Source organism: Eretmochelys imbricata, chromosome 1, assembly GCF_965152235.1.
Source record: "Eretmochelys imbricata isolate rEreImb1 chromosome 1, rEreImb1.hap1, whole genome shotgun sequence".
NCBI classification, from domain to species: Eukaryota; Metazoa; Chordata; order Testudines; family Cheloniidae; genus Eretmochelys; species Eretmochelys imbricata.
The window spans coordinates 140,341,584-140,627,268 of record NC_135572.1 but is presented as its reverse complement, the minus strand read 5'-3'; the positions used below and the strand labels follow the sequence as shown (position 1 = coordinate 140,627,268).

Below are 285,685 nucleotides of genomic sequence, written 5' to 3'. Positions count from 1 at the left end.
CTGCATTCCAAGGGTTCAGTACATTCACTCACTGAGAAGTACTGGACACCCTAAAGAGTCTTGACCCAAGACCTGTGAATCCAACTTATGCCCTTTCTGACTGGTGTAAGATAGGCATGAGTAACTGGTGCCATTCCTGACTGAAATAGCCAATGCCATCTTCAGGAAAAGAACTGTCTCTTCCTCCTTCAAACATGCAAAAATCTGAATGATCCTGAACTAACCCACTCTGGATACTCCAGTTCTTACTAATTATCACCAGTGTCAAACCTTCTGTTCCTGAGCAAGCTCAGAGAAACTAGTCAAAGGCCAACTGCAAGCTTATCTAATTGAGTCTAATATTCTAGACCCAGCAGAATCTGGACTCAGGCCAGGGCATGGAAGGGAAAACTTTTAGATGATCATTTGCTGCCAGTGGGTGGTGACATCCATTCTCATCCTCCTGGATGTCTCTGCAACATTCAAATCTTTCAACCATTAGATATTCCTGCCTCAGCTGAGAGGGAAATACTGGTTTGAGTATACTAAAATGGTTTGAGTTCTCTTTGTAGGGATGCACCCAAAGAATAGCAATGGAAGACTGCACCTGAATCCCTAGGCTACTCACCTGTGGAGTTCCACAAAGATCATTTCTCTTTCTCTAGTCCTACTCAATGTTTACATGAAGCTGCTAGGTGAAATAGAAAGACCACTTGGACTCAAATGCCACCAATATGCAGATCATCACAGCTCTACTTATTCTTCACCACCACCACCAAGCTGGCTTAGTGCTTTGATATCAGCTCATGGATGAAGAACAGCTGATGAAAGCTGAACCCAAGCAAGACATGGGTGGGCAGAGGAAAGCATTTTGAAGAATTTGCCACTAGACTAGATTGTAGTCTCCATTGTTTGAAGGTACACACCCACAATCAGTGAATTCAGTCTGTAGTTTAGGAGTGGGGAAGTGGGATACTGGGAGGAAGCACGAGCAGGAGCGCGTGAGAGGGGAGGGCTCCTGCCTCATACTGAGAAAGAGGGGCGATCAGCGGGTTCTCAAGTGCCTATACACAAATGCACGAAGCCTGGGAAACAAGCAGGGAGAACTGGAAGTCCTGGCAAAGTCAAGGAATTATGATGTGATTGGAATAACAGAGACTTGGTGGGATAACTCACATGACTGGAGTACTGTCATGGATGGATATAAGCTGTTCAGGAAGGACAGGCAGGGCAGAAAAGGTGGGGGAGTTGCACTGTATGTAAGAGAGCAGTATGACTGCTCAGAGCTCAAGTATGAAACTGCAGAAAAACCTGAGTGTCTCTGGATTAAGTTTAGAAGTGTGAGCAACAAGGGTGATGTCGTGGTGGGAGTCTACTATAGACCACCGGACCTTCTTCTGGCAACTTGCAGAAGTTACTAGATTGCAGGCCCTGGTTCTCATGGGAGACTTCAATCACCCTGATATCTGCTGGGAGAGCAATACAGCGGTGCACAGACAATCCAGGAAGTTTTTGGAAAATGTAGGGGACAATTCCTGGTGCAAGTGCTGGAGGAATCAACTAGGGGCAGAGCTCTTCTTGACCTGCTGCTCACATACCGGGGAAGAACTAGTAGGGGAAGCAAAAGTGGATGTGAACCTGGGAGGCAGTGACCATGAGATGGTCGAGTTCAGGATCCTGACACAAGGAAGAAAGGAAAGCAGCAGAATACGGACCCTGGACTTCAGAAAAGCAGACTTTGACTCCCTCGGGGAACTGATGGGTAAGATCCCCTGGGAGAATAACATGAGGGGGAAAGGAGTCCAGGAGAGTTGGCTGTAATTTAAAGAATCCTTATTGAGGTTACAGGGACAAACCATCCCAATGTGTAGAAAGAATAGTAAATATGGCAGGCGACCAGCTTGGCTTAACAGTGAAATCCTTGCTGATCTTAAATACAAAAAAGAAGCTTACAAGAAGTGGAAGATTGGACAAATGACCAGGGATGAGTATAAAAATATTGCTCGGGCATGCAGGAGTGAAATCAGGAAGGCCAAATCACACCTGGAGTTGCAGCTAGCAAGAGATGTTAAGAGTAACAAGAAGGGTTTCTTCAGATATGTTAGCAACAAGAAGAAAGTCAAGGAAAGTGTGGGCCCCTTACTGAAGGAGGGAGGCAACCTAGTGACAGAGGATGTGGAAAAAGCTTATGTACTCAATGCTTTTTTTGCCTCTGTCTTCACGAACAAGGTCAGCTCCCAGACTACTGCACTGGGCAGCACAGCATGGGGAGGAGGAGACCAGTCCTCTGTGGAGAAAGAAGTGGTTCGGGACTATTTAGAAAAGCTGTACGAGCACAAGTCCATGTGGCTGGATGGTGATGATTCTATGATTCTATGAGTGCTTCTGGATTCCTTGCTGATGCTAAGCTCTCACATAGCAACATCCCCGAGTAATGCTTCTCATCATCTCTTGTTGGTTAGGAGACTCCATCCCATCTTGGTGAAGGATGATCTGGCCTAGGGTTATTCACACCTTTGTCTCCTCTTGACTGGACTACAACAGTGCAATATTCCAGGTAATGAATCCTTCATCACTTACAAAACCCCAGCTGATACAGAACACTGCAGCACTTCTCTGCAACAAAGGCTACTGTGAGCACATCTAATCTGTGTTCCACTCTCTAATGTGGATTCCCATAGAATATCAAGTCAAGTTCAAGGTTTCGATCCTTATTTTCAAGGTGCTCAATGGCCTGGGCCCAGGGTATCTAAAAGATTGCCTAATGTTCCAAAATGAAGATTGGTCAACAACTCCACTCCTCTGGCACAATAGAACACTCTACAATAAGGGTAAAGTTTGTTTGTGCAGGAGACAACTTTCCCTGAGACCGGTCTGAAACTCCCCCGTGAGCGAGCTCCCCTAGGAACTAAGGATTATCACAAACCTCACCACCTTCCACTCCGAAGAAGTGCACCTGGCACTTGATCTGCCTTTAAAGCAGTGAGTACATTAAAAAAAAATCCCCACAACACAAAATCTTACCAACTCTGTACATATAGCTATTCCACCAGGGGGGAAAATGAGAGAGAACAAGCCACATACGACACTTTAGTCACAACACTTAACAGGCCGCTGGAAGGTGCTCAGATACCATGGTGATGAAGTAGCAACCTATTTAGAACAGAGTTCCACTGGACTATTTACTCCTGATAAATACTGAGCAAATATTACCCAGTGTAGCAATGTGTCTTAAACAAACAAACAAAAACAAAAAAATAATAAAACCTTAACAATTTTACTGACGAAATGAAAAACTAGGGCTTTCCTGTTTCAAAAGGAGTTTCTAGGATACCAGTAAATCATATGAAAAAGCAGGACATAGGGTAGTTAGCATTCTAGCTGCTGTTTTTAAAGAAAACATGCTTCCATAAGGCAGACAATAGAACAACTTTTGGGTCAATGAGGGTAAGCAGGTTTCCTGGGGAATCTCTGGGGAGGGGTTAATGCAAAGTGCACAACCCCAGTTATGCAAAACCCCAGACTTTTGAAGCTATGTCCTGAGGAAAGGGCCACTGACTAGGTGATTATCTGTTCCCAGAGCCTGGAGATACACTCTAGGCCTGAGCTCTATAAAGAAACAGCTGAACTGTCCAATCAGGATGTGGAAAGACTGACACCTACCAAAGTCCTATATTGGAGTTGGTGTGGCCTCTGGTAAGCATCTAACATGCAAGTAGGTTCTTTTATTGATTTTTTATGTTGTCTCTGTAATGGTTTTACCCTAAGAATAAATGCAGTTTTCTTTGTGAAGGCTGGCTGGTAACTGGTATACACTGTTGAAGTGTATACACCAAAACTAAAGCACCCAAACTAGTGGGCACATTTGAAAACTCATGTTTGACTTTTAATGAAATTAGATGGCAAGGCTTTTAGGGCAGGGAGTGCACCTGTTTTATAAAAAACAGCATATATTCGCAGCACTATATTAGTTATGATATAAGCTGATGAGCCCACGGGCTGCCAGATATAAGACAGAGCAGGCCTGAGGATCCAAAAGCCATACAAATGAAAGCCACTAGCCTCTTACCTCTCACTCTTCCCCTGTCGCCAGGGCTTAATTTTTGCCAGGGCTTAGCCCTGGCATCTCTAGGCTTGGCAGTTCATAGCCCCAGCACCTCTGGGCTTGATGTGTCAGTTATGAAAATAAAAAAAAAATTGCTTGAGCCCCAGCACCTCTTTCATTACAAATTAAGCACTGCCTATCACTGTTGCCCTGCGTGTTCCTTCTGTTTCTTCCTCACTTTCATAAATGAAGATTGAAGAGTTGTATTGGTTTTTATCAGGACAGGATCCCTGCTGGGATGCAGCTTAATTTATGCTACATTGTACTTCCCCTGCAGGTTGTTTCAGTGGGCATTCCCATTGTGCAAGTCCTCTCCTTTCTCTCTCCCATTCCTATCTGTATTTCTATTACAGGGTATTTATGACGTCCTTCAATAACATTTGTTAGAAAAACATTTGTGGTTTGATGAATTATGAGAGGGAGACGGATTTTCTAGGAGCATCTGAGGGTGTACATTTCTCATTAGAGGTCTGGCTTTGGCACTGCTTATATTTTGATTCATTAAACATTCCACCAGTGCTTGTGGAAGACTACTTCAGTTAGAGTTTTTTCCATGGAATTGAGGACTAGTGTACACATAAATGATAGGCTTGATCTTGATAGGATAAAATTTATAACATCTGGAAACCTTTCCTGAAATCTGTTCTGAGAGAGGCTAAATAAGACACTGGAGATTCAGGATATTATCTGTCTAGGTACTTACAGTATATGGCCCTCATCACTGTTGTACCTTAACCCCTGAAAAATACCTGTTTATCAAGGAAATTATACCACGTCCAACACTGTGACATTTCAGCACTTCTGTGAGTATAGCACCTCTTGTTGAGACCCTTGTAGATGATATTGTTTATTGACATATTGTTTATTATCAAACCATACTACTAAGTGATATTTACTGGAGCCTGGTGGGATAGACATGGTGAAATTAGGAGTAATTTTATTTTATTTTTCTTAGGGGTTGGAATAAAATGAAATCCTAGTGGTTCACTGAAAGAAAATCATCACTATAATCCTTTGTGTTGCACAGTGTTAATTTACTCAAATTTTTCTATGTAACTATGATTAAGCCTTCTGGCTCTGTAACATTACCTCTTTTTATTGTTTTGTATAGTATTTGCATCCACTATACTAGTCAGTGGCTATTTCATCTAGTGGTATGCGGTGCTAAAACCTGGGATTAGACCAACCATGAACTTCAGGAGGATCTGGATCCAAACGTCAGGCACCAGGACCCATCTCTTGCACATCTTATGCATGAAAACCAATTGTTATGAATAAGTAATTTTAAAAAGCATTTAACATTTTTTAAACAGAACATTTAAAAATAGTTAAGAAAATGCATTGGGTGATGGGATATTCATAAGAGAAACCTCTCACGTGTCCACTATAGATGCTATTGCCCTTGGAGAAACCTACACATATTGCCATAGTTTAAGAGAAGAATACTATTATTACCTGATTCATGGTCCATTTTGATCAATTTCACAGTCATGGGATTTAAAAAATTGTAAATTTCATGATTTCAGCTATTTAAATCTGAAATTTCATGGTGTTGTAACTGTAGGGGTCCTGACCCAAAAAGGATTGGGGGGGGGTTTGCAAGGTTATTGTAGGGGGGTTTGCAGTACTGCTACTCTTACTTCTGTGTTGCTGCTGGAGGCAGCGCTGCCTGCAGAGCTGGGCCCTCAGTCAGCCACCCCCACTCTTTTGATGCCCAGCTCTGAAGGCAGCAGCGCAGAAGGATGGCATGGTATGGTATGGCATTGCCACCCTTACCTGTGCGCCGCTGTTGGCGGAGTGCTGCCTTCAGAGCTGGGTGCCCAGCCAGCAGCTGCCGTGCTCTGACTGCCCAGCTCTGAAGGCAGCGCAGAAGTAAGGGTGGCAACACTGTGACCTCCCTAAAAACCCTTGCAACCCTCCTGAAACTCCCTTTTGGGTCAGAGCACCCAATTTGAGAAATACTGCTTTCCCACTAGACCAGATTTCACAGGGGGAGACCAGATTTCCTGGTCCATGACACGTTTTTCATGGTCTTGAATTTGGTAGAGCCCTATCTATAATCAAGATTGAAGAAAACCTGCAATAAGTCATTTATGGCTTGATTCTGCATATTGTTAAACACACTCAAATTCCCTTTGATTTAATGGAAGTTGAAGGTGCTCAGAACTTCAGAAGACTACATCCTTAAAATCAACAGTGATGTACCTGAGAACGATAACTTTTAAGCTAAGAAGAAGAGGATGTAAACAATAGCTTATGAAGAGAAATAAATATTTTATCTACTGATTCTTTATCTGACAAGATCTACTATACAAGACATGATTAGCATCTCTATTTAAGTGATTTGCAGTGACTATATACGTGAATGGAAGAAATCAAATACCGGTACTTTCTGTTCAATATATTGTAAATAAAAATAAATATTTCATGTAACAGCCAGTTAATTTCTTGAGCCTGTTTAGGGATAGGAAGCTAGGGTCAATATTGAATTGACTGAACTATTTCTGTGCATTGCTATGGGTGATGCATCTCAAAGACCAGGCCAGGAACCAATCAAGAACAAATGTAGTAAGCTATCTGAAAGCCAATAAAGTCAACTCCAAATTCCTATGGATTGTGGAAAGTATAGTATTTTTGCTAACAAAAAACTAAGTGTAATATGTTCCAAAACTTCAGATCACAAAGCACTCTGTTCTCATCTACTCAGAACTTCTGGATAGCTGGTCCAATCAATTTTAAACTTTTTAAGATGAACCATTCTGATTTTTATCACAGCAGTAAGCAAAATAATCTATATTACCATACACATCCTGTCATTCACTGCACAAAGCTGTGATACAGTTAATTTGCTTTTTTTAAAAGTGAATTAAAAGTGATCTTAACCCCTTCCCCTCAAAGAAATTACCTGTTTTCTTCTGCTGCAGCAATGCAGAGGGCTTCCACAAAAGTGTCTTCAGGAGAATAAAAAAGCAGTCTCTTTTTGGAACCAGACAACATGACAGGGGTGCAGATCTGAAGGAGAATAGGTACTCTGGTTCCCTTTAGGGCTCTGAGGCTCACAGACTGCAATACCGGTGCCCTCCTTGCACTTACACAGCTTCCTGTGAGGAAATCTTTTAAGCACCGCTGAAAAAATGAATACAATAACACAAAGAGCTGCTTTCCATCTTCCAGCTTATTATGGGACCACAGGGCTGCAGACACAGAGCTAAACTGTACGGATGCTGTTGTTGGAGCTGTGTTGTCACTATGCTCCCTGAATCTCAAATGGAGAAAGGATGTGCTGAAGTTATCTGCTTCAAATCTGAAGTCACATGATCACTTTCCAGAACAGCCATTGCACAGTGACTATGAAACAACAATTTGCATCTGAGCAGCACTAGTACACAAAATATAACAGGGCGCTTAGGTCCTCCTGTGCCGTGAGCACCAATGTAAGGTCCCAGCTAGAGACACAGACTGCTGACTGCATTTAGCAGTATAGCATTGTGTCTACCAGTTAGTGCTGGAATATTTTAGAAAACAATTATACTTTGTTATTGTGAGGCACTCAACAACTACGTTGAGGAACTTCATAGAAATCCCTATAAACTAAATACATTCAGTAAGCTAAATACATGCACTGTTTAGAGTGGACCAGTGCATTGTTTCCCCAACCCAGGCAGAGTGGGGAAATCAGATAGGGTCAGAGATGCACATGTGGGGCAAGTGGGGGCATGGTAGGACACATCATCCCCAATTCTACATGAACTTGCTACAAGCTGAGGCTTTATTAACAGCCTCAGGTTTATTAACTCCTGAGCTGAGCAAATCTCGGCTTCAAAATCCACCTTTAAAGAGTGTGGGAAGGTGAGCTGGGGGGCATTCCAGAAGCAGCCGTACCAAAAGAAGCCCTTTCAGCCTAGAGAATTGTAGGAGGCTAGGAGGGAGCACACTGCATTTGGTAGATCCTCAAGGTCTGCTAGGTTTCAGAGTAACAGCTGTGTTAGTCTGTATTCGCAAAAAGAAAAGGAGTACTTGTGGCACCTTAGAGACTAAGTGAGCTGTAGCTCACGAAAGCTTATGCTCAAATAAATTGGTTAGTTTCTAAGGTGCCATTAGGTCTGCTAGGATCTCAGGAGGCCAAATCCCCTGCTGCTTCCAGAGAAGGGTGTCAAACCCTCCTCCCTGCTCTGAATAAGGAATTCAGAGGAAACTCTGCAGGTTTCTTGGCCCCTACATATGTTTTCCTGTGTAAGCCATAATCTGCCTTACATGTACACTGGTGTAAATCCAGACTGACTTCAGTGAAGTTACACTGGTATAAATTTGGAGTAAATGAAGACTGAATTAGGCTCAATGATCTATATTCTGCTCTCCCGTGTGGTTACACACGATTTGCAACATGCTCTAGAAATGCTTCTTCTGTGGGAGCTAATTCAGATCCTAAGCACAATGCAGTGTGCATGCCATGATTCTTTATGAATTAAAAATTATTCTGCTTTTGTTTAACCATAGCATGGTGTCATGGCTTGAGGACATCAGAGCTTTACATGCTGCTAAAAGCAAGGAGTGACTATTACTCAGCAACCTGGTTCTAGTATATCACATCTCTGATACTGGAGTGTCCTAGTGCAATTTAATACAGGCTTTGGACTAATGAGCCTAATCCACACATGCCCAGACCTATTAACAAACTTCATACATCTAGGGCAGGGGTGGGCAAACTACAGCCTGGGGGTCGCATCCGGCCCTCCAGATATTTTAATCTGGCTCTCGAGCTCCTGCCAGGGAGCGGGGTCCAGGGCTTGCCCCGCTCCACGTAGCTCCCAGAGGCAGCAGCATGTCCCTGCTCCTGCTCCTACACATAGGGGCAGCCAGGAGGCTCTGCATGCTGCCCCCCTCCTCATACACCACCTCCGCAGCCCCAATTGGCTGGGAACCATGGCCAATGGGAGCTGCAGGGGTGGCACCTGTGGACGGGCAGCGCGCCGAGCCACCTGGCTGTGCCTCCACATAGGAGTTGGAGGGGGAACATGCCACTGCTTCGGGGAGCTGCTTGAGGTAAGAACCCCCCAAAGCCTTCACCCATGACCCCTTCCTGTTCCCCAAGCCCCTGCACCACCCCAATCCCCCTCCCACCCCCCAAACCCCTCGGTCCCATCCCAGAACAACCCCCTGCACCCCAGCCCCTCATCCTCAGCCCCACCCCAGAGCCAGCACCCCCAGCCAGAGCCCTCACACCCACCCCACATCGCAACTCCCAATTTGGTGAGTTTTCATGGCCCGCCATACAATTTCCATACCCAATGTGGCCCTTGGGCCAAAAAGTTTGCCCACCCCTGATGCAGGGCTTCTCAAAGCTCTCGACTAGTCCCCCAGGGTAAAGCAAGATATGTATAGTACTTCCTCACTCTCCTGGGTAAGAAAAGTGATCATCAACAGCACCTTTCCCAATACCTAAAATTTGGTCATGCCACTGCTCAGGAATCTAAACTCTTTATTTATTTATTTTAAAAGGGAACCAAATGGTAGTAAGAACTTCTAAAGATTTTACACAAAACACTATTAAAATCTTTTCAGATGAGTTGTGAAACTAAGGTCCTGGCCACTTGTGGTCATTAAAGACCTAAATGACTCTTTTTCTAAGAGCAGCAGTGTTCAAACATAAGGTCCTAAACAAATTCCAATTTGGATAGCAATATTCTGCCTCCTTAAAATTTCTCTCAGAGCTGTTTTCCCCCCAAGTCTAAAAATATAAAATAAAATCTGTCTGTCTTTCTTAAAGGCATGGCTTTACTGAGTTCAATCTTGATCTCCTTCCTGTCTCTCAAAACTCCCTTTGATTTCAGTAAGAATTTTGTGTGAAAAAGGAATTCACGATGAGGCCCCAAAAACTCTAAATTAAACTTGGTTTATAAATCAAAATGTGCCTACGGTTTCATCATCTGATTTTGTTTTGTAGTCAATCTGTAGATTCACAGAGTTTAAGGCCAGAAGGGACCATTAGATCATCTAGTCTGACCTCCTGTATGATATAAACCATAGTATTTCATCCAGTTATCCCTGTATTGAGCCCAGTAATTTGTGTTTGGCTAAAGCATATCTTCCAGAAAGGCAAACAGTCTTGATCTGAGAATGGAGAATCCACCGCTTCCCTTGGTATTTTCTCCCCAGGAAGTTTCTTGTACACTGTAACAAGTCACCTCTTGAGAACTATGTATAAGACCCTACAATGTAAAGTGAAATCCTAGTGGTAGAATGGATATATTTTTAAAGTATATTTAAGTAAAATTATTTTGTGGCAGAACACTGAAGCAAATTATATTGTAAATGTATTAGTTTACATCTTAATTTATTGGGCTGACTTCTTGTGGCTTTTCTCATGTCCTATGCACACACTTCTATTTTCTAAATCTGCTTTATGTTACTGTCCCTGTCATAATAAAGGTTGGGTAATAAACACACACACACACACACACACCCCTGAGATGATGATTTTATGTCAACCTAAAGAGTTTTAATTTTTTTTGACAGTATACACTTTCCCTCAGAATTACAGTATCTAATCGTTTATGTATGATCATTCTGTTCCAAAATACATGCAAGTAAAAATACATTACACAACCTTTTTTCACTACACTCTGGTGGTATGTGTTATTTATCAAATATTTACTCTATGTGATATATTCATGCATGTGAGCAATTTCTAATATTTCAAAATAAGAAGATATGGGGCTTAGCTCAACTTTCACTGAAGTCTTTAGACAGGATTCCTTTGATTTCAGTGGGAGTTGGATCAAATCCTTAATTGTTAGCTTCCATAGGATATAAACATCCATTGTCTGTCCGCTTTCTATTCTAGTCCTGAGGGAATTCTGTGCCAAAAAATTAAAATTTCTGTGCTAAAACGTTAAAAATTATGCACATATTTTAAAATTCTGCAAAATTTGTCAATAAGTAAAATTTATTTGGCTCCAGCATTGTGGTGGGGAGCACAGGCCACTGGCAGCACTGAGGTGGGAGATCACCCTGAAGCCTCCACCTCTGCAGATACAGGGACATGGGAGTGAGGCTGTACCTGACTCTGACATAGTGCAAGGGCTGGGCCTGCCCCAGAAACACCCCGGGCCCTGCCCCTCTGCAGGTGTGGGTGGGCAGGCTCAGGCCAGCAGGATCCAAGTGTGGAAGAGTTTAGTGTGGGGGGATCCAGGTGTGGGGTGAGAGGTTTGTGTGTGGGGCAATCTGGATGTGGGCAGCTCAGTGGGAGATCTGGATGCACAAGGGCTCATTGTGGGGTTCTAGTGCAGGGGCAATGGGACCTGCAGGGATCCAGGTGAAGGTGGTTGGGACTCAGCAGGGGGGCTATGGGTATGGGAATCCCCCCAGAAGTACAATTCATAAAAGTCGCTTGTTCTCTGTCTTAGTGGTCTGGTGTGACTAGCCTTAGTGGGAACTTGATAAAGGGAATGGTCTGCGCCACCTCTCCAATTACCAAATGGGATCATGATACCATCCAAATTGAGGAAACAGAAGTGAATGCAGTTTCCAGGTTAACCCCCCTCTATGTTCCAGTACCCAGACATAGGTTCCAACCTAACAAAGTGGCTCCCCCTTTTAAGCATGGCAGGCAGAACATACAACTTCCATAAGCAGGGCCAGGCATATGCCCTTTTGCTGAACATAACGTATACCATGCACCTTTCAGTGCCTTAATGGAGTTATACTGAGAGCGGATTCTTGAAACAGCTGGTAGGCAACAACCTATATCTGAAATGAGAGAGTCAGTGTAACATGAACAACTATCAATAAATGCTGCTTGTGCAAAGACTAGGTAATCTTACAATTGCATCCACCTGAAATGTGACATACATGTTGTCATCATGAATGTACATATTTTGTTCCACACAGTGTTCCAAAACTAAGTTCTTAAACAGATTATCATGCATGCATGTCACCAACATAAGTCAAATTTAGTTACAGGCTTATCTCTGAGAGGCTCCAGTGACAAAGTGATTTAACTGATATTTTTCAGGGATGGACTATGACCACAAGTCAGAGAGAGCGTGCTCCTTCAGAGCTCTGACCAAGTTCTTCCTCTTCTTATTCCATTTTGTCACAAAACTCAGAAAATAATTATTTTAACAGCATCCCAAAGCACATGAGGTGCTTTCCAGTACACACTTGGAGGCCTTACCATCCAATCACACAATAAAAGGGAAAAAAACAAGAAGGGAAGAGTGGACTGGCATGTTGTTTGACTGTTTGTGAGGGGCCCAGGTTGGGAGCTACAGCAGCAAAGTATTGTGAGGCACCCCAACTTGCAGGGCAGGTGGTGACAACCCCTCACTGGTCCTGATTACACCCAGAATGTCATAACCCCTGAGTGTCTGTGTATAGCTGCAGCCTGCCAGCACACTCCAACCACACTCCAGCTTCCACCCACCTTGGTTACCACTTGCAGGGTAACCCCAAAGCACTCCCAGTCCCAGATTTTCCCTCAAAATATGTGTTCTGCACTGTCCAGCCCTTTCCCGGACAGTTCAAATATTTTAGGTCCGTTGCCCCTGTAAGGGGTCAATGTCCAACAGTTTGCTACTTTAAATGGAGTTACCACACAGACAAGTTTAACCACAACACCAGATTCGTTTTGATTAAAGAATAAAAAAAAGTTTATTTAACTACAGAGAGAGATTTTATAAGTGAGTACAAGTACAAGGCATTAAAGTCAGAAATGGTTACAAAAGAAATAAAGATAAAATGATTTCTAGTGCTAAAGCTTAACTAACTAGACTTGGTTCAAGATAAAATTCTTACCTCATGCCCCCAGCAACAGGGCTGACCAAATTTCAGGTCAAGATCTCTACCAGAGTCAAATGGCTGCTTCCTTTGTTATCTTAGGTGAAAAAGAAAAGAGAGATACATAGGAAGAGATACCTAGCGTTACTTTTGCTTCTGCTGTTATAGTCCAGTCCTCCCTTGAAATGCATTTTCCTGAGGATTATCCCTAGACAAAGTTCATTTCTGCTGTGAGGATGTAGACAAGGAGGCTGGAGGTGAAAGAAGTTCCATGCTGTTGTTTGCTAAAATGCAGATCAGTTTGTCCCTGCTCCTCTTACTTCCCAAAGAATGGTCATTTGACAGGTGACTGCCATCAGATTTTATGACACCTCCCTAGAGGCATCAGCTTGTCTCTGAGAAACAGGTTTACTCAGACATGTCTGGTAAAACACATTTCAGACCTAATTTCAGCTTATGTTTATAACTTTACCTATAATGGTGCTACACACGTTTCATCACAATGTTATTGACCAGTGAGTTGTTAGTTTTCAGATGATACCTCAAAAGGCATATTTTGTACAAAGATTCTTACAATGGTATGTAGGGTGTAGTGGTTAGCCTATCTGCTTTACATGTAGAAAACCCTGGGTTCAAGCCCCAGTAAAACCAAAACCTCTGACTTTATTTTTAATAGGCAGCAGGTTTAAAGCAAAGAAATGGAAGTATTTCTTCACACAGTCAACTTGGGAAACTCTTTGCCAGACATATAACAGGGTTTTGAAAAAAACAAACCCCTAGATAATTTCATGGAACATAGGTCCATCAATAGCTATTAGCCGGGCTGGGCAGGGATGGTGTCCCTAGCCTCTGTTTGCCAGAAGCTGGGAATGGGTGACAGGGGATGGATCACTTGATGATTACCTGTTCTGTTTTTTCCCTTTAAAGCACCTGGCATTGGCCACTGTTGGAAGACAGGATACTGGGCTAGATGGACCTTTGATCTGACCCAGTATGGCTGTTCTTAAGTTCTTATGGATGTGAATACAGGGGTGCATTCAGTCACAAAGGTGTGAGGCTTTGAAATTGAAAAGAAGAAACTGGGCCAAAACATGTAAGCCATCAGAATGCCAAAAAGCAAAACATTATCTCCAAACTACAGACAGAGACCCAAAGGTACAATTTTGTACCCTTAAACCGCCAATTTACTTTTAATCTCCCATAACAGGTTTCTTATGTACTTGGTGCTTTTTGTATCTTGAAAAGATGTAGCTTTTATTTAGATTAAGAGATCGAACAATGATTTTACACAATAATTCACTTTCAAAAACAGCTACTGAGGGAGAGCATAGACATGCATTCATATCTCTAATGCAAACTCCCTCTTCACTTGAAAGGTACATACTATTGTCACAATAATCGAAAGAAAAATTCAAAGCATTCCTCTGACTTTTCAGTAGGAAACTACACTAGAAAGATGAAATCCATCAAAGTCTGAAGATCACGTGACATTGCCAAGATAATACCAAACATCTGCATTCAAGTTTTTAAAAATGGAAACTAAAAAACAGACAAATTAAACTAATGTTGAGGTTCAGACACCCACACACAGACATTTTGAGTACATGCCTCCCTGAGTACATTAAACTCAGATTTCCTTTGCCTTAAATCACACCACATATGGTACAAAAAAAAGGTGAGGGGATATTTTCAAAGGGTATCATGTTAAAAGACTCTGGGAAAATATTTATTCCAGTACTTTGATGTTTCCCCTCATAAAATACTATTGAATCTAACTAAGTCTAATCCTATTTTAGTACTCTTTTCTTGAATGTAGGACAAGGTAGTGTGGTGCATTAGACAGTACACTGGACTGGGAGTCAGAGATGTGGATTCTGGTCCCACCTCACCCATTCATCTCCCCTGTGACCAAAGGCAAGTCACTTCAACTGTCTTTGTGCCTGAGTCTCCCCTCCCAACTTTTGTCTGTCTTGTCTATTTAGACTGTAAACTGTTCAGGGCGGGGCCTTGGGGGGGGTGTGTGTGGTGTGCCTGGCAAACAATCCTTCATCTCTCCTGGGGCCTCCAGGAACCACTGAAATTTAAAAAAAAAAAAAAAAAAAAAAAAAATTGTTTTTAAGGTACTGAAGGTACTTTTCATGAGAGTTAATCACTAAAGCAGCGGTTCTCAAACTGTGGGTTGGGACCCCAAAGTGGGTCACAACGCTGTTTTAACGGGGTTGCCAGGGATGGCTTAGACTTGCTGGGGTTTGGGGCCAAGGCCTGAGCCCCACCACATGGGGCCGAAGCCCAAGCTCGAGGGCTTCAGCCCTGGGTGGTGGGGCTCACATTACAGGCCCCCTGCCTCAGGCTGAAACCCTTGGGCTTCAGCTTTGAGCCCCCCACCCAGGGCGGCGGGACTTGGGTGGGCTCAGGCTTCAGTCCCCCGTCCTGGGGTCGTGTAGTAATTTTTGTTGTCAGAAGGGGGTCGCGGCGCAGTGAAGTTTGAGAACCCCTGCACTAAAGGATAGCTGGTAGTCAACACATTTTAGAGAGAGATGAAGACGGACACAGCGGCACAGGAACTGGCAGTACCAGAGAAGGACAGCCTAGTGGAGAGGGCACTGGACTCGGATGCCTGAAACCTGGGTTTTAATTCACAGACTCAAGTCACAGCCTTCCTGCATGAAGAGCCACTACAGCCCAGACCCACGAAGGTGTTGCAGGAGGAGGGATTTGAACCGGGGCTCCCCCCTCTCAGATGACTGCAGTGGGCTATGGCACATTCTGAGGTGGTTCCCTCTCCATCTCTCCCTCTGAAGCCATTCTGCTTTCTATTAAACACTTAAATATGCAGCGAGCCAGAAAGAGCATGAGAAGGACTCCATGCTTCAGGCACTCCCCTGGGAAGTGGGGAACTCCTGTTCAAATCCTCATTCCTCATCAGGAAAAGGGGGAATTTGAATCAGGCTCTCCCCCATCTTGGGTGACATTCTTTAACCAGGTCTCAGAGTAGCAGCCGTGTTCGTCTGTATTCGCAAAAAGAACAGGAGTCCTTGTGGCACCTTAGAGACTAACCCATTTATTTGAGCATGAGCTTTCGTGAGCTACAGCTCACTGGGCTAAAGATTATAAGGGAGGCTGCTGCTGCCCATTTTGTGTGGAGTTACGTCTGCTCTGAGCACATCTATCGCATCAGGCCCTGCAGGTGATACAGGCACTCCTCTGCTCATCTTCCCCTGTTTTGAGGGTCCCTCTAGGGCTTAGGTGTGAGATATGCGTTAGGATGCAGAAACTTAGCTGCCTCGGTGAACTTTGCAGCAAAAATGTAGGCACTGAGTGAGTTTAGGTGCCTCCAGAGTTAGAGTTTGTGGCTCACAGTGGCATATAAATCTGACATTTAGGCATCAAAGACTGTTTGTATAGCTGGGCCTTCCCACCCCGTGCCTCAGTTTCCACATGTGTAAAATGGGGATAACGATACTTACCTCCTGTGCGAGCTAAAGTATAATTATTAATAGGCTCTTCAAACGATTAATACTAAAAGTAACTGATTAGCCGGTCCCTAAAAGTGTGTTTTTGGTTTGTTTTCTAAAACTGGATCTGCCAGCTAGTACTTGCAGCCATTGGACATGTGGCAAGAGAAGCATGAAGTTGTTTGCTCCCCGTCCTTTCCCCTTATTATTGTGAAATTACACCTAATGAAAAATGAACTTCTAACACTTTTCTTCCTAGTCACAATCAATTATCGTACATCGTAAGTTACTTAAAGAAAACATTAGTAACAAAAAAAATGAAGACATACATGCCTAACTACAAATGTAAACAAACTTAAATTTTAGAGTTTTCTGCCCCTTGTGCTAATGAAGAATAACATGTTGTTGACCTTCTTAACCCTGAGTCATGGAATTTCTGATTACATTTTTAGGTGCCAATCCTGTAATTACATCCTGAACTTTACTACTGTGATATGGACTTTGACTGGACTACTCATGGTAGAAAAGCAAAGCACAAATACAGGTGTTTACAGGATCATGTTTTTACTGAGGTGTGTTAGCTAGCACTAAAAAAATGTTACAAAGGTGCAGTGTTGCAAAGGGGTATTTCAGAATACCTACAGACTGTGCTTCACTGTACCTACACAAACTTGTGTTATACCATAAAGATTTGGAACAGTTAGTTGGGTAAGGAGAGCATCAGGAACTACAGGGAATGAGCAACTCATCGAAGTGAGCACTGAGAGCCCTCTACTGACAGAAGACATATCCTCAAAGCTACATTGTAAGAAAATGGCACCTCCAAAGCTCTTGTCTGTCCTTCAACTTATTGTTTGTGTTCACTGAAAACACACCCGTATCAAACTAAAAGTAACGATCTAGTTAAAAAACAGATGCCTCACAGTTAAGGTGATAATTTATCCTTTAGGTACCCTAGCACGCAGCGTCCTGGGTACAGCAGATCTTATGTATTAGAACAAGAGGCAAAATGGGATGGGTCAAAGAACACAGTTTTAGGCTTCTCTTTTACCTTTTTTGACTTCTGTCATTTAAAGGAAAATGCTTAATATTTTTATGCAGATTTTAGAAAGCAAATATATCTGGTTTGTTTTCTTAATGATCGCAAACAAATTCAATCACTAATATGTACTACATAATTATTGTTAGGATAAATCATAATAACCACTACTTTGGATCCATTCTGGACTATCTCACAACTTCTTAAAGGGACGCTATACAAGACTGACAAATTCTACCCATTTCCTTATTACCCTTTTTTAAAAAAGACCTATCCTCTACGCCAAAGAAAATATATCACCGCTGTTTTCCTCCCAATGAAAAAGTGATTTTAAAAAGCCGCAATATATCTGTGGTTCCCAAACTTGTTCCGCCGCTTGTGCAGGGAAAGCCCCTGGCATGCCGGGCTGTTTTGTTTACCTGCCGCATCCACAGGTTCGGCCGATCATGGCTTCCACTGGCCGCGGTTCGCTGCTCCAGGCCAATGGGGGCTGCGGGAAGCAGCGGCCAGTACGTCCCTCGGCCCGCACCGCTTCCAGCAGCTCACTACGCTCATCCTGCCCCTTAACCATTCTGTCAGCGTGCTGGGTATTGAAATGAAATACATCAATTTAAGAATCTGTTCTCTTCTTGTTCTCAAGAATAGAGCAAATAAGCAAAGCAGGGGACTGGCAGGATGTATACAACTAAGGTTGCAAATAAAAACAAAGTTGTCAGTCCTGACAGTGTCATTTTTAAACAATTAAACAAAGCTTGATTCCCCCCACACTTCTACTTACTGTTACTGCCCCTTCAAAGCATTTATAGTCCAGGGCTGAAGAATTTATTAAAACATTAAAATGTGTTAATTAAAAATGTTAAATACTTCTTAACTGCTCCTTCAGACATGTCATGAAAATCTGCATTGAGGCACAAACAACATAGGCCCTCAATGCTACAAATAGTCATACACATGCTGAACTGCTATGCAGGTGAGCAATCTTGTTGACTTCCATTACAATTAACGTCACATGTAACTAACTCCTTGCAGGACCCTCAGCACTCATGCACAGTACTGTGGCTTTGTTCACGCTAGAGAACTGAGCGAAATTATTACTGTGTTTAAACACAATAGTGCTACAACCCAGGTCAACCACCATCTCCTTGGTTAGTGTGGATAGGGAAGTTTCACCCTCCTACTCATGCTGTCCCAGTCGTGTAGGTAATTATACTATAGTTTTATAAAATGAGTGTAGGATCCAGTGCTCCCCACATCCCCCAGAAGTGTGTTCAAGAAAAGTATTTCATTGCCTCTGAAAAAATACGGCTCAAAGGGTGCTACCACTTTCCCTGATCGGCACGGATGAAAGGGATTTTGGTCTTTGAACCACATTACAAAACAGCGCTAAATGTATTAAGTGCTTTGGGGATCGACTACAGCATGATTCTCAGAAAGTAACAGCTGTCCTGCCGTGCAGATTCCTGACCAGAACCATGCTGAGAAATGGCTATAGCTAGAACGGCCAGCACAGTCCCCAGTGTGGACATGACCCCTTTGGTTGCTAGAAATGCCATTTGAATTGCAAACGTTCTGAAGACAAAGTAGAAATTCATTTTTGTTCAACCACTGGCTTGAGGCAGCCATGAAACCTCTGTGAGCCTCGGTTTCCCTCATGTATAAACGCAGCGGTAGCCGCGTCCATCGCGCTAAATGCCTCTGCGGAGACCCTGGGGGCACTGGCATGTCAGACTGTACGCTCCTCGGGGCGGGACGAGCCAGGCGCTGCACCCGGAGCACGCTGCGGGTACTGAATGCTCACGGCTTGCCGGATACCTTCCTCCTTCCTCGAACCTTCCAACAGGCCAGGCGCAATCGGTTCACCCCCTGGGCCAGTCACCTGCGAAACTCAAATCGGACACACCCGCCTTTCAGGCGCTGCAGGGGCGAAGCCAGTAGAAACCGGCGTCTATTTCGGCCGCGCGCCGCCCCGGCCGAAGGGAAGCTCCGGGCACGGCAGGGTTGGCGGCTGAAGGCAGGTGGCTCCTTCCCACCACCCCGCCCGCTGCCACTCGGCTCGCGTCTGGCCGCTGCCTTCTCTGGGACGCGGCGCGGGCCGGCCCGGAGCAAGCCGCGCGCTCCCAGGGCTGCGGGGGAAGGGGGCGCCACGCGCTGGGCACAGGGGCGGCTCCTGCTTCGGCTCCCGGGAGGCGCCGCGCGCCGGGGCCAGCAGCCGCTCGTTCTCGCGGCGTGGGCGGGGAGCCGGAGGCTTGCGGTGTCTTGCTGCACAAAGGCGGCGGCGGCGGACTGCAGCCGTGTGGCGGTTCCATAGTGTAGTGGTTATCACGTCTGCTTTACACGCAGAAGGTCCTGGGTTCGAGCCCCAGTGGAACCAAAAGCCTGTGGCTTTGTTTTGGTTTTGGTTTCTTTCTGGGGAAGGGGGAAGTTAGACTCTTCCCGTTTTTCCAGGCTGGGGATTTAATTAATGAGAGAATTTATAGTAACATTTCTAAATAAATAAACCAGATTGAGGTCTGGGACCTGTGACGCTGCAGCAGGCGTGCACTCAAAGGGGGCAGCGTCTGCGGCTTGCAGCCAGCGCCGTGCAAGCCAAGCTCCTGTTCCTGCCTTGGGAAGGCAACGAAGGTGTCTCGCAGACTTCCCCATAGTGCAGCGGGTCTCTAGCTGTGGCACTGCGCCGTGCAGAGGGGGCTTGCCAAAAAGTGAACATGAGGGCCGGGGTCTGGGCTGGATGGCCTCTCCAGGTCCCGTCCAGTTTCGTGATTCTCTGAACACACTTTGTATTCGGGTCTTGTTGCAAAGGGTTTGAAATTGACTCATTTTTCCTTTAAAACAATCTTTGCAAAACGTTTGTCATCAAAATTTGAAACCGGATTGTTTAGTTGATCAAACACAGGGTTTCCGGGAAAGGAAATAGCTTGACAACATTTTCAAGAATGTTTTAGATAAAAAGAAAAACGATTAAAAAGTCTCTTTTTCAAAAGGCAAATGTCTAATAATGAAAAAAAGAATTACTGCAATGTCTGTTACTTTTCAGAAAAAAATGGGTTTTTAAAAAAAGATAATTTTCAGTAAACAGTGGTTCAAAATTTTTTGGCCAGCTCTAATAGTGACTCACCTCTCCTCCTATTTGACTTCCTTTTGTAAATTCCCAGGGATACCTACAGCAAGAGTTTATATGTCAAAGAATTATTAGGAAAGCATTTAATGCATTTCATTTTCTGTTAGTGTACTTTTGCAGCTGGTAATAAGGAGGAGAGCCATCATCATATGACCAACTAGCCATCTGTGGCATAAGTGCTTTGTAGACAACTGCTGATCCATAGACCACAGATTATGTTCTGTGTCATAAGGAGCAATCCTAGCACTGGAAAATATACCAGTGAACCATTCTTCCCTGGAGAATATACCAGAGGGAATTATCTATGGGAATATCTATGGGAAGAAGCCTAGCATGAGAGGAAGGGTGATCTTGGGCCTGATTCTCCTCTGTCTTGCACCTGTGTGTCATTTACACCTATGCCAAGTGTGTATCAGACACAACCATTCTGATTTGGTAGCACTTTAAACCTTCTTTGCACGGGTATAAATATCTATACAAAGGCTAAAGCAGGGGCATGGGAGTCAGGCGGTCTGGGTTCTACTCCCAGCTTTTCTACAGACATTCACTGAGTATTACTTCAGGTAAGTTTGTAAGGCCAAAAGGGCTTACGGATTCTGGGTGGCCAGCTGAGGCTTTGCTTTTTAATAGTGCTTAGCACCGATAGCCTCCATGTAGGGCCAGATTCTGATAATATCAGTCACATTGAGTAACACCTCATTTCTTGAGTGATCCCCAATGAGGTCAACAGGAATATTTGTGGATTCAAGTGCTACTCAACGTGAATAAAGTAGGCAGAGTCAAGCAAAATAAACAGAAGTTACAAGTGGTCAGCACCTTTGAAAAATCAGTTCCAAAGCAATTCAAATTGGGTACCCAAAGTCAGCGCCAGCTGATAAATATTTGGGCTTTAGTCTCTGTGCACTTTAGTTTCCCCATCTGTAAACTGGGGTAATAATACTTTCAGTAGTGTAGTCAAGGGTAAACTCAGATAAACTGAGGTTACCCACTTCTCAGTTGGGGACTGTGGAATTTATCTTCTCATTTGGGGAATATGAAGTTGAGTTTAGGTTAGTTTACCCAATTTTTTTTTTAACCACCACTGAATAGTTCCCTCAATGGGGTGTCGTGAAGCTAAATCCATTTACATTTGTAAGGTGGTCAGATACTGTGATGACGAGCACTATAAAACATTATGTGGATAAATAAACACAGGAGAACAGATCATAGGGTGCAAACTTGAACTGTTCCCTCCTCCTGTAGTAGAATGGCTGGAGTAGACATGTCTGATCCTCTTTTCATGGTGTGAATCTGGATTGGATTTAATGGAATTGCCAGTGTGAGTGTAAATCAGGCCTGATGTGTCCTAAGAGGTCTTTTCCATCTCTGGTTTCTATGGACCCTCCTCTTTTGTCCTTATCTGAGCAAAACTTCAAGGAGTTCAGTGACAGTTTTGCTCAGTAAAGGACCACAAAATTTGTCCCCTATGATTCTGTGATTCAGACCTCTACAAAGTTAATGTATACTGCTGGGTACAGAACTGATGAGAGATTCCCAGTTTCACTGAGTATATTTTGATTCTGTAACCCAGGAGACAATAGTGAATAGAAACACTGATGCATGCGGCATGGGGAGTGTGCAGCATTATCAGGAAGCGAGGGAAACAGACGGAGAGAGTAGCATCCTGTGCCTCCTCTAAAGAAGGGATGAGTGTTTCTGAGTACTGGTAGCTGCTGTGATAATAACAGTTCTGCTGCTGCCACCACCCACGCACAGACTTCTGCTGCTGAATGCAAATAGCCTCATTGTGACACATGGCGGGGAACACTGAGGTCAGCACAGTAGGTAATTGGTGATATCATCACTGATGGGAAGAAGGCTTCATCCCACCTGCATTATCTAACATAGGTCTCCGCCAGAGAACTGCAGGGCCAGGGCAGTGTTCATGCTACTGTGCTTGTGTCACTTCAGCGAAGGGTCAGCATAGTTGGTCCAAGACATAAAGCTAGTTTGTACAGCTTTAAACACCTTTGATTTTATATCCATGTCAATTCACCTGTTCTCAAATATTCCATTGTCTGAATGCTTGGGAAAAGTGCAATTCCCATCATATGTTGTGTCTCCATTTTCCTTTGTGTGTATGGAATTGTTTTTACCTTTGATTTTATCTGCATACAACAAAATCAATACAATATTAAATAAGAGAAACAGAGACTTAAAATCTGGACCATCTCAAATTACATTGGACTGATATTTTTGCATTTAACTTTATTTATAAAAATGCTCCTACATGTTGTATGCAGTGTTGTTGCAGCTGTGTGACCTCAGGATATTACAGAGACAAGGTGGGTGAGGTAGCATCTTTTATTGGACCAATTTCTGTTGGCAGGGGCGGCAGGTTTATATAATTTTTGGTGGTGCCCAGAATGGGTTCAAGTCCTGCCCCACCCCACACCTGCCTAAGGCTCTGGGAGGGAGTTTGGGTGTGAGAGGGGTGAGGGGTGAGGGATCGGGCTCTGGGAGGGAGTTTGGGTGTGGGCTCTGGGCTGGGGCAGGAGGTTGGGGTGCAGGGCAGGGTGCGAGCTTTCAGAGGGAGTTTGGGGGCAGGCTCTGGGCTGGGGCAGGGGGTTGGGATGTGGGGGGCGGGCTTTGGGAGGGAGTTTGGGTGTCGTGAGAAGGTTCTGGGCTGGGGCAGGGGGTTGGGGTGTGGGAGAGGGTGTGCGGGACTGACTCTGGGAGGGAGTTTGGGTGCGGGGTATGGAATCTGGGCTGGGGCAGGGGGTTGGGGTGCGGGCTTTGGGAGGGAGTCTGGGGGCAGGCTCTGGGCTGGGGCAGGGATGTGGGAGAGGGTGTGGGGGCGGACTCTGGGAGGGAGTTTGGTGTGGGCTCTGGGCTGGGGCAGGGGGTTGGGGTGCAGGAGGGAGTGCAGGGGGCGGGCTCTGGGAGGGAGTTTGGGTGCAGGGTGCGGGCTCTGGGCTGGGGCAGGGGGTTGGGGTGCAGGAGGGTTGTGGAGGCCGGGCTCTGGGAGGAAGTTTGGGTGTGGGCTCTGGGCTGAGGCAGGGGGTTTGGATGTGGCACTTACCTCGGGCAGCTCCCAAAAGCAACGTGCACCCCGCTCTGGCAGCAGCTCCTAGATGGGGAGGCCGGAGGGGTCTCCATGCACGGCTGCCCGCAGGCACCGCCCCCACAGCTCCCATTGGCCACAGTTGGCAGAGTTGGCGCTCAGGGCAGGGGCAGCGCATGGAGACACCACCCCCCTGCAGGGGCCGCAGGGACATGCCAGCCACTTCCAGAAGCAGAGCGGGCGGGCCGGAAGTAGTAACACCAATACTATCCTTCCACTAAAAGTCAACGACAATCATACCTAATTAATAGGGCTTTAGGCCCTGATCCAAAGCAGGAGTCTTTCCACTGACTTCAACAGGCTTTAGAGAAGGCTCTCACTGTCTTCAGTTTTCAGAGTGGCAGCCGTGTTAGTCTGTATCAGCAAAAACAACGAGGAGTCCTTGTGGCACCTTAGAGACTAACAAATTTATTTGGGCATAAGCTTTCATGGGCTAGAACCCACTTCGTCGGATGAATGGAGTGAAAATACAGGAGCAGGTATAAATACATGAAAGGACATGGGGTTGCTTTACGAAGTGTGAGAACAATGGACTGCAATTTAAATTGTCTGATAGTGACTTTTAACGGAAGGATACTATGAGGTAGAACTTTTAGCAAAGGAAGGCTTCTTACGGTGGTTTATTTTTTGGTTCAAGATTTTACAAGTAGTCAGCAGATAACTAGCTGCATAGGTCAAATGTGCTGCTTCTTCTAGATTAAGTCATTGCTGCTCTCAATCCTTTGCTCTTTGTGGGCTTAGAAAACATTATAACCAGGGCTGTTTTCTAAGCAAGACAGTTTTGAGAAAAACAAATATCACCAAGTGTTTATGGTGGGAAAAAATGAAGGGGGAAATATACTATATACACACTATACACGTCGTGCCTTTTAAATAAATTGGTTAGTCTCTAAGGTGCCACTAGTACTCCTTTTCTTTTTGCGAATAGAGACTAACCCGGCTGCTACTCTGAAACCTTTTAAATACTGTTCCTCTTGATATCTTCTCTAGGATGGAGCTTTGATGACTGTAGTAGTGTATGGCTGGCTTGATTGTATTTGGTAAAACCATAAGAGCTAAGGAGAGTAATGTGCTTAATCAGGCATTGCTCAAGTTAATCTCACTCATTCTCAGAAAGCTGTGTGTGCACTAAATACCCATTCTTGAAAGACAAAAGAAGAGATGCAGTTCAAGATGGAGAACATCCTGCTGTCTCTTCTTTTCTGCTACAAAGGTATGCACGTACCTACTTGCAGGCACTTTTGGCTGTTTGTATTTATATTTCTTGTTTCACTCCCCCCTCCTTATTCTGTCATTGGCCATGGGGTAGAGAGTGAGCTCTTCTGTAAGTGCTATTGGAGACATAATAATTTGTGTAAAGGAAAAATTTTAGAACCAATGTAATTTATGTACACTTGCATTTGAGAGAGAGAGAGAATATTTCTCATAGTTCTCTGAATACCAAATAATTGCCGTTTTAAAAAATTGACATATAATTTGCCAAAATATAAATTTGGACAGGAGACTGTAATGATTCTTAATCAGGGAGTAAATAATACTTATTTGAAAAATGAGGTACTGTATAATATGAAGGAGCTGGTCTCTCATGAATCAAACCTTTTGATTAAGTGAAGGTTGGTTGTGACCCTTGACAGCATAACATTGCATTTCTGATTATACAAATCCTCATTTCCCCAAAGATTTTTCTGAGGTTTCCAGAACTTTGCTGGAAAATCAGAGTTGTAGTGGAAAGGTTTCAAAAGAACTACTCTACTGAATAAAAAAATAGATATCTGAAGAAAATTTGAAAATTATTTACTGATTTTGAAATTTTAAGTTTAAGTTTAAGGAAACCATCAATAAAAGGAGTTTAATAAGAGTTGCCAAAAGCCAGAAAATGTAGGGGGTCACAGCTACCCTCCATCTATCCTTAATTAACCCCATTGTGCCTAGGTATTACCAGTGTTAGCTACAAAGAGATACATTTATAGACTCATTTGAAATTCTTATCCCATTGGAATCAAAGGCAAAACGCCCATTAATTTCACCCCATAATATCTAACCACATTAAGGATCACAGAATTTCAGAAGTCAGAATATCGGAAAATCCAATTCATCCCCCTGAGAACACACAATTGTTTCTTCCAGTATATTTTTTATTGTTTTGTCTAGTCTAGTTTTTAAAGTCCGAAACCTATTCATATCCATGTCCTTTATTTTAGCCTAATGCATCTTGTGATCAGGAAAGTTTTCCCAAATTAGTCCTGTCTTAATTTCATCCTATTATTCCTTGTTATAGCTCAGAGTATCTCATACAATAATTTGGTTCCCTTCAGATATTTGTACATTGTTATGATATCCCATATCTCTTCGTTTGCATGTAGCTGACTTGTCAGCCTTCAAATTTCCTGGAACTTATGGGTTTAAGCCAAACCCATTTAGCATTACTTGACTGGATGTGGAGGGGCTTTATTGTAATGTGTTTCTATTTTCCTATGAATCCCAGCACTGTTTCGTTTTGATTGGGCACCCACATTTCTGGATAGAGGTGCAAAAAATTACTTGTGCCATCACTTTCCAAACGTTGCTTTCCGTATTTCCTGTTTTTTTCTCTTTCCTCACGGAAGTGCCTTCTATACTGCACATTTACCTCCTGTACATTAAAATGACTGCGTTCCAGTCTTTTATCCCAGTCTCTTAGAATTCCTATCGGCTTCTCCATGTAGCTTACAACATCAAGAAGGTGGCATCAGGTCAGTCACGTAAGCTATGAGCAGTTATCCTGTACTAACCAATTTAGTTGTTCTCTTCAGTTTTACATGCACCTTTTGGTTGGTTCTTATATTTGCAGTGGGCCCTACCAAAGCAGCAGCAGATGTTGCTATGGCAAGCTCTTGTGACTAGTGCCTGAGCAGCTGCTGGTCCCAAATCCATATAGAGATAAAGTGCACACTGAGCTTTTTATTGACACAAATATGTTTTAACGCATTGAATGTGACATGCTTATTCTGCATTCTTCTGTCAGTGTCAGTATATGCATGGAAAAATGAACTCATCCCTACAGTTAAAAAAATGAGCCTCTTCTGTATCAGCTGTGGGTTTAACAACAGCAACATTCAAATCCCATTAAGGGCCACCTTAAGTTATACCCAGGCTACCCCAATATATATCTAGTGGCGGCAATATACCTTATGACCACCAATACTCAGGAAGAATGGTGTGAATTTCAAGATCAGAGCTGCTCAACATTTCTCAGATGAAAAAAATTTCATTGAAAAGGACCTTTTTTAAAAGCAAAAAAAAAAAGTTTCGACAAACTGTTTTTGGAATTATTTGTTTTTTGCAAATCCTTTTCACAATACCTTTTTATTGAAACATGTATCAAAATCATTACTGAAAACATCAAAAACATCAAAATTGCAGTTTTTTCCATTTACCAAAACATTGTAATAATCATTTTGATAGTGGTTTTTGATAACATTTTTATTTAAAAAATGATTGACTTTTCACACATAAAAATAAAAAAAAAACCCTAGAACTCTAAAGTGGATCCATTTTGGGTGTTGTGAAACAGAAACAATTTAAAAACTTTGAAGTCTTTCATCATTTTTCATTTTTGATCATCTTCTAATTAAGATGCACCAGAGGTGAAATCCTTGTCCCACTGAATTCAATTGCAGTTTTTGACTTCAATGGGGCCAGGATTTCAATCCAGATGTCTAAATTTCCAAATACATATTTGTGTTCTGCCTACCCCAGGTCACAAAATGTGATGTTTATATTATTATTTTCTACTTTGTGTTAAAGGGAAAGGATATGGAACATTGCAATCAGTGCAGATGGTGATGAGAAATCTATTCCCAGCAGGTTTAAAGATCAGAGAGAAGTTTAAAACAAAATAGCATCTCTCTCTTCTTGGGGAAGTAGCTGGTTCAGGAGATGGCTAATGAGATACTGACCTTTCACCATTTATGTCTCTGGCTCAAATCCTGCCCTGGTTGGTAGTTACTGAAATGAACTGGTAGCCTCAGCCCAGGAGATACACATAGCTGCATCACAACTGGCTCCCTTTTGGCTGTGGAGAAAGCGCATGAATAAAGTTAGGGTGGGGACCGGGAGTGAAAATGCGCAAGATCTGCAACTGCACTGAGGGGGACACATCAACAGGATAGCAGATAGGAGAACAGGTCCCCCTTATGTCCCACAGCAGCTCTGTTGATGTCTATTGGCAGTCTCTGTAGACCAGCCAAGTGATGCATTGGTGTGAAGACTTCAGGTCAAATTTTGAAAGGGGCCTTGAAACTTAGGAGCTGAAGTCCCATTTTCAAAAGCAAACTAGGCCCTGAGGGACAGATTCTCAAAGGTCATTAAGTGCTTTCAGATGCCGATAGGCACCTAGTAGGATCTTCAAAAGCACCTAGGTGCCTAACTCCCACTGAAAGCAACTTTGTTCAAATCTGCCCCATACACAAGTTACACATGATACACATTCAGTGGAATTCACCCCTGTGTGGAGGAACAGACCAAGACCTCTGCTTCACTTAAGTTCCAGTAAAGCCCTATTTAGAGGTTATAAGTGGCAAAGGTAAGTTTGCTGGGTCCCTCTGCACAGGGGGTGAAATCCTGGACCGACTGACCACTAAATGCCTAAGTCCCTTTTGAAAAATGGGACACAAGCTCCTAAATCACTTTGGCAGTTTTGAAATTTTTGTCCTGAGTTACTATATTGCAAGCATTTGAACCCTGCAGCTCAGGGCTAAGGCACACAAAATGTACATTGCTGGTGTGCGTGCTGCTTTTGTAGCACCCAAGGAATATGCCCTGGGAAAATATGAGAACCTGACTGAATCTGGTTGCTAAACCTGAACAGAAGGGTCCCCGTAACACGATTCATCCCAGGAGCAGATGTCTAGCTAGTGTAAATCAGTGACTGAATGAAATCAGTGGAGTGTGTCCAATTTACATAAGCTGAGCATCTGGCCCAAAGAGCACATTTTACAGCTGAAACGTCAAAGGACTGAAATATTTGACAAATGACTGCCAGAGGATTATTGCACACAAAAGGTGAGAACCTGTGCAGAGGGCCAGCAAGAGGCCTATGCACTTAAATGCCATTTAAATACTATGGGTGAAATCCTGGCCCCAGTGAAGTCAATGGCAAAACAATGGATTTCAACGGTCCCAGGATTTCACCCCAGCACACTTGCCCTTTGCCACTTATGTCCTCGAAAAAGGTTGGCCCTCTGCACAGGGGTGAATTGCACTGAACATGTATCAGTGTGATGTATATTTATATAGCATCACTTATCCCCAAAGATCCTAAGGTGTTCATTAGATTTCTACAGCACCAATGGAATGAATTCACCTTTGGTAGAGAGGTTAGCAGGTAACCAGGACTGCAAGATATGAGGGGAGGGAAATTATAAAGAATTGCATTTAATACTGTAATTACAGCAGAGGTATTTGCATTTTTATAGTATTACTTATTCCACAGATACCAAATTAGTCTTAAATTTTGGATTATATCTTATTTATTACATTCATTGTATAAACTACTACATAAATATTTTATACGTTTCTATTTTTTAAAACTCAGATACTCCTTACTCTTGTTGAAAAATTTGATGTACATTTCAATGGTTTTATAATTTCAGGAACTCATTTGTAAGTATAACACAGCCAAGCACGTGTGAACATCTCAAATATTATCACTTAAGGATGGGAGACATCAAAAGTATGGAAAATATACAGATGTCTTAGGCCTAATTCTGCTTTCATTTGTACCTGTGCTACCCCCCGCCCCCTACTGATGTCAGTGGGGTTACAGGGTGCTGAGTATTTAATTTACTGTGTGCAAAATAGCAAACAGACCCAAAGGTTGTTTTTCTTTTCAATAAACACAAACAGCAGAATACTAAGGAATATATTTGGATGGACTTTTAGCCATCTGCATAATTATGACTTCTACTAACTTCTCTGTAGAAAAGTAGTATGGGCTGGGGTAATAAGCACTGAGTCGGGGAAGTCTCAGATTCTAATCTTGCCTCTGCCACTGATGCTTTGTATGGCTTTGGGTAATTCACTTCAGCTTTCTATTCCAGTTTCCCTACCTACAAATTGCGTATGATAGTACTTACCTGTGGTCCGTGTACCTCGGAGTGGGGCTTAAGAGGATAAAATAAATAATATCTGTATAGTGTCTTGACCCTTTCCAGTGCTAAGTGTTGTATTAAAAAACTCAATTGAATATTTTTTTATATATTGTGACATTAAAGAGACACTATCAACTTGAAACCAAGTCAGATTCAGAAAATGAATTAGAAGTAGTTTTAGGTACATCACCTATTTCTTTAGTTTTCCTGTCAGTTTTTTGTAGTTTTTGTCATATTTTTTCATTTTAACATGTTTTTCTTTGCCCTGTTACTGTGTGAAATGACTCACAAAAACAAGAGGGGTAACTAACTAACTTACTTGATTATACCGGTGAAACAATTAAATTGATTGTGCCCAAAATATTGCCAAAGACACAAACTATAAAAAGAGAAAATACGATTTACTAATTTCTCTCTTTATGGTCTACTTAGCTGTTATCTACACAAATAATAGGCAAAATATTTCCAAGCAGAAGTGCAATTTTTAGTTTGACGATGTTCATTTAAAGAAGCAAATAAACAAAAATAAACATTCTCCACATGTCTGTGTTTACAATATTTTGATTTACTTGAGTTTATTTGGTCATATAACATGATCTATTTTAATCATGTTTTGTATAATCTAAAAAGGGTTCACTGTTTCATAAATAGATCTCGCATGTTATTACATCTGTCATAAAACATAATCACTCTTGAAAGTATGCTCTAGCATCCTTCCAGTGTCGGAGATCCAATAGGCACTGCCAGAAGTGATCTTAGTATTATCCCTGTTCTTTAAATTTTGTCAATTCTGTTCTTTTCCTTTGACTGAAAATTTGTTTCCTCTTAACAGTATCATTTTAGACCACGCTAAGCTATATGCCTTCCTTCACCAATTAACTCTTTTTTTTTCTAATAACTATTAGAAATTTTATGAGAGGCTGCAACTATCTGCTCCTTTCATTAAATATGCTGGGTTTTTTATATACTGCATGGCAGTTTACCTCTCTTGTACCTGACCTAACCCAACTTGCCTTGATCTCCAGTTAATTGCTTTTAGTCATGTGACAATCTTCAGTGTAAATTTTTTTAAAAAGCTAGATGTTGGGTCTGCAGTGTAAATGCTGCCCAAATTAACTGTACTTGTCAAAGATCTACGCACTGTGATTTCTCCAGTTACAAAAGAAAGTTATCCAGAACGTTCAGGGCCGATAAGGTAAGGTGTAGAAGGGGTGATCTGAAACCCTGCCTGGAGCTGAGCCAGCAGTTTTTGCAGAGTCTCAGCTATGGTGCACAGAAGATTATCAATTTGTAATTATTAAGTCTGGTCATAGTGCTTTACAGAACGTAGAATAAGACATAGTTCTTGCCTTGAAGACTGTACAATCTAGATCTAAACCAGACAAGACACGGGACCACAGTACAGAAAAGGGAGGGGGTGGAGGTGGAGAGCAGGGATCAGTGAGTCTACCCTGAGCTGAAGGCTAAAAGTGTGGGGAGAGCAGGACTGCTCAACCAGAGGGACAGAGTCCCAAGGCGGGCTACCTGGTGCTATCCACTAGGTCACAACAACTCACAACTAGGAGCCAGCAGGAATGAGGACAGGGAAAAGACGCTCTCCTTCCTGAGGCTGCTCCTTTTCTGTCCCACCCCCTCCCAGCCCCAACCCAATCCAATGCTGTGCCTCATGCCTAACCCTCCCATTCGCTCCGTATTCAGCTCTAGGGCAAGAGCACTTCAAGAGGCCATGGCACAAAAATGGCCACACAAGCAACTGACTGTAAGCCTCCAGCACCCCCAAATAAAGCCAGTATAGACATAGAAAACTGGTGTTGGTGGTTCTTTTCACAAGAATTCATATGACCTGAAATATGACACCAGCATCACTTCTTTTTTGTGTCTAATTCCAGAGAAAGTTTTAGAGCTGGTAACAAACAAGAACATTTTTCACAAAAAACTTTTTGCCAGCAAAATTATCCCCTTTTCACAGAAAACTTCTGGAATTCAACATTTTTCATCAAGTTCTATAGCTGGTATAAACAGTGACAACTTTTTTTGCAAATGACTATTTTTTCACTGAAAAAAATTTAGAATTTGATTTTTTTTTAGGCAAACATTTTGGCAAAAAAAAGTCCCATTTTGGCTGAAAACTTTTGAATTTTGAAAATTTTCAACCAGCTTGAATAAAATCCTAACTTCTTCTTATTGAGCTCTTGCTTTTACAGTTCTTGAATTACCTATGAACTGATCAACTACTCACCACAGGCTAAACCTTGTTCTCACTGAATCTCACTCTGACTTCAAAGGGCCCAGGATTTTCCCCATAAAAATAGAAAGAGTATATAATAATCCATTTAGATAAGTTATTAGAGAATTATAAAGTCAGAAGATATTCAACACTACATTATTTAGATAGGGCCAAAGCCACCAAGTTTATATCTGGTTTATCAAGATTTGGAGTTCTTAGCTCCGGCAGGGGGGTTGGTTTGTCCCATTCTAGAGAGTGGTCAGTGAGGCATCAAATGCAGACATCCTCAGTGCTTGTGGATGTTCAGACCTAGGGTTTTGATTTAGGCCCAGCTCTAGAGTTACTAGCAAGTAGGCATGCCTCATTGCTTACCAAAATGGACGTCATATGCAGCAGAAAGGACTGAGCCTTCAACTCCTTACTGAGGCAAAGCTACTCATTCTACCCAATGGTATTTTTTACTGAGTTAGGAGTACGAACTCTGGGATTTACCCAAATGCAAACACCTCCAAATGAAATAAAAACTAAAATCACTTTGTGCCCTGTTTGCTGAAAGAACTTAGTGTCTCTGGTTTTATTTCTGTAATTCAGTGATCCAAAGTGCACCAAACTGAATACACCTCCTCAGCATTTGTGTAAACATGTTCTGGGCTGCTAATGACCTGATCTGAACATTAATTTTCACTGTATTAAAGGCAGTAAAGTACCGTAAAAAGTGGATACGAAACACAGTGTATCATTAGAACCAAAATATGAAGGGACTTCAATGTTCTATTCTCACCTTGATCATATTACTTGCATTTCAGTAATTTGTGCTGAAAGAAGTTAAAGCATTTGAATTGCATAATTCAGCTTTTTTTATCATGAATTTATTCTTTACAAAGGGCCAAAATCCAGAGGTCTCTACTTTATATTTAGTCATTTTTTCTAAGTCTGTGCTCATCCAAATTCCAATTATAGTCAGTTTAAGTTGTGCCACTGAATTCAGTGGAAGCAGGGTAGGGCTTGTGGCCCACACAGCTCTCAGCTGTACCTGATTGTAAGGTGCATCATTCATTTTAGACCCAAATTTACCTCTATTCCACATAAATCTGGCATTGTCCTGTTTATTGTTGTAAATTGCTGACATCAGAAATGCTGACTCAGGGGACTGAGGTTAAAACAGATGTTCCGTATTTTTTAAAAACATCCATTGTATAGTTTTCAAACTCTCACCTCTGTCATTGTGTTCTTTGTTGTATTCTTCATTTGAGGGTGTTGATGCATACTTGCTAAGCCATTGGCACATCTGAGAGGAGTCTACGTTTCAGCAATGGATAAACTGATCCTTGTCAATAGTTTGTATTTCAATTGATTATGACTGTGAAGCATTTTGGAAATATGATGTGATGAAAGTTGCTATATACGTGTAAGACATTATTAACTATTAGTATTATTTAAACCTTGCTGGGTTCAGCTATGGCCCAGTGTAGGAATGAACAACCTGTAATTAGAGTTCAGTGAACAATTCACAGAAAGTAATTTGTTTGATAGAAAGAGCCTCTTTTACTGCTCAAAGAACATGTGCTTGCAGATTTCTAGTTCCTCATTCAAATTTATTCACTTTTTTTCTACTCTATGGCTTGATTATCAGCAGTTTGCCAGTTCACTGCAGGTATTGGACACTGGACATTTGACATTCAAGTTGTGTTGGTTGGTTTTCGCAGTCACATGGTACTTTTTGCTATTTCTTATTGGACAAGCAAATCTGATAGGGCCCTATTGAATTCCCATTAAAGTCAATAGACAGGGTCCTATTGATTTCAGTGGGAGATGGAGCAGGCCTGTAATCAGGAAGAGTGCTTGAAGAAGCCACAGTTTAGGAGGAGGCATAAGATAAACAAGGTAAGAGAATTTTAGTAAACTGTAAATCTTCCCTTTATCGGCCACAGTGGTCTTGTCTGAGGTACCACTGTTAGAAAACAGCTAGTCTGCTGTATAATATTGATTGGTGGGGGTCAGTTTCAATTTCATTTTCTTTCATTGTAGTTGCACAAAATGATTGTGGTACAAATACTTAGGGTGAAATCCTGACTTCACTGAAGTCAATAGGAGTTTTGTCATTGACCTCAGTGGGGCTGGGATTTCACCCTTATATCAGTGTGTTCTTCCTGCCCAGTAGTCCATGTCCTTCTGCTAGCACATGGAAGTCAGCTTGTGTGAAATATATTTAACTCTTGAGAACAGCAGGATTTATCTGCAGCACCTTCGATTCTTAACTCTCTTTTTATTCTTTCTAACATGCTTGATTATCTCATCCACACAGCTACGCTGGCATTGTCGCCTGGTGAGGTAAGTCCATTAAGCTTATCTGAATGTTATCTAAGTACTCTCTGGGACCAATTCTGCATTATGCTTAGCCAGTGAAATCCCACTGCAGTTAGCGGGAGCTGAGGGTGCTCAGCACGATGCAGGATTAGTCCCTGTGTTTGTGGTTTATTCTGTCTAAATATGAATTATGGGTGTAGGTCTTCTGCATTTGTTTGTTAATTACCAGATCATCTGAATGCAACCTCCCGGTAAAAATACAACACTGCGGGCTTGTCTAGAATGGAGATATTTGCACCAGCGTAACCACATTGATGCAGTTCCACTGGTACAAACCCCTAATGTAGACTCATGCTGCACAAGTGTAAAACACAGCTTGCATCTGTGTGACTTACTCCAGTAGGTTACCAGAGTAAGACACACGAGTGAAGGCTCAGTCTTGCACCCATGTGCACATTTATACTGGACAATTAAAAATTCCCAGGAGAAGTAGGTTCTCAAAGTGGGAGAGCACAAAGCTAGCTTTGTAAATATCATACAGAGCCACAATATCACAAATTATTTGTGCTTTAACAAGAATGGAAGGGGCATTAATTATGGTTCATTCTGTCCCATCATCCTTACCATACGTTCTGTAAAAAACACAATTTTCTGATATCACCCACGCTTGGTCAAGACATTAACACAATTTTGAAACACTGACTTACAAATCCCCATGCAATAATGCCATAATATATCATCCAATTTTGAGAATTGGTTCTAATTTATACTCTGTTAGGGCTAGATTCAGATCTCAATGGCACCAGTGCATCAAAACAGTATAATTCCACTGATGTCAGTTGAGTTACTTCGGATTTATACCAATTTAATAAAGGACACAGTCTGGCCCTGAGTTTCAGAATACTGGTTCCTTAGCAGAGATGAATGTTGGAAGATTTACTTAAATATTTATAATGCATAAACAAAAATATGTAAATTTGATACATTAATGGAAGTCTCATGAACTCAAGAGTAATACTTTGCAGCATTAGATGGCATTATTTATTTGGGGTGAAATTCACACCTATACAGTAAAACTTAAGTTTGGTGCATGAGTCTTCTCTGGCTCTTTGTAATGGGATGAATTTCACCCTCAGGTCATGCGACTTCCTCGTTTAGGGACCATTTCTGTTTCCATTAAATGATAAAACTCTTATTGACTTCAGTGGAAGCAGGATCAGCCTTTGTAGCACACTAAAAGCTTTACATGTACTGTGAACAGACCCTAGGACCATAAATACAGCTGGTCTGATTTTTCCACTGCCTTGTGCCATCTTTTATACCTGTGCAAAGTAAGTGCAGAGCAGGAGTGAAGAGCTTCCATAGCACAATGGTCGTGTTCTGCACTCACATTGAAGAGAGATAAGTGACTACACAAGGTGCAAGACTTTGGAGAATCAGGCCCAGTCTCCTCTCACCACATATGATAGCTGTATTGGTTTCTTTTGTATTACATTAGGATGACCGCTTGGAGCACTGGCACAGTAAAGCTTGCAAATGTGATTGTCAAGGAAGTGCCAACTCAGTATGGGCCACCGGAACCAACAGCTTAGTGTGCATGCCAGGTAAGGGATTATTTCTCTCCAAGTTATGAGCCATGTACTTCACTGCCTTTCGCTCTATATCTTCTTATAGCACTATTTTCACTTGTTCTGACATCCTAAAATGCTACCCTGTACTGTCGGTCTGTAGCTTTTGAACTGAACATCCTATTCCCTTAGCACACAATGGGTCCTGTCTGATTCTGGATGATCAGCTCAGCCCCAGCGTACTGGATCAATGATGGGACTGCTCAGAAATAGAGTAGTAGATCTCAGCTGGCTGTGTTACTAACTGCTGTGGGTGCTATTGTGGTTTGTGTCATAGGGCAGCTCTCATGCTGAACCTCTGAGGGGTTGCCTACACTGCAGTCAGGGGGTGTGACTGCAGCACGTGGAGCAGACCTGAGCTAGCTTAGATGTAGCTAGCGTGAGTACCCGTAGCAGTGAAGCCACAGCAGCATGGACTTCAGCGCAATCTAGCCACTGGAGTACAGAGCTAGTCCTGGGCAGCTTTGTACGGCCCACTTGGAAGCCTGTGCTGCCTAGCTTCACTGCTATCGGTGCTCACAGTCACTAGATTAAAGCTAGCTCGGGATGTCTACAGGTCATCGGAGCCAGAATTTCTCCTTAGGGGCTGGCACTGGTGAAGCCACCCAAGCTGCCAGCAGCTATCAATGCGGGAATTGAGGCAAATTGCCCGTGTAGATGAGGTCTAAGATATCCCACCTGAAGAATTAGAATTATTCAAGCTCTGCCTTTTTTCAGCCAGTGTCTCCACAGGGCAATGGTGTTGAGGACTAGCCCTATGAAGTGGTTACGAATGGAAATTAAGGGGTATATGAAGGAAAAGGCCTGTTGATGAACTGGCAGTGTGCTGCTGCCATGACCTCAGGGCCGAGTTCAGTATCTGCCACAGAAATCCTTCTCTTGCTCCCTGGGGCTTGGTGCAGAGGTGACTCACTTTGTCTTTGCATGGGATGGGGAACACTAGACTGATGGTAGATTCATAGAGTTCAAAGCCAGAAGGGACCATTAGCTCATCTAGTCTGACCTCCTCCACATCACATCAACTTCCATCCATCTACCTCTGTATTAAGCCCAATAAACTTGTGTGTGACTAAGGCCTTGTCTACACTTACTGGGGGTTCGATGAGCAGCTATGGATGCATCAGCGGTTGATTTAGCAGGTCTAATGAAGACCTGCTAAATCGACCACCAGTTGCTCTCCCATCGACTCCTGTATTCCACCTGAATGAGAAGCACAAAGGGAGTCGACGGGAGAGCGTCTCCAGTCAACATTGCGTAATGTGGACCCCACAGTGAGTAGATCTGAGTATGTCGACTTCAGCTACATTATTCACATAGCTGAAGTTGTGTAACTTAGATCAATCTCCCCCCGCAGTGTAGACAAGGCCTAACGTGTTCCAGATGTGCATCAAAGGCATCCAGACTTGATTTGAAGACCTCAAATCAAGCTGGAAAATCCACCACTCCCCTTGGTAGTTTATTCCAGTGGACGGTGGTTAATCACCCTCATTGTAAAAAAAATTGGGCCTTATTTCTAATTCAAATTTATCTGCTACAGCTTCCAACCACTGGTTCTTGTTATACCTTTCTCTGCTAGGTTATCATTTATCCTTTAGTACCCGCTATTTTCTCCCCAGTAATCAAGTCACCTCTTAGTCTAGTTTTTGACAAGCTTAACAGATTGAGCTCTTTAAGTCTCTCACTGTAAAGCATTTTCTCCAGCCCTCCAAGTTTTGTGGCTCTTTCCCGCACTCTCACTAATTTTTCAACCTCCTTTTTATACTGTGTACATCAGAACTGTACATAGTATTTCAGTACTGATCTCACCAATGCTGTATACAGAGGTAAAATCACCTCCATATGGCTGCTCCAACTCCCTATTCCCCTGTTTATGCATCCAAGGATTGAATTAGTCTTTTTGCTGCAGCATTGTTCTGGGAGATCATGTTGAGATGCTTGTCCATGACAACCCCCATTCTGGTATGGCCTGTATTTCTTAGATGTATAACGTTTCATAGATTCGAAGGCCAGAAGGCAGCACTGCAGTCATGTACTCTGACTTCCTGTGTAACATGGGCCAAAGAACTTCCCCAGAATCATGCCTAGAGCAGATCTTTTAGAAAAACATCCAATCGTGATTTTAAAATTGTCAGTGATGGAGAATCCACTATGACCACTGGTAAATTGTTTTAATAGCTAAGTGTTCTCGTTGCTAAAATTGACACCTTATTTCCAATCTGAGTTTGTGTAGCTTCAACTTTCAGCCATTGGATTGTGTTATACCTTGCTCTGCTTGACTGAAGAGCCCATTATTAAATATTTAATACCATGTCGGTACTTATACACTGTAATCAAGTCACTCCTTAAACTTCTCCTGGTTAAGCTAAATAGATTGAGCTCTTTGAGTCCATCACTATATGGCAGGTTTTCTCTGAACCCTTTCCAATTTACCAACAACCTTCTTGAATTGTGGGCACCAGAACTGGACACAATATTCCAGCAGTAGTGGCAGCTGTGCCAAAGATAGAGGTAAAATAACTTCTCTACTTCTATTCAAATTTCCCCTGTTTATACATCCCAGGATCACATTCGTTCTTTTGGCCATAGCATCACACTGGGAGTTCATGTTCAGCTGATTATCTACCACAACCCCCAAATCTTTTTCAAAGTCACTGCTTCTCAGGATAGAGTCCCGCACCCTGTAAGTATGGCCTACAATCTTTGTTCCTAGATTTGTATATTTACGTGTAGCCCTATTAAAATGCATATTGTTTGCTTGTGCCCAGTTAACCAAACAATCCAGACTGATCTGAATCAGTGTCCTATCTTCTTCATTATTTAGCATTGCCCCAATTTTTGTATCATCTGCAAACTTGAACAGTGATGATTTTATGTTCCAAGTCCTTAATAAAAATGTTAAATAGCATAGGGCCAAGACCAAATCATTGTGAGATGCCACTGAAAACACACCTGCTCAGTGACGATTCCCTGTTTACAGATATATTTTGAGACTTATCAGTTAGCTAGTTTTAAATCCATTTAATGTGTGTCATGTTAATTTTATATCATTCTATATTTTTAATCAAAATGTTGCACAGTACCAAGTCAAACACATTACAGAAGTCTAAGTATATTACATCAACTGTATTACCTTTATCAATCAAACTTGTAATCTCATCTAAAAAAATATGTAGCAGTTTGACAGGATCTATTTTCCATAAACCCATGTTGATTTGCATTAATTACATTATTTTCCTTTAATACTTTATTAATCAACTCCTGTATCAGCCACTCCATTTTCTTGCCTGGGACTGATGTCTGGCTGATAGGCGTATAATTACTGTGGTCCATCCCACTTACCCTTTTTAAAAATTGGCACAGCTTTAGCTTCCAAGCTTCTGGAATTTCCCCAGTGCTTCAAGACTCATTGAAAATCAACATTAATGATTCAGTAAGCTCCTCAGCCAACTTTCTGATGCAAATTATCTGGACCTGCTGATTTAAAAATGTGTAGCATTAGTAGCTGCTGTTTAACATCCTCCCGAGGTACTAGTGGAATGGAAAGAGTGTTATCATCACCATATAATGAGGCTATATCATCTGTTTTTTCCCCAAATACAGACCACAAATATTTATTGAACACATCTGCCTTTTCTGCATTACTACTGATAATTCTATCATTTCCATCTAGTAATGGACCAATATTGTGGTCAGGGTTCTTTTTTGTTCTTAAAATATTTCAAAAATTTCTTCTCATTGTCCTTAACTCTGCTAGCCATAGATTTCCCCTTGTGCCTCCTTTCTTCTCTTATCTGTTTTTCACAATTCCTAACTTCTGATTTATATTCATGACTATCAACTTCCCCATTTTTCTATTTGCTACATTTTTTTAATAGCTGACTTCCCTTCCCTTCCCTTCTAAAGCAGGGTGGTGTTGTTTTTTAACCAGTATAACCTTCTTGCTCAATTGTGGAATTGCTTTTTGGGGCATCTAGTAAGGTGTTCTTAAATGATTCCAAATGATCATTCACATTTTTCGGATTAAATTCTTCCTCCCAGATAATTTGCCTAATAATTGTTTTCAGCTTTGTGAAACTGGCCCTATTAAAGCACCAAGTACACATATTACTGGTCTGGACTTTATTCTGCATTTGACTGTATTAAAATGTACTGTGTATCAATGTTCCCAGTTTATCAAGTGATCCATATTGCTCTGTATGATTGCTCTGTCCACATCATTGTTTATTATGCTACCAACATTTGTGTCAAATGCAAATTTTATCAGCAGTGATTTTATATTTACTTCTAGCGTATTGCTGAAAGGGTTGGATAGCATCAGGCCTAGTACTGATCTCTGCCAATCCCAGGCAGAAACACTTCTTTTCAGTGGTGATCCCCCACTGACAACTCCTTTTGAGATCTAGCCATTTCTTAAACCATTTTGCATGTGCTTTGCTATTACACTGTTCTAATATTTTAATCAGAATGCAGCGTTGCCAGCCTCAGAAATCATGAGTCAAACCATCTCAAAATCCTGACACTGGCCCAAAAATAATGAACATTTTAAAAAGAAGACTATAGTGTGGTTTTAGTCTGTCATTTTTTTGATTTGTGAACTTCCCCTACCATCCCCAGTGTGTGGGTCTAAGATAATTAGTCTTGCCCACTCTCTCAAATGTATTGGGTAAGGTGATTTTGACCCCTGCTCCAGGAGCGGTCACCCCACATCTATCCATACCATGCCCAGCAATTAATCTTGTCCCTCAGGTCAGCCCCCCCACCTCCATCAACCCCAACCCCAGTTCAGCATAGCCATCAGTCCAGCCACCCCCCATCAGCCCTCACCCCCTCAGTTCAGCCCCTACACCCAGCTTCACCTCTGCTCCTCTTGGGTTCTTCACTGCCCTTTCCCAGGCTGGGGGTGGATTCCAGGTGCTCTTCACCCTCTAGCTCTTCCCAAGCCAGATGCTGCAGAGGGCGGGGGGGGGGGGGGGAGTGAAGGAGGGGGAAAGCAGGGGCATTGTCCTGTCCGTATTTCTCACAGGAGGGTGAGGGAGAGGAACTTTGCTGAGATGCTGGGCTCTTTGCTCCCTCCTCTGAGAACTGCGAGTGCAGAGAGAGACTCTGCTGGCTTCTGGCAGAGGTGCTGGTGCCTCTCATGCCATCATGGGACAGACTCCAGAACCCCTGAAATCCTGTCACTTGCAAGAGCTGGCAATACGGAGAATGTTGTGTGGTAATAATACTTATAAAAGCCTCGGTATCTACACAGATACCTTTATCACTCAAACTTGTGATCTCAAAGAATGAAATCAGGGCTGTTTGACGGCTACCATAGGGGAGGGTACGATGGGAATTAAGTACTGTATTTAGACAGCTCCATTGTGAAGAACATACTTACATGTCTGAGGAGAACAGAATGATAAAAGATTACATCATTTTACCGAGAAGGCTCTTTTACTGTAAAAAAGAGTCTCACTGGTAGAAATAACAAAATTGTGCTGGGGTTCAAATGAACAAACACAGAATTTGCATAATGTAACTGCAAAGAATTTATAATGAGCCTAATTCTCCATGCGCTGCACCTCATGGAGCCATTCACACCTGCACAAAGGGTGCACAACGTGACTGGAAAATGCTACCTTCTCAGACAGCAGAGTTTTAGCCTCACTTTGCCCAGATATAAATGGCTACGAAATGTGCAAGGCAGCGGAGAATCAGGCCCATGAGGGCTAGCATTCAGGGGAGCAAAAGTGGTCCCCATTAAAGTCTTTACAAACAACTCTGCAAGTAATTAATATTACTACAATATTCCCTTGCTATTTCGTATCTATTTACTATCTATTTGCAAAAGCAAAATGTAAAGGTGTTAATGACGACCACTTAGCTTGTGCCGGTTTGTACAAACAACAAACTCAAAGAGCAGCAGAGCTCTCACTCTGCCATCCCAGTCAGTCTCCTTATGCCTTTGCAACACTGCCTCTCACAAGCTTAACTATCGTGGGCGGAGCCATTCCAATAACCACTTTAAGAGTTTTCTTAAGGTCAGTGATAACAGCATTAAATAAATTAACTGGTTGGTCCTGGCAGCCTCCAGACATCTGTTGAGTAGTTCTCTGTCTGTGACAGTCTTCCAGAGCCGAAGGTGACCTCTTAATTGTATTATGGCTGGGTGATCTACGGATTAGTGTTACTAAAAATAAAATTGTTCTGTCTTCCATCCCTCACGTTCAAGATAAGCCTGCCAAGTAGTAAATGTGTGGGGCCACTTAAGTCCAGTCTCAGTTTGCGGTTTCTTACACAAAGGGGACAACTTATTTTAATGCTGTGGAAAAGCTGGTTATGTTGTGAATTGATCACAAGAAGACTGCTATAAACCCACTAGATGGTTTAACTCCTGCCAGTGGGTCACATCAGCCCTGAAGGGAGATGAAAGCTGATTTCCATTGTCTTTTGATTTTTTTTCTTTCTATGTCATAAAAAAGGCAAAGTTTGTGCAACTCAGAGGAGAGGGGAGGGGAAGGACTATCGATCCCCCACCCCAGTGCAGCGGGTGGAGGGAGCCTTTTGTTTCCCACACACAGTCAAGCAGAATTTCCTCTCCCCGCCCCCGAGACCATCAAACACTGTGATAAGAAGCTTCCCCCCCTTCCTGGCTGTAGCTCCCTTTGTCATCTCCCAAGCAGCTATCATAGACTTTACTTGGACATTCCCACCCTTGGGTGGGTGTTATAGGCTTTGGCAGTGCACTGCAGCTGCCTCAGTGTCCCTGTTTGGCTGGAGACCCTGCCATCCCCAGCCTCTGTACTGCCTCTGGATCCTTGGTAAGGGTAGGCAGACAGCTTATTTCCCTGGCCTGGGCTTTTGTACTGGGAGAATGGGAAGTCCCTTCAAAACAGTGGTTCTTGTCACTCCCCTGCAGTATAAGGCTGTCTCTCACCCTCCTTCTCCTCAGGTATTTCTCTGCATACACCAGGAAGGTAACTTGATTCCTGTTGGATACTGGCAGCTCTCCTGTTCCAGTCCATGTGTTCCCATTTGGCCCATTAAGAGGGCAGGACAGTACCTGGGAGCTATAAGGATATTTTGCACTGCAGTGTAATCACTCAGGCTCAAGCCTAACTCACCTTCTGTCTACACACACTTTGCGCTAACCTAGGGCTTGGATCTAGGCTCCCAGCACCCCACAGGATAGAGATTCCGAGCGTGAGTCAAGCCAGAACCCTGGGTTCAAGTCCTATTGCTTTGCAGTGTACATGCAGCCCCACTGGACTTGTGCTCTGGGAGTCTGCCAAAAGTATCCCACAGGCAACTTTCTTTGTGCTCCGGACCTGTAAATTTATGGGATAGTCAAGTTTTCCCACTCTGCACCAAAGGCGAAGGGCTACAGTGGCCGCATTTTGGGAGGATGCTTGGAAGTCTGGGGTATGGTTGGTTGGACTGGGACCCGCACTGTAGGTGCAGGAGCACCAGGTTGAGATTCAGAATTCAATAATTCCTAACCTCGGGTTACAAACGAGTGTAGATGCTCAAGTCCTAGGTTAACAAACCTAGGGTCAGGGACAGGGCCGGCTCTCGGCACCAGCAAAACAAGCAGGTGCTTGGGGCGGCACATTTCTAGGGGCGGCATCCCGGCGCCGGCCATGCTGCCCCTAGAAATGTGCCCCCGCTACCCCAGCTCCCCTCTGCTCCGCCTGCTCCCCTGAGCACACCGCCGCCGCTCCGCTCCTGCCCAGGCTTGCCGCGCGCTAAACAGCTGTTTGGCGCAGCAAGCCTGAGAGGGAGGGAGGAGAAGCCGAGTGGCGGCGCGCTCGGGGGAGGTGGTGGAGCGGAGGCGAGCAGGGGCGAGGAGTGGTTCCTCTACCCCCCTTACTGCCTGCGCTACCCCCCGCACTCCCTTCCGCTCCGCCTGCTCCCCTAAACACGCTACCTCTCCTTTGCCTGAGAGGGAGCGGGAAGAAGCAGAGTGGCACCGTGTTCAAGGGAGCAGACGGAGCGGAGGTGAGCAAGGGTGGGAGGTTGCAGGGGGGGAGCCGCAAGAAGCAATGGGGGGGGGGAAATGCAGCACACCCGGGGGAGGAGGTGGGGCTGGGGATTTGGAGAAGGGGTTGGGAAGGGGTGGGGTTGGGAGCGGAGCCAGGGGCATGGGAGCACAAAAAGAAAAGCAGGGATGGCCAAAAATTTTTTTGCTTGGGTCGGCAAAAATCCTAGAGCTGGCCCTGGTCAGTGAGCTTGAGTTCTACTAAGCCTGGGCTTGCGTTACAGTATAGACATCCCCTAAGAGGTCTGGTGAGCAAGATCCAGTGATTCAGAGCAGACTGAGTCAGTCAGGAGAGGAGAGCTGCCAGAGAGAGAGAGAGAGGGGCTGGGTCCTGAGAGAAAGCTGAAGGCAGGAGAGCAGCAAGAGAGTTTTTGTGGCTGGCGTCCCCAAGCCAGAAAGCCAGAGCAGGAGGGCTGGAGAGAGCTGAAGGCAGGAAGAGCAGAAGCAGGACAGGGAGATGCCTGCTGGCTCGAAGCTAGAAAGCCAAGGGCCAGGCAGGGAAGCCGCGGAGGGGCTTATCCACTGACCTCTCCAGGGCCAGACAGGTGGGCCCAGAGTAACCATGAGAGGGCCAGGGGGAGTGTGGAACTGCTGCCTGAGAAAAGATTATCTCCCAGCAGAGAGGCTGTGGAGGATTGGGCTCTCACTGGGATGGCTGTCCTGGCAGAGGGACGGAGGTGTGGCAGAAGACACTGGGTATGGTGAGAATTAAGGTAGGTCATCAGAACTACATGCAGTGGGGTGATATGGACTATGGTTTATTACGGACTGTTTGCACTACATTTAGTTAATAAACTATGCTGATGGACTAGAAGATAAACTTGTATGAGTTACTGGGGACTCAAAAGGGAAACTGAGGTGAGGGGCCACTGGCAGGACATCCCTGAGGCCAGGAGGGGGTGCCCAGGAAGGAGCCATGTGGTTACAACCCCTAATTTGAGTTGAAACCTCAGCATTGTTCATATCCCCTTTTTTTCTGAACTCCCTGAAATCGTCTCCTATACACGTCGGGGTTACTTTAAACTTTTGCAACAATCCCTAGAGACCCCTCTGTCCATAAGCGTGAAAATGTCCAAAGCCTTTATCCCTGGCAGTAGTGCAGCCAGATACCGTACCATGGCCTCCTGTCCCACCCTCCTGTTCAACTCACACCCCATTTCAAAAGTATCTAGAAACACATCCATGTCACCACCACCCCCACCCCAAAGTGAGGAAGTAATTTGGAGTCTGTGCCACCCACTGGGCCAGGTACGTGGGGTCTGTCTTCACCTATCAGATTAGGGTTTCGCTGGCACAGCCTCCATCTTCATCAGATGTTGATTCTTTCCCTCTCCTCACTCCTCTTATGTTGGTGCTGGTGCTGCGACTGTTGCTGCTGGTCTTTATGCTGCTGGTCCCTCTCCAGCTGAATCCTCTCTCGGTCCACCTGTGGACCTGTCCAAATTCCCAGTTGCGGTGAGGCAAGCCTCTTCCCAGCTTCCCTCCAGGGAGTTGGCTCCAAGATCTCCTAGGCCTGCTGGCCCCTCTGCCAGTGGGCCGGATGTTCCCTGCAAACCTGGACCATCGTTCCTCTTCTGATCTTGAGAATCCAGCAAGTCGACTAGCTGTTTCTTTGTCTGCGCCTCAGTGCTGAGCTGCCTTTCTCTGCATAGCTCAAGCAGCTGACCTTTCTTCAGTTGTCCATAACTCATTTTCACCTCTTTTTTTGCTATTCTTTTCCTGAGAAGACTATAAAACTTTACTCTGTGCTTTCCCCCTTCTGTGCTACTTACTTTCACTGCAGTAGGTACTAATGGCAAGTTACACTGCCATAGAGCTCACATATGCTGCCACCATATATATCATAGGTCAGGGCAACTGCACGCATATTCCCCCTCAGTGCTCCCTGAAGGCACCCACTCTAGGCTTCCAGCTCCTCAGCCATCACCTCTGTTCAGTAGAGACCCGCATCTCTCTCTCCTGAGCAGGGTTTTTTCAGGCTGCACAGCTCACTGCCCACACTGTAATATCCCCAGCAAGCCAGACTGACTACACAGGCCAGCGTCTGTGCTTGGCTTGCTCTCCAAAGGCTGTAAATAGTGTAAGTGTCAGCAGTTACACATTACTACACAGCTCTTCGCAAGTACACATATTCATTCTTATGGTGAAATCACTACAGAGAAAACATATTGAAAATAATAAAAGAACTTACACACATGCTAAAAAGCTTACCAGAGATCACCCCAACTCCAGCCTCAGGCTCTGGTACCTGGCAGTCCTTCAAAACCCACAACTGGGTTTCCCCCAAGTTCATAACTGTCTCAGTTTCAGAACCAGAACCCATGACTAGTTCAGCTTTTTCTTTATACAGCTTGGGCCTTTAATCTTGACTTCATGGTGTGACTTCTCACTCAGGACACCTAGAACTGCAAGCCACTGTGTTACCCCTCCGCCTTAGCAGGAGTAAGCTTTGCTGATAAACTATGTGTCAATCCCATGACACACCCAGCTGTTTGCCTGGCCAGCAAACTCCTTAGGACTCAGCCAGTCCACACCTTGCCTTGTAGGTAACAATCAGCAAACCCGAGTTCCCCAGAGAGGTCGCCCAGCAGTGCCCAGTCCCTCTCACTGGACACACACAGGAGTTATTAAGTTTGCTGCCTCGAAAGGGACAGAGTATGCACCAGCCTGTTAGGTTGGCGGAGGACTCACCCTCTGCCGTTAATACACAACATCGAGATGGGTTTTGTAATAAAACAAACAAAGAACAGAGACATAAGTGATACTAAGCACAAATGTAAGACAGGTGTGGTTTCAAATAAAACACAACACCCTTTCTAGTGACTAAAACTTCATTTAAGCACATTACAATCTTTGCCTAAGCAGTTTTCTTACTTATGTCAAATTACCAGTGTATCTTGTCTTTCAGGTCAAGAGGGTCCAGCTTTCATAGGCTCAAAGGGTCCTATGCTCTATTATTCCCTCAGTGATGGATCCCTAAAATGTCTCTTTGCCCACCCCCACCATATTACCCAAAGACTGTGTCCCTGTTTCAAGAGCCAGGAAGTTTTCCTGGGGTGCAGATTCTGTCCCCTGGTGTGTTTGTAAATGGGCTTCTTCCCTACTCCTCTAGCATAATGGCTTTGTTCATCTTACATGGAAGTGTCTTTCTATTGTCCTCTGCCTGTAACCAAGCAGGTCAGACAGGTACATACACATTCCTTTGTCTAGGGCAGTCTGAGGTCATGCACTGCCTCCCAAATACATTTTAAGAACGTATTTCCAGCGCACATCTATAACTTTTCATATGCAGGCTGGACGCACATCCTGCAATGATTTTTTCCTTTGAGAGCTACATTATGACAATAACTTGTTGGGGCAATGAGTGCATCAGACTGATGTCAGTTACAGTACGGGGAAGCCTTCTGCCAGTTGGCACTGAGGCGTTCCGGGGGGGGGTGTGTCACACATGTAACAAGTGATTCATAAACAATTACCCTCTCGTCAGGGCATAGTTTCAGAAGGCTGGGGAGTTGCATAACCGGAGGTTTGGAATTTCATTCACCTCTTCCCAGGTAGTCCCCAGGAAATCCACTGCACACGTATCGTCCCAACAGTCTGAGCTTGTCTGTTACATTTTCAGTATTCACAACCTCCCACCCCAACAATCAATCCCGGCCCATGATAATACATAAAACTATTTGTTTAATACAGTGGATCTCAAAGATCCTCTAACTCAATACACTAAAGGCGCCCAAAGCTATTGCAGGAAAGTCTGTCACAACATGCTTGACAGCATAGTTTTGGAATTTAAAGCAGTTCATGTTTGCAGTTATTATCCACAAGCTTTTATAAGCTGGTATTTCCTTGCCTGGAGGAAGGAGGGATGGCAGCTACTCGTTTGTAACAGAAAAATATGTTAATGAGATATTTACCTGCCAAAATAGGTTAATGAGATATTGAACTTATGTTTGCACTGCTCTACAGTGACTGTAGGAAAAGTACTATAGGGACTAGAGTCCAATTATGCTCTGGAAGAGCATAATACAGAGCATTATAAGAGCATTATACAGTTAGACACAGATTTGTTGTTAAGGGGTTATACTGTGCTTTCAAATGTGATTCAGAAAAGTGTCCGCTATGCCCCAGTTTCCCAGAATTATCAGCTCCCAGGAAGGAACATTGAATACAGAGCGCCACATGCCACCAAAGGGTTTGGCTCTCTTTTTCAGCCACGCCAGTCAAATTAGGAGCTTCTTCCACTCTTTTCCTGTTCCCAATCTCAGCTTCCTCCCTGCGTCCCAATGTGCCTTCCCTGTCTTTGCAGGAAGCAGTCAGTGAGCAGAGGTAGGGGGCCAGGGAGGGAGCTGCAGTGGCTAGGAAAGGGGTCTTGAGAGGGGCAGATCCCCAATGGGTGGGAATGAGGAGAGAACAGGCTTCTTCATAAAGAATTCTCTTTCCTGCATAAAGCTTTCAAAGCCCAGCAGTGGTGCTATTGCAGAGACCCCTTCCTTCTTGCTGGTCTCCCCGATTCCTTGGGAGTCCCCAGCTGTTCCCTCCTCCCTAGGGAAGGAGACGGTCTTCGTGTCAGAAGAGCATCAGAGAAAAACAGCCTTGGAAGGAAGGAAGAGTTGGGGTGGGCGGGTATCTCTGGGGCAGCCGGAGGCTGAAGGAGGGAGCAGCTGGAGGCTCTTTTAACTATCCAGCTCCTGTTTGCAGTTAGTAACGTGATGTGCTGGCTGTTTGTCACATCCTCTTTCTTCGTTTCTATTTCATCTTTTATTCGTGTGAGCAACAAGTAGTCCTTCTGACCTTGGGAAATTCCAGGTTGGTGGCTGAGCAGACGGGCTGGAATTGATTTAATCCATTTCTAGAGGATAGTGCTGCTGCCCACGGTAAATGGGCTGATCCATGCCCTCGTGGTGTGAGTGTTACTGGCACCTGGGAGAGCCAGGTTTGAGTCCTAATTGCAGCCCTTAGCACCTAGCACCTTCTTACGCAAATAATCCCATTGCCCTCAACATGGCAGGGGGACAAAGGCAGCCCAAGCAGGTCTGCTTGCACCTGGCCTCGCTAAAGCCCTTCTGCTAGCTGGGAGTAACCCTTACTGGTTCCAAAGAGACTTTAATTTGAGCTAGAAGGATGAGATCCTGCAGGCAGGAGTGGAAAAATGAAAGCAACCTCAGGGGGATCCTTCAGTAGAGAAGACCCCTTCAGCAAGGGGAGCAACGGCGGAAGGATTATTATACATAGCTCAAAACTGGAGGCCTTGCAAACATCCCACAAGGTCAGAGGAAGAATCTCATGAAAGCAAAGCCCCATGAATCCACCTTAGGGTGCTTCTCACAAATCCTGCAGAAGCGAGTCTCAGAGCCTGGGTCAGCTGACTCGGGCTCATGCTACAAGGCTAAAAATAGCAGTGTAGGTGTTCTGACTTGGACTGGAGCCAGGGCTGTGAGAGCCAGAGGGGGAAGGATCTCAGAGCCCAGGCTTCAGCCTGAGCAGGAACATCCCCACTGCTATTTTTAGCCCCATAGCAAAAGCCCTGTGAGCCCCAGTCAGTTGACCCCAGGCTCTGAGACTTGCTGCGGCAGGTCTTCTTTTGCAGTGTAAATGTACCCCCTCCCCCACTGGGGACGTGGTGTGCAATGTCTGTGCAAGGTTAAGAAAGAGTTGTTAAAATAAATGAGTGCATCAGAGAGTTGAAATGATGAGAAGGGACTCCCCGCTCCCCATGAGTTCTGCTGTGCACTTTTTATGTTGCTGAGACTCCTCAGTGGCAGAGTGAAATGAAGCCTGCAGCTCCGCAGGTGTCCATGCGTCTGTTGCAGTTTATGATCTGGCCTAACAGCGTGCCACCACCATGCCAGAGGAGAGCTGACCGTGTGAAAACACGGCTTGAATCCACACGCCACAAACACTCTGAGCAAACAAAACCAGGCAATAAAAGCAGCCGGACTTTCCTTGGATTAAACTGCTCGTTTCTCTTGCAGAGTGTCCCTATCATAAACCCCTTGGGTTTGAGTCAGGAGCGCTTCCTTCCGACCAGATAAGCTGCTCCAATTCAGAGCAGTACACCGGATGGTATACTTCATGGACTGCAAACAAGGCCCGACTTAATGGCCAGGGTTTTGGGTAAGCCTAACATCCCTGCAAGTGCATTACAATGTTGAGTGCTGTGCAGCAATTCAACCGAGCACGATGCAGAGTTTTAGGAGTCTTGATACTAACGTTACAAAGCAAAAAAAAAAAGGGGGAAATGAAGTAAAGCGAGAGGAACAAAAGGTGCCTTAAATATTCAGTGGCATTTCCACCTGCTTATACCAGGGCTGAATCTGTTTCAGAGAATGTCGTCTCACCAAGGCCATTCCTAGTACATTTTCCAATAAAAAGCTGGAGTCTTAGGCCCAGACTATGGTACCACTGTAGTCACTGGAGTTTTGCCCCGGACCAAAAGATTTGTGCTAAGATTTTCAAACATGACCAGTGATTGGACTCCTCAGTTTCTCGCTGCCTAACCCGAGACACCTTATTTTCAGAAAGTGCCGAGCACCTGCTCGCTTTCAGTTGGGCACCTAAACATGGAGGTACCACAAATCACTAGTCATTGAAAAAAATTCTTGTTCTTGACCCTTAATGGATCAGTTCCTTTGCATTCCTTCCTTTCCTGTCTGATTCCCCCGGGACTAACACCTGTACTGTATTCTTTGATTTGCCTGCTTCCGACAGGTGTGCGTGGCTCTCCAAATTTCAAGACAATGGGCAGTGGCTGCAGATTGACATGAAAGAGGTCAAAGTTATCTCCGGGATACTCACACAGGGGCGCTGTGATGCAGATGAGTGGATGACAAAATACAGCGTGCAGTACAGGACTGATGAGAATCTGAACTGGATTTACTACAAGGACCAGACAGGAAACAACAGGGTCAGTGGGAGGAGCATTTTGGTGAAAATGGTTTTAAGCTAAATGCAGATTTTGGCTCACAATGGGTGATATCCCATGTGGAACACCAAGAATAATCCTTTGTGCCATTAAATCAAATTAAGTTATAAGAGCGACTATGGGCCAGACTTTCTTGCACCTACACTCGGCTCAGAGCTGGAAGGAAGGGTGTTAGCTAGTAGATTGCATTCCTTGATGCCAGTGCTGGTTTGTAACCCCAGACTTCAGCAATACTAAAAGAAACTGCCAGGAAGCTCTAAGATATGCCTCTGGTGTGACATATCTTAATGAACCCCCACCAGTGGAGGATTTGGCATAGCAGAGTTCTGCTTCACCACATCCTGATATGTCCTTTCCCAACCCATTCACCAGCCTACAACAGGGGTGGGCAGATGGCGCAGGACCCAGATCTGTCACAGCTATGCCAGCAGGGAGTTCTCCTCCTACAGTGGAATTCTCTGCTGGCCTTATGCAGCCATTTCCTTTGCAGCATTATAGAGAATCCAGCCTGAGAAATCCAACTCATGTACGTGCAGGGTAAGGAAAGACTGGGATTATGCTCACTCTTGTCAGGAGCTCTACTAATTTGACCCCTTGCCACTTTCTGTTTAGCAAAGCTGTAGCTATAAATATGCAAATTGACCAATATAAATAAAGAGGCATGAGAAAACACAGAGGAACACCCAAAACAGACTAAAAAGAAGGGAAACAAAGGCCTGCATCCCTCAAGGGCAGGAACCCCTTGTAGCAGATCTTACTTTAATTACAACAAAAGGAAACCACACAGTGATCCCTTACTATTGGATGGAGGGAGACCACCAGGACCCTGGGTATTCCCTGTTTTAAGTCCAGAGACTAGTTTGCAAACTGGTAGAATCGGTGGCACTGTAAGGAACTTTTCAATCACAACCCCAGTCTCTTTTCGAAATCCGACCTCAACGTTGTGCTCTTGGGAGGACGTAGATCATTCAGTAATACTTTGTCAGCGTTAGATAAGGGCAATGCCGTTAGATGAAAGCTGGTGGATTACAAGTGACTGCCACTACAGCAAATAATATTTGGGAGTTTTTGTCAGAGGGACTCCCGTAATATAAGCAGTCAGACATAACAGCAACTAGGGAGCGAAAGGAGTCTGAATGGGTCTTGTGTGAACCAGGTGTACACAGGATGAGCTCTCTGTAGGGCGTGAAGATCAGGAATTTCACAGGAGCCGGAGGTTATGCTTTCCCCAGGAACATCTTGGGATTTGTGATGAAATCTGGTGAAATCTGGCACAATTTTAGAAGGCCAAACAGTTTTCTTTTAATGGCGGTACTGGATTCCAAAATTAAGTACAGCAGGACAGGGAAGCCGGCACAATCTTCAGAAAGTGTTGCACCACTGTGTTAACCCTCAGGTCAGCTGGAGCCCCGAGCATCACAGAAGCCAACCTCATTCCCTGTTCAGCTTGCTGCTAGCAGCGGGGCATGTATAGGGCTGCACAGAGCAGCGCTCATTCAAAACATTGCCTTTGAGAAAAAAGTGAAGCTCAGTCTTGTCGTTGTTTAAATACACAATCAGTGACACCCCTTACGGTAGCTGGCAGTGTGACAAAGCCAGGCCAAATTGCAAAGGGGAACCTGCCCAGTGCGCTGCAGTAGCAGGGGAACAAAGCACAGAATGCAACCCACACCCCGAGTCTGAAGAGGAGATGTCTCACATTCTCCCAAAATACACAGGTGGCCTGACTCTCATTGACACTATGTCATCTTTACTGTGTTTCAGAGGGGTGGCAAAGAGCCCTAGTACAAATGCGAACCAGGCCCTTCGAATTAAAAATGGCAATTCTTCACTGCCCTTCTTGGGTCACTTTTGTTTAAAAACAGTGTGGTTTTTTTGGGTGGGGGACAAGAACAATAGGTCTGAATCTCCCCAGACTTACACTAGTTTTACACTGTTGTAACTCCACTCCTGATGCTTTATGCTGACTTGGTGCTAGAGTAACTTTAAACCAGTAGGCAGAATTGCACCATTCACTGTCGAAATGGAAGAGGTTTGTTGCGAATGACCACTATTGTCATCAGCACTGCCTGGTGCATACTTCACACCACGTCATTCAGCAATTCACATTCTTGGCTTGCGAACTGGTGAGCGTGAAAATGGATTGTCACATAATCTGGGGAAGGAGGAGATCTAGCTCTTTAACCCACTCTGCTCTGTGCTAACCTGCCTTTTTGTCTCTCGGTGTTGTGTAGGTTTTCTATGGAAACTCAGACAGATCATCCATTGTCCAGAATCTCCTGCGCCCTCCGATTGTTTCCCGCTACATCCGATTAATACCGCTAGGCTGGCATGTACGCATTGCCATCAGGATGGAGCTGCTGGAGTGCATGAGTAAATGTGCTTAAAGTCCAACCATGCGTGGTTTTCAAAGGGGTGCAAGGAGAGTCCCTAGCAAAATGTAGAAAGACAATAAATATAATGATGAGGGTAGCAAAGATGGGCTCGATTTTACCATAACAACTCGCAGCCTGCACAATAGGGCTGCCCAAGGATGGAAGTCAGAACAGAATCTGGCCCCAGTTAGTTTTGTTGAAACTGATTTCAGGAGCTGAGCTGTGTGGAGAGCCCCAGTTTTGTTTCTTGAAATTGTCATAGTGAAAACACAGGTTTGGGGCAATTTCATCTGCTCTCAGCAGAGCAGGAAAATGTTGAACCTGCTGCCCTCATTCCAGAGGCCAGAACAAAACGTTTACCAAAAAATCTCCCCCCTCAAGACCAATATTTTTTCACAAGGGCTGCAGTGTGTCCTCACTTTCCACTGATGCCAACGGGACTTGCATCTGGGAACTAAAGTCCAGCAAAGACTTAATTAGATTTTTAAAAAACCTTTGCATATGATTTCACACAGCTCCAGTTTCTGGTTATAATATAGTTTAGTTGCTAATCTCCTCTTGCGTAACATTAAAAGAAATTGTACTCTATGTTTACTAAAAATGGGTTAGAGGTTTAAAGTGTATTCAGTAAGAGTTTAGAGGGTTGCTTAAAATTATATTTGGTGAACTGTAAATGTGATTTGAACATTTAGGTGTTTATGAGTAAATAATGAAAGCAAGCTCTTCATTATATATGTGTATTGCTCCCACAAATATATATACAGTGTAAATGCTCATCCTGTAAATTGAAGGGCTTTCTGGAATTGAAAAGGATTTTAACAGCACATAAAATAATAAAGCCAAAGTTTATTATAGAAGTTTCTTGATTTTTGAGGGAGAAACATTAGCAAAATAAGGAAAATTGGCTATACCATTTTTATCATGCTAGTGATTTGCTGTTTTTCAGCCTAGATGGATGGCTTCTTTCATTGTTGCCTATTCTTAATTTATCGTACAGGACTTGCTAGAGTAGATCAGACTACAATTCTTTCATGTCCAGGATCTTGCCTCTACCAACGGACAACCAGCAGTGCTGTACATGGTGGGGGTGAGCGGCACAGGGAGAAGGAATTATTTCCAGATTCCTGTCATGATCACATTATGTGAAACTTGAACCCACCAGCACATGACTCAAAATGTTGTTTTAGACTTAACAACTAAATCAAATGCTTTTCATATCCAATCTTTGTATGTACATAGTTCTGTTCACCCAAAGTACTTAGAATACTTTTACAGGCATTAAACAAATTTCACACTATACCTGTGACGTAGGTAAGTATTTTTAGACTCATTATACACTGACTTGCTCGTGCTCACACAGCAAGCTAGTGGCAGTACTGGCCGCCTGACTTAGGCCAAAACACTCCATAGAGTTGCATAAGATCTTGTTCCTCATGCAGGCATCAGACCAAGCAACCAATTCCACCTCCACAGCCTGTTGGATTCTGGTGCTACTGGGCTATGCAGATAGTAAGTATAGATGGTGATGCTGTGTTTCTAGTGTAATGCACTGGTGTGTAGATGGACAAAGAGGGGACCTTGCAGCACACTCATCAGTGGGTTACATTAGTTCCTGGCTTCCCAGTCCCGCAGGAGAAGTCACCAGAGGCCACTGAGCCTCCTGAGCAAGTGAGTGTTTTAGGTCAGCCAGAAGGAATAGCACATCTCATTGCTGGGGAGGCAGGGAATGTGAAGAAGTGGGATGAGACCCATAATATTAATAGGCTTTATACAGGGCCAAGTAAACCTACGGCTGACCTAGAGCTCTACTGCGCTAAATACACTCCCTTTTTCAAGATGAACTTTACCTACCATCACCAAACCCACTTCTATTGGGTTACTCACAGTTCTCTGTAGTTGTTATGAATTGAATGAACTCTGTTGTCAGCCAGCCTCACCAGCTCCCCATCATTTCCTCCTGCAGATCAGTAACAAGTGTGTTCAATAAATGGCAACCCAGCTAGTAATGTCTCACCATTGTGGGGTGCAACCATTCGCTCCAATTGTTTCCTATTCATTTTAATACAACCTTGCATTACCTATGTCAGGTCAGGACACCCAAACCTTCTACCTGAAGGTAAACCTGTGATAGCAGCCAGAGCCCCGCACCAAAGTGTACTGAAAGGTTCCTACTTCATCACTGCACTTTGACCCGTTATTAAGATTGGTAAAGAAGCACAACTGAAATTGTTCATCAGTTCTGGAGAAGCACCTGCAGTATTACACATTGGATGGGCTCCTCATCAAAGCCTTGGTTTGTTTAAAAAAATCCCTCTCTCTACTCTTGGCATGCTGCTTACTCCCACTGGAACCAATTGCAATGCTCTCTGCCTCCTCTTGCTATGGGCTCAATCCAGCTGCCTCGAATGCAGCCCCATATCACACTGTATGTTCTGATGGTGTCATGGAACTGTTTTGTGGGTTTCTCACATAGCTGACTGCAGAAATCAGTCAGCAGCAAAGGACCAATTTGCAGGACAGCAGGTTTGTGCCCACAACACTTTGTAGATCCACCAGTGAGAATTCCTTGAGATAGACAGGGCCTTAGATTACTGTGGTGATTGTAATCATTACCCAACCAGCTTTATGCCTAAAGTGGGATTATGACAGCTACTTCAGGGCTAATAGTTTTTACAGTTTCTGCATCAGTCTCAAAGGACTCAAGGAAAATGAAACACAAAGGGGGAAGAAAGAGCGAAAGAACAGCAACAAAGGCCAGGCTGACAACTCACCAGTGACGACAACTTTACAAGTCTGCATATATTCAGGATATTACTTAATGGCGGGGAAGTGAGATGTGACAAAAATGTGGAACACACCTTTTGCTGTAGTTAATTCATCGTGCTTTATTCATTCATGGTGGCAGATGGGGTGTGGTACATGGTTCGTTTGAGGCCCCTGATAATAAATCAGAAATGTAAGAACTATCTGCTGCTCTGGCAAGTTTGCAGACTTCTGCTCTTTTGCAACAATAGGCTAACGGCTGCAGTGCTACAGGAAACACCCCACGCTGATGATGAAAGGTGTTTCCTGTCATGTTTTCGTTGGCCTCTTGCCTCCCAAGCATAACTTTAAAAAAAAAGGGGGGAGGGGGTTCCCCCCGCCTATGGAGAAAGTCCATTCTTTAGCAGCAGGTTGGAAAGTCTTGTTTTGCCATCTTTTGTGTGAAGGAGGTTTCTAACATACCATGCTAGGTGCACAGAGCCCAGCCATGGCCTTCCCAGAACTCTCCCTGAAGCCAAAGGGAATTCCACATGCACAGCACTTACAGGACTGGTTTCTGGGGCAACGAAATGCCACTGGAACATTGCAAATAAAACAAAATTTTGATGGGGTTTCCCTGTTTGAAATAACCGTAGCCCACCTATAAAACGAGGCTGAGAGCCCAAGTGTTTCTTGGCCCAAGATAGTAACCACCGAGTTAGCAGATTGCACCCTCGTTTTATGATTACGTTGAAATGTCTTATTCCTCTTACTGTTGTTAGCTACTACTCCCCACCTGTCCCATCCCATGTCCACAGCAAACATGTCCTCCTCAGCGCCTGATCTCCACCCCTCTGAATCTCAGACCTCTCCCTTCCTCTGCTCTTCCTTGCACCTCAGCAAAGCTTGGCTCTATTTTCCCCAGAAAGTGCAATTCCCTTTTTAATTTAAACCCTATTAGATCTCCATGGGTCGTGAAGGGGACTGCGTGTTATGGGGGGCAGCAGTTGGGGCAACAGGTTCTGTTGTGGGCATGTGAAAGGGGAACTAGCCAACTGGCCTGGGGGACTGCGCACAGTGACTACTGAGCAAGATGTATCTAACCTCTTAACAGGGGAGACCGACATAGACACCCTGCACTCTGATTGGCTAATAATGGCCTTCAGGCAGAGTACAGTGCTTTGTATGCTGTCTGGTTGCCGAGAAAAAAATGGAGTTATTATGCAAGTCGCGCACCTTTAGCAAGTGAAGGGAGCACCGTAATGTGAAATAAATTCTTGGTTAGTGGTAAATAACTGAACTGTGCTCTTAGCAGATTAGATCATTGTAGTCACTGGAGCCTAATAAATAGCACATCAGAATTCAATGGGTTCTTGCTCTATTATATAATAAAAAGAACGCTGGGCAGGCGTAGAGTCTGGGCAGGGAGTCCCTGTGTTAAACCTCTCCTCAAAACACACCCCTATGCTTGTCACTATTCCCTCCCTTCACACAAAATGATAAAGTAGCATGAAGAGGCACATGCTAAATTTCCCAGCTCACTTACTTAAAAACATAGGAATGGCCATACTGGGTCAGACCAAAGGTCCATCCAGCCCAGTATCCCGTCTGCCAACAGTGGCCAATGCCACGTGCCCCAGAGGGAGTGAACTGAACAGGTAATGATCAAGTGATCTCTCTCCTGCCATCCAGCCCCACCCCCTGATAAACAGAGGCTAGGGACACCATTCCTTAGCCATGCTGGCTAATAGCCATTAATGAACTTAACCGCCATGAATTTATCCAGTTCTCTTTTAAACCCTGTTATAGTCCTAGCCTTCACAACCTCCTCAGGCAAGGAGTTCCACAGGTTGGCTGTGTGCTGAGTGAAGAAGAACTTCCTTTTATTTGTTTTAAACCTGCTGCCCATTAATTTCATTTGGTGACCCCTAGTTCTTATATTATGGGAACAAGTAAATAACTTTTCCTTATTCACTTTCTTCACACCACTCATGATTTTATATACCTCTATCATATGCCCACTTAGTCTCCTCTTTTCCAAGATGGAAAGTCCTAGCCTCTTTAATCTCTCCTCATATGGGACCCGTTCCAAACCCCTAATCATTTTAGTTGCTCTTTTCTGAACCTTTTCTAATGCCAGTATAGCTTTTTTGAGATGAGGGGACCACATCTGTACGCAGTATTCAAGATGTGGGCATGCCATGGATTTATATAAGGGCAATAAGATATTTAAAAAGGGATAGAGAATAAGATGGAGAATGGTTCCTAACATCCTGTTTGCTTTTTTGACTGCCGCTGCACATTGCATGGACGTCTTCAGAAAACTATCCAGGATGACTCCAAGATCTGTCTTCTGATTAGTTGTAGCTAAATTAGCCCCCAACATATTGTATGTATAGCTGGGGTTATTTTTTCCAATGTGCATTACTTTACATTTATCCTCATTAAACTTCATTTGCCATTTTGCTGCGCAATCACTTAGTTGTGTGAGATCTTTTTGAAGTTCTTCACAGCCTGCTTTGGTCTTAACTATCTTGAGCAGTTTAGTATCGTCTGTAAACTTTGCCACCTCGCTGTTTATCCCTTTCTCCAGATGATTTATGAATAGGGTGAATAGGATTGGTCGTAGGACTGACCCTTGGGGAACACCACTAGTTACCCCTCTCCATTCTGAAAATTTACCATTTATTCCTAACCTTTGTTCCTAGACTTTTGACCAGTTCTCAGTCCAAGAAAGGATCTTCCCTCTTATCACATGACAACTTAATTTATATAAGAGCTTTTGGTTAGGGACCTTGGCAAAGGCTTTCTGGAAATCTAAGTACACTATGTTCACTGGATCCCCTTTGTCCACGTTTGTTGACCCCCCGCAAGGAACTCTAATAGATTAGTAAGACTTGATTTCCCTTTACAGAAACCACATTGACTTTTGCCCAACAATTTATGTTCTTCTATGTGTCTGACAATTTTATTTTTTACTATTGTTTCAGCTAATTTGCCCAGTATTGACGTTCGACTTACCGATCTGTAATTGCCAGGATCACCTCTAGAGCCGTTCTTAAATATTGGCATTACATTAGCTATCTTCCAGTCACTGAGTACAGAAGCTGATTTAAGGGATAGGTTACAAACCATAGTTAATAGTTCCGCAATCTCACATTTCAGTTCTTTCAGAACTCTTGGGTGAATGCCATCTGGTCCCGGTGTCTTGTTACTGTTAAGTTTCTCAATTAATTCCAAAACCTCCTCTAGTGTCACTTCAATCTGTGACAATTCCTCAGATCCATCACCTACAAAAGACGGCTCAGGTTTGGAAATCTCCCTAACATCCTCAGCCATGAAGACTGAAGCAAAGAATTCATTTAGTTTCTCCGCAATGACTTTATTGTCTTTAAGTGCTCCTTTTGTATCTCGATCGTCCAGGGGCCCCACTGGTTATTTAGCAGGCTTCCTGCTTCTGATATACTTAAAACACATTTTGTTCCTTTTTGAGTTTTTGGCTAGCTGTTCTTCAAACTCCTTTTTGGCTTTTCTTATTACATTTTTACATTTAATTTGGCAGTGTCTATGTGCCTTTCTATTTACCTCATTAAGATTTGATTTCCACTTTTTAAAAGATGCCTTTTTATCTCTCACTGCTTCTTTTACATGGTTGTTAAGCCATGGTGGCTCTTTTTTAGTTCTTTTACTCTGTTTTTAAATTTGGGGTATACATTTAAGTTGAGCCTCTATTATGGTGTCTTTGAAAAGTGTCCATGCAGCTTGCAGGGATTTCACTCTAGTCGCTCGCTGTACCTTTTAAATTCTGATTAACTAACCTCATTTTTGCATAGTTCCCCTTTCTGAAATTAAATGCCACAGTGTTGGGCTGTTGAGGTGTTCTTCCCACCACAGGTATGTTAAATGTTGTTATATTATGGTCACTATTTCCAAGCGGTTCTGTTATAGTTACCTCTTGGACCAGATCCTGCGCTCCACTCAGGACTAGATGGAGAGTTGCCTCTTCGCTTGTGGGTTCCTGTACCAGCTGCTCCAAGAAGCAGTCATTTAAAGTACCGAGAAATTTTGTCTCTGCATTTTGTCCTGAGGTGACATGTACCCAGTCAATATGGGAATAATTGAAATCCCCTGCTATTATTGAGTTTTTTATTTTGATAGCCTCTCTAATCTCACTTAGCATTTCATCGCCCCATCAGTGTCCTGGTCAGGTTTTATTGCTTATTGCTGCACCTCATCCTTTGTCTACATGTTTTCTCTTTAGCTCAGACATTTAATGGGCCTGGGAACAGGCTTGCTTATTTAAATGTAAATAATAGCACCACAATTATTACTACAGGAGGAAACTCTGTTCTGGTCCCACCTCTGCTACTGACTTGCTACATAACCTTGAGGAAGTCACTTAATCTCTGTCTCATCTGTAAAATAGGGATAATTAAGGCTAAGATTTTGTCACGGATATTTTTAGTAAGTCAGGGACAGGTCATGGGCAATAAAGAAAAATTCATGGAAGCCGTGACCTGTCCCTGACTTTTACTAAAAATATCTATGACAAAATGGGAAGCCCCTGGGCAGCTGCAGGGGTCCCTGACCACCCATGGGGGTTTTGAGTTTCAGGGTCCCCCTCCACCACAGCTTGGAGCTGTGGGGATCCCCCTGCAGCTCCCAGCCACTGTGGGCTGAAGTCACGGAGATCTTTGAAAGTCATGGATTCCGTGACTTCCGTGGCCACTGTGACAAAATCATAGCCTTAAGGATATCATCTCACTGGGTGTTGAGAGGCCTAATTAAGTGGTCAGAAAGTACTTTGAGAACTTCATTTTTGTTGCTCCAACTCAACATGAGTGCAAAGCATTAAAGTAACAGCGTGACTGATAATGTGATGAAAGCACAGTAAAATGAGCCAAAATACATTTATTAAAATCCAAAGCTATTCCTAATACAGCTTTTTATTAACATATCAGTGTCATTCTAACTTACTGACATAAGTGCCTCCATGTACAATCAAACCAAATTGCGGCAGGAAAGACTGGAAGAAATGGAGTGAGGTAGTGCTGAAAAAGAAATGTGCTGGGAGTGGAAATTCAGCTGGTAAGTATTGGTGACAACTTTTAAAACCCTGTCACTCATAATGACTTTGAAATAGAAGCAGTGAGAGCATGACCTTGAAACAGCTTGCAATTTAATTAGATCAATTTTTAGCCTGGAAGGACTATAAAGTGACAAACAAGGTCACTGTGTTGAGTGGTCAAACCATCCTGGACACTGAGTTGCCAACTGTAAATTAGGCAATAAGCATCTGCCCGAGGCCTTCCTATTGAACTACTATACACCACTTATCTGAGCCAATGACCCTTCCCTCCTAATGGCTACAGGATGGAATTTTCCTTTCCAACTGTGGGAGAGAATTGAGACCACTTCTCTCTCTGTCTTAGCTGTTGGGAGGGAGACATCGCCTCCTTACCTAGCTCCCGGGGAAGAGGGAGAGCCTGTATTTCCAATCTCTTCAAGGAGGGCTAGGCTCCACTCTTTCCCAGTCCTTTATGGTTGCCAGGAGGACACACACAGCTGAGCTGGAGAGAGAAGTCAGTCAGAAGAAAAGGAAATTAATCCAAGCAGTTCACTTATGATAAGAGATTTTCTCTCTGTAGGGGATATAGGAAAAGGAGATGAGCAGATAAAACAGCTGAACACCAAGTACATCGTGAGGTCGATAAATGAGGAACACAGCAAGGAAAGGTTGTAAGAGTAAAGCTAAACAAGAGAGCTAGAGGAAATAGAAATTTCAAATGGATTTCTGGCCACCAGCATTTGTGGGAATTTTGGTTGTTGGGCCTGTGGTACTGGATGAAATGAAAGCTACCAGAGCAGTGGTTTGCTTGCTTCAAAAGTGAACTAAGCCTAGTTAAATGAAGGCATCAGCCAGTGTGGTGGTTTGTTAGCACTGGCAGAAGCACTTACTACTTGGGGGCGGTATTGAGGGTAACTCACTCCAGCCCACGGAGATCTGACAGCACTGCAGAAACAGCACACTTCACGTCCTGGAAGTCACAGGATGAGGCAGAGGGCCGAGAGACAAGGTCTCCCTCCCTCCATAGTGCTGCATCTGATCACCCTTTGTGAGAACAATGGCCCAGGGTCTTTGGCAATTGGTAGAGGAGGGAGAGGCTCAGACGACTCTCCCCAAGGAAACCAAAATTATTTAAATTTTCTGAGCATCAACAGCCTCCTCAGTGCTAGACAAATAAAAAGGATACTAACCCAGCCACAAAGAGCTTACAAGTTTGTGTAGACAATGCAGGGACTGAATCAGTGATCTAAGGAATCTTGCAGAGTTCATTGTGACTTTGTGGAAGCAGCATATTGAAAGGAAGGATTTAAAATCCTTGAGAGGTGTTTTGGTGTGTATATGAGGAGGCATTTAAGCATTGAGGGCAACATGACTGTGAGGAGCTAGAAAGGGGGCACACGAGGGAGATGTGGAAAGATATGAAGGGAAGAGGGATGGGGAAGCAATGAGAGGAGAAATATAGGCAGGAAAGCAAGGCCCTTCAGGAAAGGGCAAACAGCTGGAAGGTAGAAGGAAGCCAATGAAGCAATATGAAGAGGGGAGTGACATGGCCAGAAGCATGGAAGAGGATGGGATGGGCAAAACTAAGCACAAAGAGGACAGGCAAAAGGTAAGCCATGATCTGGCAAGAGAAAGACACTGCAGTAATATTCTGGTTTTCATGATATCAGTGTAATGTACCTGTGGCATGGCAGAAAATTAAGCTTGGTTAAAAATTGATCTGGAGTATGAAGGCTCATGGGCCAGATGTAAGTATTTAGGTACTTAAAGATGCAGATAGGCACATAGTGGGATTTTCAAAAGTGCTTAGGTATCTAACTTCCATTGGAAACAATGGGAATTAGGGGCCTAGATGCTTTTGAAAATCCCACTAAGTACCTATTTGCATCTTCAGACACCTAAACGCCTCAACAATCTGGCCCCCATATGCCCTCCTGGAATGTGACATAAGGTTTACATCTCAAATGAACAGAAATTGCAGAGATGATTTTGATGAGGAAGCATGGAGAGCTAATCCACTTAAATGGATGCCATTGATTTCTGAGGGTCAGGGAACGTGGAGACCCCAACAAACTATCCAGCCTTTAACCCTCTTCCCCCAGCTAAACAAGCTTTCATGAGCCTGGTGCATTCATGGCAGAGTTGTTCTTCTGTGGCTTCTGAGCAGGTGTCCTTCAAGATGGAGCACCTTTTCGCCTTTTTTGTAACAACTGGTAAGCAGGAAACAAATAGAGACAATATGACTGGGGTGGATATGCTTCAAGGGGCAAAGCCCCAGAAATTTTGGCTGCTTAAGGGAGAGGAGGAAGAGAGAAAGATTTTGCTTTCCCTGCCACAAAGATATACAAGCTGGGGTATTAATGGATAAGGCATGGCCCAAACAGAATAGTACTTTAGCACCCATCGTAGAAAATTCTGGTGCAAAAGGTGGAAGGAGTGTGTTCAAGCTCCAAACACCAAGGCCAAGAATTTTCAGGGGGACTGGTCTAATCCACACATCTCAAACTGGGAAAAGGCCAAGATCCAGCAACAAAGGTATCTACAGAGGCACATTGCTGAATTCTGATAATCTGGATTCATACTTCTAGCATGTAGCGACACAATGAAAAGTTAGACAGAAGCTAATATGTCAAAGGAAACTCCATACTTGTGGTGTGAAATGCTTTGTGAGTAACATTAGCCAACATTAGAACCTCAGTTTTCTAGTGCAAAACCTGCATTTTATTAAAGACTAGTTTGGAAGGCCCAGTCAAAAATACATTGTGCTCAGTAAAAATTAACCATTTCCATGCTGATAATTACGGTTATCACAGGATTTTTTTTCTCTTATAATATTTACAGCAACAATAGAAATTGTACAGAAGTTAAGAATGGAATACATGCCCCAAAATAATTGATACGGTGTACCAACAACATGATACAAAGAGTTGTATATAGACACTTTACACATGGTTTATTAACTCGTGTGAAGTCTTCTTTACATATCCAACACATTTTAAAATCAGTTTGTATTCAAGGATTAAAAAGGTTAAACACAATATCACATCCCTTCCACAACAGAAAGTATGGTAAATTTAAAAGTTTGTGCGTTTTAGAATTTCTAATAGCTGCGAATGAAAGTGGGTAATTCATTACCAATAAATTTGGAAGTTTGGAAAAACTACCTCCACAATCTCATACTTTTGGCATAGCCCTTTCTGCCAGGTGGTGAAAAATATTATCATCAAATTCTCCAAGCCTTGCTCTTCGGCCATCCCTCTTTCTTTGAAACCATAAAATTCAATATTTGACAGTGGAGATCTAAGCAGTCCTGAATGGTTTTCTTAACAAATCAACCAGATTTACAAATGCTTCAATGGAATTTCCAACAACATTACACTTTCAGGGAGGATTTCAGTTCATGATCATTGTTCCACATAATCCAAATTTATAGGTCAGAAATTACTCCTTTTGATGAGACATATCCTTTCATATGATGCACCTAAAATAGGAGTACAAAAACACCTTGCTGGGGGAGAAAGCAAGATGAGGACACAATCTATACTTAGGGCTTAGCCTTTTACTAAACCGTGATGCACTCTCTCTGTTATCTGATTTATATCTCACGAGCTTACACCGAGAGCTTCAGATTCATAGATTTTCAGAAATTCATATTCTGTGCTGCAGACCTGCTTTGGCTTTGGCAACTAGAGATTTAATGGAATCAGTTACTGTGAGCAGCCCCCCTCTATTTCTGAGGCTTTCCTCAGAATGGACAGACAAACAAGGCCATGTGAAAGCTTAGTTCGGGTGTTTTTTTTATACTGTGTTCTAACTCATCATAAGGGTTGATTTTTTTTTGTCAAGGGTGGGGGGGCGGAAATGGGACAATGAGATAAGATTTCTTCTTTGGATGAAGTGAAAAATTAAACTGAAGAAAATCCTGAGCAAGTCTAAGGATAGCTGTCTCTGCGTAGAACAGCAAACCAGGGTGGAGTAATAGATAAGGCCTCTATCTCCCTGATAATCTGCGCTAGAGCAATAGCAAAGAACAAGGCAACTTCAATATTTGAAAACTACATGGAAATAAATGGAGGGCACAAAGGGAAGACTGAAAAGCAGTGCAAAGATGACATTAGGATTCCATGAGAGTAGCTGAGCTGGCTTAGAGGTTTTTAGAAGCACATCCAGATGAAGGCCTATTGATGCTCTGTTATTAGGCTCCTAAGAGCACATAATTCTCTTATGTTAAAGTGTAAGATGGAATACTTTATAGACCTTTCCCTGGAAAAATTACAACATTTTATAAGTCAATGATAAACTGAGGGCCAACTAAGCAAACCCTGACCACATTCTGTAAAAGAGGAGGTAGATCAACTCCTAGAGAGGACAGGAAAGGTCCAGAGCTATGTCTCTGACCTCTTAGCCTTTAAGCCATCAACTCCATATTCGGTCTCTTGGGCCGAGACACCAAAAGTCACGTGCAACTGGCTATATGTTTTGAATTACAATCTGCAGAAAGGTTGAGATAGCAACACAGGACATTGTTTTAATGGAGGGAGAGGATCCAAACGGACAACATGGAGATGGCTGACCCTAAAACTGATCTTGCACATCTTACATTTAGTCATTGTCTCCAAGAGGGCCTCTTGCTCCAACCAATTGACTGAACACCAAGATATCCTTGATCATGAACAACAGCCATGCAGAACTAACTGCAGGTACTCTATAACCTAAATCTATGAAACTTATATCTTATACATTCAGGAGGTGTTAAAGCAGGCCACTCAGCCAAGGGATTTTTCCATCAAGAGATAGTCTTCCCCCCAAAATTGTTCCTATGATTTGGGTGCTGATTGGTGAGAGAAAAACTTTGCAGTTCTCTCATAACATCTGACTCAAAAGGACTTTATGCAATGATGCTCCATGACTGGAACCTCTTCCTAGAAACACCCAAACTATGTATAAAAGAGTTTATTCAAATTGCTCCTTAAATATCCCAAAGGCTAAAAGTTAAATGGCTTTTCTCCTCATTCACTGCAAACCCGTTTATGAAGTGGTCAACATTATGACACAGACAGACAAAGGAAGTTGTATGGGGAAAGGCACCTGTTCCTAGAATAGTATCCTGATTTGAAGGATATTTTAGAAATGGTTAAATAGGGCACTCTACCTTTCTTAACGTCTCCTGTGCCATACTCCCTTCACTGCACGCACTGGGCCTATTTACATCAACTCTACGACTGCAAAGCTGAGTGGTACAAAGCATGGTCCCCTTTTTGGATGTCTCGTGTCTGCCAAGAGACACTGAAGAAATTAAACAAATGTTCACAACCAACACAAATTATGCAATACATCATTATGGGTATTCAGAATATTCCTTGTGGGACTGACTGGGACTCCAATGTTTCTCATAGCTCTTCTCTCACACACAGTTATAGTTCTTATATTATTAATTTGATGTATACAAATTTAAAACTTGCCTGACTCCCAAATTGTTTTAGGATCATGAACAACTGTAACCACAATAGGAGCCCAATTGACTTTCTGGCTGGTGGTCACTCTTCAAAGATTGCCAATTTTACTTTAGATAAATAACTTCATCTCCAACCTTAGCTAAACTACGTTGCTCCTGTTATGAGGAATGCCTAAAATACTGCAGATTATTTAAAGCAAGTGGCAAATTTTTAAGGATGACCACCGCAGTACAGTAAACTCACACATGTAAGGACTTGTGAGGAAAAAATAAAAATCTAGTCTTTATTTTGTGGCTTTTCAAACTTCCTTGATCAGATGATCTTTCATAGAGACCCAACTGGAATGCTTAATAGTGGCGAAAAAGTCTCAAGCCTCTGCAATAATACGAGCCCACCTCTTCAAAGGCATAACCCACCTTTTCTCCCAGAAACCTATGTGAGAGAGGAAGGCAACAATGTCTGTAAATTATCTGAGGATGAATCAATTTGAGGCCTGTCTTTACATTGATCTAAGACAATGGTAGTCTGTAAACATGCATTCAAATTCAGAAACATTAGAACCTACACATCTGGTTCAAAAGCCTGGATCTGATCCGGCAGCAGAAATCGGCGTTTGAGGTTGGTCCTGAACTCTGTGGGTTGGGAGAATTTGTAGAGGCAGCAGGTTGACTTCCTGAAGCAGAGAGTGCTACCCACTGTTCTTCTGAGACCACGACCTCTACTCACACTCAGAACAGTGATGGTGCTCCAGAGGGAACAGTGACCCTCTGAATGTGCTGGTGGAGCAAAGTGTCTAACAATTTCAACCAGCCCTGTACAATTCTATTTGCTCAGAATATATACCTTTCCCCCACAACAGGTGAGTACCAGATAATTAGTTTTTTCATTATCATGGTCAAAAGGGCAAAAAATCTGTGTCTCCAGATTAGCAAATTTTCATGACAGTTGTGAAAGGCTAGTTTAAGTCCATGTAAAGAGTATAAATTTTAATTGAAAAGAGGTTAAGTGCTTATTTTTCAGTTTACAAGAGCCAAACTCATAGACAAGTTTAGTCAGCTTGAGTTATATAAATGACCCTAATTAATTCCCGTGAACTTGTTTCTTTTATGTTCTCATTAGTGACACCATCATAAATCAAAACAAATTGGCAAGGAATGGAAACTTAAACCCTAATTTAGCAGCTTTATTCTTAGTAAATCCACTGGATATATAATAAAGCAAAGTTAGACCTAGAGACCAATAATCTCAGTGAAAAGCAAAGCTCACACTTGAAAAATCGTTTGCTCTGTAATAGGCTTTTCTCTACTCAAGAGTTAGCAAATCTCAATTATCCTAACAAGATTCCTTTGGGAGCCTTAGCCAAATTGTATTAGCAATACACTAAATGTTGGGAATTTAGGCAGGGTTAAAAATATGGGAACATTTATACCAACACCAGTTCGCAAAATGAGAATTTGACTTTCTTTCAAACAGAATTACATACATTCAATACAGTTTACTGATCAGTTTTAATTTTTCAAGGTTTGTAGAAGTTTCTAAAGAGGAAATTGCGGTACAGGATAGAGAGATTTCGTAAATTTGGACCACCGAATAGTCTGTATGTTTTCTGGATCACATTTGAAGCTGCAATAAGGATGTTAAAGGACTGACAGTACAATTAGTAATCTCTCTTATTTAGCTTATCGCATGCTGAGGGGAAATCCACTGGAGGCTTCTGTTCTTCCTATAAATCTGCATAATGGCCCAATGTGATTATCCAAGCGTGAAGGCCTTACCAGCAAGGTAAGAAGGCTTTTAGAGGCAAAATGCAAGTGATGTATTATTTAATGAAAAAAGAAGTTCTTATAAGACTAAAGAGCCAAACTCGGACACTACCAGTCTTGCAGACATTCATACAATACTGCTTAGAGCCCCACTCTCAAACTAGAAACTGCATTATTGTCTACTGAGCTTATCAAGACATAAAAAGCACTGTTTCACACCCACCACACGTATATTATATATAATATATAGTGTTTATATATTACATATATCAGATAAAATCTGAAAAAACAACACATGCACATTTTTTTCAGGCAGCTGAGAAATCAAGAATTCTTGCTTTGTAGTCTGCAAAACTTGTTACCAATTTGTTTTTTTGTACTGTGAAAACCTGAAACAGATTGTACCCTCTGAGCCAGATTTTGCAAGTGTTGGTGTCAATTTTGTTTAATGTTCTTAAATGCATTATTTTGGACATCACCTCCTTTTGCAATGAAGTAGGAACTCCAGATGTTACTAGATGGCTACTTTTGCATCTATATCTGTGGATGAATCAGGACATTCATGCTCATCTTGACTTCTTTTTGGAAAGGACAGAACGTCTGTAAGAACAACTGATATATGAAGACAACAGGCAGAAAGTGAGCTGCACTGCAGACGGATGCAAGAGTTGAACGAATTAGTTTAAATGTAGGAAAGATTGTATTGTTCTGACACTACAGCCTGATGCTCCTCTCACCTACACCAAGTTTATACCAGTGTAACTTTTCTGACTTCAGTGGACTTGCTCCTAATTTACACTAGTGTGAGAGGGGAAATCAGGCCCTACACTTAAAATCCATTGTTATAAAGGCAATCCCTTTTCTTTTCATAATCTTCTACAGGAGACTGAAACCTCACATCTAATATTTTGTAGAAACTGGAAACTGACTGTGAATGGGAATATTCTGATAGCGAGCTACAAGGAGAAACGAAGCTGCCCGGCACCATTCCTACCTCTATCTGAATATCATTATTTTAGTAGCTTGAAGTATATCCTGAAACAGGAAGAAAAAAAAGTGCAAGAGCATTTTAAATTTAAATACAAGATTTATCTTTCTAGTTAGTAGACTTTTAAACCAAGTGTAAAATACATAGATGCATAAAAGCTTATACCATGATTTGCAGTGTCACGCTATGTGTAAGTGTCACAACTTTGGCATGTCACTTGCAACTCATGCTAGATTTCTTTGGTCTTCACCCTATTATTAAGTGGAAGAGCATCTGCTTTAGCTTGTGGCAAAGGGGCACTTTCTCCCTTTAGAGAACGATAAGTGATACCAAGCTTTCTATTCTCTTGATGCAGATGAATAACTCCCATTGACACTAATGGGAAAGCTAAGTGCACATGTAGGGGAGAATATACCACATTCAGATTACTGTACAGTTCCGCAGTCTCTTACATTCAGCCAGTAACTCCAACCAAATAGCCAGTATAACGTTTTGAAATGATTATACTTTTGTTTGCTACCAACAGCCGTGCCTATAGTACTGCGCTCTCATAGCTGAGCAAGATGCATACTGTTACAGTCACACTTATATCCACATTCAACTCCCTTTTATTAGAAGTATAATACTGCACTTTATATCACAAATGTATAAAAATATGGCAGATAGTGTCATAACAATACTTTTCTTTTAAATGAGTATATTTAAAAAATCAGACAGTTATTTACCATTTATATATGTATATATATATATAGAGAGAGAGAGATAGAATAAAATACTCCTGATGCAATATATAAATGTTACTGTTAGTTTTTATAGAAACTACGGTAGCTGTTGCACTGCTTCACAATGTTTCAAACAGCTCAAAATAACTTTACATTGTAACAGAAGAGATATGATAATAACAGTACGATATTAGTTCATCATCAATAAATATTACAAATCCTATCAAATGTGGAAGTTTAAAAAACAAATTGAAGACATACAATTCAACGTTAACCCTTAACAGGGATACTTGTATCACATAAACCCCACTGTTCTAACTAGGCAGCAAAATATGTAGTAAGGGCATAGGTCTAGACACTAATTTTTTTTCACCCCTCCAAGTGCCAGTACATACTTAAACTCTCCCAGCTTTCAGACAGAGATGTGCACCGAGCTGGAATGTAAATGAGACAAAATGGCAACACATTTCTTCTCCCTGAACTGCACACTATCGTCCAATGAGATTTCTGATGACTGGTAATTAATAATTCGTCTTGTTTTACTGTATGATCCCTGACTATCAGTGTGGTGCCAAACGGTATAGCCCCACAGGTACATATTGCACACTTTTATAAAGCTGAAAATACAGTCTTACTATCACCAGCACCACCACCAAACCCTCGACTCAAATTCCTGTGTTAATTGGTGTACGATCGGGAGTGCCATTACAAGGCCGTCTCCTTTAAATCATTCAGATTTGGCATTCGGGATCGGTTTGTTCGGTTATACGTGGGCCCATTCTGTCCACTCTTGGAAGGCAGTTGATCAGAGTAGGAAGTCCCGTCACTAGCGCTCCTGTTCACCGGAGACACATGCCAACTTGGTTCTATCTGGCTTGGTATCTGAAGCGTTGGCCTGCTTTTTGATTGGGACTCCTGACGCACATTGCTGCTGCTACTGGAAGTTTGACTTATGGGGTGAATTCGCACTTCAGAAAAAGAAGCTTTGGCTGGCTGACTTGGTAAGGGCTGGAAGCGGGATTCAGAGGGGATGGAATGATTTGAGGAGGAGGAGAGATGTAACAGCTTCCGAAGGGATTTTAAAGGTTGGCTCTGGAAGACAAAGAATGAGGGAAACGTTTGGTCTTATGCCCTGCTGTTATACGAGCATGCCAGCCTTTCTGTAGGAAAACTAGCTGCCTTGGGCATATCTTAAACTGAACCAGCTTAACTTTAAAAAAACATCAGGACTTCGTCACTTTTACTGTTTACTAATTTTGAATATTTCATTTCAATCCACTGACTAGGACCCACTGTACAGGAACACGGAAATACACCAAGTGCTTGGTGGGTATGATCAGTATCTACCATTGCTGCCTCAGCAGTTGAGATCGCTACAAGCGTAAAAACTTTTGTTCCCACAGAGTATTTTTTTAAAACATGGCAGCTGCAATGAAGTTCTCCTGTCTGGTTTTGAAACTCTAGGGGGATGTCTACATGAGCGCTTAGTTCACAGCAAGCTGGGATGTAAGCTTACCCGACACACTAAGCGTCCATGTGGAGGCTCCTGTGTACTAAAATTTCTGCAGTGTGCTTTGATCTGCTCCTGTTTCAAAGTGGAGTGGATCAAAGCACACTAGAGAACTTTTAGTGCCCAGCAAGCAGCATGGTCCACATAAACACATAGTGCATGGCAGAGTAGCATGGGGTAGATTTACACCCCAGTTTGCCTCAAACTATGTGTGTGTCTAGACAAGGCCAAATATTCCGGTTTTGTTTGAGAGCGTCTCTAATGCAAAAACATAACCAAAGCTTTTGCAGCCTCAAAGGTGGACACAGGGACTATTATGGCTTCCATTCTGGATTTATAGGTAATTTTTGCCACTCCTATAGTCCTATCGGTATTGCCCCGAATCCAAGGCTTGAGAAGGGGAAAGGAGGAAGATTTGTGAGGTCCTTCCAGCAGGTGATATGTACTGTATAGATTGTAATACACTGTTCTTCTCCCTGTCTCATGTCTCTTACTTCTCAAACAATTATGCAGAATGGTAGCCACATGACTGAGAAGTGAGTGGAGAATAATGGGAAATGCAATTTTTCTGTCCACTGCAGAAAAAGCCTGTCAAGACACCACAGTCAGAGGTTGAACGGAACAGAAAATGTCACTTACGTGAGTCTGGATTTCTGTCATCTTCTCAGGATGCCAATCCTTCTGCCTGCTGCTCTGGAGATTGGAAGAGTGAATGGCTTTTTGTAATGCCAAAAGATCCTGACCATCACTGCCGGGCATCTGCAACATAATAGTAAGCAGGGGATTTCAGTAGGTCCTTAAGAATAGGTGTAGGAATCATCCCCCACTCCTAGTTAATTATACAAAGCAGGTGAAGCCCACTACTGCAGCTGAATTGCACTGTCCTCTCAATATTTTCCCGCATATTAAAAGGATAATATTTGTGGCTATCATGCAGATTTGTTACAACCTCAACCCTTAAAAGCATTCCCATGCTGTTAGTTGCTGGAAGAGAGAGCATTTTAAAAAGCCTACAAAAAGACCTGCAGTGCCTTATCCTCGTTTCAATAGCATTCCATATTGCAGTTAAGACCATGGGCCAGTTCTGTAAAGCCAAATTTTGTCCTGGATGAAAACAGATCAAAACTGTATTTAACTGGGTATATTGCTAAGTCTTGCTGCTACAAATGCAGGGGGACCCTATCCTCAAGTTCAACGTATTTGTGTGTCTGTAAAACTTGATGAAGAATATGTAAAGCTTTTTAATATATAGGGGATTTACCTCATACCACAATTCCATGGAATAATAGACAAAAACAAAACCACCACCATTTGATCTCATTAAAAAAAGGTCACCAGTAACAATTAGAACAAAGAAAAATCCAGCCGCAGCACAAGCTAATAAAAATTGATCTTTTAATGAGCCTGCACTTACAATAGTTGATTGATTAAATTTGGACATAAGAGAACAATCTGCAAACAAAATATAAATACAATTTATAAACCAAATTATTTTAAAGTTTATGTTTACTGGTCAAACAAAAGGGAAAAGTCACTGTTTTACAGTGTAACTGATTTCAGGAGAATTTGCCTTCTTTAGTCTTAGTCCCAGGCTCTCCCTCTCTTCGCAACTGGATATATTATATTCTGAGTATATCTTCGACTACTCAATTATGAATCCTTTTTATTAGACGTACTCTGATAGGACTGCTGATTGTATTTGAATTCATGGAACTGGTCCAAGATACTTAACTGTCTTAAAGAAAATGTGACCCCATGAAAATATAATACATGCTGCTGTAGTCAGTAAAACAAGTTTACTGGAGCATTTTTCAGTGCTACTGTACTTAAAAATTAATACCATGGGTAGAGTGACTACAGGAAGCTTTTTCAAAGAAGAACTATGCTTTAAATAATTCTTTGAATTAAAAAGAGGAAAGAGGGATTTCTTGATGCTTGGATTCTCCCCGTTGGTTGATTCTATCTGCAATATAAGATATAAAAACTAAATGCATAAATAGGGCTTCAATGACACGATCTGTCCTTGGCATATTCATGCATAAATGGTACTTTTAAATATTAACAATAACTAACAGATCCTATACTTTCTGGACAAGTTCAAATTGACTGCTATTCTGAAGAAAAGGATGCCTACGAAAGGAATCCCAGGTATCACTAAACCTTTATATATGTAAAGAATGTGCAAATAATAATGAATGTGTGTCTATGTTCAGACTGATCCTTCACAGGATCTACAGAGCCTGATCCAAATCTTATTCCAATCAACAGAAATCAATCATTTTAAGACTCTCATTAACTTCAGTGGACTGTGGTTCAATCCCATAATTGTGGCAATGATATTTTACTAGCAGAAATATTACTAGAGAAGTTTGCATCTTCTGTGAAACTGTATGTAATATTTATTTTCCAGATGTACAATTAATAATAGTAATATGTTTTAACTATTTTAAAAATAAACAAAAGCATTAGTATTTCTAATTTGGCTGAAAAGAGTTTGGGACCTCAGATACAGGTTTGAATAAAACACCTTTAAACATGGTATTTACAGTTGCATGATTACTGGCTGACATTTTGTTTCTTAATATATGAGAATACAACCAGACGTCATGACACTGGGTGCAAGTAAACAAACAACAATATCCACGGTCAAAAATCACAAATGGGATACACTTCCCTCTCAATGGAAATCTGTAAAATATGTGCAGTATTATTTTGCCTATAAAGGAAAACTTGACAGTGTAGTATTTTAGACTGTATAACATTAATTAACAGAAACACAGGCATATTGGTGAAATTCAAGTTTTTAAAACAGTTCAGCTTCTAGTTTCTAGCTAGAAATTGTATAAATAAAGGACAAAAGATTCATTAGCTGGCTTAGCGCCTTTAAAATCTTATGGTCTGAAGATTCACACTATTTGTAACTCAGCAAATTTTGACAAAAACAAATGATCACCATGCAGGGTGCTCAAATATAACTGGCTTTCTTCGAGTACATTGCTTCTTCAGAGCCACACCATGGAGTATGTGCCATAATGCTACAAGATCTGGGTCCATGTGGAAAGCAGCGACTGTTGAGAGTGCACACAACCCCTCATGTGGATCAAAATGTTTGATTATAGATTATGAAAGGAGCCACGGAGGCTTTAATTATCCTCAGTTACTTTATGCTACATCAGGAAGGATTCCAAGCAAGAGAGAAAGGAGAGTGGGTGGGAATGGCTCTGCAGAGACACTATCTTTGTGAGAACTCCAGTAATAGGCAATTAACCTTCCTTACTCCTTCAAGAATTGCCTCTGGAAAACCCTACTCTTGGGAGAACAATTATCAGGAACAACTCTCTGCAGGAGAAAGGGTCAGGATTAGGACAGGAGATCTTTGGCAAAATGAAACTTACCAAAAGACACAAAGTCCGGTAGTGCCCAGCAGGCCAGAGTGTGTCCTGAAGCACTGTCAGCTCACAGAGGCACTGCTTGCAGACAGATTTCTCAGACTACAATTTGTAGTGCCTCAAATGAGGCTTCAAAGCCCTGATCTGCATTTGGCTGTAATTGGTTTATTCTGAAGTAGACATGTGAATTTATGTACTTGCCAGGGTACATGAGACCTAAGAATCTCAGAAATGACTTGATTTGCCACGAGGTTGTATCCCTATGAGCAACGTGTATTTGAATGTCAATGAATTTTTCTTGTGGTAGAAACGCAGCTAACACTGCATTGTTAAGAGTTTCTGCTACAGAAGCCAATCTCTGCATGGAAATGAAGGTAGCCTTCTAGTTTATCCCAACCCCTAGCTGCTCAGAGTAGGAAGAAGATAATATGCAGAGAAGAGGAGATTGGGCCTTGAGAAGCTAGTCATCCAGATAGGAGTAAATAGAACATCCTGATGCTTTAGGTGGGCTGCCTCAACTGCCTGGTATTTGGTGAAAATTCAAGGAACTGTATCTAAACCAAACAGGAACACCTCACACTGAGTACTGTCCACACATAACCTGAGATAATCTCTATGAGCAGTCCTGTTAGAGATACAGAAGCAGGAATTGGAAGAAATCCTGGTCTGCTCATATTCTGAGGCCTGGTCTACACTGAGGGGGGGGGAGAGAATCGACCTAATATACGCAACTTCAGCTACGAGAATAGCGTAGCTGAAGTTGATGTATCTTAGGTTGACTTACCTCGTATCCTCACGGCGCGGGGTCGACTGCTGCCGCTTGCCGCAGTGGAGTACAGGAGTCGACGGCAGAGCCATCGGGGATCGATTTATCGCATCTACACGAGACACCATAAATCGATCCCCGATAGATCTATCACTACCCACCGATCCAGCGGGTAGCGTAGACGTACCCTTAGATGATTTCCCACTGCCTTAAACAAACAGAGTGGCACACAGCCACTGCCTCTTTCAGTTCACTATCAGAACAGATTGAGTACACAGATATAAGGGAGCCAACAATGCCAAGAGGTGAAGGCTACTGATACGGGGACTGATGTAGCCTCAGTGCTTACCTGTCGGATCCAAAGACCCAGTTGGAGTCATTAGGTCCCCAGATCAGGTTTTATGGTTCTTATCAGACTCTGGCTCCTAATCTGTGCCACTTCTTATTAAGAATGGAGAACAGCAGAAGTAAGCACTCTGTATAAGACTTGTAGACCCTTGTATATTGACTTTTTTGGTGCTCTTAGATCAAAGTGCTTGATTTTTTGAATGCTTTATGTGCAGTGCCATCTAATGCACACTGTATGAACTCCTGCACAGGTCTTGGTCTGGAAAAGGTTGACTCAGTGTTTATATGCTAGGTTTTCAAGGTCTCTATCAACATGAGATAGAGACACTACTTCCTTGACAGGTTGAACCAGAGTAGCGTAGAACCTGTGCAAATTCAGCATCTCTTTAGGAAATACCCTTCTCACTAACCACCACTTGTATCCAGTGTGCTCATCTGTCACGAACATTTTACTACCACATAATCACACTTTTTAGATCTAAATATTTTACCTGGGTCCGTCATGCAACAGATCAACTTTTAGCTGGGCAACAGAACAGACATGAATATTTTCATACCCATGAAATAGCATGTACAAATAGCTTGGAAACACACATCAGCACAAATCTAACTAGCCTTCATCAATACTAACATTCATTTATAAAAAGGGGGATTAAATACTTTTAATTTTTGTCTTCAACCTACAGCTAACATATAAACTAGATAAACAGATAAAAGAGACAGTGGACTGATACCACAATATAAATTAATCAAATACATGTTTGGAAACCTGCAACTATGATGGTAGGAAAGGAACTGAGGGCATTTGTGGGAGAAGTCCCTTATATAAATTTGAACCATGATCCTAAGAAGTGTATGCTGCACACAGCCCCAAGGTCACTTACTTTCTCCGAGGAGTGCGCTATCAAGAGTAGCGATCTGCTGAGCCAGAGTTCAATGTAGAAATTATGTGGTGTCAGCTGATATATTGCTGCTAAAATCATGGCAGCTTCCCTTTCTCCCACATGATATCATCTAGAACTCTGGCCCATTTTGTGTGATGACGACAACAGGCCTGTTTCTCCAGTCATTCACAGTGTAAACCAGGATGATTCCACTGAAGGCAATAGTGTTAAACAAGTATAAATACTGATGTGCATGAGAGAAAAATCAGACCCAGAGTGTTTGTATTTCGTTAGCCCAGTTCAAAAGGTTTATTTATGCATCACGCTGCTGACTTTGTAGCCAAAACACCAGAGAGATAGACAGAGGTTGTGATGAAAAATACTCTGACATAAAATTACTGTAGCTGTGGCTACCAACCAGATTAATCTCCTCTCTCCCAACTTTCCCAAAACACAGAGTAAACTCAGTTCTGTCAGATATACATTTGGAATCCTTGGCTCTGGAAAGGATCTGAGGAGTGTTATGAGAGTAAAGATCTGATTTAAAAAAGGTGAGACCTCTGCTTCTGTATAGGACCTGCTCTAACTCCCACTGAAGTCAGCAGGAGTCTTTCCATTTCTTTTTGAGGAGTTAGATCAGGCCTATAAGTAACACTGAAGCTGACAGAAGATTGATATGTTGCAAGTTGTGACACTATTAAAGGACAGTTTCTAATCTCAGCTCCCTAGCGTGTATCACAATAGATCCACAAAACACTTGCCATTTGTTTTTATTTATAGACTTTTCTATCATGATTGTAGCTCCAGTATCTGATCATTAAAATATTTATTGTCCCCATGTCCCTGTGAGGTAGGGAAATATACTCTCCCAATTCCTAAGAAGGCAAACTGAGGCACAGAGAAATTAATGACTTGCTACAGTCAAACTGCAGGTCTCTCCAGAGCTTGGAATCAAGCTCAAATCCCAAGTCCACTGCCTTAGCAGTGAAACCATCCTCCCTCTCAAACCAACATAGCAGAAGATACTTCTAGATGCATGGTGTGAATGATCATGTATCTGAGATTAGAATCTGACCCTACCAATTTAATACAAACAAACAGTTTACAAATACTCTAATAATAATACTCTCTCCAAACACCAATGCCTTGAAAGCCAAGTATAGCCATTATGAGTAACATGCTTCTTTCCTTCTTTTTTATTTACTAGACGAAAAAGTGTGCTGTTTTCCATAATCTTTGTTTACTAATAAGTATTCTCATCCCAATCTCCCTAGACTTTTCCATCTTAAAATTTGGCAACATTAAAGTTGTTCTTTATTTGTCAATTTTTTTTTTTACTTGAAGTCACAAACAAAAAAGTTTGCAGCAAACAACAATTCAATCGCTCTATATTACTGAACTTCTGTTCACATACATGTTACCAGTCAGTAGTATAGGCTGTTTTGTGAAGCACACTGACCTAATGTTTAACATTTACCCAATTTTAGGGCCTGATCCTAAGTTCAATTACGTAAATAAGAGTCTTTCCAATGGACTTTGGATCCAGATCTTAGTGTACAGTATGTAAACAGTATAAGATCATTATTCCAATATGGCTTTGCAGCCAGCTGATGATTCTGTCACAGAAACATTTCAGGGATCTTAAATGCTGCAGCTAACTAACTACTGATGAGTAGTAAAGCTTGATCTCATGAGTGAGTCAGCCTACATATTTACAGTCCATGCAGACGTGAAGAAAACCTTCTAGGTGTAGTTGGGTGTAGGGCAATCTTATCTGCCTAAATCTGAAGACAGACATCTTCCAGCATCTGATACTGCCTATAGTTTTGCCAAAACAGCAGCAGAGTGGCTCCTGGCGAATGGGAGCTATGGAGTCAGGGCTCAGGGCAGGGGCAGTGTGTGGAGACCCTGTGCCTAGGAGCTGGAGGGACATGCCTGCTGTTTCTGGGAGCCATACGGAGCCAGAGCAGGCAGGGAGCCTGCCTTAGCCCTGCTGTGCTGCCAACTGGACTTTTAGCGGCCCAGTCAGCAATGCTGACCAGAGCCACCAGGGTCCCTTTTCGACCAGGCATTCCAGTTGAAAACCAGACCCTGGCAACCCGACCTGAAATGTAACAGAATTCCAAGGGTCCTGGATGCAAGCAAATAAATGTAGAAAGTATAGCTCCTTAGCAAGTAAACATTTGAATAGGCAAATAGGTAAATCCTGAACAGGAAAAGAAGACTACTTCCACAAGTTAAAAAGCTAACAGATGTACACAGGTATACCCACACATAATATAACAATACAGCAATGGTCTAGCTCATTTTATGGTGGCAGCTCCAAAACAATGGAAAATATACACTATTTTATAAACTACTGGGTATACTTACAGTTTGAGATTTCTTCTTTTTCTTTTTTATTGCCCTGAAAAAACCTTGTTTCTCCTTCTCCTTGAGTTGCTCCGACTGACTGTTAACATTTTCAGGACTTTTCCTAAACATGAAAAAAATATATTGTCAGAGAAAAATCTTTGGATGTTATGTCATCATAGATCATCTTTGGATTTCAGGTTAAAGAATGCAGATATTTTTAAACCAAAGATATTAAAAATATTTTATTACTTTATGGCACAAGGATTAACATAAAATTAATAGCTTTCCATTTAATTAAGAATGTTTTATCTAAGGACACATTGTTAGGTTAAAATGGTTAACTAAAAACATCCAAGGAAGTACTTTGGGGTAGTTTGTCTAATTTTTCAATTGGGATTTTATATTCAAACCAAAAACATCACAGAGAAGATATTACAAAAAAAAAAAGTAATATCTGAGCAAATATACAAACAACTATATCAGATAAAATCAGTTCTAATTCACCCATCACTTGTTTGAGGGTCACAAGAGCTGTAACGATCAGGAGACAAACAAAAGATTGTCTACAAAAATTCTTGAGCTTTGCTGACATGGCTCCAAATTTATCATCGCGGAAGCTATGGAGATCCATTGTTGTTCACTTCTACAGCTCCTCTTAAACCTTTCTTATGGATGGGTCTCTCTCTGGATCATGGGACACTGCTGGCAAGTGAAGACTGCAATAACTCCAAATTTCTGTGGCTAGGACTGAATTTTAAATTTCAGGCTCCCAAAAACTCTGATCCAGAGCTGATCAGCAACAGATTACTTTAAATGTAAGGAAAACAACTACAAATTTTATTTTTCATATGGATGAAAAGGCTAGGACATATCCTATGCTCAAAGTATGTTCATTATATCAGAAGTTAAACTCAATTTCTGGCCATTATATATTTACTATATAAAAGCAAAGTCAGATGGGAATCCAAATACAAATGTATGAGGTGTCTAAAGGCTGTCACAAATTGAATTTGCTGAATAAGATTTTTTTTCTTTTTTTGGGGAGGAGGTGGGATCAGTTTGTGATGTGTAGGAAGAAAGGAGAAGTGGACATTTGCATAATTTGTGATTCTAGACCAAACATCTACACTAAACCCTCCTCTCTAGAATGCTCCTTCTAGATTTCAGCAATATGCTTTTCATTAGAAAATTACAAAGCTATAGTTAGCTTCCATGAAAAGTCATTAGTATAGTATTTAATGACTAGATTCTTATACAAATTTAAAATACATCAAATTACTAAGGATTTCCACTCCATCCAGCCTTTTGCATTTGGTAATACAGCAAAACTGCAGAAAGGCTGTCTTCTAACTATTCACCCATTTAATGCAGCCCGGAAGAAATCCAAGAGTAAACTACTGTCATAAATATAAAGGGAAGAGGTTAAGAAGCTCTGATACAGTACTATAAAATCCTCTTACCTGTAAAGGGTTAAGAAGCACAAGTAACCTGGTTGGCACCTGACCAAAATGACCAATAAGGGTACAAGATATTTTCAAATGTAGGGCCGGGGAAGGCAGGGGGGGGGGGGGGAAGAGAAAGGCTTTGTCTGTCTGTGTGATACCTCTACCTGGGGATAGATCAAGAAAGCAAGCAATCCAACTCCTATAGAGTTAGTAAGTAATCTAGCTAGAAAATGCGTTAGATTTTCTTTTGTTTTTGGCTTGTGAAAGTCTCTGTGCTGGAGGAAATGTGTATTCCTGTTTTGTGTCTTTTTGTAACTTAAGGTTTTGCCTAGAGGGATTCTCTATGTTTTGAATCTGACTGCCTGTGAGATTATCTTCCATTCTAATTTCACAGCAGTGCTTCTTTTACCTTTTTTCTTTCTAATAAAGTGCTGTTTCTTTTAAGAGTCTGACTGATTTCTCTATGATCCTAAGACCCAGGGGTTTGGGTCTGTGATCACTTTGTAACCAATTGGTTAGGATATTATTCTCAAGCCTCCTCAGGAAAGGGGGTGTAAGGCTTGGGGGAATAGGAACTCCAAGTGGTCCTTTCCCTGATTCTTTGTTAAACCACTTGGTGGTGGCAGCATACCTTCCAAGGGCAAAAAGTTTGTGCCTTGGGGAAGTTTTACCCTAAGCTGGTAGAAATAAGCTTAAGGGGTCTTTCATGCGGGTCCCCACATCTGTACCCTAGAGTTCAGAGTGGGGAGGGAACCCTGACAACTACTGACAGCTTTATGGATGCCTTCCATCACAGAGGTAACTTAACACGGACAACACACACAGCTATTGACACAAAAGTATGTGGTTTGAAATAGTTCCATCTTCCCTAACTTGTAGGCCAAATCCTTAAAAGTACAGAGTCCACGCCACCAGGCTGTGGACTGAGCAGGTTGCGCTGAGGAATCCTCGGCCTCACCCTGTAGTATGCAGGGTGCATCTACTACCATTAGAGAGCTGGGGTGTGAGAAAACAGGACAGTTTGCTGCCTGCCATTCCTCAAAACATGGGATTTAAACAACAAAACTGACCCAATGTAAATTGCAATCCCAGTGACCAGGTCTATACCACTCCACTGGCCCATATACAAACACTTCTGTGTTGCCACAGAGGTTGGCCCTATAACACACTGGGTAACGCAGAATTTCCTGGCATGGCTTTTCTGCCTCCAAGTCCCATGTAAAGAAGAGTCACTGTCTATTTGGTTTTGATTTTGAAGATGCGATCATCTTAAACACTTTTGGCACCATTTTTTCAGGGTAATGAAATATTCAGATGTTCTATGTTCTGGCTCCCATCCTTGATTCACTGCATCCAGGTCAGAAAATGTCTGCCTGTAGCAGCAGAGAAGACTGGAGGGAGGTGGAGCTCTATTCTTCACTTCCTTCTCCTCTATAAAGAGTAGGAAAGTGATGGACAAACAGACTGGTCGGTACCTGCCCTCTCACTCCCCAATCCCTGCTTGCTCAAGGGGCCAATGGAGTGGCTTTGTATGAATTAGACTGGTGCTCAACTCCTGAAACTCATATTGTTTATGTTGTTGTCTGACAAGCTTTGGCCTTGAACAATGGTTGATACAAAAAACACATGCTCGTTATATGATATGAGTAAAATAAGGAGGTACAAAGAGATAGCATTAAAGCAGAAAGTCTCAAATCAAAGACTTTGCACGGATTAAAAAAAAATAGAACATTTTGATTGATGAGATGAACACCAGGACATTTCAAGGATCCAAAAGAAGTTATTGAGACACTAGTCAATATAAGAAAAAACAGGATTAGCCAGGTAAAAGTGGGATGTATAGTCACTCAGTGTTGCCAACTCTTCCAAGTTTATGACTAGCCTTGTGATATTTGGTGTTTTTTCTTAAAACCCCAGCTCCTGGAAGTAAGCAGTTACGCGAGAATCACAGCTTTTTTTTTTTTAAAGTAATTTTCTAACCCTTATGATTGCAGAGAAAAACCTGATCACGTGACCAGAGGGCACCCTAACAGCTCAGAAACCAGAAGGCAAATAAAAACAACCCAATTAAAAAAAATAAAAAAGCAACAAACTTCATAAATTTGAAGCCTGTCTCATGATTTTTGAATGCTTAGGTTTGGCAATACTGGTCATCTTGTGTGTTTTGGCTTCACTGAAGAGATGGATGTGGGGACAAAAATTTAAAGTAAACAGTAGAGTCAGACTCTACTGCTCACATGTAAGGGCACCTGTCATGTGCAGGTGCACTGAGCTGGAGCGGATGTGGTGCAGCAAGCATGCATGTACAAACAGGCCAGCATCCAGCTTTCACAGTAGGCTGGGGTCCTAGCTAATGTGCTCAGTAGTAGTTCACAGCTCCAGAGGCACTGCTGCATGCATACTGATGGTACGTCTCCAGACAGACGGTACTTCTACACAGCATTTTAGAAACCACACTAGCGAATCTCAGAGCCCGGGTCTACAGATTTGAGCTCAAGGGACTTGTGCTACGGTGTTAACAGCAATTTAGACGTTGTGGCTTGGGCTGGAGCTCGGGCTCGGAAACCCACCCCCCTCCCTGGGCTTCAAACCTTGAGCTCCAGCTCAAACCTCTACACAGCTGTTATCAGTGCCATAGCATCAGCCCCACGAGCCTGAGCTTGCAGACCTGAGCTCTGAGACTCGCTGCCACGGTTTCACAGCACAGCGTAGACATACGCACTGTCTCTCACACGTCTGAGAGTTCGATTTTGTCCTAATCAAAAACATTTTTAAAATCTGTATGAAGGTTTCTTTGAAAAGTGCTTAGCACACATGGCCAGTAATTAATTCTCAAAGCTAAATACTGACTTTTAGGTTAACTTTTTTAAAAAACAGAAGAATAATAGTTATTGAGCTACTGTAAATGAAGGCAAGACATCATCTGAAACTAGCAAACTATTTTCAATACCAGTTCTCTTAAGAGCAGGATTTTTTACTTTTTTAAATTAATGCCCTTGTCCCGCAAGATCTAAGGCAAAGATTTTGCACATGGGGTAAAAACATAGCAAATGTTTACTGCCAAATTAAAATCACTTGAAAAAGGGGCTTCCTAGTAAAAAAACAGACACACAGTCTTATCCGTAGTGGTTCCACCAGGTGTCACTATAAGAAATACATGAAATGCAACAAGACGATGATAGTGCATGGCCTCAATAAGTAAATCATTTATTATGAAAACAGAAATTGCATCACTTTGTGCAATTAACTGTTAAACTTTTAAAAGTGGCTGGATCAGAATTCCCTGCACTGGTATCACGTATGCTTCACTAGCTTTATTTCCAAGACAGAATCCCAGTGCCTACAGGATTTTGGAAAGCCATTGTAAATAATATAAAGGGTCCTTTTCCTCTCTCCTCAGGTGCCACTTCTGGCTTCCTCTTTCCCATTATAATGGGCAGTGTAATAGGGCATGACAACATTCCAAAAGATTAGAGTTCAAAGACCAGTATTTACCCGAATTTAAATATGTTAATTGTGCACTATTGATAATGCCCAAGGAAAAGATTAGCAAACAAAACCATGAATGACTGAGGAAGATGAAGGCATGAAATATTGACAATTAGGATGAGAAGTGAGGACTGTAGGCACAAGTGTGAGGGCTCAGACACCAGGGAGTAGATGAAAAGAAAAAAGGCAAATATAGTAGGTGAAAATGGGGCTTACTTGATGCATATGAAAGATTTATGCAGGAAATATGAAGGAGAAATATATATATTATCAGGTGATGTGAACAAGATCAAGCTATGCAGAGTTGATAAAGAGCCAGATCTTCAGCTCAAGTAAATGAGTGTAGCTCCACTGAAATTATAAATCTGCAGCTCCTTGCAATATTCTAGTCAAATTCCAGAAGTATAAAGAAACTCTGGTCTTAAAAACTCATGGTAGATGTCTATAAGCCTATGACACTCTTCAAATGTCAAGTTGGTAAAACTTCAGCCCACAGTTAGGAATTCTTCGAAGTGACGGTAAGAAAAGTATGTATTCATTTTTGCAGAAAGGTCGCATGTAATAAAGAAGATGTGACCAGCCATTTGTCATCAGGGCACAGAAAAACATTCACTCCTGCATAAGGGATCTCACTAACTGAAGCTCCCTACAAGCCCCCAGATGTCTAATATGTGGCCATTTCAGAGACTTCCAACATACCGTTGCATAATTCAACACAAATTATAGCCTGTAGTGAAGAGAGCTGTAGTAGTCGTACGGATAATTCAGGTCAAGACTGGGGTACATTGGTAGAGCTATGCAGGTAACCTCACAGTGCAGGCAGGTAATATATATATCTGGCTCAAGGCCAAGCTATTACTGTCATTTGCATTAGTTCCATGAGAATTAAGAGAAAGAGGGCAAAATATCTACTCTCATAAGTGGAGAAGGAAACGGAAAAACCCAAGAATTTAGAGGAATATAAAGTCAGTCTAATAAATAGAAAAGTTCCCGATAGGATGAAAAACATGTTTTTGTTTAAATCAGGTTACCTAAGTGCAGAGATAATTTAAGTCATTTAAGAGTAAATCCTAATGACAATAGACAAGTTCAGCAGTATAATGTCTTTAATTTTAAAGATGCAGGACAGTGAAGCTAGGGTGGACAAATGCATACATGGACAAGGGAACATCTGTGGCAGTTCAGCCTAAAAATTCACTAAATCTTTGACATCAGAAAGAGGTAACAAAGAGCAATAAGATGAGTGAGAAGCAATATCTTAGAGTAGTAGGAAGTTCAGGAGGATTACACATTCATTCATAACTTGAGATGAGTTTTCACATCACTATTATGTATGCCATTAGAACATCAAATATTTAGTTCATCATAAAATGATGTAATCAGAGTGATGTTCCATAAAAATAGAGTTATTAACATTTTTACATGCAATTACAGAATTTCCCCCACAAAAAGCTATAAAGTAGAGAAACACAGACTCTACATTAGTGAAGAATGTGATTAAGTTGCACTTACAGCAGAGAACAATTTTGCAATATCATTAAACCATTGCTAGGACTTCTCACACAGAACCACGTGTGCCGGTACTTTGGAGTTCATCCATTATATAACACTACATTTTCCTTTGTAGCCACTGCATAGTTAATACAATTAAAGATCTTACTAAAATCTTGCAAAAGATGTAATGGAGTTTGAAGGCCAGTTAGCTCACTAGTGAGAACCAACACCATTTTTAATCATGTAAAGATAAGTCACAATCCTTTCTAAGAGTAATACTTATTTATATTTGATGTAAATTATTGTATTTGTACAAAACGGTAGAATGACAAGATTTTAAGGGCTAAATAATTGTCAATAATCAAATTATGTTTTTTCCTTTTATTTCAGGGCTGTTAAGTTATTGGTGCAACTACAGAGGAATTAATTCCTCTGTTATATGATGGAGTTAGATTATGTTTATTAGTAGGAATACAGAAATCTGGCACATAACATACCTAAGAAAGGTAACTGAGTATACAATTTTCCTCTAAAAGTTTCTCTAATCTTTTAAAAACAATGTACAGCGCTAACACAGAAGGTTTGTCCTGTCCTCTCAATAGCAAGGATCCATTTCTTTCAGCAGTGTTAGCTACTGTAGTTCTGTGGTGTATGAGCAATCACCACATGTAGAACAATGACTATATTCTTCATAAATACAGTCCTAAATTATACATGAAGACATGCATTTTGGACTTTTCCATTCGTCTGCCACTTGCTGATTCTGGAATCCACAAATGGGGCTAATGGCCTTGTATGCCACACTACATACACACACTCCCTCTTATCTTCAATCACAGATGACATACGTTGGGTAATGGAAAATTCAGAGAAAAATACACAAATATATTAACATTTATATATTTTTTTAAAATGCGTTTGCTGGAATAACTTCACAAGATGCTTCCTGAGGATCCAAAAGGGGCAGAAATCATGCAGTATTATTTCAGCGTGGGCAAAGAGAACATGCAAGGGATGTCTGCATGCCAGAACCACATCTACAAGCAGCAAGAGGATCACAGTAACGACTCCTTTTGAGAGAAGTCTAACTGAGGCCGCTCTTTAGCGGTCTCGCTTGCCATATTACCCTGTGTACGTCTGTGCAAACAACAACTCACCATGGGTCAAAGGTAGTTTGTCTTTTTGAGTGGTTTGTCACGGTGCTGCTGTCTGCTGGCAGTGCACTGCCTCTGTTTGACACACTGGTTTCAAGGAATGTACCCTCTGGACGTGGAGATGGCACTGCAAGAAATACCAATAAGCAGAACTCATCAGAACAGCTTGCTGGCTCCAATGACCTTCAAATAGGTCTCTAGATGGCTACTGAAGACCGATGTATATAAATGTGCTTCATTTAAAGAATGGATTTTGTCCTTTAGTAAATCAAAGAACAGATTTGAATCTAGGTCTCTAGAGATGAAAGGCTACTATACCGTTGCAATGTATCACCCGGTCTTTAATAGTTAAGATTTTATATTATAGAACACTCCCATCAGTTAAAATGGACACAATACCATATGCATATACAGACTGGGAAAGAAAGTTTTCTGAACACAAAGACAGTTCATTAAATATGTCCTTGTGTGTTGTATATTGCTAAATGTGATCAGATACCTTGGTGATTAGAATGGTATATAAACCCTGATAAACTCCTTAATTTCACTGAGTTTATTTTTTCCCCAATCCCCACATAAGCAAATTGTCTTGTGTTCTGCAAAGTATTATACTATGTATGCCTTGTGAATCAGCAAAAGTTAGTATTTGCAAAAAATACTTTGTAGATATGCACTGTAGTAAAAGGAATAAACCAGAAGGAATCTACAGACTTGGTACTAGCTTGGTGTTTTTTTTTCCAGTCACTCTTTTACTTATTCTTGCATAGCTCAGAATATCTTTCTTAGTGCTATGAGTCCACTGTATGTTAAAAATTGGTTAATTGTTTAAGGCACATTGCAAAATTACCTCTGTAAAAGCTGCCAACTCTTCTGGGAATAGGGTCATTATACAGAAGTCTATTTTCTTTACTAGAGGCTCCATCCTCTGGGTGTGGATCATGATACGTTCCACCCTAAGCCAAAGAACAAACATCTGTTAAAAACAAAGGATGACACTTGTACTCTTCTTCCATGACATGTCACAGCATAAAATCCAGCCACAGTTTATCTTTTGTTTTATGAAACGCGGCTATAATGAAACCCAACACTATGCAACCAATTACTATTGGATTTTGTTTATAAAAAGACAAAGCTGGCATTAAAAAAAATATTTGCCCCAAAGGCATAATATTATGGATTTGAAAGTGACTCAGACCTCAGACTTTTGCCGTGAATGAAATGAAGTTGTAATATCTCTGGAAGAATCTTTAACTGCAGGTCTTGTTAGATTCATCTCTGGTGGGATCTGGTCACTCTGTCAAAAGCAAATTAAAAAAAGCAAATAGGAAAAGCATGTGATTTATGATATGTGCATTATAATATCATTAGCACTTATTATGTATATTATGGTAGTGCCTAGAGGCCCCATTGTGCTAGGCACTGTACATAAAAACAATAAGCAACAGGTCCTGCCCCAAAGAGCTTACAATCTAAATAAACATGATAAAAAGTGGAACAAAGTACTGTTATTTCTGTTCTATAGATAGTAAAATGAAATAAAGAGAACCTGATTCAGGAAAACATTTTAAAGTCCAGGTCTATTTAGGAAAGTCCTTATGCGTGTACTTTGACTTCATTGGGACTTAACCACATGACTAAAGTTAATCAGGTGCTTGCAGGGCTTTCTAGAATAACATTTTAAGTGACATTTGTAAGTGACTTGCCTATGATCACACAAGAAATCTGTGATGGAGTCAGGAACTGAACCCAGATTTCTCAAGTCCCAGTCCAGTGCTTTAATTAACCATAAAGCCACCAAAAGGCATGTCTGACTAGGGATGGGTCAGTTTCTTATAGTTAGTTTTGAATTCATTGATCATTGTGGGTTCTGGAGAGCAACTAAAACATTACTGCATTTTGCTTAGAAGAGGCATTGTGCAGAGTCCTGGACACCAGGTTAAAGTCTTAAATTGTCGAAAGCAGGACATAAAAAGTAACAAAAGTTTTGCTCAATCTGTCACATAAAACTGTTTATAAAATAAGCAAAAATTGCAAACCCAGATTGGCACACACTAGATGTGTTTAAACTGGAAGAAATGCTTCGGGATTTTCAAGGCTTTTGGTGTGATTACAAATCTGGAGACGAATACAGGCAATCACCAAACAGGCATGTTGGTTGGTTGATTTTGATAGAGCAAGGCTGCCACCCCACTCTGTACATGGCTTTTCTTGAGGCTATGTGACAACTTGCTGGGAAGAAGGAGTGAGCAGATGACTACTGGTGTTGCATGTCAATCAGCCTCACAGTAATGGAGGTCAGTCACCAGGAATGGATTAAGGCAGAGGCACTAGAGGCTTATGCCTAGGGTCCCAGGTTCTGGAGTTACGTGATTACACCAGAATCTTAGCTTTCATTTAAAAAAAAAAAGAAGTCTCTGGCTGTTATGGTTGTGAAGAATATTTGATAACATGACCCAAGTGTAACCAATGGAGCAATGTTTGCCTGACAGCCTGAAATAACAGCTCTCAGACGGTGAAATAATGAATGTATCTCAGTGGAGTTATTAACTCTAAGATCTGCTGCTGTGGGTGGCAGGGGTGTGTGTGTGAGGAGCTGCCACGACACCTTCAGTAGAGGATTGTATGTGTATCAGGAGAGAAAAGTGCAGAGGGCTCTGCTCATTCACCCAAATACCTCAGCAACCAAGCTGTAAGTACTGGGAGGGCAGGGCATCCTGCTGCCACATTGCTTCTCCACAGGAGAAAAGGGGCCTCATGCTGCCATTCCTGGTGGGGGAGAAGGAAGCTTGATGCTGCTGCCCCAGTTTCTCCAAGCACAGAAAGAGACATTCTTGGAGTGGGACCACAGGGATAGAGCTATAGGGGAACCCTGTGTCGTGATGTGCCTATGGCCCCCAATTGCCAGAATCTGCTTGGACCCAGAAATTTACCACCAATTATGTTCTGATTTGGAAAGATGTTCTAGCCAGACCCTGTGAGAAGAGATAACCAGGTGATACCCCTACTGCCAGTGGGTCGGTTAGATCCTTAGCAATATTTAGGATGTGAATTTAAGGTTCCTGCTATTGACTCCCCCCTAGGTTACTAAATTTCCTTCCCGACCTCATTTTCCTCTTGCCCATTTCCTTCTATCCTGCCAGCTATCTAATAAAATCTGGTTTAGTAAGCCCAGGTAAGTATATTCTGCAACACTGCTGTTACAAGAAAGGCAAGCTAAAAACATGCCTTAAACTACAGCCTGATTCTGCTAAAAGTTTGCAAGGTGCTAAAATGCCTGATAAGGTTGCTTCTTGTTTGATGTACCCGTGATTTTTCAGCAGTTAAACTGCAAGTGAGAGAGACAGAAGATGTCATTTATCTTTCCTATTCTTTTTCTCTCTCGTGTTCATCTTTTAAAACAAAACACAAAATAAAAACAAATACCCATCCAAAAAGTGGATTTAAACAACAACCCAAAAGCTACTATCTAAAATCTGACTTTTTTCCTCCCACCAAAGGACTTAGTGACATCTAAAAGACAGACAAGCAAGGTATTTTCCCTTTAAACAGACCTTGTACAGCTAACAGGAAGAGGAAAGGAAATTGCTAAAAGGAAATTCAGAAAACAGAGAGAGACAGAGAGAGAGAGAGAGAGGGCGGGGAAAAGAAAAATCTGAACATTTGATAAAGTATATAAGACAAATTTGTGCTCAACTCAGCTTTTGAGCAAAGAGCGTTGGGGAGCAGTTCTTTTAATACAGAGCACAGGCTTTCCTTTAACGAAAATACAGTTGACCTGACCACCCCACTCCACCAAATCCCCCACCCTGAAGTTTTGGAAAAAATTACTTTATACAATCAAAAAATGTTTATGAATTCTAACTAGTTTTGTCAACCCTGTGAAAACAAACAATAGTTCAAGAGATCTGAGAATTTACAAACTTCCTGACATTCACTATCCTTGTTCCTTATGACTGAATTTTCTGACCATAATAGTTTACAAATCCATTTTAACTTTATCTTGATATTGTACCTCAATATAAGGGGAGGAGCAGGAGAGAGCATAAAAGGTATTTAACTCTTACTTTGGATTAATATGTTCAAACCTAGGCTCCTAAATCCATATTTAAGTATGTAAGTAAAAATTGCCAAATTTTCAAAAGGTAATGGGCACCATTAAGTTCTATTAGCATCAGGGAGATTTATGAGGGCTCAGCAACTCAGAAAAATGAAGCCACTTTTATTCCTTTACACCTTTACTTTGCCTAAATATGGATTTAGAAACCTTACTTGAGATATTCAGGTTTGAAAATGTTCTCCTTAAGAGACAAAAGCATACCAAATGAATTAGAAACTGCCAACCCAGACAGACATTCCTAACCAAGCCAAAATGAATCAATGCAATAGAGATGGAAGGCATAACATTTTTCCTAACTAAAATATGCATTTGTCAACTGGTTGTCAAAAGACAAAAATGATTTGATAATTACACTCTGTCTCCACATAATGTGAAATACCATTAAAATTACTTATTGAATTAACATTCACTGCAATAAGACTCACTGTAAAAGATACTACTAAATCACAGAATAAAAATATAAGCTAGCATCGGGAAATACCCTGTCACTGAATTGTGGAAACCACTGCTCTGTTTCAGTAACTATTATACTGACTGCGTGATCATGACTAAAACCAGCTGAACTGAAATGCAAGTTTGAAAATGAGCACTCACGGGGGAAATAAAACCTAACTTTGCAAAGCATTTATTGCAGCACCATTTTAAATGTTACTTTTCTTTTAAAATAGTTCACAGCTGTCATGCCTGCCGACATCCATGGAACAGAAGGGCTTCTCCTACTGCAATCATGTCTGAGATGATGTAGTAAGTATACAAAAACTTGTATTAATATGATTTCTAGAAAGAGGGTTGTATTACTTTAAGAATTGGTGCATCAGCAAATATTATTTCTCTCTCAGAGAGATCCAACACACCCAGGAACAGAGAAACTTTCAATTTATAGACAATTAAGAATGCCTAATTGATGGCTCCTTCCTTATCAAGCAAAGAGTGAAAGATACAGAAAGACATAGCATGGCTGGGAAGCATCCTGGCATGGAGGGACAAGCATCAGGTGGTTCCAACCTTGGCCAATGTCTTGCTGGGTGTCATTAGAGAAATCACGTCACCTTTCTGTTTCACATTCCACATCTGTAAACCGGGAATCCTACATCTTCCCTATGTACCTGCCTGAAAAGTGGGCTGGGAGGACTAATAAGTCACTGTTTGTGAAGTGCTCAGAACATGTGAAGTGCTCAATAAATTTCAACTACTATTATTAGATACTGTGTAATGGGGAATCAAGCACAGCTTGGAATAACCAGGCAACCAAATACATCTCAAATAGCTGGATATGCATGATTACATGGTACAGAATTTTAAAAACGGCTGTACCCCAGATATATATTAAACTTTATGCTGTCCCCTCAGCTGACAGAATTCAGCAGATGGATAAGGATGGCAATGGTTAAACAGGAATTAAAGGGCAATTTCATTAAATATTGGAATTGACAGAGATGCATAAAAAAGTTTGTCTAATCTCATGCCATCCTTGAATATATTCCTAAACCTTTCTATTATAAATATTTCATAGATTCACATATTTTAAACTGAGAAGGGAACACCATGATCTAGTTTGATCTTCTGCATAACACAAGCCAAAGAACCTCCCCCAATAATTTATGCATCAAGCCCATAACTTTTGTCTGAGTTCCAGCATATCTTTTAGAAAGATATCCAGTCTTGATTTAAAGACTTCAAGTGACAGAGAATCCACCATACCCTTAGGTTATTTGTTCCAATGGTTAGTTACCCTCACTATTTAAAAAGTTTGAACCTCATTTCTAGTCTGAATTTGTCTAGCTTCAGCTCCTAACAACTGGATCTTTTTAGGCCTTTTCTATTGGCCTGGAGATCTCTACCCCCATGTAGGTTCTTGTAGACCATGATAAAGTCACCTCTTAACCTTCTCTTGGATAAACTAAATAGATTGAGTTTGTTTAGTGTCTCACTATAAGGCATATTTTCTAGACCTTGAATCATTCTTGTAGCTCTTTTCAGAACCCTTTCAAATTTGTCAACAAATTGCAAACCATTTTTAAATTTCCTTAGAATTCACCATGCTGCTTATATTTGCAGGTACTTATGTAAAATGCTCATTGTATGTAAGTACTTCTCTTTGCACCATATTGCTGTCCAACTTTGCAAAAATCTCCAAGAACAGTATCAAGTTTAAAAAAAAAAGAAAGATTTTGGGACACATTTTGTACCGATTTACAACCATGTGTACTTTCAATGAAGTCAACAGGATTGAATAAAGAATCAAATCAGCACAGAATTTGGCCCATTCTTTGGAGAAGATCTATAATACACAAATTAAGGCTAGACTACGGTCTCCACAGAGAGATACCATATCTGTGAAGTGCATAACCAAAATAAACTCAGTTCACATTGACCAGAAAGGGGCAGTGTAAAAGCTGAGTGAGACGAGATGGTTCTGCACAGACTATGTAAATTATCAATCTCGACAGGTGGGTTTGAGACACATACAGGGATCACCATTGAGGAGTTACCATTTATTAACAATTTCCACACTACAGTCTCTCACATACCCCAGTTATTTATTATATTAGGCATAGATCAACACTGCAATTGGGAAGTCTGAAAGACTGCACGGGCGATGGCCACTCAAGTATGTATGCAGGGCCTTTGGCAGGCAGGGCTAGCTCATGGAGCCATCTGTGCCTGCTGTGGCTTCACTGCTACTGTTACGCAAGCTAGCTCAGGTAGATCTCCACGGGCTGCAATCACACCTCACAACTGCAGTGTAGATATTCCTCTTAGTGTAGAGAAATACTGCAGTATCTCAGATACCATACTGTCACAACTGTTAGCAAATGCTGACTTTTTAATAGTGACCACTGTATCAACTCATGCTGCAGGTTAAGCAACAGAAAATCCCATTTCAGAAATGTTTAAGATTTGTATTTACAGCAGTAAGGCATGCTACAAAATCCAAATATAGAAAATTAAGAAAAATAATCTCGTAAAAATTACATCAGTTAGAATAAACACTGGTTCAGTAACCACTTATCAAATCACATGATTTTACACAACTTGACTGTTCTCACATTTTCAGTATTTTGCTAGACGTGACTGTATGCTTCTTTGTGGCCCAAATTTTTAAAAGTGCCCTCTTATTTTGAATGGTGGATACCTCAGCACCTCCGAAAATCCAACCTTCCTTCTTTTGAAGTAAAAAAAAAAAATACAGAAAAAGCATACAAAATTAGAGGCCACTTTTGACCATCTGAGCCTACATGCATGCAAGAAATACAGAGAAAGAAAACAACCTTCTTCAATAGGCAACATTTCAAACTAACCCTATTAGTATCTTCTGTACAGTCTTCCCGTGAAGAGCCAACAGATCGTGTGAGTGACCTATGCTGCACCTGTGGAGATAACAGTTGCAGGCTGTTTGCTCTGGCTGCCATCCCCTGCCCTACGCTTAAGCCACCCTCTGAGCCCTTGGACCTCACTCTGTCTCGGCTCACATACATGGAATGTCTATGAGGGCGCTGCTGTGAGGAAAAGGGACTTGTGTAACCTAGACCATATGAAAATGATTCATGTGGGGCAGATAATGAATGTGAATGGCTTCCATCCATGTGATCTGGCAATTTCAACTCTTCCATGGTTTTGGAATGTCTCGTTGGCGGTCTTCGGGAATCCAGGGTACCATCACTTCGGTTATTCCTTCCCGAAGGACTGAGTAAAGTTCTATTGTCGCTGTGGCGGGGAGGAGTAGGACTGGTAGGAGAATTCAAGTCCAAGCAGCTTGATGGAAAATACCTACTGCTGTTTGGTTCTGCAATTTGAGCCCTGGCCTCAGAAAGATTACCCACAGATTTCGAATCTGTTAGAACCCCATGAGTCTTTGACTTTGTCCGATAGGAGGGACTCTTTGAAGACTGGGGAATAGTATCAATATAGCTGTGGCGAGTATGTTTCTCACTTGGCTGTAGCGTGCCAGTTTTGCTTTGAGAAGTTTCCATAAACGAGTGCCGGTTCTGCTGAGATCTGGTGTTTGACTTCAGGTATTTTGTACCTGGACCATCAGAAGCTTTTGGGTCCAAATTAAAATCGAACTCTGTTTTTGCCTTTGATTCCTTTGGACTGAGAAGATGTGGTATGTTGTTATTGGCTAGATCCTTGTTGCCAGATCCAGGTAGGTTGCTTGTTTTTTTTGTATGCATTGGACTATGTGCAGCTGCAGGAAGATTTCCATTTAGAAAGCTTTCATTTGCTGGAAGAACCTCTTCTCCTCTTTGCAGTCCGGCCCCTAGAGCCTGCATATCTTTGCTATTCGATCTGTGATGTGACTGCACAGCAGAGCTTTTGCTGGCTTGATTTCTACATTAAAAAGCATATGAACAAGGATTAACACCGTACCATACATACTAATCACTCTCAACTTCAATAAAATACCCTAATTTCTAAATGGAGTACTCAATTCAAAACTGAGAGATAATTTAACTGTGGTGATTTAAATACTGCAAATTAGGCACCTGGAATTCCGCCATCCCAAATACCTAGAACAAATAAATTTGCAAGTGTTAGCTGGTAAGAAACAACAATGTATTATTAATAACGTCCTGATAGCCAAATTTTTGCTTCTAATTTGTACAATTAGTTAATGACAATACATTTTTAAACATAACTTATACATTCCAACAGCAGCTTTGAATCCTTTCAATATCTACAGCACTAATATATGTAAACTGGGGGGTGGGGGGGAGAAAGGGGCAGGAGATGAATAGCTATGTTCTGGTGAAACAGTTCTTGAGTACATCTTATATATGAGATGTAACAATTATTGAAATGTGCAGGGTGAAGTGCCAAATCAGTGCTGTCAAACAATGGATAGATTGAAAAGGTGATACAATTTTTATGCAAATAATTGTAACTGGTTATTTCTATCCTTTTTATGCTTAGAATTTTATGGTAATGCTTTCATTATCTAGTTATGTATTTTGCATAGGGTTATAATAATTACTTCAGCAACCTTAAACTAACTTTTTTTAAAATATAAGAAATAGAAGGAGTCCTGAAAGCTTTAATCAGGTTGACATGGGAAATTTTATGCACTGGGCACAAAGTTTTTTATAGGGCTAGATTTATCTCTTCCACATCATGCCTTCAAAAGTGCACAAGAGGAGCAGAACAGGAGAAGAGGAGATCTCCTAGGCACCTATAAGAACAACAGAGTTTCTCTCCTGCACATCTCAGATGGTTACAGAAGATGAACTTTGCTGTCCCAGATCTCAAAGTGAAGAATACAGGTGCTCAATTTCAGTGGATCGTATGAGGCGTGCAAGAGAAAAGGCCTGTGACTGCAGATGGTCTAAGATCTAGAGGAGATCAATCACTGCTCTGTGTACCTTTGGAAGGGTGCCACTAGGGAAAATGCCTATCCTCCAGAACTCCTAGCGTCAATCACAACAAAGGACCCTGCTTTTGACTGGAGCTCCCTCATCCATCTGCCCCATCTGTCTAAAGGTATGAAATATAAAATGCTATGCATATATTCTTACACATTGGCATATGATGTCTATTTTTATCTAGCATCTTCCACAACAGAGTTAGAAGCATTTATGGAATTAAATGCTTATAATGCGGTTTATTTTTTTAATCTCTTTCACTTACAAATAAATTAGATTTACATGATCAAACTTTTAAGAGAGAAGGACTGATCAATATCACATATTATAGGGCTATTTAAAAAAGTAGATACAAGTCCTTTATTCACAAAAACAATTAAAAAAAAATAAAAGGTCTTTTCTTTTTTAAAAAATAATTTCAGATTTCTAATTTACTAGTTGAATTTGCTTCAAATATTCACACAAAATGAATCATAACCTAAGAGTAATGAGTAATTTTGGGCTGTGATCATCATTTCATAGTTTAGATGTATATTATGTATTGCACACCAAAAACTATGTTAAAAGAACATTAAAATTGCCAAATCAAGCACTCAAAAGTGAAGAAATGCCAAGATTAAGGTTGCCTGTGCATCGTTCTCAGTCCCAGTCTTGTTGTGCAGACAGTCCCAGTCTCCTGCCCAGCTCCACAGCTGATCTCACCCTTATCCCAACTACTAACTCCCAGACCACCCACAAAGCCCATTTCCCTCCCTGGATTCCAGTCCCAATCTTACCCACCCGCCACCCAGTCTCTTTTTCCCAATCTATTCCCTGTCACGGCAGGTCTGGCTCTTATCCCCTGTGTATTTGAACCAGACAGCTTCTTCCTCCACACTGCTTGGACCCAACAGGGGGATTATTGAGAGCACAGGAGAGTCTGTCTCCCTTGCTCCCAGTTCAGGTATCTAGACCCAGCACCAGCCCTCAGCTGCTATTGTAGAGAGAGTCCTGCTCAGGCCCAGGCTGGAGCATGCCCAGATCAGATAAAATCTCCAGGGAATCTAGCTGCCAAAAATCTAATGTTTGCAGTGGTGTTGTAGCCATGTCAGTCTCAGGAGATTAGAAAGAGAAGATGGCTGAGGTAATGTCTTTCACTGAGAAGTTCATAGACTCGTAGGACTGGAAGGGACTTCGAGAGGTCATCTAGTCCAGTCCCCGCACTCATTGCAGGACTAAATATTATCTAGACCATCCCCGACAAGCGTTTGTATAATCTGCTCTTAAAAACCTCCAATGATGGAGAGTCCACAACCTACCTAGGCAATTTATTTCAGTGCTTAACTACCCTGACAGTTAGGAAGTTTTTCCTAATGTCCAAAGTAAACTGCCCTTGCTGCAATTTAAGCTTCTTGTTCTACCCAGAGAGGTTAAGAAGAATAATTTTCTCTCTCCTTGTAACAACCTTTTATATTGGTCCAATAAAAGATATTACCTCACCCACCTTGTCTCTAACATCTCAGAAGTCTATACTTGATCATGTGTGAAATGTAGTTTTTCAGAGGCTTATGTACTGGCCAAATTTCGGTGGATTTTCACAGGAACAACAAAAGGCACATCCCTGTCACAAATGCCACCCCTCTTCCAAATTTTAAGTCTCTGCTCCAAGGCAATTTTTTTTAACATGGGCAAACCCTAGGCTCATTATCAGAAATGGCTGAACCATTTTTGCTGAATTTTTTAAAAAAAATATCAGCCACAGGCAGACACCTAGAAAACAAAGTTTCAGCTTGAATGGTTGAAGTTTGACAAAGTTGTAAGCAACTGAAAACAGAGACTTATAATGGGGAGTGTTGGGCATGTTTAACAGGCAGTGCTATCAGCCCCATATTTTTATTACAATTACAAAAAAAAGACACACACACACACACACACACACATATATATATATACACACACACACACACACACACACACACACAATTTTTTTTAATTTTATGTAATTGGGCCTTTAACTTATCTTTAATCAATTACCAAAAGTGAGTGTGGAAGAAGTATGTTTTAGGGATGAACTGGCTTCATCTCTCCTGTTAAGCTTAGATATAGAAAACCATACCAATATGACAAAATTATCAGACAACATGTGTTCTTTTTGTGAAGATGATTTAATATTTAAACCTGAAAGAAACTTACTCATTAAATGTAACAAATGAAGCTGATGAGGATCTGGTTACTGTATTTACCTGTTAGATAATGTGTTGGTATCTACATGGTAAGGTTTTCTCTTAGCTGACCGTGAAGGTGAACTTCCACAACGATCCAAGAGTCTCTGAGTTTGAAACGAAGGATGGTTCAAACATTGCTCTGTCAAGTATCTATCTGCTGGATCCAGCTTCAGCAAGTTCTTTGGAAAACAAAGTCTCGGTTTTAAACAAGTATTAGTATTTAAACCAGTCACAGCAAATCTTGTAGCTCAATAACATTTTCATCTCAATAGTTTCGGTGAGATTATTATGTGCAACTGCAAGAATAATTTGAATAATTTGCAGTTATATTAATATACCATTTAACAGCAAATCATCACTCCATTTATATTGTATTAAACTCATCTCAATATTGAGCTGCACAGGTCTCTAAGAAACTCAGTTCCCTTTTTCTAATTGCAAGGTAAAGCCATGGAAGTGTGAGAGCGAAGAACAATTACGCTTTCAGAAGCAATAAACATACACACAAAAATGATACATAATAAAAGAGGTTTGATAAACAAAGTTCATTCAAAGAGCTTTGCTATTTATAAAAATATGCTTTAAAACTTTACATACACACACACACACACACACACACACAGAGAAATGTAGGGATTTTTGTCATTGTTTCATGGGGCTATGATTTCACTAACGCTTTTCAGGAATTCATCTACAGTAGTCAGAAGGAAATTCCTATGATAGTTTTGTGAAGTTTGTTCTATTTCTGAAGACAGACACCGTTTCTGATATTTAGAGAATGAACATTTAATTATAAAGTTAGAAACTAACTGGGTTGACTAACTTGCAACATATTATGACTGCTATTCACACAAGTTCTGTAAGAAATATATTAGTAGTTGTGGTAAGTTAATATGATAAGCAAACACAATACTCATGCTTGAACTAAAATAGGACATTTTGTCTACTATGAACAGAGAACATATTATTTCTATGTTCTCCTTTATCCTTCAACAATTATTGGTAATTTATATAAAAATACAGCTTCTAAAAAGTAGTAAGATATCCTAAGGCTGTCTGTGTTTCATACTTAGAACAAATACATACCATGATGGATCATGAAGGCAAACATATTACTCAGAGCATGTAAAGTTGTTTCATTACAAACAGTGAGTAATCTCATGGAAACTAAAGTTAAACACATGCATAAGTCTTTGCAGGATCAGAGCCACACTTAGCAATTATTGACTCAACAGAACATATACTATCATCAGTGAGGATAAATGTATTATATTCATAATTTATCTTTCTGCATCCCTTACCTTTTTCGAAATAAATAAATAAATACATACATACAACACAAAACAAAACCTATATTAAAATAAAGTTATTCATGTTGCATCGTCAACCACTTAAAAGTTAGGAAGTGACAGAATCAAGTGCCTGTGTAACCTTAATTCAGCCCCTTTGTGTGTGTGTGTATTATAACACCCTGTTAATTACACGACCACATGCTATTTTTCCTCCACAGGACTCTTGCTTCATTCAGTGCACAGGATGGATGGTGCTCAGGAAATGAGGCTTCTTTTTATCCTCATAGTATAATGCGTAGACTTGCCTGTACTACGCACCATACGATGCACTGAATAATTATTTTTTTCTGATCTTTTCTATGGCTCTCATCAGTACAGTATTGGACTGCCTCACAAATACTAATGAATTTTCTTCACAAGTCCCCTGTGAGAGGAGTGTATTATTCTCCCCCATTTTACAGATGGGGAAAGTAAGGCAAAGAGCCTGAGGCCAATACAGCAATTCACTGGTGAAGCGAGGGTTAGAACTGAGGGCCACTGGACTCCCACCATAGTGCTCATTGCTCCAGACACAGCCCCTTACTCCAGAGGGGCTGAAAATCCATAGCTTCAACTGGGCATCCAGGTGTCTGGGCATGTAGAAACCGAGGCACATAGAAATAGGGGCTACATGTCAAAATTCTGTTTCAAGTGATTTGCCCAGCACCACTTAGGAAGTCTGCAGTAGAGGCATGGATATAAGTGAATTCTCCTGTGTAGCATTCACCTGCCTTAACCACAAAACCATCATTTCTCCTCTTGCAATCCAAAGTCCCATTCTTTACACACTTCTAACCTCCATGGGTTCTACAGACAACAACCTCATTCTCTGAACAACCCCTGAGAACCACCCACTCCGTGCACTGAATGAGGTAAGAGTCCTGTGGAAAAGATAATAGGAGGTCATATAATTAAAACCCATATCATAATGCCCATGAATACACACAAGAAAGATAGAATTAAAGTTTCACAGACAATTTTAATTCTGGCATTTCTTAATTTTCAAGTGCTTGATTTTGCAACCCAAATGACTTAAAGATCTAGGAAAGAACATACAAAAAAAAAGTTATAAGAAAGAAGATGGGTAAAGACAAATTTTATTACAAACACCCTTCCTATCATGCATCATGACCACTGCGTTTCAGTCCTCAGCATTGCAACACAGACTGCTACCAATTGTGCTTCCGCTAATTACATTAGCTAACAGTAGGAAAAAACTGTTATCCTCTTTGAAGCAGCCACTAAAGGGGGATGCACAAGACACAGAGAGTGGATTATGCCTAAGTAGCCCAATTTTAGACTCCACAGAAAAGGATAAAGCTATGAGCAACTCTTTTCTGAAAGGCAGTATGGCTCAATGGATGAGATTTGGGCCCTTGAGTCTCAAGATGAGTTTAGAACTCATGCTATCTTGGTTACCATGATGAATTATTTGTATTTGTCTCTGCTTCAGGAATTCCCATCTCACTCCCATCAAGTGGGGGTGGGAGGTGAGGAAGGGAAAAGGTCTCCTGTCTCATGTAGTGCCCCATCAGTTACAATGCTGAGAAGGGAGGGTGGCTGACAGGAGCCAAGATGGTTCACTCTCCACCTCTGCTAGAACAGCTGCTCCAACATCAGCCAGGCTGAGTTTCGGCTCCTAACTATTCACAGTACAGTGTATGGTGCTGCAGTGATGGTAGGGACCCAAGCTTGGAATGTGCACTGTTTTCGGCATGTTGCCAAAATCAGGCAGTAACAAGTATAATACAGAACAGGGAAATGAAGATTTTCAGCAGATTACAACTCAGCCAAATCTGAACAGAATTTCAAGGCAATAGCAAAAGGTATTTTTTTCACCTCAGGGCTTTCCCCCAGGAAATATCAAAGATCTGCTGGAAACAGTGGAGGTTGTTAAAGTTTATCAAAACAAGTTCAGAAGATTCTTTTTAAAAAGGGAATGTATTAGGGAATATAAATTTAGTGGTCACTGCAAACTTTGCCTATATAATATACACAAACAAATAATGCAGGTTTTTCCTACCTTCATAAGGTCAAGCAAAACACCACTTAAAATTCCTAAATATCTTCTCTCCAAAGACTGAGGATGGCTGACTGCTGGGAACTGTAAAAATAAGAATATAGCATAAATGTACAGTGTCTGTAAATCACCAAAACATTTGTATAAAGGGAAGTGGCTTAGACACTGCTTGTTCTGTCAAACCAGTAGACACCAAAAGAGAGTCGGTAGTAGCAAGAGAAGGAAGTCAAAGGGGTACCATGTGAAATAACAGGTGCGTTAAAGTGGACACAGTGGTACCTGAAACACCACACAACAATAGCATTAAAGAGACAATTTTCTGTTGATACACCCATATGTACAACAGTCCATTCAATCAAACAGAGCAAGGGAAGCGATCCTTGGGGAACAAGATATTCAACTAGATCTTCTTATCAGTGACTAAAATAATCCAGTTAGATATACAAATGGCTCTCGCTGCATTACGATTGATAGAAATATGGAAGGTATAAACAAGCTAATAATGGGAGAAGTACAAGGAAGATGAACATAGGTATTATTCCAAAATGTTCTAATTTGACCTGAAAATAATCCCATTTTGAGCATGAATGGTATTGAATTAATTAATAAAGGATTAAACAGATTACTTGGAAATTTTTTGGGTAAAAAAGATCACCTAGAAATAGAACAACCAATCTTCTTTCCAAGTATTAAGTCTACCAAGAACCTTCTGGAACTAATTTTGTTGGATCTCAGCAGACTACTGGTTGCATAATTTCCCATATTGTAATGTGTTAAGACTCAATATCACTCCCTTAACTCTAGCTGGTCTAGGGTTGGCAACTGTACAGATGCAGTAAACACAGACCCTGAGGGCATTGTCCATTAGGCTCTTGCAAAAGCCAATCAAAGGCTATGTCCAAGCCCAGACCCCATTATCCAGAAAAATGGATAAGAGAGATATGGATGGTTTGAAGATGGGGAAAGTAAATCGCAGGTTCTCATACGAGGCTCATCACTGTTATCTGAAGTGTGAAAGTGGGGCCTTATAGGTTTTTATGAGAGCTTAGAGAACACAGAGGTGAAAAATATGATTGCATCATCCAAGAAAGGGCTATAACAATAACAATTTTAAAAAGTGAACCTCACCAATGGTAGACATTTAGACAGACCTGAAAATGAGCAGAGAAATGGTAACTTAACAGAAGGGGTGTAATTTTCATGAAAGTTACAGTATTATGGATAAGATCTTTTCCTGGTATTAGGGTAATGAAAAGAACCATAAATGCAGTAAGTTATGCTTCTTGGATTTTCAAAATGCACACAACTAATTCTCAGGAGTGCAAGACTCAGGGCTAGCTTTTGCAGGTTCAATCTCTTTTCCAGAAGTGTGAAAATTATGTTTGATAAATAACGAGAGAGAGAGAGAGAGAGAGAGAGAGAGAGAGAATGAATATACTGGTTAAATTTTGATTGTATCAAAAATCTTTTAAAGTTATTTTCTTGTTGCGACATAGTATGCAAGAGTGTGAAAGTGACTCTTCTAAATAGCTAATGTTAATAGTATGGAGTTTCATTACTGGGAGGACAGGAGTTTCCAGGAATAATTTACTTAACTTGAAATGTTCCCAGTACTAAAAATAAAAACCAATATGTAACCATCAACACACACAATTTCTTGTCGCTGCTGTTTATTGACAACGAAAGCTTGAGTAGACAAGAGTTGTGTGGGTGAGGTGGGAATGATGCAAAGGAAAGGGAAAAGGCAGGGGTCAAGTAGCTAAAACTAGTTGAGCTCCAGTGAACTAAGCTGATGCTATGAAAAACGGGATGTTTATCCCTAGTCATATCCCCCCAAACATGACCTAAATGACTGAACTTCTGCACCTCAGTATTTACATAATCATTACCAATAGTACAGGCCACCTTACTGAGTGCTGTTTGGTACTTGGTTAAAAATAATTTAATCTTTCTGATATAGAAAATATTCAGCATGTGTAAAGACTCAAGAATGGCCGTCTTAAGAACTCTTTGGCTGGACACGAAAATGAGCAGAGAAACAGTAAAAAGGATTAAAAAAATTTCCACACACACACACACACACACCCCTTTTTTGAAGGTACTCTTAAATTTCTGAAGGGGAACTCAAAAAGCCATGACTGAGAACCTCTAATCTTGATTGAGCTAAAGCAATCCTTCAATATCAGTAGCGGCACAATCAGAAATGTATATAATGGGATATTTATAGACAAGTGTAACAGGATCAGCACCCACTTCTTGCAAGCGCCCCCCTGGTTAGGTGTATCCACGGTCTTTAAACCAGTCCAGTCATGGTATAGGGCTGTATCCCTAGGACTTCCTCCCTGGAGACACTATCTTTCTGTGTCCCTCCCCAGGCTCAGTCCCTACTCAGTCCCCGAAGCCAGCCAGGACTTCTTTCATTACTCCTCCAGTCCCTTCCAGCAAACTGTCTTTGGCTTAGTCCTAACAGCCAGCCAGGAACACCTCTTGCTCCCCCAGTCCCTGCAAACAGACTTAGCTGTCCATAGTCCTGCTGTTCTTCCACCCAGGCATGCAATCCTTTATTCTCCAGCTCCAAAGAGCAACTAACTACTGTTCTGTTCTGATTCTCCTTTTTACGGGGCCCTCCTGGCCCCTGATTGGCCGTTCCAGCAGCCCCTTTGACTGGTTGCTTCCTTACAACCACTGTAGGACACTTGGAGGACCTCTCCACTGCTCCTTTCCTGGGGTATGGCAGAACCCTGAGGTCTCCACCAGGGGGCCTTTGGACCTAGTCCAGCCCATCATAGAAAGCAAAAGTTACATCCCTGAACTTTTTACACAGAGAAGATGGCAAAGATAAATTGCTTTATGTACAACACAATGACCTAGAAAAGTTGTCAAGAAAGGCTTTCTCGGTCATAATGAGTAGATAGCATCTCAGATAGCACAGTCCACCCAACATATTCAGAACCCCTACCTGCATCAGTGTGATATATAATATGGGCTTTTCTAGATCATTAAGACTGGCCACTTTATTATTTATTATTGTTAATATTGCTCTCTGATCTTGCTTCATCTGTAACCACCCAAAAAGTCATGTGGGATAGCCCAAGACCAATAAGACCATGGAGGATATTGCATTATCCAAGTCATTCACAGTGGGGGAAAACATGCTGGAGCCAGCCAGCATAAAGAAACCAGTCTTGGTCCCTCAGTTCCCTTGACCCTGGTAGGAGATCTATAAGATGATCTAAAAGACCTTGAAGGTGATTCAGATTCCTTCAAAGAACGAAGAAGAAACATAGATTTCTACGGAATAGAGAGGAGTGGTCCCCACTGGGATTTGAGGTGGTCTGTGTAATGGAGACACCCGGAGGACCAACAAAACTGCGGGTCAAGGTGGTTGGAATTCAGACAAAGTGACTGCTACCGGCATAACAGGTGCTGAGTGCGTTAGTGATTTCAAAGACACCAAAGTTGCTTTAAGTGGAACCAGCTGGGGGAGAGACATAGAAGATCCCTCACCAACAAGAAGGGCTGCAGATAGAGAGTACTGAAAGGGTAAACATTGGTACTGAGATAGACTTGATCGGCTGGAATGAAGGAGAGGGAGCCGGTAAGGGTGAAGACACCGGTCTCAACAGGTGGAATCAACTGTGCTGCCTCATACAAGAACTGGTGAGTACCTAGATTTGTCGTGTCCTGAACTGGTACCAGACTTCCTGAAAAATTTTTTAGGAGAAGACCAATACTTAGAGCACTTGTCAGCAACTGAATGCTTGGAGCGCTTCAAGGAGGCTAGTGGTGAGGGCGAAGGGTGACCTTTCTCATCAGACTTACACTTTGAATCATGGCAGTGGGAGGGGTGCTCCTCGTGGACTCTGAATCTGCTACCTCGGGGTCAGGGCTCAGTTCCGACATGGGACACATGGTCTTTCATAAGGTGAACTTTGAGGCAGAAATCCCTCTTTTTTGTGTCTTGGTGGTGAAGGAGGTACAAATAGGGCATTTTCCCCCTCACCTGGCCCTCACCAAGGCAAATCAAGTGGCTACTACTATGTACATTATAGGAATTTTGAAACACTGGCTAACTAATGCAAATACCATGGGGAACTCCAACTCTCCCCATGGGCAGTGAGAAGGAACTGAAAGGGAAGTGGCAGACACACCCATTTTATGCCTTCATCTGAGAGCGTTTGGAGATATGGAGCACGTGTGACTCCTAGTGGTATTGCTGGCAAATATCTCTGACTCCAAGTGCCTTGAGTGCACATACACCTGCAGTGGGACGTATATGTGCACAATCACTTGAAGGAGAACTTAAACGTGCCTAAGTTTAAAAATGTAAGTATTTTCAGTATCAGAATCTAAGGTTGGGATCTTAAAGTGGGCTTAAGGGACTTAAGTGACCAACTTCTGTTGATTTCTAATAGGAATTGAGCACTTAACTGCCAGAGGCCTTTATGTAAATTCAGTCTAGCACCACTAATCATACCTCATCTGAACTATACAATTAAGATTAAAGGTATTTTTAATACTCTACTGTCACACACCAATAATGGTGTTAGTTGTATTTTATGCATATCGATAATAGCCAAAATTACATAATGAACCTATGAACAGTGTGATGGTTCAGTAAGTACTGTTTACACATCACAGGGTAAGTTTTCAAAGCTAAAACTTGGTAGATTTGGTAGAGGTAAACACAGACATTCTGTTAACAGTTGAACACAGCTGAACAATTTCCAAAGTAGTGTGCAGGAAGTTTTGCATTAAGTCTCCATTAACATGAGCAGTAATTGTGAGATTAACCTGCCATAAACTATTTCAATAATGTAAATTAAACTCTGTTTTCTTCCAATGCTTGAGCAACTGCATTAAAGTAAAAATCCTGTGAATATGGAATACTTGGCATTCATTGGCACTCACACTTATTCTGTACCCCCTCAAAGAACATCAGCAATGATTAATGTATGCTCATATAAAATGCTGAACTATATTTTAAAGAGCTGAAATAACTTGAGAATACCAGAAACAAACAAAATTAAGTTAACAGATTAAGATGCATCTCCTAAGAAACAACAACAACAAAAAAGTAAAGGCAAAATACAAAAATGTATGAAAATTTTAGAATACAGCACAGTTGTCTCTGGAAAAAAAGTGAAAGACCTAGAGAACTATGGGCTAGATTCACAAAGAAACTTAGGTGTGGTGAAGCTTACGAGATCGGACCCCACAGACAAATTAGGTGAAGAAATACTTATCTGCTCCCAGTTTGTGCATCGCGTTGGGCAAGCTTTGGGACTTAATCGTCTGGATGCCTGGCAGGGGGATGCAGCATGCATTCTCATAGGCAAAAATATAGATTCTAGAGAACTGTTACTGCAAAAATTTAAGCACCGAGCGATTTTAGGTGCCTCCGGGGCTCAGAGGCTGCTGAGCAGGGGTTTTGTGAATCCCAGTGGGGCCTGATTATGGGACTTAGGCTCCTAACTGCCACTTTAGGTGCCTATGTCCTTTTTGTGAATCTATCCCTGGGTGCCTGGCATGAACAGGCTCGGAGCAGGAAGTCTTGTAAAGCTACTTTTAAGTACTACCTTCTCATATGCACTCTTCAACCTTCACTCACGTCCAGAGCTCTAGTAAAGCTTCTTCACTGTAAATATTATCAGATTTTTTAAAATAATTCAATTCTATCCAAAGACAATTTATAAATATTTTTCCATTTGAGATCAGCAAGTCTGAGCATATAGGAGAGAAACTACATTGTTTCTTCTTTGGTTCTACTAGCATTATTGTTCACAAATTGCATTATTATGTGAACTTTGAGGGAAGATAAAAAGAACATGTTCACTATCTTCACAGTCTCAACACTATTAATCTTTAAATTATTTTTATTTTTTCATTTTACAGTGGTTTACCAGTGATAGGTTTGGCCATCTGCATGGCTTGGTCATCTGTACTGGATGAACAATGGATGCGTTCCAAAGGATCTCCTGTATGGAGAACTTGCAGATGCTCAAAGGCCACTGGGACAATTGAGACTCGGGTTGAAGAGGGACTTAAACTTTTCAGCATTGATACCACAAGCTGGGCAGATGCAGCTAGCAACAGGCCACACTGAAGGGTTGCACTAAACTAGGGAGTCAAAGGGGCTGAAGAGAGGGCAGGAAAGTGAAGAGAACAAATAGGAAAACACAGCAGATCTCATACGCTAGTCCGGCACTGTGATACTGTAGCATGACCCACAGTAACTGAACGACTTTGGTGCTTACACCATTGTCTTTCGAGACTGGTGGTTGCCTACTATCAGTGTCAGGGTTACATTTTTTATAGAAAGTCTGCTATGTGATCTCAGAGCACACCTTAGATGGATTGTATAGCATTGTATAGATATACAATGTATATCTTACAATGTACATGTATAGATTGTATAGCATTGTAGCCAAGGCTATAGTTCAACAAGATGCAAGAGGATCTCCAGAAGGGGCCACCATTTTGCCAAAAAGGAGCATTTTTAGAACAAACTGAACCTCATTCAGATTCTACTCTCCAAGAACTTGTTTAAGATGAGAGTCCAGGTGGAGAGTACTCCTGTCTTCAAATGGAATAACTGACATCTGGTAGCCTCTTGAACAAGGAGCCACTAGAGAGATGTATGTTGTCAGATCTGTGAGAGAAGGTGACACAGAATCTAGAAACTATTTCTCATTAGGGATTTTTCCAATTCTGTCACTTGCATGTACCTCAACTTACTTATGGGACAATGTTTACAGAGCCCTACACTGTCAGCCCTGTTTTCTGTGAGGAGTAATTGCCTCTGTTTAGATCTTGGGACCTTCGTTAACATCTTTAGGGTGGGCATTGGCTTGTTTCTGCTCCCATGCTGCTTTCCTGGGGTCTTTAAGATGCGACATCTGTCTTCTTCCTCAGGCAGGGTGGTAGAGAGGCCACCCATTGCTCCTCAAGGCACAGATGTAACAGGGTGTCCGGAGCCAGGAACTAACTCAGCACCCTGTCACTCTAACATCCACCAGCCGAGCTAGAGCTGAGGGGTAATTGATGGGGATGCAACCCCAGCAGCTAGGATTATATAAAACAGACAGGAAGGAGTGTGGAAAAGGCGCAGGGAGCCTGAAGGATGGCTGATGTACACAGGACTCGATGCTGCTAGTACTATTCCTTAGAAGCAAGTGGGGAAGCTGCTATTGATTGTAAATATAGATATAAACAACACTACAGGCCGTGGCCTGCTGGAGGAATACAATAAAACATCGAGACAGTGAAGGAGACCTGGAATTGTTGTGGTGAATGACTGAGACTGAAAGGATGTTCAGGGGATCAGTCTATGGCACCACTGAAGGGAAAAAGTTATGTGGAGGGGGAGGAGCATATTATCGGAATGTCTAAAATACTGCTGTAAGCGCCCATCCTAGACAGGAAGATGGTACATGATGGTGGTAAGTACATTAAGGTAATGTGGGGTTTCCTGAAACCTAGAGATGGATGGATGAATTTCTTCTGAGAATTTCACAGACTAGTCTGGCGCCTACTCTTGTGAATGGATCATGCTGGCCTGGCTTGTGTACAAGATCTGCATATTCCCAATATATGCATCGTATAATTATTAACCTCTAAAGAGCATCTTTACGAGGACTTCAGTTTCTTAAAAGCACTTTGGTAGCATGGGACAAAATTAATTCTATATTTAAGTGTTTCACGCTGTTCAAAAGGGAAGCTGTACCACCGCTATGAAACTATTGAATAAGCATATAGTGTATATGCAGTTGGAAAAGATGTCAACATTCCACTCAGGAAAGAGCTACTCCAGCTCTCTTGCCTATCTAAGCTTCCCATCTGTGAATTACTAAATATCATAATAATTAACATTTTTACAGCACTTTGCATGTTCAAAGCACTGTACAGATATTACCTCATTAATTCTCACATGACCCCTGTTTGGTATGTGAGTAAGTATTATTCTTCCAATTTAACAAATGGGGATAAAAAGAGGCAGTTACTTGCCCAAGGACAACCAGTAAATCACTGGCCCAGGATTAGGACATAGGTCCTCATTAAACCCAGCCCTATGCTAATCGCATTAACATCACACCGTCTTTCTGAATTTTGAGTTTTTAAATCTACAAAATAAATATACTTTATTCCATTCCTTAGTGTAACATTTTACAATGCATTAATCCAATAAAGTTTATGTTGGATGGCTGGAACTGAGGTGAAGCAGGATAGTACTTTACACTGTGGAAAACTTTTAACGTATTATCTTTGTACTCACGTGTAATACTTCAGATTAGAGCAGAAATTCATCATTTTGAATAATATTAAATTGACAAAATGGCAGCAGATGTCAAGACAACCAAAACTAAATTGTAATAAACCACAAACAAGACCTCTAGACACGAGCTGTGGGAGATAACACAGTAATTGCAAATATAAAACTCTTTTGGGATCTTGCCATGTAGAGAACCGACTGTCTGAGCTAGAGATAAATTCAGTCTCCTAGTCTAAACAATCGCTTAACTGGAGTGTACACTCTAACCTGCCAAAAATGTCATAGCAATGATGTAAAGAATTTTAAGTGATAATGTACACATCTACACATGCAATAGTGTAACCATAATGCAATTTTATTTATGAATCCATGACCTCCTAAACCCATCCCTTACTTTTTTAGGTGGAAGTGCTCAGAATAAATAAGAGAATATATAAAACCTGAGGGAAAAAGGTCTAAAATATTTATTTTCTACTGAACAATGGTTTAAATACCACATCAACAGAAGACTGAAAGAAAAGGTTTTTGGTCAGTCTCCCTTACCCGCAGCCCATGGAAACGAGGATTGCTGTAGAAAAGCTTCATCTGCTCTGATGGAAGTGGTCCCAGCACCTTCTGAATTGTAAAAAGCTGGTCAATTTCACTTTCTCCAGGAAACAGTGGCTGCCCATCACTAAGTTCCCCAAGAATGCAGCCTACAGACCACATATCCACAGACTTCCCATAGGGGGCTCTGAAAAGCAAGTACAATAATGTTCACACTAATCAACAAAAATATCTTCTTGACAATCTAACTATTTGCATTTATTAACTAACTTTTAGTCTATATTCAGCTTACTTGTAGCAGGAAAAATAAATTTGATACTTGCTTCTCTAGGCTCTCCATTTACAAAGTGGGTTCTCTAACTGCACTGCAGTCTGAGAAGGCAAGACCAGACTTAGCAATTACCCTTGAGGATTTTCCTTTCTTTTCTGGAAAACTCACCAATAAAGAACATTTTCAAAGCAGAAAAATGGACATTACTCTAATGTTCAAAGTTAAGCTAACACAAACGTCTCTTGATCTTTCCTGTCTACAGAGCATAGCTGAATATAATATAATTGAATCAATTCTTTTCTTATTCTGTGGAAAAAGGTGAGTGAGAACGGTGAAACTGGCTATTAAGAGAACAGAAATGATCAAGTATCAAATTGCTTTCTTATCCAGGCTCAGGACTCCTAAGAAAGAATTTTAATATCAATGAATCCCAAGGGGAATCCTCCAATAGCTATTTCAAAGTTGAAAAAAAAATGGTTAAGGAAACATTTCAGGTATCATAGCATACAGAACTCTCCCACTAGAGGCAAAAGTCCAGAAAGGCACATTAGTCTCATACACGTGTCTGGTAAACATACAAGCAGATGACCAAGTTGATGTCTGGCAGATCTCTTCAGAGGACAAGACTTTTCAGCCCTGGATGTAGCTAATCCCTTATTTGATAGTCTCTGATCTTCCTTCTAAGATGTTGCTCCTTTGTATCACATACTACTTCAATTCAATACTTCCAAAATCTAGCAACTCCTTTAGATGTTTTTTGGCCTCTTAGTGCTGGTGGTACAAAAACAAACAAAGCGGCTCATTTTCTGTGTACTTGAATTCATGCAAGGTGGATTTTAATTGCTTTGTGGACATGCAGCATATGACACACTCTTTTGGATATTAATGTTTTGAACAGATTGTATGGAGAACTCTCCTGAGATCTGAAACAACAAACTTTTGGTATAAAGGCAAAACTGAGAAAGACTACTTTGTCATCGCTCTTCCTTTTCAGCACTGGAATCTGAGCGCTCACATTCTGTTTTAAAGGGTATCTTATACTTGACTAGCTTGATTGTCTCAAGGTTGAGAAGTCATTAAGAATTGGGAGCCCTAACAGATTCTGTTCTAAATCTGTTCCCTTTTCTCATGGATCAGTAACTGGTTAAAAGACAGGAACCAAAGGATAGAATTAAATGGTCAGTTTTCACAATGCAGAGAAGTAAATAGCAGCGGTTCCCAAGGACCTGCACTGGGACCAGTGCTAAATGATGTGGAAAAGAAGGTGAACAGTGAGGTGACAACATCTGCAGATAATACAAAATTACTCAAGATAGTTAAGTCCAAATATGACTGTGAAGAGTTACAAAGGGATTTCACTAAGCTGGGTGACTGGGTGACAAAATGGCACATGAATGTCAATGTTGTTAAGTACAAAGTAATTGCACAGTGGAAAAAATAATCCCAATTATACATACAAAATGATGGGGTTTAAATTAGCTCTTATCACTCAAGACAGAGATCTTGGAATCATTGTGGATAAGCTCTCTTAAAACACCTGCTCAAAGTGCAGCAGCAGTGAAAAAAGCTAACAATGTTAGGAACCATTAGTAAAGCAATAAATTAGGAAACAGAAAATATACTAATGCAACTATATAAATCCATGGTACGCCCACAACTTGAATACTGCCTGCAGTTCTGGTCACCCCATCTCAAACAAGATATATTAGAATTGGAAAAGATACAGAGAAGGGCAACAAAAAATATTAGGGGCATGGAACTGTTTCCATATAAGGAGACATTAAAAAGACTGGGACTGATCATCTTAGAAGAGATGACTAAGGGGTGATATGAGAGAGATCTATAAAATCATGAATGATGTGGAGAAAAAGTGTTATTTACTCTCTCACAACACAAGAACAAGAAGTCACTGAATAAAATTAATAGGCAGCAGATTTAAAACAAACAAAAGAAAGTACTTCTTCACATAAAACACAGTCAACCAGTGGAACTCATTGCTAGGGGATGTTGTGAAGGCCAAAAGTATAACTGGGTTCAAAAAAGAATGAGAAGTTCCTGGAAGATAGGTCCATCAATGGGTATTTGCTAAGATGGTCAGAGATGCAAACCTATGCTGCAGGTGTCGCTAAACCTCCAACTTCCAGCAGTTGGGACTAGATGACTGAGTGTGGCTCACTCAAAATTGTCCTGTTCTGTTCCTTCCTCTGACACATCTGGTGCTGTCCACTGACAGGATACTGGGCTAGCTAGACCACTGGTCTGACCCAGCATGGCTGTTATGTTCTTCCTTACTTTAATGATTGAATCTTACATTGTGGGTTGCTGAGAGTCAGTTGCTTCATTCTGGTGCCCTTTGTGAGGGAAGGGCTAAAGAGGGTTACTTGCAGAGACAGCTTTGGCCCTGTGATGCTAGACTGATAGCGCCCGATTCCACCTGGGCAGGTCCCACGGGGAAGCCTTGCTTGAGAACAGGCCTACTGAGCTCAGCCTACTCCAAGGGTGGGGAGCTAGAAAAAATGAAGGAGGAAGCCAAAGGTGCATGGACAGATTGTGTTCCAGAAGTTGCCATGAGACAGTGTGATGCTTTCACTTAGCAGGAGAGGGGAGCACCACTAAGAAAAATTACTTATCCCAGCTGGAGAATAGTGTTGACAACAGCCCAAGGATGGCAAGTCAGAGCATGATGAAGCTCCTTAAAGGCCGATGAGGGATGGCCCTGCTGGTGTCTTGTCTCTGGCGCTGGCGGGGCTTGGTGCTACTGAAAATGTAATACATGGAGCTACTGGAGCTGCCTGGGTCACTGATTCCTCTTGCTGACCCAGCAGAGACACTTCCCATGCATCTCCGCTCCCCAGACCTGATGCTGGAATTTCTTAATGTCATTTGTTTTTGTGATACTGCTAGTACATTCAGACTGGGAGAAGGGTGGGAGCCAAAGGAGGGCTAGTGCTCTTGTGCCCACTGCAATCTGCATCAGATTGCTAGGCACAACTTCCAAAGATAAGACGCTTCTCCTGTTGGTGCCCGTAGGGCAGGGGTTCTCAGACTGGGGGTCAGTCTCCACCCCAAACCCCGCTTCTCCTCCAGCATTTATAATGGTGTTAAATAGATAAAAAAGTGTTTTTAATTTATAAGGGGGGTTGCACTTAGAGGCTTGCTATGTGAAAGGGGTCACCAGTACAAAAGTTTGAGACCCACTGCCGTAGGGGGTATAGGGCAGCTGTGGAGTTCCCAGAGCAGAGCAGCTTTTGAGAGCAAAAGCTGTACAACTCCCCTGTTTGGCAATGCTGTAGGGTAAATGAGGACAAAAAGCACCTTTTCTCCCTGGGCTTTTCCTCAGCAGGCTGGTCCCCCATGTGAAGCCTCAGGCTAGGCAAGGAGTAGGGAAGGCTGCTTCATGTTCTGGAGCAAGATTCCTCTACAGCTGGAAAATGAGCTAAAACCCCCTGTAAGTCCGTAACAGTTTATCTTCCTTGTAAACAGGAGCAATGGGAAGAAAAATTCTGGACCCAGACTGGCAGTTTAATAGATTTTTCATTGTGTGCTGTAGGTCAAAAGGACTGAAAAATTGCCCATCTGCAGTAAAGCAGCAGATTAAATGGGGACATTTTCCAACAGCAAAAGTCAAGCCTCCACCTGCTGACTGACAGGTGAGATCCTGCCTCCTCAAACTGCAGAACAGAGGAAACTATATAGGCACAGTGAGCCTGGATTAGAGAAAGAACTCCTACACATTACACAGACCAACAGGCCTACGCACAGTGCACAGAATGCAGATTGTGCTTCCAGACACTAATTCAGCTGGTCTCTCAGGACGGTATGTCTTTAAACATGCTACTATTTGTCAATAATTTATAGCCCCCAAAAGATACAATGTATTTCACTAAAAGTTACCTGAAGCTCTTTAAAGTAAGTAGATTTTGGAAAATGTATTAATAATTGGATACTGTACAATAATGTTTCCTTCCCCTTATGAAAAAGTTAAGTATTTTCCATTTTTATGCACACAGATTAAATGAACACACAAACCTCTTTAAAATTATAATATTCTCCAGTTTTAAAGAGTACAAATATTTAATATTTCTGCACAGAATATGGCTGCAAAGGAACACGTGTTACATTGCACCAAAGAAAACATAGCTTTAAAACAAAGTATCAGCAATAGCTAAAGATCACAGTGTCAAACACATTTATAATAGATACTGTCTTCTATACAAGCTAATTCAAAGTTTATGTCTATACTGTGCACCAAGACTTTATGCTGTATTTTCCTGTGATAGCTGAACACTTAAAAATTAAGGGTCAATTTACATTAAGAATGCACAGTATATTACTGTCAAAAGTTACACTTCATCACTTTCTTCCTTTATAAGCCTACTTACTAATATACAAAGACTTATTAAAAAAACAACCCGTCGTGTTATATAACTAAAAAGCCACTTTTTATTCTCTTTTGTAACTTATTTCACGCAGCACTTTCATAGAATCTTGATAATACATCTCTACAAGCTGACAAACTGATATTTCCCTCGTTTTGTTTAATGACAACCATTGTGCATATAATGATTTATTATGCCACTGTCATTGTGCACCAGTAACAAAAGTCCTACAGTAATGTCAGCACAGCTCTGGAAATAGTGGGATGAATTTATTAAAAGGGTAATGACTTTGTTTCAATTTTGACATATACAAGAAATTTCTACTATCTTCTTATAAAATTTCAACAAAGGTTCCAAGAAGATCCGTTTTTTGGTGGTTCTGAATACTTGCAACTCTCCTTTAGCTTATTAGGAGTTGTGTGTACTCAGACCCTATAGTGACCAAATCTCTGTATTTGTAGAATATACAGCACATACAGATAATAGCATAATTTGATCATCCTGAAGTGCTTTATTCACCTTCAATATCGGAAACTTTCAGCAGAAACTGACGGTAAAGGAAAGAATACAATAGATACCTCAGGGATTTCTTTTTCTTTTCTTTTTAAATATGGGGTTTTCTAGAGAATGCATCACTACTGTATTTGAGCATCTAAGGGCGCGTCACCCCATCGCCCATGATTCAGTGACTACCAAGAAGTTCAGAGCCTACCTGAATAGCAACTGCAAAACAATTTTTCCCAAAGCTTGCATCAGATCTGGAAGCAGCTGTGATGGTATAATGTTGAATAAAGGTATGTATGGAGCCCCACAGATGTCCAAAACAGAAGTGTCTTGTAAGAAGGCTACAGAAGTAGCTCGCGCTCTTGTGGAACAAGCTAGCAGTTTTTCCAGCAAGGGAAGGTCACTCTATAAATTGCCCTGTTCTGTTCATTCACTCTGAGGCATCTGGCACTGACCACTGTCAGAAGACAGGATACTGGGCTAGATCGACCATTAGTTTGACCAAGTATGGCCACTCTTATGCCCGCTACCTCTTAGGATGGTGTAACATGTTGTAGTTCACCTAGTTTGGCCTTTCATTCTACTGGTATAAGAAGCAAAGAGGAGAGGAGATGCTCAAAAAGGCTTCATTCTATCTAAACAGAATGCCTGTGCTCAATCACATCTAATGCATGAAAATTCTGTTTATCCTTACTGGAGTGTGGTTTAAGAAAAAATACAGGTAAGTATATCATTTGGTTTAGATGATAGGCCAATATAATTTTCATCAAAATCTTTGGATGTGGTCTTAAGGGCACTTTATCTTTGACGAACTGCATGTATGGAGGGCCTGCCGTCAGTACTTGTTCTCCCACTGTTCTGGCTGATAGTAGTGCAACAAGAAAAGCAATCCTCTGAGAAAGGTGAGATAGAGAGCAATTAGCTAGAGCAGTGGTTTTCAATCTGTGGCTCACAGACCCCTGGGGGTCCGCAGACTATGTCTAAGATTTCCAAAAGGGTCTGCACCTCTATAAGAAATTTTTATGGATCTGCAAATGAAAAAAGATTGAAAATCACTGAGCTAAAGGCTCAAATGGCTGCCAACACTGTGATTAAGTCCCAAATGGGAATTGCATTTTTACAGGGGCATTATTAGAGACAAATACCACCTTTAAGGAACCTAACTACAATTGGATTAGAAAATAATGACTTTCCATCCACTGGAAGATGAATGGCTATCTCAACTGAAGATGCAATAAGTACTCCAGAATGTCCTGAATCTTAGCAAACAATGGCTGAATACTTCTGCCAGCTGACCAGATTGAAAATCTCTTATATTTAACCAAGTAAGCGGACCTTGTAGATTGCTTTCCACTACTAAGCAGGACGTTTTGGACTGCAGTCAAAGAAGCCCTATTTACTTGATCTACCCATTCAACAGCCAAGTCACAAGCCTTGGGCTGCTTGGGATCAAGTGCCAAATCCAAATGTGATGTTGCAACAACAGGTCTGGGACAGGTGGTAGAGGTCATCGGGGTTAGACAGAGGCTGTAGAGGTCCAAAAACCAGCACTGCCTCAGCCAATCCAAAGCAATGAGTATTATCCTGGCCTGGTCCTGCTTCAACTTGAGAATGATCTAAGGAATAGGGGGGTATGAGGAAACACATACATGAGGTCCGAGACACACTTCAGCAAGAAAGCATCAGTTACTGAGCCCAAGAACAAAACTGATGGCATTTCTTTTTGTGTCTTATAGCAAACAGATCGAATGATGGGATAACCCCAATTCTGAAAATGATCATCCATACTCTACTGTTGAGGAACCATTCGTGATTGCAGTAAAGGAATCTGCTGAGATGATTGGCCAAATTATTCTGAGAGCCCAGTGAGTAAGCAATCATCAGGGAGATACTTTCCCTGATGCAAAAGTACCACAGCTTCATCATCATTTGACAGAGCTGATTGGATCAAGCCCTTCCTTGCCTGTTCACATAATACATCATAGTCCTATTGTTCATGAGAAGCCAGGCAGACCTTGGACATGGGAAGAGAAGGCGTGGCAGGTACTGAAAACCGCTCAGAGCTCAAGCATGTTGATGTTCAGAGATGCCTCTCATTCTGTACATACCTCCTAGACTTGCAAGGAGTCCAAATGTGCCTCCCAACCTGATTTTGAAGCATCCATAGTTATGGTCATCATTGGGGGTGGGTGAAAAAGGGAATGCTTCTGCAAATATTGTTATGATCCTGCCACCACTCTAGGGATCTCAGAACCATTGGGGGAACCCTGGCCAACTTGTTTAGCAAATGGAAATTTGGTCAATAGACTTTAGCCAACCATGGAGAATGTGCATATGTAGCCTTCCATATAGTAGTACGTAAACAGATGAAGCCATGTAGCCCAAGAGTCTCAAACATATCTAGACCATAATGGTTAGGTGGAATTTAAGGGACAAAGTTGGTGAATTACTTGAAACCTCTCTTGAGGAAAAAAGGCCATTGATTTTGTAGAATTAAGTAGCAACCCAATGAACATGATTTGTGTCTGAAGTAACATAGATTTTCTCTATTTAGCGAGACCCAGATGATCAAAGAGATACGGGAAGACATGAATGTGATGGAGAGCTTTGGTTTCTGATTTGCCCCAAACTAACCAACCATCTGTGTAAGGGAAAATGTGACGCCCTTTCCTCCCCAAATAGGCAGCTCACCACTTGATAAATAAATGTAGGGCCAAAGCCATTTTGAAGAAAAGCACCCTGTACTGATAACGTTGAGTCCAAAGAACAAATCTCTGGAACTTCCAGAGGTTTGGTAGCATTGCCAAGGATCTTCTCTGAGATCCTTCCTACCGCACGAGCAAAGCAAGGCAGAAGATTCTGGAAGTGAACCTAACTGATGGAGGGTTTTCACTTTGTGGAACATTGGTCCATCTATAGGGAGAGGGGGGCTTTATAGTTTAGATAGCCTCCAACTCTGTAGAAGGGAAACCAATCTCTTTGGGGGCAGGCTGGGTAGAGTAGTCAGGAGGGTGTTAAACTAATGGCAAAAGTGGAGGGTAAAAAGAGAGAAGGTATGATCACTCAGAATAATATTGAGATGTTCAGAAGAAACTTAATCAAGGAACCAAAGGACATGGAGAAGAAATTCTTTAATTACCTGAGTAACAAACAAGAGGAACTGGAATTGCTGATTTATGAACATAAATTCAATCTGGTAGCCATTACTGAAACCTGGTGGGATGATTCCTATGATTGGAACATTTAAATCAGTGGTTATAACCTATTTAAGAAGGATTGAATGGACCAAAGGGGTTGGGGAGTAGCATTCTACATAAAAAATGGCATTATATGTTTTCGGGTCACTGATAACTCAGAAGAAAATTATCTTGAATGCTTATGGATCAATGTCCTAACAGATAAAATACAAGATGGGGTATTAGTTGGTGTCTGCTATAGACCACCAAATCACACTAGGGAACAAGATGACTGCTGCCTTACACACCTACCTGCAGTGTGTAGGGGAAAAAAAGCTGTGTGAGATCATGAGCTGTGAGACTTCAATCTGCATGACAGATACTAATGGTCTCATGCTGCCAGTTCTAAATCAGCCTTGGAATTTCTGAACATTACGGATGCCAATTTCCTAACTCACAAAGTGTTGCAGCCAAAATGGGGGATTTCTTTATTAGACCTTGTCTTAACCAGATAAAAATGAATTGCCCACAGAGCTGAAAATTAAAGGTAATTTAGATACAAATGATCATGACTTGATCACATCTGTAATGTGCAAGCAGAATAAAGTCCAGACTGTTAACATATATATTTGGTGCTTTAATAGGGCCAATTTCACAAAGTTGAAAACAATTATGAGCCAGATCAGTTGGAAGGAAGAATTTAATTAGAATGGTATGGCACTAGTAATGTCCCATCTTGGCACCAGGGAGCCATGGGATGAAGGCCTCGCTCTACCCTGGGCACTAGAAGAATGCCTGTAATGTTTGGAGTCCCTTCTTGATGTAGAGGGGACTCTTTCGGACTTGGAATGGTTCCTGTCCATTTTTATGGGTTCTCATTCATGGAGAGTCCATACAGGAGGAGGAGGAGGAGTTTGAGTTCAAGGGCCTGTCCGAGATCATTGCTACCTCAGAGGCTGGTTGTGGGGCTGGATGCTGAAGGCCTCAGTGCCGAAGTGAGCCTCTCTAGAGAGCTATTTTTTTGTTTTGTTTTTTAAACAAAAACAAATACCGCACCTCCCTTTGATATGCCCATCACCAATGCATAAGAGACAGCTCACATGGGTATCACTGATTAGGATAGCTACCTCACACAATGAACAATGTTTGAAGCCTGGTGATGGCATGCCATTGATCTCTCCCCTAATACTAGCTAAACTAATACTAACTAGTGGATACGACTGCTAAACTATAACTAACTATAAAGAATGAACTGCAAAAACAAATACTGGAAAAAATTGCTAACTGCACAGTAACTGTGAGATAAACCAGACAGGGAGCTTCAACTCAGGCCACAGGTGGTGAGATGGAACTGAGGGGGGGTTGGGGCACACCACCCCTAAATAGACTTGGCTGAAGCCACGAGGTGGCATAGAGCATGCATACATGCTTCCCAGTAGGTGCTGCTGCAGAAAACTCTCCAGCTCTGGTTGCGTGCACCTGAGCTGAATACATGTGTGAACAACTCAAAGAAGAACTATTACCTGAACTCTGGCTGCTTGGGGCCTGTGGCAAAGTTACTGCCCCAATAGGCCTCCTGGCTGGCTGTGATGAGGCAGCAACTTTTGCCTCAGTTTCCTCCTCTGTCTTTTGACCTATTCTACTGTAGGAGTGTCCTGACCCTCAGGCCAGACCACTAGGTAGAATCCGGCCTCTTCTGGGGCCAGAGAGTCCTTTGCCAAAGTCTAACAGTAATGTATACAAAAACCAAACCTATAGCTCAACTCGGCTCAGCTGGCAGCCACCTTGTCACAGGCATATGTCTGCTGCTGTAGACTGTCTTCCTGTGCCTTAATCCACCCTACAACACAGGGGTTGGTCCACTCCCCTCCTTATTCAGGGGCTCAGGCAGGCTCCAGCTCAGCCTCCAGCTCACCCCTGGAGAAGCTTGTCTGGTCTCTCCTTTTTTCTTCTGAGCCTTCCTTCAGGCTGCTTCTCACAACTGAGGAGTGGAGGAGTTCCCTCTAGGGTTCCTCTCCCCAGATGTGCTCTTTGTTGAAACATACCCTGCTCTCCCCTAGCTATTTCTAATTAATTCTGGCCCACCTGTGAGCAAGCAAGTTAACTGACCTCTCAAGCCCATATTAAACTTTTTCACATCACATCACAGAGCCTTACGTGAAATGAACCGATGGCCTGCCGCCACGGTTCTTCATGGAACTGTGTCTTCCTGCCCAACAAAAAGACACGCTTAAAACTGACACCTTGCTTATTAGCCATCTCTGCAGTGCTGGCAAAGATGAAATGGAGGCTGAACTACACTCTCAAGCCAGAGTGGTGGGATCCCCCTCAGGGTGAGGCGTGTTAGCAGTACGGCGTGGAGCACGCTCTGTGCTGTATCCATTCTGTGGCTAACAAAACGTTTCACACTCCAGGTCTGTTAATCCAGCACCTTTCACAACCCTAAATAACTTTTTTTCAAAAATAAAGAGAAGGTTTAAAATATAGTTATGATAATTTACTAATATGTAAACCTGAATAAAGATAGCAATTTGTTCAAAATATGCTATCATATCATAGCATCAAGTCACCTTACAAGAAGAATAATCCAAAGTAATTAACGAGACATAATTAAATCAATTTATTAACCAACTACCATATCCAATGGTAAATCTTCACAAAAGTACTTGAGTAAATGCATTGGATTATTCAAGATTTAGATCTCAGAGCTATTACTTCTGGAAAGTGTACTTACCCAAGCAAGAGTTCAGGTGAACGGTACCACCTGGTGGCCACATATTCTGTATAGTTTGCATTGCTTCCTTCTGATAGATTCCGAGCAAAGCCTGCAAAAAAGATAATACAAAAGATTATGTCTCCACCTAAATGAAGATTTACATACTACTATTGATTATTGTATTAAAGGTCAAATCAATTTTTCATATCGGATTTAAAATGAATGCCTTAAATAAGTATTAAGTCTAACTGATTAGTATTATATATTTCATTGTTATCCTATTGCTTTTTAAATATATGCCTGTGTTCATGTATTGGTGAAAACGTGTGTTTCTGTTTCACTGACAAGTTCAACTGGCGTCTGTCCCACAGAGGTCTATGCTCTTGAGTCTTCATCAGAATGGAACATTGTTGGGTTGGTTAAATGGCCTCTCAGGAGATTGCACCAGCTATATTCAAATTTAGGTACCAAGTCTTATTGTGGAATCCCCTATGCAGCAGGAAAAAATACGGATCTGTAAAAGAAAGTTAGAGCTCTAACATACTCAGTGAGTAGCAGGATCACCAATAAGTAGTTCTCTCACAGCCTCTAGACACACAGATTACGACTATGGTACAGAAGGTCTTCAGTCTTTGGCTGGTCAAATGACTCCATCTACTCCTTTCACATGAGAACCTTGCCACACTGATTCATGCATTGGTCACCTTCATGTTAGACTACTACAACTTACTAGGTTGAATATAACCACTACCCAAAAACTACAACTCCTATAGTATGCAGCAGCCATCAAAGGCCAGGACAAACACTTCATAGGCTGCTCAGCACACAACACCAGCTTCCTATCTGCTTGACAACCAAATTTAATATAAAGGCTCTTAATGGATTAGGATCAGAGTCTGCCACAGGCCATTAGTGTTTGTTTAGCACCAACACCACACTATATATTTGCAACTACACAAAGATAGTACCTGTAAGCAAGAGTTTCCAAAACAGACACAAAGAGGATGGTATATTAGAAAATCCAAAAGGAGGAATAATTTTGAATTTTTAAATATTATTGTTACCCATCCACAACCCACCAAGTCAGCTGAATATCACAGGGAAACTGCAAATGGTAAAGCCAATAACAAACACTTTAGGGCAGATACCGTTATCATTTTTGTAAAGTGCCAAGCATGAAGTCACTGCTAAATAAATAAATAATAATCAGGCAGGACTGGGGCCAGACAGATCTCAGCAACTACACTCTGCATGTGGAACTCCTTACCAGAGAGTAAACTGAGTCTAGTTTGGTCATTCATACTGAAATGCAGAGGCAAAATATTCATAACTCTCTCCTCCTGGGATATGGCTTTAGGGCCTGATAGACAGCCCACTGCAACCAAACCACAGAGTTCTTCCACTGGTTTGTAAGAGAGAAAAAAAAATAAAAACTCTGGAATCCAGGAGAGCCTCAGAGCAGTGTTTCACTTTTGGACTTAGTAACTGCTCTCTCTTTGCTTTTGAATGCTCAGGGGGCAGCAGCAGCGCTTCCTCCTTCTTCCCCCTACCTCCCTTCTTCTGTGTCTGCAAAGGCTGTACTCTTTATTCTGGAAGCAGATCTCATTTCACACCTTAGTCTGGCAGAGCTCAAAGCCATGGTCCTCCAGGACACACTAAGTTCTACCCATTCTCCTAGATCTTTGAAGAGAAGATGGGTAGCGGAAATTATCATTGGTCCGTTGGGTTGAGTGGATGATAAATTAGTTATTGATATAGGATTCATTTTATACTTTTGAAAAAAAATTATAATATTGTCCATGTGCTTAGAGTTGGAATTAGGTCATTTTCTAAACCTAAAATAAATAAATATGTGTAACTGCATAAACAAACACACAGACAGTATTGCCTCAGCCAAAGGTGACATGGTCCATCATATTAATCATGTAAATGAAAAACCTTTCATTATATGCTTGGAAGAGAAGCAAGGAGAAGAAAATTCCTTTCAATCCCAGGCTGGGTGCTGGTTGTTTGAGAGGAACACAATCCTGATACAACAAAAGAATGAAAAATATCAACAAATCATAGTCAAGGAAGGGTCTTCCATCCAAGCCAGCCTTCAGGAACTGAAAGGGAACTTGGTCACAATCAGGGACTCCTGAAAACATTGAATATCAATCAGCAGCTAATGCAATCCTGAGGACAATAAGCAACTGCTTTTAAAAGTGCTCAGCTTTGACATGGTACAGCAATGGGAAAGGAAAATTAATACTATAGGCTTAATAAGTACACTGCTTATGTGAGAATCCACTTGATGGCAACTTCATTCTATCATATTACACTGGAAGAAGGCTGACAAAATCTTTGACTGCTTGACACCTTTCTAAGAGGCATCCCACTGCCTATACTGTAAAATGGCCTCAATTGGCAAAAGATGTGTGTGGTTATTTCAATGTTTAACTATTAAAGTAATTCTACCACCACCCTTCCCCTCATTCCTCTTTGCTAGTTACCCTAACTTTTATCACAACTAAAATTTTGATAACATTTGTGTGGCAGGGACTTTTACTTGCACTGTAATTTTTTCCTGTCAATTTAGGACTATACGAAAGCATCTGGCACACTTCTGCACACTTTCTGAAAACTGCATTCAAGTGCTTTAGCACATAATTATGCCACAAGTAGCGGTGTATTCCACACATGAAAGCAATAAATGCTAACAAAAAGTCCATGTACCTGCCACAGTGCAGATGTTTAAGTGATAGGATGCCCCAACACAGTGGTAACAGGACAAACCTATATGATCTCATTATGTTGCTGAAGATCTACTAACACATCACTTCTCTTGTCCAGTGGCTTCTCACACATCTCTACAAATTCGCCACACTGTGTTCTGTACATATGGTGATGTGTAATAGGTGCCTGGATGTGTTGTGTGGCACAGGGCTGGATTACCCAATAGGCAGACTAAGCACTTGCTTAGGGCACCAGCAAAGCAGGGGGCACCAAAAAAAAAACTTTTTTGGAAAAAATTTGATATTTGAAAAAAAGCATCGAAGTAGTCATCATGGGAAAAATCAGAACTTTGTTAGACTTCTTTACACTCCACTACACACTCTTTCCCCGTTTTTCTGTTCTCTTTTTATTACTTATCCCCACCTAAACCAGGGGGGCATCCTACTAACGTAGATCGGAATAATGTGAGGAAATCAGATCCTGTCATGTATTGCAATAAATTTATGTTTTATTATTGATATATTCTTCTGAGTTATATTCTTGTTGGAGCTTGTGGCTCAGTTTGACCCATTTTTAGCAGGCCACATCTAAAAATATGGGAATGCTGGCAAAGGTAACCCATCATACTTATCCAAGACAATATGTGATAAACTCATTGGTCTAATGAGTGACAAAGTTTGTTCAGCTATTGTGGATGAAATAAGAACTGCTGGGTACTTCAGTTTATCTGTCGACTCTACACCTGATCTTTCACGTATTGATCAATTGAGTATTGTACTAAGATGTGTGTCTCCCACAGCTGGAAAACCAGTTGAACGATTTAGAACATTCCTCAATTTGAAAAGCCACATTGGTGAAGAAATGGCAAATCAAGTACTGCATTATCCCTGCCAAGTTTGCAAAACAGATTTCTCAAAGTGCAGAGGTCAGTCTTATGACAACGCTGCCAACATGTCAGGGCATTATCAAGGAATGCAGAAGAAGCTTTAAGAACAGAACAAATATGCCATATTCATACCATGTGCTGCACACTCTCTCAATCTTGTTGGCTGCAGTGCTGTTGATTGTTGTCCGGTGGCAGTAAGTTTTTTCTCAACAGTCCAGTTACTTTATACATTTTTCTCTGCCTCAACACACCGATGGGCAGTTCTTAAAACATATTTGGGCAATGATCGTGTTTTGAAATCTCTTTCTAATACTCGCTAGGAGGCACATGCAGTGGCAACAAGTGCAATTCTGGAGTCCTACTCAAAGATTGTGGATGCATTAGGAAGTATAGCTGAAGACCAATCACAAAAGGGAGAAACTATATCAGAGGCAGAAAACTTTGCAAACAAGATGCAAGAACTAGAGTTTGTATTCATGTTGACCATGTGGAATGAAATTTTACACTTTTACCACACAAAAGTCAAGCTCTCCAAGAAAAAGAATTGGATTTGAAAACATGCGCAGACCTCTGTCAATCATTAGCAGACCACTTACACACTTTGAGGAATGATTTCGAAAGATTTGAAGACATATCAAAAGATATCTTGTCTGATACGATCTACAAAGAAGCCCAGTCCCACAAGCAAATCAGGAAAAAACAAGCAAATGATAGCAGTGCAACAGAAACAGCATTGAATCCTAGAATCAAATTTTGCAATATCTACTTACTATGCTATACTATAATTGATACACTTGAAGCTCATATAAAAGAGGAGAGGTGAAGTTTACAAAGAAGTACCAAGTAGATTTTCTTTTCTAAACGATATGGACTTATCTGACTAACAATATTCACAAGGTTCCCAAAAGGTTCCCTAGTTGACTCATACCCTGTTGACTTGAACATGAATCTCTGTGGAGAAGTACGGCAATTCCACTGTTATATGCACGCAAAGTTTAATGAAACAGGAAACATGAAATTCAGTCACATTGATCTTCATGACACAATACTGAAAGACGGAATACAATATGTATTTCCAAATGTAGAGATCACACTACTGATGCGCTATCTAACATTGATGATTACTAACTGCTCGGCAGAATGCTCATTTTCTCAGCTGAAAAGAATAAAAAACCCTCAGAGAACAACAATGTGTCAGGACAGACTTGATTCACTTTCCCTATTGTGTATGGAAGCGGACATGCTTCGTCGAGTCAGCTTCGATGATTTTATCCAGAATTTTGCAAGCAGAAAATCCAGAAAGAAGCTATTTTAATTTCAGCATACATGTAAATTTTGTGTCATTTCGAAAAATAAAATTTTATTTTACGGTATAGTATTGTTTGTATTTTGAATTACATATTGGGGGGTACCATAATTCTTTTCAGTGCTTAGGGCCTCTAAAAGTCTTAATCCAGCCCTGTGTGTGGGCATAGTTTCTGCCAACAGGAATGAAGAAAGGAACAGTTTTGAGTGTAGACTGATTGCAACAGATGTACCTGACTACCGTTGGAAGCACTTTGGCATTCCAATTGGTGCATTAGCTGTGTTGATCGAATTTCCACCCCATTGCCAGAGCCACTAGTCCTAACAGTCTCCTGATATCTGCATAGTATTGGCCATCATGTGGTGCATAAGCATGTTGATGTATGACAGCTTTTTCAGTACTGTGACACAGGTGGTATGATATTCACAGCATTTTAATAAAAGGAGCCAACCACCAGTACATACAACATCTGCATGCAATTAACGTAACATTTCTGTTCTGTCCCCACTCCACTGCACCTTAGTGAAAAAGACGACAGGATATAAGACTATTATTTTTGCAGTGTGCAGGGGTTTGTGTATACGTGTGCTAATGCAGTTGTGGTTCTCTCTGGCCATACTTTGAGGATACAGTGGCTTTTCTGATTAGTGTACCAAGCATCTTCTGGACAAAGTAATGGGACCAGCCCCTGGCGCCTATTATTATTTCAGTCACTTTTGTATCAGTCCCTTTATCCTACATGATCCATGTTTACTTTCATACATAGCATTACCAGTGTGCAGGGGGATAACTCATTCAATTCTATTTAGGCATGAACAGTTTACATACCAGACTCAATATTCTCAATTCCATGTTTAAAAAACCTCACAGTAAAAAATACGGTCTTAATTATCCATTTCTTAATGGTTTTGTCTATGCTAAGATTTAAGGTGTGATGTTGGCACATGTTAGCTAACATATGCTAATTAATATATTGAAAATGTCTAGCATAGACAAGGCTTTAACTAGACCAGTTTAGCTTTGTCTACACGACACATTTACTATGTATTAATTTGCATGTATTATCTAACATCACACCTTTAAATTCTAGTCTAGACAAAAAAGGACAATCATAGAATCATAGAATATCAGGGTTGGAAGGGACCTCAGGAGGTCATCTAGTCAAACCCCCTGCTCAAAGCAGGACCAATCCCCAATGAAATCATCCCAGCCAGGGCTTTGTCAAGCCTGACCTTAAAAACTTTTAAGGAAGGAGATTCTACCACCTCCCTAGGCAACGCATTCCAGTGTTTCACCACCCTCCTAGTGAAAAAGTTTTTCCTAATATCTAACCTAAACCTCCCCCACTGCAACTTGAGACCATTACTCCTTGTCCTGTCCTCTTCTACCACTGAGAATAGTCTAGAACCATCCTCTCTGGAACCACCTCTCAGGGAGTTGAAAGCAGCTATCAAATCCCCCCTCATTCTTCTCTTCTGCAGACTAAACAATCCCAGTTCCCTCAGCCTCGCCTCATAAGTCATGTGTTCCAGACCCCTAATCATTTTTGTTGCCCTTCGCTGGACTCTCTCCAATTTATCCACATCCTTCTTGTAGTGTGGGGCCCAAAACTGGACACACTACTCCAGATGAGGCCTCACCAATGTCGAATAGAGGGGACGATCACATCCCTCGATCTGCTCGCTATGCCCCTACTTATACATCCCAAAATGCCATTGGCCTTCTTGGCAACAAGGGCACACTGCTGACTCATATCCAGCTTCTCGTCCACTGTCACCCCTACGTCCTTTTCCGCAGAACTGCTGCCTAGCCATTCGGTCCCTAGTCTGTAGCGGTGCATTGGGTTCTTCCGTCCTAAGTGCAGGACCCTGCACTTATCCTTAGAATCATAGAATCATAGAATATCAGGGTTGGAAGGGACCCCTGAAGGTCATCTAGTCCAACCCCCTGCTCGAAGCAGGACCAATTCCCAGTTAAATCATCCCAGCCAGGGCTTTGTCAAGCCTGACCTTAAAAACCTCTAAGGAAGGAGATTCTACCACCTCCCTAGGTAACGCATTCCAGTGTTTCACCACCCTCTTAGTGAAAAAGTTTTTCCTAATATCCAATCTAAACCTCCCCCACTGCAACTTGAGACCATTACTCCTCATTCTGTCATCTGCTACCATTGAGAACAGTCTAGAGCCATCCTCTTTGGAACCCCCTTTCAGGTAATTGAAAGCAGCTATCAAATCCCCCCTCATTCTTCTCTTCTGCAGGCTAAACAATCCCAGCTCTCTCAGCCTCTCCTCATAAGTCATGTGTTCTAGACCCCTAATCATTTTTGTTGCCCTTCGCTGGACTCTCTCCAATTTATCCACATCCTTCTTGTAGTGTGGGGCCCAAAACTGGACACACTACTCCAGATGAGGCCTCACCAATGTTGAATAGAGGGGAACGATCACGTCCCTCGATCTGCTCGCTATGCCCCTACTTATACATCCCAAAATGCCGTTGGCCTTCTTGGCAACAAGGGCACACTGTTGACTCATATCCAGCTTCTCGTCCACTGTCACCCCTAGGTCCTTTTCCGCAGAACTGCTGCCTAGCCATTCGGTCCCTAGTCTCTAGCGGTGCATTGGATTCTTCCATCCTAAGTGCAGGACCCTGCACTTATCCGTATTGAACCTCATCAGATTTCTTTTGGCCCAATCCTCCAATTTGTCTAGGTCCTTCTGTATCCTATCCCTCCCCTCCAGCGTATCTACCACTCCTCCCAGTTTAGTATCATCCGCAAATTTGCTGAGAGTGCAATCCACACCATCCTCCAGATCATTTATGAAGATATTGAACAAAACCGGCCCCAGGACCGACCCCTGGGGCACTCCACTTGACACGGGCTGCCAACTAGACATGGAGCCATTGATCACTACCCGTTGAGCCCGACAATCTAGCCAACTTTCTACCCACCTTATAGTGCATTCATCCAGCCCATACTACTTTAACTTGCTGACAAGAATACTGTACGAGACTGTGTCAAAAGCTTTTCTAAAGTCAAGAAACAATCCATCCACTGCTTTCCCTTCATCCACAGAACCAGTCATCTCATCATAGAAGGCAATTAGATTAGTCAGGCATGACCTTCCCTTGGTGAATCCATGCTGACTGTTCCTGATCACTTTCCTCTCATGTAAGTGCTTCAGGATTGATTCCTTGAGGACCTGCTCCATGATTTTTCCGGGGACTGAGGTGAGGCTGACTGGCCTGTAGTTCCCAGGATCCTCCTTCTTCCCTTTTTTAAAGATTGGCACTACATTAGCCTTTTTCCAGTCATCTGGGACTTCCCCCGTTCGCCACGAGTTTTCAAAGATAATGGCCAATGGCTCTGCAATCACAGCCGCCAATTCCTTTAGCACTCTTGGATGCAACGCGTCTGGCCCCATGGACTTGTGCACGTCCAGCTTTTCTAAATAGTCCCTAACCACCTCTTTCTCCACAGAGGGCTGGCCATCTACTCCCCATGCTGTGCTGCCCAGTGCAGCAGTCTGGGAGCTGACCTTGTTAGTGAAGACAGAGGCAAAAAAAGCATTGAGTACATTAGCAATATGTGCTTGAAACTTATATGGTTACAAAGTGCAATAAAAGCACGCTTAATGAAATTGGTTGTATTAAGTAATGGCTTAATCTAATACAGGGGTAATAAATTTTTCTGGTCAAGGTCAAAATTTCTTTGTCAAGACATAGTCAAGATCCAGACTCCAGAGTAAGTACTAAAAACAAACAACAATAATGATAAGTAAATAAAAAGATGTTTGGGCCTGTTCAAAAGTGTCTGGTGGTCCAGATTTCGTTTGCAGTCCATCTATTGACTACCCCTGATCCTAGTCTAACATTGTCTCTTTGTAGTAAAACTGAGTGAAGCTACTATAACTAATTCCAACTTAAGCAAAATCAAATAAGCTTTCCTTTGTGATTTCAGTTCAACCAAACCTGAAATACAAAGCAAAATTCAAAGCATGTTAACCTATATAAATCCAAAAAGAGTTAACATAAAAGCTATTAGGTACTATAAGTGAATTATGGTATGGCTTTCTTTTTTACTTAATGGCCACTACTTATGGGGAATAAAATCATTGTTCTTACGGACTATATGAAGTAGCATAATTGCTTGAGACAAGCCCGGATTCATCATTATCTGTCTCTTAGTGGCAAAGCTGTGAACCAAAGTAAAGGGCCATAATCCATTTAACATGGATGTAAAATCTTCACTAACATTTCTGTTAGGAACTTTTCATAGAGGCCTGGAGTCCACAGCTTGGTCTGTGGCATGAGGGCTAGCTAACAAAGAACAATACGTGGCTAAGAGAAAGCTGGGGTAGACAAACAACCTTGTGTGTTTCAAGTTGATAAGCAGAGTCAGCATGACTCCAGATGGTAAGCTGTAATTGGGTGTCCTTATCACGAGTTATAGATACACCAAGCGCTGAGAAGGGCCTCAAACTTAACTCCCTGGTACAGATGCCAGAACAGAGTTCAGGGAGAGGCCTAACATGATTGACATGAGTAATGACACCCTCCCCTCACAGATGTACGCCAATCCCAGTTCACAGAAATGCAAAGGTAAAACTATAAACTATTGTTGTTGTTAAATACTAATTACTGCTTTTTTGCTTTAAATGTCCAGGAATGTACCTGTTGGGCAACCAGGAGAGCTGCTACCTCATTCCCCTGGACCCCAAAATTAGGATTTAACCTATATTCTTTAATAGAAATAGTTTGAGGGTAATTACCTATGTGTTAGCAATATGTTAATTTGAGCCATGGGCGGAGCCATTACGTAATCTTTTAGACCATTGGCCTATTGCTCTTATCTTGTTTTGCTGCTAGAACCTATCTTAGGGGCTTGGGAACTCCCACCCCGTCGCTTCTCTCCGCTCAATAAGCATCCTATATAATCTATGGTAATAAATTGTTTTGCAGGGTCTCTGAGCCTAATAAGCAAAGTGACACTCCGCCAGCACTGTACATAATAAACTCCTGAGCTTCACTCGACACGGTGTCCATTTCTGTTCCTTCAGATGCGGGCTCGTCCAGCAGACAAGTTTGTGAACTGATTAGGAGCCTGAGACTGACATCCAAAGAGAGGTGAGTATGTTTAATTTACCACCTCATTAGGCTAGGAGTCTCTCATCCCCTTCAGACACATCTTGTTCCTACTTTTTAAAATTTAAGTGAGAAGGAACCTAGACATGTGTAGTCAAAGCATAGGGGTTAAACAGGGGTACCAACTGGGAGGGGAGGCGAGTACAAGAGAGTTATGTACTGTTTAAACTAAGGGGTGTGTTACGGAGGACTTGGACAAACCACCAGCATGAACACATTTGCTTGGATTTTCATTTCCCTACAAAACTGTTCCGTCCTTTCAGGGCTATGGATTCCTTTCTGGTGTAAAAGACACCTCAGTTCTGACTAAAGATTTCTGGGCTCAACATTTGTTGGAATGTGTAGTGTCTGTTGCCTATCCAGTTTTGGCACACCCTAGCCACTGCCCCAGTTTCCCCTCTTGGACTGCTCAGTAACTCACAAAGGCTTTCATGTATGCAATAACACCTCTAGAGATCTAGTTTATTCACAAAATTCAAATGGGAAAACAAAACTCCCTAAAACTCCCTGGCTTTTCCTTCAGCCAAATGTTTCTACACTTCAGCCTTGCTGGTTGGAACAGGGACTTGGAACAGCTCAGGCACTGTCCCTAGGAGCTAAGAAGAGCCTTTGTGTAGGGCTGCTCGCACCATCCTTCTGCTCCCTATCAAGCAGTTACTCCCTATCTGAAGTCTCCCTGTGGAGAGGGCCCAAGGCCTCTCTGGCTCTCCGCAGGCATCTCTGTTATAACCCCAGATGCCTGATTTAGTCACATGATCCATTTGTCACATGACATTACTCATTTTTTCAACTTGGGGAGGTGAGCTGTGTGTCATAAATAAGGGTAGGGCCCATCTCCCTTTAAAAAGAGACTAGCTGCCTGTGAAAGCATGTTTAAGCAAAAATGGTTTGTGGTTTTTTTGGGGGGAGTTTTATTTTCTGAACAGCTCCTCTTCTTGACCAAAATTAAAGAGGTTTGACTGGCAACTGGCATGGAAGTAGCCCTCACCAAGGAATACCCCCGAGTACTCCTATAAAATTGGTTTTCATTTGACTGGGTTAACAAAACTGTAAACTCGTTATGGACACAACTGTGTTTTACTCTGTGTTAATAAAGGACCCAGCAAAACAGGCCCCTGATCTTGACTAGTGCTCAATAGGGACTACTCATGTGTGTAAAGTTGCTCAAGTACTTAAGGCTTTGCAGAATTAGAGCCTAAACAGGCATAGTTAAGCACTCAAGTCAGGAAATGCCGTACTTAAAATTGCACATGACCATAAGTCTGCCTCCTGAGCACACTATCACAGTGTGGTCTTTAATTATATGATCACATATGGTTTCTCAAATAATACAATATCATACTTTTTCTTCTTTCAAGCCTAAAAACATATGTAGCATCTTGTAATATGGTATACTATTTCATGTATTTCAGGCAGTCCACAAAAGCCATTTATATACAGGAAACCAATACTTATTCAACATACTAAATTATTTATGATACAACAAAGTGTAATGAAAAATTACTGATGTGTGGGCCAAATGGGTCCACACAGTTAATTCATCCTCTGAACTGCACATAAGTAAATCTCTGCCAATGCTTGAAAAGAAAATGAATATTACAGGAACCTATATTTGGGAACCCATATTTTATTTATAGAATGAGTATATTTAAAAACATACTTAACAACAGGTCCAAATCAAAGGTTAGAGATCTTTACAAATTAATGTGATACCCAGAAACATGAATATTGACCACTAAAATGTGCTCAAAATACACATGATGGAGAACTTACAAATAAACAATGTGGAATTTTTAAGGTAAAAAGTGCTTCTTTCAAAAAATAAAAAGTAGGCAACTTACCAAAGTCACACAGCTTCAGAACATCACAGTGGCTTATTAAGAGATTTTCTGGTTTGATATCTAAAATATCAGAGTAGGAGAAAAAAAAAGTAAGAGTTCCTAATGTCCATTTTTAATTTTCAACTTCCTAAACACCATTTCATTGTAAGAGAATTACACTTAATCATAGTGATAACAAAAATAGACCATAGTAGAAAGTACTTGTAATCTGTAAAACTAATTTTCAAACAATCCTGTACTTTGCTAAACATGAAGAATTCATAGCTTCTGTATTGTGGTTTCTTTTAAAAAATTTCTCAAAAGAAACATGGGAAGAGTAAATCTGCACTTGCACTTATGCAAGGGTACAAAATCAACTTGTACATGTGGAAATGTCATTTAATTACCCAGTTTATTAGCAAAATGTAGGATATGTAAGCTCAATATTTGTACACTTAAAATTACCTTCTGGGGCTCATTGGGTTTGTCTTCTAGAAATATTTTTGCTCTCTAGTTTCATAAACATATTGTTTACTCAGATACATTTAGTATAGTACCTATTGAGTAGATGCAACCTGTATACAGTAGTTACACGTTTACAATGTACTTGAGAAAAGTTCTCTCCCCTGTATTTTGTTTAATTTCATTTATAAGTCATTTTGTTCTCTATTTGTGTTCCATTATTGAAATCATCCATTGGAAAACAAAAAAAAAAAAAAAGCAAAAAAAAAAAAAAACAAAAAACACTCTTGTAGAACCACACTGGAAAACAAGGCTTTATAAAATAAGAACATAACAAAATTAGATAAAGTCACACCTTACAGCATGTGTTACACAAATAATAAAGAATAAAGAGCAGGAGGGGAAAATGTGAGTCTTAATAAACATTTTCATAATTCCTTTTCCTTTGGCTAGGTCTCCATTGTAATTTTGTCTCATGATGCAAATGGTAGAATTTTGTCTCTAATGATACCCAGGAGACAGCAGCCTTTTATATTGATGAACAACATTTTAAAGTAGTCTTAGGTTCCCATGCTTTTGGTGGCTTCTAGGGAGAAACTTCAGCAGTCTTGTTTGAAGAGAAGTCTATCTGCATAGGTAGTTATCTGACAGTATCTGAAGTCACTTAGGTGACTTCAGGGCTTAGCTAAATTGAAATACTTTTTCTATACCCACTTAAATATGGTTTGTTTTAAAGGAAACTTTTTGTTTAAAGTAAATCCAAACACATATATGATACTTTTTACAAGCTGTAGCTATTTTCCTGTAAAAAGAAAATTGCTACAAGGGGTTCATTTCCATGTGGAAAGCTATACACACTTACCTCTATGAACAATGTCATTCTTATGACACCAGTGAATCGCTTTGATTAATTGGTAGATATAGCTTTTTACTTTTTCAGGTGGAACTCCATTCGGCATTTCTTCTAGCAATTCAAGCATATTCTAAATGTTTAAAATATAGATATTAATTAAGTAGTTTGACCCATACTATGATTCTAACAGACTAAAGTACCATAAATTATGCCATAAATCTAGCTCTGCAAACCAGCAGTTTAACATCCAAAGGCCATAATCTAGCCATATATATAGCCTGCTTTCATTCTAGACAAAGATCTAGTGAATACCATCTACTGTAAAGGTGAACCAAAAAGCTCTTGTTAAAATAGAACTGCTTAAACCCCCAAATAATTAGCAGACTTATAGATTTAAACTGCTAAAAATATTCAGTATGAGCTCATTTTATTTACAAATAATTGCTTAGAACAGAATTCCCCTGCATGATGTGACAACATGAACATTTCTCTAAAGCAGAGAAAATACTAAATATCCTGCAATAGTTTATGCCAGTGCTTCCTGAACTTTTCAGCCAGCTGTACCAGTTTCACATACTAAGGCCTTGTCTAGACAAAATTACCCTGCTTTAACTATACTTGCATAGCTACATATTCCTATAGGGAAGGGCAAATAAGCTGTAGCAGTATACGGCACATTTACACTGACATAACTGTCCACACTAAATGGTTGTACCAATGTAACTATTTCAGTAGAAAAAAAAAAAGACCCCTTAACCCAAATAGTGATACTGGTTCAAAACCCATGTGCAGCTAAGGCCTGAGATTTCAATTATGTTGGCAAAGGCCTGCTACCTCACAATCAACTTTGTGTGCAGAAATGTACAATAGAGATTTGTCCACGCTAAATCCCATTTGAATGGATGGTAGGCAGCAGCTGCTCACTAGAGTACAGAAGAGAGTTTCATTAAGGTAGGAAGAGGGATGTGAGAACATCAGCCTCAAAAGCCTGAAGTACCATTACTTGAACATATACCAATAGTTAATCACTGCTTATGGTGCTTGCAAGGGAAACACAAAATTCTGATCCTAGTGCTGGAAAATTGAAAATAATATTTTTGGATATTTTGTTTTCCATAAAGTATACAGTTATTGATTTGGGAATTTACACGGATTTTAACAATTTACAAAAGCATTTCACTTCACCTTTGATGCACATTTTCTTCTATGCTACAATCTAGTTTTGAGTTTGGAAGCGGTCTTAATAATATATACAAAATATATATATACAGTATACAAAATACAAAGCATACACTAAAATCAAAGTATTTTTAAAAAAATATGGTAGTATTCCAAAGGCACTTGAATGCTTTTCAATTTATTGATAGATTTAGTAATTTAAGACTATGGGGTATGGGTTTTGTTAAATCCATATTTAGAATATGGACAAATGATTACAGATATGTCTATTAAGACACTCTAATGGATTTAGTCAAGAGTACTGTTCACTAGGAGGTAGTGTAAAAATCTGGACAAATAGGACAGTAAATTCCTTAGTGTTCAAATCTGGACAAGAATAGCAGTATCAAGTGGGTGAAGCATAATCCTATATGTTCATTGACATCATCAACTAAAGAGATGATGGAAAAAGACGACTAGTTAAATTTGGATTAGTGTAATCTGGATTTTAGTATTGCAGAGATAATACTCTTTAAAGGACAAAATGTGCCATCAACCAGCAGAGAGGCTAAACAGAAATTGGCTAACTGTAAAACATTTTCTTCAATTCTTCTCCCTCCTCCCCACTTAAAATATAAGAATTGCCTACACATTTATCATGGCCCTGAAAAATATCTGTAAGGGATTGTGGAATCCATTTAACACATTCTGAAAGCAAAAATAATTTATAAACTGTTAAGTGTAATTGAAAATAAAGAGAATAATTACAACAGCAATGATATCAAGGAAAAATTATGCATAGCAGCTATCCTCACAATTATATAATTTTACATTAATAAAAAGTAATGTTGGGTCACAAAAATACACTTCCTTCCTAACGTAGTAAGGAAATGCATAATAGAAGCATGTGCAACCTATTGTAGTCTCTTTGATATTTATTATTAATTCAAAATATGTGATTATTAAAATACACAGTTGAAATATTCATCTTTTTCCTTATGCTGGTCTTCTGTATTTTTGGTATAGCAGTTTTAGCAATGTCAGCATTAATAAAAATGATATAAAGTAAATAACTACAAATATAACTAAATAGACAGCATAGTCCATATCGATATTTTTATACACACACACGCTTAGCTTACAGAAGACTGCACTGATCATAGTGAGCACAAGTGGATTAAAGCAGGAACTTTAGAATCCAGACATTAAGGCTACAGAGGACCTAATGCAGTAGGAATTAACTGATTGTCAGATAGTGCGTCACAAAACATGGACAAAGAACATGGACAAAAGAACCAGAATATGCAATATAGACTTAGCGTCATCTCACCCTGGATGTTTCGGATCACATCACATGATCACTTTATTACCTCAGGTAAGGCAAGCAGGTAGTGGTAAGGAGTCTCATGAATACTCATTCAGTGAGCACTGCACACATTGTTAGCAACAAATGCTGAGGGCAGGGAAGGACTATAGATAGGGGGATGTTTTAACTGAGGACGACTAGCTCCCACCTGGTCCACAGCACAGCACCAGAAGGACATAAAATTATGTGTAGGGATAGGGAAAGAGAGCAAGGCCAGATGAAGGCTTTTAGCAAAAATAAGTGTTGGATTTTTTTTTTTCAAATGAAAAGACAGAAACCAGAGTCTAGAATAGAGAGTTACAGCCTACTCTTGCCCTAGAGGGCTTACAGAAATAGCAGAGAACTAGTCTGTCCTGGGCTCACTCTCCTGAGAAGCAGACTAAGGTGTAAGGAGTGCTAATATAGGGGCTAGAAAGAAAACGGTGGAATGGGTTCTGATGCTGTCAGGAATGGAAAGAATTTAAGTCAGTCAGTCATAAGGAGATTTTGAGAGGTCCTACAATTTAGTTGGTTTCAAATATTTCACACCGTTTTCCAAAGATTAGATTTCTATGTGAAAAAAAATTATAAGAGCAACTCTTATAATTTTTAACAACAAGAGGAGAAAGAGAAAGAAACAACAGATACATAAGGACAAGCAATCTATGTTCCTGTTTTGGAAAACACACTATAGAAGGAATTTTGAGGTAAACACTTGACAATCATTCAACCTTCAAATTAAACTGGTTTATGGACCTTTGGGCAAAAAAACACAGACAAATAACGCTCTCTCAAATGACACATATTCCAGTCTAATAATGCTTGTTTGATTTTGTGTCTCTGCTTCACTGTACTATGTAAACATTATTACTAATGTCATTTGTGTAATTTTCTTAACAGAAGAAGGGACACGATATATACATTCTGTTTAGATTTTATTTAATTTCTTGGTTTCCCATTCCTACATTAAAATACTTTCATTTTTAGTGTTCAAATCCCTGTATTTATTGTTCATAAATTACTTGATGATTTTGCCTTGAAAGATGTAAAAGATCAACTCACTTTTTCCACATATTCAAACACTAAGTATAATTTTCCTCTTCTTCTGAAGGCTTCCTTCAGCTCCACTATATTTTCCTGTTTCAAAGTGCGAAGCATTTTAAGCTCTCGTAAAGTGGTTTCTTTGACTTCTTCATTTTCTAGAATATAAACAATGGTAAGTGTGGTAAAACAAAATTTAGCAAAGAGCAACAAGAACCTTAGTAATCAAGGTTAACAATCAGTACACTAAGGTACAATATTCAGTAGACACAGTAAAAAGCCATCTAAAAAACTGTAAACTATTTAAGTGATTTGGGTACTAAATATAACTATCTGCCAGTCCCCATATACAACTATTATAATGGACTTCAAGCACTCTAGTTTTAAACATTCAAAGAATTATCCCTGCACACTTCTCTCTCTCTGATACCACTGACGAAGGTTTATGATTTAACTTGGGCTCCCTCTGCTGCTTGGCTGGCTCTGCATCAGAAGAGGGAAAATATTGTACAATCATGTGTAAACTTGATATCCCTCACCCCACTGCTCTTCAAATTTTTGGTTATCCGATAATTGTTTGCATTTACATGCTTCTCATCCTGAAGAATCTTAACATGCGTTACAAATTATGCGTACACAGTGGACATCATCAATGAAATGGGAACTCAGTGCCTAGCACACTGCAAACAATGGGGAAAAAGGGTCATTTTTGGTCAACGATTTAAGGACAAACCCATACCACTCTGAAAAGTACCATAGATCTCTACTAGCCATGGGAAGGAAGGCAATGCAGAGCCCACAGAATTTCTGTTCTAAAGGTCTCACACAAAAGACTTTCAATATAGTGTTCAATGATACAGATACACAATTCATCTATCTCAGAAGGTGGAAGGGCTAAAGTTGATGTATAAAGATCTGAACCTGTTGTTCTATGGAGTCTAGGATTTCAATCTTAGACTTCTTTTAGATTCTAAGCTCTTTAAGACAGGGACTGTCATTTCCTATAAAAGTTAGCACAATGGGGCCCTGACCTGGCCGTTCTCTGGGCAATAATGCAGTATAAATGTTAACTAACTAAAGCCAGCCAGCCAGCAGTTGTCTTCCATACTGTAAGGCTTGACAACATTCTGTTTCTTAAAACAATTTCAGTGGATTATATTGATGTTTGGTTTAAAGCTTTTTTGGTTTTTATTAATTTATATGTACGGTGAAATTTATGTTGATTTATGACACTTATTGACATTTACTGACAAAAAGAAAGAAAGATAATCGTGTTTATAAGCCACTCAATGTAGTTCCTGAAATCTGAGCAGAATAAACATCCTGTGGAGAGCTCAGAGAGTTGTTTTCTAAGACAGGGTTCTCTCTTCAACAGCCAGCTCCAGTCCTGAAAAAACTATTCCGAAATATTGTGATGATTTGTTTGATAGGGATCATCACAATTCATTTTAGCCAGTATTTTCTGCTTTGGGTATAAAACAGGACTTGTGAATGACAAAGCTAAAAGACTTGCTGAATACATTATCCAGGCATCTTGGTGTTGCTTAGAGTTTGCACTGGATTAAGTAACACAGAGGTAAATTTAACTTTCCTGATACATCCTTGACAACCAATTGCATCTTCATGGCCACATCCCATGGCAAACAACACAGATAAAACATTCACCAAAATCTAACGGGTAGCATTTTTGAGCTATATAATTAAGGTTATAATGAGTCATTAGGCCAACACAGCCTAAGTGGTGGGACATAGCTGCAACATCCCAGGAAGGAATTATGCCTCTTTAGGTAAAAATTCCTCAATCACTACCCCTTTGATCTATAGTGGGGAAGAAAGTCACTTCACACTTGACTTACTCCCCTGTTTGTGCCTGGCCAGCTCTGACAGTCAGTGCATGGACAGTAGGGGACAGAGCCTCTGCTCTGTTCATTTCCTTATCCTGTATCCACCCCAGTCCCTACTCTTGATACTCTGCCTGGCACCATAATCCAGGCAATGCTAATATGTCTGCACAGGAGAGGAAGGTAGGGATTGGGAGATGGAGCTTATTCCTTTGTGTGGCAACCTAGTTCAAGGACACAGTCTAGCCTTCAGACAGGAGCTGATGTATCAAAGCACAGGACACTAGTACAGCTAACGCACCATCATCGAGGTTGTCATTTTAAGTCATCTCTCATATGTGAGGTCTTGTATTTTCATCAAGTATCTGCAACATGTTTATTTACAAAAATGATCACAGAGGAAGCAATTACCTTCACTGTCTTTAAATTTCTTGATAGCCACAATTTCATGTGTCTCCTATAAAACAAAAACAAAACAGGAGATGAGAAAGGCAAGATTTTTTCTGAGCACTTGGATCAAATAAAATTTCCAGATTAAATACAGTGTTTTCATTTTACATTTGCAAAAAACACACAAAAGCAAAAAAGACTGAATACAGAATCTAGTAAAAATCTAAATGATTCGGCCAACTGCAGTATACGAGCCTATTCAACAAATATGCAATGATTAGACACTGAAATGTGAAACTCTTAAGTTAGACACCAAAAATGCATATTCAGATACATAAAATGAATGGCCTTGTTTTCAAAGGAGTGAGCACCTGTAGCTCCCATTGCTCAGCTGCTCTGAAAGTCAGGCCACTTATTTAGGTAATCAAATATGGATTTAAGCGCCTATATTTGTACACCCAAATGTAAAAATATTAACTGATGGCCAAAATTTACAAGACTGATTAGTGCTTTTGGGTCCCCAACTTGAAACACCTAAAAGGTATGAGAGTTTTTCAGCAGGTGGGAACTCTGTGCTTTCTGAAAATCAGACCCCTTTCAGGTACCTCAAGGTTGGGGAGCTAAAACTAATCACCCCAAATCACTAGTCACTTCTGAAAATGGTGGCCTGTGTGCCTACCTCAGAACTACAGGTAACACAGCCTGAAAGAGCCTCTTGAGTCATCTAGTCTTGCCTCTGCACCCATAAAGGAGTCTCATCTAAACTGATCTTCACCACATTGTACCCATTTTACTCCTGAACATCTCTAGTTTATTTCCACTGGAGCATCCTATACCCTCTAAAACAAATATACAGCCTATTGACATAGGACACATATGAATATAAAAGATTTACTTGCTGTCTCATGTATTTGTCTGTATAGGATGCTGCAACTTGCTACAAGAAAGTCCCTACGTTACCAAATGTAGTAGTACATCTCTTCTAAAATGCCAATATTCCAGAGAGGTAACAGCACTTCACACAATCCTGAAGTCTGTCAGTGTACAGAGGCTGAATTAGGGGCCAGCAGCAAAACAGTTAAGTCATTTTGGAACATGTTCATACTTGTTATATTTACAAATGTGAAAACACGCACACAACTAATTATTAAAGCATCTGCTCTCTGTCGTTCAATGTCACCAAATGTCCACAATATGTGATCCTAAATGAACAGTTTATTCGTCTATAAAAGCACGTTGGAAGACTACCATTTATTTCAGTGGGAATGGACTCAGGTCCTCTGAAATCCTTATGAAAGTCTTAATATTAGCAATATTCAAATCAATAAAAAAGATGTGGTATATTTATTTTAGAGCTGTTAGTGCAGAAACATAAAATGCTCAGAGCCAGAAGTTCAGGGCACTCCGCCTTTACGCTGCCTTAGAAAGGGTTGTCAACTTTCTAACTGCAGAAATCTGAACACCCTTGCCCCATCCCTTCTCCGAGGCCCTGCCCCCACTCACTCCATCCCACCTCCCTCCATCGCTCGCTCTCCGCCACCCTCGCTCACTTGCTCATATTCACTGGGCTGGGGGGGGTGGCGTACAGGAGGGGGTGAGGGCTCCAGCTGGGAATGTGGGCTTGAGGGTGCAGCCAGAAATGAGGGGTTCAGGGCTGGGGCAGGGGATTGGGGTGCAGGAGGGGGTGAGGGCTCCGGCTGGATACGCTGGCTCTGGGGTGGGGCTGGGGTTGAGGGGTTTGGAGGGTGCGGTGAGAGCTCTGGCTGGGGGTGCAGGATTTGGGGTGCAGCAGGGGGCTCCGGGCTGCAGCTGAGGGGTTCAGAGCTGGGGCAGTGGAGGGAGAGCGGGGTGTGGGCTCTGAGAAGGGGGCTCAGGGCTGGAGTGTGGGACGGGGGTCAGGAGTGCGGGCTTTGGGTGGCACTTACCTAAGGCGACTCCCGGGAAGCAGCAACATGTCCATCCAGCTCCTAGGCTGAAGGCTGGCCAGCGGGCTCTGCTGTGCACTTGCCCTGCCCACAGGTGCCGCTCCCGCAGCTCCCATTGGTCACAGTTCCCAGCCAACGGGAGCTGTGGAGCTGGCGCTCAGGGCGGGGGCAGCACGCAGAGCCCCCGTGGCTGGCCCTCAACCTAGGAGTTGGAGGGACGTTGCCACTTTCTGGGAGCCGCATGGAGCCGGGCAGAGAGCCCACCAGCCCTGCTGCACCACCAACCCGTCAGCAGTGCTGATCGGAGACACCCGAATTCCTTTACGACCGGTTGTTCTGGTCGAAAACCAGACGCTTGGCAACCCTATGAAGCATCAGGCATATTGTTCATGCTATGTAAAAACAAAATAAATAATCATGTGGCAATAAATTAATTTTGTGATCACCATGCCAGATTTGGTATAAATACCATGTAAGTGTTATGTTGTGCATTGATCTTAATGACCGACTATGGCCTCATGAGGAAAGTTAATTTAACAAAAGCAACTCATGTGGAAATCATTTTTGCTGTTAGTTCCTGATCATCTCTCACAGTACATTGTCCTGCCAAAACGCATCCGAAATATATTGGCCTAATTTGAAAGCTTATGCGTTACGTAAGTCCAGCTGAAATGAGAAAACTGATCAAGAAACAGCTCTGCTCACCAATTACAGAAAAAAGGGATGACAAGGCTGAGGACATAATATTGAATTGTAGTTAGAACTGCATTCTGAGAAGTTTGTATCTCTCACTTCAAATACAGCAGCACACATACATTTAATTATAAATTAATTATTCATTAATTAGGTTAGTCTAACCTAAATTGAGCAAATTGTTCTTACTAGTTGTAACATCACCCATGAGCGATCTCAGTGTCAAATACATCCATCCACCTTACAGAGCCATCTTTCTGCAAAACCAAAGTTATTCATGGAGGCTGCTCTGCTGACTGTTACTGTACACTTTGAATAATTATTTAAAGCACTGTTTTGAGAAAAAAGTAAACATGTACTTAGGCTCCAATGTAGCAAAGACTTTTGCAAGTGGTTAACTGTACGTACTGTGAGTAATCCCATAGCACTCAACAAGACTCTTCACAGTACATAGAGCACATGCTTAACTCTTTGCAGGATCAGGGCCTTTATTCTACTTTCAGCAAGGCTCACAAAGAGGCATGGAGTTTTCAAATGAGGGGCTTTTCTCATGCATACTATCTGGAAATCATATTATTAATGTATCTCAACAAGTTAAGAAGTTGAATCTATTGTTACATTTAACAAATTTTCATCTTGGGATTCTTTTTACTTATATTGCTTATAAAACAATTTAGTTTTTATCACGATGAAGTAATTAAAAATGAGCATGTAACAAATTGCCTCTGTCTTATTGTTTAGGATTTTGAGTAAAATGATTAAATATTTAAGAGGAACTTCATATTATTACATAATTAAATAATTTAAAAAACAAATCAACAGTAGAAACGGCAACTAAACAGCAGGATATTTGAGGAACTGTGTTGATAACGTATCTTTTCTCCTTGAGAATTAACTTTTCTTTATCTATCTAGGTTTTTAGGAACCATTACTCTATTGTTAACTGTGTGATCTACCTTAGGAATTAGCTTGCTGCACAAGTTGCAGAAGACCCAGTCCCTCAAGAATAAATGCAGTATTTTCCTATCAATGGACAATCTAGGCCAGTATCCTGCCTCTGACTGCATCAGTACATCAGAGGCTTAGAAGGTTTCCAAGAGGGAAAAAAAACACCTAATGAGGGCTGTGATGCAGGAAATGGAATAGTGGATATCTTTTTGACCTCTACAAGTATCAGTTTATACTCTGAAGCATGAAATTTGAGTCCATTCATCTGTTCTTATCTTAGCTACATTTGTCATAAAGGGACAAAATTAACCAGCCCTTTACAAAATATCTAGCCACAGTATTTAACTTTATAACATTATGAAGACATGAAAGCCACAGATGACACATACATAGCATAATGCAGTACTTAAATGCCTGTTAACATCAGTGGTGCCTTCAGCTATCACATAGACATCTATATATTATCCAATTGCAACTATTCAGCATTATAAAAAACTACAGGAAAAGTACAAACTTATAATAATTATGCAACTAAAGATAAATGCTGCTGAATACACTTGACTTTCTATTTGTAGGAAAGGTCAGATGCGAACTGGCTGCCCATACGCCATGAGACCACTGGTGGGATCCATGAAGGGACTGAGGTTTTGCAATGCTGAGTGTCCTGCTCCTAACTTTTAGGTGCCTAGGAAATCACAGGAACAACACTATAACCCACAAAGCCAATTTAGGCACCTAGACTCCCTGTGAAGGGAGAGAGAAAGCACCTAGGAATGGGATCCACAAGAGCCACCTAAGTCAGTCAATAGGTGATGCTGATTGGGGGTAGAGTCCTGACCCTCTCTCGGAGATAGGCACCTAAGTCTGGGCTGAAGGGACCTTTGTGGATTCCACCCACATGACCAGGACAGAGTAGTCATGCTTCCTTTCTAGTGCAGAAACCCAACAGCTCTCTAACACCACTTCAATGCAGGCAGGCAGACTGTCAGTTCTGGGGTTGCCTCTCCCTGCCTCATCAGAAAGGGGGAAAACTTGGTTTGACAAACAAAGGAATGGGCCAGCTCCTGGGAGGGGGAAGAGGTCATGCTCAGACATTCTGTGGTCAAGCTCCTTCTTGTGTCTCAATGTGCATGTGGGTGTTTGTCTCAAGGAGGGGCTTCTCTGCCTTCTACTGGCCAGGTGTGTGTGTGTGTGTATGGGGAGGGGGCAATTAGTGGAGCCAGCTGGGACTCTCAGTTCTCTCTCTGAATTGAAAGCCTTCCCGCACCTACATGCTATCTTGTTGCTACTGCTGCCCCCTCCCACCCTCTATATTTGAGGCATACTGAGCTGTGTTTTTAGGATGGTGAGAGTCTGACTAATTGCCTGTTTTGGGGATCAGAAAAGAATTTTTTCCAGTTGCCCCAAATAAACAGGGATCCGGAAGGTTTTTTGGCTTCCTTGCAGCATTGTGCAGTCACAGTTTAGGTTAGAAGGAGTAAGAACAGGAATTTTAATGTGAGGAGGTAATATAGGTGTCAAGGTTCCTCCCCCACTCTGAACTCTAGAGTACAGATGTGGGGACCTGCATGAAAAACCTCCTAAGCTTATCTTTACCAGTTTAGGTCAAAAACTTCCCCAAGGTACAAAATATTCCCCCCGTTGTCCTTGGACTGGCCGCTACCACCACCAAACTAATACTGGTTACTGGGGAAGAGCTGTTTGGACGCGTCCTTCCCCCCAAAATACTTCCCAAAACCTTGCACCCCACTTCCTGGACAAGGTTTGGTAAACAGCCTCACCAATTTGCCTAGGTGACTACAGACCCAGACCCTTGGATCTTAAGAACAATGAATAATCCTCCCAACACTTGCACCCCCCCTTTCCTGGGAAATGTTGGATAAAAAGCCTCACCAATTTGCATAGGTGACCACAGACCCAAACCCTTGGAACTGAGAACAATGAAAAAGCATTCAGTTTTCTTACAAGAAGACTTTTAATAAAAATAGAAGTAAATAGAAATAAAGAAATCCCCCCTGTAAAATCAGGATGGTAGATATCTTACAGGGTAATTAGATTCAAAAACATAGAGAACCCCTCTAGGCAAAACCTTAAGTTACAAAAAAGATACACAGACAGAAATAGTTATTCTATTCAGCACAATTCTTTTCTCAGCCATTTAAAGAAATCATAATCTAACACATACCTAGCTAGATTACTTACTAAAAGTTCTAAGACTCCATTCCTGGTCTATCCCTGGCCAAGACCAGCATACAGACAGACACAGACCCTTTGTTTCTCTCCCTCCTCCCAGCTTTTGAAAGTATCTTGTCTCCTCATTGGTCATTTTGGTCAGGTGCCAGCGAGGTTACCTTTAGCTTCTTAACCCTTTACAGGTGAGAGGAGCTTTCCCCTGGCCAGGAGGGATTTCAAAGGGGTTTACCCTTCCCTTTATATTTATGACAATAGGAATGTTTAGTTCATTACGATTTACAACCAGTGTTGAGTGCAGATGAAGGCTAAAAGGGCCAGCAAGACCTTGGATATAGCTGGGGGTTCTTCTACCTGTAAATAGGGTTGCTAACCCTCCAGGATTGTCCTGGAGTCTCCAGGAATTAAAGATTGATCTTCAATTAAAGATTATGTCATTTGATGAAACCTCCAGGAATATGTCCAACTAAACCTGGCAACCCTACCTGTAAGGAGAAGGGGAGATCTGAAGTCTTCACAGACCAAGGCAAGGGAGAAAACTGAAAAACGAGCCGAGTCTTAGGTTATGTTTAAGAAGGTCCTCCACTAATTATTGGTTACATGGTTTGAGCCCATTAATCGCACACTGACTGTAATTAAATGTCTGGCACATGAGAGGGGGTGAACTGATAACAATGGAGATAGAGGCTAAGATAATACAGTTGTGGCCTACTGCTTAAATCCACCTCTGTTACAGTCTTTCATTCACCTGCATGTCCTCTTCAACAGTGGTGAGTAAGTCTGAACTCTGCACATGGTGCATGTCTGGAATCTATGATCAAATATCCTTTTTTGATCATTGGTGCAGGATCCCTATTAGAGGAGTAAAGTCCTGGAACAGCCCTCCAAGGGGAGCTGGAGGGGGTGGAGAAACCTAACTGGCTTCAAGACTGAGCTTGAAAAATTTATGGAGTGGATGGTATAATAGGACAGCCTACAATAGCATATGGTCCATCAGTGACTGCCAGTAACAAAAATCCCCAACAGCTAGAGATGGGACACTAGATGGGGAGGGCTCTGAGAATTTTTTCCCAAGTAAAAATCCTGGTGGATCTTGCCCATATGCTCAGGGTCTAACAGACTGCCATATTTGGGGTCGGGAAGGAATTTTCTCTGACTGGCAGAGACTGCGGGGGGGGGGGGGGGGCGGGGGGAGAAGGAGGATCGGCCTTCCTCTGTGGCATGGGGCACAGACCACTTGCCTGTTTAAACTAGTGTAAGTGGTGAATTCTCTGTAACTTGAATTCTTTAAACCATGATTTGAGGACTTCAATAATTCAGCCAGAGGCTATGGGTCTATTACAGGAGTGGGTGGGTGAGGTTCTGTGGACTGCAAGGTGCAAGAGGTCAGACTAGATGATAACAATGGTCCCTTCTGACCTTACAGTCTATGAATCAGATAAATTTCCTAGTACCAAAGCATTCGTATGTTTCCACCCAAGTAAGTCATGAAACATGACAACTGAAAGCACAGGTGTCACCTCATTTCTTATTTCCTGTTAATTATGTAAAATTTCAATTGTGTCAGAAACAAATTTAACTTGTTTCCTTCATCTGTTTCCTAGAAAAGTCCCTAATGTCACTGGTGGGACTAATCAAGGAGTACAGTTTTACTCAATATAAGCAAGGGTGGCAGAATCTGTGGCCATTTTTTGTCTGGATAGAGAAACATGTCCTACCACCTTAACTTCTCTTTCTCCGACATGTCACACCTGCCAAGCTGAACCTCATGTCAGGATTGGCAGAAAAGTCCTAGATTAAGAAAGAATCAATATGAACATGTTTTAATGGCGTAAAACAAGTTTCTCTTTAGGTATCAATGACCCATCTGCCAGCTCTGACATCAGGCACAGAGCAGGAAACAAGTCCTTAAAAAATATAGCTAAGATGATGTTTTTCAGAAAACTATTTATTTTACTATAATGCTAGTACCTCAGGGTATCTGTTTTAGAAACTAAGCCCCCAAAGTTATTACTGTTTATAAACTGCCCAGTCACACAGGCTGTTTAGAAAATATAGGACAAAAGGCTGAGAGAAAAAATCTCAAGCACTAATGTCAAGATTTCTTCTGTCTGATGAAACTTAGAGTTGCAGCAGCCTTTTACAAGAATGTACTGTTGGTGTACAAATTATATCAAACGTGAAGATATTATATGATGTTGCCTGATACAGTAGAGAAAAATAGGGAACTTGATGGACTCTAATACAGTGATTAAATGAAGTTATATGTATCAAAGGGAAGCCAACTAAAAGTGATACAGTTTGGGCAAAGCAGTATAAACTTTAATGGCAGGGCAATCCCACTAGGGAGTTTTTCACACTGATTTACTTTAGTTTAGTGACAAACTGAAATTAGGCTAATGTAGCCAATCAAGCTTATGCTATCAAGTAAGTGAAATAAACCTGTGCTGAGACAGAAAATAAAAACTGAAAAACAAATTATGTCTTGATCACAGAGTGGAATAATCAGAAATGTAACTGTGATTAATAATGCACAGACTCAGCTCATTCATATTACCAAGGACTCACCATTGCTGTTAAAACAAGGAGAACAGAAGTGGAAGATTTATATAGTTGTTCTGTAGAACAACAGTTCTTGAAGTGGCTTTGCATTGTATAATTACAGTTAAAACATGTTTAAAGAGAATAATATAATTTATATAAAAGTTCCATATTCTATTAACTTAAAACTGGACATTTCCACAGCTAGCAGCGAGTTGATGGAGGAAATGCAACTTGAGCAAGCATAATTGCAAAGTTGGCCCAGGAATACACTGCAGAGGGGCGCAATGAAACCAACTCGTGGAGGTAAGTTGCTGACAAAAATAAACCAGATAGTGTTCAAGGTATGTCCCAAGATGGTTGGACCAACAGCTATGGCCAATTTGTCTTATACAAGCAGTTCTGACAAGATATGTTGCACAAAGAGACTGGAAAATTCCAGCCCCAGTTGCCAGTACTCAAAAGGTGATGCCTTATTCCATGACTGGATAGTGAGAGAGAACAACTGTTCTTCAGAAGAAATATGAGTTGCCATCTGATTGGTCCACACCAGCACTTCCAAGAAGAGGAACCAAGTTGGACTACCCAGCAGAAATGGGATAAAACAGCCTGTCTCCTTCAGCACATCACTTCCCGAAAGCCAAAATACACCTGGAACGGAGAAGACTGAGGTCCTGGGCCAGGCATCTGGGAGTCTTCCTGGTGACATCAAGTACCTATCTCAGATGTAGGCATCTTTAACTGTCTCTATTTTCCAGTAATTCGGGGTTGCCAACTAGCACACCAGGAAAAGACTAGTGTCATGCCCATCCTTCACTCCACCTGCGTTCGTTCCTGCTGTGAACTCCCGCATGTGAAAGCTGACAGCTGAGCAAAGATCTGGTGATAAGTAACACAGACTTTCTCTTGGGCACTGACCCAAATCAGTCATCTGACTGCTTCCTCAAACCAGGCAGCTAATTAGTAAGGAATTGTACATACACTAGTATGTGCTCTAAAGATGGTCACAGAGTTAGTGTGTGTTCTTCTTTTGTAACAGGTTCCAATCAAGATTGTTGTAAAGTAGATTTGAAACAGCAGTTACTGTTGTTAACGAAGATTGTAGAACACTGTACATGTATCTACCATAGTTAATGGTTTCAAACTGCCCTCCAAGTTCTAGGTGTATACAGACATAAAACAGACCAAAGTGCACAAGCTTCTTGAACTGCACTCAGTCTATACAGTCTGTTATAAATGTAGGAGTTTATCTTAGGTAGTTAAGAGTGTTAGTCAGATATTGGGGTTACATAATTTGTGGAGAAGTAGATTAAAAGGGTTGACTACTTTAGATTCATTGGGAAGGAGATGTTTGTGAACTGACATAAGAAATTGACCAAATTGTCTTATGCTTTATCTTAGGATTGGTTTCTTTCCCCAGCCCTCTCGCCCCCTGTTGTGTTAGCAATCTAGGCGTCGATAGCCCATTGGCACAAGTGAGGCCCTATTCTGACGGACACATGGTGCAAAATCTAAACACAATTCACCTTCCCAACATAGTGATTGAGTATGCAGTAGAACCTCAGAGTTACAAACTGATTAGTCAACCACACACCGCATTTGGAACCAGAAGTACGCAATCAGGCAGGAGCAGAGACCAAAAAAAAAAGGGGGGGGGAGCAAATACAGTACAGTACTGTGTTAAATGTAAACTACTAAAAAATAAAGGGAAAGTGTAAAAAAAAGATTTGATGAGGTAAGGAAGCTGTTTCTGTGCTTGTTTCATTTAAATTAAGATGGTTAAAAGCAACTTTTTTCTTCTGCATAATAAAGTTTCAAAGCTGTATTAAGTCAATGTTCAGTTGTAAACTTTTGAAAGAACAACCATAACTTGTTCAGAGTTAAGAACATTTCAGAGTTACAACCAACCTCCATTCCCAAAGTGTTTGTAACTCTGAGGTTCTACTGCATTATTTTCTGTTGTGATTGTATGATTTGATTCTGAAACCATAAATGGTTATATCAACCAATTTTCTAGTTTATGTTAGCCAAATCATAATCAATACTAGTTTGTCATCTTATCTCCTATACTATTAGTTGCTGTTAAGGTTATTTAATAAAACGCTATAAAACTAAATTCAACTCTCAAGTCCTTTTCTTTAGTTAAGCAGCCAAAATTAAAATTAAGGTGGTACAGTAATCAGTTAAGCAGTTTTTAAACTAAGATTTGTTTTATGTCCTATCTTTTTTTACAGTGCCATACAGGCCACTGGCTTCAGGTCAGAAATCTTAAATCAGTATAGCGTAGGTCAAAAAGGTAAATATTAATGCCACAAATGTCATGCCAAATTATGATGCAATGGCTTTATTTTCTGAAACAGCTAACAAGCCGCAGTAAATATTGGGTACCAGACCTGTACACATGAAAATATTCCTGAAAGATAAATATGAAGTCTAAAATTTCCAAGTTGGTTCCATTTTTCTTTAAAGTATAGGCATGGATTCAGTGTTTCCCCCTATACCGCAATGGTCTTTCTTAACTTTGCATTTTTGCTTTAAATGGTACAAGTGATGAATACTCTTTTTATGCACATATCAGGAGAAATTAATTAAATGCTGAAGGAAAGAAAATGGCCTGTAGGAGTTGTGTATTATTATTGCAAGCATATTACCACCACCCCCCCCTCCACACACACACACTATGGCTTTTATACTAGCAGCCGTAAGAAAACAAGAGAAGAGGTAATCCATTTCCCTTTCCTCAGAATTAGAAAGCAATGTGTGCTCTGACCTTCCAATTACTTGCCTATATTGTGGGTGGAACTGGAATGAATAAATAAGCACTGAAAGGGTTCAATACTGATTAAACAGAGTGAATCTTTAAAGTGACTAACTGAGGGAATAGGTTGTACATAAAAGGAGTGACAAGATTAGGAATGGAAATTATCATGGCTAGATGTTTAACATGTCGCATAGAGCCGTAGCTGTGACACACCCATCAGTGTTAATAGGAGCTGCACCAATCATACTCCATGCATCACACTGAACATTTACACAAAGAGTTATAAATATAGCTTTAACACATGACATGGCATGTTTTAGTGGTTGATTAATTCACATCTTGGATGAGTTGAAGCATGAGTCTGCAGGTCAAGAATTAAAAACACATTTTTAATTTCCGCAAAAAAAGTATAATCAGAATTATTACACAAGAGATATATTTATTACCCATAAAATTTAATTCACAACATAAAAACAGCTTGCAATCTCACTTAGTGTCCACTAAACTAGGATTACATATGGCACATTTACTTTGTCACAAAATAGCCAAAAAATAAAAATAAAAGAACAAAATCCCTTCCCCTCTTCCCCCCACCCCAACAACAGAACTCAGTCAAAAATATCTTCCTGACCCAATGGCCTTTCTAAACAAAACCAGTGCTGCATGTGATTTTCTGGCCTGCACAAATATCGCATTTTTGCGGCAATAAAATGTGCAGGAATGACCTGTCAATTATCCCACAAATAACCAAATGAAAACTTAAATAATGAAAATTAACCAGTGTCCCTACGTAAGTCTCACCAGAGTCCTACAGTACCATTACAATAAGGAGATGAAATTATTTACCCTTTATAAAGGAATGCTTATCATGAATGCTGTAATTTGGGTAAATATAAAGATATTTGAAAATAAAGATATTTGCAGAAAAAAGATGAATACACCTCAGCTGAAAATTCAATAGACAGAATCCAGTTGCCTAAATGTTACCACTTTTTTCCTCCCTTCTTGGGAGTTTTAATTTGATACATTCATTTTTCCATCATCACTACATCCTAAACTATAATGTGCCCAGTACTAACACAGGGAAGTGTTTTCTTTTTTCAATTCCCAGTTAATAAAAGAAGTGCTACTAATAATAAATGCTAGTAAAGATTCAGGTTCTTGGAAGGCCACGTCATTAACTGGACCTACATGAATCACTAATGGGTTTTTAGGAAGACTGTTTACAGATTTGATCTGTTTTCCTGCCCAATAACCTCATGCCCTGGACATACGAATTAAGTTTCCTATCTTTTCTCAACACCTCAGTTGCTGGTTGTTTTATAAAATTATTTTAAGTTTCATTGGAGCATCTTAAAACAGAGAGGATCCACAAAAACTAGAGAAGAGATTTTCCAAAAACAATTAAGGGATTTAGGAGTACATATCCAATGGATTTTCAAAGGACTTGTGATCCTATCTCCCTCAGCAGCTTTCAAAAATTGCTAACCCCAAATCACTAACCTTTCCTCAATGTGCGTTTCTCTGTCAACATCTTTCTCTGTCTCTTGAGAAAGATAGGGTTCTCCTTTATGTCCTTAGTGAGCAAATATTTATACATTAAATGGCAAAAAAAAAAAGTATGCTAATACAGAGTTGAGGTTGCTTGGTGGTATATCGTCCCCTTGCAGAAAGCAGAGTTGAGCAAAACTCAGACTTCTGAAAACTAGGAAATAGAGTGTTGAGGTTGCCCATGAAACTTTCTCTCTGCCCTCTTTCAGCAATGCCCCAATACGCCCCCTTAATGCACATACCTTTACTCTGAAAACCCCACAGTTGCTGAAATGTACAAGCTCTTCACCTCTTTTTGCAACCCATTTATTCTCGCATACAGGATTCCATCTAACGCTATTAATGGACGAAAGGGGGTGGGGAGCTGCACATGCCACTTTCCCTCTACTCTCTTTGAGAAATGCCCCAATATGCACATACAGTGCATGTACTGCACACTGGCCCTTGGCATTTTAAGATTCAGGAGGTTCCAGATCCTGGCATACACTCACACACTTAGCCATCTCCCCAGAAAGAATACCACACAAGATTAGGATGGTATTAGAATACCACATAAGATTAGAAGTTTTAGATCCACTTCACAGCCTTTTACAACTCCCTTACCCTTACTCACCGGATACCATCTCAATCTACACCATTTAATCATTAAAGCATTAGTATCCTCTCATATTCCACTTTATGACTGACAATATCCTTTGTAATAAAAGCCCTGTGCCCTACTGCTGATATAACCCCATAAAAATGATGCATACTTCCTCCTGAAGGTACACACGTGCCTCCTCCCTTCCTTCACCCCCAAAAGGGTGGAAAACAGATCTCCTTACATCACTATCACAGCTCTGTCACACACTTCAACGTAATCCACCACACGCCCTCATATCACAGACAAGCAGGCCCAGCTACTGCCTCCACCGTTTAATGTAGGTACGTGTAACACACTGACTGCACCTGGAGAGTACCCAAATAATTCCCACTGGCTACTGCCAGCTCCCAGGGAACAGAGGGAAGGTGGTGGGGGCAACTTTTTTTTTTTGGTCCTTTAATCGTGTTAGATGGAATTCCGTCAGTGAGACTGAACGGGCTGTAAAAGGAGGTGAAGAGCTTTTAACCCCACCCAACAGTTTACGCTTTGAGAATAAGCTATTCTTTGAATCCAAGGTAATTTGTTAATATTTAGTTCTGAACCAACAGATTGCTCTGAATGTCACCCAGAAAAAACACCCGGTCAAGTTGAAGCTAATCAATAACAGCTCCTATCAGCCTAAGAATAGTGCTTTACTGTTTGAAACCGCCATTCCTCTAATTATGCCAGGTTTTTGGTTTCCTCCATATAAAGCATTTGTACAATACAGTAATCAGAAGTGTTTGGAACAGAAAGGAGAATTTTAAGTAAAATGTTCACTTTGATTACAGGTATCCTGCCTATTCATAGTAAATTAGTGTTGTTCCATCTCTCCCAAGCCTTTTTTAGAATGATTCTAATTTTACCTTATTACGGAAACATATAACTACCAGTATCAATTTGAACCTATGGTCAACTGAAAAGCAATTTACTGCCTACCAATGGTTTTTCTGATGCTGAAAAGTTTATACCCAACATTTCAGACTTAAGAGTCTGGAATAGTGTCAGGGTCCAAAGTTAATTGAACTAAAGGTATGTCCACACTGCATTTAAACACCAACAGCTGGCTCATATCAGCTGACTTGGAGGGCTCAGGCTGTTTAACTGCAGCGTAGACATTCGGGCTCAGGCTGGAGCCACGGCTCTATGACCCCGCAGGTGGGGAGGGTTCGAGAGCTCAGGCAACAGACTGAGCCCAAATGTCTACACTGCTATTAAACAGCCAGCGAGCCTGAATCTGCTGACACAGGCCAGCTGCAGATTTTTAATTACAGTGTAGATATACCCTAATTCTTTGGTTGTTTCCTGAAGGAACCAGGATGGATAAAAATCTGATTTTTTTAAATTTAAAAATCAGATTTTTTTTGATAAAATGCTTTTTGAGAAAAACTTATCTAAAGATAGTTTTAATTAAGATAAATTATAGCTCAAATATCTCATCATGGAATAGGGATTACAAATTCTAATTCTATAGTAGGAGACAATATATTAATGTAATGTTTAAGAAAAGTTTTGTAAATGAGTTCCAACAGTTCATGGATTAGGGACCCAATTTTATGGGGTTCCACAGGGGCTTCTGTATAGATTATTTAGGTTAATCTTTATATCTAACCAGTGGACTCAGTGCTCAGTCTAGAAGATATCATCAGAGATGCTTAGTTTTGCAGTTCTCGAACTGTGGATTTGTTTCTCCAGAGGTAACATGGTTGTTAACAGCAAAAATGTTTTAAAATAAATATATAGAGGTGAGAAATAACAAGACCTCAACTCTATTGTCCCTCTGCAAATTTGTGTACACAGAGTCAATCCCTTACCTCTCTCTAAAGTGAGAAGTTTCAAAAAGTCCAATGAATAGAAGATTGTTGGGGGCAGACAAGGAGATCTGGACAAGAAGAAGTCTGGAGATAAATGTGAGAAGTGAGGGACTTCTGTTTTGTTAAAATATTATATGTTTGCTGTTGAAGAAAAAAATCCAGAATACTGAACATTGTTGTTTTAGTTAACTAACTAAATGTCTGTTAAATGTCTGTCTGGTGATGTTCTCCTCCTAATACATCATGGCAAGAAAATCCTGCAAATATTAATGATTAACCTGTTGAACTGGAGATAAATTGGGAGGTGAACTACCTTTAGTAAATGAAACCACCACACAATCCTTCATTTTCTGATATAGCTGTAAAACTAATCTGAAAAGTTTTCAAAACAAATCTTTGTTTAAAAATGTATAGTGTGTAATTTCTAAAAATGAAACCTACATCTATCTCTGAGTTGTGAAGAATATGTATTAAGTTTATAAAAACCAACAAGAATGCACTTTTATGTAGAAAAACATGATTAAATTGAGTCTTCCTGACTAGTGATTTAAATCATGATTTAAATCAATTTGATGTTTGGATTAATATAGAATTATTGATAGACTGGTTTTTATATTAGTTATATAAGTGACATGGGTTAAGAGGTTGGCCTCCTAGTTAACTACAGTATCAGGATTAGCAGGGTGAGAATCATCATTAGGCGTATAATGGGGGACCTTAAGAGCACATGTGGAACAATAATCATATCTGATGGACATTTGAAAACTTGTAAGTACTTTTATTAAGACTCTTAACAAGCAGATAAACAATATCAAAAACACTCCACTATAACAGGAAAGAAAGGGCTAACAGCATGTCTAGTCCTAATACGGGTATTATTTACATCTAGTAGGGACCCTGAGATGTCAACCAGTATTCTTACCACCACCAGTGGTTATCCTACTTGTCTCCTTCCCCCAAGGCATGCAGGCCAGAATACAGCATTTATAGCATGTTATACTGATGCCCCCTGTATCTTATGCTCATGCATAATGGTTTCAGCCCCTTTTCTTTATCATCTGTCCTTTTACACCTCACTAATTGCAGGGTGCTTTGGGTTTTTTTTTAGGCTAACTCCTTAGTTTCTCCTTAGCATTTATGTCAATGAATTATTATGGTAACATGCAGTCACTACAGAATTTCCCCTGATGTTACTACCAGTCATCTTTGGGTATTAACTGATCCATTGCAACACATTTTCCAATTTATTTTTGCATAGTTTCCAGAACATCAGTACCTTAACACATCTTTTACTGTAATCTTATATTTTACTGGTACAGGGTTCTCTCTCGGTCAGCTAGTCATACCAACCTGTTTCACGCCTGAAGCCTTCTATGGCCAAGCTACATCTCTTATACACCTAGAGCCTGCAGGTCTTAAATTACAGTCTTATATTACTTATATACCTAATACATACTTATTGGTATTACATACTTACTAGTTCCACATTCCTGTGGTGTGATCCTTCTCATATTTTGCCACTTAAACCTGCAAGTCAAATCTAGTCTAATACCCTTATATTAATTACATAATTATATATGCTTCACAAGTTACAAAATAATACTGTCAGCACATACTGAAATTTTGTCTTTGACATCAGCTATCCTTTTTACTTCAGTACTTATTGCAGCATATTCTTTCGGTAAGTGGATCCATGCCAAATGGAAAAAGCAGGAAGAAAGATCATCTCTGGATGGTACCGCTGTAGAAGTGTAAATTTCTAACATGTATCCATTAATCCTCAGCCTGCAGAAGGCTGTAAATATAGTGATTTTATTAATCTGAGAAGGTTGTATTCAATTCCCTATTGTTCTGAAACTGCCATCAGTAATCCCACTCTACTTGATCAAAGGCTCTATAAAAATCTAACACTAACAACGTACATGGGTCTGCCTTTGATCAGGCAGATCTGCCTGTGACAGAGAGCCTGTCTGATCTGCATGTATATGTGTAAGCAGTGTTTTAGTTTAATTTATTAGCCAAAACCAGAAGTCAGGAGGGGAAGACAGGTGCGGATCTATCCAAAATTGCCCTGTTCTGCACACTCTCCGTGAAGTTCTAATACTGGCCTCTGTCTGAGACAGGATATCAGGCTAGATGGACCATTGGTCTGACCCTGTATGGCACTTCTTAAGTAATATTTGTACATGGTTTAACAGGGAAATAGGCCACTAAACAATAATAATGCACTACTAAATGGCATTTGGACAGATGCTTTATCTGTGATAGCTATCCTTATCTGTTTTTGTTTTATGGTTTTTTTAAGATATCTAAACTTGCCTAGAATGAAGAAAGAAACTGTTGATTAATAATGTCTACTCTTGATGTGGAGCATATATGGACACTATATTAAATTTTTTTCACAATAAGGTTTCTTTTACCTGCCTTCCTTGTCTGTGGTCTGGAGGTGGGGGGGGGAGAAGTATACCGCTATCTTGTTCATACTGTTCCAGCCCTGAATCTAGCCTACCTACATGCCTCCAGCTTTCACCCTGACCACACCACACGATCCATCGTCTACAGCCAAGCTCTGTGATACAACCGCATTTGCTCCAACCCCTCAGACAGAGACAAACACCTACAAGAGCTCTATCAAGCATTCTTACAACTACAATACCCACCTACGGAAGTCAAGAAACAGATTGATAGAGCCCGAAGAGTTCCCAGAAGTCTCCTACTACAGGACAGGCCTAACAAAGAAAATAACAGAACGCCACTAGCCGTCACCTTCAGCCCCCAACTAAAACCCCTCCAACGCATTATTAAGGATCTACAACCTATCCTGAAGGATGACCCAACACTCTCATAAATCTTGGGAGACAGGCCAGTCCTTGCCTACAGACAGCCCCCCAACCTGAAGCAAATACTCACCAGCAACCACATACCACACAACAGAACCACTAACCCAGGAATCTATCCTTGCAACAAAGTGCGCCCACATATCTATTCAGGGGACACCATCACAGGGCCTAATAACATCAGCCACACTATCAGAGGCTCGTTCACCTGCACATCCACCAATGTGATATATGCCATCATGTGCCAGCAATGCCCCTCTGCCATGTACACTGGTCAAACTGGACAGTCTCTACGTAAAAGAATAAATGGACACAAATCAGATGTCAAGAATTATAACATTCATAAACCAGTCGGAGAACACTTCAATCTCTCTGGTCACGCGATTACAGACATGAAAGTTGTGATATTACAACAAAAAAACTTCAAATCCAGACTCCAGCGAGAAACTGTTGAATTGGAATTCATTTGCAAATTGCATACAATTAACTTAGGCTTGAATAGAGACTGGGAGTGGCTAAGTCATTATGCAAGGTAACCTCTTTCCCCTTGTTTTTTCCTACCTCCCTCCCCCCGCCCCCCCCCCCCGACGTTCTTGTTAAACCCTGGATTTGTGCTGGAAATGGCCCAACTTGATTATCATACACATTGTAAGGAGAGTGATCACTTTAGATAAGCTATTAGCAGCAGGAGAGTGGGGTGGGAGGAGGTATTTTTTCATGCTTTGTGTGTATATAAAAAGATCTTCTACACTTTCCACAGTATGCATCCGAGGAAGTGAGCTGTAGCTCACGAAAGCTTATGCTCAAATAAATTGGTTAGTCTCTAAGGTGCCACAAGTACTCCTTTTCTAACTGCAACCAACATATTTAGTCCTCAGAGCAGCTGATGGAGTCAATTCCTTGGTTTTATTTGGGAATCTCTTCCTACTTCAGCTTTGACAGCCTGCCACACAATTTCCCCTTGCTCCTCTGGTGTCTCCCCTGGCAACTAATTATGTCTTTCCTCAAGTACACAGAAGGATCACAGAACTTTTTTCCCTTTTTTAGATTTTTAACAACAAAGGTTATTTTTTCTGGCAGAAGATAAGTTTGAGTGGGAAATGCCATCTGTATTTTAGATCTTCAGTTCCTTCTTCTATTTCACTATGCACTCACCATGTAGTAGCTAATAAATCCTGAAATATTTGGATTTTGCTCTCTAGCCTGTGTTGTTGTTAGGAATGCAATTTTATAATTATATCCCTAGGGTGATTCGATGAATTGGTAGGGAGAAAGAGCTCTGAGGGCACAGTCTGCAACTACTTCATCTTCTATCCTCAGATTTTAAAGCTCTTTAATGATGTGCTGTACTAATAGAGCAAAAGCACTCAGACTTCACAGGGGCTCCTTTTATTTCCCATTAGTCCTTTTTTCCATGATTCTCCCATCATTTTACAGATCCCATCTTGTCCTGATCTCTAACTTCTTGAAACCATCCCACAGATTCACCACCACATCATCATTCTCTCCTATCCCAGTTTCAACTATGCTGACCCCTCTCACTGAGGTCAGCCACATCCTTTTTTATGACCAGCATCTTGGAGTAAGTATCAGCTCAATGCCTTGATCTCTGCTACAAGCTCATTCATCTCAGTTTGTGGAGAAGAAAGGGGTCTTTTCTTTCTCTGCTTGAGGCAGTCTGCACAATATCTTGTCTGCCTCACGGAGTTATGACAAATCCCTCCGAGCTGCCAGACTACCATTTTACTTTCCTACATATTTAAGGCTTGGATTCCTTTTGGGAATAGTCATAGGATCCTTTCTGGATGGTTTTTAAGGAAAAGACTATGACTCAGCCCTATGCAGCAACACAGGAAGATAGATACAACCCCACCACGGTGCACATGCTTGGTTTCTCATCGCAGCTCAAGGAGTAGGAGGAGGAAAAGCAGGACTACACATCTGGTACTACACTACAGCAGGTGGGTGGAAAGTGAGCCTATAAGATCAGGGCCTGGGTACCTGAACTCATTCACCTCAGGAGCTGAGACAGTGTGAAGGCAAGGGGAGGCAGTTTGGTCCAGGGGGTGAAGCACTGGACTTGGGAGACCCACTTTCTATGCCTAGCTCTGCTACTGGCGTAGTGGGTGACTTCAGGTAAATCATTCCCCAACTCAGTACTTCAATTTCTCTATCTACAAAATGAGGATAATTATACTTAACGCTGTGGTAAAGCTCTTTGAGAAAGTGCTATGAGAACTAAGTAAAATTCTTAATTATTTATTATTATAGTATCTGAGTGCTTCAAACACATTAATTATTTTCACAACTCCTCTGTGAGGGGAAGGGGAATTATCCCCATTTTATAAATGGGGAATGGAAGCACAGAGGTCCAAATTTTTAAAGGTATTTAGCTTTGCTGCATTCATGCTGCAATGCCTACATTTCACTTTCAAAAGGAAATTAGGCATTAAGGTGCCCAAACCCCATTAACAGTCAACTAAGTTTAAAAGTATCCATTAATTTCACATACCCAATTTGAGACACTGAGGACCTGATTTTTCAGAATACTCTGAACTTGAACTGCTATATATACACATTTTAAGCACAGCTCCTGCTGACTTTAGTTGCAGCTTTAAGTGCTCAGCATTTTAGCTAATATGACCTCACAGTATTAAGTCAGTCACCAGACAATGAGGGACATACAATTAGTGACCACCTCTCAAAAGTCTGGTTTAAGTCACTTGCCTAACATCACACAAGACCGTTATCGCAAAGGCAGGGAAAGAATTCAATTTGCCAAGGCAATATTCAACGGTCTTAACCACATCTCTGCAACTCCCTGCCTCATTTACTGTACACTTCCCAACTTCTGCAACAAATGAACCAGCGGTTGCACAGACAACAGCCTTATTCACTACGCAAGCATGATTCATCCCAGAGCAGCTCCGCTCTGTGTAGAGCTAAGCAAACAATTGATATTTCAGTCTGGTGGCTCAACTGAAAAAAAAAAAAAAAGAAAAATAAAGATTGGGGGACATATTTGGTTAGTTTCAAGCAAACTAAATGTTTTAGTTTTCTCGGTGGAATGACACTTCTGAAACACAATGCCTCCATTCAAAATATTTCAAAACAAAATTGTTTCAAAACAACATTTTGAAAAGTTTTCAGATTGAATGTTGAAATGAATTACTGACTTTTTTGAAGCTCCCTCCCCCCTCAATTTTTTATTCAGCTGAAACTATTTGCTGAGTTAAACCTGAATACATGAAGTTTTAACCACATTTTTCAACAAATTTATTCATCACAACATTTTTTTCCTAGTTCCAATTCCGTGCACTGAATGAGGCAAGGATCCTGTGGAAAAAAAATAATCCATGATCATGTAATTAAAGCTTGTATTATAATGCATATGCACAAAGGGGCTCAATTAAAGGTTGCACTTAAAACAGACATTTCCTAACTTCAGTGCTAAAAACTATGCAACTTTAGTATTTTTTAACATGGTTTATATGATGTTATATATAGTTCGATCACTAAATTAACTTTCAGGACATACATGTGTCATTTTTAATACTATTTTTATTTTAACTTCAGCCACATTACAACAACTCTATTGGTATGATTTGAGTTCCACTGTTAAATCAACTAATACCATCCTCTCAGTCAACTGGGTTGTGTTCTCAGCACTAAAGCTACTAATAAAAAACAAAATAGTTTCATCTTTGCTGCTGAACAAGAATATCAACCTTGCCAACATAGTTGTTCAGTGTCAACATTGCTATCACATCCCACAAGGCAATCTGCCACAGTTAGCATAAGAGGTTGACTTAATAAAGTCTAATCTTCTCTTAAGCTTTCAACACCCTATAACAACGTTAAACTGGTTCTAAAAGTTTGTCTCCCAGAGCAGCATTAGGATGATTTGCTACATTCCCACGATTTTGAATCAAGTAAGCACATTGTGTTCACATCGTGCTTCCCGTCAGTACCCAGTTCAGGCTGGGGAAGCTAATGATCCAATCAGCGGACCAAATTCGGTGATAAATCCTGGTCGCATGTCACTTGAGGCACATTGCACATACACTAAGAACTTGAATGTTTTACACAGATAAGAAAATACATGTTAAAATTATTGGGTTTCCTTCTTCCCGTATTTCTTCATACTGGTGCCCATCAAAAAAGGTTTTCTATATTTTTAAACAGTTGAACAAATACACACTAATGATAAGATATTTAGTGGTGGCAAAAAATAAATGAAGTGTCAATAATAGAACTGCTCTGAGTGGAAAATAGCCTTATGACACTGGATTGTTTCCTCAGTTGCAGAGTAGAGTTTCTTGGAAGCAGTGATTTTCTAACTAGTACATGGATAAGATCACTCAGATTTGGACTAAGCTGTCAGATAAACAATATGTAGGTGGTGTGGACTGGGGACAGGGACAAACATGGTTTTCTCTACTTCAGTTTTGGCCAGTGTTAATTTAGATCTGAAAATGTTCAGAGTGCTTTAGGCTTCCACCTGTGAACCTATGTCCTTTTTGGTTGGTAAAATCCATTCAAGAGACAGTGGGTCCACTATTGGTTCAACAGGATTTTAAAACGCCCTTTCCCCCTCTGCTCTACTTCTATCACCTTCTTCCACCCATCTGACAGTTTCTCACATAAGCATCTCCACGCCTTCCCTTAAAGATGGAATACCATCCATGAGCTATTCCAATAAGGTCACTTACCTCTCAAGACACACACTACCATGACAAACCTATACACAGTCAACTAAATTAATGATGGCTAGATTGAGGAAGAACTGGAATTGTATTATACAAAACTAAACATTTTGTGTATGACTGTACCCCACTCCCCCGATCCTGCATGTGTTGCTTGTTGCTTTAAATTGTAATATATTGTTTGTACATAACCTAGCACAATGAAGGTCCTGCTTTTAATTGGGACTGTCCATGTGCTACAGTAATAAAAATAATTTGAGAAACTTGTCAATTCTTTCTTTCAAAAGAGTAAGAAGCCAGCTTCCCTTCAGGAAGCAGTTGTTAAACCCTTACTCAAACTCTTTCAATTCCAAGAACCTCACCAGTTATCTTCTTGTTGGTAATCTTTATTTTTAATAGAAGATTGACAAGGCTGTGACAAGTTAATTCAGGTACTATATGGATTTCAAATATCCTTGGGCCCTATCAATTTGGTCTTAGGTCTAGGTGCCACACCAGAAACCACATTGGTCATGTTGGCCACAGGTTCCTTACTTGTCATGAACATGAAAAAGCATAATCAATGATTAGGTAACCAACACTAGAAACAGTGTGTCCATCCCTCTCCCAGGGGCTAGACCACATAAGGGGTATGAGGGTCTACTAGTGTTTCTAGGCAAAGAACTGAGGCCCAGATCCTGAAAGGTATTTAGGTGTCTAACTCACATTAGGCACCTAATTCCCACTGAAATGAAATACCTTTGAAGATCTGGGCCTCACTCTTTTAGCTAAAACAGTACTGGCTCATGCTTTTACAGCTATGGCTCAAACGTTCAATCCTCACTGACATTTCCTGTCCAGGAGTTCATCACAATTAGCTTCAATTGGCTACTGTAGATAAGTTTGATCACAAAACAGTGCAACACTTATGAACTCTGGCAGGAATAGACAGCCAGCTAGCTCTAAAAGCTCCTTTTCAGCCCATTTCAACAGTGCAACCTTAGCCTTCCCAAATCAGGTCAGAAGGACAGCTAGGTAGATGAAGCTCAACCAAGACATGATGTTGGATCCATGAACAAAGACTCTAGAGAAGGTGGAGATTATGCCCTATCGTTCATAGGATTCCAAGGCCAGATGGGACCATTGTGATCATCTAATCTGACCTACTGTTTAACACGGGCAAGAAAACTTCCCCACAGTAATTCCTAGAGCATAGCTTTTAGAAAAACATCCAATCTTGATTTAAAAATGGTCAGAAGAGCTTCAATAGAAGAGCTTTTTGCCACACATTAGCTAATTAAAAAAATTAGTTTAGGGATCTGGTCAGATATGAAGAGTAAGAGTAAAACAGCAGCAACCACTGCTGCCCAGAGTGCTTTATCCCCCTCAACCCACCTACAACTCATGAGGCGATTACAACTTTTCCAATCAGGTGCAGGCCTCACCACAGCTATTTACATTTTTATCACCTCAAGATTGGATAAATGTAATGAGATACACTTCAGCTACACTTGCACAGAATGTAGCTGTTGTTTAGGTTGGGTCTTCAAAAGAACACTCACACTCTGTTTCCTGAACTTTCTGACCTTTCCCCCCCTCATACAATTCAAGCTCTTTATAGCATCTCCAGAGCAGAGCAGAGCTCAACTGAAGTGTTTGTAGTAACAGCCCTTAGACTTCAGTGACTTTATGCTGACAGGTTTTCAGGGAAGTCTTGTGGATTTAAAATCAAGTCCATATGCTGGTCTGCCAGAGTTCTTCCAGACATGCCACAAAGCTTAACTATTTAGACCATGGGTCGGCAACCTGCGGCATGCAAGCTTATTTTTAATGGCACTCTGCTGCCAGCCAGGGTCCCGGTCACCAACCCGCTGCCAGCCTGGATGGACAGAACCCTGGGCCAGGAGCGGGCTGAGCGGGGCCGTCAGCCAGGACCCTGGCTGAGCGGGGCCGGCAGCCAGGACCCCAGACCAGCAGCACGCTGAGCCACTCAGCCCGCTGCCAGTCTGGGGTTCCATCCAACAACCCCTCTCAGCCAGGGTCCCAGCCGCTGGCCCCACTCAGCCTGCTGCCGGCCTGGGGTTCCATCCATCCAGGCTGGCGGCAGGATGAGCGGGGCTGGTGGCTGGGACCCCGGTCCGCCCACGCTGCCGGTCTGGGGTTCCATCCACTGGCCCCTGCCAGCCGGGGTCCCAGCCACTGGCACTGCTCAGCCCGCTGCCAGTCTGGGGTTCTGTCGCGGGGCCCCTGTAAATGCAAAATTTATTACTGGCACGCGAAACCTTAAATTGATGAAGACTTGGCACGCCACTTCTCAAAAGGTTGCCAACTCCCGATTTAGACACTTGAGCCAAAGGTGGTATTTGGGAAGACTTGCAAGTTCTTTCTGGAAGCAGGGATTTTGAGCCCTTTAATTTATACTGAGCAAATTTGTTATTGCTTACTATTGAAAATAATTTTGTTACTGCAGGTTATATTAGGGAAATTAATACATTATATAAATAAAAACCCTTACATTTAGATAAAAATTAAGAAAGGCACAAGTTAAGTATCACACTTCACTGTATTTCTTTGTCTTTTGGCATTATCTCTGTTTGGTTTAGATTAAGTTCCTTCAAGAAAAGACTGCCTTCAGTTACATCTGTACAGCTCGAAGTCTTCTGTTGGCATTCAATAATAAATGTAGACTTTAGGCAACATAAAATCTAAATTTATTAGAATACCTAACCATTGAGATGTACAGCCTCTGTGTTTATTTCATTATATAGTACTGCAGATATGGTATTTGTTTTATCAGTCTGAATTTTTACTACACTACAATAAAGTATTGTGCTTTTCAAGCTCTGGGTCCCATCAATAATATTAAAAATACTAACAAGATGGATCCATCAGTGACCTAAAATCAAAATAAAATAGCCTAGAGATGATAAACTGATCAACATTCCCACACTGCCTCAACCGGAGTTCTACACCACTGCTTCCCAGCTCTACACATCTTCCATTTCCTTAAGGAAGAAAAATGTAGGCCTTGTCATGTGTATTGAATGTTAAACTCAGTCTCATTATTGCTGAGAGGGGAAGATGATTCCAAAGGTCCAGGACTCTAATGAAGAACTCTATGTAGATTGTTTCTGCACCTTTGCCACTTGCTACACTTAATTCAATAGAATAATCACATTCTGTACATGAACAAACTATTTTCATGCAACTTTAGTCCTTGGCCAAATATTTTCAGGAATATTAAAGACATATATCATTACTGAAGATTGCATTCATGGTGAGCTTGCGGTTAGAAACTGGAGTTATCCAAACACAAAAGTACCTTAAAACTATAAATAACCTCCTGCAAAAATGGTACACAGAATTTTTTCTTATCTATATATAAATTCACCTTTGAATTAAGAAAACGTAAGGTTTCAGCAAAGAGGGTAATTTTTCAGAAAGTTTCTGAAATGTGGGCTTACAAAGCCTATCACCATGAAGTGTTTTTAACTAATTTTTCACTTCAGCATTTATACTTTCTCCCAACCCTTTTGCCAAGCTAGCAGAGACAACCTTTACAAGAACAAGGGAATACAGTATAAGGCACAGATATTCAGATTTATAAGTTTAGGAATGATCAGCATGACATGGCAGATATTGAGTCCCAACTGGTGTATTATTTACAAATATATTGCTTAGAGGCAGTAGGAAACCTGGTATTGCTTCACTATCTCATGCTTACCAGAATAGAAGAAGGCTGACTATTACATCTCAATCCTTAAATAAAAAGACCTAAAAACTGCTGCAGTTTAAGATTCAACATCCCTGTAGACACTGAAAAAAAAAGACTAAGATTCCAAAAGGGCGTTCTAAGACGATAAAAATTTGTTCCGAATCATTTAAATGTGACCTACAATGTTAATAAAATTCCATCAACTGCACCAATATTTATATTGCACAAGCACCCAAGGGTCCTCTCAACAGGGGGGTCCTATTGTATTAGGCACTGTACAAATACATAGCAACATATGCCCACACTGAAGACCATACAGACAAAACCAGAAACATTAAGGGATACAATACACAAGCATAATAATGATGTGCAAATGCCTCATTAGTTAAGTTTATTTATTCATTCTTATCATAGAGCTAGTGATGATTATATAAATATGAACAAGAGAGTGGGGTGGGGGAGAAGGGGAAGGAGGACATTGGGGGCGGGAGGAAGTGGGATGGTTGAAGAAACAGAAAACAATGTCCTGACATTATGGGCATCCAGATATGAAGCGGGGGAGGGGGAAATAGAGGGAGGGAAAGAGGAAGAGAGTTGAGAATAGCTGGCATCAGCTTGGCCTTTCCCTGATTTGCTGCTGAGAAAATCCAAAAAGTTCACTGGGTCAGTCTCTACCAGGACAGGATGGATGGTCACTGGAGCTTGGTGTCTCTGAAGGGAGGGTCACTGAAAGTGGGGGGTTTGCCTGCTGAAATCCAAGGGAGGGAACACTGTTTGGCCCTCTCTCTCTGCCTCCTGCTGCTACTCAGGAATTTCCTGTTGCTCATGGGGGCTGGCACCACTCACCAACACATGCAGGTAGGAGGACATTCAGATCATTATTAGCTGGCAATGTTTTTCTTTTATTGTGGGTTTTTGTTGTCCAGGCCTATTTGGATTTCTTGCATCCCATGCCATGCCTCTATGGCGGTAGTGTCATGGTGTGTCCTCACAGAGTCAGAACATGTTCACAACCTACATTGTAATCCTAGAAGGTTTTACCCCAAATATTTCTGATACCGTTCTCAAATTGCTGCTGCATTAAAAAATAAAAATGTACAACATTCATGAAGGACATTTCATCCATAGTACTGGCTGCAGAGTAAAAACCAACTAGTCAGTTTCACTCCACAGATGGTATTGCCTGGTTCTAAAGTGAGTCTGTTCATAAACATGGCACTACTCCAGATCTGTTGTAAATGTTAATTGGCTTCAAGAAGATTGCTTACCGCCTGGTCAAGAAACATGCTGTCAAAGAAGGGGGGAGAACAAGCCAACTACTGACTTGCTTGATCCTGATTAAGTGTGTTTTGAACCTGTAAGACTTTTCCCTTGCACATCTCAATGTATCATACTGTATAGGCACTTAAACAGCCCCCATCACTATTATATGTGAATACACCCCAAATAACTAAAAATAATAGCTTTCTTAATGTCCTGTAGCAGAATTAGCATGCATGTCAATGGGTGGGGAACTTGTTCAGGCCAAATCAACACGAAGAGACATTTTGTATTTAGTTTTCAACATGGAAAGACTTTGGGTAGTTCTTCTATTACTACTTTTGTAAAATGGTTCTTTTGGTTCATATCTCCCACATATTCGGACAAGGCCCATCCACAAATTGGAATCCTTCTCAACACAACATTTACTATTTTAAAGTTTGCAGTCTAAATGGTTAATAAAAGGAGACCCTCAAGGAGATAAACTAAGTAAGGCTGTTTGTGGAAACAGCATGGAGACAAGACAGAACCAAAATTAACCTATATTTTAAAAGCATTTTAAGGTTGTGGACTACTGTCCCAAATACTATACTAATTTACTATGTAATAGATATCAATATTTGACACAGAGAATACAGTAATGAAAAGGCCTCAGAGGCACAAAACTGCAGGGCTCACTCATGCTTGTACAGTAGGTCTGATGCACTGTTATATAATATTTGTTGTTCATCTTGGAAAAAATGTGTACAATTCTTATCCGGGTTATTGTAAGGCTCAAGCCACTATCAGTTTGATAATACTGTTAACGGTTGCTTTAATTCAGGAGTTATTTCTGCTCTTCAGACAAACAGCCCACATACCAATGTATCTTGAAAACGGAAGTCCCACATAATGGCTGATATTTCACAGTGGGGAGATAAGATTGAAACCCTTACAACATTAAAAGACTTTACGATTGAGAAGGGACACAGCACTGCGAGTGTAAAAAAGTAAACATTACCATGAATTTGAGTTTTTAATTAAGATAAAATAACAGTTTAAATTAACATTCTTCCGAAGCGTCAGAAACCAAAACACAACTGGATTGTCAATGTGCTTGTCAATAATCAGGGGTGGGAGGGGAGCCAAGTTGGAGGAAACTGCATTTGTAAAAATGAATCGGAGTCAAGCTACATGAAAGAATGCCTGTGTTTATGCACTCCCACAGTATTTTATATCAGTGGAAGCAATTCTGCTAAAACTCCCTAGATATGAATATTGGGGGCAATGTATTCCCCCAGTTCTGGAATTTGATTTTGCATCCCATCAGACCCAGAGTCTGTTGAACTTTCAGGGTATGATGCAAGGCTCAACTATTCCCTCGGGCTTTTGCCTGACTGAATGTGTTATGTGCATGTGGTGAGGGAAATAAGACAGCTTGCTTTTTAAATTGTATTTCATTTAATTATAAATGCCTTGTATCAAGTTTTTAAGTGTTTATAAATATCCCTGAGCTCACTTATTTATAAAGTGATTAGAACAAATGCTTTCCATTTTAGCGATCTATTAGAAAGCCACATTTTACTGTCAAAATAAAAGCTATATACTAGTGCCTCTTAAAAGTAGCCAAAATTATTACCCTTCACATGAGTCTAATCCAGCAAGTTTGCCAGTTATTTCTAACCAGGAAGGGAGGGGCAGAGAAACCATTCTGAAGAAAATGTTCCACTAGAGTTACATTTGACTAAATGGTTGTGTAAAGGTACTTTACCCAGGACATTCAGAAGTTAAGATTTATCACCCATTACAAAAATACTGGCATTAACTGAAACCCTTGTTGACAGAGCTAAAAGACCAAACAAGAGAGACTCTAGCAGAGGGCTCTCTGATTTAGAGATAAGGAACATTGGCTGGAAAGTCTGTCTTGTTATACCTGTACAGTACAAGATAGCTGACTGTAAGAAAGCTCTAAATTAAAAAAAAAAACAAGTACAAAAAATAAGTCTATTTCATGCAGAAATTTGAGAACCATTTATCTAGCATGATCTCATTTCAGGTCTCCTTGGTTCTTAGTAAAAGCTTTGAAAGCCAGAGAGAAAATTCAAACCACCACTTTCTATCAATTCCCAAGTCTGATATACTTCTACTTAATGGGGATAATCTGTGTCAAAATTGACTTTTGTACATTGTAAATTTACATTTTTTCTAACTGGCCATGATTTTGAAAGTTAGGTTCTTGTCAGTGCTGTTGCTGTCTGGCATGGTGTACCTGTAGATGGTAGCAGTGGTAGGACTATGCAAGCTTCTTCACATGACTCTGCCAGCATGACTCACTCCTTGCACACTAATCCCCCTTTGTTTTCCAATCCTCTGTCAGATACATCTATTTATACTATGGATAATCTGGACAACACAACACTGATTAGTTCCATTTTTGAAATGCTCATTCATGACTAAGGACCAAACTGCTCTACTTACATACGACTAGTCCATTGATTTACTCTGAGTAAAATTAGCAGGATTTGACCCCATAAGATACAACCCCTCTTTTCACTTATAATACAAGATAATAACAACAAGACAGTCCCTGCCCCAAGGGGCTTATAATCTAGGTATCACCCGTCACTCAGAGACCTCCTACTAAACAAACCTTTTGAAAAGCAAGGACCCAGAGGAATGGCGTGTCAAGAATCCATGAAGAATCTCTAGTTGAAATTACTATAGGATGGATGCACAACAGGTTGAAAACCATGCTCAAAGAGTAGTTCTCAATGGTTCATTATCGAACTGGGAAGACATACCTACTGGGATCCCATTGGGATCTGGTATTATTCAATATTTTATTAAAGACTTCTTGGATAATGGAGTGGAGAGTATGCCTGGAAAATCTCTGGATGACACCAAGTTGGGAGAGGTTGTAAGCACTTTGGAGGACAAGATTAGAATTAGAAGTGACCCTGACAAATAGAAAAATTGGTCTGAAATCAATAAGATGAAATTCCGTAAAGATGAGCAAAGTATTTTGCTTAGGAAGGAAAAAAAAATCAAGTGGAAAACTATAAAATGGGGGATAACCAGCTAGGCAGTTACACTGCTGAAAAGGATCTGGGGCTTATATTAGACATTAAATTAAAAGAGCCATTATGATACAGTTGAGAAAAAGGTTAATATCTTTCTGCAGTGTATTAACAGGAGTGTTATGGAAGACACAGGAAGTAACTGTTCCACTCTACTTGGCACTAGTGAACCCTCAGCTGGAGTACTGTCTCTAGTTCTGAGCACCACACTTTAGGAAAGATAGGGACAAATTGGAGAGTGCCCACAGGAGAGCAACAAAAACAATAAAAGGTTTAGAAAACCTAACCTATGAGGAAAAGTTAAAAAAACTGGCTACGTGTAGTCTTGAGAAAAGACAACCAAGGGAGGACCTGCTAACAGTCTTCAAATACATTAAGGGATGTTACAAAGAGGACTGTGATTAATTGTTACAATGTCCATTGAAGGCAGGACAAGAAGTAATCAGCTTAATCTGCATCAAGAGAGACTTGAGTTAGATATTAGGAAAAGCTTTCTAACCATAGGAATAGTTAAACAAAGGAATAGACTTCCAAGGGAGGTTGTGGAATCATTGTCACTGGAGGTTTTTAAGAACAAATTAGACAAACACCTGTCAGAGATGGTAGAGATATAGTTGGTCCTACCCTCAGAGCAGGGGGCTGGACTTTATGACCTACTGAGGTCCCTTCAACCCTACATTTTTATGATTCTATGGTTGCTCATTAAATCATTTTGAAATCCACAAATGGAGAGAGTGTAATTACAAATTCAGGGCATTATTCTTCCTTTTAAATGATGAAATTATAGGCAGTTTAAGATCGTGTGGCCCATATTTCCTTCACAAACACTTTTCCAAGGTGGCTTTTTATTTCTTTACTTTTTTGCAAGACATAACCTCCAGGATAGTCTAGAATACCTCTCATGGTCCCTTGCAGCCTACATTTCTATTATTCTGTGATTCTCATAAGTGATTCATGGAACGCTCAAAAAGGTATGAAAACCCCCTTTGCATAAATTATGCCACTTAGCCCATTATAAAATAATTGTCAGTGGCAAAACTAGATTCTAGCCTGATATTCAATCTACTTCAAACAGGTATGCACTAGCACAAAAGTAGCTATGGGATTAATCAAGAATATGTAGATTTTAAGTTCTTTGCAACAGGGACCTTTTTTATTCTGTATTGGCACAGCACCTAGCCAATGGGATCCTTGTCCGTGACTAGGCCACTTGAGTGTTCTGATAATATAAATAAGTACTAATACTATTCCTTTACCAATCATGGGTTCGCCAAGATTCTCCAATCAATCGCATTTCATCAATACCAATTAGCCAAAGTGCTAAGATTTTAGTTTTCTTAAATTCTGTAAATGCTACTCAAAGCTTCTTCTGCTGGTACTCATAAGATGGAGTCCGATACTTATAGTCAGGGTTTGAAAGGAAATATTTTCAGATTTCTACTGAAAAGTGATTTGTCTGGGAATTGTTTCTGAAATTCTTATAAGCATTTAAAATTATATTTACATCCAAGTGTATGAAAAGGCAATGGTATCATAGAGAACTCATAATTAAAAGCCATTGGGGCAGCTGCACAGCATTCTGCTGCAGTCTTGAACATGACTCCGACATTAATAGCAGTATATACAATTCATTCACAGAGGAGATAGAAGCATGCAGCCAATAACAAAGAAGTTGGTTACTTACTGGTAACCTTCCAAGGAACAGCAATGTCATCTGCTCTATGGGCAGCCGCCTCTTTACTTACCCAGCCAAAAAACATAACAGCACCTGGCAAGAACTCATGAAGCATGTACATAAAGAATGAACAGAAATAAATGGTGTTTTACAAAAGGACTACAAGTTCCATGTGATTTTGATTAATCAAGAATCATACATTTGGCAAATTGTGAGAGAATTTCTAATTGGTTGGAAAGAAATTGTATATATGATATGAGAACACTTATATCATATATATAAGTGTTATATATCTAGCAGAACACTTTTTTCTATCCTTTCACCCTCGACAAATTTCAATATAATAAAATCAATTGAAACTTCTATTTGAGCCAAAATTAGATCTGTCAGAAACATGGCCATGACCCATTTCTTGCCCATTTCACAAGAGTGGCTGACCTGTTTTCTGACATGCCTGAAACAGACACACATTATTATATGTCCTTTGGATTATCTATCAATTTAGGAGTCATGTTCAAGACTGCAGCAGCAGGAAGAATGGGGGCTCAGCAACTACGTTTTTTCCATTACCATTTTCTTGTCATCTTTGTGTCTGACAATTCATTTCAATTTCTGACTGCCATCGTATTCCTCTGGCCCCAGTTTCACTCCCAGGGTTAATTACAGCCATACTTCAATACTTCGGTCTAATGATTGTCCTATTGCAGTTGCTTGCTTGGGATCACAACAAGATGTCCCAATTAGTTAACAATACAATATCATTGTAACATTACATTGCCTTGATCTTGACATGCCAGACAATACTAGTTTTCTTTCTATAACAAAGCTGTTTCCTCTTCTGAGAGGAAAGGTTCCCAACCTCCACTTAGAAGAGCTTGAAGAGTCAGGATTGAATGACAAAAAGGCTGATTTGAACACTACCACAAGATCATGGTTGAAGCTTGACATGAAGGGACTTAATGAGAGACGTTATATGAGTGGACCCACATTCATCTGGGTTGCTAACCTCTTGGATCAGCAAATTGCCAGAGGAACAAGCCACACTCTCTGGAGATCAGCAGAGCATGTACATCTGAATTGTTTTAGGAATGAAGCTGTGATCTTCCATATAAGACAAATAAAAATAAAACAAAATTGTGTGAGTAGTTCATGCTACTTTATACAACCTGGAGAAACCACCTTACATAAACACTGTTACAGCTGAGAAAACAGCAACAACTCAAATACCAAAAATTTGCCATCCAAGAGAGTCTGCCTTATTCCAGCAGATGCCATGCCTATGACACAAAAAACAGTTACTTGCTTGTTCAGATTGCAGGCAGCAATCATACAAGGCTCATTCAAGGCAGCAAGTAAGCAATGTCTGGCTGAATGCATTAGAGAGAGACATTACTGGGGCTCATTGTCAAAATATTGCTTCAGAGCCTCCCTGATTAGAATAGCTCCACATTGAGCCCCTCTAACAGTCCCGGTATCTGTCTGCTCAAAGTCAGCTGCCAGGCGATCAACCTCAACTCTCCACTCCTGGGGAAACATTTCCCCCTTAGCGTGACAAATGTTATGTAGAGCACAGCAGGCTGCTATGACCATCCAAATATTTTCCTCATTGAGGTCTAACCTGCCAAAAAAGCAGCACCAGCGACCCTTTAATCAGCCAAAATTATATTCTGTGGTCATTCTGCACTTACTGAGCCTCTTGTTGAAGCACTCCTTGCTGTGGTCAAGGTTTCCAGGAGCCATGGGAGTAAGGTATAGGCAGGGTCCCCCAGGATCACTATGGGCATTTCCACATCCCCTATTGCAATCTTCTGACCTGGAAAGTCCCTGATTGCAGCTTTTTATACAGGCCAGTGTTCCTAAAGATGCGTGTATCATGCACCTTTCCCGGCCACCCTGCGCTGATGTTGGTGAAAGTGACCTAGTGATCCACCAGCACCTGCAATACCATAGAGAAATACCCCTTTCTGTTGATGTACTCTGTCACAAGATGGTCTCGGGCTAAAATTGGGATATGTGTCTACTGCCCCACCACAGTTACGGAATCCCAAAGCCATCCACTATTTCCCGCACATTGCCCAGAGTCACAGTCCTTCGTAGCAGGAGGCAGTTAATGGCTCTATACGCTTTCATCACTACAACCCCCGTGGTAAACTTCCCAACTCCAAGCTGATTCACGACTGACCAGTAGCAGTCTGGAGTTGCCAACTTCCACACAACAATCGCCATTTGCTTTTCCACTGTGAAGTCAACTCTAATTTTGGTGTCCTTGCGCCATAGGGCAGGGGAAAGCTCCACACACAATTCCATGAAAGTGGCTTTGCATATCTGAAAGTTCTTCAGCCACTGCTTGTCATCCTATACCTGCAAAATGATGTTTCCCAGGGCCAGAAGTGACGGTCCACCATGTGTAGCTGCTCTGTGAATGCCAACATCAATCTTGAATTGTTTCTTTCCATGGCACACAGCAAGGCAGGCACTATGCATTCTTGTTCAGATGTGCAGCTCATTAAATATTGAAGGATCAGCCATATTGTGTTCACGCAGCACAGGATCCATGCTTTCAGGCAGAGACAGTGGATGCACAGCTTACAGGGGCAGTTGAAAAACAGCACGAAATGTAGTTGGACGCCCATGGAATGATGGGACAGAAGAAACTGCATCATGGAATGCTGAGCCCACCCCCAGGATGCACTACGATCTATTCCCAGAGCTCCTAAAGGTAGAAGGTAGCAAGTTGCACAGTGGCATAGTTACCCATGGCGCACTGGTCTCTGTCTATGCTACAGCACCAACTGGGTATGTACTCAGCCGACACAAGGAGCGTTGTGTGAACATGCACAAATGATGTAATTACACCAGTTTATCATTGCCATAACTTAAGTCAACTTTACTTTGTAGTGTAGACATGGCCTTGCTGTGAAGAATGAATCAGAGAAAAAGAAAACAAAAAACGAAAGCCTAGCTATGCAGAGGATATTATATCCCACTTGGAAAAAAGTGAAACCAATGAAGCAACGTCCATCCACCAGTTCACTTTAAGAGACATAATGACATCCCAACAACTTAGCTCCCCACCCCATATCTGCTCTTGGATGAACTTAAATACAGTGGATTCAATTTTCCAGTCAGTTACACTGGTGTAAATCAGGAATAACTCCTCTGAAAGCAACGGAATTACACCTTTGTACTTCTTGTGTAATTAAGAGGGCAATGAAGTTCATCTGGGCTAAGAGAACAACAATGAAGAATGGTCAGTTTGGGAGAACCCTATAAAAGCATTTTACTACAAAGAAAAGCCCAGGAAACTGTCAAAACACTAGCACTTTACGTACAAGGTAAATGTATTTACATCTGTTCACATGTATGGGTAGCACATCTGGCTCTTAAGCTCAGGAAAATGATAATTTGAAGTGTTAGCAGCACTAGTAAAGTTTGCTTTCTGCCACTGCTGCCAAACAAAGAACATGAAAACACTGTACATATAAAAACATTGTGGGATTCTGTTCCAGGGCTTCATGGAAAAAAGGCTCCAATATGCCTACTCATGGATTCAGTACTGAAGTTGATGCTCTATGATGGAGCGGATTCCTTCAGACTTAGAATCAGAATTCTTGGAATGTGCTTTATCAAAGAGCTCATGAAAAAGGGGTTAATGTGATCTACAGCAGCAGAATGACACTGTCAAATCCCTACCCCACCTTTCCTCAGGTATAGGAAGCCATACTGTTTCCAGTGGCAGACAAGCTGGGATTGAGACCTCAGCCCCAATTGCTGTGAGTGTTTAGTACTGGACTATTGTGCCTTCATTGCCACAGCCAACTGGGGAAGTTTGGTACAGCTCTCTTCAGCTCAGCGAATGTACTTTACAAAGGTCTCGCATGTGTAACATCAATGAAGATTGTATTTCTTCATCACTTGCGAGGAGGCAGGAGCTCTCTGCCTGCCTGCCCGAAGGGATGGATCAACAACCTGCCAACCAGCGCAGTAACTTGAGGCAAGTAAGGGCTTCCTTGCCAAAGGGAGGCTACAAATAAGCCCCCGGACCTGGGGCAACTGACCAGGCAAGCCCCAAACTGAAGAGACTTGTAGGAAGTAGCCCAGGGAAGTGGGGAAGGAGAGCCATCTCTCCTATTTAGGGGTTGAACTACACAGGGCCCTGGGCTGGGACTGGTAGAGAGGAAGAGCCCAGGGCCCCCTACCACCCCCCTCTGACCTTACAGGCTGCCTGGCCACAGAAGACCCTATCACTTATGATGGCTGTGTAAGCAGAGCAACTCTTGGGGTGCTCTAAACAAGATCTAGGTAGAAATGGCGCTGTAATAAAGAGCAGCAGAATTAAGGGAGTGCAACACTGAGCTTAAAACTACACTTTTGAGTATGCACACACACTCCCGCCAGGTGCTCCCTACAGTTGGGTCACACTGGAGGATCTGGCTCATCTTTTTACTTCATTCCTAAAAGGATTTATTAAACCTGAAATGGTTTATTTTTAAAAAAATGGAGGCAGTGATATAATTTCATCCTATAGCCCATAAAATGGATGATTTGGGGTCATATTATAGGACTAGAATGCAAACTTATGATATGCATGAGGAGGACAGGCAAGTAACTCTTTGGAATAAACAGCTGTATCTTTTAGCCTTTTGTGTTGGGGTGGACTTCCCATACTAGCCCTGCATAAGCTGACTGAGGCCAGGTGGCCCCAATCAGCTACTTAGGCTGAAAGCAGGGGAGATTTGGGCTGGAGGCAGCTAATTAAGGACAGACTCACCTGTGCAGGAACAAGCAGGGCCTGTATTAAGCCAAGTAGCTGGCTGCAGAGAGGGAGGGGAAAGCTACAGGGAATTAGGCTACAGTCACTCCTTTGGATGGAAGGAGTTGGAGGCTGGCAAACTGAGGTAGGGGTGGGAAGCCAAGTATGTAGGAAAAAACCCAGGGAAACAGCAGCAAGAGGTGGACTGTGGCTGCTTGTTACAGGATGCCTGGGCTGGAATCCAGTGTAAATAGAGGGCCTAGGTTCCCTTACCAGCCACTGGGAAGTGGCAAGGGCTTTGGAGGTGCCAGTCAGGCAGCAGGTCTGGAAAGACTGAATTCCCTGGAAGGGAAGGACTTTAATGACCTGACCGGAGGACCAAGCCAAGGAGAGGAAGCTGCAGACCCAGGAGCAAGCAAGGCAGCAGAGTGAGGCTAGACAGGAAAAGAAAACACCGGAGAGAGAGCACAAGCTGTCAGAGCAAATCCCCAGGATGGCCAACAGGAGACACTGCTCAACGTGAGTGGACCCCGTGACAGCTTTATTTAGATATCTTTTTATCTTGAAAGTGTAGAGCGGATGTAAGTAAAGTTTGATTCCTAAAATCTCTTCTCCAAAATGCAAAATGGTCTTGAACTTATTTCTCTGACTTTGTTCCTCTGCAAGAATAAAACAGCTAAACATATTCCTGCAAATCAATTTGTCATCCTGGGACATTGTCGCTTGGGCCTTAAAGCTACCCTGCTAATTCTGTCAAGAAACATTTTAGCTGCTAATCTGGATGAATGTACATTCTTCTTGCTGTTTTTTGCCAAACACAACAGGTAACACTCAACTTGGTCGCATTTCTCACTTTGTCATAAGATATCAGATGCAGTCTGCAAAAGGTCATTTCCAAAGTTTTGGGGAGTCTTCTAGTCTTCAGTCGGGAAAAACCCTATTAATTTTGGTGATTGGACAATTCTAAATAGCACTCATTTGGTTCTGCAGGCAGAGGAGCATGGTGACAAAGCTAACTCAGCCAGTCTTCCCTCCAACCCTTCAGTTCATTTGGATACATCCGTCCCATTGGTTGGAGACACTAAAGAATGCTGCAAGTCAGAACCGGGGTGTTTTGCAAGAGTTGGGGGTGTGGTACAGAGGTTGAGGACCGGAACAGTGGGAGCTGCTTCAGTTCAGGAATTCTACTGGCTCAGTAGGAGTGAGGCTGGAGCTGTAAGTTATGACTCCTCCACACTATACCTGGCTCAGGCAAGAGGACTGATCTTTGCCCAGACAACTGTTTTTAGCTCAGCTCAACAGTGCCCATTTGGTGCTACGGGCACATATGCTACAGCACCAAGGGGGCACAGTCAAAGTGAGAGCTGACCAAGGCATGCAGCAGTGTTTAGGTTTAAGGTTAGGGTTACTGAAGGGAGGGAGTGATGACTGGCAGAGTTACCGATGATGTGACAGCGCTGCTGCTCAAAAGGCTCCTGCCTGCACCACCAAACGGCTAGCATCAAAAGGAAGTTGTTAATATGAAAATGATGGAACAGAGATGAAGGGGAGTATTTTAGATTACTTAATACTAAAATTTGGATTTAGTGACAGTATCCTTTAAAACTGCTATAGGTTCAGGGACAGAGACTGTGTTTTTGCCCCTCCAACCACCTGCCAGCTTGCCCTACAGATGCAACAAAATGTGTGATCCTCTGGTGAATATTGGCACAACTCGTCATTCTGGTCCCAAAAACACAGCTAGAGAAATGACAAGAGTGGGAGATCTATTGAAATATACTTACCTTTGGAAAATCTAGATTTCTAGATCTTGATAAAGTCAGGTATGACTGGATATAAGAAAGTTCTTTCCTTATATGCACTCATTCTGCTGTCATACTTTCTCTGATTAATCTCATTGGCTCACTCAGTTCAAATCCAGAAAGACATTCTAGTTCGAACATTACTCCACATGGAAGTAAAATCCATCTGTTTATTCAGGTCTTTCATTAATGAGAGATATTTGACTTTGGCAGTACATCTCCTGTCTGGAATTCCTCTGTCTGTAGCTGGCTGACACGTCAGATTGTAAGAGTGTATTTGCCACATTTGGAGAGAGAAGTGTGGCTGTCTACTCTGGTTTATTTCCACAAATTGTATCCAGTTATAAGCTTATAACAATCACGGCTCTACTTTGTTAAAGTGAATGCCTCTATCCCCAAAATTACATAAAATGTCTCAAATCATGAGGTGGAGCATGTTTAACTGTATGGTGTGCAGAATGTTTTAAACTTCAAGGTTGGCCTACAATCTATTTGACAGGTTCTTTTTTCACTGCTTCAGTTAACAGCAGTGGCTCTCAATCAGGGCTCTGGGGCCACCTGGGGGCCGCGAGCAGGTTTCAGGGGGGTCCACCAAGCAGGACTAGTGCTAGACTTTCTGGGGCGCAGGGCAGAAAGCCAAAGTCCCACTGCACAGGGCTGAAGCATGGGGCCCTGAGCCCCACCACCTGGGGCTGAAGCAGAAGCTCGAGTGACTCAGCTTCATGGGGCCCTGGGCAATTGTCCTGCTTGCTACCCTTTAATGGCAGCCTTGGCTTTAATATACAGAAAACCAGTTACTGTGGCACAGGAGTGCCATGGAGTTTTTATAGCATATTTTGGGGGGGGGAGGCACGCAAAGAAAAAGGTTGAGAACCCTTGGTTTACAGTACACTGTATTATTATAGATAATTGGTTAATAGCAAAGCCTATTAAGGCTGCCTGACACTTCCCATTATAAAGACACTGTATTCAATTGATTATTAAACTTTCCCAAACATCAACAATTTGGACTGAAATTTTCCATGCTGGATGTCTGTGTCAGGTGTTTTTGGTGTATGTGTATATTTTTTTCCCCTTGGGGGGAAACTGTAGCCTTTTAATGGTTCAACCATTTCCATAAACGGAGTCTGGCAAAACAATGTATTTTTTCCTATGTTAAAAACAATCTTGAGACTTTCTTTGAAATGCTCTCGTGCACCCATACCTTGGTGTTTGGCAGTGGATGACCTTTTTGTCAGTGATGTAACTTTTGCCTTCCCTGTAAAAGTCTGCCAAATTTGGAGTTCAGTTGAGATTTTAGATTTTAACAGCTAAAATCTCCAAAGATTCCATCCTCGCTGAGCCTCTCAGCTCCCAGTACTGAGGATATTGTGAAGGCATTATCCCTACCAAGCAACTATGCATGATCCCTCCAGTCATGGGCTAAGGACTTTCCCTGTAATTGCTGTGCATGGGTGTGGTTTGGGCCCTGCTCCCTCCTGCTGACACACAGGCAGCACAGGAGCAGGGGTGATCTGAATGCAGTGGGGACAAACTGGACAGAGGGGGGAGAGAAAGGAATAGACTGGGACAAGGAGTCAGATGGGACTTGAAGTGGGGGTTCAACTGGAACTAGCCAGGCAAAAAGACAGGGAGCCCAAGAGGAAGAGGAAGGACAGGTTATAACTGATTTGGCAAGAAGAGGGGGACACAGATTGGACAAGATGTTGAGGGAGGAGGGAACTGGAACTGGCTGGAGCAGGAGACTGGGACTAAGAAACTAAGAGAGAGTGGGGAGGAGGAGAAGGAAAGATTTTGTCAATGAGCTGGGGTGCAAGAACAGAACTGGCACAAAGAGACTGGAACAAGGAGCCAGGTACAGTAAAATAGAGACTGGATGAGAAACCTAGGGTGGGAGACTAGGAAAACCCTTGGAGAGAAGTGGGGGAGACACTGATCAAATGAGGAGTACTGGGCTAGGTTTTGTTGGGCAAAAAGACAACTCAGAAGGCAAGGAGAAGATGTGGATAGGAAAGAAAAGCATGTCCACTGAAGCACACTCCCCCTCCAGAGCCTGGAATGGAACCCAAGAGTACTGAGTATCATCATTCCTCTATTGTCTACAAATATCTGTGAAGCATACCAACAAAATGTATGTCTTATTTCCCCAACCCGTGCTAGTCCACAGAGATGATGATGCTGTCAGTTCCTCAAGTGGCAGAGGTCTATGCAGTGGATCTAAAATGTTCCAACGCTGCTAATGAACCATGTGGGTGTCATCATGATCCCACATAATGGAATTTCAGGGATTTTTTTTTAGATTTTTTTTTTAAACCTAGAAAATTTCACACAATGCTACATTAAGAGAACATTAAAGGTTGCAAAGGCTAGCACTCAAAGGTAGAAAAATGCCATAATTACAGCTGCTTGTGCAATCTCAGTTTGGCTCCCTTGTTTTTATGCATTATGATACAGTCTTTAATTACATGATCACATACTGTTTTTTCACAGGACCCTGCCTCCTTCAGTCCACAGAATGGAACTGCTCTAGGATGAATCAATCTTGTGTAGTGAAAAAAGCTGTTCTCTATAGGAACCCTAATACATTTGGGGCAGAAGTTGGAAGGTGTGTGGAAACAAGACTGAAGGAAGGGAAAGGAAACTCTCATGGTTCAGGCAGTTGATGGCTGCCCTTGAGAATTTGATCTGATCCCTGCCTTTGCCACAGATTTTTCTATGTGAACTGGCAAGTCAAGTAAACCAAACTTTCCATAGGTGGTCACTAGCTGCATTTTTCATTTTCTGGGTACATGATCTGAGATCCTGGCATCTGATTTGAAAAAGTGCTGAGCTCTCACAGCTGTAACTGAAGTCAAAGGAAGCTATGCTTTGACATATGAAGTGCTAAGTACTCTAGAAAAACAGGCATTTCAAATCGGTCCCTAAAAGGTAGTGGATGCTTTTGACTAATCTCTGTGCCTCCATTCCCCATCCATAAAATGGAGATACCATCCCCTTACCTCACAGAGGTTTTGTAAAAATAAATTCATTAATATTTGTGAAGCACTCATACTAGAGTGCCAGAGAAAAGCCAATGAGGACATTAATAATTCTCCAATCAGAACAAGGTTTGACTCATGTACAGTAAACAAGGCATGGGGCCATACACCAAACATACTGAACAAGAACACCACCACAATAACGAATAGCTGACTATTAAGGCAGACAGGTGTCCTGTAGGGAAAAGATATTAAGGGATCATGAAACTAAGACTACTATAATAATTGTGCACAAGTGGGCCAAATTAAGGTTGCATAGGCACCTAAACATTGTTTTAACTTTGTTGGGAAAGCTGAACAAAGAAATAAAATATCCTAATAAATGTCTATTAGCAATAACAGATACATTGCGCTGTTGGTTAGCATTTCTAGAATGAAGAAATATTACTCATTCTGGAGTTTACTTTTGCCTTCATGATGATACTCCCCTAGAACAGAATAGGTAGGTGTCAAAAATAAGGTTTTTATTGTATACCCCATTCTTGCCTTGTCTAAGCATATAAACACACACACACAATTCACTACAACAGATTTGAAGTTTACTAATAGTAAGTCACTATATCTTTTGATAACTTTGCAATTATGGGGCCAGATCCTCTGATATAAAATTTACATCAGCAGAGAATCAGGACCATTGCATATTACACCACTCTGTCTCTAAAGATGAGTAGTTAAATTCCTGCATTCTGATTCTCAGGAACAAATTATTACTTCCAGGAAAGAAAGGAAAACTGCATTTCCTGAGGGATCATTACTGGGGAGGAAGGTAAACTTCTGACAATTTGGTACGATTTCCAGTCTATGTCCAAGAGACTCCTTTACTGGAATAGTATGGATGTTGCTGATCAGGACTGAGTTGCAGCAGCACAGTGTGTTGGGAAGCTTACACAGCCCCTACCAGCATTAAACTTGGGTCAGGCCACTATCATCAGTCCTCCATTTTCATAAGCACTAAATCTGCCCATTGTATTTTTGAGCTATACAGAAGGAAAAGGAAAATTATTTATTTAAAATATGAGATAAGTAATGCAGCATGTCACATCTATCAGTGAATTGAAAGGCTGTAATAACCACGGAATAATGGCAACTTTTTGTCACAGCCAACACACATGCCTGACTTGCCTCTCATTGAACTGGCCTACATGACGTATAGACTTTAAAAAAAGCTGAAACGTCATTCATTTTAGATGAGCAATTTCTATTCCAACCACATAAGGTGAGGAGGCTAGTATGTAAAGTGTTATATAAGGATTTGAACTAGCTCTCCACTCAGAACTCCAAATTTCACTCACTCATAAAAATAAACGTTTTAAATCAAACTAATCAGCAGTGAAGTAGTAAAAATGTTGACGTGTATGGCAGGGCCACATTTTAAAAGACAAACCCACTTCTGTATGCAAGAATGTGTACATTCACATTCTTCACAAAATTATGGTATTTGTGTATGAATCAGGCAATGGTACATGAAAACTAGCTATTTAGTGTTTAAATCTCCATTTCCTGGAATAAATATGGAATTGGCATATAAACTCAGTACTTCAGTGTTTGTTTACTTGTACACCTCAAAGTGCACAACTGTATGCTTATTTTTTTTTTTGCTTGCAAATGGATTTTTTTTTTAAGTGGCAGCCCTCACCAATGTTATCATTTGGCAGCACTTCGTGCCCCTTAAAGCTAATTGCAGGCCACCTATAGACTCAATTCAAAATGACCATGTATTTGATTTACAGTTCTCTTTGCAGCCATAGGAAAAAGTTTCAACTGTGCAGAAACTGAAGAGCAGCATACCATTGCACAGTACCTCAATCTTACCCATTGGTAGTAGCAGTAGTAGTAGTAATGTGCAGTCATATTTGGAGCTGCAAAATGGGAGAAATATACCCAGCTTAGATAATCATGGAAGAGATGTTCCAAGAACTTAACTGTTTTACAGCAGAATTTTTGCCTTTCAAAGAACTCTTCTTAAAAATTAGATATTTTGTATGAATATCTTTTTGTACTATCAGAAACTTTTAAAAACATTTTTATTCCTAATTTTTAATGTTTACATTTACGGGAGATAATGCTGCCCACTCCTTATTTACAATGTCACCAGAAAGTGAGAACAGGCATTTGCATGGGACTTTTGTAGCCAGCACTGCAAGGTATTTACGTGCCAGATATGCTAAACATTTGTATGCCCCTTCCTACTTCGGTAACCGTTCCAGAGGACATGCTTCCATGCTGATTACGTTCATTAAAAAAAAACACGTTAATTAAATTAGCAACTGAACTTCTTGGAGGAGAACTATAGGTCTCTGTTTTACCCACATTCTGCCATATGCTTCATGTTATAGAAGTCTAGGATGATGACTCAGCACATGTTGTTCATTTTAAGAACACTCTGACTGCAGATTTCACAAAACGCAAAGAGGGTACCAATGTGAGATTTCTAAAGATAGCTACACCCGACCCAAGGTTTAAGAATCTGAAGTGCCTTCCAAAATCTGAGACGGATAAGGTGTGGAGCATACTTTCAGAAGTCTTAAAAGAGCAACACTCCAATGCGGAAATTACAGAACCGGAACCACCAAAAAAGAAAACCAACCTTCTGCTGGTGGCATCTGACTCAGATGATGAAAATGAACATGTGTCAGTCCACACTGCTTTGGATTGTCATCAAGCAGGACCCACCATCAGCATGGACACATGTCCTTGGGAATGGTGGTTGAAGCGACATATGGATCTTTAGTGCATCTGGCATGTAAATATCTTGTGACACCGGCTATAACAGTGCCATGAGAACACCTGTTCTCACTTTGAAGTGACATTGTAAACAAGAAGCAGGCAGTGTTACCTCCTGCAAATATAAACTTGTTTGTCTGAGTGATTGGCTGAACAAGAAGTAAGACTGGGTGGACTTGCAGGCTCTAAAATGTTACTGTTTTATTTTTGATAGAAGGTTTTTTTGTACATAGTTCTACATTTGTAAGCTCAACTTTCATGATAAAGAGACTGCACTACAGTACTTGTATTAGGTGAATTGAAAAATACTATTTCTTTTGGGTTTTTACAGTGCAAATACTTGTAATCAAAAATAAATATAAGCACTGTACACTTTGTATTCTCTGTTGTAATTGAAATCAATATATTAGAAAATATAGAACACATCCAAAAATATTTAAATAAATGGTATTCTATTATTAACAGTGTGATTAATCGCATGATTAATCGTGATTACTTTTTTTAACCACTTGTCAGGCCTACTAATTTTATAATACATAGTCAAGATAGTCCATCTATAAATGGCAATTTTGTATAATCCTTAAGGTGTTGTAACTCTAAACTAAGTATGCCAAGTTGAACTTAAACATCTGAAACTAGATTTAGGAGGTAGGTATTACATGTTCTACAATATGTTTTTTAAAAATAGCTTTTCAAGTAAAGGCAAGAGGGACAAAGCAATAAGAACACAAAAGAAAAAAGTGAGAGTGTAAATAATCTGCACTAGACATTTTGGCATCTTAACTGCACAGTTGGAAGGGAGAATGAGGTATTTACTTCTTGGACAAGTTCCTTCTAACTTTTTGCCAGTCTTGATCCTTCCCTTCCTTCACATCAGCGCCACTCTTCATTCCCTTTGCACTGATCCCATGAAAGCGCATATATATATATATACACACACACACACACACACATGCGTGTGTGTGCGCGCATGCGAGCACAGGCATGCTAACCAGATAGCAAAATTGGAATTTATACAAGAAACCCAATTTACATGGGCCTCAGTTATATTTTTGGCAATCCTCAAATATAGTATATCATGTCCAAAAGCACAGCAACTAAGGTAAGGAATGAGCAACCCCATTACATATTCCCAGATACATTAAGTGATTCGTTTTGTTTCAGGCGCACTGAATTAATTTCAAACTCCATTCACATTTTCAAAACTTTTTTTCTGTTCTTCATTTGTCCTTTGCCAGATTAAAGTGAATATTCTTTCATTGAAGTTAGATTATCAAACAGCAGCCATAGAAATTCCATGCATCAGTCCTGAACAATTTGTTGCCACATTACAGAAACGACCAGATTATCATATTAGCAAGATATGATTAATTACACAACAATAGTCTCTACTAGTATGTTTTGAATCATTCGACAATATTTTTCTTTTATTCAACTCTCAATTTTAATTCCCTGGACTACAACTGAAGCATGACCAGACTAGTAACACTTAATATGTTCTCTGAATTTCTGTTCAATAATTATTGTGTTAGAATTTATAAAATTAAGCTCTGTCTTTTTGATTATATCGCACCCTAGATGCAGCTGTTTCCTGTCTCAATATAGTCAAATCAGGACCTTGAACAACTGATTGCAGGCCAAAGTCTGCCCTAAACAAGGCAGCAAACGTACTAATATACATTAACTACCCAGGTCTCTCTCCATGTTTAAAATTTCATTCTTGCTTTAATCCATGGACCAACATCTATGTACCATTTAAAGCACTCTATTTACCTTGTGTCTGCATTTAAGTACAACCCCATAGGCTCCTGAAACACAAAGGAAAAAACAAACAGATTAATTACTATGCTGTGGGAAAAGGAAGCAAATACACTACATTTCACAGCTGCCTAATATGCATTATAGATGCATTGTTCCTAATACTATTTTCTTACACTTGTATCTAAAATGCTTTGTCGCATTTTTGTGTCGTAAAATTTAAAAATGAAGCTGCTTGTAAGCATATGATTTCAAAATTCTTCTGTGAAGTCCTTATTTTTAGAAATATGCATATGCAAGAAAATCTGGAATAACTGTATCTTCCTATAGTAAGTGTCAGTAGTGTAGACAGCCAACTAATAGACTTGCTTTTAAAAAAAAAATCAACAAAATAGAAAAAATTGTGATTTCATGTACATTCTGGTACCTCTACATTTTCCTTTACTTTTAGGGCATCTCTCAGGACTTATTTACACTTAAAATGCTATAGCGGCAAAGCTGAAGTGGCATTCTCCCATTGGTACAGGTAATCCAACTCCTTGAGAAGCAGCAGCTCTGCCTGTCTACTCAGAGACTTAGGTCAAGGTATGGATTTTTCACACCCTGACACATCAGGGTTCAGTTGGATTTGTAATGATAAGATAGTTTTTTCCATTTTTTTTGGACATCCTGACAACTTAAAAATTAGACAGTTTTATTACTTAATATGTTGACTTATATATGCAAATAATAATTTTGTCTAGCTCCGTAATGTCCATAGTTAAGCATAGAAATTGTTGCAGAAATCTGAGAAATAAAATTGTTTGTGGCCTGGATAACAATGATTTAATTTTAAGAACAAATGACCCCCAACACTGAAGTCATCTTGAGAAATAACATTTTGAAGAATTTCATCTAACGGGAACAGGTATTATTTTTTCTGTTTAATTATAGAATAATATATAAATAGCCTCTGAATTCTGTTAGTTCTAATTCATATTTCATTAAGAAGAACTGACTTACCTTCACCTACAACCCCAAGGATCTCAAATTTATTCATCACATTACCAATGTTAAGAATCTTCATGAAGACAAATTCCTCTTGTGATGAGAGCCACAGAGCATGGCACAGAGAAGAGTGTCTAAAGGGTCTGTGGTAGGCAAAACTGAAGACTTTTGATAGGAGAAATCCACATTGATTGACTGGACTTCTTACATACTTGTCCTAGTTTCTAGGCATTAAACAGCTTCCTGGAAAGAAATGAATGGTAAAATTAGCATCAGCAGATCTTGCTTTACAGCACACAAAGAAAAACAATGGCATATATTCACAATATTTACTATCAGCACTGTGGTATTTGATAAAGAAAATTGCCTCACCCCCTTTCTGGGCTTTATGGTCAATAGAGCTCTGCAGCATATGTAAAGGAAGCCAGCAAAGGTGACTACATATCTGATATATGGCACAGCTGGTTTTGTAATCCCATATACAGGACATCATTGAAAATAAGAAAACAGCTTACATAAGAAATGCTTCCTGCTGGTAGAAGAGAAAAAATGCAGTGATCTACCACAGTGGGTAGTTGAACACACTCCTATAAATACTAGTGTTTTCTCTTCCATTTATGTTGACAGCTAGCTACAGAAAAATGGATTGTGATTAACCAGTTTATTCTTCCCTCACTCCCATGATAGAAAATCTTCATTCGAAGAATCCTTACTATGCTAGTACCTCTTTTTCTATCTTTTATTACACCTGGAAATATTTCTGACACTTTTCATGATTAACTCTATTAGGAGCCTGTTTAAAAAGAATATGCTGAAAAACACTTTTTATTATATAAGAAGTTTCAAACAAATTAAATATACTTAGTACTGTACAATACGCACCCTTTCAAAGTTCTATTTGTAGCAAAGTTGTATAATTTCAGACAATAAATGTAATAATTATAAAAAAAATGAGAAGAACACAAAGCAAGTTTTTACTCCAGGCAAAATTTGTCACCTTTAGTTTTAGTAGAATGATAAGTGTACCAAGATTTATTTTGCCACTGTATATAGTATCATCATCAATACATACACCATTTATTTATTTTTAAATGTAAAGAGAAAAATAAACCACCAATGGATTCACTGTAAAGGGGAACAGTTTTTCACATCTCAGTGCCCTAGGAATGGGACTACTCATGAGGAACTAGCCTGCAGGGTGGGAATGAATCCATATCATTAAACCAACACATGGCACAAAGATCGATGACCTAACTCTGCTGGATTCTGCACAAAAACAAACAAAGCTGCATCACTATTTTAGTGTTGCCAATGGATGCTGTTGAGAGTGCTGCTGTGAGCCAAACAGAACGAAGAGGAGAGGTATGAGAGACAGCAAAAACACAACAATGCTGGCCTTGTCAAAAGACCTGGAAGACAAACTTGTTTGTACAGAAACCAAAAGCTACATAAGAAAAGATGATCAAATACAGTACCTTAGAATCAAATTTCCTCTCTCAAAGTGATTATAATATGGAGATAAGAAAGGCTTTCCTAAATTAAATAGCTACGGGAAAATAGCTTAAAAAGTTATTCCTTCATTACTGAAATATTTTCATAGTTATTTTAGTTGGGCAGGAGAAACCATTTTCTTTACCTGAGTCTCTGTTAAAGAGATGGCATATCTTTCCATTCCCAACCTGTGCCCTTAGTCTTTTCCTTCCACATTCTCCCCCTCCCACCCGAATATGTGTGCGTTTTGTCTCTCTCTCCCCCTTTGCAGCTCCTTCAATCTCTAAGGTAACAGTAACAAAACAATTAAAGAAGCCACAGAAAGTTATCTAATCTGTTAACCCCTGCACTACAGCCTAAAATGGGCTGTGCTTTGTCCACCCTATTGTAGCATTTGAACATAAACAAATCTTAGTGTTTTATGTGCAGATTGTGTATTAGTAATTAGATTACTGCCAGATTGATGCTGAAAACACCAACAATGCTCGAGAATAAATGAGAAAAGCCTAAAAAAAGCTGCATTCCATACACAAGAAAAAAATAATTTGCCAGAAAGAGGATCAATTCAGGAAATAGTATTTTCAACTTTCTATTAGTATCAGCCAACAATTTCATGAATGAAGATATTAAACAAGACTAACAGCAATCCCTGTGATAACTAACAATCTAGTCACAAAACTTCGTACTTTAGTGTTCCTAATTACCCTCTTAATGGCTCTTGTTCTTCATCCAGTTTTAAAAGTACATGATAATATTGCCGCCATTACGAATTAGTGAAAAATAATCTCTCATGAGACTCTATATCTAACGCTTTAAGAACTCTAAAGATATGTACAAATTTCCCTTCATCCACTAATTCTGAAATTCTATAAAAAAACAGCAATTCAAGTCTGGCAATACCTGTTCCTCAAAGCCGTGCTGCCTACTATTCATGGTTCAGTGCTTTCACTGATTTTTCTTGATTGGTCCTTCAAATATTTGTTCCATATTTTACTGGGGATAAAGGCTAGATTTGCAAGAGTCATTGCTAAGGTCACTTTAAAAAAATTAGTATGAGCTTCCTTCCCCAAATCAGTCTTTCAACACATCTCCCATCACCTTTCATAAAAACCAGAGTGGCACAGTAAGTTGATTTGCTAATTACATTAGTACCCCCGGATGCGTAACATCTGGAAAGGCTGTTTTAGAGTTTGAGGGGTTTTTTAGTTAGCAAGTTACCAGTCAACCTGCATATCAATAGTTACTATTACAACCAATAATTTGTACATTGTGACATTGTAAGTTAAAACTAATACTGTACCTCAAATTCCACCTGAAAACATACTGGCCACGAGCAAAGATCACACACCACAGGTGCAACTGTGCTCCCGATGTGAAACTGCACTAAAAAGTGTACTACCACTTGCTGCACTAGTTTCAGCTTCAGAACAGTCTAAAGCTCTGTCTACACTACCCCACAGTTTGGACTCCTGGGGGTGTGAATAGCAGTGCACGCTGAAGTGCTGCGCTGTAACTTCCCCCATGTGAACTTCCCAGGTGCAAAGTAAACGGTTTCTAGTTTGCATTAATGTAGTTCTGTTTGAAAAAAATTATATCAACGCAAACTAAGAACCTTGTAGTTTGTGCTCACAGCTTCCACACAGGAGTTTCAGCACACTGCTATTCACACCCCCGTAGTCCAAACTGTGGGGCCATACAGACACAGCCTCAGCTGTAGCTCCACTGAAAGCGCAGTACACCAATCTAATCTTGAGGTGACAAAGGCATAGATAATCATTTCAAGATCCAGATAAGAAAAGGGAATAGCCATTAACTCAGATATCCAGCAGCAACCTAGGATCTAGTAATGTACCTGAACAGAGAACTGTCTATCAAGGTACTACTGTCAAAGCGAACAATAAGGGAACTAGCCTAACTTTAACACAGTGAAACCTTCGTTGCCTAAGAACAAATACCAAGGCTGCTCAAACCTGCTCATGGCATGAAACTGCTATTAACATTTGCGAGACAAGATGGGCGAGGTATTATCTTTTATTCTGTTGGTGAGAGAGACAAGCTTTCGAGCTACACAGAGCTCTTCTTCAGGTCTGGGAAACCGGAAGAAGAGCTCTGTGTAATCTCAAAAGCTTGCTTCAGGCTATGGCTAACTACAGAGCTTACAGCAGCTCAGCTGCACTGATGTAACGCTGCTCTGGATGTACTAACACAGATGCTCTAAGGTGAGAGCTCTCCCATCGACTTAATCGCTCTGGCCCCAGCAAGCAGCAGTAGCTATGTCAGTGGGAGAACTGTCCCCACTGGCACTTAGGTCAGTGTAACTTACTTTGCTCAGGGACGTGTCTTATTCACATCCCTGAGTGACATAATTTATACCTACTTAAACTGTAGTGTGTGCATAGCCTCTCTCATCAACAGAAGTTGGTCCAATAAAAGATTCTCTCGCCCACCTTTTGTCTTTCTAACATCCTGGGAAAAAACACTGCTACAACACCACTGCATACTAACATGTGAATCTAGCAAGCCCCTATTTACAGTAGTTATATAACTAGAACTTCAGTTGTTCCCATCTATAGCTGCTGGTACAGTGAAGTTGCTCACTCATCCAGACAAACAAAGGGACACTGGAAAAAGTCACACCCAGAATTGGCACACATATTGAGATTCTCTGTAGAGAGGGGAAGGACTGAATTATTAACCAAGATTCAGGTTCTGTGTTTTGTTTGGCTCTGCTAATCCTCTACTTCATCATCTATATGAGAGTCCACCTAAAAAAATAAAACAAAGCTGTCCTGAGTACAAAGAATAGTTTCAAATCATAGATAAAGATGCAGGAAAAAAACAGTTACTCATGTTCTCATAACTTTTGTTCTATGAGATGTGTTGTTCATATCCATTCCAACCAGGTGTGTGTGCGCGGACGTGCACAGTAGCCGGAAGATTTTTCCCCTAGCAGCAACTGTGGGGTCAGCCTGGGCGCCCCCTGGAGTTGCGCCTTCATGGCGCCCAATAAATGGCCCTGCCGACCCGCCACCCCTTCAGTGCCTTCTTGCTGGCTACTCCGACAGAGGGGTAGGAGGATGGGTATTGAAATGGACATGAACACCACATCTCGAAGACCAACAGTTACGAGAAGGTAACAGTTTTTTCTTTTTCGAGTGCTTGTCAGTTCCAACCAGATGACTCACAAGTCCAAGTTCAGGAGGTAGGATCAGAGTTGTCCACTGATTGGAGCACTGCTAGCGCCCTACGGACATCCAGTGAGTGAAGTCTTTGCTCCCTGATGCTGGAATGCAGTTTAGGGTAGAATACCAGGAGAAAGATGTCCTGGTTGAGGTGAAACTGCGATACAACCTTCGGTAGGAAAGCAGGATGAGGTCTGAGCTGAACCTTGTCCTTATAGAACACAGTGTAAGGGAACTCTGATGTTAGGGCCTTAAGTTCAGATACCCTCCTGGCCAAGGTTATCACTAGCAGGAACGTGACCTTGTAAGAGAGAGAGAGAGCAGGGAGCATGACACCAAGTGGTCAAAGGGTGGTCCCATGAATCTAGAATGGACCAGGTTAAGGACCCAAGCTGGGACAGGCTGCAGAACATGAGGGTAGAGCCTGCTGAGACCTTTTAGAGACTGTCTGACCATCAGGTTAGCAAAGACAGAGCGGCCCTCTGCGCCCAGGCGGAAGGCCGAGATGGTGGCCAAGTGAACCCTTTCTGATGACATTGAAAGCCCCTGCTGCTTCAGATGGAGGAGGTAGTCCAGAATAAGTGGCGCTGAGGCTAGCGTCGGGAACGAATGGTACTGTGCCAACCAGATTAAAAATATCTCTTCCACTTGTCAGGGCAGGTAGCTTTCATAGAGGGTTTCCTGCTGCCAAGGAGGACTTGTCTAACCTGGTCTGAACAGGAAAGCTCCACCGGGTTCAACCACGGAGCTTCCATGCTGTGAGGTGCAGCAACCCAAGGTTCAGATGTTGGAGACTACCATGATCTTGTATGAGAAGGTCTGGGAACAGCAGCAGGATGACTGGAGCTTCCACGGACTTGTCTAGTAGAGATGTGTACCACTGCTGGCAGGGCCAGGCTAGAGCTATCAATATGAACTGAGCTCATTACCTCCGGATCTTGAGGAGTACCTTGTGAAAGAGCAGTATGGGTGGAAAGGTGTATAGGAGACAACCTCCCCAAGGGAGGAGGAATGTGTCCACGCTGGAGCCCAGGCTGTGATTTTGGAAGGAGCAGAACTACTGGCACTTCCTGTTACGTCGCGTAGCAAAGAGGTCTATCTGGGGAAATCCCCACCTCTGGAAGATTGAATTCTCAACATCCAGATGAAGGGACCACTCATGTCCAAGAAAAGACCTTCTGAGGTGGTCCGCCAGCTCATTCTGTACCCCGGGGAAGTACGACGCTTGTATTGAATGTTCTACACACAAGTCCCACAGCATGAGGGCTTCCTGGCACAGAGGAGAGGGGCGTGCACCCCTGTTTGTTGATATAAGACATGGCAGTGGTGTTACCTATCATAACTGATGCACATTGTCCTGTTAAGTATGCCCAGAAGGACTGGCATGCCAGGCGCACTGCTCTCAGCTCTCTAACATTGATGTGGAGAGCCAGATCCTCCTGAGACCAGAGACCCTGAGTCCTGCGGTCTCCTAGATGTGCTCCCCAACCTAAGTCTGATGCGTCCATCACTAGCAAAAGAGACAACTGTGGACTGGCAAAGGGGACTCCTGAGCACACCTCCTGAGGGTTGAGACACCGCAGTAGGGAGTCGAGAGCTGGGTGAGGAAGGGTCACGATCCTGTCCAAGCTGTCCCAGGCTGGTTGATACACCAATGCTAACCATGACTGGAGCAGTCAGAGCCTGAGTCTGGCATGTTGCACATGAAGCTACAGGCAGCCATGTGTCCCAGAAGCTTCAGGCAGTTTCTTGCTGTGGTGGTGGGAAATGGTCAGACCTTGAAGGATACCGGCCAGGGTCTGGAACCTCGCTTCCGGCAGGTGTTCCCTGATTTGGATAGAGTCCAGTACTGCCTCTATAAATTCTATCCTCTGAATGGGGGACAGAGTCCATTTTGCTTCGTTTAGAAGGAGACCCAGGTTGTCAAAGGTAGTCCTGATGAATTTGACTTTAGCTTCCACTTTCGTCCTGGTTGTCGAGGTATGGAAACACCTGTACCTGGTACCTGGGCAGGAATGCAGCGACAACTGCCATGCACTTGGTGAAGACTTAAGATGCTGCTGACACGCAGAACGGAAGAACTGTAAATTGGTAGTGGGTATTGTTCACCACAAACTTGAGGTACTTCCTGTGGGGCTGAGTGATTGTGATGTGAAAGTACGCATCCTTCAAGTGGAGGGCGGCATACCAGTCTGCTGGATCCAGTGACGGGATGATGGAGGCCAACGAGACTATATGGAACTTGGGTTTCTTCACAAACTTTTTGAGTTCTTGTAGGTCCAGGATAGGCCTGAGGCCACCTTTGGCTTTCGATATTAGGAAATACCGGGAATAAAAGTCCTCGCCCCTGTGCTCCTCCATTGCCCCGAGAGATAGGAGCGAGTGCACCTCCTGGATAAGGAGTTGCTCATGAGAAGGGTCACTAAAGAGGGAAGGGGAAGAGGGGTGGAAGGGCAGGAGAGCACAGAATTAGATAGAGTATCCCCTCTCTACAGTGTGGAGCACACAGCGGTCCAAGGTGACACAGATGACACAGTAGAAAGGGGATAGTTGGGACAAGAAGGTAAGGCGGGGTGGATCCAGTCTTTGGGGTGGTACACCGTCCTGGACCGTGCCTTCAAAAAGCTGGTTTGGGCCCAAAGACTGCTTGGGTTTTCCCGAGCCCTGGCCAGAGGGTTGATGCAGCCTTCTCCTGCCAGTCCTGCTTCTCCTTCTGGACCCGTCCCCTGGCGGTTCTGGTGACAAACCGTTGAGGAGGCCGCGGACGGAAGAGCGTCTGCTGCGTCGATGGTGTATAGAGGCATAGGACCTGAGGGTGGCTCTGGAGTCCGTTAGGTTGTTTAGCTTCTTGCCCGTTTTCTCTGGAAAAAAAAAATCTCACCCTCCAAAGGCAGGTCTTGTATGGTCTGCTGGACCTCATAAGGAAGACCAGAAATCTGGATCCATGAGCCCCTTCTCATGGCTACTCCCGTGTTCATAAACCTGGTGGTAGCATCTGCCCCGTCAAGTGCTGCCTGCAGGGACACCCTGGAGATCAGTCTCCCCTCCTTGACCAAAGCTGAAAATTTGGCACAGGAGTCCAAGGGGAGCAACTCCGTGAATTTAGCCATCGCTGAGCAGGTATTGTAGGAGTACCTACTCACGATGGCCTGCTGATTAGATATTCAGAGTTGTAATCCCCCGGTTGAGTACACCATTTACCAGAATAGGTCTAGTTTTTTTAGCTTCCCTATTCTTGGGGGAAGGGCCCTGAAAGCCTTGCCTCTCCCGCTGGTTAGCAGCATCCACCACCAGATAGTCAGGCTGGGGGTGAGAAGATAGGTGTTCATAGCCCCTGGAGGGCATTAAAGTACTGGTGTTCGTTATGCTTGGCAGTGGGTGGCAGTGAGGCTGGGTTTGCCACAGGCTCTTAGTCATGTCTGTAATTGTCTTTATAAACGGTAAGGTGATACAGGAAGGGCCGGTGGGGGGGCGGTCAACCATAGGGTCTGCAGCATCTACCACTTCCTCTGCCTTAATGCCCAGAACCTGGGCGACCCAGTGCAGCAACTGCTGCAACACCCTGGAGTCTTCCAGAGCTGGGGCTACGGAAGTGCCCGCCCGCGCCTCATCTGGTGAAGAGGAGGAGGGAGGCCACCAGAGGAGGTGGTTGCTCTCTACCATCCCCACCTGAAAGATCTCGTGACCCCAGGGGGACTGTGGCTGGTTGGCCTGGTCCCAGTGCCGCGAAGGTTGCGAGTACTGGTGCCGACAATGGGTCCCACGCCGGTGCAGATGTCTAGTGTAGCATCTGCACCAGGGTCTTCATCAACGCCGCCACAGCCAGCATCAATGACTATATCAGTGCTAGCGCTGGTGCCATCAATCGGTGACAAAGGTGCAGCCGGCACTGCAGCAGAAGTCTGAGCGGCCGACGCCTCCGGCGCCAAAGGCGTTGTCAAGGGTGGCAGTCAGTCAGTGCCAATGTTGGTGCCGCGGCCAACGGCGTTGACACCTGAGGTAATGGCTCAGTCGCTGGTCGTAGCGGAACAAACGTTGTGGATGCCACTGATGCAGCTCCTGAGCAGGATCCTTATCTCTGACCCTGGCCTTGATGGAAAGCCAAAAGGGCCACTGAGCCGGGTTCTGCCATTGCGAGGGCCACTGCATTGGGTGGGACCCCCATGGTACCTTGAGCTGGACCTTCTGCTCCTACTATAGTCAGAGCGATATGAGTCCAACTCAGACTCTGATGTTTTAGAATAAGAGGACCAGGGAGGCACTGCACCTCTCGACGTAGAGCGTCAGGAGCCTGGGGACCGACTGCACTCCCTGGATTGAGGTGCTGGCGTCGGGAGGTGCCGAGGTGATGGGGATCAGCGGGACATCATTGCCAGCTTTCCCTTTGACTGAATGGGGTGCCAGAATGGAGCCTGCAGTGCCGACACATACTCCTGGCTTGGGGATGAGAACCACACCGAGTCTCAGCAGGTCCTGTATCGCCTCAAAAGCCTCCAGGGCTGACAGGAGTGGCAGGTGCTCCAAGGGGTTTGGCGAGCACAATAGGCCTGGACTCGACTGCCTCACTTGGGCAGGAGTCGACGTAGCCCCACTCTGAGGCTTGGAGCCGATGCCCAATTGAGGTGCCACTGATGGCTGGTCCCTGGATCTTGCCAAGGGGGATAGGCCTCTTTCCGTCCTCTTCTTCTTGGGTCAGTGATTGGGACCGGTGCCGAAGGCTGGAGTGCCCCTTAGAGGCTCCATGATGGTGCTGAGCCTCCTTGGCAGTGTCTTTCTCCAATGTTGGATCTGTCAAAGATGGCTCCGTAGTGCTCTGTGCCAAAGATGACATACTGGGAACTACCTGGGTCTGACTGAGGTCAGAGAGCTGCCTCCATGAGGAGGATTTTAAGCCGCTGCTCCCACTCTTAGATTAATAGATTCATAGATATTTAGGTCAGAAGGGACCATTATGATCATCTAGTCTGACCTCCTGCACAACGCAGGCCACAGAATTTCACCCACCACTCCTACAAAAAAAACCTCACACCTGTATCTGTGCTATTGAAGTCCTCAAATTGTAGTTTAAAGACCTCAAGGAGCAGAGAATCCTCCAGCAAGTGACCTGTGCCCCATGCTACAGAGGAAGGCGAAAAACCTCCAGGGCCTCTTCCCAGATAGATCATGCAGTGGTCTTTTTGGTGACCCTCGCCCAGACACCTTGAACAGGAGGTATGGGGGTCACTTACAGGAATGCGCTTTGCACAGTCCTGGTAAGTCTTGAAGCCAGGGGATCATGGCATGCCCCGGTGTAAAATAAGGGGGGGAACCCCCCTGTAACTGAAACACGTAAGTGAACTAGCTAAGCTATACTAACCAACTAGAACTAACTAGCTACAGCGAAAACTGAAAGTACTGCTAAGCCGCTTGCCGAAGCGAGAGCAAGGGGAAGTTCCAGCTACCGTCACTGGCGGTAAGAAGGAACTGAGGGGGTCGTGGGTCGGCAGTGCCCTTTATTGGGTGTAAAAAGCGTAACTCCAAGGGGCGACCAGGCTGACTCCCACAGAGGCTGCTAGGGGAAAAATCTTCCGGCTACTGTGCATGTGCGCTTGCACACACCTGACTGGAATTGACATGAACAAGCACTCAAAGAACTGTAAACACCTCAGACAGCTATGGCCAAAATTTTCAGAACTGGATGCCTAACATATTTTAGAAACATAACTTGTCACTAGCGTGATAAGCTATATGAATTTGAAGATATCTGGACCCAATTTCGAGACAGATTTGGATAAAAACATTAGAAGAGCCCAAAGAATGCTAGAACTACATTCCTCCTAACCCCTCCTATCCTCATTCCCTCCCCCAAGACCTGTCCTCTGCTCTCCCTATTCATGTATTGTCTTCTCCTATTTTAGTATGGACACTCCCACTGTAACATGTTATGTCTATGTAGTATTCTCTCATCTTGTATTGTCTGTCTGGTCTTGCAGCTTTGATGAGTTGTAAAACTGCATAATTCAGCTGGAGATCCTATGAAGTGTGCAAATATTTGAGAACATATACAAGCTGTAAGTCATTCACTTTTTGTTCCTTTCATTGTCTGTTTCTTTATTGCGGGAGCAGGGGGGGAGAAAAATCAATAAAAAAATTAATCACGCACACAAACGAAAAGACAACAGTAGGAGAATGTGCTGCTTAGAACAACTTTTAAATGCCCTACTGTGAGCAGGCCTCCCCCCACCCCCAATCACACAGAGCCCAGAATGCCCATGGTGACTCAGAAGGGTTGCCAACATCTCCTGAACAGGGAAAGGCAAACAGGAAAAATAAACACTTGCTTATTGATCTTCTGTCCCCCATTTTTCTAGCAGAGCTTAATTTTCATTAATCTACAGGGTTTACTCTACTCCACACTGCAGGACAGAGAAGAACTTTTGGTTCTTAGTCTTTAAAGTAAAAGAAAAATACGATATTAAATGAAAGTGAACATACAGAGTGTTTATTAAAATCCTATGAATGCTGGAACTAAACTTTGTGGTTATTCCAACATAGACCAAAATAACTACAATGACTGCTATCCCATGTAATTTTCAACCCTATTATTACTCTGATTCTTGGTTCATTATTCAGATTTAAAAAAAAAACACCATGAAATCATTTCTTAAACAAAACAAGCACACATCTGCTAAAAAAACCACAAGAGGTCCAAAAAAAAGCCCAAAATGTCTAATTATAAATTAATAGCATCAGGTACTATACTGCTATTAGTGAATGAAAATGTAATGCCTAACTAGCCCTTAGAAGTATTTGCCAGATTTCTACTATTCATTCTTGATGCTTTTTTCAAATCAGACCCACAGAGAATGTTTTTTCTTTTGTTTTTTAAATTAAACGTCCCCCTCCACAGCCAACCTCAAAAAAACAAAGAAAAAAAACATACCCAGAACATGCCGAAAAGAAAAGACGCTTCACTTGCCATTCGTCATAATAACAAAAGTATCATATTTTACTTACTTGACTCAAGATCACTTATCCTTCACACACTTAAAATTAACCTAAAGAAATGTCTAGTGTAGCCAACTTTGTTACTCTGAATTCCTCCTGACTCACTGGTTGCATTTCCTGACTCTCAAACGTTCTTCAACTATCATATCAGCTGCTTCAATTGTTAATTCCAGGGCCATCAACTCACCATCCGGAGAGGAAGCCAGCCCAGCTCCTCCCTGGCACAACACCCTTTTTATATCCCTCATACTGTTACCCCTCTTTCTCAGCCTCCCTCATAGCACTACCCCCTCTTGAGAAAAGTCCACCTGCAGCAGAAAGCGTGAGTAGCGGGAGAAAGAGTATTCACTCATGTGTTGCTCTACTTTCTCCCAGCATTTACAGCTGGGAGATGAGGATAGAATCAAGAAAGGGCAGGAAAACCAAGGAGCTACAAAAAGGGGAAGCAATTCAAGGTAAAAAATCAGCAAGCACAGGGCAGGAAACATTGTAGGGAAGTAAGGAAAAGAAAAGGATGTGGGGGCAACACTGACAGAGTTAAAAAAAGGCTAAAAAGGGGAAACATTTTAGAGAAGAAAACAGATACAAAAAAGTTTTAAAAAATTAGTCAAGTCAGAGGACAACTTGGGCAATGAATAAATTTTAAAACACAGAATGGAATAAGACAAGGGGAAAGAACAGAGTATTTTATTAAAATACAAATTGTGTAGAAAGCCTATTTAACTCTAATTTTGAATCTAAGATTTAAGTAGTGGTTTGGCTAATTAAAAAAATATTAATAGCCTGAACTTTTTCTTGGGCATGTGTTACCTTGTGAGGATGCTAAAAGCCACCTTAAATTTTCATTCTGAAAAAGATGAGTCATGAACTACCTATTTAATTATATTTTACAGAGACACCAACAAGCGGAAATTTAGTTGTTCATTTTCAAAAAGAGTTAAAACATTCAGGTACTATCACCCTGTAAGGTTCTTTCCCAATTTTTGTGGGGTTTTTACAATTATATTCCTTTTTTTAAAAAAATGTACCTTTGCCCTGTTGCTCTGCAACAGACTCACACAAATAAGAGAAATTGAGTGCGTACAAAATTCTGTTAAATGCATAAGGTAAATATACTGAAAGAGCAGAAAATAAACAGTTTTTCCTCTAATCTCCTTTAGTTATAGCAAATGTAGTTGTTATAAGGAAAGTGGGTGAAAAAATTCCCAAAAGGAAGTGAAATGTAAATTGATGGCATCCCTTTGTAAGATACAGTTAATAAAGGAATTTAGTCTCCTTTAGAATTGGCATAGCAATTAAAATATTTTATTGTAGTTTTTATTTAAAGGGAAGGAACAAAGAATGCCTGTACAACTAGGGCTCAAGTGCATTGCATTAGTGTCATGTCACAGTCAGATGCATTTCTCAGAAGTAGTAGGGGGGAAGAGGTAAAACAAGTTCTAACTGATTTGAAGATAGATTTTATGTTTGTATTTCTAATGAGATGTTGAAGACTAGTTAGAGTTCAATTAGATTATAAAACTGATAGTAGGCTTGATAATATCTTTTGAAGAATTATTATGCACAGTACATTATTACAGAGATTAGATTTTGAAGAACTTATTTCAAGTTTGGCAGGATCCAAAATACCAGTCTCTTTTTAATTTTACATATTTGATAAGTATGCGCATTCTCCCGCCCCCCTACCTTTTCCAAATCCACTCAGGAAAACAAAAAGTCAGTAGTCCACTCATGAATAAACATACGTTAACAAATCAGCATGAGCATAGGAAAGAAATATGGTTTTGATAAAGAAATATTTCAACTCCACCTTCCAAGAGATTATTTTAGAGAGGGGGGAAGAGAGTCAGATGATGAAAGAGAAGGTTACTCACCTTGTGCAGTAACTGAGGTTCTTCAAGATGTGTATCCCTGTGGATGCTCCACTGTAGGTGTGGCAGCGTCTACATCAGCAGTGTTTGTCGGACTGCACATGCGTGCCTCCCCCTGTGAGCGGGACGTATATATAGTGCTATGCGGTCCAACTGCCCCCCAGTCCTCCTTTGCCACAGAGCTTATGTTTCAGCTTCGAAGCAGAGGGGAAGAGGGCAGGTAGTGGAACACCCATAGGGTCTCATCTCGAAGAACCTCAGTTACTGCACAAGGTGAGTAACCCGGTCTTCTTCTTCAAGTGATGTCCCCATCGGTGCTCCACTGAAAGAGACTAGAAAGTAGTGCCCCTAATAGGAAGGCTGGGGCTCTGGAGAAGCATTTACTACAAATGATAGGACAGCATGTTCTAGGAGAATGTCCACTGTTGCATCATGAGTAATAACGTAGTGATGGGAAAAAGTGTCTGTTGATGTCCACATGGCAGCTTACGAATGTCAGCAATGGGATTATTATTGAGAAAACCAATGGAGGTGGAAAGCAAACAGATAGACTGTGCTCTAATTGTAGTAGGAGGTTGTCTATTGTGTACTTCTTAGGACAAATATATACATTGCTAGATCCGCGTACAAAGGCATTGTTTACAGATGGCTGCACCCCTGGATCTTTCAGTCCTTGAAAGGAATAGACATGGTGATTTTCAGAAAGGTTAGTCCTGTCCAAATAGAAATGCTCATCTGACATCCAGGGTGTGCCGAGCTGCCTCCTGCTGGTTGCTGAAAGCATAGGCACCAACTTCTGTTGGCCCCAGTGGGTGCTCACACCCATTCCAACCCCTTCCCTAAAGTCCCCGCCCCAAATCCACCTCCTCCCTGCCCCTACTGGACTCCTTCCCCAAATTCCCGCCCCGGCCCTCCTCCGCCTCCTTCCCCGAGTGCACCGCATTTCCGCTCCTTCCCCCTCCCTCCCACAGCTTGTTACGCCATAAAACAGCTGTTTCATGGCAGCAAGCGCTGGGAGGAGAAGTGGGGACAGTGCACTCAGGGGAGGAGGCAGAGGCAAACTGGGGTGGGGGCAGGGAGCTGCCAGTGGGCGCAGAGCACCCACCAATTTTTCCCCGAAGGTGCTCCAGCCCCGAAGCACCAACGGAGTCAGCACCTATGGCTGAGGCGCTTTGGGAAGAAGCAATGAAGGTGAATCAGTTGATTGAAATAATACAACGATGGAACCTTGGGTAAAAATCTTGGAAGTGGATGTAGCGTAACTTTGTGAAAAAGTGCGTACAGGGGATAAGTCAGAAGGGCCGCAATTTCGGCAACCCTTCGGGCAGAGGTGATGGTAACAAAAAAAAAGGCCATTTTCATTGACAAAGGGAACGAAAAAGCACATTGCCATTGGTTCAAATGGAAATCTACTTAGAGAACATAGGACAAGGCTGGGTCCCAAGCTGGCGTCAGGTCTCATATGTTGGGATAAAAATTTTGGAGACCCTTTAGAAAACATATCATGAGTGTATGTGAAGATGGAATGTCCATCTATGTAGCAGGAAAAGTAGTGATTGAAGCCAAATGCACCCAAATGGAGCTGGTGGATAGTCCCAGTTGTTTAAGGTGTAACATATAGCCCAGAATAAATGGCAGTGGAGCGTGTACTGCCTCGACCTGATGGGAGGCACACCAGCACTGGAATCTAATCTAATAGTAAGTGCATCTAGTCATGTTGTGCCTGCTATTCAAAAGTATCTGTTTAACTGTGTCCAAACAGGCTATTTCTGAATCCCAGACCCTGGGAGGAGCCAGGCTTTGAGGTGGAGTATCTGTGGACTGGGATGTAGGATGCGCCCCGTGTCCCGTGAAAGGAGCTACAGCACTGGATGGAGAGAGATCAGTTGGCATTCCATCGTGGGAATGAGGTATGTATACCAGAACTGTCAGCCATGTTGGAGCTGTAAGGATGACGTGAGATCGGTCCTCCTGTATCTTGCAGTGTACTCAAAGCAAAAGGGGGAAGAGAGGGAAACAAAGAAGTGGTGCATCCCATGTGATGAGGAATGCATCTCCCAGAGATCCAAGTTGCAGTCCCAGTCTCGACCAGAATGGAGGGCAGTGGGCATTTTGTGGAGTGACAAAAGATCGTTGGTAGGGAATCCTCATCAGCTGAAAATGAGCCGAAGGATTCACATATCCAGTTACCACTTGTGGCCGTGGGAGAAACTCCTGCTCAATGAGTCCGCAGTGCTGTTCTGGTGTCCAGGAAAGCACGTGATTGAGATGGTGATGTTGTGTCGGATACACCAGTTCCAGAATTTCAGTGCCTCTGAACGTAAGGAATGGGACCTCATTCCACGCTGCCTGTTGATATAAAACATGCAGGTGATATTGTCCGTCATGATTCTGATAGTGCAACGTTCGAGTAGTGGGAGGAAATGTCAGCAGGCATTGCGAACCGCTTGTAGCTCTAGGAGTTTGACGTAGAGTGGATTCAGTTAAGGACCACCTGCCCTACACTGTAGGCACTCCCCAACAGATGCACTCCCCACTGTAGATGCACTCCCCAACCGATCAAGGAGGCATTGGTTGTGAGAATCATTGTCGGTGCTGGTCCAAGGAAAGGAACCCCGATGCAGACGTTCTTGGGCTGCATCCACTATAGTAGTGAGTCCTTAACCCTCATCAGCATGGATAAAATTTTGTGGAGGCTGTGTTTGTGAGGGACATACACTGTACGAAGCCATGCCTGAAGACATTGCATATGTAACCATGCATGCTTTACCACCAATGTGGCCTCTGCCATGTGGCCTAAAAGCTGGATACCCCTTCTGGCAGAGATCAGAGGGCAGGTTTGTACCGTGGATACAAGATCCACTATAGTCAAGATCTGTGAGGTGGAAAAAAGGCCCTGGCTTTTTTGGCGCCTAGTTGTGTGCCGATGAACTCCAGGTGTTGTACTGGCATTAAAGTAGACTTGTCCAAGTTCATGCAGAGGGGCAGGTTCATGAAAAGGTCCATTGTCACCTGGAGAGCACAAAGAGTATCTGTTTTGGATGAAGCCTTGAGGAGACAATCATTAAGTATGTAAGGATGATGATGCCTTGTTTCCTGACATAGGCAGCGACTACCGCAAGGACTTTGGAGAACACATGTGGGGCCGTTGACCGTCTGAAAGGCAGTACCTTGTACTGAGAGTGATCGGCGCCCATGGTGAACTGGAGAAACCATCTCTGGGCAGGGTACATTGTGATGTCAAAGTACGCGTCTTGGAGGTCGAGGGCTGAGACAGTCCCCCTGTTCAAGTGCTAGGACAATGGTGAAGAGGGTAACCATCTGAAGTGTTGCAGTTTGACCAACTTGTTTAGATTTCAAAAGATGCAGGATGGGATGCTGGATTTCCTCTGGATCAGAAAATAATGTAGAAAATCCCATCCCCTGTGTTGGAAAGGAACCATGGCACCCAGCTGGAGAAGATAAACTCTGTGGGGAGAAATAAATTGAGAGAGAGGTCCTTGATGAGGGACAGGGAGGGGGGTGGCAGGGCAGAATAGATCGTCAGAGAAGGATACTCCATCCCCTTCCTATCTCTAGAACCCACTTGTCCGAGGTGATTAGTTTCCGTGATGGAAAAAATAGAGCTAATCAGTCACCAAACTGGTGGAGTATTGAAGATGGTTGGAATGACTGGATGAGAGGGAGGCTTCTCAGGGCCTCGACCACACCTTCAAAATTGGCTTGGCTGGGGGTGCATGAGAGGTGGCCCCTTGAGGAGTGGGCTGTCTACATTTGACAGAAGGCCTGTGTCTTCGACACTGGGTGTCATAGTGCCATTGGGGACTGTATTGCAGTGGTCGGGATCGTGGGGGGAGATGATACTTCCCCAGATGTCTCTTCGGCACTGGCATGTAAATGCCGAGAGAACAGAGTTGTTCAGGAGTCTTTAAGAGAGTGCAGGGAATCATCCATATGCTCTGTGAACAGCTTGTGGCCCTCAAAAGGTAAGTCTTCCACAGAGGTTTATACACCCTTAGGAAACCCTGATAGGTAGCACAATTTTGGAGGAAGAGGATGTGCGGAGGGTATCAAGCAGTTTATGCTGATGCTATTTAACTTTCTCCAAAGGAATCTAGAGATCCTTTAGAATAATTCCTGAAAGTGCCTGAAGTCATCAGCAGCCGTAGAAGGTGGAGGCATGATAGCTTCATTGGGGAAAAAGAAGAGAAATGTAGTGTTGGTGGAGCTTCCTCCTCTTGTTCTTCTTCCTCAACTGGTACAGGTAGAGGTTTGGTTTCTGGCAGGCAAGAGAACAATGGAGAAAGAGGTGTAGGTCTCCGACTTCACTCCACAAGAGGTTTCCCGAATTGTGCCCTGTACATGGCCCAAGGGTCCCAATATGGCCACTACAGAGGAAGTGGAATGTGTGGTTGCATCCATGGTAGTCCATACCAGGATTGTGGTCTGGATGTGGATTGCAAATAGTGAGGATGCATAGATAGGCTCCAAGACTTTATCTCAAATATGAAGGTGCAATGGAGCCCTCCTCATCGCTTGGAAAGGGAGGGAGGTGCCACCCTTGGAGGAGTGTCATGAGTCCGAAGAGGAGGGTAGGAGTGGTGGAAGTTCGTGCCTGAGGAGAGGTGACTCAGGAGCGTCCAATACAAGAGGGTCTTTCGGGTATATGAATTCCTGTGGAGGAGGAGGAAAGAGCATCATCAGTGCCAGTATATGATTCATTGCTGAAGGAGAGATGCATTCCCCTAAGCAGCCAGCAGGTGGAGCTAGAGACTTGGTCAGTGCTGATGACTTGCTTGGTGCTGACGGCTTAATCGGTGCCGAAAAGGATGCAGGTGCCAATGGTTTTGTGGGTGCCATCGCTCCTGCAGACGGTTGGTCTTGGTCTCCTAAACCAAGGGACATTACTGGGGGCTGTCTACCAGCCCAGTTAGGGTCTTTAAACAGTTATTTCGTGCTGGAGATTCTTGGATGCGCCACGGAGCCATGTCCTGTTAGAAGATGTTGAAGCATCTGACCTCACAGGGGATGGAGTCCTGGAGGGCTGTGCCTCAGAGTGTGAGGAGGAAGCCAATTTCTTCTCATCAGAATGAGAGAGACAACTTTCTCTTGGTGGGACGCACAGAATGAGGCTCAGTGGACAAACTGACCAAACATGAAGACTGCTCAGTGGGAAGAGTCTGAGCCCAGGTCCGATGCTGGATGCAGTGATTTCTCCATGAGGAGAAGGTTTAACCACATGTTTGGTCTTTTCTGGCCCTGGAAGTCAAGTTGTGGCAGTGGGAACACTTTTGTGGTACATGTCCCTCTCCCAGACAGCGAATACACTGCGCGTGGCCATCTGTTACTGGGAAGGAGGCTCCACTGGAGATGTACTTTAAACCCAGGAGACCAGGCATAAGGGTGAGGGAAAAAGCTTCCCAGTTGGGAAGGGCAGGAAGCAGGGAAACAAAAAATGTAAACTATAAAGGTAAAGCGAAAATAAAAAAAATTGTGACTTTGTGTCTCAAAAAAAAAACCCAAAAACAAACAAACAAACCCCCCCCAAAACAGAGAGAGAGGGGGGAAAAATAGAAGAAAAATTAGAAGTACTAACTACACTAAAACTGACAGGTAAGGCACTATCTACTAAAGGAAAAGGAGAAGTAGGCTCTGCTGCTGCTTCCATCACAGACCAAAGGTGGTAGAGAAGGAAGTGGTGGTGGGGGGGGGGGGGGTCGGACCGCACAGCGCTATACATACATCCCACTCACAGCGTGAAAAGGGGGAGGTGTGCATGTGCGGTCCAACGGGCACTGCTGATAAAGATCTCTGATCCCAGGCACAGGGGGCGCAGCCGCACCTACAGTGAAGCACCCAGAGGGACATCACTTGAAGAAGCAGCTACCTTGCCAATATCCTACTACGCAAAAACTACCAAAAGGAATTAACCCACATTCTGGACCAATCATTTATAATGATTTTAAAGTATTTTTTAAGAACCAGAAAAGAATAATCCATGTGCTCTGCAGGTTACAGGCTTTTTAAAACTAAAGACCAAATTGAATTTTCTGAGGAGAAAGACCAACCCCACACCCCAAAAAAACCCACAAAACCAATGCATCTTGCTCTCAAAAGATATCCAGCACAATCCAAAATTTAAAAACATAGAATCATAGGGTTAGAAAGGACCGCAAGTGTAATCTAATCTAATCTAATCCAATCCCTGCCAAAATGCAGGATTTGTGGTCTTTAAACCACCAATAGTCAGATCTCAGTGGTTCAGGAGACAAATTAACTATCAACATTACCCAAAACAGACACAGTATTCTGAATTCATTCTTTCATTTACTATATATATATATAATTAATTCTCTCAGCAAAATGACTGACCAAGTATTCTTATTTTATCCACTACAACTGGATAACATAGTAAAAGCATCCTGATTGGTTAGTAATTAAAATCACACAGTGTTTTAATATCACATGCTGCAAAGAGCCACAGGAGACCCATTAAAGCCCCACTTGCAGTTTGCGAGCCTCAGTCTGAGTATCATGGATCTAAATCAGGGGTTCTGAAACTTCATTGCACTGCAACTCCCTTCTGACAACAAAAATTACTACACAACCCCCGGAGGTGGGACCCAAACCTGAGCTCACCCAAGTCCCACCACCCGGGGGAGTGGGAACAAAGCCCAGGCCCCACTGCCCCAGGCAGAGGAAGGCCAAAGCCGAAGCCCCAGGGCTTCTGCCCCAGGCAGCAGGGCCTGTAACCTGAGCCCCACCACCCAGGGGTGAAGCCCTCCAGCTCGGGCTTTGGCCCTGGGTGGTGGGGCTCGGGCTTCAACTTTGGCCCCAGGCCCCAGCAAGTCTAACGCCAACCCTGGCAACCCCACTAAAATGGAGTCGCAACCCACAGTTTGAGAACCACGAATCTAAATCATCCAAGACAGATGTCTTCCCTGGCCTCTTTTTGAAATCCTCCAGTGAAGGAAGGAGCTTCCACAACTTCGTTACGCAGTTCGTTCTATTGTCCTATTGTTCTTACAGTTTGGAAGTTTTTTCCTGAGATTTAATCTAAATCTTGTATGTAGTAGTTTGAATCTACTGTCTCTTGTCCTGCCTCTGTGGCAAGAAAAAACAATTTTTCCTCCATCTTTTTTAAGGCAACCTTTCAAGTATTTGAAAACAGCTATCATGTCCCTCCTTAATCTCCTTTTTTTCAAACTAAATCTACCCAGTTTCTTCAGCCTTTGCTCATATGGCTTGCATTCTATCCCTTTGATCATCTTTGTCGCTCGCATCCTTTCCATTTTCTCTAAATCCTTTCTATACAGCAAAATTGGTCACAGTACTCCAGCTGAGGCCGGACCAGCACCAAGTAGAGTGATACTATCACCTCCCATGACTTGCATGCTATGCCTCGGTTAACGCAACCCAAAACTGCATTAGCCTTTTTTGCAACAGCATTGCATTGTTGACTCATATATGTAACAATGTTACCTCAACATTAAGTCAATATGCAGGAAAGTTTTATTCAAGCCAGTTAGCCCCTAACTTTACAGTTTTAAGACACACCATTAAACACACCTGAATATAATAAACTGAAAGATCAAAAGGAAAAATAATTTTAAGTTTCTTATTTGCTACGTTTGATAGCACTTATTATGCTTTAGCTCGGTCATTATAGATACTACAGTGATAGTGACCCTAAGCCCTACACACGTATTTAAAAATAGAAATGACAGCATCTCTCTCTTTCTTCCCAGCCTATAATCGCTTGATATTTTTGTATGGGTGGACGAGAGCACGTGGGTCAGAAATTCATTGAGAGAAAGCCAAGTCATAGGGTTGAGTTTTGCGAGTAGTTCTGAATGCAGTCATTATGTCTTGCAGGAGTCCAGTAACTCACATCCAGCGCCTGTAAAAACTGTCACAGTAGTCATGAGTAAGGCTAACATTTAGTCATGGGTATTTTTAGTAAAAGTCATGGACAGGTCACAGGCAATAAACAAAAATTCAGAGCCCCATGTCGTGTCCATGACTGGTACTATATACCCATGACTACATCTTGGGTGTTTTGGGGGGCTCCGGGGTGCCCACTGGTGTTTCGGGGGCAGCGGCCCAGGACAACCACTGTTGCTGGGGGGTGGGGGGGCAGCGGCAGGGCTGGCCCTGGACTGTCACTGTTGCTATGCAGGGGGAGTGATAGGGCTGGCCCCGGGGCATCACTGTTGCTGCAGAGGTTGGGGGGGGGGGGGGAGTGGGGTCATGTGCACCAGCAGGCTACAGAAGTCACGTAATCCATGACTTCTGTGACAGACTCGCAGCCTTAGTCATGAGCCTCTCTTTTTTTGGGGGATGGGGTGGGGAGGGAGAGATTGCTGGTTCCACTGAAATATAGCAGTCTTGGAGGTCATGGAGGAAGAGACAAATCTGTTGGATAACCAAGGCCAGTCCCAGAGAAGACAATTAATATCAGACCAGAACTTGAAGCGGACTCTGCAATCAATGAAGATTCAATGCAGAGAGCAGAGCACTGGAGTAATTTGCTCATGACCATCTGCATTGCTCAGATGGTATAAAATGCAGCAATTTATCTAAGTGAAACCTTTTCAGGTTGTTGAACTTTATTCCTACATAAAAGTTGTAATGACCAAGTATGGAAGTCAAACTCTTATAGAGTCGCTACCCGTCCGGGTCTTACCCAGACAGTCCGGTTTTTGGCTTCTGTGTTCGGGTGCCATTTAGGGCTGCCAGGTGCCCGGACATTCCGGTCGAAAACCGGGCACCCGGCAACCCTAAAAGGCACCCAAACCAAAAAGTCCAGTTACCACAAGGTGGGGAGAGAGGCCAGGTCATTAACCCATGCCAGACCCTGCTCAGATAGGACCGCCTCCTACACGTAGGTAGGCTCCTTGAGACGATCCTGCAAGTGACAGGGGGATGGAGGGAGGGAAAGGAACGAGCAATGGGGACAGGACCTTGGGGAAAGAGATGGAGCAGAGGCGGGGCCTCCAGGGTCCCATTACAAGCAACTAGAAAGGTGGCAACCCTAATATGGATTATTGTGTCCAGGACCGTACCCAACAGGATATAGCACAATGCCTCAGTGAAGCAAAAACCAAGATGAAGAATAACTGGATAAAGATTGGTCCAGGCAAGACAAAAGGTGAAATTATCCAGTAAGCAGAAGTATTGTAAGGTATCAGCCTGCAAGGAGAAACACAAAGGCATCTGCCCCAGGGTCAAAGTTGTACACACAAAATCCTGCGCCACTCTCCATTGCTCCTAGATGTGCCAGTGAATTAATATTCGTGAAGTATAAAAATCGGTACAAAATTGAAAGCACATGGTAGCTGTGAGATTTATGCATTCAGGTATTTATTCTCAGCCACTTTTAGTAAATAAAAATTAAAGGTTTTACTGAAATCATCGTAAATTTTTTACGAGTGAAATATGCTGAGAAATTCTTAGTTATACACACTAAATACAAGTAAATGCCTATTCAAGTAGTGATATTTGTATCTAAAATGTGTTGAATATTCAAGACAGAACACTTACCATTTATAGCTCATAGATATTATGGTGATAACTGTTCCACCTAACACCTAAATGTACTTACATTTAGCCTGGCAACAGCCCTGTTGGGTGCTACAGGTTAAGAACTGAACCAAAATTTCAAGGAGGGGAAACTGAAATTAAGGGTAAAATCCCCAATAAAGTCAGAATGTCATTTTGTGTGATTTATCCACAGCCACAGAGAGCATCAATGGCAGGGCTGCAGTTAGAACCCAAGACTTCAAGCTTAAAGCACTAGACCTTCTCCAGAAGAGAAGACATTCTACCATCTGTTAACAAAGATCTTACTGAAAAATGATGGTTCTGCAGTTTACAGAATACATTTCTACCATGAAACTTGAGCTACAGGGCAAATGAAAAACATGAGCTGATCTTTAAACCTGGGGAACCTCAGAAATTCTAAATGGAGCATGCCATATGATTGGTATTCAGGGATTTACAAAGAATAATTGACTCTAAATGATCTAGTTGTGCATTAGGAAACACATTATTACAATGCCTAGTTATCACTGTAACCCTCATCCTCCTCCCTCCCCCCTTCCTTTCCATTGTTTGTTACATACATTTCTTGGAGTTTGTCTTTAATTAGATTTTAAGCCCTTTGGCACAATGTGACAGGGTCTGCTCTATTCACCACTCAATGGCACCTATTTGTGGCTCATCTAGGGAATTAGCTCTGCAATCTGGTTGGATGCTCCTTCCTGCAGTTACTCTATCTATCATTCCACTTTCTCACTTTGCAGCCTCATGCTCCTGGAGCTGCTGCGCTTTCCTCTTCATAGCTTAGCCCTCAAGCCAACTCACATCAAAGTTCCCGCCCCCCTTCTGAGGTATCGCAAGCCCTTTGGGGCAAACTGTCCCAGGCAGTCCACTCCCCACTGCCCAATCTGTGCCACTCCCCCAGTGGCTGGTAGGGGAACCGAGGCCCACCCTCTATACTGGGCTCCAGTCCAGGGACCCTCAACCCAACAGCTTTTACTCTCCCAGCCCTTACTGCTCCTTCCCTGTACTACTCCCCTGTCATAAATATAAAGGAAAGGGTAACCACCTTTCTGTATACAGTGCTATAAAATCCCTCCTGGCCAGAGGCAAAACCCTTTTTACCTGTAAAGGGTTAAGAAGCTCAGGTAACCTGGCTGGCTCCTGACCCAAAATGACCAATGAGGGGACAAAATACTTTGAAATCTGGAGTGGGGGGAAAAGGCTTGTCTTCTGTCTGTGCAGGGCCAGCTCTAGGATTTTTGCTGCCCCAAGCAAAACAATTTTTTGTGCCCCCTGCCCCCCCCACTCCGCCCTTTCCCCAAATCCCCAGCCCCACCTCCTCCCCCAGCATGCCGCATTTCCCACCCCCATTGCTTCCTGGGGCTCCCCCCCCACAACCGCCCACCCTAGCTCAGCTCCACTCTGCTTCTCCCCCCCCCCCCCCCGGCGAGCAGGCGGAGCGGAGGTGAGCAAGGTTGGGGGGAGTGCAGAAAGTAACGGGGCGGGGGTAGAAGAACTGCTCCCTGCCCCAGATTGCCTCCGCTCCACCACTGCCGCCTCCCCCGAGCGCACCGCCACTCGGCTTCTCCCCCCTCCCTCCCAGGCTTGCCGCGAGCGCACAGCAAGCCTGGGAGGGAAGGGAGAGAAGCGGAGCAGCGGCGCACTCAGGGGAGCAGGCGGACGCAAGCTGGAGCGGCGGGGGCATATTTCTAGGGATGGCATGGCTGGCACCGGTATGGCTGGCACCAGAATGCCGCCCCTAGACACGTGCCACCCCAAGCACCTGCTTGTTTTGCTGGTGCCTAGAGCTGGCCCTGTGTCTGTGTGATACCTTTGCTGGGAACAGATCAAGGATGCAAGCCCTCTAGCTCCTGTAAAGTTGGAAAGTAATCTAGCTAGAAAATGCATTAGGTTTTCTTTGTTTTGGCTTGTGAAATTCGCTGTGCTGGAGGAAATGTGTATTCCCATTTTTTTGTCTTTTTGTAACTTAAGGTTTTGCCGAGAGGGATTCTCTATGTTTTGAATCAGACTGCTTGTAAGATTCCATTCTGATCTTACAGAGTTATTCTCTTATCTTTTTTTTTTTGTTCTTCTAATAAAGTTCTGTTTTTTAAGAATCTGACTGGGTTTTTTAAAAATCCAAGGCTGGTTTGTGCTCATCTTGTTTATTCTCAAGCCTCCCCAGGAAAGGTGGTGTAACAGCTTGGGGGGATATTTTGGGGAAATAGGAACTCCAAGTGGTCCTTTCCCTGATTCTTTGTTAACTCACTTGGTGGTGGCAGTGTTTACCTAATCCAAGGGCAAAAACTTTGTGCTTTGGGGAAGTTTTAACCTAAGCTGGTAACAATAAGCATAGGGGGTCTTTCATGCGGGTCCCCACATCTGTACCCTAGAGGTCAGAGTGGGGAAGGAACCCTGACAATTTTCCTGCTCTTCACCCTTGCATCAGGGACTTTGACTGTAGGTTTCTTCCCCCAGCCTGCCAAACTTCCTCTATTTATAGATCCTGCACAGTGCCCGGCTCCTACCCCAGCTGGATTTCACCTGCAATTAGGCCCTAGCACTTCCTAGGTTTCCTACAGGTGCAGCTTAAGGTTAATTGGCCTCATTTACCCCTTCAGGCCTTGTGTGGGGTGGGCAGGAACATTCCTTTGCTCTGCACTAGAGATCTCTGGGTGCTACTGCAGTGTAAAGTGTCATGTTTGCGATCAGCTTGCTGTGCCAGTGACACTGCATTGTTTGAAGTGCTGTAGGGGAAACCTGAATTTGAAGTAAAGTAAAAACTCACTCTGGTTCAGGAAAAAAAAAAAAAAGCATTAGGCAAGTGATTTGCTTTATCTGCAGGGGTGGGACTGTAGTAATAAAAAAGTTTTGGCTAACCCATGGACTGACAAATGCCAGCCTCTGAAATGACTAAAACCAAAGAAATATAGCTTTGCAAGGAATTGTGACAGAGGATTTAACGTCTGTCAGTTCATTTACTTATTTTTTATTACTTTCTCTTACCCTAACTTAAGAAGGATTACATCTTAGGTATCTGCATGTCCATCAGAGATGGAAACTGAGGCCTTGTCTACACCAGAGAGGGTTTGTTGGTATAGCTATACCAGCAAAGCCTCCAAGTGTACATGCAAATTAGAGCAAGAGAGCTTATAAAACAGTTCTCTGAACGAAAGAAGGTATACTGGCAAAAGCACTCTTTTGCCAGTGTAACTGTATTACACTAGGGCTTTTCCAGGTATAAAAAAGTGTTGTTAAAGAAGAACCTAACACCCTTCTATGTGACATTACTATACCATCCAGAATGTCTATCGTAGACCAGACCTGGTTCTATCCAGCTAGAGGGCATGAGCTAGCTCTTATAGAAATGAACAATGAGAGATCAGATTTAAAAAATGGAAGTTTCCTGGGTTTTTGACATACCAGCCCGGAAGACAAGGCAGCTGTGGAAAACTTCCAGATGGATTTAGGAGACAGATACATGGTGTTCCTCCCAAATATTACTGCTAATTAAATACTATTATGTATAAGCATTAATGAAACCATGGACTCTCATACCTGAGATGCACATGACAAGAAAGGCATTGCTAGATACGCAAGTTACAGAGAAGAGAGACTCGAAAAACAGGTCCTGGGAAAAGGGAGTTAGCATCTAAACAGCAAGAAATGCTGACAGACTTATTACAAAACGAGAAATAAAGGAAAGGATGGCATTTAGGAATGTAAGCTATTCACTTATTTTTATCCCTCTGTAATTAGCCAACTCAATGAGGCATTCTCAGTCTAAGAGAAATAAGGCCCCACACCAGGGGCAATTGAACAGGGGAGCAGGTAAGGGCAAGTGACAGAAGAAAGGGGGCAAAGAGGAGCAAACGGAGGCAGGATCTTGGTGGGGGAAGGGGCGGCGCGAGGGCAGGGGCTCGGGAGGAGGCAGGTTGTGTGGGGAGGGACCATGGTTCAGGCACCTGTGGGCCCCGCCACTTTCAGGGCACTTCCACTGCTCCTGCCCCACACTCAAAATTGGCATTTTTCTGCTTGTCTATCAATCCAGGGAAAGTTCTGGGCATCAATGGGTAGAATCCTATGGAAAAGTGGAGGGATGATATTGAACATACAGAGCCCCTAGCATCTCATTAACAGATTCTGCTGTCTATAGAGCAAAGAACTGGTTGGTGGCACCAATTAACACCTTCCATATACCACCACCATCCCATATCAGTTCTGCCCATCAGCCCAATGGGTATTAAAACATTGACCCTGAGTGACTTATCTCCCACACAGAATGAAAAGAAATAATTGATTACAAAGTGTGGGAGTAAGGGTGAAATGGAGGGCTACAAGGAGCCCCTAGCATAAAGGATGGAGGAAGAGAGATCAATACACAGAGCCCCTGGAAAGAGGGAGGAGGTGGAAGAGTTGCAGTGAATCCCTGAAATATAGGGGCTTGGGAAGGTAGCACACGGAGTGGGGGGGGGAGGGGAGAGAGATGGGGAGTGCTACAGAAGCTATAAAGTATGTAACCATCTAGTGCAGTTTATGAAAAGTATAAATGCAGATAACTAATTTAATTCACTTTTCCCTTTGCTCACTACATCTTGTTACTGTTGCACAAGTAATTTCCCCAGAGAATAAAAGAGAACACCATAACTTCTAAGGAGATGTGCTGATGGCTAAAGAGTTTATAGAATTTATACTCCCAATCCATTTCAGTCAAGGGATACGAACAGAGTAGTTACCACGGAAGGAGCTGTTTGGCCATTAGGCTGCAGCAAATGACCAGGGGAGAAGCCAGAAGATGAAGAAAACAATAGTTTTGCAGTGTTCATCACATGAGTGGAGGAAAGAATTGATTAGAGATTATTTTACAAGCTTTACTTACATGAAGTGGTGGGGTTCTCTTTGGAAATTCCATCATTAATGGCTATTGCACTTCAAGTACCCATTTACAACAAGAACCAACTACCACCCTCTTTCTCCTAGTCAAACTAGGCAACAGGTTCTACAAAATGGGATGTAAAAAATGGTGACTACAGTATGGTTTGGACAGATGAATGTCACAAAAGCTTAATATGTATCCCACAAAATTACCCTATAAAACGTCACTATAAATTAGATTGGGACTGGCTCTGTTCGCAAATAAACATATTAAAAGGCTGCATAATTATGCCCAGGAGACAAGAAACTGAAAAAGGAGGTCCCTCAGAAAAAGTATTGTTTAATAGATTACATTTTAAGCTAAACAGAGAATATTTTTTTAAAAAGTCAAAATCTTAAAGACACCAAGGAAGTTAAATCTGTGAGTGGCAAAAATTCACATACACAGCTTCATCTAATCTATGCAAGACAGTAATTATACAGTGTTAGAGTCTACCCATTATGCATAACAAAATGCAAAACCAAAAAAAGGAAAAAAGGATATGCCACCAACTAGGAAAACAACAGATTTATGCATGAGATTGTTATTGTTTCTCAGTGACACAGTATGGCTAAAAATACTATTTCTTTCTTGTTCCTAACATAGATCACTAACAGGGTCTAATATCTAGTTTCCTCGGTTATTCTTGCACAACTATTAGAATTCTACTCACTCAGTAAAGCCATAAGAAGATAGTGAAGAATTCTCATTAGGTTTGCTGGATTGTACTTGAGAATTTCTTCTTTCCTAATAATACAACCATCTTTCCTGTCAAGATAAGATACCCATTGATTTAAGAATGATTTAGGACTTTTAGCTACTGCTAGAAACTTCTTGTCTGCTGCTTTGGTTTTTATTATTATAAAAAGATGCCAATTGAGCCTTTCTAAATCACTTTGGTAAGTGTTGTTCACTAACCTGACCTGGACGTAAGGAAGGCAAGAGTAGTCCTTTGGTCAGGATAACCTAGGGTCTGGTGAAGCTGTGCTATGAGAGGAACAAGAACAGCCAAGCATGAGGAGAAGGGTTTAGATTGGAGTCCGTTTTAAGCTTTCATATATATATTATATACATAAAATTCTACTCAGACCTCATATAAAATCCATATATACAATCTTTGCTCAGATTTTTAACAGCTTTCAAGGTGAGAATCACTGTAGCTATTTTTCCTCTTACGAAGAGTGGCTTTTCCTTTTGAATATAAAAATACACATTGAAAGCAAGCCCTAAGATAGTAGGGTTTTTTTTTAAAATTAAAAACTGTTTTTATATGCAGTTTGTTGAATTAGAAAAAAATCTTAAATCTCTTATTTATTAAGCCAAAAGCTTCACTGAGATATTCTTCAAGACCCAGGATGTTAAATATATTCCATTTTCTCTATTTGCATCTATTTCTTCAACTATTCAGAATGCTAGTGAGTTTAGAAAAAACCCACCTGTCTGCTCATAGGATGAGTTTGGTTTTTTTTTTTTTGGGGGGGGGGGGGTGGGAGGCAAAATATATGCATGACAAGTTACATGATAGTATGAAATACTGTACTGGTAGCTGAAGTATTTTTCCACTGCAGGCTGTCAGACTGCAATAATTCTATTAGTACTTTTAAGGCTTGAAACATCTTCTGTTGAATGCTGTGAGTCACAGTTTTAATGACAGTGTTTGATGTTCTGTAGCTATGCAGCTTATGCAAGAGAATACTATTTGCATTAAATACCCAGATTTAGAAGCCACCTTTTCTTAGTCATTGCTCATAGTGAACAGCAGCTAGTAGTAAAAAAGAACAGGTATATATTCCCTGCATGCATTCTATCATTGCTTTATAAGAATTCTAGTTTGCTACCTATTAGATGGAATGCACAGAAGACTTTTTGTTGTTGTTGCTGTTGGTTTATGCATGCATTAAACTTAAAATCTCTATTTCTGCAAACAGGAAAATATGACAATTAACTTTTAGTAAAAGTTTACAGTATGCTTTAATTACATAGGCAATGTTTTAGAAGTTTTAAATGGACAATGTTCTTCCCCCTCCCTTCCTCTACTCACAAAAGAGGCACTGAAGTATTTTAAAATGAGAAACATAGCCCCCAGAAGTAAGGGAAGTGAAAGTCTGACAAGCCCAGTTTATAGACTGGAACCACCACAAAAACAAAACAAAAACAAAACACCAAGGATAATGAGTTTGTGGTATCAGATACAAATACTTTGTACCATCTCTCCCCTCTTATTGCCAGTTCTATTCTCCTAAGGAAAGGAATTGAAATAATCAAGATTCCTGCTCTTAGCATGAGAAATTTATCATCTTCAGTCTCCTGCAGGCTCATAAGAGCCAAAGATGGTGCAACAGAGACACTAACCCAGACAATCAAGTAACAATTGAAGGCGGCTTTAGCCTATGTTTTGCACGTGTAAAGGGATTGGGGGGGGGGGGGGAATTGTGCTATCAATGAAATACTTTAAATTCAATTGTTCTTAAAAGGGGTGGGAGAAGTCTCATTTTGTGCTTTTCAGTTCTGACAGTGCCCCATTATTTATGTACTGTTCTTTGTCTTTTTCCTCAAAGGTAATTACAGCCAGGGAGTTTGGCAGGGAATTGCTCAGGGCTGCCTCTACCAAACCAGTAAATGAAACTCTTGTACGGATGCCATTGTGCTAATAATTTGGTTTCACTAAACTCAATTTGAAGAACTGGGGATTTGACCCTTCATCCTACATTTATTTAACAGGGTGTCTGAACTGGTTCTTGCATAAACTAATGACAAATAGGATTAAGAAAAATATATGAAAAGGTCAAAATTCCAACTTCCTATCTAGAATTTAGACTGTAATCAGTCCTCCTCTGCATTACCCTGTAAGGGATGAATATTAGCAAGTGATATTCCTATTTCCACCCTGCTCCAGAACAGTCATCACATGATGTAGATGTTGAAATTTACCACCTACGTTTCAATCATAAAACAGGCTCCAACCCAAAACCTCCCCACACTTGACTGTTCTTATTCCTCTCATAGGCCTGCTTAACCAGATTCTACGTTATCCTGACCAAAGGACTACTCCTGCCTTCCTTATATCCAAGTCAGGTTAATGAGCAATGCCTACCAAAGTGAGTTAGGAGGGCTCAATTGGCATCTTCCTACAGGATTTCAACACCTGCTCAGAAATCACCAACAGAAGAATGAATCATCCTGTTTCAATGAAGAGACAAAAGTCCATGTACCCTCATTTTAAGAAAAAACAGTGAAAAATCTGCGGATTGAGAGAATAGCATTGACATCCTCTTTGCGAGAGCCTCAGGTCACAGCAATCTTGTAAAATCTAATACAAGGGCCTGGATTAGAGTTCACACAAGAATCACATCTTTGCAAGATTCTACATAAGGAGCCTATTTGATTAGAAGGAAGCTGCACTTGCAACAGAGAGTAAGACATACATGTTCATAGCACTATATACTGCCCGGCTGTTCTGCAGATAGAACTTTTGCCAAACATTGTTGTACTCAGAGTGTCTGTCTCCAACTAGAAGATGACAGTCTCCAGTAGACTGGTGTAATCTCAAGACAGATGAAACAGTGTGACATTAGGTTGTTATTCCTCAAGAGAATAAACTTTCATTTTAAAAATATGTAATTCTCTTTGATAGGAATGACGACACATTTTTCACTTGACTATCTAAAGAGAGCTTTCCCTCCTTTTGATCACATAAAAATAATCCTCTTTTTTGTTCACATAAAAGCAGGCTTCTACCTTTCCTTCCCCTGCAAAAAGAGGATGTCCTCAAAGTACAAACATCTCTCCTAATGCAAGAGTTTTAAATAAGTTCAATTAACTTGAAAAATATATTAGTCCAACTTGTAGTGGTTAATAGAAAATTTCCCCTGGTGAGTTTATTACTTAGCTTAATTTTTGCAAAATTTTACTTCATTTTCCAAAAAATGATGCAGTACTGTCTTTATAGGTCTGCAGGCAGGCAGTTCTAGTGACTCAGATGCTGCTGTATATTTGGTAAATAGCAGCACAGTGAAACGGATTTTTGTCAGTTTCACTGCTGCTATTCAGAACAAGATTTCATCAGAAAATACCAATTTGAAACCAAAATGTTTCACAGAAGCCTATTAAGTTCAAACAAACTTATGTTGAATCACAGGCAGAGTTCCATCAGAAACCTACCTGTTTTTTTGACAGCTTGCTTAGAAGGCTGCTGGGGCCTATGGTATCCTGGGTTCATGGCATGGATTAGAGCTTCCAGACCACAGTCAGCTGGCTCCCCACTGCCAAATGGTGTGTCTAGGCATCGGGGCGGGGCGGGGGGGGGAGGAGGAGAGAACAAAAACAAAAAGACACCACTTTTACTCAAGGGTAGGCAGTGACAAAAAAGTGACAAGAATGTCAAGTTCACTCAGCAGCTGCCAGGCTCTTCAGAGATTTTTTTGTTTCAAAAACACCATATATTCCCACAATGAAAGTTTTCCAGAATTTACAGTTCAAGGGAAATTTTGAAATATTTCATTTTGGTCTAAATCAGAACAAAACCAAATTTTGAAATTTCCCACAAATAGGAAATTCTGAGTTCTGGGCAGCCGTATTCAGAACACTGCTGGCAGCGGCAAAAGTGGCTAGAATCAGGATATGAGCAACAGCATAGCTATCCACAGGCGGGTGTAAGAAGAAAAACCCTGACCAAAAACGTGTACAATATGATAAAACTACATCATCATCTTCAATGGATGGGAAAATTCTACTAAGAGCTGGAAGATGACAAACACAATTTGTTGAAAGAAAATGTTAACAAAAGATTATAATTTTCTCCCATAGGGTACATTAAAACAAACATTTCACCTACAGTTCTCATGTTTCTGTGAAATACACGTTTAACTCAAGGCTTTCATATATGTGCCCAGTTCAAAATCATCCATCTGTCAAAAGACCTTATACTGAAGAAAAGTATATTTGGACCAAAAATTAAAATGTATCTCCTCAGCTAATGTCATCTTAAAAAGAACAAGTAAATGACATCACGGTGTTGCCAACTCTCATGATTTATTGTGATTATTGTTACACCTGGTGCTTTTCTTAAATTCCAGTTCTTGGAGTCAAGCAATTACGTGAAAATCACTGCTTCCATTTTAAAAAACTAAGTTTCTAACACTCATGGTTGCAAAAGAAAGCTTTAAAACATGAACCCTAAAAGGTTCAAAATCAGAGTATACATAAAAAGAATCCATCATTTATTTTTTACTTCTCATGATTCTGGGGGGCTTGACTCATGACTTCTGACTACTTGGGGTTGGCAATACTACCAACTGTAGAATTTTATTGTAGTTTTTTAAATACAAGTTTGTCCTCATCAAACCTATTCTTAAAATCCAAGCAACAGTAGCCTAATCTTGCCTCAAGCACGCAATTAAAGCAGTTCAACAAATGCAATTATTTAGCCACCATTCTTTCAAAAAATCGAAGCAAGCAAAGACCAAATGCACAGGATAATTTAGTCATCTTAATAATGCATAGGTTCTGTTTACTGCATATTAACCAGAATGAAGGGATATTCCCAAGTCATGCACAGGGCCGGCTCCAGGCACCAGCAAACCAAGCAGGTGCCTGGAGCGGCAAATGTAAAGGGGTGGCAGGACATCAGGCTCTGGGGCGGCAATCCGCCCTCGGTGGTGGCAGGAATTCAGCGGCTGCTCCGTCACAGTTCATTTTGCACTCAGCAGCAGTTGGGCGGAGGGGACACGACTCTTCTTCGGCAGCCATGCCATCACTCCGCCTCCATGTTGGGCTGCAAGGGTGGGGGTTTTTTGGTTTTTTTTTGCCGCTTGGGGCGGCAAAAATGCTGGAGCCAGCCCTGGTCATACAGAAACTAGCGCCAGCTTCATTTTACTACTTTGGGCAGCACTTTGATTGTTCTGGATTCATCCAGTTGAACTCATTTGGTATTATGTACATTATGTGGAAGTTTACAATGTGTCAATTTAAATTTAGAATTCAAAAGGAGTGTTTTTAATAACTGCCAGATTTCTTTCCATTTCAAACCCAGTAATTTAAAATTATGATTATTAATCTAGAATTAGAAACCAAAATAGAATCAAGTTTTCCAGTAAGTTAGACCATGTGTAAATCCCTCATTTAAAATGTATATATTTTACATAATGTAAAAATAATTGACCATATTTCATCCAATTGTTTAACTTTTTTTTTTTAAATCAGAATTGTGTTTAAAATTAACTAGATTTAGGGTGACCAGATGTCCCGTTTTTATAGGGACAGTCCTGTTTTTTTGGGACTTTTTCTTATATAGGCACCTATTACCCCACCCCATTTTTTCACAGTTGCTATTTGGTCACCCTAACTAAGATTCCCCTTAAAACTGAATTTCTTCAAACATCTTCAGCTGTCAGTTTTATTTTATTTCAAAACATATATTCACTAATTTGGTTGTGACCAAGAGATATCACCCTTTATTGATACAGATAGGTCTTTAATGTAAAGAAGTACAAAACTCATTGCCTTTTTAGATATTACAAAAGGACACAGAGCAAGAGGTATAGTAGTGTAGCAGTACCCCCCCACACAGAGCCTAAAGGAGCTTTTTTGGGGGTGTGGGAGAAGAGAATCAGTAGAGAAGTGAATTTATTTTATCTGGAAGCTAGAAGAATGGGGTACCTTCACATTAATCAGACACACGTACTAGCCAGAGATTGATATAAAATATATAGCCTTATCCCATCCCTCCCAAACAAGGTCCAGGTACTGCATTCAGGCAGGATTACCAACATCTCTCTTCCCAGCAGCTGGGAGCTAGGGCTAAGTTGCTCAGAGGATGCACTTGAACCTTACTGATAAAATCCCTTTATTTTTAAAATAACCTATCACTAACAGACCTTTGGCTTGAAGGTGCTTGTATACTAAAAACAGGCCTTAATTTCTGTAAACTACCTTAGACAACCAGGACAGCATGAGAGTGATAGCATACCTGCACCCTCTTGACCAGGACAGGGTTGAATGGATCCTGCCACCCTAGCTACAGGTACACCTCTTCCGAGAATGTTAGAATCACTGTCTTGCATTTTCCTAGGCATACATCAAGTCAAAAAGGGACACCCTTAGCCATTTTTTCCACAAAATGGAGAAATATTAGATCATCCCTGGAAGAAATTATCTTTTCCTCCTCCTCAGTATGTACATGCTACTTGATGAAAAGCCAGCATTATTCTCTGCATCTAGAAAACAGTCCTGTTTGTGTTCTTCGGCAAACTCCCCTTACCTCCAGCAAGCACTGCAGTATGCTGCCACAAAGCAATGTTTTGACAACTGCCATGAAGAGCTCAAATGTAGGAAGGCCTAAGGTGACACCAAGAACAGAATCAGAAAACATCTTCCTCCCTCACACTCCTATATCAATTTGCAGCCTACAATTGTTGGACTCCACAGCGGTACTGGATGTCCAAACAGGCTTCACAGTGGGAATTCCCACTTGCAGCTGCAAGTTGCCAGAAGAGTGTACCCAATCCTAACAGACTCAGATATGACCACAGCTTCCAAGGCTTGATTATTGCAACTTATATCTAGAAATGAAGCCCTGCACCTGGAAAAGGCTTCAACTTGTACAAAACAATTGTCCCATCTGCATAGGTGGCCAGGAGCACAGGTGTGTGAGCACATAATCCTGGTGCTCTGCACTGACCTCCCCAGAGTCCAGTTTGGGGTCACTGAACTGACATTCAAAATCCTACATGGGACTATTCCTACCTGCTTCAGAGATTGCCTCACCTCTGCAACCATGAGGGACCTACATTCAGTGGAACCACAAACATATCCGCTAATGGGGCTTATATGAACACAACAAAACCTTCATTGGTCCTGGACTAATTATGAAACTCACACCCTGAGGAGATATAAATACTATAACATGGAGCCTTACTGGTTTGAGAACTCATTTCTCCTCCTTTCCCCTCCCACTGCCCACAAACGTTCTCATGACTACACACATACTTCTCAGCCTGTGAGCAAAATCGAAAAATAACTAAAAAGTGAGCTAAGAGACAGTTTTGTTATTTCTGTTAATAAATATTAGAAAAGCATTCAGATATTCTGGTGATGGCAGCTGTGTGAATCACACAGACAAGGACAGGGGAGGGATAGCTCAGTGGTTTGAGCACTGGCCTGCTAAACCCAGGGTTTTGAGCAGGGCTGGCTCCAGCGTTTTTGCCACCGCAAGCAGCAAAAAAACCAAAACCTTGCCGCTGAACACAAGGCGGAGCCATGGTACGGCCACCGAACTGCCGCTTGCAACCAAAGAAGAGTCGCATCCCCGCCGCCGAATTGACACCAAGCACAAATGCGCTGTGGCGGAGCGGCCGCCGAATTCCCGCTGCTGCCGAGGACAGATTGCTGCCCCAGAGTCCAACCACCTGCTGCCCCTTTCACATTTGCTGCCCCAGGCACCTGCTTGGGTCGCTGGTGCCTGGAGCCAGCCCTGGTTGCGAGTTCAATCCTTGAGGGGGCCATTTAGGGATCTGGGGCAAAAATTGGGGATTGGTCCTGCTTTGAGAAGGGGGTTGGACTAGATGACCTCCTGAGGTCCCTTCCAACCCTGATATTCTATGAAATGAGATAAGACTACCGTGTCACACAGCATCACAACCAATAATGGCCCTTACCATTTGTGTTCTCTTCCTAGGAGTACCTTCTCTGCTGCATTAACTCGAGTGATAGCACCCAATGCTGAGTACCTAGGTTAACCTAGCTCAGGTGTGAGCAGCCACACTTCAAAGCCATGCTAGAGTTACAGCACCAGAGAGGGTATAGTACTCACCCACGTGTCAGTAGAGTAATTTGGCTAGGGTCTTTGTTCTGCAGTACTCTGAAGTGCTATATGATTCTTGCCCAATGAATTATGGGAGAACTTGTCTGTCCTTTTGGCACATGGGGGGAATTGTGGGAAGGCAGTGTAAGATTATCAGCACTTGAGTGATTTAGTATCCTCACTTCAAAATGGGCAGGTTACCCCAGAAACTCCTAGTGGTCAAAAGTTCTTTGTTGCTGGACCCCGCAAGCGGGGGTGGGTGGAGGTTGTGTTGTCTCTTTCGTCTGTTCACAGTGACCTCAGGAGCTAGAAATCCACTAAAGTTGTATTTATCCCTCCTCTTCCCCCTCTCCCCAACAAAAACTTAAATGTTTTTGTAAGAAGGACAGCCAGCTTCTCCAGAAAGGACCTGAAGAGAATAAGGAAATTTCCCTTTCCTCCACTGAGCTAAGGAATGAGTCCTAACTACGCTCCCTTGCGTCACCTTTGCACCTAGCCCTCCTTATCCCAAAGGCACCCAAACACTCAGGAGACATTTTCTTTTATTATCACAGTATGAAGAGTCAGACAGAGCATCCCAAACCTGCAAGACAGAATGCAGAAGGGAAAGGTAGGGGGGACAATCCCAAACACTAGCACTGCAAAAATACATCATGCCCTTATATAGTTCCTTTCATTAGCGAAGCTAAGTACTTATAAAGATGAGCTGTATATATTTTACAGATAAAATACTGAGGCCCAGACAAACTGACTTGACCAAGATCACATAGCAAATCAGTGGCAGAAAAATAACCCAGGTTGACAGACAGTTTTTATTACTTGCAGCATTACCTCAAAATTAGTCCAAGTTTACACAAAAATAAAGGTGGGGGGGCTATTTGGAAACACCATATTCAAGATTTTAAAAGTAGACCCCTTTCCAAATCTTGGTCCCTACCATCCAAGGGCATGGAAGAAAACAATCCTTTACCCTTTAGTGAAACTATACCTTCATTTTGGTTATTATAATATTTTGAAGGAATAACCAAAACAAGGTGCAATACAGCTCAGATCTAGGAATATTCATTTTTAAAATAAATTAAACAAGATCAAGAGAGACTTTTCTAAGAAGTGTGTCTGAAGGACTGCATCAGTAGCCAAGGAGATGATTGTGCAAAGTGGATATGGTCATCATTAAACTTGACTAATTGGTATTTTAACTAGAAGAAATTAGCAAGTCTTGACAAAATATCTTTTCCAATAGAAATGATATTTTGCAGGGCATATGGTTTTTATTTTTAGACATGAGTCATACAACAATGTAAGTTATTAGAAATTTTATATTTTTCTCAAATACCAAATGGCATTTTATCTGGAGGTGCAGTGCTGATATTTTTATTAGTTCTTGGACTATTAATACTATGTATGTATAATTATGTATTGTGGAAAAAAATATAAATACTTTCAAATCACTAGCACAAAACATAGGTATTTTTGGTATTCAGCATATACATGCACACAGTTTTTATTAAACAAACACAAAAGTCTTGACAGAGACAAATTTACCCTGAAAGCATGGATTGGAAAATTTACCCCATGTGAACAGCACATCCAGACTTTTCTATTCTACATTGTCTTCTTTCAGTCAAATCTTTCAGAACCCCACGGTCATGAAGGAATAGAAGTAAGCCATAGGACAACTGTATTTGGAACATTTTAACAACTCCACTATCTCAGTCTGTAGTTTTCGCCACAGAAGCCCTTACATCCAAAACTGAGGGGGGAGGAGAACATGGGAGAAACAAGACAGTATATGATTTGTGAAAAAAAATCACTCTAACCTCAACACACACTAGTTAATCCCATCCAAGCAACAAACAGAGTTACTGAACCCTTTATTATATTTCAAGTACTACTTTTCCTTTATGCACCAGTCTCTCCTCTGATTCTACTTACACATATTCTTTCTTAATCCAAACCTACAGTTCTGTTTTGTCCAGTATTTTCAAATAGATTTTCGTGCTTAATTTTTGAAACAAGACTTAGCTAATATAAATACTTCAGTCAGTGTGACTCCCTGAGGATCTGGCACACTGAATGGGTACCTCTAAGAGACTGCTTAAAAGCCAGGAAATAGCAGACCCTGTGGATGCATGACAGCTTTGGGAAGAACTACAATTCAGATCAATCCCTGCTCTCCAGGATCTTAGGGAGCCACCAGCTGTAATTACTCTGAGCCAGCACCCTATGAGGGGAATGGACAGTTTTAGCACACACACTGAACTCCAGTCTTGGGCCCAAAAGCAGATTCGCAGTATGAAGTTTTCCCAAACCTTACACCACCACCCAATGCCACAGGTATCGTTCCTTGAATGAGGCAGTACTGGCCAAAGAAAAGTGATCCTCCTAAACCATAAATGACTGGTACCCTATTACAACACTAGTTATTCTTAGCCTTCATTTTGTTTGTTTGGTATGGAACAGTAGTAAAAATTTGGTACATACCCACCATCTTGCCAAAAAAAAGTTTTATACTGTATATATAATAAGAGATAGTACACATTAGAACTAGTAGTATGGGCAATGTTAGAAAGATGGAGGACAAATTATGAGAAACCGAAAGGAGCCTGAAAGAATTGGCTATTGGCTGACTGATTGGACTAAATTATATTACTTGGCTTACGATCGGGCGATAGATGGAATGCATATCTCAGTCTTGGCTCCCAACTATCTTGTGACAGACAACATCAACCAAAAGGGCTACTTCTCCATGGTCTTGAAGGCGCTGGAGACTCACTAGAGCCATTTCACTGACCTAAATGTGGGGTCGTCAGGGAAGGTGCATGATGCACCATCTTTAGGAACACTGGACTTTATAGAAAACTGCATACTGGGATTTTCTTTCGAGAACAGAAGATTCCAATGGGGGAATGTGGAAATACCTATAGTGATCCTTGGAGACCCCACCTACCCTTTGTTCCTGTGGCTCAGGAAACCCTAACACCAGGAACCTGGACAGCAGCCAGGAGCGCTTCAACAACAGGCTCACCAGGTGCCAAAAGATTGCTGAATGTGCCTTTGGCTGATTAAAAGGTCACTGGTGCTGTCTTTTCGGCCGGTTAAACCTTAATGAGGAAAATATTTTGGTAGTCATTGCGACCTGCTTTACTCTGCATAATATCTGCAAATCGAAGGGGAAAAGTTTTCCTGCTGAGGCTGCTCAGCTGGCTGCTGATTTTGAGCAGCCAGATACAAGGGAAATTAGAGGGGCATAGTGGGAGGCTATTCAAATCAGGGAGGCTTTCAAGGAGCATTTTGACAATGATTCCCAGTAATGTGCCTTTATGTGATGCATTCGGCCAGCAATGTTTACTTGTCGCCTTGAATTACCCCGTAGCACTAGCTTCTTGAGCATTAATTAAATTGCAAGGAGCAAATATTCCCACCTTTAGCCACTGTTTTAGCACTGTGTGATATATGTGCATATGTCACAAATAAAGACTCATTTTATTTCAAAGACTCATGTTTAATAACAGGATAAAACACAAACTTTTGGTCAAACGGGACATGACAAAGAGGACCAGTTTCGTGTTAAGGTCTCTCACAGCTGGGCGTAACTCCAGCTTTCGTTGGGAAACCAGTCCCTAGGTGTGGAGTGCATGGGGTACTGTGAGGGACCAAGAACATGTGAGGACTGTGGTGGGGGAGTTTGTGGAGGGCATGGACTGGAGTGTTGTAGTGGCTGAAAGGGGAGTCAGACACAGATTTGCTCAGATTGCAGGCTAATGAGAGAGAGTTCAACGTCTCTCTCTGGCCCTCTAGGAGCTTTATCATCTGATTCTGCCCGTGTCCTCTCCTGGCTATCCAACCTGAGTCTTTCGTTGATTGTGAAACAAAAAGCATGGAGGGAGACTATTTGCTGCATCTGTTGACTGCTGCACTTCGCAAAACATATCCTCCTTTTTCCTCCTGAGTTGGCACCTTATCTGATGGAGGTGCTCCACCAGTGTGGAGGAGTGGGTCCCCAAGGGCTCATCTGTAGAAACCAAAGAAACAATTAACAGACACTATTTTGAGTGCACTCAAAGGCGTGAAACTCACAAATTAAACATACTACTTTCTCACTGTCCCTTGGCTAGCACACAGATAAGCATGATTCCCGACTATGGTGAGTTTGCGGGGAGGGGACAGTGGGCAAGGGAGAATAGGCAAGAAGGGGCAAAAAGAGACAAAGGGTGGTTTGCGAAGGGGAACGACATTGCACCCCATAATGCTTTATAGAAATATGCTTATGAGTGTAAATATGACGTAACTGGAATATGTTTTATGCTAGATATGCCATGTAACATATCTTTGCAAAGGTTATGATCTACTGAATATATTCATCCTGTTTGTATGCATGTATCATTTTTATATCTGAAGTTATGAGCGTTGGCTCTATGCTTGATTGAAAGTGTTTGCTGTAGGAAGCACATAAAGCAGATTTGGTCAACATAGTGTGAAGGGGTTATTCAAGTAATTGGGAGTACTTAACTAACAATGGACTTTGGGAGACACCAATCCACATCTGAGCTGTCCTAGGAAAGTTCAAACCAACATGTAAACAATAGCGTCGGCCAGCAAAAAGCTGAATCATTCATAGACATGGGACTTGCACAGGTGGCTAGAGACTATCTTGTCGTTGTGATTTTGCACAGTAGAACAAAGGGGTTTCCACCCACAAGAGAATATAAAAGACCGTGGAAACTCCTCCATTTGGTCTTCAGCTGGCTAAAAAGATAGCCTCTCCACCCCAAAGAGATGCCTGAAATAAACTGGAACAAAGGACAGTAACTACGGGAGTGTGAGGGATTGCTGGACCCAGACTAGGAAGGAGTCTAGTCTGTGAAAGAAGCTTATTGGAACATCTGAGAGTGAGATTTACCTGTATTTAATTTCCTACTGTATTAGGCTTAGACTTGCGTGTTTTTGTTTTATTTTGCTTGGTAATTTACTTCGTTCTGTCTGTTATTACTTGGAACCACTTAAACCCTACATTTTATATTTAATAAAAATCACTTTTTGCTTATTAATTGACCTAGAGCAAGTAATTAATTCCTGGGGGAGCAAACAGCTGTGCATATCTCTCTATCACTGTTATAGAGGGCGAACAATTTATGAGTTTACCCTGTATAAGCTTTATACAGAGTAAAACGGATTTATTTGGGGTTTGGACCCCATTGGGAAGTGGGTATCTGGTTGCTGAAGACAGAAGCACTTAAGCTGTTTTCAGTTAAGCCTGCAGCTTTTGGGGGCCGTGGTTCAGACCTGGGTCTGTGTTCACAGCAAGCAAGCATGTCTGGCTCAACAAGACAGTGTACTGAATTCCCAAGCTGCCAAGGAAAACAGGCTCAGAGGTAGTCTCAGCACATCAGGTGGCAGTCCCAAGGGGGGTCTATGTGATCCAACCTGTCACAGGGGGCTACTATAAGCAGCTAGGGAGCCAATTCTGAATATTGGTACCCTTTTCCACAGACTTGGGTAATTAAACCAGCTCTCAATCCTAAAGATAACAGAGGATGCAAGGGTGCATTTCCTGCATGCATGCGATTTCAGACCAGTTCCATCTGCCACTTGCTGGGTGCTGCTCTGGTCCCTGAAGAAAATTACTGGGTGGTATGGCCAAGTTTCCTACAGCAGGGGGAGAAACAAGGCAGCCATCCAGAGGAACCTTCAGCAGAGGATAGCAGAATACCTACAGGAAAGTTTCCTAGAGCTCTCTATGGAGGATTCCAAGGACATCCCCATGTACATTAACAAACTTTTCCACTGTGGCCCCACTGAACAGGCTCTGTTGCTGATTTCTGAACTTTATCCCTTCTGTACCATATAACAAAGTAAACAAGAGCTCAATCTCCTCTCACCATGCAGTATCAAAGCAAAATGAGCACTTACTGGAGCTGCCCTCTCCTGCATCCTGCGCACCAGAGCACTGGGAGTAGCTAGACCCCTCTGGAGTGTAGAAGAGGTCCTGACTTGCTATGCCACCAGATGAACCTGCAGCGTGCTCTACATCACCCTCCAGTTCCACTTCCTCATCCACCGCTTCCTCACCTGGGTTGAATCTGCTGGCTGCTGCCTTCAGTCCCTCAAAAGTATCTACAGGACTCATGGCAGCAGAGGTGGGGTTGCCACCGAGGATGGCATGCAGCTCCTTATAGAAAAGGAATGTCTTCGACGCTGCACCAGAGTGACAGCTGGCCTCTCTTGCCTTCCAATATACCTGCCTCAGCTCCTTGATTTTAGGAGGACACTGCTGCATGTCCCTCTCGTGCCCCTTCGCGTGCATCAGCAGTAGGTATTGAAATTCTTATGGCTGGTGTGAAGCTGCGATTGCACAGCCTCCTCTTCCCATATACTCGACAGATCCAATATCTCTGGGGTGCTCCACACACGAGAGTGTCTGCTGTGAGGATGCTGTGTGAACCGTGTACACTGAGCAAACGGGAAGAGGAATTTCAAAAATTCTCAAGCCTTTAAACGGGGGGAGGGGCACATACCCGTGTACCTTCAGTGCAGCGGAGTTCGAACTGCTGACCAAAGCAATTGTGATGGGCATTGTGAGACACCTCCTGGAGGCCAATTAGAGTGACATAACCAACCAACGTGTCTACACTGATGCTGCACCACTCTACCTATGCTGCAAAAAGCTCTATGCTGCTCATAGAGGTGGTTTTACTATGTTGGCATAGCAGGGGAGTTACATTAGCAGGATGAGCATTTCAGTGTATATACCTCCACTGTTTTGTCAAAGAAAGCTGACTTTTGTTGATAAAACTGTGCAGTGTAAACAAGGCCTCAGTATCAACTCTTGATTTCTATCAGGAAGGAAAAAACTGTCATTGAAGTTCAATGTATCAGTTAATTAGTGTGTGAGGCTGGTACTCAAAGTAAAACATGAAGGCAAGTATATAGACACCAGTACACAGAAGTGTGATATGGAATATCAACAGAAATCTGTACACTTCAAACGCAGTTTAGAACTCCTTATTTTACTGTAATGCCTTGACTCATTTTGCCTGCTGTCCTTAAATCAAACAAACACTTTTATCTTGTTACACATAAAGCCACATATAATGTTTTATAACTAAACAGCACATTTTCACCAGGCAGTGAACAGTCTGAATTCTTGAGTAGTGTTGCTTCAGCGCATTCTGCGAAAGGTGGTGTCTCATCATACTGATCAAGAAAGAAGATTTCAAGAACGTTGATTGGCTGTTGAACCTATGCAATTTTTCTTGCATTATTTTGATTGAGGTATTTCCAACAGGAAATACCATATATTCTAGACGTTTTTAAAGTGAGCAGGGCTACATACACACCTGCATTTTACACGGTTTAAAACTGAATTGTTTATATATTTTTAAAAATATCTCAGTTAGAAGTCCTTTGAAAGAAGTGCAACAATATGAGAATTTGGCCCATAACTCTCTGCATGTCAATGTAGCATACCCCAACACACAAACTTACATCATATTTAAAAATAAAGTAAAAAAATCTCACACACCCCCACTTGAGTAACTAAAATTCAGAGTAAAATTCTGCAAACTAAAATTAACAGAATTTATGTTAATAAAGGCTACTTTCATGACTAACGGGTTGTAGGCTTCAGCTCCTAGAGAAAAAGACTTGCCACTAACAGTAATACAAATCAAACCAAAAATAACTACTAGTTTCTCTGTGGTAGAGGTCAGTGCAGTGTATCTAAAGACTCCAACCCTGCTGAAGAACGCTATGGGTGTCAATATGACGCCACATGATAGAATTTTTGTTTTTAAAAAAACCTACCTACAAAATTACACACCAAAAAATATGTTAAAAGAACATCAAGATTGTAAAGTCAAGCACTCAAAATTTAGGAAATGACAGAATTAAGTTTGCCTGTGAAACCTTAATTTGGTCCCCTTGTGCGTATGCATTGTAATACAGTTTGAATTACGTGGTCACATACTATTTTTCCACAGGAACTCGCCCTCATTCAGAACCCAAAGAGAAGACCTGCTCTGGGAATAAATTGGGGAGCCATACATTTCCCATGTGATGCTAGGAAAGTTACTTAACCCACACTTTTCACAGCTGGTCAGTGTTCCTTGTTTTACAGATTTCTTCCTTGGGGTCTGATCTGTAGAAGTGCTGAGCACTCACAGCTACAACTGAAATAAATGGGTGCTATGATTTGAAGATATGAAGTACAATACAATGGAAATATTCTGGAAAAAAAATCAGGTCCCAGGAATTTCAGATTGGGTATTCAAAAATATTGGAAACTTCTGATCTGTGCGTCACTTCGCTGCCTATAGAGTGGGGATACCACCACCACCTCATCTCACAGGACTATTGTGAAATACGTAAATTAACGTTTGTGACGCACTCGGATACTGTAGTTATGAGCACCACAGAAAATCGTGAGGCAATTATTCAAACCTTGATCCAAAGACAGAATTCAGTGTGCAGTAAATAAGGCTTGGAGCCACTCACTGATAAATGAGGAAAAAACAAAATATTGAATATTTAGAATTCTTTGAGGGTGTCAACAAGTATGTGGATAAGGGTGATCGTTGATATAGTGTACTTGGATTTTCAGAAAGCTTTTGACAAGGTCCCTCACCAAAGGCTCTTACGAAACTACATACTCATGGTATAACAGGGAAGGTACTTCATCAGTCAGTAACTGTTTAAAAGTTGGGGGAAAAAAGGGTAGGTATAAATAGTCAGTTTTCACAATGGAGAGAGAAAAGTAGTGGTGTCCCTTATGACTCTGTACTGGAACCTGTGCTGTCATGAATGACCCGGAAAAGGGAGTGAACAGTGGTGTGGCAAAGTTTGCAGAGGATTCAAAATTATTCGAAGTAATTAAATACAAAGCTGACTGTGAACAGTTACAGGGTGATCTCACAAAACTGGGTGACTGTGCCACAACATGGCAGATGAAATTCAACATTGATAAGTACAAAGTAATGTTTATTGAAAAAAATCCCAATTACAGTTATAGATTGATGGGCTCTAAATTAGCAGTTACCACTCAAGAAAGACTGGAGTCACCATAGATAGTTCTCTGAAAATGTCAGCTCAATGCACAGCAGTGGTCAAAAAAACTAACAGAACTTTAGGAACTACTAGGAAAGGGATAGAAAAATAAGACAAGATATTATATTGCCACTATATAAGTCTATGGTGCGCCCACACCTTGAATACTGTGTCCAGTTCTGGTCACCCCATCTCCAAAAGGATACAGTGGAACTGGAAAAGGTTCAGTGCATTGGGGTATAGAACAGCTTCCGTATGAGGAGGACTAAAAAGACTTGGTCTGTTCATCTTAGAAAATAGATAACTAAGAGGGGATATGATAGAGGTCTATAAAAATCATGAATGGTGTGGAAAAAGTGAACGGCAAAGTGGTATTTACTCTCTCCCACAATACAAAAAACAGAAGAAACTAATAAGGCCGCAGGTTTAATGCAAGCAAGAGGAAGAAGTTTTTCACACAATGCATAATTCATCTGTGGAATTCATTGCTATTGGATGTTATGATGGCCAAAAGGTATAACCGAGTTCAAAAAACAATTAGGTAAATTCATGGAGGATACATCCATCCAACGAAGATGGTCAGGAATGCAATCCCATGCTCAGGGTGACCCTAGACCTCTGACTACCAGAAGCCTGAAGGGGAAAACAAGGGTGGAACACTTCAACTCCCTTGTTTGGTACACTCCCCTTGAAGACCTGGTACTGGCCACTGTCTGAGATGGTACACTGAGCTAGATGGACCATTGCTCTGACTCAGTATGGCAGTTCTTATATCTTACTGAACAGGTGCTCATTAAGTGAGCCCAGCCATTCTGTGCATTGAAGAGGCAGAGATCCAGTTACAAAAAAAATTATATATTGTGTATGTATGTATGTCTGTATGTGTGTGTATATAGTATGTACACGTACACACACACACACACACACACACACACAGAGCATGTACACAGTAAATTAAAGACTACCATAATGCATATGCAGGAAGGGGTCAAATAAAGGTTACACAGATATCCTTAATTCTGGTATTTTCTACTTCTTGAGTGCTTGACTTTGAGGTTGTAATGTTCTTTTATTGTAGGTTTGTGTGTGTAATATTTTGTATGTATTCGGAGCTATGCTCTACATAATAATTAATTTTATAAATTCTCTGTTGACATGCAATCTTGATGCCATGAAATTTTATCTCCATACAGATAAAATACTAGATGGATTTTTGTTGTTTTAAACATAACAGAATTTCATTAACTTAAAAGGAGAAGCACAATTTTTGAAGTGAAACACTAAATATACCTGCTCCTTGGATAGGACGGTTCACTAGTGACAAAAGAGATAATGCAGCTTTCTTAACTGACCATGAAGATTACCTCTGTGGTAAACTGGCTCTTCACTAATATTCCCTAGATAGGGCACACAACATTTCAGTGCAATGGTGTAAACAGACAAGAACATAAGAATTGCCACACCAGAGGCTTACAGAATCCATTAACCTATCTGGGAGTGGCCAATGATAACTTTCTCTGTGGATGGTGCAAGATATTCTGCAGTAGGCAATTATGCGATGATGTGCCCCGAGGAAAATTTCTTCCTCACCCTCATTAGTTAGAGGTTCTCTTGTGGCGTGGAGAATGGGGGATTATATCCCTGCCAAAACACATATTAAATATTTATTAGAGATCATCCATATAAATGTCCAGTCCTGATAAAAAAGGATTTTAGGGATCTCCACTACATGTTGCTGTTCTAACAGCCATTCTATGTTCTCATGAAGGCACAAGGCCTGCTTCTAGTTCTGCGTTTTGTTAACTGAATTTTGTAATGCTGCTGATTTACCATATTTTTGGCAGGGTAGAAAGAAACTACTGAATCCATTTATAAATGTAATTCAGTTCTTCCTGCATTTATAAGAGATAATTACACTTATTACATGCTTCCAAAGCCCTATGCGCCTACGTTGAGTAACTTTCTGGCAGGAAAATAAAATACCTGTATTTCCCAGTATCTTCATCAGTATGGGAAGAATGGGTGAATAGATTTTTGTCCCTGGGCTGGTAAATTTCATGATGGGTTTGCAAGTCTGCTTTATTATAAACTTTTGCCTTGAGTTAGTTAAATGTTGTGTCAGTGCTCATATACTTCTAAGAAAAAGGAGGGGATGTGTTTCATTTACTCTGAGTAGGTGTGACTTTTCAGATCTTTTGTATGATTCAACAAACACCATGGATACAGGAAAGGTGGACCTGTACTTTTTTGAATGTTTTAGGAGCAGCTCATCCTGGAAAGGAAACGTTAGTCACATTTACTTGGGGCCTGTTAATACATTAAGCATTTATGTGTAAATGGGTAAGTTCTGCACATGGCTTGATGTGTGCTTCCCTGATTTTGGGGCAGATTATCACAAATTAAAAAACTTTCTGTTAACTGCTTGAGACTGTGAGCAAACTATTAGATCCTACGGGATTTGATAAACTTCAACAAGTATTTTTGTACTAAATGGGATATGAGCTTATGTATCTTAATAGCAATATTAATTCTTTCAGCTAACATGGTCTCTCTAATTCAGGGGTAGGCAACCTATGGCATGTGTGATTTTCAGTGGCACTCGCACTGCCCAGGTCCTGGCCACTGGTCTGGAGGGCTCTGCATTTTAATTAAATTTTAAATCAAGCTTAAACATTTTAAAACCCTTATTTACTTTACATACAACAATAGTTTAATTATATATTATAGACTTATAGAAAGACCTTCTAAAAAGGTTAAAATGTATTACTGGCCCGCGAAACCTTAAATTAGAGAGTGAATAAATGAAGACTCTGCACACCACTTCCGAAAGGTTGCCAACCCCTGCTCTAATTAGCAGGAGAATAGAGTTGGGGAGGCTTCTCAAAGTAATTTACTGAATGTGATTTTTGTGTCTTACATCTTTGGAACACCTAGTTTCAGACTAATATTACAAATCTTCTAGAATCCTTCTGGCAAATAAATAAAAAATAAATTGAACATTCAGAATATTATCAGAATAGTATAGAAGTAAAAATTGTCCAAGTGCGTGTGTGTATGCGCAGTACATAGGGTTTTACTTGTATTGCCTTTTTTTCTGCCCAGTACTGTGTGCCCAGCTAGAATCCCGTTCAGATTAGGAAGTACGCTTTCTAACAAAAAATAGTCCCAAGCCCCACATCAACAACTTCTTTAATAGCAGGCAACAGAAAAAAAATAGACCTTGTTCATATGTCCTGTGATCCTCCAGTAGGACTCAATGCTGGAATACAGATTTTAATGGAGCTTCCCTTTAAGGCCCTAGAGTACCTCTACACAGCAAATTAAGGTAGGACTGTATTACCTTACCCAAGGTCCCCAGTGGACTTCTGATAGGATGGATCACATTATTACAGCATACGACCAGAACAGTAGACCTTATCTCAAGTTGGTCAGGTGCCTTTCTTCTAGAGAACTTCTACTTCCCAGGTAAGGAGGTCTGAGACATCCACCTCTGAGGTCTATACAGTGGCAAACCGTATAGTCCCTTGGAATGATATAGTATACAGTATTATCAGCTGGACCTTGCTACATTCCAGAATGCCTCCTTTGGACACCAGGTTTTTTATGTAGCACCTTGAGGTTTTCCTCACTACATCCACTAATGTCCTGACTGACCAACTGTAGGATGCGAGAAGACTAACAAACAATTATATCACTGAAAAAGTAAAATTCTACAGAATCACTCACCAGCTACAGATCACGTTTGTGTTCCTGGCATAGTGGTTCTTCCCTAATGGAACCACCAGCAGAATGAAACAGACTGGGGTCAATTCAAAAAAGCATAATGGTCCAGGAGCAAGATATACATAGTCTAGTTGCTTGCTAGAGGTGGGAGAAAGACTGAAACCAAGAGAAAACGGTGGTAATGATACAAGAGAGGCTGCCCAAGAGGGAGCAGAGGATTAACTGTTCTGAATCCAAAGAAGATGGTGAAGGGGGGAGGGGGGGGGGAGCTAAATACAACCAAGGGGAAAAGAAAAAGTACAACTTATAGCTGAAGAAGGATGGTGGTGGTGATGGAAGAAAGTAGTACTATAGGTAGGGCAGCAGGGCCCTACCAAATTCACAGTCCATTTCGGTCAATTTCCTGGTCATAGGATTTTAAAAATTGTAATTTCATGATTTCAGCTATTTAAATCTGAAATTTCACAGTGTTGTATTTGTAGGGATCCTGACACAAAAAGCAGCTCTGGGTTGGTCAGAAGGTTATTGTAAGGGGTTGCAGTACTGCAATCCTTACTTCTGCACTGCTCCTGGCAGCAGCGCTGCCTTCCGAGCTGAGCAGCTGCAGATTGGTGGCTGCTGACCGGGAGCCCAGCTGTGAAGGCAGTGCTCCACCAGCAGCAGCACAGACGTAAGGATGGCATGGGATGGTATCGCCACCCTTACGTCTGCGCTGCTGCTGGTGGGACACTGCCTTCAGGGCTGGGCACCCGGCCAACAGCCACCGCTCTCTGGCCACCCAGCTCTCTGAGGGCAACGCAGAAGGGCTGGCAATACCACAACCCCCCTCTAAAATAACCTTGTGACCCCCCTGCAACTCCCTTTTGGGTCAGGACCTCCTATTTGAGAAACTTTGGTCTCCCCCGTGAAATCTGTATAGTATAGGGTAAATGCACAGAAAACACCAGATTTCCCAGGTGGAGACCAGATTTCTCGGTCCCTGACGCATTTTTCATGGTCATGAATTTGGTAGGGCCCCAACTATAGGTAATAAACGGGAGGGGACCTCACTTCTTAAGTTATGTAGCTCATCTGAAAATACACAGGAGGCAAGAAGACCTCTGATATAAAGTTGAAATTAGCAACCCAATACACTTGCTTCTCAAAGTCAGTAATGAGAGCTGGTTCAACATTGCCATTTAAAGCACATGGTGGGAAGCCTGCTGCACTACCTCAAGGAGGGAGGAGTTTCACCAATGATCATTTTTTCATCTTCATTCAAAAAAGACAGTTGAAGCAAACATGAACCTTTTTATTGTGCAGTGTGCCCGAATCAAAGACTCTAGTTTCTTGGGGTGTTCAAGAGGCCAAACAACATGCATATTTTCCCACATCACAACAGGTGTAATTAGCCCGGGAAGAACCATTTTAAGTATTTGTTCTTGTTCTGTAGAGAATGGAGTTTGAGGCATTTCTTAAAGCCCTTGCATTTTGTTTCAAAGTAACACTATGTTCCCACTTCGCTACCTTGAGGGTATTTTGGCAAATTCTGCTTCTGAGATATTCACTCTCATTTACAGTGCCTAAAATTGGATTCCTTAAGGCTCAGTAGATAAAAGGTTCCCTATTTGCCATCTTTCATTTCAAATAATGGTTAATATTAGTCACAATACCTGACTTATCAGCCAGTAAGGACTGGTAGGGTTTAACTATCAGCAATTACTCCAGTAACAGCCACCAGCAAAGGCTTCATTGTGTGACAACACGTTCATATCTTAATGTTTAAGAACTTCTGGTTTCAAAACAACCTGGCAATTTAGTTTTTATATTTAAACTGGAAGTTCTCTCTCTACAAGGAAAGTACCACTACACAACTATTCAGAACACAGATATTGAGGGGCCAGTGGTCTAACCGTTTTAAAGTAGTTTTACTAGATATGCTAATTAACATCTGCTATCCAGCTTGTTTTAAATTGAAAATGAAAATAGGAGTCCAATGAGAGAAGGAGTCTGGCTGTTTGTCTATACGGGATTACTCAGAATACTAACAGCAAACAAGATAGGTCTATTTTCCCCATTTCCATGTTTCAATTTGGTAACATTATTTGGAACAGGGGGAGAAAAGGAAATGGTTCAAGAAGCTTACTCCAGCACAAATTTCTGTAAAACCCTAAATTTCAAAGGTTGAAGGCATGTCTGTTGGCTCTAGACCTCCCCATGCCCCCGATTTTGTAGGCAGAGTTACTTTACATCAGGATGTGTCAGCAGAAGAGCACTGAACACAAGTTCCACAAAGGGATTTAGGCACTAGTGAGATCCTCAAAGCCCTCTTTCAGCTGCTGCCTAACCATACCTGGTTCCCTTGGTGCTCGAGTTCCAGCTGGGAAAGTCCCCAAAGTCCTGCTACTGGGCATGCACAAAACTATTTAAGTCCTAATGCCACCACACTGCTCAGCTACTTAGCCCAGGTAGGATTCTCAAGATGCGGGGGTGGTGAAGTGTCCCCCAGAATACCCAATGAAAACAAAAAAAGTATAATAAAACTGAACGCACATTATAGTAAAATATTAAGAGCCAAACAAGACTTAAATATTAACACAATTTCTTTATTTAAAAAAATGCAATCACTGCACATGTAGTGTCCATTTTCCCAATAATCATTTTACAGTGCTCTGATAATGTATTAAATATTTTGTTATAAGTTTGAAAATGCAAGACAAGTGCCTTGCTAAGTCAACTTAAAATTGTTCCTATTTACTGTACATTATGGAATTGGGCATTCTCCATAAGGACTAACAGTTGATCTAGTTCAAAGAAAAGCATACCCACTTATGTATTCATGGGTGGAGATGCAGGTGGTTTTGGAGGAAATTAGCAGGAAGATCAGAAAATTTCGATGCACAGCTGACTGGAGGTTCTGTGTTTTGTTTTTAATGCTGACCCCCTGCCCGCCCGGCCCCCCCAACACCTCTCCCTGCAGATAGATTACCCAGAAGTACCAATTTAAATGAAAACAGTAAAAACCTTAACGTCTATTTGTAGCACTGAAAAAACGTTACTATTAATATAATGTAAGTCTAGGGACCTGTGATCTAATTAAAATATCTAGGACATCAGAGTTTCAATATCTAAAAGATTAGGAGAGTAAGTTTTTCATATGTAGCCTATGAAGAACCTCACACTGAAGTGTATTTAAGAGTTTATTTAAGCATTTGTCTTCCATTTTTCCATTGTAAACACAGCTAGTTGGAAATTTTTTGGCAGAACACTTTTTCATCAGATAATGCCATTCTGACTGCACCAAATTTTGCAAAATCATATTGACTGAGGAAAATTTGTTTCAAAATGTTTTCTCCCAGTATTTGAAGCGTCAAAACATCCCATTTCATAATTCTCAGAATTAAAAGCTTTGATTTTCCATTTAGAAATCTAATATTTTATGTTTAAAAAATTAAAAAAACCTAAAGAGTCAGAATTGAAATGGAGCATTTCAACTGGCCCAAAACAAACTTTTCAGACTTTCATTTTAAGACAAAATTTTGAAGTTTTGGCTTTTCAGCCCAGCTCAGGATGGAAAAAAATTAAACACTCAGACTTTCACAGAACAGAAAAACCTCTTTCCCAACCAACTCTAATTACAAAGAAGTGCTCTTGAAAATGGAAATTCTCTTGTGGAAACCACATCTGCACCTGTGGCTTATTTCTCATTTTACTATTCTGAATATCAGCAGGCAGATTTCCAGATAATAGTAAATTTGAGGAATGGGCTATGTAGTGTAAAATCATTTTAAACATTGCTCTCTGCCTGCAACATAGGTCTCACTTAAGATCTGATGCTAAAAAAACCCATACCTCCCACACACGATTGCAATGTTTAAATCAGTTAACCCTTTACTTAGAGCCAGATTTCAGCATGCTGTTGATTCAAGGTGCTTTGTCAAGTTGCCAAATACAGAATGGGCTCCCTCATTTCCCTGTCTAGCAAACAAAGGCATAACAAGTCCGACAGCTGGAAATGTAGGCTAGACAAATTCAGATTGAATCTGATTTCCAAGGTTTTAACAGTGAGGGGAAATCAGCACTGGAGAGTGATGTTATGGATTTTCGATTACGTGAAGTCTTTAAATCATCTTAGTAAGGGATGCACTATAGCGCAGTTCAGAAATTATGGTGGTAAAACAGGAATTAGTGGGTGAAATTCTATATCCTGTGCTATACAGGACAGCAGAATGGTTCACAGTAATTCCTTCTGGACTGATCTATTAGTCAAGACTGATCTATTAGTCTATGTTTCTTATCAGATGGTACAAAGAATATCATTTTACAGGGAACAGCAATAGTTGAAGTGCATTGCATCCAGCCAAACCAGGATTACAACAGCTAATCCAAAAAGTATGTTCCACTACAGATTGTTTTAAAAAGACCAGAAAGCATGTAGCTTGTTTGCAAGAATATCCGGCAAGTCATTTCACTGTCACGAAAAGGTAAGGGTCCCAAAGAAGCCAGTAGAGGGTTGCAGTGTTTTTGGTATGTGTGCCAGTCACTGAAGCATAAGCCATGTCAAAATACTGCAACTCCCATTTGGGGGACGGACAAAACCAAACCATTATTGTATTTGCACAGGATTTTCAAAACAGGGCTAAAAAGGTAAAATATCCATTTCAAACAGACATTTGACACTGTTCAGGGTCCCAATTCATCAACATTTTTAAGAATGAGTCTAACTTCAAGCACAGCTACTCCCATTTTCTCACACTTAGTGTATTTAGAGTGTAGTTATTCTGCTATATTCAAGCGGTTAGTATTTCAGTTCTGACAGGTAGTTGAACAGCAGGGATCGAAAGGAAAATATTATACTATTTAAAGACCTCCAAAACTGAAAGGAAAAAAGTACCAAAATAGGTATGCTGCAGAACTCCAGGCCCAAAGAACTATCTATTAAGAGCTTCAAGAGGCCCTGGGGAGAAAAATCCTTTCACACGATGGGGCTCATTTGTGAAGTCATGTGGTAAAGTTAAGTTCCCCGGTACTGTTGTTCAACAGCAAAGTACATACTTACATCTTGTCTACAATGGCAAGTTTCTGCACAGTAAAGCAGCTTTCTGCAGTGTAGCCCCCCAGGTGTACACGCTGCCAAGCCACTTAGTGCGCAGAAATGGTGCAGTTGCAGCACTTTAAAAAAACCCACCCCAATGAGAGGCATACAGCTTTCTGCGCCGGGGTACAGCGCCACGGTACCAGTGTAGGCGCCCTGGTCAATTACAGCACTGCAATTGGCCTCCAGGAGGTGTCCCACAATGCCTGTTCTCACCTCTCTGGTCATTGATTTGAACTCTACTGCCCTGCCCTCAGGTGACCAACTGTTAACCCCACCCTTAAATTCCTTGGGAATTTTGAAAGTCCCCTTTCTGTTTGCTCGCTGACACATACAGTGGTCTCAGCACAACTTCCCAGGGGGCCATGCCTGCTCCATGCACCAGGCGATCCCCTGCTTGGAGCAATGCTGAGCTGCTGGACCTCATCAGCATTTGGGGAGAGGAAACTGTCCAGTCCCAGCTGCGCTCCAGCCATAGGAATTATGATACCTATGGACAGATTTCACAATGCATGACAGAAAGGGGCCATGACCGGGAAACACTGCAGTGCAGGGTCAAAGTGAAGGAGCTGTGGCACAGGAGGCAAACCGCTGCTCCCGTGCTGCGCCCACAAGCTGCCGGTTCTACGAAGAGCTGGACGCGATACTCTGTGGCGACCCCACCTCCACCACGAAGGCCACCGTGGATACTTTGTTGGCTCATGTGCCAGTCGAGGGTAGACCGAGCCAAGAGGAGGAAATTTTGGACGAGGATGTGTAAGGGGAGAGGAACCCTGGGGCAGAGGACAACTTGGAGGTCAAAGATGCATGCAGCCAGGAGCGCTTCTCTATGCCAGAGGAGGTTATCCAGTCACAGCTGTCGGATCTTGGCGAAGCGCAAACAGGAGAGGGGGCCCTTGGTAAGTGGCTTTCATTTTGGAAATCACTGAAGCAAGTTGTTGGGGGCAGGAGAGTTGCAGAAAGCAGGCTTGTGCTGGTATGATGCACGTACCACCACATGCCTAGTCTGAGTGGCGGAACAGGGTGTTGATTGCCTCAGATCTCCAGAAAACTCATGGAGATACTGGGGAATTTGCTGCCGCAGGTTCTTTGGCAGAGCTGCTTTGTTTCTTGCCCCATTAAGGGTAATTTTCCCATGCCACTCTGCCGTCACTGGTGGGAGGTGGGAACCACTGCTGTACACAGGCAAGCTGCATAGGGGCCAGGGTGGAAGCCACAGGCTTGGAGAAGACCCTCCCTTGATTCCGTGCTCACCCTCAGCAGCGAGATATCTTCCATAATGAACACAGCCTGTGGAAAATGTGGGGACAGGAATATTATAAGCCCCACAAAAGCTGGCTCTCCCCAAGAGCCACATGCCCAGTGTACAGTATGGTCCTGGTACATGGATTCCCCCTGGCTCTGTGGTTACTGACCATTTTGGGGGTCTTGTGGCTCGTGCGCACTTGCCTGAGGTCAGCCAGTTAGTGACAGGTTTGTGAGCACTGGCTGTGTTTTAAATCAGTGGTCTGTGTGTTGCAAACAACACCGCTTCTGTAAAATGTTGCATTTTGGCTTCACAGATATGACCTTGGGAGCCTCCCTCTTTGTTATTGCACGCTGAATGGCTGCGCAGAATGAGAAAGTGACCATGAAGAACTAAAGAGGACTTTCTGTGTGAGGTCATGATGCACTCCATGGCCAAAAAACAAAAATTGAAGGAGTGTCGGAACAGCGAGAAAAGGGACCGAAAGGAGAACTTGGCACGCCAGAACGAAGCAGCTCAAACATTATGGAGCACCAAGCGGACATGCTCCAGGTGCTACTAGCATTTGCAAACCAAGCTGCTCCATGCCTGTCCTCCCCTGCAGATGCAGTCACAAAACTCTCTTTCCCTCCCAGGCACCACTAACACACTCTTACCAACCTCCTGGCTCCCGTCTGTACCCACTGCTTTCCACTTCTGCCCCGTCACAGTCCAGCCCTGCGGACTCCCAGTACTCAAATGCCCGTCCCTCTGCAGTTTGGCCCTGCTGAAGTACAGTACCCACTGCACTGTACTCCAAAGGAGAAGGTTGCATACGATATCTGGATATACACAAATCTTTAACCATCCCGGGACCATCTCTTCCCTCATCCCCCACAGTGCTGATGTGTTTTTTTGGTTTGTCTCTCCTCCAGTTGTTTTTTTAATAAAAAATTAAATTTGAAAGCAATCTTTATTCCATTAATTGAAAGCAAAGAGCCCTACAAAGCAACAATTTTCTTACACCTTCATATTCCATCATCTGCACCAATCACAATCATCTCCTAGCTTTACAAGCACTGCACTCCTGATCATAGAATATCAGAGTTGGAAGGGACCTCAGGAGGTCATCTAGTCCAGTCCCCTGCTCCAAGTAGGGCCAATCCCCAACTAAATCATTCCAACCAGGGCTTTGTCAAGCCTGACCTTAAAAACCTCTAAGGAAGGAGATTCCACCAGCTTCCTAGGTAATGCATTCCAGTGTTTCATCACCCTCCTAGTGAAAGTTTTTCCTAATATCCAACCTAAACCTCCCCCACTGCAACTTGACACCATTACTCCTCAGATGTTCTAGGTATCAGATGACAGAAAAAGAACAGTCTAGATCCAGCCTATTTGGAACCCCCTTTCAGGTAGTTGAAGGCAGCTATCAAATCCCCCCCTCATTCTTCTCTTTCTGCAGACTAAACAATCCCAATTCCCTCAGCCTCTCTTCTTAAGTCATGTGATCCAGTCCCCTAATCGTTTTTGTTCCCCTCCGCTGAACGTTTACCAATTTTTTCACATCCTTCTTGTAGTGTGGGGCCCAAAACTGGACACACTACTCCAGATGACGCCTCACCAATGTTGAATAGAAGGGAACGATCACGTCCCTCGATCTGCTGGCAATGCCCCTACTTATACAGCCCTAAATGCCATTGGCCTTCTTAGCAACAAGGGCACGCTGTTGACTCATATCCAGCTTCTCGCCCACTGTAACCCCTAGGTCCTTTTCTGCAGAACTGCTGCCTAGCCATTCGGTCCGTAGTCTGTAGCGGTGCATGGGATTCTTCCATCCTAAGGGCAGGACTCTGCACTTGTCCTTGTTGAATCTCATCAGATTTTCTTTCTTTGGCCCAATCCTCTAATTTGTCTAGGTCCCTCTGTATCCCATCTCTACCCTCCAGTGTCTCTACCTCTCCTCCCAGTTCAGTGTCATCTGGAAACTTGCTGAGGGTGCAATCCACACCATCCTCCAGATCACTAACAAAGATATTGAACAAAACCGGTCCCAGGACCGACCCTAGGAGCACTCCGCTTGATACCAGCTGCCAACTGGACATGGAGCCATTGATCACTACCCGTTGAGCCTGACGATCTAGCCAGCTTTCTATCCATCTTATAGTTCATTCATTCAGCCCAAACTTCTTTAACTTTCTGGCAAGAATACTGTGGGAGACCGTGTCAAAAGCTCTGCTAAAGTCAAGGAATAACACGTCCACTGCTTTCCCCTCATCCACAGAGCCAATTATCTCATCACAGAAGGCAATTAGATTAGTCAGGCATGACTTGCCCTTAGTGAATCCATGTTGACTGTTCCCGATCACTTTCCTCTCCTCTAAGTGCCTCAGAATTGATTCCTTGAGGACCTGCTCCATGATTTTTCCAGGGACTAAAGTGAGGCTGACTGGCCTGTAGTTCCCCGGTCCTCCTTCCCTTTTTTAGAGATGGGCACTACATTAGCCTTTTTCCAGTCGTCTGGGACCTCCCCTGAGCGCGATTTTTTCAAAGATAATGGCCAATGGCTCCGCAATCACATCCGCCAACTCCTTTAACACTCTTGGATGCAGAGCATCCGGCCCCATGGACTTGTGCTCGTCCAGCTTTTCTAAATAGTCCCGAACCACTTCTTTCTCCACAGAGGGCTGGTCACCTCCTCCCCATGCTGTGCTGCTCTGTGCAGTAGTCTGGGAGCTGACCTTGTTCGTGAAGACAGAGGCAAAAAAGCATTGAGTACATTAGCTTTTTCCACATCCTCCGTCACTAGGTTGCCCACACTTTCCTTGACTTTTTTCTTGTTGCTAACATACCTGAAGAAACCCTTCTTGCTACTCTTAACATCTCTTGCTAGCTGCAACTCCAAGTGTGATTTGGCCTTCCTGATTTCACTCCTGCATGCCTGAACAATATTTTTGTACTCCTCCCTGGTCATTTGTCCAAACTTCCACTTCTTGGAAGCTTCTTTTTTGTGTTTAAGATCAGCAAGGATTTCACAGTTAAGCCAGGCTGGTCACCTGCCATATTTATTATTCTTTCTACACATCGGGATGGTTTGTCCCTGTAACTTCAATAAGGATTCTTTAAAATACAGCCAGCTCTCCTGGACTCCTTTCCCCCCTCATATTATTCTCCCAGGGGATCCTGCCCATCAGTTCCTTGAGGGAGTCAAAGTCTGCTTTTCTGAAGTCCAGGGTCTGTATTCTGCTGTTCTCCTTTCTTCCTTGTGTCAGGATCCCATCCACTTTTGCTTCCCTTACTAATTCTTCCCAGTTTGTGAGCAGCAGGTCAAGAAGAGCTCTGCCCCTAGGTGCAGTATGCATCCGATGAAGTGAGCTGTAGCTCACGAAAGCTTATGCTCAAATAAATTGGTTAGTCTCTAAGGTGCCACAAGTACTCCTTTTCTTTTTGCGAATACAGACTAACACAGCTGTTACTCTGAAACCTGCCTCTAGTTGGTTCCTCCAGCACTTGCACCAGAAAATTGTCCCCTACACCTTCCAAAAACTTCTGGTCTAACAAATATTAGTGGCTTTCAGTTTCAAATTGCTGCCTAAAGGCACCCCTGATCCTTATGGCCCCACGCTGCGCCCCTCTAATAACCCTTGTCTCTGGCCATTCAAATTCAGCCTCCAGGCGCTGAGCCTCAGCGATCCAGCCCTGACTGAAGCTTTCACCCTTCCCTTCACAAATATTATGGAGCGTACAGCACATGACCGTAAGAATAGGAATATTGTCATCGGCCAAGTGCAGCCTCCCTATTATAGGCAGCGAAAAGTGGGCCTTTAAATGGCCAAAAGCACACTCAACGGCCATTCTGCACTTGCTCAGCATATTGTTGAACCGCTCCTTGCTGCTGTCAAGTTGCCCCGTTTATGGTTTCATAAGCCACAGCATTAATAGGTAGGCGGGGTCTCCCAGGATCACAATGGGCATTTTGATTTCCCATACGGTGCTCTTCTGGTCCGGGAAGAAAGTCCCTGCTTGCAGCTTCCTGAACAGGCCAGTGTTCCGAAAAAAGCGTGCATCATGCACCTTTCCAGAACCTACCTGCGTTAATGTCCGTGAAACGCCCATGGTCATCCACAAGCTCCTGAAGAACTATAGAGAAATACCCTTTCCGATTAATGTACACGGTAGCTAGGTAGTCTGGTGCCAGAATTGGAATATGCATGCCATTTATCACCCCTCTGCAGTTAGGGAAGCCCATTTGTGCAAAGCCATCCACAACGTCACGCACGTTGCCCAGAGTCATGGTCTTTTGGAGCAGGATGCAATTAATAGCCGTGCACACTTCCGTCAACATGAGTCCAACGGTCAACTTTCCCACTCCAAATTGGTTAGTGACCTATCAGTAACTGTCCGGAGTAGCCAGCTTCCACAGTGCAATCGCCACATGCTTCTTTAATGGCGGGGCAGCTCTCATTCTCTTGTCCTTGTCCCGCAGGTTGGGGCAAGCTCATCACACTGTCTTGTTGCTTTCCTCATCTGAAAGTTCTGCTTGTCATCCGAGACGTGCGTAACGATGTGATCCTACAAGTCAGTGCTTGTTTCCCAAGCCCAAAAGCAGTGTTCCACTGTGGTCAGCACCTCCATGAATGCCACAAGCAATCTTGTGTCGTAGCTACTACACGTGAAGAGATCAATGTCACACTCCTCTTGCCTTTGTAGTTTAAGGAATAACTCCCCCGCCACTCGTAACGTATCGGTCAACAGTGCAGGATTCATTCCTGCAGACTGAAGAGACAGAGCGCTCAGTACACAAACCACTGAAAGATGGCGCCAAATGCTGATGGAAGCATGGGGATTGCTGGAATGCGAAGCAATGCACCAAGAGGCATTGGGACAGGACCCAGGATGCACTGCGACCCCCTCAACCTTCCCACTACTTTTAGCAGCAGAAAAGGATGAGACTCTCTGTGGGAAAGCGAATGAATTAAATATTTTCTGTACATTATCATTTGCTACTTTCTATATAATTTACAGAAAATATTTAATTCATTAGCTTTAATAGCTCCTTTTTACAAATGATTTTAGGTTTTGATCACCATCGCTTTCAAAAGGTGTTCCTTAACAATCCTGCTGCAAAATGGCCACACCACCACATTTTAACAGCAAATGTCACATACCGACCATTATAAGCACAATTGAACCATTATCCCTTAGGGGAAGAAGTTCATGTCTACCTTTTTTTCCTTTTAAGTCTATGTAATGGTCCCAACATAGAAGTGGCTAACTTACAAATTCTTAGAAAGAACAAAAAATCATAATCAATCCAACGTGTGATCAGTCAATGCTGTGCTGAATTCATAAACAGTAGATGCAAGGATGGATGAGGAGATTGAGCATCCCATTCTGTAAGAGCAGACAAGCAAAGAGGAAGGTAGAGATTGAATTTGAGTTTGTGGCCTTTCGATAAAAATTAGCATGGTGCAGGGAAGAATAGGGACTTCCTTATGTCCAGTTATAACTGGACTTCAGCATGCTGTGAATGAGTATCATAGTACAAAAAGTTTTGCTAAGTCTTAGAGCCTCTGATGTGATAAACTGGGTTGAAACACAACCCAGTATGTCACGAGGATATTTTTCCCTTTGGCAATTTGTTTTTGCCAAGATTAAAATATTGTTAAGATCTGATGTACCCAAATACCACACAGGAAATGTGAAAGCTATAAAGCTGAAACATTTGTCTGTATGTCCAGTTTCAGGCAGTAATTCATGGATTTAAATTACACATTCTTCATCACCAGAAAAGCTGACCACCAGGTTGGTATTTAACACACACACACAATATTTCTTCTAAGGAAAAACAACAGTGCTTCTCACCCATTAGCAACAATGAGTTATTACTTTTGCATCCCTACAGTCTAGTTAATCAAGTACTGCTGTTAAGTTTTCACTTCTATCTACATATTTTCTAACCGCAGTGATGGCATGATGTTCGGAACACAAAGGAATTAACAGATTTTTTAAAATAAAATATTACTGGACAGGTTGCCTAAAATATTAAATTTTAGTAACTAAGCCCTATTGACATTCTTGCTTATATATTTTTAAGTGCCTATTATACCTCAGCTTCAGAGAAAGGGAGCAACTCCCACACACAGAACCTTACTTGTCAAATTCATGATCGGTTTCTTTTTATCCTAACTATGAGAACAGAACTGTGCTATCTGATAAAAATGCATTAATATTGTGGAACCACTCATGTTTAATAATCATGACTGATTTTTCCCCCCCTACTTGAGCATGTCATTATGGCAAGGATATCTCCATTCTTGATGTACTTACAATAGTCTAACAGTTTGCATGTCACAGAAAAACAGATGAAGCAATTAAGTTAGTAAAAGTGCATATTCTATCACAGAAGAAATGCTTCCAATTTTTCAGGAAAATATACCCATCGGTAACAGATTCCAACATAACAAAATAAAGTACTGCACTTCTTATAGAATGGATCTCAAAGCACTTTATAATGTTAAGACTCCAACACCCCTGTGAAGTTGAAATTACTCCCATTCTACAGACTGGGAAAACTGAGGCAGAGTGATTACATAATTTGCCCAAGGATGCAGGAAGTCTGGGAATAGAAATTAGGGTATCTGAATTCTAGCCTTTGTTATTTATTAACTGCCGACTCGGTACCTGACTGTTTACGAAACTGTTGTGCTCTTTAACTACAAAACCTCTCTAATAATGAGTAATAATTTTAGAGAGGCACCAGAGACAAGTTCTTTCCTAAATCTGACTTAACAGTTCCAAGTTACAGTAACATTTAAGCAATTTTACCTTGAGGCGAGCAGAGAGCACAGAACAGATTTCCAACTCTATCTTCCCCTGTCCTCTATGGATGAAATTTTTCCTACTTGCCTCAAATAAAAACATCTGCTAACATCATGAATTTGGCAAAAAGGACTCCTTCAAATAACAGTAGGCCCAACCAGTAGGCAACAACACTATTCAGACTTAGTACAAAGGTTAGTATCATGCAAATTAAATTATATTAAGAAAAATAAATCAATGAAAACTAATGAACAACAGATCTACCAATTTTTTTCTTAGCGATAGACATATCACACCAACATAATTTATTAGCTCAGTGGGATCAAGAGAAAACACACACTTGGCGAACATTGAGATTCAAGTCCTAGAGAAAGCATAGAAATCAATTTCACTGTTTCTGTGAACATATCTCCAGTAGGATATGACAAACGGGGAGGGGGGGAGGGTGTCAAGGGACAGAACTATTGATCAAATATTGCAAATAAAACAGCAAATGGTTCTAGGTGTCTCTGCTTCTCACCATGATTTCCACCAGGATTGGGTATAGTAGAGATCTTTTAATTTTTCCACTGGTAGCCTCACTCCTCTGAAGACGGAGAATTGTGTGAAAGAATACCAGTAGAAGTCTACTGTTCCACCTTCCAGAGTAAAAATATAGGATTCTAGGGGCACAGAATATGGCTCCCTCCCTTCCCACACAGATACCTTTCAGAAGCACTTTAGCCAAACATAACTATCAAACAGAAACCTCTCTCTCCAAGGGACCAATATTTCATGCCTGTTCATTCCCCAGAGACACACTGCCACCCATGCATTCCCCAGATTGACTCAGTCCTGCTTCCAGCCAATATTAAGAGCACAATTAACCCCGTAAGAGTGGAAGAAGAGAAGAAAGAGTTGAACCCTTCCTTATCTCTACTTAACATTGCTTACTCATGACAATTTTTAAACAAAAGCACTCCCCATTTCTTTCCATGGGAAAAAAATCCAAAATAGAAGCTGCACAATAGATTTTCTACTATTCCCCCCACCCAAAAAAAAAAATCAGTGTTAGTTATATGTTCTGCGACTTTCCCACAACATGTACCATGACCCTGCCAGACAACTGCAAGATACTCTAGATCAATGGTGACTCTTGATATAAAAAGCTTACATAAAAAGAACATGGATCATTAAGCACAGGCAAAAGAATATACGAATTACAAGTGGTTTTCCAGCAAGGGCTGTGGTAAGGCAAATTCCACGATCATAATTAACAACCAAGGTTGCAACTAAACCTAGTCCTAGGCACAAGACAGCCCTGGAACACACCGCCCTTCTCCAGCTCTTTAAAATTAAAACAAACACACACACCCCCACCACAACCTGTCCTGCAACATCCCCCCTGAAAGATAGTCTGCAGTTGAAGGCATTTCAAAAAGTAGGAAAAAACCTGTCTGAGAACCCCTATATAACTTCCCAGTTCTAAATTTTCCCCACCACAATTCTTAAAAATGTACCACACATTTAGGGTGCAGTGTGCAGGATAGAGTTACTGGGCAGGAGAAACATCAAAAGACAGTCCTTCTTGGTTACTGATTATTCAGAGGGGCATACTCCACCTCATGCCTCCTTTCAATAATTCTCATGGAGAGAACTCACTTTCACTCAAGCTTTACTTAGAATAAAACATATAGGAAAGACCTATCATTATATTGTCTTTGTGCCTAGAGGCTACAACTTGTTTGTGGCTTCATTGCAATAAGCACAGTATAGAGTAGTTTACAGTACCAACCATTCGAGAATGTACAAAAAAAGACTGAAGGTAAAAAAATTTTAAAAATCGCGATGAAAGCCATTTTATGAGGGACTTCAACCATTGCTATTATAAATTCTGCACCTAGAAATTGCCACCACACACTGGTGACCAAGATAACCGTTTTTCCATTTGGAATATGAAACTATGGTTACTATATGGTACAGCACTTTATCTACTGGAAAGTGCTGGCTTTTAAATAGCTGTAGATTAAAGAGCAACAAAGGTGCTGCTTTGCCCACTAAAGAACACAACAGTGAACCTGAAAGCCACACAGTAATTGAGATACAATTAGAGAAATCAGCAGATACTTTCAGAAGTGATAACTTTTGCATTAAAGGGGTGTTGTGACTAATATTTTTATCTTAGATACCTGTATTTCCCCAACATTTCAGAGACTTTTTCTAAACTCCTTAGGGAGTCAGAGCAGACTTGTTGTGGAGTCAACAGAAATGTAATAAAAGCAATTTAGTATCTTTCCTGTCTGAGCATATTATTTCTGGTCATGCTCAGTACAACTCCTTGTATAACACTGATTTGTAGGACCATGCCTCAAGTTTCAGTCATTACTTTCTCAAATTTAGAATATTTATTTATAATATATTTATTTATTCCCCACACAATGTCTTTACACAACTGCTTTCAGTTATTTATAGTGTAATATGTATCGTTTTGTACTACCTAACTAAAGTATGTGATTATATCTAAAGACTCTGTACGAAAATTTTTAAATTGTACTATTATTGTAATGCTACGGGCATCAATAGTCAAGAACAGTTTCAAATACACACCAAGATTATTCTCCAAGTTTTTAATTTATACTGCGTCTCAAAGGTGCTACCACGAAAGACAAATCCTTCACTTTATAGTAATTGCAGTTTAAGATTTTTCTGAAAGTAGGCAGACTTGCAGGCAGGCAAGCAATCTTAATATATTTTTCAAAATAAAATATTGAGGATCAAGTTTGGTACCAACCCTAAAAATTCTTTTCTGAAGTTGACTTTTTGGGTTAGAAGATCCATTTTGATAGCCTGGCTTAATCCAAATTCAAATCGAGATGTACTCAACGGAAGAAAGTGATCTTTAGTAGGAATTTTTGGAATATTTTATTTATTGGGTCCATAAACATTTTCCAGGGGCTATACATCAAAACTCACTTCTCCAGGCATCGATCCTGCAGTTGATAGTGTCCACGCAGATCGCTGCAGCCACATGTAGCCATTTACATATAGCACTGTGCCCATGTGCTATCTCACTTCGAAGTCTATATGGATAAGGTTAGAATATGCACAGTATTTTTTCCATTAGTGACTTCTTACCATTTGCGGAATTTTTCTTCTTATATACTGTTCCCATAAGATTGCCTACATTACAATCTAACTGCTTACAGGGTTCTTCTATCTCCAGCTGTCTACACTTTCCTTCCCCAATAACCTGGTCATCACCATTTACTGAATGTCAACACTTCTCAACTGGTGCAAGTAATACCTGCCAAATTCATTGTGTATTTCTTTCTTCTGTATTGTTAAGACAAAAATGTTTATAAATAAAGAATGAGAATATAAGTATGAGATAGGAAGTATGGCAAGAGACCACCCTGTCTTAGCCAGGAGATCTTGAATTATCTGACACACACACACACACACAGAGTTATACAAAAAGTGGAAACTAGGTCAAATTACAAAAGATGAATATAAACACACAAGTATTTAGGGATAAAATTAGAAAGGCCAAGGCACCAAATGAGATTAGCAGAAGTGCTAACTGATGTTTTTGTTTCAGTTTTCACCAAAAAGGTTAGTAGCAAATGGACATCTAACATAGTGAATGCCAGTGAAAATGAGGTAGGATCAGAGGCTAAGAACAAATTAAAAATAACTCAGACAAGTTAGAGGTCTTGAAGTCACCAGAGCCTGATGAATTACAAATACATAAAGAACTGACTGAGGAGATATATGAGCCATTAGCAATTATATTCGAAAAGTCATGGAAGAGATTCCAGAAGACTAGAAAAGGGCAAATATATTGCCAATCTATCAAAAGGTAAATAAGGATAACCTGGAGAATTACTGACCAGTCAGCTGAACTTCAGAAACCAGAAAGACAATGAAGCAAATAATTAAGCAATCAATTTACAAACACTTAGAAGATAATAAGGTGGTAAGAAACAGTCAGCATAGATTTGTCAAGAACAAATCATGTTAAACCAACCTAATACTCTTTGACAGGGTTATGAGTCTTGCAATGGGGGTGGTGGGAGCAAAGAGGTAGATATGGTATATCTTGACTTTAGTAAGACTTTGATAACTTCATAACCTTCTTATAAACAAACCAGGGAAATACAACCTAGATGGAGCTATTATAAGGTGGGTGCATAACTGGTTGGAAAACCGTTTCCAGAAAGTACTTATCAGTGGCTCACAATCAAACTGGAAGGACATATTCAGTAGGATCAGTTCTGGGTCCAATTCTGTTCAATGTCTTCCTCAATTATACATATAATGGCACAGCGAGTACACTTATAAAGTTTGTGGATGATATCAAGCTATGCAGGGATTCAAGTGCTTTGGAGGATAGGATTAAAATTCAAAATGATCTGGACAAACTAGAGAAATGGTCTGAAGAAAATAGGATGAAATTCAATAAGGACAAATGTAAAGTACTCCATTTAGGAAGGAACAATCAGCTGCATACATACAAAATGGGAAATGACTGCCTAGGAATGAGGGAGTACTGGAGAAAGGAATCTGGGGGTCATACTGAATCACAAACTAAATTTGAGTCAACAGTATAACACTATTGCAAAAAAGCAAAGATTCTGGGATGTATTAGCAGGAGTGTTGTTAGCAAGACAGGAGAAGCAATTCTTCTGCTCTAGTCCGTGCTGATATTGCCTTAACTGGAGTATTGTGTCCTGTTCTTGGTGACACATTTCAGGAAAGATGTTGACAAACTGAAGAAAGTCCAGAGAAGACCAACAAAAATGATTAAAGGTCTAGAAAACATCATCTATTTGGGGAGACTGAAAAACTGGGTTTGTGGAGTGTGGAGAAGACAGGGGGGACACGGTAAGTTTTCAAGTACATAAAAGGTTGTCACCCTTAACCTCTGAGGACAGGAAAAGAAGAAATGGGCTTAAATTGCAGCAAGGGTGGTTTAGGCCTGCCATGAGTGCAGTGGACTGGATTAGTTGACCTCCCTTCCAGTCCTATGCTTCTATGATAAATAATGTTCGACTAATACAGAAGAACAAATACATGTTATTTCAAACATCTTTAGATAGCAAGGAGCAGATTGTTCCCAACTCACTGAAGAAACAAATGGAAAATAAATACATAAGTGATGTACTGATACTTCAATTAAGAACCCCATAAAAAAACCCGATTAAAAATGCAATTTCCCTTCAAGTTGGAACAGTTCATCTAGCATTTGGATGATTTATCTTGTTTAATTCACTGATATATTTAAAGGATAAAACTTGGCCAGAGTCTAGGGTTTTCATTTGGATGATTTATCTTCTGTTTAATTCACTGAGATATATTTAAAGGATAAAACTTGGCCAGAGTCTAGGGTTTTCATACACTACTGTACACGTACAGCAGAGGTTCTCAAACTATGGTCCATAAAGCACATGCTGAAGGTGTGCAGAGACAGGGCTGGTCAGAGGACATTGCCTCCTTCTATGTTTCTAGCTGCTACATTGCATGAAAGACAGCTGAAGATAATATTACAAGTGTATTGAATGTATGTGCTTGCAAGTGGTGGGATGGTCTGTCCAATCACAAATGAGAGGGGAAGTACTCCAAACTATAGTAGAGTCTGAGAACAAGTGTCTTATAGGATGATTTAATTGGGGATTGGTCCTGCTTTTGAGCAGGGGGTTGGACTAGATGACCTCCTGAGGTCCCTTCCAACCCTGATATTCTATGATTCTATAGTAAGGATGGTAAGAATGGCAGCAAAAGACCAACTTAGCCGAGCCAGACTCAACACAGCTGAAAGTGGGTTATGGTTAAAGTTACAGTGGCTCCTTTTTCATATCAAGTTATTTCACTGATTCAACAGTTTGACTAGAAACTAAAATATTGACTATTTGTGTTGCTAGTCAGAGCAATGGTTATGGATTGGATATGGTTTTAGTCTAAATCAGACCAGATCTTAAATTAAGCATTATAGTAAGTTACTAATTAAGAGACCAAACCTGTAAACACTTAACTGTCAGGAATGGTCATTTTAAAGTATGATTAGCTCCCATTGCTGTCAAGAGAGTCTATGGGATTACATAAAGGTAGTAAATGCTATGTCACAGGAATAGGTGTTTGCAGGCTCAGGCCTGAATATAACTAGATCTAGTATATACACTGACTAAAGATATTATCTAAAGCTCTGTGTTTTATATTACAAATTAAGCTTGGCTGTGCCATTTCACTCTGGGTCTAAACTCTGCTTAGAAATCTATTTTAAATGTTATATCTGCCACTGTACCATGAAGACAAGCCGTTCTGCATAACTAGCTTTTAGAAAAGTTCTGCAATACACATGTCTTCTGATCGGTTTGTGCAGAGCAGTTCTGCCACCACTGCTGGCTACATAGAATGAACATGAAAACCTCCTAGTCAAACACTTCTAACCAAAAATATATTTTATAAAGGGACACTCCAGAAGCACAGGCTACAACTTCTAAATTTGACCAACTTCCAAGTTTGGAATCTGTCCTACAGATTCTGAGTAAGAGGTATATATTATCATTCCACTTCATCTGGGAGAGTTAAAGCACTACATAAGAAAGAAACAAAAGTGAAATTCACTAGTCCCATCATAAGCATATAAAATCATGAAGGCCCATTTCTACTGCACAAAAGGAAGATGGAAGCCTGAAAGCCCAAAGGAATCTCTTAGCCACTACAGAATTTGGCGGTGTTGTGCAATCTCTGCAGCAGTTCAAAAGGGGTTTGAGAGAAGAGTGATGAGAGGACGTGGTGGCAGGGGAAGTAATCAGTGGCTCGTGACCAGCGGCTCGCTTGGCCCTCAATTTTACTAGGAGATGAGGAAGATGGGAAGGGAATGACACAGGTGCCACTATTCATACCCACCTTTACCATGGTTTGGGGAGGAGGGATGAATTCCATCCTCACTCCACCCCCAGTCCTCATGTAAATTCTGATTATTTGTACTTTGCCAAATTCATGGTAAAAGAAGTGATCAATGAAAGGTTAACTAAATATTGGTCTACATATTAAAGTTATAACAAAGCCATACACTTCATATCCTCAGTAGAGTGGATGGCTCTTCCCAAGCAATTCTGTTACCTTCTTCCTCTCCATATTACTATCTCAATTTAATTTCTTCCACTTCATAGTTAAAATATACTCTTACTTATATTTTTCCTTGTACTGAGTATTTTAAAAGCTTTTTTTAAAAAAAACTTACCACTTAACTTGCAAAAATATAAACTAAATTATTTGTGGTGCAATAACCAACTGGGATGGGGCATCACTGTGCTAAGCAACTTCACAAAAATACAAAGACATGGTCCCTACCCTTAAATACTTACTGCACACACACACACCCTAACTGTGCAAACATTTATCCATATGCTTAATTTTACAGCTGTGTAAGCTACTATACACAAAAAACATGCTCCTTGTGGTGACTCACCTGTAGCAGTTAAAAGTATTTCCACATATAACACTTCATAAATCTAGTGACCAAACAAGGAATTGAACCAAAAAAAAAAAAAGTAAATTTCAAACAATTAGAAAAAAAGTTAAGAAATCCTAATATTTGCCAAATGAAAACTATTCACCACCTTTTTAAGAGATATTAAAAACAGTTACCATAATACAAAATGTTTAAAACCTAACTCTATGTAAATATTACTGTACTTACTCGCATGTTCTCCATGATAAAATACTTTACTGTCTTCAACATGTTACTGAAAGCAGTAATGGGATCTAATTATTTAGGAGGACAGTATATTTTTCTTAATTCATTGCTCCAAAAAATACCATGTTCTTTTAGCACATCCTAGCTTTTCACCACAAGTGAAATAACTAACAGTAATAGCTTAAGAGTGCAACTCTTTTATAAAAGAGCATAACTGGGACCATCTGAAAGAAAATATCACTTATTTTCTGAATCTTCCAGATGTAACTAATAAAATCTCTGCCAATTCTGTAAAAGAAGATTAACATCTTTTACATCTAAAATTCTGAAACACTGTCTTGCATCCACAGAGTTATTTTTAAGAAAACAGTTCAACATGACCCACTACTTCTAAAAGTTACATTTATTCACTTATGTAATGGAGGGTTTAATATAAACAGAATAGCATGAGCTAGGTTCAGTTGCACTTGTAATTCTTATAAGCAGGTTATTTATGGAAGAACTTCTCTCCCAGACAAAAGAAATGCAGAAGTCAGTGTTTTCAGAAACCATGCCTCTCTCTTCTTTGTACAATACCCAGCACACTTTTTGCGCAAATAACTGCTGTATTGTACTGAACTATAATATTTAAATAAATAAAAATATCAGGACTTAAGTAACTATTGGGGGAAAATGTTATCTGAAGACCAGGGTGATCCTGCCAGGTGCTGAAGGCCCTCAACTCCCAGTGACTTAAGTGAGAATTGGAGGCACTCAGGACCTCCACAAATTGTTCAATATCTTGCAGGATCATGCCCTAAACTTATGAGAGTGGAATATGCGTACATGTCCCACCATGTCCCCAAAGCCATGAACTTATACTTCCCTACACACCCAATACACCAGTTCTGACCATTACCCATATCAACTTTCTCATAACTGTACCTTAGAAAAGAAAGGAAGTAGCTGTTGTAAATCTAGGAAAATACTGTTCCATCTAGGCTGTCACTGTGTGCGGTCTCTCATTAAGCACTGATTTTTTATTATCACCATTTTAATAAATTAACCATACTTTATAAGGGAAAGATGAGTCACCAAAAATTCAGCTAGTTTGCACAAAAATGTAAAAGGAAGACTATGGCAAAAGCCTGAATAGAACAAATCTCTCATAGCTCTCAGAGTTCTAGCTGACTCATAAGACAGTTTCTCAAATAAACCAACTTACAAGTTCAGATGGACCATTTTTGTGAAATACAATAAGCTAATTTGAACTGGCAGATGCAGCTGAAGAAATTAGTTCCACAAGAGTAAAGACACATTGGGTTGCTCCAAACTTGTTTTCAGATGCACTTGTTTGCTCAGAGTCCTGTTACATAATCTGTAAAAAATATGCTACAAACAAAAGTGATAATGACAGTTTCCAACTGGTGAAGCCACAGGATGTCTAATTAGGAAGAACAGGATCAAGATTCATTGACTGACTTGGAATATTCTTTTTAATTATTACTACTACTACTAAGTGTATCCCATAACTTCACTTTAATATTGGAGTTGTTTAAAAAAAACCACACACACACAGGCTAGTTTATCATTACTGCTAAGGCAGTATAATAGTTCTTGGAACCCTAAACTAACCCATACTGGAGTATCTTTTATTTCACCACACTCATCTGAATGTGACTCTTAGAGAGAATTGAAAGTACTGTGTGATGCTTTTCCTTATTTCAGTTACCATAGTATCCTTCACTTTGGCCTCCCCTTCTCTAGTCTACAGGCAACTCTGTACTTTGAGAGTGGAAGGCAGCGATGAGAGAACTCTCTCTTCACCAAGTTCAAGCTCCTGGTCCTAACTTTGGAAGATCTGCACAACCTTTTAATTACAGCCCATATCATGCTTTAAACTCCACCCATACTTCTTGATTGATACCACTGTTCCTTGTTTGCTCTCTTGTTCTTTTTCCATGCCCAATTTTACATGCAACAGCCTTTCAAGTTATATTCAACCCTTTCCCTCTCCTTCAAAGAGGAAAATAAAAATCTTTAAAAACCACCCTGTTCTGCGAAGCTTTCCATCTGCATTGACTGCCCCCTACTTTGTTTTTTTCTGTTTTGTAACATACTGTATTGCACCAAATTGTGCCTTCAGTCTGTGATCTCTCATTGGATCAGCACTGTATATCATGTACATCTACAGCACTTCATAAATAATTCTGTCTAATACAAAACGTATCCAAACAAGTTTCACAGCTAAACGGACCGATAACAGTTGCATAATAATATTATGTGAATAAAAACAGTCAATCATAAGTCTAATAGAAGAGGGAGAAAAGTTGAGACATATACAAGGGGAAAGAAGCTTTTACAAAGGAAATATAAAGATATGGAGAGGCTATTCCAGGTTAAAAACCTGCACAGAATGCTCACATAGCATCAGCCGTAAGACAGAGTAAAGGGAGAGAGAAGAAGCTGCACTAGATAAAGAGACGGATCATGGTAGTATGAAGAGGTCCATAAGGTAGGCTGGAGGGTTTTTTTAAGACATCACATTTTTGAAGTGAATGGGGGTGGAGATGTTCTAAGCATGAGGATTATTTGGCCACTATTTTATACACACAGAATCATCGAATATCAGGGTTGGAAGGGACCTCAGGAGGTCATCTAGTCCAACCCCCTGCTCAAAGCAGGACCAATCCCCAATTAAATCATCCCAGCCAGGACTTTGTCAAGCCTGACCTTAAAAACTTCTAAGGAAGGAGATTCTACCACCTCCCTAGGTAACGCATTCCAGTGTTTCACCACCCTCCTAGGGAAAAAGTTTTTCCTAATATCCAACCTAAACCTCCCCCACTGCAACTTGAGACCATTACTCCTTGTCCTGTCCTCTTCTATCACTGAGAATAGTCTAGAACCATCCTCTCTGGAACCACCTCTCAGGGAGTTGAAAGCAGCTATCAAATCCCCCCTCATTCTTCTCTTCTGCAGACTAAACAATCCCAGCTCCCTCAGCCTCTCCTCATAAGTCATGTGTTCCAGACCCCTAATCATTTTTGTTGCCCTTCGCTGGACTCTCTCCAATTTATCCACATCCCTCTTGTAGTGTGGGGCCCAAAACTGCACACACTACTCCAGATGAGGCCTCACCAATGTCGAATAGAGGGGACGATCACGTCCCTCGATCTGCTCGCTATGCCCCTACTTATACATCCCAAAATGCCATTAGCCTTCTTGGCAACAAGGGCATACTGCTGACTCATATCCAGCTTCTCATCCACTGTCACCCCTACGTCCTTTTCCGCAGAACTGCTGCCTAGCCATTCGGTCCCTAGTCTCTAGCGGTGCATTGGGTTCTTCTGTCCTAAGTGCAGGACCCTGCACTTATCCTTATTGAACCTCATCAGATTTCTTTTGGCCCAATCCTCCAATTTGTCTAGGTCCCTCTGTATCCTATCCCTGCCCTCCAGCGTATCTACCACTCCTCCTAGTTTAGTATCATCCGCAAATTTGCTGAGAGTGCAATCCAAACCATCCTCCTCCAGATCGTTTATGAAGACATTGAACAAAACCGGCCCCAGGACCGACCCCTGGGGCACCCCACTTGACACCGGCTGCCAACTAGACATGGAGCCATTGATCACTACCTGTTGAGCCCGACAATCTAGCCAACTTTCTACCCCACCTTATAGTGCATTCATCCAGCCCATACTTCCTTAACTTGCTGACAAGAATACTGTGGGAGACCGTGTCAAAAGCTTTGCTAAAGTCAAGAAACAATACATCCACTGCTTTCCCTTCATCCACAGTACCAGTCATCTCATCATAGAAGGCGATTAGATTAGTCAGGCATGATCTTCCCTTGGTGAATCCATGCTGGCTGTTCCTGATCACTTTCCTCTCATGCAAGTGCTTCAGGATTGATTCTTTGAGGACCTGCTCCATGATTTTTCCGGGGACTGAGGTGAGGCTGACTGGCCTGTAGTTCCCAGGATCCTCCTTCTTCCCTTTTTAAAAGATTGGCACTACATTAGCCTTTTTCCAGTCATCTGGGACTTCCCCCGTTCGCCACGAGTTTTCAAAGATAATGGCCAATGGCTCTACAATCACAGCTCCCAATTCCTTTAGCACTCAGGGATGCAGCTTGTCCGGCCCCATGGACTTGTGCACATCCAGCTTTTCTAAATAGTCCCTAACCACCTCTTTCTCCACAGAGGGCTGGCCATCTATTCCCCATGTTGTGATGCCCAGCGCAGCAGTCTGGGAGCTGACCTTGTTTGTGAAGACAGAGCCAAAAAAAGCATTGAGTACATTAGCTTTTTCCACATCCTCTGTCACTAGGTTGCCTCCCTCATTCAGTAAGGGGCCCACACTTTCCTTGGCTTTCTTCTTGTTGCCAACATACCTGAAGAAACCCTTCTTGTTACTCTTGACATCTCTTGCTAGCTGCAGCTCCAGGTGCGATTTGGCCCTCCTGATTTCATTCCTACATGCCCGAGCAATATTTTTTATACTCTTCCCTGGTCATATGTCCGACCTTCCACTTCTTGTGAGCTTCTTTATGTTTAAGATCCGCTAGGATTTCACCGTTCAGCCAAGCTGGTCGCCTGCCATATTTACTATTCTTTCGACACATCAGGATGGTTTGTCCCTGTAACCTCAACAGGGATTCCTTGAAATACAGCCAGCTCTCCTGGACTCCTTTCCCCTTCATGTTAGTCCCCCAGGGGATCCTACCCATCCGTTCCCTGATGGAGTTGAAGTCTGCTTTCCTGAATCATATCAGAAGGTAGGCAGCAGCATGTTGCATATGTAACTCTAGAGAGTTTGGATTTGGGGACACCACAGAGGAAGGAGTTGCAATAATCCAGACAAGGAAAGAATGATATGTGGAAGGATTTTTACAGAATTATCTGAAGAGATTTCTACAGGAAATCGTATGCAGGTGGTAACAGACCAACAGAAGCAGCAAAATCACAAAGTTTGAATTGAGAGACAGATGAGAGAGAGTTGCAACAGAGAATGCTCTTCCAACCCAAAAGAAGCAGTTTGGTCTTTGACGTCTTTAACTAAAGGTGAGAATGAGCCACAACTTCATTTAGTCATGACAAGGGCCATGAAAAACACGTCAGACTGTGAAATCTGATCTTGTGTGCTTTTACCCTATACTATACAGATTTCACAGGGGAGACCACTGTTTCTCAAACTGGGGGTCCTGACCCAAAAGGGAGTTGTGGGGGGGGGTCACAAGGTTATTTTAGTACAGTTGTGGTATTGCCACCCTTACTTCTGTGCTGCCTTCAGAGCTGGGCAACTGGAGAGCAGTGGCTGTTGGTTGGGTGCTCATTCTGAAGTCAGCACCCCACCAGCAGCAGCACAGAATTAAGGGGGTCAATATGATACCATGCCATCCTTACTTCTGGTGGTACTCTACCTTCAGAGTTGGGCTCCCAGCCAGCAGTCACAGCTCTCCAGCTGCCCAGCTCTGAAGGCAGTGCTGCCGCCACCAGCAGCGCAGCAGAGTAGCAGTACCGCACCCCCGCTACAATAATACAATAACTTTGCAAACCTCTCCCCCCACCCCAAACTCCTTTTGGGGTCAGGATCTCTACAGTTACAACACCGGGAAATTTCAGATTTAAATAGCTGAAATCAAGAAAGTTAAGATTTTTTAAATTCTTTGAGCACGGAATTGACCAAAATGGACTGTGAATTTGGTATGGCCCTAGTCATGAGTGTGAATAGAGAGGACTCTAAAGCTACCAACAAATTAAAATGTCAACATAAGAGTTGTAGATAAAAACAAAGACAAGAGGATGGAGCAAAAACTGATTTTTGAAAGAGCACAGGACAACATTTTATTTCATGGAACACTACAGAAGTATCAGAGGTGAAGCCAGAGAGAAAGAAATCAACCAACTTGGAAGGAACCAGAGTTGTCTACATAGTTATGGAGGCAGTCCAGGAAAAGTGTGTCCAAAGCATAGAAGGCTTCTTCAAGTGCAGGGGGAATGGTCATCAGAGAAGAACCATTTCAGGGAGTCATGAAGTTATCAAAGGGAAAGGAGTTGCTGATCATGGCAATAGCGTATGACAAAAAGGTGTCTTCTACATGCCTACTTCATATTAGACTTTCACTTCATATAAACTTAAAATGATCTTCAATTAAGGATTACAGCAAAAGCCTATCTTTTCCTCTAAAGCCAGTATATGAGTGGGATTTTTTAAACACTATCACCGGGGCAGCTATCGATCAAAATAATTAAACAAAAGGCATGCATGAACTGGTTCACAATTTTTGTGGTGTGTTTAATTTAAATTTGTCTAGTTGTAGAAACAGAGCAGAGGCTAATTGGTACAGGGAAACTTGTCTTCATAAGAATCCCACCTCAACTGGAACCATTAAAAATAAGACAGTATGTGTTAGGTTTTTGCGACTTGGCAGCCAGAAAATTAATATAGTTCATTCTATACATATTATATAGATCAGTGGTCCCCAAACTGTCAGGCACGACCACCTTGGGGGGCATATAAGAATGTTTGGGATGGGGAGGGAGCATGGCAGGGCCTAGGCCAGGCCCAACAGGGGTCAGAGAGGGAGTGCCACTCAGCCCCACGCTCCGCTCCGGCCCCAGCCCTGCCCCCAGTCCAGCTTGGACCCCAGCTGCAGACCTGCTCTTGTCCCCAGCCGCAGCTCCTGCCCCTGGCTCCTGACAGGAGGTGGGTGGGTGGGGGGAGGATTAGGTTCCATTACGGGTAAGGGGCGGGTGCAACAGAAAAAGTTTGGGGACCATTGGTATAGATATATGCTCACTCCAGTCAAAATCTGTTGCAGCCATAGCGAGTAAAAGATTACTGTTTATGTTTATCACATAAAATATTGAGTGTCATTGCTAGGATTATATGTCCACTCCTTTACTTGCAACTTGTTTCACCTGAAGAAAATATCAAGCCTAAAAAAAGTTAAAAGCATTCTATATGAAACCAACCTATAAGCAAGTTAGCATAGGACATTTTCAAGTGTTCACTCTCTAAAAAAATTTCTAGTATAATTAAAAGTTCTGCAGATTCCTAAATCTTATTCCAGTGATTCATTTATAGCACCACAGTCACTTTGAAATCTAGTCAATTAAAAACACCCCACAAAAACAGTTTCAGGTGCTACTCGCCCACCTGCCAATTTTGTGGTTCCACAATATCCCTGCAAACTCTCCCTCTCCCCTGTTGCTATGCGCAAGGCCCACGAACAGGGGAAACTGACATGGGCCCCAATCCTGCAGACACAAAGCTGAGTAATGTAATAAGTTTAGTACTATACAGGTACATAGCTATTTGCCAGAATAGGCATTTATTAGATTACACAAAGTGATGTCAAAGGTACAAAGTGAAAAAGGGAACCACACATAAAAATGTTTTTGCCTGTATGTCATCTCTAATCTTAACTGTTGCTTAAAACAGTTAATTTTAAAAGTCAGAAGTGTAATATTTGGGTTAAAGGTGACCCTTTAAAGGAAGGCTAACCAAGATTTTCACTTTCTTCTATCGTTAGTACTTCAGGTAGGCAAAACAAAAACAAAAAAACCACCACACAACCAATAAAGGTGCTATATGGTATGAAACACATACCTGTCTTCAGAAAACTGTTCTCAGAAACCAGTGATTAATATGATCCAGTATAAGGATTAAGTTACAGCAAGATTAATAAGAATCCTTTGCAGTAGCTATACTGTTAACGCTACAATGACAGGATACCTTACAGCAAGTTTCTCTGATGTTTATATACTGTAAGTACCTACTTTAAGAAGATAAAAGTGTTGTTTTGTGAAGACAAAAGGTTTTAGAGTTATGGAAAGAAGAATACTGTAACAGGAAATATCCTGATGTGTGAAGAGGTTCAAAAACAAAACAAAACGGTACTTATAAGTTTGCCTTCTAAAGACAAACTCTACAGTTATATGAGCAGATCCTGAAACCCATACCCATACATGTAATTTCACTGAAGTCAATGGATCTAAGCATGCACATATGTAACGGCCATAGGACATATCTCAGACAAAAAAATCCATCATCTCTTGACCTCTAACCTTAACAGTACAGAGCTTAACAGATCTTGCATTTTAAAATAAGATTTTAGTAAAATGACAGATATAGCCATCTTTATACCTTAAAGCTGCCTTTGAAAGGAAAGCTTGATGGTTTAGGGGATTGATAATAGGATATGGAAACTCTGACTTCGAGGTCCTGGTCACTGACTCAACAGCAGGCCAATAGTAGGATGACCAGATGTCCCGTTTTTTGGGACTTTTTCTTATATTGGCGTCTATTACCTCCCACCCCCGTCCTGTTTTTTCACAGTTGTTATCTGGTCACCCTAGCCAATAGTAATAAAAAACTGTTACTATTTGACACGGTTTAGCCAGGCTGTTGGGTAAGTTCAATTCCTACATGACATATCTATTTCATATGTAAACCACCACCACAATTAGCATACTACAGGCAAATAAGGAACTGGTAGAGCAAACAAATCTTTCAAGGTCACAGCTGGTTGAGATACACTGCCGAGGCAGTGAACTGAAGTAAACATTGCAGTTATCTATGTATTCTGTGGATAAGTAGGACATCAATCCCCATGGCTGAGAAACTATTCATTTCACAAATGCTAAATTCAATTTAATTACACAATATACTTGGAAGATTTGTAAGTCATCACATTTTAGACCAACATAGAACTTGTTTTGGATTACACAGTCCACTTTAAGATGTCAAACAATCACTTTGCATGTGTCAGGAAAATGAAGTGATATTTTGAATTAAAGTACAAATATAATTGGTTCACAAATAACCATGTCATTTGAGGAGATCAACCAAAGCAAATTTCTGAGGACAGTGAACTAGCTTTAAAAAAAATTCTTTTGTAAATACACCAAATGATAATCATTTCTTCAACTTCTAGTATTTGTAAAAGCTCAGCAAATAGATAACTGCTTTTAAATATTGGTTGTTTTCGGTGAAAGAAGAAGCCAGCTTTACTTAGCACTTATGGTCCAAACTTATCTTTTTTTTTGTTTCAAATAGTTTCATGCAGAAATAGGTTCATGAATATCTGATTCTATGTAATCAGACAGTCACATTCCCCCTTCACTTAACACACTGCTTCATTCATTGGTGAACATTAACATCTGTATTTCTATAGTCATCTGTAAGATTAAGAAAAACAAAATAAGGGAAACAGTACTACTATTCACCAAAATACAGGAGCTCTCTCTAGCTGGCATATTAAAAAATTACTCACATTTCTTCTTAGGATTTATTCATCACTTTCACATAGTGCCAGCAAATTTTATCTGTGTGCCACCAATATCAAAGAGATGTTTTTCCTCCCCCCAAAAATACATTCACATCAGTGTTAGAGTAAGAGAGACAAGATGGGTGAGGTAATATATTTTATTATACAAAATTTCTGTTGGTGAGAGACACAAGCTTCCGAGCTCATCTTCGGGTCTGGGAGTTTCCAGAAGAGCTCTGTGTAAGCTCGAAAGTTAGTTTCTCTCATCAGAGATTTTGTCCAATAAAAGATCTCACTCACCTTGACTCTCTAATATCCAGAGACCGACATAGCTACAACTACATGCCATAGTGTTAAAATACGTCATTTATTTCAGTTTTCAAAGTACCATTGACTAAAGAGTTAATTTGAGACATCAAGGGGTAATTCCAACATTAGACAAACTGAATAGCACCAATTCAGAGTCACACTAGAGATTTGAAGCTAAGGTGGAAAACAAACACTAACATTCCCTACACTAACATTCCCTACAGGACTAAACTGGTAATAGGAATGCCCCACGCTACCCACAAAACATTTGCATTTTTGCCTTTTTAGAGAGAACCAAAACACTCCAATATTACATACAAAAATGTTAATGGGACCCATGTATATAAAGAAGTTTATAACTAAACTCTAAGGATATTGTTGCTCCTTTTTTTTTTTATTGTTGACAAAGCAAAGGTTTAAATGAAGTCTCATAATTATGAAGTAAGGTATGTGTATAGATCTTGGTACATATAAAGTAGTACCCTTTTGTTGTAATTCCACAGCCCCCCTATTCAGATTTTTATTTTGCTCTGAAATGTGTTTCGTGAATGCAAATATAACAGTACTGAAGCCCAAAAGTGGCTCGTTTATCCCTTGAAAATTCATGTAGATGTTACGGACTGTGTAGCCTAGAAGACAAAGTATATGTAGAACATTTCTGAGGTATTAAGATAAAATTCTGTTCGGAGTGGATTTTTATTTTAAAATTTCTATTTTCCATTCTCTCAGCATTCAGTTAATCAAAATATTTAATATTTAATAGTTTTCATGCAAATATATTTTTCATTTAACAAAAATACTTAAAACAATTTTAGTGAAGGAAAATTATATTGTATTATGAAATTTTGCAAAAGGATGGTTTGTGTCTAAAAGCTTATTAAGATAGCAGATTGTCAGTTCTAAGAAGTTAGATTTGTCAATATAATAGTTGAAATATTATGAATTAAATAGGCTCTGTAGGTAGAGTATTTTAGATCTATAGTTCTCATCATTTTTACTGTGTTATGTTTTAATTAACATGAAATTGATTCTTACCACTTTTAAAAAGGAAAATATTACCATGTTTCACATGTGCTGAAAAGTCTAGGTGGAAAGAGATTAAGCCATATAAGCTGCTGTAACAAAGACAGCAAGATTTGGCAGATAGAAAAGGTGGTATTACAGTTAGAATATAGGACATGAACTCAGAAATATGGACTATTCCCAGTTACTTCCACATACTTCCTGCATGTCTGTGCAAGTCACCTACCTTCTTTGTACCTTGGTTTCCTGATATGTAAAATCCAGATAAACCTACCTCACAGTGGTATTGTAAGGCTTAGCTCATGTTTAAACAATCCATTTGTAAGTATAGGGTTATAAGAACAATTCATACCAAACCAATCTAATTTCCTTCTTTGAAAGGGTTACTGGCCTACTGGATAGGAGAGAAGTTATAGATGTGATGTATCTTAATTTTAGTAAGGCTTTTGGCAGTCCCACATGACCTTTTCTTAAGAAAATTAGGGAAATGTGATCTTGATGAAATTACTGTAACATGGGTATCACAGTTCAGGGCAACTGCACCTAAACTACCCCTCTGTGGTCCAATTGAAGGCATTCACTCTAGACTCTAGGGTCCTCAGCCATCATCTGTCTTGGGTAGAGAACCTCAACTCCCTTCCATCTTACGTGGGTTTTTCCAGGCTGCACAGTACCCAGCATACACTGTGAATTCCCCAGCAAGTCAGACTGCCTCAACAGGCCTGTTTTGCCTCTTCCACAAAGGCTTTAAACAGCATTATTGCCCACAAGTATGAGTTATCACACAGCTTTTCATAATCAAGCATATTTATTCTTAAGGTGAAAACATTACAGTGAAACCATACTAAAAACAATACAACAACCTACACACATGCAACTAGGCATACGAGTGATCACCCCCCTCCCAACGCCAACAAGGGCTCTGGCAAGTGATCCATCCTTCAAACCCCATCAAGAGTGTTACCCCCCCCCCCCATGGTCACAAGTTGATAACAGCTGTTACCAAAGAACAAGGACACACAAGAATCTGAGAATCACTCCTTTATAGAGTTTGGGTCTTTGATCTGCAGATACACTAATAGGTGATCAGCCAATGGTCCCCTCCTCAGGGTAAAATTTAAAGGTTGGGTCTTTGCATAACTGAAGGAGGTAATTTGTATTCTCCCCGCCCCACCCATCCACCCGAACACACGTATTTCCTAGGAACTCCACTTAACTTTTTCTGGTACATTATTTAAAATAGTCCTTTGAAGTTCATAACACTTCCCCAGGTTTACATTGGCCATGTCGCCTCCCCAGAAAAGTTACATAAGACCCCACAATAATACATAAAGTTTGCATTTTAATACAATGGACTCCAAAGATACTTAAATTTATTTCAGTAGTTTGTCCAGGATATTGCATGCATGGCCATATCTGTCACAGTGGGTGCAAAACTGGTGGAAAGATCATATTCAAATAGTAGTTCTTGATAGTTCGCTGTCAAACTGGGAGTGATGTATCTAGTGGGGTCCTATAGGGCATCTATCCTTCTATGGTACTATTCAATATTTTCATTGAAGACTTGGATAATGGAGTGGAGAATATGCTTATAAAATATGCATTTGATACCAAACTCAGATGGATTTCCACCACTTTAGAAGACAGGATTAGAATTCAAAATGACCCTGGAAAATGGGAGAATTGTCTGAAATCAATGAGATAAATTTAATAAAGATAAATGAAAAGTACTATACTTAGGAAGAAAAAACCAAATGCACAAATACAAAATGGAGAATAACTGGCTAGACCGTAATACTACTGAAAAGTATCCAGCAGTTATAGTGGATCACAAATTGAATACGAGTCAACAAACTGATGCAATGGAGAAAAAGGCTAGCCTTCTGGGATGTATTAACAGGAATGTCATATGCAAGACATTGGAGGAAATTGTCTGGCTCTGTTTAGCACGTGTGAGGCCTCAGCTGGAGTACTGTGTCCAGTTCTGTGTGCCACACTTTCAGAAATATGTGTACAAATTGGAAAGTCCACAGGAAAGCAACAAAAATGATAAAAGGTTTTTAAAAAGCTGACCTGTGAGAACAGGCTTAAAAACTGGACAAGTTTAGTCTTGAAAAAGGCTGAGGGAGGACCTAATAATAATCTTCAGAGAGGATAAGGGATGTTATAAAGAGGACTGTGATCAATTTTTCCTTCATGTCCACTGAAGGCAAGACAAGAAGTAATCTGCTTAAACCACAGCCAGGGAGATTCAGCTTACATAGTAGGAAAAACTAACTATAAGGATAGTTAAACACTGGAATAGGCATCCAAGGCAAGTTGTAGAATACCCATCACTGGAGGTTTTGAAGAACAAGTTAGAAAAATGCCTGTCAGGAATTGTCTAGATAAATTTGATCTTGCCTCAGGAGCAGGGGGCTGGACTAGATGACCTCTTGAGGTCCCTTACAACCATTCATTTCCATGATTCTCTGCTTGCTCATAACGGACCTTGAAATCCTCATATGGAAGGTTTTATTAGAAATGAAAGACATTGTTATTTGTAAATGGTGAAATGAGAGGATGAGCTGGCCTATCTTCCCAGCACAAACTTCTCCCAAGGTGTCCTTTTATTTCTTTACTTTGGGGGGGGGGGGGCGCTAAGATATAACCCTGGGAAACTTGTATAGCTAATATTAAAAAAATGGGGGGGGGGGTTTTTGGCCCAATTGGGTAAATGAATTTCCAGAGATGACAGTCCTTCATGAAGGATGCTCTGCTTCTAGATCTCCAGTATTCAATACAGTAACTGTTCAGAAAAGTTTCACAGATAATCCCAACTACCATGGCAGAGGGTGAGAAAAAAGTGGTCTCTGAGATAGCCAGAACCCATGTCATAGTGTTTGAGCAACAACTTCAATTCCACCAAGAAAAACTGATAGATACTGAAGTCTGAGAGCAGTGCGTAATATGCTTCAGAGAGCAGCACTGGCACTGAAGTATCTGAACCATTTTCAAGGGTATCCCTATGTAGACAGCATCTCAACTAAATTTTTTTTTTTAACCAGAGTTGAACTGTTCTTTATCTGACTAGACTCTTTTGTAGCTGGCAATTTTTTTTTTATTTTACTTTGTACTTGAAGCTTTGATTCTCCTCCCACTCACTCTACTCCATGCATTAACAGAAAAAGCCACTGCTACTGTCATACCACACGAGTGCTACAGATAAATACACCATTGCTCCAGTGGTAGAATCTGACATGCTAGCTCAAAAATCTGCAAAGCTCTCTCATGAAGCAGTGTATGTTCAGTAAGTTGTATAGTCAATGTAGTGAACAGACGCAGTAGTAGTGACTTTGCTAACCATCAAGATTTATGGAAATGAATACTGCTTGATGACTTACTGTTAGGATTATACAGCATCACAGTACATACTTTTTAGTATTTACATAATAAGATATAAAAAGAAAAGGAGGACTTGTGGCACCTTAGAGACTAACCAATTTATTTGAGCATAATGCATCCGATGAACTGAGCTGTAGCTCATGAAAGCTTACGCTCAAATAAATTGGTTAGTCTCTAAGGTGCCACAAGTCCTCCTTTTCTTTTTGCGAATATAGACTAACACAGCTGCTACTCTGAAACCTGTCATAATAAGATATGAAAGTGTATTTTCTTCTGAGTTACAAGGAAATATAGTCATTCTAGTTTAAAACTAACTACTAAAATAACATTTTAAATGTATCAAAACAAATTTTGAATATTTCAATTAAGCTGAAGATGAAAAACATATGATTCTTGTACAATATTATATGCAATACGAACAGCATTATAAGACTAACTGTTCTTACAGTAAGGTCAAACAAAAGTGATCTGAAAAATTTCCTGTTCAAGACAACAATGTTCTAAAAACCTTGAAGAATTACTACTTCAGGATTATTTTTAAAAATGTTACACAATCAGAAAAGATTCCCTCACAGAACAACTTGCCAAGAGCGCAGGTGATGAGTTTCTATTCATTGCCAAAATGAATGAAATGCAAAAAAAAATTTTTTTGATTTTTTAAACGTTCAATTTAAAGTAATATAAAGGTATTAGTAATGTAAGCTACTATACCCTAAAATATTTTCCCAGAGGGTTTTAAACAAAAACAGATTCCATATAAAGTCTTCCATCCCATCTTTAAAATTCTCCTATTTTCATCAGTTTAACTTGACCTTTAACATCACTTTAACATGCAATCTGACTATTGATTTTGGAAACTCACAAGGCTATCACCTTCCCTTCCCCCTCTCATTTTAATAGTTTCTCTGATTAAAAGTCTCAAATTATTTTAAGCCATAAAGGGGCTAAATTATAACAGAAAAAAATGTAAGTTTCTTATAAAATGTACTTGCTTTGAATGGAAGCACAAAGCACCACTGTAACAGACATTTAAGTTGAAAACTAGACTGCTTTGGTATTCAGGTAATATGTATACTGAAACTTAAAAAAAAATGGCTGTTTATTTTGGTTTTTAGGCAAATCCAAAATGCACTGTGGAATGTAAATCCAATCATATTATGTTTAATTATGGAGGAAAAAAATAAATTACAATGTTTCACACAATCAATAAGGAGAAGCAGGATTTACGGACGTGGGCTACTCGAAAATCAAGCACTGTAGCCAAGAGACCATTACTACAATGGGTACAATAGAACACAGTCATTCACTTTCAGCATGAGCTTCAGGTGCTCAGCACATCTTCATTTTTTTATATTTTTATATCAGGCCATTATCTGTATTATCCTAGGACCTAGGAGCCCAATTCATGAACAAGGACTCCACAGTGCAAAGTGCTGTACAAACAAAAAACAAAAACAATTTATTTGAATATGTTGCCCTTAATTACTGCATAACCTGATGGCTTAGGCCTCTCAGTCTCCATGGAAAGCTTTCACTTGCCAGTACAGAGTAAACACATTGATTTTTTTCTCCAAATCCTATTCTGTATTGTACTGTATTCACTCACAATCTGATCTGTGGCGCAACAAAGCTTTCACTTAGGAAAAAAAAAAAAGGATTAAGTTTAGCATCCATAAGGGATAGAAGTTAATCTTCCAAATGTGAATGTAGACCATGTAGTATTGTCTTTCCGAGTCTACAGAGAACCCTAACGATCCTGATGTTGCTCATAGCTTTCCCCAAGCAGCAGTTGGAAGAAATTCACTGATTCTTGTCAGTTTCACGACAGCAGTTTCTTACTACTGCTTGGGAAAGCTACCTGCCGCATCAACGGTAGGCAATGAAGCTATGCAGACAAGAGGAGGATCCAAAACCAGAGGCTGGCGAAGTAGTTAAGCAGCAGCACCACCCACACATCCTCCACACAGAAGCCAAAAACCAGGAATTAAAAAGGTAGCGCAACCCCCTCCCTTCCAGCCTTCAACAGGCTCTGAAGGGCAGGTTAGAAGCGTGAGCCATAAGCGTCCCACTCAGAACATCCCTCTCCCTTGCAGCTGTCCAGGACCGGGCTGGGGGCAAAGGAAATCCATATTTAATTGCACATCCACCAGCCAGAGGCAGATATGAAAGATGGAGGCTTGGAGCAGAGGCAAAGGACAGCCCCACCGCGATCGGGATCCCAGCGCCTTTCCCCTTCCCCGTAGCCGACACTGGGGAAGGGTTTTCTCTCCGCCTGGGTGGGGTGGGGGGCTGCGCCTGATGCTCCCCGCGCCACTTCTCCGCCCGCATCGCTCCCGGGTCGCCCCCCGCCTAGGAGCAAGTGGCCCCTTTCCCTTGCCGGGGGAAGCCACAAACCCACCCCGAGCGACGGCGCGGAGGGTTTCGGAGGCAGCCGCCAGCACCGACCCGTCCCAGCCGGGGAAGCCCGGGCGGCAGGGACGAGCCCTGAACCCGACAGATCCCTGCGACCGCCGCCCCCAATTACCCTCGGCCCGAAGCACCTCAACGGCAACCGGGAGCCCGACACACCCTCGCCCCGGCGCCGCGGGGAAACCCGCCCCAGCCCGCCCCGCAGCTCAGGGGCCGCTCACTGCCCGGGGCGGGGGAGCCCAGCCGCGGCCGCCGGGCGGCAAAGAGCAGCGGCCCAGCCGTTGCCGGGCAGGTGACAGGTGGGGGTGGGGGTGGGGGTGGGGCTGGGGCTCCCCCTGGCCGCGCGGGCCCGGCACTCACCCGGCTCCGGCGGCGGCTGCTGGGCTGCGGCTCCGCCGCTGTTTTCGTTACCCCGGGCAGCGCTCACCACCCCCTTCCACCGCCAGCCCGCTCCGCTCTCAGCCTAGCCCGCTGCCCGCCTCGCCTCGCCTCGCCCCGCCCGCGCCGACTGCATTGACACCGGTCCCCACCAATGGGAGAGAGCGAGCCCGCGGGCAGAAAGCCACGCCCCCCACCACGCGGCCAATACGAGCTGCCTATTCCTCCGCGCAGGCGGGGCTGGGTGGGCCTCACCCTCTCCCTCCGTCCGCTCTCCTACCTCGACCCCGCCCACCGCGTGGACAAGCTCGGTTGACTCTGCAGTTCCCGAGCAACCAGAGCCGGGGTGCGGGCGGCTGGCTGACAGCTGGAGCCTGGGGCGGGGGGAGGGTCCGAGCCGGAGCCGGAGCCGGAGCGGGAGGGGGAGGAGCGGCGGCGGGGGTCGTGACAGGAAGGAGGCGGCAGCAGCAGCAAGGGGGCCGGGGAGGAGATCCTGATCGCGGAGCGGGGGGAGCAGCTGCTGTCAAATGCATGCAACATGCGGCATCCCTGTGACACAGACAGGTGGAGGCCAAGGGCGGTGATCTTCGGGGAGGCATCGGTGGGGAGGTGTAGGAATGTTTCTAGGGGCTGGCTGGCAGCGGCTCGTGAGGAGGCAGAGCCCGCTCTGGGGGTTGTCTAATTTAGAAGGGGTTTTAATCTCTCCCCGCTCTCTTGAAATCGTTGCGCTGCATTTTTTTTGGGGGGGGGGCAGGCGAACTATTACACTATTTATTACACTATTACACGCACAACACACCGACGCATAGAGCTGCGAGAGTCACTGGTGTGGCGAAAGGCAAGAGGAGGGGCTGGGGCTCAGATGGGGATGAAGGGAGGTGCTTCCTCTCCCTCTGGATTTGCAGGACAGTCTGTGGGTTAAATCCCCTTCTTTTCGTCAGATCAACTGTCAAATGTTTCAAACGGGGAAAAAGCACCCTAAAATACCAGTATTGCCAACCCATTAGCATTCAAAAATCATGTCAGTTTCAAAAAAATCATGAGCTGGCTTAAAAATCATCCCATGAAGTGAGCTGTAGCTCACGAAAGCTCATGCTCAAATAAATTGGTTAGTCTCTAAGGTGCCACAAGTCCTTCTTTTCTTTTTGCAGATACAGACTAACACAGCTGTTACTCTGAAACCTTTAAAATAATAATACTTCCAGCCCTTTGTACATGTCTTCTGCTGTTTGATCCACCCTTTACAGCTTTTCTCTGCAAACCATTTGAACTAGAAATGTACTCTTAAAAAAACTGAAGCTGAGAAATTCCCAGATTCACATGATTTCAGGAGCAAGGGCTATAAAAAAAAAACCCCTTCACAATATTACAAGAATAATGGTAAAATTTCAAGGGCTGGCAACATGTACTCTCCTGGAGACACAACATGGAGTATGGCTGTTTGGTAGCTGTTGTTTGGTTTGAGTTCCCTCTCTCATGCTGTATCTTGTAATTGTATTTACCTAAATGAGAGATCATTAGTGGAGAGTCATCTTGGGACTGAATTATATTTGCAGATTCAACATGGCAGATAAAGAGAAATTCATCTGTTTTTTGTGGTGTTGCTTAACAGCAACTTACAAACACTTGCAAAAAGAAAATTACTCTGATACTATAGAGATGAGGACCTTATAATTACCTAGCTAGATGGACCAATCAATAGAAACCTTTCAAGAACAGGGAAATCCCCTATCCAACAGCATTAGCCACTGTTCAACTCTAGATATAACCCTCATAATACACAGTCCTCCACCCTGAAACATACAAAGTATTAGAGTATCAGAAATAGATCACATTATCTATGGGCATAAACATAATCTGAACTGAAATTCAAGCAAAAACATGAAACTAGTTCCCAGAGAGTTGTACACATGCTGCTCTGGACTCTACTGGTGTATATTTATAAACCCTTATTATCTCAATGTCTCTACGGATTCCAGGACACAGGATGCTTCTGCCACTACTGAAAAGGGTGATAAATGAATGTGATGTATATTAATTCTTTAAAGAAGTAAATGAGTTTACTGTGACATATGCTAATAATTAAAACAAATATTCTGACTTATTGTGTTTCATTTTTTCTTTAATACCAGGCTCAATTATAAGTGCAGTAGCACAGTCGCTGTGAATTCTTGTAAATAGTCATGGAGTGTCATACACTGCTGAGCCAAAAACAGAGTGGAGAACTGTCATTTGTTGTTGGGGTTAGTATCTACATAATAATAATTTCTATTTTTAGGATCAGATACTTCTCAAAGGGAAGTGAATTTTCAGGTTTATGGGTAAAGATCAAATATGATTACAGCAAACATTTCCAACCTTAACCCTGATCTTGCAATGAACTCTGCCCAGGTACACCTTTGTGTCTTAGGGAGAACTTTGCGGGCAGGTGCAGTACTTTGCACAAAACTGATTCAGGATCAGGGCCCTGGCTTGTTTTGGATTGGTGTGTATATATATATCAGGGCTGTCAAGCGATTTAAAAAATTAATCACATGATTATTCACACTGTTAATAACAGACTAACATTTATTTAAATATTTTTGGATGTTTTCTACATTTTCAAATATATTGGTTTCAATTACAACATAGAACACAAAGTGTACAGTGCTCACTTTATATTTATTTTTAATTTCAAGTATTTGCACTGTAAAAAAACAAAAGAAATAGTATTTTTCAATTCACCTAATACAAGTACTGTAGTGCAATCTCTTTATCATGAAAGTTGAACTTACAAACGTAGAATTATGTAAAAAAAAAAACCCCTGCATTCAAACATAAAACAAGGTAAAATTTTAGAGCCTACAAGTCCACCCAGTCCTACTTCTTGTTCAGCCAACCGCTCAGACAAACAAGTTTGTTTACATTTGTGGGAGATAACACTGCCTGCTTCTTGTTTACAATGTCACCTGAAAGTGAGATCAGGCATTCGCATGGCACTGTTGTAGCTGGCATCACAAGATATTTATTTGCCAGATGCGCTAAAGATTCATATGTCCTTTATGCTTCAACCACTGTTCCAGGGGACATGTGTCCGTGCTGATGACAGATTCTGTTCGATTACAGTCCAAAGCAGTGTGGATTGACACAGGTTCATTTTCATTATCCAAGTCAGATGCCACCAGCAAAAGGTTGATTTTCTTTGTTGGTGATTCAGTTCTGTAGTTTCCTCATTGGAGTGTTGCTCTTTTAAGATTTCTGAAAGCATGCTCCACACCTCATCCCTCTCAGATTTTGGAAGGCACTTCAGATTCTTAAACCTTGGGTCGAGTTCCGTAGCTATCTTTAGAAATCTCACATTGGTATCTTCTTTGCGCTTTGTCAAATCTGCAGTGAAAGTGTTCTTAAAATGAACAACGTGTGCTGGGTCATCATCCAAGAATGCTATAACATGAAATATATGAGAATGCGGGTAAAACAGCAGGGGACATATAATTCTCCCCCAAGGAGTTCAGTAACAAATTTAATTAATGCATTATTTTTTTAATGAGCATCATTAGTGTAGAAGCATGTCCTCTGGAATGGTGGCCGAAGCATGAAGGGGCATATGAATGCTTAGCGTATCTGGCAGGTAAATACCTTGCAATGTTGGCTACAAAAGTGCCATGCAAATGCCTGTTCTCACTTTCTGGTGACATTGTAAATAAGAAGAGGGCAGCATTAACTCCTGTAAATGGAAACAAACTTGTTTGTCTTAGTGATTGGCTGAACAAGAAGTAGGACTGAGTGGATTTGTAGGCTCTGAAGTTTTACACTGTTTTGTTTTTGAGTGCAATTATGTAACAAAAAAAATCTACATTTGTAAGTTGCACTTTCACAATAAAGAGATTGTACTATAGTACTTGTATGAGGTGAATTGAAAAATACTATTTCTTTTATCATTTTACAGTGCACATATTTGTAATGAAAAACAATATACACTTTGATTTTAATTACAACACAGAATACAATATATATGAAAATGTAGAAAAACATCCAAATATTTAATAAATTTCAATTGGTATTCTATTGTTTAACAGTGCAATTAAAACTACGATTAATTGCTATTAATTTTTTATTCACAATTAATTTTTTTGAGTTAATCACATGATGTGTGTGTGTATAGATATATATATATAAATATATATGTGTGTGTATATATATATATGTGTAAATATATATGTGTGTATATATATATATATATAAAGTAGAATGTGTGGTACAGAAGATAGAGCACTTTGCTATGAAACTAATGTCATTCTGAGTATTGCCTGACTAAGGACTGACAAAGATCAGACCCATAATACCATATGCCTCAAACCCAACCATACATCATAGGTTTAAGTTTATAATTGGATGGCTTCTAGACTTTCTTCAATATTTTTTCAGAGCATTTCTCCCACATTCTGTGGTTATACTCTGAAATATGAGTGTATAATAGTTTCACCCTGCAGTTCCATGTTTCCAGATTTTGCACTTGCAGCTTAATTTTGTCAGTGCAGTGTGAGCTAGAAGAGAATCCAACTCACTCACACAGAACAGTAATGGCTTTGCAGTGCTAAGCAGAATAAAATATAGAAAAACCTGGTTTAGTCAGTAAAATAAGCAGAATACAGACAGGGAGCAGATCGTGTAGAATAAGAAGGTGTCATTTTTAGTCCTTTTTCTTACCGTAGCTCCTCTTTAATGACATAACAAGAAGAAATAATGAATTTAGGCCTCCTCAATATTTTTTTCAAGGGAGGAGAAGAGAGATGCAGAATGTCTCACTCCAGAAAGTCTTTGAAAACAGCACAAAACTAGGAGAAAGCTGGCTTTAGGCCCCATGATCTTCAGTTATCCCAATGCCAGACTTGTCCCCAAGTCTACATTAAAGCAGCACAGGGGCTGCTCTGGAAACTGGGGGAGTTGCCCAGTCCTATATGTGCCCTGTCCAGTTGGGGTCGGGAGTGCAGAGGAGCCATTAGAACAATTCTACCCCTGCTGGGGAATGCTCCACTCGCAGGATCCACCAACTTCATGCAGTTTTGTGCCAAAAAATTAGTGCAAAGTTGCCTTGACAGACTGGAGTTTCTGGCCCACTGGGCCCTTGTCGAGTCATATATATCTTTGCAAAGTAGGGGCAAAACCACAGGCGTAGTTTGACTTCTATATTTGAGTGGGGTAGCTCCAGTCAGGCCAACGTTGCCACATGTGGGTGAGGGGAGGCAAATTCCACACCTGCTCAAGGCTTGCAGTTTAGGAGGGCAAACATCCCTCCTCCCACCACCAAACTACGCCCATGGGCAAAACTGATGTAAGCATCAATAGGGAATTCTGAGTTAGTAGCATTTTACATCCACTTTCCACGGCTATAAATGACTATATGAGGCACAAGACAGTCATGCCCGTTCCATTTTAGAAAATCACCTAAACAGACATGAAATCAATGGGAGTTTAGCCAGCCGTAAACGAAAACTGCAGAAACTGGCACATGATCATGAGCAAATTATTCATCACTCTTTCTTGCTGTGAAACTTCATTTCATGTACAAGAAACAGAATATGAAGAAGTTAATAAATATTGTTTCTTCTTCAGAGCCTTAGAAATAAACAATTCAACAAAAAGGGAGCTTTTATTCTTATTCTCCATGTTCTGACTGCTGCCTTAACTGTGCCCAGACCCTTAATTTGGCAAGCACTCTTATAAAAAGCACTCAACATCTTTTTGCATGTCATTGTTAGACTTTTAATGTATGTAGTATTATTTGCAATTAATACTGAGGGCCTGATCCTCAGCTTGTATAAATTTGTATAGCTCCACTGAAGTCCCTGAGCTTTTTTAAAAGTTCTGTTCAAAATAGGTATTTTAAAATGCACTATTTGCATATATTCTTGAATTGGATCATTTTATTGTGATGATAGAATTGATCAAAGAATTTTGGCCTCATGTCTCTCAAGGGGGTATTTCCATGCAGATGTCTAGAAACTAGTTAATTCCTCATTATTTTGTGGGTAGGTAAGGGGAAGGTGTCCCCCACACTTGGCAGAAATGGTAAGGGATTCAGCCCACAGGATCTGCACATTCCTGAGATCTGACTGGATTGAAAGGGATCCAAGAGAGGCCAGGGTTTTCTGCACAGATGTTCCCTACAGCCCACTGACAGACTGCTAAACTCCCAAGCCAAGATGGCACATACTGGTGGGGAAAGGTTTAACAGCATGAAAGAAGAACCTTTGCAAAATAATGCAGAGTCATTCAGCCGTACAGTATTTTCCACTGGTTTGTCCTATGGTACCTGTAGAACAAGGGAAATGAATGTTACTTTGAAGAGTGACTGTTTTCTGGCCCATCCATGGATCCAGATTTCATGACTCTTTGGAAGGAGGATAGAGAAAGTGTCAGCTATGATGCCATAGTGCCAGGCCACACACACCATTCACGACTTGCCCCATCTCCCCAAGGATGTGTGTATGTTTTGAGTTGCAGAAGCACTGAGGAGCATTTGGGCCTTCATAGTTAGGGTTATTTTGTTCAGTTGTAGTTTTATTGATTCTGACCTCAACCTACCTTTTTTCTTGAGTAATTTATAATTTTTATTGCAATGTTACAAAGTAATATTTAGGAAATATTATCATACTGAGATCTGATGAGAACTCCCCAGGACTGTAAGTCATAATTTGCATTGTCTGCTGCCAAAGTTGAACTGATTCTTTTTCCAACAGAAATATAGATAGTAATTGGATTGCTCTGTTAGTGCTTCTGAATGCAACACAATATGTTAATTTCACAAAGAAAAGAGTTTGAGGGTTGAAGCTCAAACATTTGTTTCCAGACACTGTTGTAATCTTAAATAATATGACAATTCTAAAAGCTACATTGTGACGCATGGCTAGAAAGGGTTAAACAGCTTGCAGGCTGAATGACCCAAAGCCCACCTTTAAAGTCATGTTAGAAAGATATGCGAATGATCATTAGGGCCATTCAGCTCAGTAGGCTAGAACTTTGAAATGCAAACCTGTATTGTTAGAAGTAATACTAATTGTGTGTATTTTAGATGCTACCCGAAAACAGTTCCTGTCACTATAACTATTGATTCAGAGATCAAAAGGGAATATTATATTTGGATGAATCTTGGGTAAAATAATGTCACTGTATATATGTCTCTTTGAAGTTTGTAATTGAGTAATGGATAAATTGCCCTATGTTAATTTGTGTAATTAATTACTGGTGGTATTTAGAACCAGGACAGTGTGGTCAAGTGGATGCTAGAACACTGTATTAAAAGACCCTTGGGTCCTGATCCTGTTAATCTCAGATCCTCTTCAGCTTCGTCGGGGGAAGTTTGAGTCACAAGACTGAGGTCCCAGTTATGCTGGTACGCCCCGAATGTGACATTTGGACATTGGACTATAACCTATGAACTCAATTCTAAAGGAACTCTTTGCAACTAAAGCTCACCATCTATGCTATGAATCTGAACCTCAGTGATTGAACTCATGTCTGTATGTATATTGATCTTTTAACCATGCTCTCTCTCTTTTGTTTTTTAATAAATTTTAGTTTAGTTAATAAGAATTGGCTGTAGCATGTATTTGGGTAAGACCTGAAACATTCATTAACCTGGGAGGTCATGTGTCTGATACTTTGGGATTGGTAGAACCTTTTCTTTTATATCATGCAATAAGATTTTCAGATATCATCATATTTGACTTAGGTACCTGGATGGAGGCCTGAGGCTGGATCACTTTAAGGCAGGGGTTCCCAAACTTGGTTCGCAGCTTGCTCAGGGTAAGCCCCTGGTGGGCCGCAAGACGCTTTGTTTACCTCTGCGTCTGCAGGTATGGGCACTCCCAGTGGCTGCGGTTCGCCATTCCCAGTCAATAGGAGCTTCAGGAAGCGGTGCGACAGCCCGCACCCCCAGCTTAGAGCCCTAACCCCCTCCCATACCCCAAACCCCTCATCCCCAACTTCGTTGCGTCACGGGCATTAACAATCTTCAACTAGGTCGTCAGGAAAAAAGTTTGAAAACCACTGCAGTAGGGTGTAGTATACATCCTCCGTGCCTCAATAGGCAGCTGTGTCCCAAGAGGAAATTCACTTCAGAGGACAGTTAGCAGTAGCACTAGCCCAGCAGAGTGGGCACTGCAGCCAATTAGCACCACTGAAGTCCTGCTCCAGGCCTGTATCCTCAGTCCTGCAAGCAGAAGTCAGGGGACTAAGCAATGAATATGGCACAGTATGTATGAACTTCCTTTTTGAAATAAGCAATAATGTACTTTTCCTTAAGTTCAACAAGATTTATTTCTTTCTAAATGCACTGAGTATTTGGAAAGTGAAGTCCACACTTTATCCATAGAGCACATTCATGTTGGGGTGGCCCACGCAAACTTTAATATGGTGTCTTACCAGCAGACCTTCATTTTTATGGAAATACCCCTAACACCTCTAGGAGTGAGAGCATAGCTCAGTCTTATTCAAGTCTTTCATCCCTCTACTGAGAATTCCCAACAATTTCATTCTATTTAATATGTGTCTTTAGACCACCTTCAATACCACAATATCTAAGCACAGGAAGAGAGATGACTAACATCTGTCACATCCGTGGCTCTTTCATCCTCTCACAAATGGAAACACCGTGCGTGCAATGTAGTGTTCTGGTTTGGCAGCGGGTATTTTAAATGTGTTTATGATGCTCTGTGTTTGCTAGAGAAAGTTAAGCCAAAGAAGTGCACCTGGAGCAGAAAGTGGTGAGGTTTGTATGTTCATTCCTAAGTCTGGGACCAGCCCCCAAGAAATTTCTGCCTCCTACACATACTAGTCTTACTCTGGTGGTAGAACATTCCATTGTGCCTGTGAAGCAGGCCCGATAGCCCCAGTCCTTATTCCAGAACTCTAGTCCAGCTTTTTGGTAGCCTGGGCCCCAGCCTTTGAGCACCATGAAGGATCAAGACCTTTAACAAAGGTAAAAGTTGTTGTTGTTCTTGTTAAATGTGGACACCTAGACTAAAAACTAGATTGAGATATTCATTTCACATAGGTCACTGAACAGCCACCAACAATGATTTTTGGTTAATACTGACTTTTGTGGAATTTGATCCAATGACCTACTGGAGAGAGAAAAGACTTCCTGTTCCAGTGCTCTCCCTGAGACAGCCAGTCCATTAAATACGGTGAGTCTTTTTGTTGACATAACTAACCACAAGGTCGAACCTGGGTTGCGTTAGAATCAATCCCAATAACAGAGTACTATTTTTAGTTGTATGTAGCTACTGAAGTGTTTTTTCAGTTACGTTAAATGGAATCTGTGCTGGCCAGCCAGATTGCTAAACAGCTCTAACCATTCCTTAGTGAGGGTTGTGACATCTGAAAGTGAATAGGCAAAATGGACATAGCCTCAGAGCAAACATACACAGTTCAACTTTTTTCATAGTGCAGCATAGCCCAGCAAAGTTACAGCCCTGATTATCACAATATGATAACCTTAGAGATACACCATTATAGTCTCCTGAATCACTTCGTCTTCCAACCTCTCAAAGTGCTCAGATGAGCATAGTATCAGACGAGCTCATTACCCCAGTGATGAGCACAGTATGGAGAGAGATTAGATAGAACCTCTTAGTCATGATCCCAATCAGATTTCCACACCTTTCCTCTAGCAAATAATAACTAAAGTACTTGGTGAATTTGTGCATGCACGGGTAATAACAGTAAAGAGACTCTGTCTTTTGTGGGCCTGAAAATATGAGACATAATTCAGCCTTAACATTTTCCAGTGATTTCTTAAAATCAGCATTTGATTTGAAAGCACATGGCTTTTGGGAGGGTTAGTAGGTAATAATAAAATAGTAGTAATTTGATTTAGTTAAGGAGAAGGTATAGTTTGCAGTATTTTCAATATGCAGATAACATTCAATTTTATATAGTATCTCCATCTCACCGCATTTGGTTGGTATAACTGAGAACTTACTCAGCATTTAACAGAGATTATGGCATGAATGGGCTGAAATTAAACCTGAACAAGACTGAAATGATGCTTGTAGACTGGAGAAAGCAATCGGCAGGACTGTTTTATTTCAGCTCCCGTTATTGGAGGAGTGGAACTGTCAACAGTGATGCAGGTTTCCATCCTAGGAATTTTGTTGGTACCTCAGCTGCTTCTGAATGTCAAAGCATCAGCAGTGACCAAGACTTTGCTTTTCATGTGAGCTTTGTTTAGAAGTAGCAGCCTTTTCTTTTTGATGCAGATCTTGCCACTTATCCATGCCTATGTCACATCATGTTTGGATTCCTGCTACTCACTCTACATGGTCACACCTGAAGATCACCCAGAAGTTTCACCTAGGGCAGAATATGCCAGTCCATTTGCTTAGCAGGGTGTCTCACAGGAAGAAAATTATATCGGTTATCTAAGTTTCGCACTGGTTTCCTGCTTAATGTCATGTGAAATTCAAGGTGTTGTTATTGACATACAGTATAATGTTTTGGCTTTGGGATCTGGCTCCCTGAAATATGCTTCTTTCCTCATGTAATACCCCAGCAGTTGAGACGAGCTGGGTATCTTTAATTGACTTTCCTCTGGTGTAGGCTGGCAAAAATGATCTAATATCTCCCAGCAAGAGG

At 41.5% G+C, this 285,685-nt stretch overlaps 2 protein-coding genes and 1 non-coding gene across 3 annotated transcripts; 2 read left to right on the top strand and 1 right to left on the bottom strand.

Moving 5' to 3' along the window:
- The first annotated feature begins 19,654 nt into the window (after nt 1-19,654).
- On the top strand, nt 19,655-19,727 carry TRNAV-UAC (transfer RNA valine (anticodon UAC)). Its single transcript has one exon. It is a non-coding gene; the product is annotated as a tRNA-Val (tRNA).
- Nucleotides 19,728-34,215: 14,488 nt separating this feature from the next.
- Nucleotides 34,216-53,254, top strand: RS1 (retinoschisin 1). The gene is made up of 5 exons (XM_077811977.1): nt 34,216-34,266; nt 35,741-35,846; nt 49,863-50,004; nt 50,599-50,794; nt 53,047-53,254. The coding sequence occupies exons 1-5, from the start codon at nt 34,216-34,218 to the stop codon at nt 53,197-53,199; spliced, it is 648 nt and encodes a 215-aa protein (XP_077668103.1). The 3' UTR covers nt 53,200-53,254.
- A 16,251-nt stretch (nt 53,255-69,505) lies between these two features.
- Nucleotides 69,506-220,142, bottom strand: CDKL5 (cyclin dependent kinase like 5). Its single transcript, XM_077816462.1, has 19 exons — nt 220,101-220,142; nt 216,858-216,926; nt 187,966-188,193; nt 186,979-187,013; nt 140,637-140,682; nt 138,406-138,542; nt 134,850-134,970; nt 133,547-133,606; nt 121,675-121,765; nt 110,608-110,797; nt 101,796-101,876; nt 98,460-98,620; nt 94,180-95,209; nt 87,956-88,054; nt 87,608-87,713; nt 86,764-86,887; nt 79,197-79,299; nt 72,076-72,195; nt 69,506-71,018 (listed from the first exon to the last, which is right to left on the bottom strand). Exons 3-19 carry the CDS (start codon nt 188,027-188,029, stop codon nt 70,632-70,634), a joined length of 2,955 nt encoding a protein of 984 aa, XP_077672588.1. The 5' UTR covers nt 188,030-188,193; nt 216,858-216,926; nt 220,101-220,142; the 3' UTR covers nt 69,506-70,631.
- Nucleotides 220,143-285,685: the final 65,543 nt, after the last annotated feature.

Coding starts and splice junctions, on each gene's coding strand:
- RS1 (XM_077811977.1), top strand. CDS start 34,216: ATGCTTGATTATCTCATCCACACAGCTACGCTGGCATTGTCGCCTGGT. Junction 34,267..35,740: donor TGGCATTGTCGCCTGGTGAG/GTAAGTCCATTA, acceptor GTATTACATTAG/GATGACCGCTTGGAGCACTG. Junction 50,005..50,598: donor CTTAATGGCCAGGGTTTTGG/GTAAGCCTAACA, acceptor TGCTTCCGACAG/GTGTGCGTGGCTCTCCAAAT.
- CDKL5 (XM_077816462.1), bottom strand. CDS start 188,029: ATGAAGATTCTTAACATTGGTAATGTGATGAATAAATTTGAGATCCTT. Junction 88,055..94,179: donor GTACAGAAGATACTAATAGG/GTTAGTTTGAAA, acceptor TGCTTTTGACAG/AGTGACCAGATCCCACCAGA. Junction 87,714..87,955: donor ATTCACGGCAAAAGTCTGAG/GTCTGAGTCACT, acceptor TCTTTGGCTTAG/GGTGGAACGTATCATGATCC.